General features: G+C 42.5%; 3 protein-coding genes across 5 annotated transcripts; 1 reads left to right on the top strand and 2 right to left on the bottom strand.

The window, feature by feature from the left end:
- Nucleotides 1–45,955: 45,955 nt before the first annotated feature.
- LOC147442490 (peptidyl-prolyl cis-trans isomerase FKBP53-like) lies at nucleotides 45,956–48,873 on the bottom strand. The gene is made up of 10 exons (XM_086528652.1): nucleotides 48,735–48,873; nucleotides 48,525–48,601; nucleotides 48,137–48,417; nucleotides 47,785–47,882; nucleotides 47,210–47,573; nucleotides 46,778–47,120; nucleotides 46,580–46,667; nucleotides 46,447–46,488; nucleotides 46,306–46,354; nucleotides 45,956–46,224 (listed from the first exon to the last, which is right to left on the bottom strand). The coding sequence occupies exons 1-10, from the start codon at nucleotides 48,745–48,747 to the stop codon at nucleotides 46,146–46,148; spliced, it is 1,434 nt and encodes a 477-aa protein (XP_086384778.1). The 5' UTR covers nucleotides 48,748–48,873; the 3' UTR covers nucleotides 45,956–46,145.
- An 82,369-nt stretch (nucleotides 48,874–131,242) lies between these two features.
- LOC147442489 (6-phosphofructo-2-kinase/fructose-2,6-bisphosphatase-like) lies at nucleotides 131,243–255,349 on the bottom strand. 3 transcript variants are annotated; one of them, XM_086528651.1, is made up of 24 exons: nucleotides 255,089–255,349; nucleotides 202,175–202,238; nucleotides 201,720–202,035; nucleotides 201,404–201,596; nucleotides 200,388–200,564; nucleotides 200,198–200,314; nucleotides 199,985–200,083; nucleotides 199,872–199,901; nucleotides 199,362–199,415; nucleotides 153,654–153,707; nucleotides 153,508–153,585; nucleotides 153,344–153,435; nucleotides 153,144–153,201; nucleotides 151,611–151,685; nucleotides 151,467–151,514; nucleotides 142,382–142,479; nucleotides 142,089–142,164; nucleotides 141,884–141,946; nucleotides 134,375–134,466; nucleotides 134,226–134,294; nucleotides 134,078–134,141; nucleotides 133,928–133,993; nucleotides 131,938–132,055; nucleotides 131,243–131,858 (listed from the first exon to the last, which is right to left on the bottom strand). In XM_086528651.1, exons 1-23 carry the CDS (start codon nucleotides 255,206–255,208, stop codon nucleotides 131,981–131,983), a joined length of 2,178 nt encoding a protein of 725 aa, XP_086384777.1. In that variant the 5' UTR covers nucleotides 255,209–255,349; the 3' UTR covers nucleotides 131,243–131,858; nucleotides 131,938–131,980. The 3 variants fall into 3 exon arrangements, with proteins under 3 accessions (XP_086384777.1, XP_086384775.1, XP_086384776.1); XM_086528649.1 differs by having other exon boundaries at nucleotides 201,404–201,613; nucleotides 201,725–202,035; nucleotides 255,089–255,348; XM_086528650.1 differs by having other exon boundaries at nucleotides 201,404–201,613; nucleotides 201,725–202,023; nucleotides 255,089–255,348.
- Nucleotides 255,350–256,982: 1,633 nt separating this feature from the next.
- On the top strand, nucleotides 256,983–257,489 carry LOC147442488 (uncharacterized; the record flags this gene model as incomplete). Its single annotated transcript, XM_086529377.1, has 1 exon — nucleotides 256,983–257,489. A coding segment is annotated over one exon (507 nt), but the record flags the coding sequence as incomplete, so codon positions are not given.
- Between the last annotated feature and the right edge of the window lie 30,869 nt (nucleotides 257,490–288,358).

The raw sequence follows: 288,358 nt of genomic DNA, 5'->3' as shown, positions 1-288,358 counted from the left end.
GAAGAGAATACAACCTGAAACATATTGCTATTCAGCAATCCAAGAATCTTCAATTGATTGCAGGAAGGTTGTATCAATTGGGAAATGATCATGTTTTACGACTATGCATCAATCCTGAGGAATATAATATATATCTGCGCGAAGCACATGTTCAGGAATGTGCATTTCATTGTTCAAGAAGGAACACATATAGGAATTTGTTACAATTGGGAGTCTATTGGCCAGGAATGAAAGAAAGCGTACATGAATATGTCACTGTATGTATTGTATGTTCATCAAAACCGCCAGCCGAGTATTCGACATTATATCAGATAATGATCGCTCCAGAATGGAGTCAGTATATTGTTGAATATCTCACAAATAGAACTTTCCCAGAAGGAACGTCAAAAGCTCGTCAGAAATCTGTAGAGACAGAAGCTAGAGATTACGCTTTAATAGGAGATCAACTCTATAAGAGAGGTAAAGACAACCAGCTTAGGATTTGCGCATCAGAGTCTGAGTATGTGATAATCCTGGAGCAAGCTCATGGAGGAGTAGGTGGAGGCCATTTCTCAGGTGATAAGACAGCAAAACTTGTCTTAGCCGCAGGAATATGGTGGCCAACATTACATATGGACGCTGAGGAATACGTTAAACGGTGTGATGACTGTCAGCGGACCAAAGTACCACTTAAAAGAGATGATATGCCGCTTAGACCAATGATGGGGGCAAGAGCTTTTGCAAAATGGGGGATTGATTATGTCGGACCCATTTCACCTCCTGCATATAAGACTCATGCACAATACATCATTGTGGCTACAGACTATCTAACAAAGTGGGTCGAAGCAAAGGCAACTCAAAAAGCAGATGCCAGGACCACGGCACAATTTCTATATGAATACGTCTTTGTACGATATGGATTGCCAATAGAAATTGTGAGTGATCGAGGCACACATTTCATAAATGAAGTGATAGAGATCCTTCTAGATGAATTCATGGTAATCCATAGGAAATCAGCCCCGTATCATCCACAAGCAAACGGACAAGCTGAAGCAACAAACAAAACCATATGCACGGTCCTTACGAAGATTGTATCTAAGTCGAGAACTGACTGGGACCAAAGTTACATTCAACATTATGGGCATATAGGGTGGCGTATAAAACATCATAGGAACGACCCCATATAACATGGTTTTTGGGCTAAATGCTATCTTGCCAATAGAATTCTTGATTTCAACCTTAAGGGTGGCTAAGGATCTAGAGTGGACAGGGCACGAGCTCTCTGATAGAATAGATGACCTGGAAAAGCTAGATGAGCTTCGCCTAAAAGCAGTAGCTTCCATCTACGTTCAAAAAAGGCGACAAAAGGAATTTTTTGATAAGCATGTGCGGACTAAAGAGTTTAAAGTTGGGGACTATGTCCTAGTTTACACTCTGAAACAGCATGCTAAGAAGCTTAAAAAGCGAGGGATGGGTCCTCTGGTGATTAAAGATCTATCACCAAGTGGAGCCGTCAAGCTTGCTACATTAGACGGAGAAGAAATGCCCAATTGGATTAGTGGATGCAGAGTGAAAAAGTATCTGTTGCCGCTAACACAAGACACGCTTCTCAAAATACATCAAGAAAAGTTGCGTGTCCTGAAAAAGAAAAAGATTGAGGAGGAAGCGCAAGCCGAGGCGAAGGAAAGAATGGAGAAAAGAAGACTACTGCGTCAGAAACAGCGCAATGAAGGAGCAACACGAATAAACGCAGTCAGTATAACAGAAATGGATAATGACAAAGAAGAACCCATCATTGAATGCAAAGTAGGAACCAACCAAATCAAAGCCAGAGCACTATTGGATTCAGAAGCTCAAGCTAACCTACTTTCACTCAGTTTGTATAGACAATTGACAAATGACACTAAACTACAAACTGCCAAGCAAGAGTTAAAGAGTTATTCTGAGAATTCAATCAAAACTGTCGGATGCACAGTTTTACATATACAGATTAACCAATATGTGTATCCTCATATGTTTTACGTGGTTGAAGACCAAGCTACACAACATCCATTATTGCTAGGACAACCATGGCAGAAGCAATACAATGCAATGATTGACTGGAGTTCTAAATCAGTGCTTATCAAATACGAAGGTGAAAGTCAATCAGTTAAGTTCACCAAAGGAGCAGAGCCAACTCCAAAGGAAGAATCCACGGACAAGGGCAAACAACAAACAGAGAAAAAGAAGAAGCAATGGCAACCAAAAGTTTCTATACAACCGGATTACTCTTCGACGAGGAATTTTCAACATTGGGTAAGGAAGACAAGCAATATTATAACAGCTCAACCTTGGAAAACAACGGAGTCAAAGTTGGTATGGAGACCAAAAAAGGTTGTGCCAGAGAACAAAAAGGTGGAAAACAGAGTCTTCAATACCAGACAACAGAGTGATCCCCGACAATCAAGGACTGTGAAACAGATCTGGATTCCAAAGAAGTTCATGACGGCACAAAGCTACAGCAAGCAAATTTGGATCCCAAAGATTTGTAAAAAGGCACTCCCTTCAATACAATCAACGGAAACTCCTAGGTATTTCAAGCCAAGGAAATCAACACACAGAACAAAGCAGGTTTGGGTCGCAAAGAGTTTGTGGCAAGCACAAGCAAAGCGGAAGCAGATTTGGATTGTAAAAAAAGACAACAAGGTAACGAAGAATCCATCTACTGATTCTACTACCAAATTGCCAAAACCAACCCAAAACCCGACCACCAATCCATCAATCAAACAAAGAGCAGCTTTATTGGAAAGACTGTTGTATCATCGCTCTACAATTACATTGGAACTTATGACCAAAACAACTACAATGCTTCACCCACAGACACTTCATAGTCGTCCGGGAGGACTCAGACTAGGAGGGGGGGAGGTATACAGGAGCTACAAAGCAGCTACAAGCGGAAAAAACAAAAAAAACAAAAATTATATTACAAGGGCAGTGTCTTACATGATTTTGCAATTTTTTATGTTTGATTGCGGATATTGATAATATTTATGCCCTTATATACCTTGTTTTGCAACAAGAAGAGATCAAATGATGAATTTGGGTCTCTAGATGTGTAAATATCACTAAATAAGAGTGTTTTTGGAGCTAAAAAGAGGAAAAAAGTGGTAATCCAAGTCCAAAAATCACAAAGAAGTGTATATTCATATACACAGGGTTACCAGCTATTTATCGTGTATGTTTGGAATTTTTTGGCTTCAATTTGCTATTTTCCTTTATTTTTTATGATTTTCTTAATAAAAATAAAAGAAAAATAAAAAAGCAGGTGAAATGAGATCGGAAAAAAGAAAAGAATAGACGGTGATGATCCTAATGACAAGGGCAACCCATGGTAAAAATGGGGTACAATTCTGAAAAAGTTGCGGAAAACCCGAAATGACAGAATTTTGGCAAAGTGGACAGATTTCTCAGAAACAGGTCAAATGGAGTCCAAATTGAGAAATTTCAAATCCTAAAGTGCATTTCACGACGAGATAGGAGCACATGTCAAATTTGGTAACAAGTGATCCGGGAAGCCCGAAGTTAAGTATTTTTCACTTCACTATCAAGCTCATTTCCACTATTACCTTCTTGGAGAGAGCAAAGAGCACACAGGAGCATCCGACCTTCTACCACCTTCTACGACTGCTACAAGAGCTCAGAGGACACCAGACATGAGAGGTAGACTCGTTGCCATAATCTTTTGATGCTTATCGTTAACTTTTGTCACGAAAACTCACCAAAACCAAGAAACAAGAGCACACGGGGAATGGGGAAGAACGCTAGGTAGGGGCACAACCGCCTAACCAAACTTTGCAAGAACTTAGAGGTGGGTTACCCTAGTATAGGAGATGAGTTTCTAGCACTCAAAGCTCGAGAAAGAATGACTGGAAAAACCCTAGGTCAACAGAGCCTGCAAGAGGCAAACAGATCAAAGTTGTCGGAACGACACAAAACTTCTCAGGAAGCTTAACAACATCGAGGGCAATGCAACCTTGGAGTATCTCCAGGTTTGGACCACCAAAAGTAGGTCGGAACAACCGATTCGGCTGTGGACACACAAAGCGTCATTTTGGCATAACGGCTAAAATTGACGACCAAATGACATGAAACTTCACAAGCAGTTTCAACTATACATGGATGACTTATGTTTGCAAGCAAAACCCAAAAGAAAGCTGATTCACTTACCGATGGTGAAAAAGACACTTTCGGGCAACCAAATGGATAAAGATGGAAAACGGGGAGCCAAAGTCAAGTTCAACCAACTGGATGGCTTCACAACATATCCAATGAGCTGGAAATGCAACTCTCAAGAAGAAAAGTTGAAGAAATTCAACTCCAAGGCAAAAAGACGACTTCGGAGACTGAAATGCCTATAAGGGGGCTTTTTAGCTAAACTGATGACTTTTTAAGTTGAAAACTAGTTAGCAGGGCTTAGGGCACTAGCACAAAGCATTCTTTGCACAAAAAGACCAACATTTCAAGAAAAGACATCATACGCGTATGATGTCTCACAGCATGATTTTCACATCCATTTAAACATTTGAGTGCATAGCCTCATTCCACATGTTAATCACATCCTATAAACCAAGTATCATGAGAATTGGAGTTAGAAAACCCAAGGAAAACCAAAAAGACGCAAAGAAGGCCACAAAATTGATTTTTGGTCCTAATTTTGTCAAAATAACTCCAAACTCATTGAAACTTTGTAGGATTGTTGATTAACACATCTACAAGCTATCTGGAACCAAAAAGCACCATTTTGACACAAAAGACATCATACGCGTATGATGTCTATTTGCACTTACAGAGCCAAAAATGCTCATTTGTCATCATACATCCATTATATATATCTAATACATGCTACATATGAAGTTTGGAACCATTTGGTCAAGTGGGTCACCCCATTAGCCCAATTAAGAGAAAATCCTTCATACAAAGCCTATTTTTGTCCCAAATCCAACATATTCAAGTCCAAACCAAGAATTGAGTATAAACAGTCCTTCACTAGCACATGGAGAGTCCACAGAACCAATCCCATGAAAAAGTGATGAAAAAGACATCATACGCGTATGATGTCTCCAGAGCCATTTTTTTGCCCAAATTCTATCCAAACTTGATGAATCCACTGAATAAGCCTATCTAAAGCCAAAACCAAGCTTATAGAGAAAATTGGTCCAAAAATGCACTAAAAGACATCATACGCGTATGATGTCTCACTATGTGATTTTGGCATCTAAGGGCTTCAACCACCAAACAGAAGTGTTCTACATGCCATTTGAAGGTAATCCACCAAGTTTTACCCAATTTGGATCATAAAATCCATTTCCCTTTCAAAATTTTGCCAAGAGCATGAACTGGACTAAACTGGCCAAAACTTGACCAAATGGTATCCAAACTCAAATCCAAGCATATGATACTCATGTATACACTATCAGCTACAAGCACAACCAATATGAAGTCATTCTGACACAAAAGACATCATACGCGTATGATGTCTCAAGCATGTTTTTGAGCCCAGTTTGCATATTTTTTCACCTACATTGCATCCTTAGGCCCTGAATAGCTCATGTTTCAATTTTCAAGTCATTTGAATAGTTAAAAGCTTCATTTCGGCTTTCAGTACTAAAAAGACGCTAACTTCTGAAATTGGAGTTACAGGATCCATGGATTCCGCTAAGTCATCGGCAACTAAGAGAAAAAGACCAACCATCAAGGATGCTCTTGCAGAGGCAGAACCTTTTGATATTCCAATAGAAACCCTCAAGCCAACCAAGACTTGGGTGGAGGAAGCAGTACTAGAAAAAGAGGGAATAAAGATCTACCAGGGGACTTTCAGAGATCCTCAAGGGCAATCGGTCGATGTACCTATGATCCCACGAGAATTAGTGGACTATAGCAGATCAGAGAACATCAGTAGATACCTGGAAAAGGCTGACTTACACAGGTTCTTCACCTCGAGACCATCAGGTGTAGACACAAGAAGAGTGTATGAGTTGGCAACATCCATTCAGAAGGATGAGAAAGCCACGTTGACAGCCATGGATGGAGAAACAGTTGAAGTACAGATCACTCCACAGCTCATTGCAGATGCACTGAAGCTGCACAACAAAGGGAGTTCTGTCAGAGAAAGAAGAGAGGCCATAGAGGTCTATGGATCAAAGAAACAAAATACAACCTACGGAGATATGGCAGATCAACGAGCGGCAACCCTTTGCCGATTATACAACCAGTTTTTCCATGTGTGCAGCAAAAGACCGCAGAAGTATACTACACCACCCCATGCCATTGCCACAACCATCACATGGGCACTGAAGAGCAACGTGCCAAAAGAGGTGAATTATGCTCAATACATCCACGAGCAAGTAATCGCCATGCACAACCAGAAACCAAGGTACATAGGAGGAGGAGAAATCCTAATAAGAATAGCTTATGAAGCTATTGGAGCTAGGGATCAAGGGCCACAGATTCCCTCCCAGAATGAGTGGCTTAGAGAATCCGATGAGGAGGAAGCACAGCAAGAAGTATCCAAGAGGGCGTCCACAAGAGCACGCCGAAAACTAGAAATAGTTTCAGAACCTGAGGAGGCCGTGGACGAGCCGCTCAAGAAGAAAGTGAAGAAGAAGGCCGATCCCAAGCAAACCAAAAGTCAAAAAGCCGCAAGAATGGAAAGGCTGGTGGAGCAGTTTAGAGCGGAAAGAGCTCTAAAGGGGGACTTTGAAGAAATGTGGGTGCCGGACCCCAGTAAAGTCGGAACCAGCTCAGCCAGGCCACATGTTGATCAATATGATCAATATATTAGAGCTTATGAGGAGTCGGAGGCCATACTGGAGCAGCAACCTGTCGAGCCTTATACTGAAGAGGAAGTACAGCTTTTAAAAGCTGAGCTGAAAAAGGACGACAAGGAGAAGAAGGAAGTGGATGAGTCTACTGAACTTCGAGAGAAAGACGGGCAAGCAAACAAAGGGAAAGCCAAGATGACTGAGGACAATCAGCCCTCCTTTACTGATGTACCAAGCCCGAAGAAGACGAAAATTATTGTGGAGGAAACCACAATAGAAATAGAAACAGAATTTATGGAAAAGCCGGAGGCCGGGACCAAGGAAAAGGAGATAGATCCAGTTCAGCAAAAGAAAGATGATTATGAGGATCTAGTAGCGATCGGATACAGTGAAGAAGAGGCCCTGGAGGCAGTTTATGGGATATCCCTACGAAAGCAAGATGATCGGAAAGGGACGAAAGAAAAGACAAAGGGTACAATGGAGAGTGAAGAAAAAATGGACGCGAGCCGAAGCCATTGGAGGTGGTGGCAGAAAGAGCTGTCAAGTTGACAGATGAAGATGAAAAAGACATGCACATGGTGCATGAACTGCTCAGCAAGATTAAAGAAAGATCCAGAGCAAAGGAAGTAGCACTTGAGACAGCAAAACAAAAGGAAGCAGAGTTGCAGAAGAAGTTAGAGAATGCTATGACTGAATCTGAAAGTCATAAAGCATCACTCTACGACGTAGAAAACGAGAGAGACGGCTTGATACTCCAACTAGCCGAAGCTTCAAGAGAGGTAACAAGTTCACAGGAAGCAAAGGAGCGAATAGAAGATGAGCTGGAGGCAGCCAAGGATGAGCTCATTGAGCTAAGGGAAAGAGTCGAACTTCAAGAAAGGACAATCATGAGACTCAGGACCACCCCTAGAGCTACAGAGCAGGAACAGAACAAGAGGGAGCCCTCGTACCAGCTCTGGAAGATCAGGTCAGAAGTCTGCAAAGAGAGCTGAGGTTAGAGCAAGTGCAAAGATTGCACATGGCGGAGGGATCATTGGCTGCAGAGGAGAGGCTCACATCAGAAAACCAAACACTAAGGACAGAAAATGAGGCCCTCCGCAAACAGCTCCAAGACCTCCAAGAGCAACAAAGAAGAGAAACAGAGCCACCACAAGAAGAAGCAGGGGGAGCAACCATAGAGCTACCAGAAACTGGAGAGGCAACCACAATTGAAGATCCAGCCCCAGTTCAAGAAGTGGCCTTGACTTCAGGAATCTCTGAAGAAGAAGAACAAAGGCTCCAGGACCAAATAGAAAAGTCAACAGAGGAAAGTGCCAAGGCGGAAATGGAATGGGAAAGGAGACTCCTCATCTCCATTAGACTTCAAGGTTTAGACACAAAAGTGCTCCACGAAGAGTGGATGCAACCCAGCCTGCCTTTCCCTCTGATGAAATTTGAAGTGATAAAGACGAAGAAGAGAATAGAGGAGGAGCAGTATGTCGCTCTTTATGAAGGCGACATCACAAAGGATGAACAATCAAAGAAGATTGTAGATTCTCAACCTAGATGGAGAAAGGGGTGGCTGAACAAATACCCAGCCTACCTCATCTACTTGGTAGAGGCTCCAAAAGAGATTCGGGAGGATGCAACCTTCTGCCCGGTGCCAAGAGTCAGAAGCTGGAAAGAGCATGGCAGGATTGCAGAAAAGAAGCCAAATTGGCTTAATTACCCAAGGATGCCAGGACCAAAGGCAGGAGAGAGAATAGGTAAAGCCTACATGATGAAAACCCTAACGGGCACCATCAAACTCTTTACTGGCTCTCCTGACCTTTCGTGTCAGATGCTAAAGAAAATTTGCAGGACTCTCTTAGCATGCATTGAAGTGTTCGCGCCAGATAAAGCCACGACCTCGAGTCTACTATCGACGGCCGACACAGTGACGGATATGATGTATGATCTTTCATTGGAGCCATCACCAAAGGTGTTACATCTCTTATACCAAAGAATTATGTTTTTGCCTAGCTTCTACATGCAAACATTCGAAGAAGCTTTCTACACCGGCTTTTTCACTCACGAAAGCAAAATATTCGGCCCAACCTTGACCATCGGCAACCTACGCTACGAATCACATTTGCAGATGCTCAAGACGACAGGACTCTATTGATCAAGCCTCAAAGTCATGTCAGGGACGACATGAACGCGGAGGGGGGGAGTGTTGAGCCAGCAGAGGATCACACCCGCATTTTTGCTCACACCCATCATTTTGTAACCATTGATTGTAACAAATGTCTTTCCGACATTAATTTTGATTTGAGCCATTCACTAAGTAACGGGACTCAATTGAGTTTCCAGTCTGTAATCCCGACGTAATTTCACCTGCTGATGTAAATAATTAGAGATGTTCTCACCTCCAAGGCTGAGGTATATAAGCCAAAGTTTTGTAACCTAAGGGAGATTCAATTATTAATCAAAGTGAGTTTTTGAGCGCCGTGACTGTGTCTGAGAGAGAGAGAGAGAGAGAGAGTCTTATCTCCTTGCTACGCGAGCTACGGGGCCGCCATTGGAGAAGTGACACCAACATTGTGTTAGCAACGGTGAGAGCTACGCACAGATACCAAGAGTGCGCGCTATCGGCTTCTATGTGTGGTAAGTTCCTACGAGCTTCGGTGTGAGTTTTCTTCCAACTCGTGTGTCGGAATAGAGCGTGCAGCATATCTATAGAACCACAACGAGTAGAGCTACACATTAGTACCATCGGGGTCAAGTTTCGGTCACCTGTATTTTTCGGCCTGTCTTCATACGCGTTTGCCGCACGGAGTGGTTATAGGTTGATTTTGCAGTTCAAATCTTTAGGGTGTTGTTCTTACCTAGTGTATAGACTTCCCCTTGAGTTTGAGATCGATTCGATGATTCTAGATCCTGTTTCGTATAGCATTCGTTCGTAGTACGGATTTCAGTCACTTGCGTGTTTTAGAACTTAGATTTGATTTCCTTAGTAGTGATTGTCATTAGAAGGTCGAGTAGGTGATTTGACACCCACCTAGTTGTTTCCATGCGCCTGCGGGTCAAGCTCCATCCTCGTCTGACAAATTCTGTTGTTGGTTGAGTTCTCGCTATTTAGCTTCCGCTAGCGGCGTAACCGCCTTAACATTGAGCTTGCTAGTAGCTCAATAATGGTGAAGCCAAAGGCAGGCCCCAAGAGACTCCATTATTAAGACTATAGTTCCCAACGGTGTACCTCGAACTAAGTCCTTTCCAACCAAGATAATAGATCCCTGTCTCACTTACCCTATTGCAAGGAATAGGTCCAACCTTTCATGGACAACTTAAGGACCTCTCGTCTTAAGCAAGAAAAGAGAAACCAATAGCTGTGATACCAATATAATGGAGATGACCTATGAACATTGAGAATACAGGAATTAAGAGAACTATAGTGAGCATTTTTATGAGACTACTTTGAGAACATAGAGGGTGAACTTAATTAGTGGTAGCAACATAACCATTATACTTAATTAACTTGGCATGAACAATACTTTTGCAAGAGAGAGAATTAGAGAACTTGACAACAGTTGAGGACCGGATTTATGTGGAGCCGGTCCCCCCTCCAAAAGGCTTTTTTATTATAATTTCTCCCATAAAGAGAGACTTTGTACAATACAAACTTTGTGTTCCTTGAGACCTTGATGGTGCAATGAAGATAGAGATTTTCATGCACCACAATTATGCCCATAACTTATCTAAATGAAAGCATTAACTTGTCCCTGGTCTCAGTCCCAAGACCTCAAACACCTTGAAGGTGGAGAGAGCTATCAGGGAATGAGGGTAGGGAAGAGGAAGAAGAAACATTCATATGAGAAAGAAATAGTTCCTCAATTATCATCACTCTTCTTGCTTAGCATAGCATAGTAATGAAGATGGAGAGGATGGCAAGCTTAAGCATTGAAGCATGGCTCTTTGTTGGATTTGCATTCCATAGCCAAGAGTGTTGGTGTAGGCTCTCAACTTCTTAACAAGCTTGGAGAAGGAGATGGAGTTCTTTTGATTTTTTTGGTATCACTAGGCATGTCACCCCTATATCTCAAAAACTTTCTTCTTTTATAGCCCCCAAGAAGGTTGAAATTTGTCTCCTCAGTTGTGCTGCTGCATAGCTAGAGTAGCAAAGAAAGTATCCTGCTCTTGAGGCATTGAATCCTGCAGCATACCCAAATATTCTAAGTGTTGCAGCTCTCTCAAGTAGCATGATCTTGTTTGCATTGATTTGAAGGGGAGTGTACCCCATAAACCGTGACAATATCTTCGGGGAAAATATTGGCGACTCACGATCTTCAAAATACTGCATGTGAAAAGCACAGAAGGTGGCACTATCCAATGTAGGCATGTAGTGCATGAGAGAGGAGGCATCCCTTATTGAAGTGCCCTCTATTGCTTTCCCTCTCGAGCCTTTAGCTCTCCCAAGAAAATTGTCTTTGTCAAGGAGTTCAATCTACAAAACAAGAGATAATGAGTAATTAAAACAAACTTGAAAAAAATGGAAGATTTTAAGAAGGGAGATCAAGGTGAAACTAAGTCTACCTTTTGCAACTCATCCTCTGCAATGACTTTTTCTTGAAGGAGATTTCATGATCCAATCATCTCTCTTATGTCAACATCCTTTTCAACTATCTTTAGCTTAAAGTCTCTGCCAAAAGATTGGATGCCAAGCTCAACAAGTCTCTTCTCAAAAGCCTCATCTTTGAGAGTAGGTTTCTCCTTTTCCACTCTTTTCATGCATAGAGCAAGTGCATTAGGAGCAGGAAGAAATAATTTATTGGATGTCTGAAGATCAAGTGCCAAAAACTCCTCTTTTGACTCTTCCTCTGTGTCAATGAAATCTTTGGCCACCTCAGGAGCTTCAAAAATGGTTGCAATACAGTAGTCCTCCCTCATATTAAGAAGACATTGAATATGATGGAGAGGGATATACTCTTTTCCATTGATATAGAAGTAGGGAAGGTTTGGAACAGTAAGGGAGGCCTCAGACACCTCTACCTCCTCTATGGGCTCATCAATGACAATACTAGCTCTAAATTGAGCCACATCAAAATTTGAACTCTCCTGCTCCTCAGTTGTAGCATCAATTTCCTCCTCCTCTAGAATCTCACTTTTCTCAAGCTGCAAGACTGTGGAAACATTTGTAAAGAAAGGCAACGTCTTTTGGAACAAGGTTGCAAGGCTTTGAATGTAATTGACAAGAAATGGTAGGTGGACAAATAAATGAAGTCTTCTTAGAAAAACTTCCAGACCTCCTTGTTACTTTGCCTTTCTCATTGAGTTGGTAGTAAATTCAGTTAGATGGAAATAAGTCTTACCATCCAACACCAAACACTTACCCTCAACTGTCTCTTCAAACTCTTTAAATTCTTCTGACAAAAAGTCCTTCAATTTTGTCTAGCATAAGTGCAAGATCAAACAAAGGATTGAATATTTCATATGCCTTGGTGTACACTTCCATGTAGCCACCATCTATGACAGCAACCAAGAGCTTCTCACTTGGGCTCTCCTCTAAAATCTCTTCACGACCTTCACTCATGATTCGGTTCAAGGCAAGGAAGCAAGACCAAAACGGGGTGATAGAGGCATGAGCAAGATCCTGCTAAATACTCCTATCGCTTCGTGCAGGGGGGCTGACACTGTCCGATGTATAAAAAGCTCATGTCACGTGTTCATTTTCCACCTCCCCCAAACAACACGTTCACGTCATTTTGTACGTCCAGCATCCTCCGCCATCTCTTCTTTAATCTTATGTTGCATTTTCCTTATCCACCCAAACACGCACTTTTGCAATATTTCATCTAATCTGCCCGAGCAACGCGATAGCGGGTAGTTTCAGCCCTTGAAAATACCTACTATCGTGTTCTATGGGATTTGCTCTCTAATTTCCACATTGCTTTCAACTTCCCCAACTTCCCTCATGACGCGATAGTGAGCTCTTCCAGACTGTGGGGGGACCTCTTATCGCATTGTTCGGGATATTTTAAGAGTCTCTTGAATCTCCCACGGGCCTTGTTTTGGTGAATCTTGAGGCAAAGTGCTTGTCCTGCTTGAGGTGCTTGTCGTGCTTGAGGTGCTTGTCATGCTTGAGGTGCTTGACTGGCTCCATGCTTGAGGTGCTTGACTTGCTGCATGATTAAGGTGCTTGAGGTGCCTTGAGAAGCTTGCCTGAGATGCTTGTGGGAACACCCCCTACTTCAAGTGCTTTGTCATGCTTGATGACTAAGGGGCTTGCTCATCCAAATTCAAAAAGATCCCTACAAGGAGGGGGGCGAGCCTACAAGTGGGGGGGGATGAGAGAGAACACACACACACACACACACACACACACACACACACACACACACACACACACACACAAGGGAAGCCCCAGCTTGAAGAGGCAGCAAGGACACTTGTCAAGTTCCTCCTCATGTTGCCCTCATGGTGTGCCTGAAGCCTATTGGTTGGCCACCCAAGGGGTCCAATGATAATTTAGGATATTTAATTAATTGATTTTGCATTTATCAAGTCCTCTCTCTCAAAGGGGAAAGGGGGACACTTGTCCCAAGGCTACCCTTGTTGCTTGTAATGGCTCCTGCTTGTGATTGGCTAGGCCTGGAGGGGTCCAATGAGCTTCCATCATGAGCTACAAGGGGGGGTTGACCATGCAAGCTAGGGGGTTTCTTAGGGGGTATACTCACCCACACACACTCACAATCACTCTCATTGTGTGCTATGCAAAGTGCAAGAGCTCCCTCTCCAAGCAAGTAGAGGTTGAGAGCCTACACCAACACTCTTGGCTATGGAGTGCAAATCCAACCAAGAGCCATGCTTCAATGCTTAAGCTTGCCATCTCCTTCTTCTTCATTACTATGCTATTATGTATGCTAGCAACAAGAGTATGATAAGTGAGGAACTACTTCTTTCTCCTATGAAATGTTTCTTCTTCCTCTTCCCTACCCTCATTCCCTGCTAGCTCTCTCCACCTTCGAAGGTGTTTGAGGTCTTGGGACTGAGGCTTGGCATGGTTAAAGCTTTCTTCAAGTTTATGTTATGCTATGTTTGTGATACATGAAGCTTTCCATCTTCATTGCATCACCTAGGTCACAAGGAACACAAAGATTGTATTGTAACAAGTCTCTCTTTATGGGAGAAATCATAATACAAATGCCTATTGGAGGGGGGACCGGCTCCACATAAATCCGGTCCTCAACTGTTGTCATGTTCTCTAAATTCTCTCTCTTGCAAAAGTATTGTTCATACCAAGTTAACTAATTGCTGTGATAATGTTGCTATCTTCAATTATGTTCACCCGCTATGCTCACAAAGACATTACTCAAAAGTATTCTCATTAATCTCCGCTACTCTCAAGTTAAATAGGCCAATTCCATTACATTGGTATCAGAGCATTTGGTTTCTCTTTTCTTGCTTAAGAAGAGAGGTCCTTAAGTAGCCTATAAATGGTTGATGTTGTTAATTATAATAGGGTAAGTGGAACTGGGATCTATTATCGGTTTTGTTGAGCCCACTATGTGGGGGATGGTGCACACCTCGGGAGCTTTGGACTTAATAATGGAGTCTTTCTAGACTTGCCTACGGCTTTACCATTATTGAGCCATAAGAAGTCCGAAAGGAGCTAGCCCTCGGCAACTCTGCTATGTTAGACCTACTCCTCTACTCTCTATAATTAACCACTTTGAGCCGTGGGTGTAGATACTTAAGCGCCAATTTTCAAAGGCTAAGAGGAGTGGCAACTAAGGTTTTGAATTGCCAAAGCATACACTAAGAACATACCTAAAATTTTGTTAACATGGCTGACAATAATCAAGAGAGTAGAATGAACATTGATAGCTTTGATTTTTGACATGAAGGTGCTGATGATGATGCTCCCATGTTTGTGAATTATCTCGTCACTAGGTTGCAGCAAGCTATGGGCAACCCTGCTTTGCAAGCCGAAGTTACTCAACAAATTCTGGCTTATGGAATTTCCCTTCCTCTCCAAGAGGAGAGAGAGCTTAGGAGGCCTCTTGATGAGACCCCGAAAAGAAGACTCTCTCCCATTAGAGAGGAGGAATCCAAAGAGAAAGAAAGCAATGAAAGTCTAAGTTCCTCTGAAGATGTGGCTCCACGAAGACGGCGGTCTAAACGATCGCCTACTCCTCCCAAGAGGAAAAGATCAACCCATACTCCTTCTCCTCATCACTCTGAAAGGCGAGAGAGGAAACAAAGGAAGAAAGGGTCTAGGAAGAGGTCACCCTCTTCTCCTTCTTCTTCACCTTCCTCCTTTTCCGATGAAAGTTATGGCTATTCTCCTAGAGAATACAAGAGGGGAGGACATCGCAAATCATTTCCTGCATGGCGAAGGTCACAAAAGCTAAAAAAGTTCAAGGAGGGAGGAAAGAGTATCTCTTTTCTCACCTATGATGGCACCTTTGGTGCTACTGACAAAGTGTTGGCCTTCATCCAGCAATTTGATGCGGCCTTTGGGGACGAGGGCTTCACAGAGTCCTCCAAGCTACGCCATGTAGCTATGCACTTTCAAAAATCAGCTCTTCAATGGTGGGCTAGCCTTCGTGGCAATGGAGAAGCCCCAAAGACATGGAAAACTCTACGAGTTTCCATCATGCAACAATTCCTTCCAAACGATACTATGGATAAAGTTCTTACCGAATGGCGCGGCTTGAAGCTTCTCTCTCATGAGTCTATCCACAAGTATGTAGACAAGTTTTGGGATTTACATCTCAAAGCTATTGTCTTTCAAAAGATAGACTTTGCCGAGCAAAGACAGCAATTCTGTGCGGGATTACCTGAAGAGATGGCCGAATACATCAACTCTCAACGGCCTGGTACTATTACCGAAGTAATCCATCACACCATGGTTGCTTCACGCATCAATTTCCATCAAGGGGCTAGACGTAATGTCAAGCCCATGGAAAACAAAGATAAAAATAATGCAAAGGGGAAATCCAATGCTCAAAATAATTCCCAAGGCACTTCCAACAACAACAACAACAATCGGTCCAAGGAGAAGGGAGTTTACAAAGGTAAAACAAACTCTCTCCTGAAGAGCTTGAAGCTTTTCGCAAGGACCATAAGTGTTTCAAGTGTGGGGAGCAAGGACATGGCTATCGTTCTTGCCCCAAGAAGAATACTTGCACTGAGACTCCTAGAGCTTCCACCATCGAAGCTCCAAAAGAGGATGCTCATTGCAAAGGATCATCACTTTCCTATGCTTGGGGAAAGGTAAGAGAGCATGATGCCTTCATCTTGTTTGACCCTGGCTCTTCTCTAAACTTCATATCAATGGAGTTGGCCACCAAGTTGGGCATTCAAGCTTTTGAGATGGGAGATATAGTAACAGCTGATGCAGCTTTCAAGGGACAGCAAGCCTCCGTTACTCCCTTGATTGGGAAGTTGAGGCTTCATGTCCAAAGCTATGTCGATAAAGAAGACTTCTTCATCTCTCCTCTCCAACATGAGGATGTTATCCTAGGGGCGCCATGGTTTGATCGCATGGCAGCCAACATGAAGTTCCCTGAAAGGAAAATCTACTTCACCTACAGGGGAAAGAACATGTATATAGATGCTAGTGAGCGTGGTCGCACTATTCCACTTGTAAATCCTCTTTCTTTTGATAAATCAATGAAGAGCTCGGTTTCTGCGTACATGATTTATGTCAAAGAGTCTCTAAAAGCTAATAATGTTTCATCAAATGTAAATGATAGGAATCAAGAAGAGTTAGACTTGTCTACTTTTCTAAAAGGATTCCAAGATGTGTTCATCGATGATATCCCTATGGACCTACCTCCAAAACGAGGGGATGATGACCATCGTATTGAGCTCCTTCCAGGAAGCTCACCGCCTAGCAAACCTCCTTATCGATTCTCACAAGCTCAACAAGAGGAGATTATGAGGCAAGTACAAGAATTGGTAGACAAAGGGATGGTGAGGCCTAGTTCTTCTCCCTTTTGTTCTCCAGTCCTTTTAGTGCAAAAGAAACATGGTACATAATGTATGTGTGTGGACTATCAAGCACTAAACCATATCACTATCAAAAACAGATTTCCCGTGCCTCGGGTAGAAGATCTGTTTGATAAGCTACAAGGCTCTACCTACTTCAGTAGGATTGACCTTAAGAGTGGCTATCATCAAATAATGATAGTGGATGAAAATATCCTAAAGACCGCGTTTCGCACAACATTTGGTCTTTATGAATATCTAGTCATGCCTTTTGGCTTGACTAATGCACCATCTACTTTCAATCGTCTCATGGAGAAAAATTTTAGACCATATCGCAAATTCACTGGAGTGTTCTTTGATGATATCATCATCTACTCCAAGTCTTTGGAGGAACATAAGCAACATCTCCAAGTGATTTTTCAAGCCTTGAGGGAGAACAAACTTTTTCTCAACCAAAAGAAAAGTGAATTCTTCCTTCAAGAGATTCAATATCTAGGTCATATTATCTCTCACGATGGTATCCGTATGGATCCATCAAAGTTAGAGGTAATAAAATCATGGCCTAACCCAAGGAACCTACATGAGCTAAGAAGCTTTATTGTTATGTGTGCATACTATAGACGCTTCATAGCAAAATTCTCTCAAGTAGCAGGACCACTACACAACTTAACTAAGAAGGACGTTAAGTATGTATGGACTGCTAAGGAGCAAAATGCTTTTGAAAAGCTCAAAGAGAAGCTTACTTCCCAACCAGTCCTCGTGCTTCCAGATCTCTCAAAGCCATTTGAGGTCCAATGTGATGCTTGTGGTGATTGCCTTGGAGCAGTTTTGCTACAAGAAGGGCATGCCATAGCATATGAGAGCCGAAGGCTCAATACCGATGAACGAGTCTTGGGCATTTATGAGAAAGAGCTTTTAGCTGTTCTACATGCCCTAGACACATGGAAGCACTATCTATTGGGGACTCCATTTATCGTACGAACCGACCACCAAAGTCTCAAGTACTTCATGACGCAAACCAAGCTCTCCGACAAACAAATGAGGTGGGCAAATTTTCTTTCGCAATTTAATTTCCATATGGATCACATAGCTGGTAAGCACAATCAAGTGGCCGATGCACTTTCACGACGACCAAAGGTCAATGCGGTGTCTATAGCTACTCACCAAAGGTCAATGCGGTGTCTATAGCTACTCTATATCTTCAATTATGTTCACCCGCTATGCTCACAAAGACATTACTCAAAATTATTCTCATTAATCTCCGCTACTCTCAAGTTAAATAGGCCAATTCCATTACAAGAGTCCTACAAAGAAGAGCCATGCCAAGAGGAAGAGCCCCACCAAGAAGAAGAGCCCTGCAAAAAGAAAACCAGATACAAAGGGCCATCCATTCCACTCACCATTGAAATTCAAGGTTCAAAAGCGTCGTTCAACTAAGAACAGTAAGGGGGAGGCACCTAGCTCACCTTTCAAGCTACCATTCATGTTGCCAAAGAAGGTTTCCAAGTCACCCAAGCCAACCACTCCTCAGGAGCCCAAAGCACCAATCCCTGCCAAGGCCCCCATGCCAAGCCCTGAGGAGCCCAAGTCACCACCACCCCCTCCTGAACTAACTTCACCACCTCCTGAACACAAAATAAAAAGGGTCTCTGAGGATGCAGAATCCTCTTAAGCAAAAAGAAAAGTGGAGTTTCATGATTGATTACTCCACAAAAGTTACGTACACTTTTGTTCATTTTGTCCATATGAACATATACCCTTTGGTGGTTCATAATTTTGTACTTCAAATACTTAATACCAACTATTCAATTCTTAAATCTGTATCATGGTGTCATGTCAGTTTAAAACAACATAAATAATGATCACAATAAGGTAGAAAAGACAAATGTATTTGCAAAATGCAATGATTACAATATCGAACTTGTTTTTTCAAGTCCTTGCAAGTGGCTCAAATACAACTCTTTTTGGGGGAAGGCATGTGATGCAAGAGGTTGAATTCTCCATCCTTGTGCTCACCACAATTCCGTCCACTTTGAATCTATACTCAGAAGATGTTTCATCAAGAAACTTCAGAGATTCTCTAACGTCCTGTAGTCTCCAATTTGTTGTTACTATAAGGCTTCTATGCTCAGTGTGTGGATGGACTGTGACCTTTAGTTTGGATAATTTTCCTCAGAGTTGAGAGGAACCCAACTACCTAATTTGCTTCTCCATCTCCTATAGCCATAGTTCAACATAGTTGATATGAGATAGACATAGAATTTGGGCTTACTCTACAACTAATATTATTGCCAATATGGAAATTTCTTTGGTACTCCATCCATCTCCAATTACATTATCCAGTTTAGTCATAAAAAGTCTTCTATGAAGCCACATCATCTTTGTCCTCTACAAGTCCATTGTTTTGAAACATGCTACCAAAACATGTATAGGCAAGAACCATTGAACTTTAATCCTTCTTGATATCCTACCCGGAGACATAGCTTTAAGGATGTCTTCTTTGAGCTTGGATTTGAAGCTTGATAAAGTACATGCATCAGGAGCTTCCCAGTCAAGTGAACTTACAGTGGGAATGGGCAACTGATGTAGTTCTCCATATGCACCTTCTCATGATGGAAGCTTGTATTCTGCGAAATAGACAAACAAATTCATTGTTTTGTAAAAAGAAGGTGGCTTGTCAGCATACATAGCATTTGCAATCCCTTTATGCAATGCTTTGAACGTCCCACTTAGACTCTCCATAGGCTGCCATTCCACATGTGTTGAAGGAAATATATCTAGAATGGAATCAAAAAATGAGAAAAAAGAATGGGAGAATGAAAAATTCATTGTATCAAATAGAAGTTTTTTTTTTATTTACAGTAAGAATGCAGTGTGGGATTTCGTCCAAGTCTAACACCATATCCTTGGCCATGTACACATGTTGAACCTTAGCTAGCCAACCATTGTCGGTCACTTTGAAAGCAAGAACACGACCTTTCCAATGGTTTTTTACTTTACACGTTTAGTTCTCTTTACTCTATGTACACCTTTGCATGAAGGAATCATTGTTACCCAGTCATTCACATGAAAAGATATGGGTTTCCAAAGATCATTCTCTCTAACGTTATGAAAGTCACAAGAAGTTATGTTATGTGAAGGGCGACATGCAGAAGACGCCATGGAAACTCAGAGATTAGAGAAGAAGAAAGAAAATACAGAGACGAAAAGACTTAAACCTCTCACAAAATAGAAGGAAAGTGAAAAAGGTATACGTTTGAAAAAAGTAGGTGATTTGTCATTAATGGCCTTGTTTTTAGAGCCTTCTCACATAGATTTTGTATCTTTTGACAACGATTTTGTGACATATAAAATAGAATAAAAGATGAGACTTCATTACTTTGGGCCGCAAATTTAATGAGCTTACTCGCTGAAAGCACCTAAATGTAACAATTTCAGCCTTATGATCAAGACATTTAGCCGCTCTCCTTCAAAATAGGACCACCAAAACCGAAGATAGAGGAGACAAGAGTGCCATACTTTTGTATACATTTCAAATGACTATTGGCCTATTCCTTAATCCTTAGATTAACAAACAAGCCTTTTCTAGTCGTTTTTTGCCCTAATGGAACTATCCCAAGCCTCAGTCCCAAGGCCTCAAACACCTTCATAGGGTTGTGCTTGAGGTGGAAACCCGACCCAAGATTGAGGTGATTGTCATGCTTGTTGACTAAGGTGCTTGTCGTGCTTGCTGAATAAGGTGCTTGAGGTGCTTAATGACTAAGGTGCTTAAGGTGCTTCATGACTAAGGTGCTTGAGGGGCTTAAGGTGTTCCAAAATTCAACAAGGATCCCTACAAGTGGGGGAGCGATCCCTAGTTGTAGGAGCATGAGAGAGAACACACACACCCTCACGCAGGGCAAGCCTAGTCTAAAGAGGCAACAAGGACACATGTCAAGCTCCTCTCCATGTTGCCCTCATAAGGTGCCTAAAGCCTATTGGTTGACCTCTAAAGGGGTCCAATGAGAATTTAGTTAATTAAATTAATTGTTTAAGCATTTATCAAGTCCTCTCTCTCAAAGGGAAAAGGAGGACACTTGTCCTAATGCTAACATGGTTGCTTGATATGTACTATGCATGTGATTGGCTAGGCTTGTAGGGTCCAATCAAATTCCAGCATGAGCTACAAGGGGGGGTCGACCAAAGCAAGCTGGGGGTGTGCTCGGGGGGTGTGCTTGGGGGGTGTACTCTCTCTCACACACACTCACCTGCTCATTCTCATATCCTTTTGTTCTAGTGCTTTCCATGCAATGCAAACATGGATACTTGGTTTTGGCACCTCCACATACACCAAACATGCACTTCAATGCTTTTAGGTCAGCACTCAAGTGCCATTCTACAATAAAGTCACCCATGCCATCTACACGGAGTTGTTCACCTGCATTTTGTTCATGTATAACAGAAAGGATATCGGTCTGCAAAAAGAGTCATTTCAACGTGTCATGATTTTCTACTGGTATTTGAGCTGCTCCGATCCACCAAAGCTCCATTTCTGATTGAGTTTTGTGGTATGGGGAATCAAGCTTACCCTGGCTATAATCCAATGCTCTATTCATTAGGGATATGGATACTCTTTCCATTTTTGACATTTTTGAATTTGAGCTTCATCCAATTTCATAACAAATATAAGTTTTCCTTCACAATCTACTTCTCTCATGTTATAGTATCTCACCATAGTAGATTGAACTTTTTTTTTTATCATCCAAATGTTATTAAAAACATTATACTCAAAAGAATATTTTTTTTTCTGTTTTTCGTATGGCATCGCTCTTTCTATATAATAGTACTCTCCAAAATGTTCGGGTATTTCTTCGTTTAACAGAGTCCTTACTTTCCCAAAAGCTTTAATCTTGTAATACTTTAAAACCGAAAACCAGGTTTTAGAGATGGCCCTGTAACCCCTTCTATTCACCCCCACTGTGTCACAAGCTTCTTGCATTTGAGAAGGTTGGACCAATAAACCCACATCTTTCAGTAAATTTTGAAATACCAATTTCTTAAGAGTTCCATTTCCAGGAAGTTTCAAAATGTCACTTTTGTTCATTACCTCATTCAAAAATCTCACCCTTTCTTGAACATTGGATGTATCAAATCCTAAAAGGCTAGTCACATGTTCTCTAGTAATCTTTAATCTTTTTTTCTTTGTCTAGAACCTTCTGTTAAGTTTACTATATCTCTCATTCGTTTTACTCGTGCTCTTAATCCTATTGGAGTTTCTTTTAAAGTCTGAAGCTGATGATTTTCTTATTTTAGAGACGCTATTTGGTTTTCAAGTTCTAAAATTCTTGTTGCATTTGAAGACAAAGTAGTTTTGAGATATTTAATGTAAAGTGTATGATCAATGTGTAAATGAGATAGCCTAGAACTATATCCTAGTAAGCCATCAACCCCATCTCCAACAAATCTCATCAAATCATGAGGTGTGTAAAAAGATGGATACCTTCCACTGCTAGGATCTGGTGGATATAAGCTCCCATCTGTCCATATATCAATGTGTTTCTTTCCCTCATTGCAAAGTTATTGTGCTTCATTTGCAATTGTAACTGGTCTTTGATAGACACTCCACGTAGTAGCATATTCTTGGCTTAGATTAATGTTCAAGTGAAACTTGCGTTTATCACTAATGGAAGATGTATTACTCATTGTAAGTAATGAACACACAGAAAGTATAATGGAGATAACGTAGTAGCAGAACAAGGTGCATCAGAAAAGAAGAGATAAAGCTCGTGAAAGGTGAGAGAGAAAAAAGATAGATTGAGTGATTCAAAAGTGGAAACAACTATTTGTCGCCAAGTGAAGTAAATGAGAACAAATTTTGAGGTGAGCCGCAAAGGAATGTGAAGAAAAAAAAATATTTTTGAATATTTAGAGATATGTACCTAGATACTCTTTAGATTGCGTAGATATGCTTTAAATGACCAAGACGGCCAAATTTGGAGCCGTTTTGACCATAAACGGCTCTGCTAATTAGTAAGTTAACCAATTCCTTACACAACCCTTTTTGAGTCGTTTTTGGCCCTAATGATTCTTTCTACAAAGTTTATGTTATGCTCGTGATGCATGAAGCTTTCCATCTTCATTGTATCACCTAGGTCACCAAGGAGCACAAAGATTGTATTGTACCAATTCTCTCTTGATGGGAGAAACTATAATACAAATTCCTATTGGAGGAGGGACCATATCCGCATAAATTAGGTCCTCAACGATTGTCATGCTCTCTAAACTCCCTCTCTTGCAAAAGTATTGTTCATGCCAATTAACTAAGTACCATGTTTATGTTGCTACCATCAATTAAGTTCACCTGCTATGCTCACAAAGTATTCTCACAAAAGTGCTTTATCTAATTTCCTAATTCCGCTACACTCAAAGTTCATAGGTCATCTCCATTACATTGGAATCAGAGCATTTGATTTCTCTTTTCTTGCTTAAGAAGAGAGGTCCTTAAGTAGCCTATTAATGGTTGATTTTGTCAATTATATTAGGGTAAGTGGTACTTGCAACTATTATCGGTTTTGTTGAGCCCACTATGTGGGATATGGTGCACACCTAGAGAGATTTGTTCTTAATAATGGAGTCTTTTTAGACTTGCCTACAGCTTTACCATTATTGAACCATAAGAAGTTCGAAAGGAGCTATCCCTTGGCAGCTTTGCTATGTTAGAACCACTCCACTACTCTCTATAATTAACCAATTCAAGCCGTGGGTGTAGATACTTAAGTGCTTATTCTCAAAGGCTAACAGGAATATCAACTAAGGTTTTGAATTGCCAAAGCATACACTAAGTAAACACATAAGTTTAATTAACATGGCTGACAATAACCAAGGGAGTAGAATGAATATTGACAACTTTGATTTTCCACATGAAGGTGCTAATGATGATTCCTCCATGTTTGTTAATTATCTTGTTATTATGTTGCAACAAGCTATGTACAACCCTACTTTGCAAGCCAAAGGTACTCAACAACTCGTGCTTATGTGATTTTACTTCCTCTCCAAGAGGAGAGAGATCTCGGGATGCCTCTTGCTGAAACTCCCAAAAGAAGACTCTCTCCCATCAGAGAGGAGGAATCCAACGAACGAGAAAGAAGCAAGTCCCTAAGTTCCTCTAAAGATGTGGCTCCACAAAGATGGAAGTCTAGACGATTGCCAATTTCTCCTAAGAGGAAACGGTCAACCCACAGTCCTTCTCCTCGTCACTCTAAAAGGGAAGAGAGGAAACAAAGGAAGAAAAGGGTAAGAAAGAGATCACCCTCTTCTCCTTGTTCTTCACCTTCCGACAAAATCAATAGATTTTCTCCTAGAGAATACAAGAGGGGATGACATTGCAAAGCTTACCGTGCATGACGAAGGTCACAAAAGCTCAAGAAGTTCAAAGAGGGAGGAAAAAGTATCTCTTTTCTCACCTATGATGGCACCTTTGGTGCTAATGACAAAGTATTGGCCTTCATCCAACAATATAATGTGGCCTTTGGAGATGAGTTCTTCACGGAGTCCTCCAAGCTATGCCATGTAGCTATGCAGTCCCAAAAATATGCTCGTCAATGGTGGGCTAGCCTTCTTGGCAACGGCGAATCCCCAAAGACATGGAAAACTCTACAAGTTTCCATCATGAAGCAATTCCTTGCAAGTGATGCAAAGGACAAAGTGCTTACCGAATGGCGGAGTTTGAAGATTTTCCCCCATTAGTCTATCCACAAATATGTGGACAAGTTTTGGGATTTACATCTCAAGGCTACCGTCTTTCAAAAAAATAGACTTCGCCAAGCAAAAGCAACAATTTTGTGTGGGATTACCTGAAGAAATGGCCGAGTATCTCAACTCCCAATGGCTTGGTTCTATCTTGCATGTAGTCCCACTCTATGGTTTCTTTGTGCATCAATTTCCAACAAGGGGCTAAACGGAATGCCAAGCCCATGGAAAACAAAGATCCAAATGAAGCAAAGGGGAAGAACAATGCTCAAAATTCTTCCCAAGGCAACTCTATCAACAACAATAAAGCTAAGGAGAAAGGAGTCTAAAAAGGCAAGAATCAACGTTCACCTGAGGAGCTAGAGCGTTATTGCAAAGATAACCGGTGCTTCAAGTGCGGGGAGCAAGGACAGGCCTATCGTGCTTGCCCCCAAAGAAATGTGTGCAATGAGCCGCCTAAAGCCTCTATGGTTGAAGCTCCAAAAAAGGATGCTCATTGCCAAGGATCTCTCCTTTCCTATGCTTGGGAAAAGATGCAAGAGCATGATTCCTTTGTTTGGTTTGACCTTGGTTCATGACCTTGGTTCAACTCACAACTTCATATACACGGAGTTTACAACCAAGCTAGGCGTACAAGCCCACGAGATGGGAGATGCGTTGAAAGCCGAGGGAGCTATCAAGGGAAAAGACGTTTCAGTTAATCCCTTAATTGAAAAATTGAGGCTTCATGTCCAAAGGTATGTGTACAAAAAGGATTTCTTTGTCTCCCTTCTCAACCATGAGGATGTTATCGTTGGGGCAGCATGGTTCCAACATGAAGTTCCCTAAAAGGAGAATCTACTTCCCCTACAGGGAAAAGAGCATATACATAGATGCTAATGACTCGGGGAACACCATATCCCTGGTAAATACGCTTGCTTTTGATAAGTCCATGAAAAGATCTACTTCTACGTATATGATTTTTATTGGAGAATCTGTAAATGATTCTAATGTTTTCACAAGTAGCAATAAAGGGAATCAAAAGGAATTAGAGTTGTCTAATTTCTTAAATGGATTCCAAGATGTTTTCATTGATGACATCCCTAGTGAGCTACCTCCAAGACGAGGGATGATGACCATGCAATAGAGCTCCTACCAAGAAGCTCACCGCCTAATAAACCTCCTTATTCAGTTTCGCAAGCTCGACAAGAGGAGATCATGAGGGGAGTGCATAAATTGGTGAAAAAAGGGATGGTGAGGCCTAGCTCCTCTCCATTTTGTTCACTAGTACTTTTAGTGCAAAACAAAGATGGGACCTATCACATGTGTATCGACTATAGAGCACTAAATAGGATCACTATTAAAAAAATAGATTTTCATGCCGTGGGTAGAAGATCTATTTGTTGATAAGTTACAAGTTTTGGCCTGACAAATGCTCCAGATGCATTCAAACTCATGATGGACAAAAATCTTTAGGCCACTCAAATTCTCTTGAGGAGTACAAGCAACACCTCCAGGTAATCTTTCAAGTTGTGAGAGAGAATAAGCTTTTCATTAATCAAAAGAAAAGTGAATTTTTCCTACAAGAGATTCAATATTTAGGTCACATTATCTCTAAAGATGGCACCCGTATAGATGCAACAAAGTTAGAGGTAATAAAAGGATGGCCTAATCCAAGGAATCTATAGGAGCTACAAAGATTTATAGGTATGTGTGCATCCTATAAATGCTTCATAAAAAATTCTCGCTAATAGCAGGCCGATTACATGAATTAACAATAAATAATGTTCAGTATTCATGGGTTGCAAAAGTGCAAGAAGCTTTTGAGAAGCTTATCTCTCAACGTGTGCTCACACTACTAGATCTCTCAAAGCCATTTTGAGGTCCAATGTGATGCTTGTGGTGATTGTCTTGGAGCTATTTTGCTTCAAGAAGGGCATACCATAGCATATGAGAGTCAAAGAATCAACTATGATAAGCGAGTATTGGGCAAATGCGAAAAAGAGCTACTAGATGTTCCATATGTCCTAGACACATGGAAACACTATCTCTTGGGGACTCCATTCATCCTACAAATGGATCACAAAGCCTCAAAAGCTTCATGATGCAAACCAATCTCTACGACAAACAAATGAGGTGGGCAAATTTTCTTTCTCAATTTAAATTTCATGTTGCTCACATTGCTTGCAAGCACAATCAAGTGGCCGATGCACTTTCACAACGGCCAAGGGTAAATGTGGTGTCTATTGCAACTCACAATGATCTATCTTTTATGATAGATGAGTATGCTACTGAACGAGATTTTAATCACGTAATTACAGCCTTTTCATTAGGGAAGAAAAAAAGAACCATTCACCTTGGAGGATGGTTATCTTCCAAACGGCAATAGGCTATGTGTGACTCACCCATACAATAAGAAAGTCATGTATGAATCCCATGCTTCTCATTATGCGGGGCAAAGAAGGATTCCATAATCTACTCTTCGAGGAGTAGACATGTATTTATGTTGGCCTACCATGAAGAGTATATTTCAAAATGCGTGGTATGCCAAAAGTCTAAATTTGATTGAGGGAAGCAATTTGGATTGTTTCAGTCTCGACGGGCGTAAGAAGAAAACACACTCTATGCCTGTCAAAAAGACTATTAAGGCACATCAAATGGCAACCCTCTTCAGATCTCAAATTTTCAAGCATCATGACTTGCCAAGTTCCAACATCCCTAGTGTCGGACAAAGATCCTAGAATGACCAGTAATTTCTAGAAGGGTCTCTTTGAGAATCTAGGAAGTAGATTAAATTTCTCTTTCGGCATATCATCCACAAACGGATGGCCAAAGTGAAATAGCTAATCTAACGATTCTTGAATCTAATAAAAGCCTATGTCATGGAAGTAGATCAACGTTCTCAATGAGAGAAGTACCTACCTCTAATAGAGAATGCGTACAAAGACATTGTACAAACTTCTATGGGAAGTCACCTTTCGAGGTTAAAGAGGGAAGATCCAAAAGTCCCTTACTACTTAAATTACATGGGAAGATCTTCACTACTACTGATGAATATAGCCGAGACTCACAAGAATCTTTTCCAAAGATTAAAGAGGTTATATCCATCTCAAGTAAAGGCAAAAAGGGCTGCTGCTAATAAGCAAAAAAGAGACTTAACCTTTAAGAAAAATGATTAGGTCTTGCTAAAGTTTCTCAAGGCTCGTCTAAGGCATACTACGGGCAAGAATCCTACGAGCCACCAAGAGTATTATGCTAAACTAGCAAAAAGATACTATGGTCCTTTTTAAATGCTTAAGCCAATCAATGAGGTGGCTTATCAATTAACCAGTGGCTCATTGTTTTCCAGGAGAGCCTAGGTAAGCCTTACAAAGGAGTGCCAACAAAAGAAGCAATAGTTGTAGACCCTCCAAAAATCGAAGATCACGAAGAAGTACTTCAATCTAAGTTCATCCTATGACATGAAGACAAGGTATTAAGAAACGGTAAGATTATCTGACAATATCTTATTAAGTTAAATAATTCTCCTTTTAAAGATGCTAAATGGATGCAAGGAACCTAGCTTAAGGATAATATGAACCTTGTCAATGCTTACAATGATGCCTTAAAGTAAACATATGAAAATGTATTTTAAATGAACAATGTTTTTGTCCTTATAAGACTAGTTCTCTTGTTATTTTGCACAAATTTAAATAGTATGCATGCTTAGGAGCATGTTTGTGGTGACGACATCTCCCAAACACCAAGTAGAACTTGTCACTCTACTTTGGAAGTATAATATGGACTAAAGAGCAGACATGCTTGCGGCAGCTAAGTCTCCCAATCACTAAATGGATTAGTCATCCATTTTGGAATGATGTCTTAGGGTAAAAAGGGATCCTCTACCTGCTAAGAAACATGGACTAATGACTAGGCTTTATCTTCTCTACCTCATAGTCGAGGACGACTATGATTTCAAGAGAGAGGTAATGTCATAAAATCATATCTAGCTAGCCCAAATGATTTTCTCATATTAAACTGATAATTTAATGTGGGAGAATAAACGGGAACAGTAGTTAGAATAGAGACATGTGCTTCTAGACCTATCTGAGTAGGGGACCAAAAGGAGAGATGGTTACATCCCAATAGGGGTCCAAAAGGAGACAGTCTATCAAAGAGCAACGTGCAATAAGTGCTTCTAGACTTATCTCAATAGGGGACCAAGAGGAGAGATGGTTACATATCAATATGGGTCCAAAAGGAGGTAGTCTATCAAAGAGCAACGTGCATCTTATGGAGCTTCAAAGACCTTAGGGTTAGCTTCCTTAAAGACCTCGAAAGTTTAGTGTTAAAAGTCCTTTGACCTTAAGCGAGCTAGGGCTGAGCTTGAGGTGGGGACCCGACCTAAGCTTGAGGTGCTTGTCGTGCTTGATGAATAAGGTGCTTGAGGTGCTTGTCATGCTTGATGACTAAGGTGCTTGAGGTGCTTATCATGCTTGATGACTAAGGTGCTTGTCGTGCTTGATGACTAAGGTGCTTGAGGTGCTTGATGACTAAGGTGCTTGAGGTGCTTGTCATGCTTGATGACTAAGGTGCTTGAGGTGCTTATCATTCTTAATGAGGAAGGTGCTTGAGAAGCTTACCATGCATGGGGGTTAAGGTGTTTGAGTCAAAAAGAGGCCCTACAAAGGAGGGAGAAAGCCCCAAAGTTAGGGGAATCTTTGACTTAACCTCCCACTCACCCAAAGGGCACCCCCTTTCTCAAGGGGCACATGGACACATATCAAACTCTCCCTGTTCTTAGCCACATGGTGTGCTTGAATCCTATTGGCTGTGGGCTAAAGAGGGTCCAATGAGCTTCTAGTTCAATTCAAAAAATATTTAGATATTTTCAAGCTCTCTCTCTCTCTAAGGGGTAATGAGGACACTTGTCCAAAGACTATCCATGTACTTGAAATACATGGTGCATATGATTCGCTAGGGGGAGAGGGGTCCAATGAGCTTGAGGCATGAGCAAAAAGGAGGGCTCACCCAAAGCAAGCAAGGGGTATGCTTCGGGGGGTATACACCTCTCACACACTCATTTGTTTCATGGATTCTCACTTGGTGAATGTAAAGAAACTTCACCTCCTTCTCCAAGCTTGTTGAGAAGTTGAGTGCCTACACCAACACTCTTGGCTATGGAATGCAAATTCAACCAAGAGCCATGCTTCAACGCTTAATCTTGCCATCTTCTCCACCTTCATTACTATGTTATTATGTATGGTAGCAAGAAGAGTGATGATAAGTAAGGAACTCTTTCTTTCTCCTATGGATTGTTTCTTCTTCCTCTTTCCTACCCTCATTCCTCACTAGCTCTCTCCACCTTCAAAGGTGTTTGAGGCCTTGGGAACGAGGCTTGGGATAGTTAATGCTTTCTACAAAGTTTATTTTATGCTCGTGATGCATGAAGCTTTCCATCTTCATTGCATCACCTAGGCCACAAGGAACACAAAGATTGTATTGTACCAAGTCTCCTTTGATGGGAGAAACTATAATACAAATGCCTATTGGAGGGGGACCGGCTCCGCATAAATCCGATCGTCAATGGCTGTCATGTTCTCTAAACTCCCTCTCTTGCAAAAGTATTATTCATGCCAAGTTAACTAAGTACCATGTTTATGTTGCTACCATCAATTAAGTTCACCCGATATGCTCACAAAGTATTCTCACAAAAGTGCTTTATCATATTTCCTAATTTTGTTACTCTCAAAGTTCATAGGCCATTTCCATTAGAGCACACATTCTAGGTCCAAAGCCTAAAGCCTTCAAGATTGCCTCAATGTAGGACCATGTGATTCTATCATATGCTTGAGGAGGATATATTCTTGCTTGGTGAAAGAAGGGTATTCAATGCCAACCATAGCAGCCAAGATGTTGTCATATCTTAACCTTCATTTTTATGAATCCATGTTGGTGGGGGGTAATGATTCTATTCAAGGTTGGAGCCAGTCTTAGAGCAATCACCTTAGCAATGGTCTTGTATGCAACTGACATCATGGTAATGGGCCGCAAGTGTTTAAGCAGAGAGCAACATACCAACTTGGAAATAGGTTTGATCAGCCCTCTTTTCAGACTGGCATCCAAATGTCCTTCTAGCAAAGCCCTGTTAGCTAACTGTGCTACCGTGATTTTAATATCCTCCCAGAACTTGAAGAATTTGGCAATCAGTGTATCCCACCTAGGGGACTTTTCCTTACCCATCGCTTGCAAGGCACTCCAACATTCATCGATAGAAATTGGCCTCTCCAATACTTTTGCTTCCAATGGTAGTACATCACATTCGACCGTACCAAGTAGACGGGGGCTCTTGCCTCCTCGACCTCCAGAGTGCAAACTTCTGGCTGACCAATAATTTGACTGAAATGGTCTAGCATGAGCTTAGCCATAGCATTCTGGTCTCTTAGTGCGTTCTCCCTCTCGTCAGTGATTGCTATAATAGAGTCCCTTCTTCCTTTTACTTTAAAAGTTCTAAAAAAGTGAACCTGGTTAGTGGCTTTGGGCTTGAGCTCCAGCTCTTTGGTTAGCTGCCGGGTCTTATTGATCTCCTTGGCTTGCGAGTCGGTGAGATGCACTTTGGCCTCTCACCATCTTTTGTGCTCTTCCTCAAGATCTCTTCCTTCTTGCATTCTTCTAGCTAGTTTCTCTACTTCTTCCTTCAGCTTCCTCTTTGCATCCTCTCAAGCCATTTTTACTTTGGGTCCTACTCATTTTATCGTTGATTAGATGTTACGCACTAGAGCGGGCCAGCAGGCTTGAGAGTTGTTGACTCCCACATCCTGCCTCAGGGCCTTCTTGGTTAAATACCTGAAGAGGGGATCATTAAAGAGATGCTCTCCTGAGACTAAATTTTTCTTCTTCCCCTGCGGGGAACATTCATCATTCTTGGCCCTAGCTATGTGAAAATTAATGGGAAAGTGATCCGAAATGCTCTTGGAGGTATCAACATCTATCATCACAGACAAGGGAAGCTAGTCCGCCTAATGGGAGATGTAGCACATGTCTAGACAAGATGCCCTGTTGGCATATTGGAGGCTTGTGTAGGTCAATCCTGGAGAGCTACTCCATGGACCTGCGTTCCACAAATAGACTAGTGCCCATTTCTAGCAAAGTGATTGCCATTTGGATTATTCAGCACCAACCAGCAGACTAGCCGGTTCCGTCTTGTCCTTGCGAGCTTTGACCATGTTGAAGTCTCCCATAATACACCAATCACCTTCAATAGGCTTCTCCATGAGATCCACCCAGACTTTTTCTCTCCCCTTAGCATCACATGGAGCATATACGTTGATTATGGTGAAGGAATGGCCTTCCCACTTGATCCTTACCCCAAGGACCCTACCTGAGCCATGGTTAAGCACAACTTGTGGCTCCAAATCCCTGTTGAAAATGGAGAGCACCCTACTAAATCCTAGAGCACCATTGCCATAGAACCCTATCTTCTTCCCTAAATCTTGCTTCCTGCAAAAAATAGGCAATGTCAAGATAGTGCTCCTAGATTAACCAACAATTCATCTGCTTCTTTTTTTACCTCTTTCCAAAACATAGTGCTTTTTTTCATACTTTATGACTTTCACATTCCAGGACCGAATATATAAGTTTTCCATTAAGGGGAGAGTGGGACAAACTCTTCCATGTCTAAAGAACCATCTCTTGCCTCTCTTTGCACTATCCACCACAACCACATTTACCTCAGACGTAGACAGCTCCAAGGTAAGCAGGCCCCTTATATTCCCCTCGTGTAGCACCTTAAAGATGTTACCTAGATTAATGGGGGCCTCTTGATGATCTAGGGGGATCTCCTTGCGATGGAAGTAGCTCCGTGCCAATTTTTTTACTCGCTTGCACTTAATCACCGAGACTTGTTGCCAGCCTTTGTCAATCAGCTTGGGGGCCGTGGACAAGACAATTTTTGACGCGGCTTTGGGGGTGGTTTGGTCACTGGGAATGTCGCAAATTGAAAACTTGGTGGGGTTTAGTTATCGCTATCAAGTCCACCAACAGCCGAATGCTTATGGGGAGTGTCCTTTTGAGTGCCCATCTTGTTAGCCTCGGGCACTCCATTATCCTTTTTGCTCTCACTTTCTCCTTGCTTTGCAGCTTCGACGCCCTTGTTGGATACTGTAGATTCTTTGTGTGAGGAAGCCTGTCCATGTTCAGCTTTAACCTCTTCCCTAGAACCATTCAAATGGAAGTCTCTAGAGGTTGACAAAATCAACCGACACGGGGCACAAATCCTTGAATGCCTCCAGGATTCAAAATCCAGGTTCCAAGGTAAGACGCAAACTAGGGAGCGGTTGAGGTACAACGAGCTTTTGGCTAAGATCTTGTCAATCACCACCAGGTCATTAAACCTAACTGTCTAGAATCCTTTGGTCAAATATTGGATATAATCAATTGTCCCACCATACTTGAGAACTGTTGGGCTAGAAATTCATCTACTCAGCTCTACCTATGAATGTATCCTACCCATAAAACCAAATATCATAGACAAACTGGCCACTGCTGCCAATTGTTTCTTAATTAGTGTCGGCGGGACCGACATCGTGCACGGGTTACCCGCTTTAACCACCTACGGTAAACTTTCCTTTAGAGCTTGAAAAGCCATCTCCATTAGGAAAGATATGGACTCTCCTTGGGCCTTTTTGATTAGTGAAGGCTTAAGGGAGAACCTATGAGAGGGCTCTTGGGATATCACCTAGAAGGGGAGGAATGGTAGGGGTTCAGCCTAATTGTCTCCCTCTTCAATGCTTGGTTCTTAGAGAGTGGGGGGAGAGAGGCTGGGGGGAGGGGGGGAGGGGGGGAAAAGGGGGAAAAAGGTGTCATAAAAGAGGGAGGGACCCCCCCAAAAGAAAAAATGTGCAGGCTTAAAAACCCTAAAAAATGAAATTTTTTTAAAAGTGTCAAAATTGACTCATTTGCCTCCAAAACTGTCCCAAAACATATACTAACTTCAAAAAGTCAAATTGCAGTGTTTCTTACAATTTGCATGTCTTGGAGCTGAGTAGAAAACCCTACTAGTGGATGATTTGTCATGATAAAGGCTCACTCAAAACTCTCAAGATAGTCCTTAACAAGCCCAACTTGGCTTAGTTCAACTTATCCATTTTTGCCCCAGGTTTAGGTCTCTCAACAATCAGGTCTTTGTCACCCTTTGGTCTATGGAAACTAGTTTTTGGGTACCCTAAAGGTTTGTTATTAGGAAACATTAAAAAAAATAGGGTATCCTATTGCTAAACGTGACTATATTCTTGGCTATACCTGACTCAATTTGGATTTGTGTATTAAAATCTAGAGCAATTTTGGTGAATTTCACTTGAAACAACACTCAAAACAGTCTCAAGACCAGGATACAGAAACTTTCGCTTGTATCTTGGTCTCTAAAAGGTACTTTTAGCTCAAACTTAATATTTGAGATGTGCTCAAGTATGTCTATTATCTCATCAAATCAGATATCCCCACTATGAAGAGGTACATGGATGGCGATCTATGACAAGTCAAATCTTGACAGTAGCTAGACAAGGTCATGCACATGCTCTGTATCAATTTTCATCAAATCGAAGGTCTGTGGGACATGGATCGCGATCCATGTTCAACCATACTTGGAATTGATCTTTGGATAGCTTGTTGCACTCTATGTCCACAAGCTAAATCTTAAATCTTTTTCAGTTTAGAGTTGTTTTGACGGGTCAACTGGCCGACACTATGTTTGCATTGCAGTTTTCAATTTGTCACATATTTTGATGTCTTTTGACCCAAATTTGCTCAATTTTTAAAAAAAATTGAACTTGGGAATATGTTTCCTTGTGTATGCACTACAAATCTAGAAAATTTCAGGTCAAGTTGTCACCATGGGTACATGGATCCCGATCCATGTTTGGAAGCCAAATTGATTTTTCTTGTCACCAATCAAGATTAGCATGACTAATAGATGCTATGGTATCAATTTTTTTGGGATTTGGACCTTTACGTTGAAAATTAGGTCAATTTTGGTACTTGCTTAGAGTACTTGATAACTTTGGAATTTTATTTGGGGTTTTGATGTCCAAATTTAGTTTTGAAAAGACCACTAGGCTCCTTGTGACATGTTGTAGCTATGGTACAAGTTTGGTGTTAGTCTTTGACAAAGGAGCATGGATAGCGATCCATGTACCTTGGTGGAAGAATGTAATTAAACTTGACACACAGCTTGCCCTTGGTCACCTAATGCTAGCCATATTTTTTTTTTGTGGCTTGGACTTGATTAGGTCAGTCAAAAGTCAATCCTAGTCTATTTCCACTGTTATCCACTATGAAGTACTTTTTGACTTTTTGACCTACTTTTTGAACTTTTTTAGCAACCCTCCTTTTGGATGTTTTGTTCAAAATGTCTCTCCTACATGCTAGTATAATTTTTGTCCAAAAATTCACATTAGGTACATGGATCGCAATCCATTTCTAGTCACCTCTGGACTTGAAATTTGGTGAGCTAATAGACTATGATGTTTGGAGCCTGCTTCCTTTTTGAATTTGGATTAATTTGGACCAACCAAAGGTGAAATCTTGAGTCTGCTATGATAGTTTTGACAATGTTTTGTTTTTGGCTCTTTTGATCACCTTTCTCCACTTTTTTGGCAATGATTCTTTTGGGAAAAGCAGTTATCTACTGCTCAAATCTCAGTCAAAATATAGATGAAGTTTATGAATTGCAATCCATGTTTCATTGGATCTGGACACCTAATTTGGCTTGCTAATTACTTGCAATGTCAATAGTCTACTCTACCACTTATTCTTGGATTTGGAAAAAAATTTATCAGTCAAAAGTAAATTCTTATGTCTGCCTTGTGGTTTTTGACTAGTTTCTGTGTTTGGCTATTTTGATCAGCTTTTTGCTAATGTGCCTTTTTGGAAAGTTATTTCAAATGGTGCCAGCTATCTACAATACAAATCTCAGCTCCAGTTAATCAAAAGGTACATGGATTGCGATGCATGTTTGACCACATTTGAACATGAAATTTGGTCAACTGTATGTTTGCACTCTATGGATGTCATATTTTCTCTTATTTTTGCCTAAACTGTCATAGGGGGACATGAATCGTGATCCATGTTCCTGCACCAAATTGCATGGAACTTTCCACATTGGCTCTCTATGGCTTGGTTATCCCCTTTTTGCACTTACTTTTGGGTTTAGAGCAGCTTTTGAGTTCTGACCATCAACTTTCCACATTTCTAGAGTTTATGGTCGTTTTTCCCAAAATATGGTTTTCAATAGTTTTTACCCTGATCTTTCAGTCCAAATTTGATGATAGTAGTTTCTACTTGCCCTACTCCTAAGTACTGAAATGAACCTATGAAGAAAAAGAAACAAAACAATGCAAATATCTCATTCACAACTCTCGACAATAGATCTAGCAAGTCCTTGACTTCTAGACTCTACCAAGCACTAAACCTTGTGTCTAGCTACTTCACTGCTAAAGTGTAAATGGAATGAAAAGACAAATCTTTGGAAAATAACGCTCTAAATACGCACTAGGTCACTCACCATCTAAGGATCATTACCCAAAAACGACACCAATGTTAGTGGATTTCCATGATCGGACGTCTATAGCATAGCTATCTGGCACTAACATAATGTCAATACACCGGGAAGCGATTTAAATGGGGCAGAAGACTCTTTCAGGTTATTAGTCCTCAAGCAGTGAACCTAAAAAGTAAATGCATCAACTCAACAAGAAAATCAACACTCAATTATCAAAAAATATGTCTATTTCCTTTCTCACTGCTCTCAATCATCACACCATTTTGGCACTTGAATGGGCCGTAAAATACAATGAAACTTTAGGAGGAGGTCTACAAGGCCTAGGGTCGACCAAGTCTGGTCTCAATCCGGTAAGGTACCCAAATCACGGTACGTCATGATCAAGGTCTTAAAAAGTGAAATAAAACTATCCAAAAGGGTTGCCCTATTGTCTACAGACACTCTCTTATGGCCCAAATGTTAAAAGACAATAATTTAAGCACTCAAATCTGCAATTAAGGCTCACAGACGCATAGTTACGAACCTCAACAAAATTGAGAATGCTTTCACTTAATTGAAAGAGCATGGAAAGAGGAGCACGATGAAAGTTTCAAAATTGAAAACAGATTACTCAGTCATTAGAAAAATTGATTACAAGTTGGAGCAGTTTGGCTACTTGAGTGTACGTACAATAGAGCTCTTTCTTCCTCTAAAAGATAATCCCTCCTTTCACATTAAGGTTATTGAATTTTATACCTAGGGCTCTCTAAATGGCCAATGGTCAACTCACATGGGCATCTACACATATCATGATAGAATTACAACTTAGGGAATCGACTTGCTACTCTGCAATCAGGATTTACACACAGTGTAGATATACTAGTTTTTAAAAAAAATAGAGTACAAATGTGATGTGCAACTAAGTGTCTAGTCAAGGACACCCGTTCAGTGAGTCCACCATCAACCACCGTTGAGACATTTCGTGACATGTGAAGGAGATAATCCTACAAAAGTGGTGTGCCATTGAGAATAAGTGGACAAATCATACCATTGAGGAATGTTATGACAACAAGGGTCAACCTAGGAAAATTCCTTATCAGCCTAGCCTATAGTACCAACCAAATCCACCATTGAATCCTTAGTATTAGCATAATAGTCCAGCACCACCATCACCAAGATATGCTTCTCGACCAATGAATTCAACTAGGAGTTGAAATATTGAGAACAATGTTGGGGTACCGATTGCCACTGCCAAATGACAACCAGGAAGTTGTGAGGTATGTATACCAAGTCCAATACCCACAAAAGGATGCCATAATGCCCCTACACACATATTACAAAGAGAAAATCTAAGGGACCCACCATGCATACGATCCTAACCCACAAATGATCATGGAGTCATAAATATTGCTTCATCCTCCTAGTAATCCTCACTTGAAAATTGGGAGTGTATCACAAATTGAAGGGTTTACGTTGAGCCAAGGAACACTAATGTTCATAGCCAGTTAACGAGAAAAGTACTCGTGTGGATGAACTCTAAAGCTCATCTATGGATGTTGTTAGGAATGGGATCGTGCTAGCTAGGGTGGATGAAAGAGAAACATAGTGCAAGTGTGTGAGTGTGTGTGTGTGTGTGTGTGTGTGTGTGTGTGTGTGTGTGTGTGTGTGTGTGTGTGTGTAAGCAAGATTATCACTTAGGTTCCAAGATAGAATTAGCTTGGATTCATAAACACAACCTTGAGTATTGACTTAGCTTAGCACAGGCTCACCATAGACAAGCATGTAGTGCAAACTTGAAATGTGTTGTTTATTCATGAAGTGAGTTTTAAGTAGCTCTACATCTTGACTCCATTACATGTGGGATAATTCCTCCTCTTCTCTCCTTCACTCAGACTTTAGGACAAAGCTCACACTTTACAATCTTCCCCTTGAGGTTTGGACTAAGACAAACACTAAAGATGCAATATCCACACATGATGATGAGTAGGTATCCACACAGGATGATGATGATGATGATGATGATGATGATGATGATGATGAGTAGGTATCCACACAGGATGGTAAAATCCACACATGATGATAATATCTGCACATAAAAATAAGATTCCTCCCTTACAAGTAGAGAGGCTGCATCTTTAAAGTATGTCGTCATAGAAGACAAGGTTATCCTTGCCTTTGTCTTCTTCTTCATTCTCTACCATGTGAGATGATCCTTTGTTAGGTCTCTTTCCTTCGTAGCTTCTGTTGTTGCTTCTACTACTGCTTCTTTCTCCACTGCTACTGCCTCCATTTGAGTAGCTACAAGAATTAGGGTATCCCTTCTTACCGCATTTGTTGCAAGGTTTGTTTTTGTAGCAGTCTTTCGCTACGTGTTCCATTCTTCCACATCCATAACACTTTCTTCCAATTGATGATGTTGATGGTGAATATCTTCCCCTTGAGGATATCATGACAAAAGCCCATGTTGATGATGTTAATGAATCTTTTTGTTTCTTTCTTCTGCTTGGATTGAGTTGATGACATATTGCAAAGGTGGAGCCGGTTCTTTTTCTTCAAGAATTGTGACTAAGTGGTCATAAGAAGGTGGAAGTCCACTTAATAGTACGGCCACTTTGTTGTCTTCTGGTACTTTGACTTGGATGCAAGTGAGCTACGCGACAATGCTCTTAAGCCTATTTACTAGGCTAGCAATGTCCTCCCCTTCAATCGTAGCGATCTTGTAAAGTTGTCTTTTGAGACTAACTTTACTTCTTTTGTCCCTTGCTCCAAAATTTCTTTCTAGGACATGCCAGGCTTCATGTGCATGCTTACATTCATCTATGAAATGCACATAGTTGTCATGCAAGGAAGTGATGATGATTCCTAACGCTTGTTCGTCTTTGGAAAAATTCTATGCACTTGCTATGAGTGTAGATACCCTAGTATGTACTCCATTGGGTTTGGCTTGTTGTTCTAGGGATGTGTTGATTAAAAAACCATTAAAAATTTTTCATTAGGTAACCCCTTAACGTTTTTTTCCAGGTGTGAAATCCTTCCTTGTTGTAATTTTCGATTCCCTTCCCTCCCATTGGTCTTAGCTGAGGAGACTCTCCTAGCCAGTGTCTACCTCTTTACACAAGCACAAATATCCCTTGGAAATGATAGAAAATTTGTTTTCAGATTATTGTGCTTGGCTGCAAGGTTTTCAATTTTAATATGTTCTTTAAAAATTTTCCTTCAATGTGAAGTACCTCTTCGCTAGCGTGAAGTCACCCTTCACAAAAAAAGTTTTATCTTCTTTGATTGGCTTGGTGATGCTTTGGAGATTTTCTTTGACGCTTAGCCAAGCTGTTGATGTGGACTACAAAGCTGTGGATAGCTTGAAGATAAGTTTGAAGCTCCTTGTTGAAGTTCCCTTTTGAAGTTTATAATTGAAGCTCTTTGGGATTGGTTAAAAACTTGTGGGCTATTGCTACGCAATGTGGGATTGCCCCTTACAAGAGCTTGGATCATTGGTGCAGTGGGACGAGCCCCTTATCAAGGTGAAAAGTTGTGATGGCTCGTGGGATAGCACTTCTAAAGGTGTTGGAGCTTTGAGGATCTTAGGTCGCGGGATCACCCCTTGGTAGGGTTTGAGGCAATGCCAAAGGGGATCCGGCAACGGGGCAGGGCAGGGCACTTCCGGGAAGGCAGGGTCAGGACGGGCAATCGAGCAGCGCCTCAAGTAGGCGGGGGTAGAGCAAGCATGCCGGGGCAAGCGGGCAGCACTTCCGGGTAAGGCGAGCATGCGCGGGAAGCCTCCAGGCAGCGGGCAAGGCACCTTGCAGGCTCAAAAGGCCTTCCTTTGTGCGCGTGATTGGCCTCTTACGGACCCAACCAGCTAATTCGATGTAGTTTTCCGCTAGGTTTGAGTTCCACCCACCCCCCGCGATCAAAAGAGGATCTTAAACTCGTAAGCCACCACGTCCACACCAATTTATGGTATTTGTGCTAGGCCAAGGGGCCCAATGGGCTCCACGTGAGGAAAACTCCAAAAGAATATATTTTTGCTCATTTTTGTAGGGCTGCACCCACCGGAACACACACACACACACACACCTATTTTAAGTATAAAAATTGGGCATAGGGATGAGGAAGCTCTTGAGCTCAGATTGATGTGCTTGAGAGATCTGCGGGTAGCTTGTGAGTGTGGCTTTAAGTTTATGTATCCAATGGAAGAAGAAAAGAAATTTATTGAAATTAATTGAAGACGCATTAAGTGCAAAATTCGACCATAATTCAGTGCAAGGAGCTCTTAATCAAACTCGACCTAACTATGGAGGGTAGTGGCAAACAAGAAAGGACTTAAATTCTAAAAAAGTGAACGAAAAAATTAAGATGGTAATAAATGCAACCTTTAAACCAATCAATCCAAGGATATTACGATTGTGTGTATGTATCCCAATTAGACAACTAGGTCAAAACCTAATAATCTAATTTTTATGTATCTCCATGTCATAAATTGACAAATCAATTTACGCAAGTGTGCCTACACGTGTGTGTGTGTGTGTGTGTGTGTGTGTGTGTGTGTGTGTGTGTGTGTGTGTTTGTTTTGGAGTGTTAATTTGTATACCTTATTCACAATTTGAACATATATTCAAAAAGAGAATTGACAAAGATGAATAAAAGTGAGTACATACAATTTTTTTCTTAAACATATGTACATTTGAAATAGAATTTTGATGTTTTATTACATCTAAGAAGTAAAAATGAAATAGCAACAATAGAAGTTTCCCTGTAAAAATTGATCGAGCAGCATTTTAATTCAAAGATAAAAGAAATCAGATCCTTACGTGCAACCATCATGCAAACAAAAAAATCATTATCAATTTTGTTTAAACATGAAATACAGATATAGGACGGATCCACAGTTGTCATCCATGTCCCTCTAATCCAAGCAAACAAATATGTTCTATACATACAAAAGATTTTGTCTAAATCTATGTATGGAAACACTAACCATGAGTAATTCCTCTGGACTTGAAGGTGAGTGGATGCCAAGATTTTTAGCGGACATAACTATTCTTGGAAAAGGAGTTGGAATAGAGTTTCTAAGCACAATAAAAAACTAAATGAAGATTAAGAATAAGTTCTACATTCAAAGTCATGGAACTTTGAACATAGAATTTACTTACAACATATTGTTTAGTAGATTACAAACTTAAATTGACATTAGTTTGTATCGTTATGAAAAAGGAAGTTAAACACATGCATATTAGCATTGAAAAAAAGGACGATGCTTGATACTATGTTCAAGGGAAAGTTACCTCCTTTGCACCTTACAATCTCTTAAGATTCATTTTTACCCTTTAGCATTATATGGTTAATAATACGCGATGACATATAACTATATTTTTGTACTGCACTTGTAATTATTGGTAGTTTTATGCAGATAGAAATATCTCTAAAGTGCCAATTCAGTAATTGCAACGAGTGATGATACTTATTTTTTATGTAGAAAAGTATAAAATTACTAACAAAACAAGTTTAATGTGAAAATCTAATAGAAAAAATAAAATGAGTTCTTTTATCTTTGGATCCTAAGGAGGAAAAAAACCCTTAATGAAAAAACCTTCCACCTAAGAGGATGATGCATCGAAGTTTCTTTGCCATGAGAGTAGTCGTATTGAAAGTCTTATAGACAAACGGTACTGAGAACATGTGTATTGTTGATTGTCCGGCTTACTTTTGGACCTTTTGAGGATTCGACCTACTGTCAAAACACGGTAAAAAAATAATAAGGCCGTTTACGCAAGAAGCCCCGCTAGTAAAAGTAGCCTTTACCTTTTGAGGTAAGGAGAGCTAACCCTTTTACTCGAAATGGTAGTCAGGAGTCAAAAAAATAAAGATAGTGAGTATGTGTATGTATGTCTTAAGTGTTGGATGTACCCTGGAGATAAAGTGTGTGTATTTCACTCCAAGCTCAGAGTTCATGGCAGTAGGAACGAAACCAAGGCTATGTTTCTCCATGAAAGGTTTGTTCTAGGCAGGAAAAAAAACTTTGAAATTTACCCCCTTTTTAAAAAAAAAAACATTAAAAATTTTTATTAAAAAAATCAACTAGAAACTATCTATCATTTTTTTGAAAAAATAGACAAACTCCATATATCTAGAGCTTTGACCTTAGCTAGATAATAGCGCCAAGGTGGGTATTTTGTAGTCGTTAGTGGGGGGGAGTATTTTGATTGTAACATAGCAGGACATTGCAAGTGATTCAACTCCCTAACTTGGTGTCCTTAATCAATATAAGGCGATACGAGTTATTACTTTGTTCATGAACAATTTGTGTGTGTGGCACTCATGCGTGTGTGTGGGTGTGTGTGGGTGTGTGCGCACGCACACGCGCACGAGAGAGAGAGAGAGAGAGAGAGAGAGAGAGAGAGAGAGAGAGAGAGAGAGAGAGATTATGCACATCAAGTTAGCATCAACATACCAACTCAAACATACAAACAAATGGTGCACATAACCATACACAAGTGCACAAAACACATCAAAAGTTCATAGCACCTATATGCACAAATCAAGAAGCCAAATTGGTTTGAAGTGGCAGATCACCATCAATGGCTAAGCCCAAAAGTGTATCAAGTCAACCCCTAGTAAACTTTCAAAAACGGGCACACGTGTAATGTTAATATTGAATCTAGCTTTGCATACCCATAGATTAATATAAGACCATCAAGAGAGAACCAATATAATATTATGTAATGGCAACTTTGCTTTATAGAATTCAAGCAAGAAGCATGTCATATAAGCATCGTACACCTCTCACAAAAACCTCAAAGAACAGCTCTCCCTTTAAGAGCTCTTTAGCGTAGGAGCACTACCTAGAACTGTCCACACAACCATAGGGTCTCACCATTATATAATCTTGGCCTGCTGACCACACTTGGACAAACATAACCCAAGCCTACGAAGTGGTGAGCTACACACCCCTTGTGACCATTAAAGCTTCCTCAAATCCCGTGTAGACTCCATCCCCGAGATCTACATACAATGTGTCCTATCCACACATGTTATATGTGCTTGATGGTCCCAATGCTATAGATGACATGACATTGCCTCTTTTTGAAACAAATTTAAGCAATCATAAACATCCTAGGACCCCTAAGCAGAGAAAACCATAAGGTAAAATAACTCTCCTTCAACGAGCCAACCTTTGAACTCCTTTTACACTTGTCATATGAGTTCTCGTTTGAGAGCTTGTTATTACCTCATGACTCTATTAGTGTAAACACCTATATTCTTTATTAAGTTTACTATTGTGAACTTTTGTATCTTGAATGGAAAAATTCTACCTTTCGGATTCATTTTGATACAATTATTGTGGCAAGCCAAACCTCCAAGGATTGTAGAAAATTATACAATCTTTCAAAGCTCGTTATTACCTCATGAGTCTATAGTGTAACCTCTTAGGTTCGTTGTGCCACACAATATTTTGTTGTCCCCTCTTAGGTAATTGTCATCTACCTATGTTTAGAGACCCTTAAATCACTAGCCAAGGGAGACCTCCAAAGATTATACAACACTTGCTCAAGACGTTCGCTATTATTGAGTCGGCAATCTACCCATAAACTTGTTTCCAAGTCCATAATCTTTCTTTTTCCACAAATGTATCGACAATTCCTAATTCACAATTGACCATCGGTCTTGTAATTCTCACCTTATAGTTTGTCATAGGGTAGAGTGACCTTACTTTGAACTTGCATCGAGCTCTTAATTGGCTGCCATTCTTAAAGAATGAGCTTCTACAAAGTTATCCTTCTACTTTCTTTCTTCCTTAAGGACTTTGTGTCCCCATATAAAACTTTGTTGTTAGATGTAACTTCTTGAACTTGACTCTCTACCTATGTGTTGAAAGTAGAGCACCAAATACTTGTACAAAATGTCCTCAAATGAAACCATGTATCACATGCCATTAAACTTCATTGAAGGTCACTTTGTTGACAAAATCTTTTAAGGATAAGATATCATATTCATTGATACTAGTATCCAAATCATAAGCATGCTACACCCATCTCTGCAACACAAGTGTGAGCATGACACAACACAAAAGGCTATGTTGTATCACGCATATCAAGTTTTGGAGAGTAATGAGTCCCACCTTTTTTCTCTCAAATATAGAGGTGTGAAATAAGTGTGGTATTCTTAAGTCCCACAATCATGTCATTTACTATCATATGAGATTCCACTCAAGAAAAGGTTGTGCATCCTAATCTTCCAAGGGGGACAAATAGTGTGAGCTTTGAATGCCCCCTTTAGCCATACTTTTTTTTTTTTTTTGAAATACCATCTCCGCAGAGGAACGGAGCAAGGAATACCCTATACTTTTCCATGTATTCACAACTGTACATTTGTTGAACCTCGTACCAACCAAGGACCATAGCATGGGAACTTCTCCAATGGGGTAGCACCCACCAAACTCAATTTGGAAAGCCTCGAACCCTCTACCTTGAGGTTACATCATAGTCCATATGCCTCAAGCCCTCTACCTTGAGGTTACATCATAGTCCATGAGCCTCGAATCGTCTACCTTTGTATTATATCACAAAGGCTCAACCAACTAAGCTATACCTTTTTAACCATCTCAAATTTTGATGTGAGGAGCTGCCTCTTAAGAGGGGACGCTCAACTCCACCCAATTTTAATACTCAGCACTGTCCTTCCAAACACTCTGCCTCAATATAATTTGTCGGTCAGTGAAAACATGTCCTAGAAAATCCATTTCATGGAAGGACACTGTGCCTCAATATAATTTGTCAGTCAGTGAAAATATGTCCTGGAAAATCCATTTCATTATGATGCAAAAACTGAAACTACCTCACTGCCAAAAGCTGTCCATTACCCACAATGTTTGCACGTTCACTCCTCGAGTAATCTATAAACTTCATGTTAATCCGACAACACCTGATGATTACAAATAAAGATGACTAGTCATCTATGTGCTTAAAGCAACAGGTTGCACACTACCTACCTCAAGAGTACTCTATAAACTTCATGGCAGGAGTCAAGACACGAGTCGCACTAGCATATGTTCCTTCAATTGCAAACATAAGTGTGGTAAATTGGTTATCCCAATTCCCTCTTGATTTATAAGTATTCAGTTCAAGACTTATCAGACTGATCTTTTAAGACCTCTTGGAATTGTTTCTGCAATGTTAAAAACTCGTAGTATTCTTCTCACTGGTAGCTCCTGATTTTGGAGCATCTCTCTTGTTGCTGCACTAAACAGCAACCACACCACTCCCCTTCAAAAAAGGCAGCCTTCCTGGCTATGAGACATTGAAAGTATACCAGTTGTCACTCTATGTAGACACTTCAACAGTTCAGATTATAATTTTCTAAAGAACCACTTAACAAAGGCAAACTTCTTTTTCTTTAAAGTTGTTCAAGGTGATTATGTCACTTCTCCGAGCTCCACTGAGCCATCTCCCTAAGATCCCAATAGGTATGAGCTTGGCTGATCTCAACCCACCTGCACATTTGTAGGCCTTCGCCTATAAATATCCCTTGAACTGCCCACTCCCTAGGGGGGTGCCTCCCACAGGACCTACCCACCTGCATATTTGTAGGCCTTCTACCTAAAAATATCCTTTTAACTGCCCACTCCCTAAGGGGTTGCCCTTGTCTTGGCACTCCACCATTTCCAAGTGTGTGAAATGCTTGCCCTGGATTGAAACATGGAACAACATTACCAGCCTCAGGGCATGACACACTAGTGTTATTAGGTTAGTCACTAGTGCATATTTGCATACAACTTACAAAGATTTCACTAGTCCACCATTTCCAAGTGTGTGAAATGCTTGCCCTGGATTGAAACATGGAACAACAGTACCAGCCTCAGGGCACGACACACTAGAGTTATTAGGTTAGTCACTAGTGCATATTTGCATACAACTTACTAAGATTTCACTAGTTCGTATCTAGTATTATCAACATGCAACCTTGTAATTTTCAAATATTAAGGCTGTCGACAAGCTAGCCCATCTGGTGCTAAGAAACTTCCATTTGAGGATATTTTCTTTCACTGACATAGTACAAAAGCGATCGTTAAACTTTCGGATTACAAGATCTGTAGCTTGTAACAAATCACATGACAGCACAGTGGACAAAAAGAAAAGCTAAAGCCGCATATATATACAAAACTCTTCGTTGGATGTGATAAGGCCAAAAACTCCTCACTTGACTTCCACCAGCTCAACATCAAACTTAAGCCAAGAGTTTGGAGGAATGCCCGGAACTCCTTTAGACCCATACCTACAACAGAACAAAACACCCTTACGCCTGCAAGAAAAAAAAATTGTCACCATATAAGCCACTATTAACATAAATAATTACCCCATCTCAGGAGGAATAACCAGACGCCTTTTGTCCCCAACTCGCATTCCTACACCCATAACATTGATATTATCATTCAGACTCCACACGATGATTGATCCACGTGAGCCACAATTTACAAGAAAGTGCTATAAAACCTACCGTTGACGCCAATATCCCATCCTTTAATGACCTCGCCTACACCTGAACTCACCTCCAAAAACCAAAATCAGAAACTTTACCATGCTTAATAGTGAAAAAATTAATGTACCAGAAACGTCAACTACCAACTCACCTAGTCTGAAAAGAAAAGGCTTTTTACCAACATTAGAATCAAAAATTTTCTCATTTGATCGTAGGCGACCGGTATAGATCATGCCAATCTGTGGAATGCATTCATTCCAAGGATGTTAAAACGCTGGTTTCAAGCAGCCACTAAACAACAATCAGTTGTGCTCATTAATATTGCACCAAAAAAAAAAGTCTGACTCACCTTCTTTCCCGGTGTTGCCTGCTTCCCATCCGGCTTTCCCATTTTGATGTTACCAATCTCGAGCCCATTAGGGTGCTTTCTTACAGCACCTTTCTCGTTACTGTCCACAATATTGGGATCATCCTTTTTCAATTCAATCGTTTGCACATCAGCCTGCTTGATTGGTGTCAGTGTTGATCCATTTGCCTGAGCTGCGGGTGACACAGAAATATCCTCTGAAGCATCTTTCCCTTTTTTCTTTTTCTTTTTTTTCTTCTTAGACTTCTGGGAGTCTGTATCCATCTCGTGCTCTTCTGCTACCACAGCCTTATGTTGTGGAGTCTCCACTTGCACGTCTGCTGACCTGCACGATACTTTCAAGTCACGAATGCAGCTTTACAAGATAGGGTGGTTATGAAAATACCTTAACGAGCGCTTGAAAGAGTGACTCACTTTTTCTTAAAATGTGGCTCATTACTGGCCTCTTTTTGTTTTCTCTTACGACCACTGCCATCACAAATAGATTCACCTGCAGCAGCACTACCACCATCTACTTGCTTCTGAGGTTTCTTTTCGTTGGCCACTACATCAACAACAGCCACTTCTTGTTTTTTGTGACGTTTGACACGAAAGCCGTCCTCATCCTCACTGCTGTTGTCCTGCTTAGACTGAACTGCAGTTTGCTTTGAATTACTAGTTTTACCAGCTGGTGTCACATCAGCAGGCCCATTTTTTTCGGAGTGTTTGGCAACCTTCTTCACAGGAACAAGGCTTTTCCCAGGCACTTCGGTGTCATCGGGTAGTTCCTCGATAGTGACTAAGAACCACGAGAAGACCATTATATTTAAAATGGCCCACCGTACACACAACAAGTGAGACCCAAAATCCACTCCTAGCACCTACCAATTCAAGCTCACATCACCCGTTCATACCACAATAACTTCCTCGTTTCAAATGTGGAAGAAGAGCTTGCAGCTATTGTGTGTGTATTTCCTCATGAGCTGATATATTAAACTTGTTTCACATACCTCCAGTGTTGGGAACTCTGGTATCATCCTCCTTGCCAAACCAATCGTCATCGTCATCGTCTTCGTCGTCATAATCATCATCGTCAGAAACAATAAAACTATCCATACAGAAGAGAGTTAAAGGAAACAGGAAAATCTCATTGCAGTAATTCTCAAAACCTTCATATTGGCATAGGAAACAGAAAGTGAATGCACTGGTCATATGAGCCTATGATCCTCGTTGCTCCATTCATGCAGCATAAATGCACAAACAGCAAGTTGAGTCCAATCCATTCATCTTTGGACAGCTCTGCCATACCTTACTGAGGTCAAGGTCAAGCAATCACACCCTCACACATGACACTGAGGATACGAATCACTCTCTTCTTCTTCCTCTTCTTCCTCGTCTGAATACCCATCATCTTCTACGTCTTCACCAGATTCGTTGCCATCAAATACTCCATCAAAGTAGCCTACCAGGTGGACACTTGAGGAACCTTTAACAGAAAAGGTGACATCATCATCAAAGAAGAGATCAAGTGTGCAAGTTTCAGCAACTCCAGGGAGAAGAGAGCACACGTAGACGAAGGGTGATTCGGCCACACTACACCTCACGATGGTTCTGTCGTCAGACTTTCGATTGCCCAATGTGGCCTGCAGCATAGGAGCTAAGCAAAGTCATGTGTGCTATTAAAAAGCAGTACATATGCGCTAGATACCTGCAGGTCTCAAACAATGAGCAAGAGGGGGATGAAGAAAACCTGTGAAAGATGAAGCCTGGGAGCCTGAAAGTCACTAAACTTCAGCGTATATGATTTCCTTGGCTTCACTTCTACGCCTGCACACAAAACCATCAACCCATAGCTAGCTAGCTCTCTCTCGCTCTCTCTCTCTCTCTCTCTCTCTCTCTCACACACACACACACACACACACAACACCGAACCTCCCAGAGTGACGAAATTAAGGCGTACCCCAGAACGCCATGCCCAGCTTCAGTCGTGTGCTACAGCTGTCGTAACCCTAACGACGAACTTCATGGGCGCAAATCGCCTTTTAAACTTCTATGTGTCCATACCAGCATTTCACTGCTCATCACAAAGAAGGGTATCGGAACCAAATCCAAATGGTTTCACATGCCACATTTATTGACTATTAACGTCCCACACATAACTTTTGGCCAGTTCAAAAGTGTCAACAGACACACACACACACAAGCAACTGATATGATCAATCTATGAGACACATCGAATCACCTACGTGCATGGATAAATGATACATGAGAATAGCACATAATGTGTAAATGATCGAGGTATGGAGCCCTCAAAAACCTTAGTTGCTACTCTTCTTTACCACACTAAAAATTAGTTCTCAAGCAGCTACACCCGTGGTTTAGAGACTGTTGATTGCAAAGAATAGTGGAGAGGGTTTAACATTGCTCGGTTGATTATGGTTCTTGTTGAGCTTGCTAATAGCTCAATAATGGTTAAGCCAAAGCCAAAGGCAAGCCCCGAGAGACTCCAGTATTAAGACTATAGTTCCCACGAACTAAGTCCTTTTCAACCAAGATAATAGATCCCTGTCCCACTTACCCTATTGCAATGAACAAATCCAATCTTTCATGGACAACTTAAGGATCTCTCTTTTTAAGCAAGAAAAGAGAAACCAATAGCTCTGATACCAATGTAATGGAAATGGCCTAGGAACATTGAAAATAGCAGAATTAAGAGAATTGTAATGAGCATTTTTATGAGACTACTTTGAGAAAATAGAGGGTGAACTTGATTAGAGATAGCAACATAACCATTATACTTAATTAACTTGGCATAAACAATACTTTGTAAGAGAGAGAATTAGAGAACTTGACAACAGTTGAGGACCGGATTTATGTGGAGCCGGTCCCCCCTTCAAAAGGCTTTTGTATTATAATTTCACCCATAAAGCCTTAGTCAACAAGCACCTCAAGCTTGGGCCGGGGTCCCACTTCAAGCACAGCCCTAGCTTGCCTAAGGTCCTAGGTCTAAGGACTTTTAACACTAACCTTTGGAGGTCTTTAATGAAGATAACCCTAAGGTCTTTCAAGCTCCATTAGCTAGCATTGCTCTTTGACAGACCATCTCGCATTTGGACCCATTGACTTTGACCCCGTGTTGAGATAGATCCATAAGCACATGTCTATATTCTAACTCTTGTTCGCGTTTATTCTCCCACATTAAATGATCAATTTAATATGAGAAAATCATTTGGATTAGTTAGATATTAGATTTTATGACATTACCTCTCTCTTGAAATCATAGCCGTCCTCGACTATGAGGTAGAAGAGATAAAGCATTAGTCATTAGTCTATGTTTCTTAGCGGGTAGAGGATCCCTTTTTACCATACGACATCATTCCAAGATGGATGACTAATCCATTTGGGGCTTGGGAGAGTTAGCTGCCGCAAGCATGTCTGCTCTTTAGTCGATATCATAGTTCCAAAGAGAGTGACAATTTCTACTTAGTGTTTGAGAGACGTCGTCAACACAAACATGATTCTAAGCATGCATACTACTTAAATTTGTGCACAATAAAAAGAGAATTAGTCTTATAAGACAAAAATAATGATCATTTAAAAGAAACATTTACATTTGCTTACTCTAATGTAGCATTGTAAGCATTGACAAGGTTCATATTATCCTTAAGCTGTATTCCTTGCATCCATCTAGCATCTTCAAAAGAATAACTTTTGAACTTAGTAAGATATCATCGATAATCTTACCATGTCGGAGTACCTTGTCCTCATGTCGAAGGATAGCTTTGGGTTGTAGCACCTCTTCTTGGTTTTCGATTTCTGGGGGTCTTCAATAATTGGGTTTGTTGGTGGCTCTCCTTTGTAGGGCTTGAGTAGGCTCACATGAAAAGCATTGTGTATGAGCCAATGGTTGGGCAACTTGAGTTGATAAGCCATGTCATTGATTGGTTTCAAGATTTGAAAAGGACAATAGTATCTTTTTGCTAGTTTAGCATAATACTTTTGATGGCCTGTAAGATTTTTGCTCGTTGTTTGCCTCGATCGAGCCTTGGGAAACTTGAATAAGACCCAATCATTTTCCTTGAACATTAAGGCCCTTTTGTGCTTATCAACATCAGCCTTTTGCCTTTGTTGAGAGATGGATATAGCCTCCTTAATCTTTTAAAAAGATTCTTGTAGGTCATGCCTATACTCATCAGAGGTGGCGAAGATCTTCCCAGGTACTTTAAGTAGCAAGGGACTTTTAGGTCTTCCATCTATGATCTCAAAAGGTACCTTTTCCGTAGTAGTATGGATAATATTATTGTACGCATACTCTGGGGTAAGTACTTCTCCCATTGTCAGCGTTAATCTACTTTTGTAACATAAGTCTTTAGTAGATTGAGAATCGTAAGATTAGCTATCTCACTTTGGCCATCCGTTTGTGGGTGATAGGCCGAAGAGAAATTCAATCTTGTACCTAGATTTTCAAAGAGACCTTTCCAAAAATTATTGGTCATTCTATGATCTCTATCTGACACGATGAATGTTAGTAATCCATGGTGTTTGAAGATCTGAGATATGAAGAGGATTTCCATTTGGTGTGCCTTAATAGTCTTTGACAGGAATAAAGTGTGCTTGCTTGCTAAACATGTTGACTATTGTCTATATTCCCATATTCCCATGGATAGACTTGGGTAATCCAAAGATAAAATCCATGGATATACGCTCCCATGGCAAATTAGGGATTGGCAATGGCTGGAGTAATCCAGGTTGTTTCCCTCTATCATACTTTGTCTTTTGGCATATCACACATTTGGATACATACTCTTGTATGTCCACTTTATGGTAGGCCAATAGAAGTATGTTTCTACTCTTCGAAGAGTAGGTTGAATCCTTCGATGCCTCGCATAGTGAGGAGCATGGGATTCATACATGACTTTCTCACGAAGGGAGTGAATAACACATATCCTGTTGCTATGGAGAAGATAACCATCATGCAAGGTGAATGGTTCCTCTTTCTTCCCTAAGGCAAGGGCTGACATTTTGTCTTTAAAATCATGGTCAGTAGCGTACTCGTCTATCATAGAAGATAGATCATTGTGAGTTGCTATAGACACCGCATTAACCCTCGGTCATTGTGATAGTGCATCACCACTTGATTATGCTTACCAGCAATTTGAGCAATATGAAATTTAAACTGCGAAAGATAATTTTCCCACCTCATTTGCTTGTCGAAAAGCTTGGTTTGTGTCATGAAGTACTTGAGACTTTGGTGGTCCATTCGCAAAATAAATGGAGTCCCCAATAGATAGTGCTTCCATGTGTCTAGGACATGTAGAACAGCTAAAAGCTCTTTTTCGTATATGCCCAAGGCCCGTTCATCGGTATTGAGCCTTTGGCTCTCATATGCTATGGCATGCCCTTCCTGAAGCACTTGGAGTAGATGATGATATCATCAAAGAATGCTTCAATAAACTTGCGGTGGGATCTAAAAAAATTCTCCATCGAACGATTGAATGTGGTCGGCGCATTAGTCAAGCCAAAAGGCATGACTAGATGCTCATAAAGACTAAACGTTGTACGAAACGCGGTCTTTACTATATCTTCATTCACTACCCTTATTTGATGTTAGCTAGTTTTAAGGTCAATCCTATTATAGTAGGTCGAACCTTGTAGAATATCAAACATATCTTCTACCGCGGTACAGGAAATCTGTTTTTGATAGTGATACAGTTTAGTGCTCGATAGTCTACACACATGCGGTATGTGTCATCTTTCTTTTGCACTAAAAGGACTGGAGAACAAAAGGGAGAGGAGCTAGGCCTCACCATCCCCTTTTCTACCAGCTCGTGCATTTGCCTCTAATCTCCTCTTGTTGAGCTTGAGAAACTCTATAGGGAGGTTTATTAGGCGGTGAGCTCCCGGGTAGAAGCTCTATCATATGGTCATCATCCCCTCATTTTGGAGGTAACTCCATATGGATGTCATCAATAAATACGTCTTGGAATCTATTTAAAAAATTAGACAAGTCTATTTTTTTCTTGATTCCTACCACTTTGTTTTGTTAAAACACTAGCATAGTTTAGAGACTCTTTGACAAAAATCATGTACGAGGAAACTGAGCTTTTCATTGACTTTTCAAAATTAGGTGAATTTACAAGTGGTATAGTATGATCGGACTCATTAGCATCTATATACATGCTCTTTTCCCTATAGGTGAAGTAGATTCTCCTTTTAGGGAACTTCATGTTGGCAACCATGCAGTTGAGCCATGACATAGCTTTGGACATGAAGCCTCAACTTCCCAATCAAGGGAGTAATGGTGGCTTGTTGTCCCTTGAAAGCTCCATCGGTAGTTACAGTATCTCCCATCTCAAAAGCTTGAATGCCCAACTTAGTGGCCAACTCCGTTGATATGAAGTTGTGAGTAGAGCCAGGATCAAATAGGATGAAGGCATCATGCTCCCTCACCTTCCCCCAAGCGTATGAAAGGGATGATCCTTTGCAATGAGAATCCTCTTTTGGAGCTTTAATCATGGAAGCTCTAGGAGTTTCAATGCGAGCATTTCTTTTGGGACAAGAACGATAGCCATGTCCTTGCTCCCCACACTTAAAGCATTTGTGTTCTTTACAAAAATCCTCTAGCTCTTCAGGAGAGAGTTTGTTTTTACCTTTGTAAACTCCTTTCTCCTTGGTCTTGTTGTTGTTGTTGTTGGTAAAATTGCCTTTGGAAGAACTTTGAGCATTGTTCTTCCCCTTTGCATCATTTCGATCTTTGTTTTCCATGGGCTTGGCATTCCTTTTAGCACCTTGTTGGAAATTGATATGAGATGCGACCATAGTGTGGTGGATGACTTTGGTGATAGAACCAGGCCGTTGGGATCGAGTTGACATACTCGGACATTTCTTCAAGTCCCACACAAAATTGTTGCTTTTGCTTAACAAAGTCTATCCTTTGAAAGACAGTAGCCTTGAGATGTAAATCCCAAAATTTGTCAACATATTTATAAATAGACTCATTGGAGAGCATCTTTAAACTTTGCCATTCGGTGAGCACTTTATCCTTGGCGTCGCTTGCCAGGAATTGCTTCATAATGGAAACTCGTAGAGTTTTCCATGTCTTTGGGGCCTCGCCATTGCCACGAAGGCTAGCCCACCATTAACGAGTAGATTTTTGGAAGTGCATAGCTACATGGTGTAGCTTGGAGGACTCTATGAAGCCCTTGCCTCCAAAGGCCGCATCAAATTGCTGGATAAAGGCCAAGACTTTGTCGGTAGCTCCAAAGGTGCCATCATAGATGAGAAAAGAGATACTCTGCCCTCCTTCTTTGAGCTTCTTAAGTTTTTGGGACCTTTTCCAAGCAGGGTAGGATTTGCGACGTCCTCTCCTCTTGTATTCTCTAGGAGAATAACCGCTGCTTTCGTTGGAAGAGGAGGAAGGTGAAGAAGAAGGAGAAGAGGGTGACCTCTTTCTTGCCTTTTTCTTCCTTTGTTTCCTCTCTTCCCTTTCGGAGTGATGAGGAGAAGGACTATAGGATGATCTCTTCCTCTTGGGGGGAGTTGGGGATTGTCGAGACCGCCATCTTCGTGGAGCCACATCTTCAGAGGAATACGGAGATTCACTTCTTTCTCGTTCATTGGATTCCTCCTCCTCTCTTATTGGAGAGCGTCTTCTTTTGGAAGTCTCCACAAGAGGCTTCCTAAGCTCTCTCTCTTCTTGGAGAGGTAGGGAAATCCCATAAGCACGAAGTTGTTGGGTAACTTCGGCTTGCAAAGCAGGGTTGCCCATGCAACCTAGTAACAAGATAGTTAACAAACATTGGGACGTCATCAGTAGCACCTTCATGTGCAAAATCAAAGTTGTCAATATTCATTCTACTCTCTTGATTATTGTCAGCCATGCTAATTAGACTTATGTATAAAATACTTTGTGATTTGGTACCCTCAAAAACCTTAGTTGCTACTCTTCTTTACCTTTGAAAATTAGTTCTCAAGCAGCCATACCCGTGGTTTAGAGACTTTTGATTGCAAAGAATAGTGGAGAGGGTCTAACATTGCTCGGTTGATTATGGTTCCTGTTGAGCTTGCTAGTAGCTCAATAATGGTTAAGCCAAGGGCAAGCCCCGAGAGACTCCATTATTAAGACTACAGTTCCCACAAACTAAGTCCTTTTCAACCAAGATAATAGATCCCTATCACAGTCACCCTATTGCAATGAACATGTCCAACCTTTCAGCAAGAAAAGAGAAACCAATAGCTCTGATACCAACGTAATGGAAATGGCCTAGGAACATTGAAAATAGCGGAATTAAGAGAACTGTAGTGAGCATTTTATGAGACTAATTTGAAAAAATAGAGGGTGAACTTGATTAGAGATAGCAACATAACCATTATACTTAATTAACTTAGCATGAACGATACTTTGTAAGAGAGAGAATTAGAGAACTTGACAACCGTTGAGGACCGGATTTATGTGGAGCTGGTCCCCCCTCCAAAAGGCTTTTGTATTATAATTTCTCCCATAAAGAGAGACTTGGTACAATACAAGCTTTGTGTTCCTTGAGACCTTGATGGTGCAATGAAGATAGAGAGCTTCATGCACCACAATAATGCCCGTAACTAGCTAAATGAAAGCATTAACTTGTCCCCGGCCTCAGTCCCAAGACCTCAAACACCTTCAAAGGTGGAGAGAGCTAGTAGGAAATGAGGGTAGGGAAGAGGAAGAAGACATTCTTACAAGAAAGAAATAGTTCCTTACTTATCATCACTCTTCTTCCTTAACATAGCATAATAACATAGTAATGAAGATGGAGAAGATGGCAAGCTTTAGCATTGAAGCATGGCTCTTGGTTGGATTTTCATTCCATAGTCAAGAGTGTTGGTGTAGGCTCTCAACCTCTCAACAAGCTTGGAGAAGGAGATGGAGTTCTTGCACTTTCACCAAGTGAGAATGAGCACATGTGAGTGTGTGAGAGAGAGGATACCCCCAAGCGCACGCCCAACTTGCCTTGGTCGACCCCTCCTTGTAGCTCAAGAATGAAATTGATTGGACCCCTACAAGCCTAGCCAATCACATGCTTTAGTCATATCAAGCAACAATGCTAGCATTAGGAAAAGTGTCCTTCTTACCCCTTTGAGAGAGAGGGCTTGATAAACGCTTAAACAATTAATTTAATTAGCTAAAAGCTTATTGGACCACTTTAAAGGCCAACCAATAGGCTTTAGGCACCTTATGAGGGCAACATGGAGAGGAGCTTGACATGTGTCCTTGTTGCCTCTTTCAACTAGGCTTGCCTTGAATGAGTGTGTGTGTGTGTGTGTGTGTGTGTGTGTGTGTGTGTGTGTGTTCTCTCTCATGCTCCTACTTGTAGGGCTCGCCCCCTCATAAGTAGGGACCCTTGTTGACTTTTGGAACACCTTAAGCCCCTCAAGCACCTTAGTCATGGAGAACCTTAAGCACCTTAGTCATGAAGCACCTCAAGCACTTTAGTTAGCAAGGACGACAAACATCGAAGAACCTTAAGCACCTTAGTCATGAAGCACCTCAAGCACCTTAGTCAGCAAGCACGACAAGCATCTCGAGCTTGGGCCGGGTTCCCACCTAAGCACAACCCTAGCTTGCCTAAGGTCCTAGGTCTAAGGACTCGTAACACTAATCTTTGGAGGTCTTTAATGAAGCTAACCCTAAGGTCTTTCAAGAACCATTAGCTAGCATTTCTCTTTGACATACCATCTCACATTTGGACCCATTGACTTTGGTCCCGTGTTGAGATAGATCCATTAGCACATGTCTATATTCTAACTCTTGTTCACGTTTATTCTTCCACATTAAATGATCAATTTAACATGAGAAAATCATTTGGGTTACTTAGATATTAGATTTTATGACAACACATATTTGGTAGCTCCATCCAATACTACAATGGTGGCATAGGATATCATGCATGGGAGCATATGAAGTGAATAGTATTTGCAAGATAGCAACAAGGTCTAAGGTTGGGTTTAGACAAGGCAATGTTAGCCCTCGTTTCATTATCCTCCCTCCACCCGCTTGGTTCACAAGAGGCGATAGCTGCACTAAAAAAATCACTTTTTTGCTTCAACTAATGATGAATAGCTTGTTAGCTAGGCAAATGGTTATGATAGCCTGTCTGAGCTAGGCAAATAGCTTATTGCTAGCCGAAAATCTTTTTGTTCCAAGGGTGTCACCCATCTTCGTGGTGGGTCCTCTCTTTTCCTCCAATGCACACGTGCCTATGTCCCTTTGAGTGGCTTTATCGTTGTGAAGGAAAGGATCGTAGATGTGCGTTTGTGCAGCGAAGATAGAGAGAGAGAGAGAGAGAGAGAGAGAGAGAGAGAGAGAGAGAGAGAGAGAGAGAGAGAGAGAGAGAGAGAGAGAGAGAGCATGACACAGGGATGTGGGGTGGAGCTCCCAAATCTCACTGTATGAGCACAGTGTGAGAATGAGTGAGAGCTCCTTATTCTTTGTATGTGTAAAGAATAAGGAGATAAATGTGGGCAGTAAGACATGGCCGGCAGACACGGGCAAAGCACGGTGAGGTACATCGCCTTTACCTAACATTCTCCCACTAAAGGTTGTGTGCCAATAAGTGGCGATAAGACTAACCTACAAATGACTAGTTTCATTATGCCTCCACCCGATGGGTTCACAAGAGGTAATAGCTGCACTAAATAATCACCTTTTTGCTTCAACTAATGATGAATAGCTTGTTAGCTAGGCAAATGGTTATGACAGCCTCTCTGAGCTAGGCAAATAGCTTATTAGCTAGCCAAAAATCTTTTTGTTCCACGGGTGTCACCCATCTTCGTGGTGGGTCCTTTCTTTTCCTCCAATGCACACGTACCTATGTCCCTTTGAGTGGCTTTGCCGTTGTGAAGGAAAGGATCGTAGGCGTGCGTGTGTGCAGCGAAGATGGAGAGAGTGCGAGAGAGAGAGAGAGAGAGAGAGAGAGAGAGAGAGAGAGAGAGAGAGAGAGAGAGAGAGAGCACGACACAGGGATGTGGGGTGGAGCTCCCAAATCTCACTGTATGAGCACAGTGTGAGAACAAGTGAGAGCTCCTTATTCTTTGTATGTATAAAGAATAAGGAGATAGATGTGGGAGGTCAGACACTGGCCGATGGACATGGGCAAAGCACGGTGAGGTACATCGCCTTTACCTAACATTCTCCCACTAAAGGCTATGTGCCAATAAGTGGCGAGAAGACTGGCATCACCATGTCAGCATCGTCTGGCAAAGGCATATCTGCTGAGAATGACTGCAAAATCAAAAAATCAGCACCACTATAATCACACACAACTATCTGAAGGACACTGTCACCCTCAAATGTATCAGACGCATCATAGAACAATGCATCAATCTCTGGCTCAACTGATTTCACCTATGACTGACCAAGATGTGCATCCTTAGAGATACCACTGTTTGCGTGAACGTCACCACAAGAAAAATGCACAACCTGCTCTCTATGCAGCACATCCGAAAAGAGACACACCTCGTCTCTCGCTCCAAACATGGCTGCAAATACACAGAGACTACACCACCTCGTGTGTCCAAAATATGCAAAGGGTATACTAGACCACTCCTAGCACCTCTGGCTATCATTAGTAATCCCCTATGCATCTGAAATGACCGCTCTCCAAGCGGTACACAGTGTCCACTACTATGCAACTGAAGCACTGAAATGAGACTCTGGCTGAGTCTTGGTACATAACGTACATCTCGTAGCGTAAGTAACGCACCGCTAGGTAAAGACATGCATACATATCCAACACCCTCTAAGTCATATGCTGAACCATGAGCAAATTGCACACAACCAGGTCTCCCACTAGAAAAAGAGCAAAACAAATCATGATGTGGCATCACGTGAAAAACTACATGCTCGTCTAGTAGAAAACACGTAGACAATGTGCTATCCCAAGACACAATGTAGTCTGAAGGCAAGCTAGACTCAAAAGTGACATGCCCGTCACATGCATACTCTCTAGCATTTGTCCTCATAGTAGCACCATGCATCTACCTCTTCCCCTGCCTCATACGCCTGAAGCAATGACGCCTAATATGCTCAGCATGGCCGCAGTGCCAACATGTCATTCGCGATCGTGAGCGAGAACCGCCTCTAACCTGAAGCATCTCCACATCCATGCCAAAACTATGGCAAACAATGCTCAAGATCACAAGACTCTCCCACCGAGAGCAAACCATTGTCTCAAGTAAAGAAGGTGAGCAAATGGTCAAGCTCACTAGCCTTTGCAATAGGCATACATATCTGGCAAAATTTCGGCAGAGTCTCCTCCGTAAACTGGAGCAAAAAACTCAACAGTAAATTGCAATGGAGACAACAACAAATGCCCAAATGGACAATTTGGGAATGTATTCGTCTGGAATCAGTTCACAAAGTCATACACAGAGCTGAACTGCTCTAGCCGGAGTATCACTCAACAGCGCCACAAATGACATACATACGCAAGTGAAAAACTGCTGCCAAAATGAATGAACAATGTGCCAAAAAACCATAGCATACACAACTTGTGTAAAAGTGGGAGTCAAAACTCAACCACTGTCAAGAGTAACAAGAACTGTACTTGTAGAGTACCACAAGTTCGTGTATGGCTGAAAAATATGGCTGCAAATCAATGCCAAATTCAGTTATCAAATAGCTGAAGAAACAGGTCACAATTGTGCCGCAAATTAGCTTACAATTGAGCCATACATAGGCACCTGCAAAGAGGAAATGATGGCTGAAAATTTCAGCTCACAAATGACCCTTAAACCTACCTGTAAACCTGTCAATGTTTCGCTTACGATACACCACCCAAAAGAGAAAACACTACACGCAAATCTTGAGTGCTACAAGCAATCACAATTTTGATCGCACCAACGATGCGCATAAAACTGATGGGAAAATATCGCCAAAGTGTTGTCAGCAAAAGAGCTACAAAACCAGTAACCAAAATGATTGCATGCTCAAAACCATGAGCAACCAAAGCGCATCAAATCGCACTCCAAATGCATGCACCAATCTCCACACTTTACATACATCATTGCAAACACCTGCAAATCTAGTATACAAATACCTACTCTACACATGACTGCCAAAAAACATGCTTGAGGCATACATTGCCGAGCTCAAACTGCAACCACATGAGTCTCTCTGAGCATCAAACCAAATAAGGCATACATCGTATCCTCCCACCTATGAGCAAACTTGCAGCCAATTCCACTCTCACATCAGAGAGCAAACCATGTGTGGAATCCTCGACACATAAAATTATGTGTTAGAAATATCATGGAACAAAATAAAAATCATAACTCAAACAAATTAATTTGCTTATGCTTGTCGTCATCCACATACTTCATATTCTAGCATCCCATACCATAAAAATAAGTAGTATATGTCATATCCTGATGTATCAGGATATCATTGGTCACAATCATCGTTTATTAAACAATTTTCATTAATTCCAAGTCCAATTCCATAAACATTGTTGACAATAAATCATCATAAATCAAATCCAATCCAATTATATACCAAGGTTAACAAAATCACAATAGGGGCAATGGTGGACAGCCATTGCAGCACGTTTTTTTAAGCCGATGTTGCCTAAATCGGTGAATCAACACTAATCAAACGTGCTGCCTAAATCAGTGAATGTGCACTAATGTTGTTTAGACTAGTGAATCTCTTGTTTGTTGATGTGCTGCATAAATTGGCGAATCTGCACTAGGGAGCATTTATACAATGCCTAAATTAGAAGATCTATGTTGTGCATGTGATAGATGGACTAGGCAAAGCATAAAAGATAAAACATTTACTACTTGCTCGACACCAAATTGGTGTAGGTTAGAATATTGATGTGCATACAAAATGTTGTTGATAATTTCAAATCACCTAAGTTCATGTGAGTAGTTTTATAGCTTAATGATTAATCATCTTAGTAGTAATTCCACTCAATGCAAGTACACGTCACATTGTTAGAGAGGGTTCATTTCACAGCTCATAAGACGATGTAGGTAAGTAAAAGAGCCATACCTTCTAAAAATGTACAATGGTATTCTCCCTTTTATAATTGCAAAATTGCTTCGGTGTTCCCTTTAGGTATATTTGCAAAGTGAGTCACTAAAAAAAAAGTAAATACAATGAGTATTTATCAGATGAGTGTATTAAATTGGGGGATTGTCGTTTAAGTGTTAAAGTTATGGCATCTCAAGTGAACTGCCTAATGTGATTTTAATATTTATTTTGGCTTTTAGGTATCTATTTTACTTATTTGTCAAAGTCTGGGTAGGGCAATTTACTGAGGTGGGTGTAGATGAAAGCCATTGCCCATTGTATCATGTATCAGTTATTCATTGCCAAGGTTGGTTGGTTCAAGAGACTCTCTCTCTCTCTCTCTCTCTCTCTCTCTCTCTCTCTCTCTCTCTCTCTCTCTCTCTCTCTCTCTCTCTCTCTCTCTCCTTGGTCTCTACGCTTCCGCATCGTCGACTTTGACATGGTATCAGAGCCTTGGTGGAGCAAGAGGACTCATGGAGAAGACTCGTGAAGAGGATCGTCCTCCCCCACCTTGCCAACAAAGCCATCCCCCTCATCTCTCTGCATTTTAAGACGCAGGGAAAAGGCTCCCTTTCAAAGCATCATGGAGTTTCTATGCCGGTGCACTTGCGTTTTGAGATGCTCGACACCCTCCCTGGCAACCCCTTCAGGCCTTGTGTTCTAAAATGCCTCTGACTTTGGTACTTGGTGTGACGGGCGATAACAATGGACACAATATTCTGACACACACTCTACAACTTCCCTTTGACGACGACATCGATGACCCTCTGCCCCTCCCAAACAACCTGCCAACGTTTTAGAATACTATCTCCGGTGAGAACTAGATGCCAACAACAACCCCTCCTGTAAGACAAAAGAGGATCGAAGCATGCCACTTTCCACCCAAACGTGCCCTATATAGGCCTTGCCTTGCTAAATATAGGGACCCCCTATACTACATGTCCGTCCTGGCCCTTGGCCTGGCATTACTCCCCCCTTGGAGAAGTGTTTTCTTCCTCGAAAACAAAAGTGGTTGTATCTTCATAAGAGCACTAATATTCTCCGAAACACGGGTTAGTAGGAGGTTCAAGGAAATCAAGAAGAGCATCTTGATTTTCCACATTGTTGTCCCGTGTGAATCCATCCCATATCCAACATAGTGTGTAGACTCCATTTAGAACTCACATGAGCACGCGAAACGAGTTATCACAACAAAGATATACCCAAAGAGTACCTCTTTTCACTTTCCATGAAAGTAATTGGCTGGCATAACTCATCAACAAAACTTAAGTCCTTGAGTTGTTATCTTATCGCATCAGTAAACAACCCCACCATAACTAGTGTTCAAGGTTGAGAGCCTAACTCACACATGAAGAGACTAAACCTAGTCGCAAACATGTTTTCTAATTGGATTTCTTGGTGCTAATGTACGCACTTTGCATATCCTTTAGCACAAGATTACACTTGTAATCTGTCTATTTCCTTTGTAATATGACAATATTGAGGTGTGTTTCCCCACCGTTTACAGTCAGTCTTCCCAAATGACTGGTAAACAGGGATCACGATGCCTTACAACACGCTGAGGAATCAACATTGTTTTAATAACCATCTTGGTTAACTTGAAAGATCCACAAGCACCCAAACCAAGCCATGACCTCTATTGGTGATTGTTAGATCTATGTCATGAATGTGCCAAATCAACCTTTGTTAAACACTAGCACCCATAATACCTAGTGTGCATGCATTTAGCAAAAACAGATCCGAAACTGCATATTCATGATCATACTTGCCAATATTTATGGTGAATCTGATTCTCATAGCACACATGAAAGAGGAGTGTAAATAGTCCTAAAAAGAAAGTAAATACTTTCTACTGCAATCATTTGCGAGCCTTGTTGAAACGTTTGAACCATTAAAAAAAGTGAAACATAAGTCACTTCTAGGTACAAACAATGAAACACTTTCATCCATAGTACATAGCCTTGATATATGCATAAACAACCATTCATTAATGTTCTTTAGTAGCACTTGTAACCTTAATAAGTCATTCTAAGTATCTGACAATTTTTGACCACTGAAATTGTTCATGTTACAGTGTGTTGAAAATGGTCTAGCAAACGGATTTGATTAGCACCTCGGGACTTTGTTGTGACACATAATTGAAATAGCGGGTGCCAGTGTCAATCCCAGAGACTCATATTCTCCACATGTGGAATATGTTTGTCATAAGGATGTCCATAAGAAGAACGTCCTTCATGTACAAGATGTACTTGTGTGTAGAGGTAACTACAAACACTCTGCAACGTCAGTGAGAGGGACCCTCATTAACCTTGTTCCACACTAGCTAAACCAAAATCCTTGAGTTCCTAGACCATGTTATATCTCATGTGACAACATGTGCGAAAGAAAACCTTACATATAGGTCCATGATTGCATAATGTAAAAATGTATTTGGGACACTACGACCCAAAATTATTTGCTCTTAAATGACATTGTCATTCTCTAAAGAGCAAAACGGATGAAAGTATGCAAGCTTATTCATTCGACTTGAAAAATTATTTGCTCTTCAGAGACATGACATTGTCATGTCTCTAAAGAGAAAAATGGATGAAAGTATGCAAGCTTATTCATCCGATTTGAAAAAGCTAAGGGAAACATATTAAAAAATGGAATCAAACCAAATCATAAGGAGTCTTACCAAACACCGAGCAAAAAGAGCAAGCCAAAAGCGAGCAAGTTCCTAAAATATTTTTGGAGGAACGTTATACAATGACCCCTCCCCCCACATAGCTACACACAAAATCTCTCTCTCTCTCTCTCTCTCTCTCTCTCTCTCTCTCTTTGCTCATGGTAGAGCATTAAATACCAAACACACACACACACACACACACACTATCTCTATCTCTCTCTTGTAGCACATATATTCATACTTTGTTTCTTCTTTTTTGGAATTTATAAACCATACCATGCAGATTTTCTCTCCCTCTTTAACTCTCTATGTTGCATAGTTTGTAGAATACACAAACTCTCTCTCTCTCTCTCTCTCTCTCTCACACACACACACACACACACACACACACACACATCAAACACACACTCTCTCCCTATGGAGTGTTTTATAATTTGGTCTTCGTCTCTTTGTGCTTCTCTCTCTCTCTCTCTCTCTCTCTCTATACTTGGTATCAACAGGATTTGATCTACCACATCCTACCTTTGGCTTGGTCTAACACTAGCTTAGATTGGACTGGATATCATATCTACTACATTGTAACTCTCTGGTTTACTTTGACCCTTTTAAAGCATTGATATAATGTTTCATTACTCTATTGTTCTTCATCTGATGGGAAATATGCCATGCTTTCATAAAAAGGAGAATATTACCACTGACCTTAATATGTGTACTCTCTACCATACCCCACCACGTGGGTGTATTGATGCGTTGCCATTTCAATTTGTCTAAATTTTGGGCGGATTCTAAACCATTGTCATAAGAGAAACGGGAGAATAAACCGATTTTAGACTTATTTTGCAATGCTTTGTTTGCTGAGGGCTACTGAAGGGGTCTGACGAAAAGATATTGGGTGAATGCATCGCCCCCCCCCCCCCCCCCCCCCCCCCCCCCACGTGCTGTTTTGCGAGCCTTGTTGAAACGTTTGAACCATTAAAAAAAGTGAAACATAAGTCACTTCTAGGTACAAACAATGAAACACTTTCATCCATAGTACATAGCCTTGATATATGCATAAACAACCATTCATTAATGTTCTTTAGTAGCACTTGTAACCTTAATAAGTCATTCTAAGTATCTGACAATTTTTGACCACTGAAATTGTTCATGTTACAGTGTGTTGAAAATGGTCTAGCAAACGGATTTGATTAGCACCTCGGGACTTTGTTGTGACACATAATTGAAATAGCGGGTGCCAGTGTCAATCCCAGAGACTCATATTCTCCACATGTGGAATATGTTTGTCATAAGGATGTCCATAAGAAGAACGTCCTTCATGTACAAGATGTACTTGTGTGTAGAGGTAACTACAAACACTCTGCAACGTCAGTGAGAGGGACCCTCATTAACCTTGTTCCACACTAGCTAAACCAAAATCCTTGAGTTCCTAGACCATGTTATATCTCATGTGACAACATGTGCGAAAGAAAACCTTACATATAGGTCCATGATTGCATAATGTAAAAATGTATTTGGGACACTACGACCCAAAATTATTTGCTCTTAAATGACATTGTCATTCTCTAAAGAGCAAAACGGATGAAAGTATGCAAGCTTATTCATTCGACTTGAAAAATTATTTGCTCTTCAGAGACATGACATTGTCATGTCTCTAAAGAGAAAAATGGATGAAAGTATGCAAGCTTATTCATCCGATTTGAAAAAGCTAAGGGAAACATATTAAAAAATGGAATCAAACCAAATCATAAGGAGTCTTACCAAACACCGAGCAAAAAGAGCAAGCCAAAAGCGAGCAAGTTCCTAAAATATTTTTGGAGGAACGTTATACAATGACCCCTCCCCCCACATAGCTACACACAAAATCTCTCTCTCTCTCTCTCTCTCTCTCTCTCTTTGCTCATGGTAGAGCATTAAATACCAAACACACACACACACACACACACTATCTCTATCTCTCTCTTGTAGCACATATATTCATACTTTGTTTCTTCTTTTTTGGAATTTATAAACCATACCATGCAGATTTTCTCTCCCTCTTTAACTCTCTATGTTGCATAGTTTGTAGAATACACAAACTCTCTCTCTCTCTCTCTCTCTCTCACACACACACACACACACACACACACACACACACACATCAAACACACACTCTCTCCCTATGGAGTGTTTTATAATTTGGTCTTCGTCTCTTTGTGCTTCTCTCTCTCTCTCTCTCTCTCTCTCTATACTTGGTATCAACAGGATTTGATCTACCACATCCTACCTTTGGCTTGGTCTAACACTAGCTTAGATTGGACTGGATATCATATCTACTACATTGTAACTCTCTGGTTTACTTTGACCCTTTTAAAGCATTGATATAATGTTTCATTACTCTATTGTTCTTCATCTGATGGGAAATATGCCATGCTTTCATAAAAAGGAGAATATTACCACTGACCTTAATATGTGTACTCTCTACCATACCCCACCACGTGGGTGTATTGATGCGTTGCCATTTCAATTTGTCTAAATTTTGGGCGGATTCTAAACCATTGTCATAAGAGAAACGGGAGAATAAACCGATTTTAGACTTATTTTGCAATGCTTTGTTTGCTGAGGGCTACTGAAGGGGTCTGACGAAAAGATATTGGGGTGAATGCATCGCCCCCCCCCCCCCCCCCCCCCCCCCCCCCCCCACGTGCTGTTTTGCGAGCCTTGTTGAAACGTTTGAACCATTAAAAAAAGTGAAACATAAGTCACTTCTAGGTACAAACAATGAAACACTTTCATCCATAGTACATAGCCTTGATATATGCATAAACAACCATTCATTAATGTTCTTTAGTAGCACTTGTAACCTTAATAAGTCATTCTAAGTATCTGACAATTTTTGACCACTGAAATTGTTCATGTTACAGTGTGTTGAAAATGGTCTAGCAAACGGATTTGATTAGCACCTCGGGACTTTGTTGTGACACATAATTGAAATAGCGGGTGCCAGTGTCAATCCCAGAGACTCATATTCTCCACATGTGGAATATGTTTGTCATAAGGATGTCCATAAGAAGAACGTCCTTCATGTACAAGATGTACTTGTGTGTAGAGGTAACTACAAACACTCTGCAACGTCAGTGAGAGGGACCCTCATTAACCTTGTTCCACACTAGCTAAACCAAAATCCTTGAGTTCCTAGACCATGTTATATCTCATGTGACAACATGTGCGAAAGAAAACCTTACATATAGGTCCATGATTGCATAATGTAAAAATGTATTTGGGACACTACGACCCAAAATTATTTGCTCTTAAATGACATTGTCATTCTCTAAAGAGCAAAACGGATGAAAGTATGCAAGCTTATTCATTCGACTTGAAAAATTATTTGCTCTTCAGAGACATGACATTGTCATGTCTCTAAAGAGAAAAATGGATGAAAGTATGCAAGCTTATTCATCCGATTTGAAAAAGCTAAGGGAAACATATTAAAAAATGGAATCAAACCAAATCATAAGGAGTCTTACCAAACACCGAGCAAAAAGAGCAAGCCAAAAGCGAGCAAGTTCCTAAAATATTTTTGGAGGAACGTTATACAATGACCCCTCCCCCCACATAGCTACACACAAAATCTCTCTCTCTCTCTCTCTCTCTCTCTCTCTCTCTCTCTCTCTCTCTCTCTCTCTCTCTCTCTCTTTGCTCATGGTAGAGCATTAAATACCAAACACACACACACACACACACACTATCTCTATCTCTCTCTTGTAGCACATATATTCATACTTTGTTTCTTCTTTTTTGGAATTTATAAACCATACCATGCAGATTTTCTCTCCCTCTTTAACTCTCTATGTTGCATAGTTTGTAGAATACACAAACTCTCTCTCTCTCTCTCTCTCTCACACACACACACACACACACACACACACACACACACACATCAAACACACACTCTCTCCCTATGGAGTGTTTTATAATTTGGTCTTCGTCTCTTTGTGCTTCTCTCTCTCTCTCTCTCTCTCTCTATACTTGGTATCAACAGGATTTGATCTACCACATCCTACCTTTGGCTTGGTCTAACACTAGCTTAGATTGGACTGGATATCATATCTACTACATTGTAACTCTCTGGTTTACTTTGACCCTTTTAAAGCATTGATATAATGTTTCATTACTCTATTGTTCTTCATCTGATGGGAAATATGCCATGCTTTCATAAAAAGGAGAATATTACCACTGACCTTAATATGTGTACTCTCTACCATACCCCACCACGTGGGTGTATTGATGCGTTGCCATTTCAATTTGTCTAAATTTTGGGCGGATTCTAAACCATTGTCATAAGAGAAACGGGAGAATAAACCGATTTTAGACTTATTTTGCAATGCTTTGTTTGCTGAGGGCTACTGAAGGGGTCTGACGAAAAGATATTGGGTGTGAATGCATCGCCCCCCCCCCCCCCCCCCCCCCCCCCCCCCCCCCCCCCCCCCCCCCCCCCCCCCGTGCTGTTTTTGGGGGTTCATGAGTCTGATAACGCCGCACTATACTGGGCCGATGCGGTGGGATATTCAATACCACCTAGCTGCCGTTACCTTTCCTTCCCTATGTGGGCTCCACAGCCAGCTATGAATGGGATACATGGAGTTGGCATTGTTATAAAAGGTGAGCTCTATGCTCACTTAGTTTTCATTCAGTAGGGATGTGTGTACTTTTTTTCCTTTTGTGCATGCTCTACATAGTTTTTTCTGTACGAGCTGCTACTTGGTTGTCTTCAAAGTGATGGCCCCCAACAAGAAAACTGTAGTGGAATCTACAGAGGTAATTATGCTTATTAAAGGAATGCTTCAACAAACTTTAAAACTATGGTCTTTTTCAATAAGCCGTGTTATGATTCTGCTCTAACAATGGATTTAAGTTATGATCTTTGAGAGGATTTTGTCTTCTTAAGAGCTATTTCAAATGTTATTTGTAGTCATTAGCAGTAACACATACTATGGGTTTGACATGAGGCCTTGATGCTGGCTTATCCCTTACTATGGTTCTTACGTTGGTTGCTGGTTTTACAGATAGAAAACTTTGCTAAACTCACAGAACAATCATGGATAAATCTTGGATACGGGTAATTGGTGTATCTGGGCTATACGGGCAGTTTTTCGGCCTTATATAAGTGTACTTTGGCTGTACTCTATGTATAAACTGTATTAAAGCATCGGTTGGCCTTTCAATGATAAATGCCAGATTGGGAATGCCTACTACTGACCCTAATCATGGCTTTGATTTGATCGGTTGATGGGCCGAAGTGTACTACAAACTAATAAGTAATTTGTAGTCAGTAGCAATAACTCATAATATGGTTTGACCTTGAAGCCCTGATGCTGGCTTATCCCTTACTGTTGATCTTCCCTTTTGCTGGGATTAACGACAGGAGACTATTCTAACTCACAAAATAATCATGGATAGATTTCGGGTGCTGGAAATTGGAATATCTGGTATATACGGGCTCTATTTCGGCCTTGTATAGGTTTACTTAGCTGTACTCTGTGTATTCTTTATTTAACACAGGTTGGCCTTCCAATGATAAATACCAAGTTGGGGATGCCGACTACTGACCCTAATCATGGTTGTTTTTCTCAGATCAGATGATGGGCCGAGATGTACTGAAAACTTATATGGGATTAGTAGTTCTACAACTAACGAGATGTTCTTTGTTGTTGATCATTCATGTTGCTGGTTTTATCGCAATAGACTATGTTAAACTCATAGATTGTTTTAAGCTTTATCTTGGTTACTGGAATTTGCATTATCTGGGGTATATGGACTGTATTTGGCCCTATAAACAGTATGGTTTTGGCCATTTATCTGATCTATTTGGATATTTTAGCCTTATATCTATATTCATGTCTCCTCTACGTGGTCTATATGGGCTCTTTTTAGGCCTGTGATATGGTATAACTCTATTAAACGAGGTTGGCCTTCCATTGATATAGCCATGACAGAATGCCAACGACTAAATCCTATCATGTTTTTTTTGCAATTCAGGTGGTATTCCCTTACTGATTGATCATACCTTATGATGATTTTATCAACCATAGACTGTGTTAAAACTCACAAAATATTCGAAGCTTTTTCTTGGGTACTAGGAATTGAATTATCTGGTTTATACGGGCTATATTCGGCCTTAGATAGAGTATAGCGTAGCCTTGTATTTGGTCTATACGTTATTTTTTAGCCTTATGTATCTGTCTTTATTTGGTCTATACGGGCTCTTTTCGGCATGATATACGATATAACTGGAATATGGCCCGGTTGGCCTTCCAAAGTTATTGCCATGATAGGAATGCCAACTACTATCTCTAATCTTGATTTTTGCAGATCAAGTGATGGTTTAAACTGTATTGGGACTTCAATATTACAATAACTCACTAAAATACGCTTTCAAATGAATTTTTAGATGGCGGAATAGTTTATGGGATTGAGAACTTTTTTCAATCGATATTATATGTCAAATTGATCTAATTTGAGGCTTAACTTTGCATTAGAATAAAGGAATGTTGCTTTAAACTTCGCATTAGGGTGCGGAGGGTACAAATAACGAGTGGTCAGATTTGGACCTAACATTATGTGGGTTTGATTCTAGTTTATGGAACTCATGATCTTTGAGAAAAGCTGTTACACATCAATATAATATTAGCAGCATGATTTTCTTTTTGGTTAATACCTGGGTGACATGGATGACAACTAGGTCACCCCAGTTACCTGTTATGCTGTTTGAAAACCAATCGAAAGTTTGTTTTCTTACTGTGGATGCAGGTAAGGGTGTCCTCTCCTTGGCTATTGATTTAGGAGATGAAGTGCTGTACTTGTAACTATTGGACTATAACAGGACCATCCTACCCTTTAATGGCATGTTACTATGATGTATTTGCTTTGGATAAACTGTCGAAAGAAATACATGACTTTGTACTTTATCTGTAGGCCAAGGTCTTTGTAGAATATCTCATGTGTTATGTATATTGTTAATAATTAAAACTCTCTCTCCTTAAGCACATGGGTGCTTTTCGGCCCTCGGGTTGCCCTAGAGGACCAAGACCTAGTCTACAGGATTTTTATCCTTAGAAGATATGGCTTGCAACCATATTTTCTGGGATAGGGAGTATCCCACACAACCGTTATGACCTTCTGTCTTAGTTGTCGTTAAGATGGAATACTTACCAACTTCTCTTTTGGATCTTACTAATATTTTCCTGTTTCTGGCTTCAGATTATCTCTATCTCTGCTACCCTTGACCTTTCTACCTTGCCCTTCTCACCGGCATCCCTGCTCGTGATTAAACTGATCCGAGATGCTTTAGCCATTTTCCTCCTAAACCAACACTCAAAAGTAACAGAGGCCCATGATTCAATCATGAATCTATGAACTTTCAACGACTCGGTTTAGATCCTCGCCAACCTGGTGCTGATTCAAAGGAAGGGGTACTTCATCTGCAAAGATTGGCCTTCAATCTATCTGCTATTGAAATAAGTCATAAAACTGGTATGCTACAATTCTCAGCTAAGGGAGCCGACCTATCTAACTTTATCAGAAAATTAAGTGGCCTCACTTCATGTTTTGCTTCGACTAAATCATTCGATCCTGCTAAGGCTCCAATAGGCCTTTTTTGTAGGGATGACGCGGCTTTGGAAGCGGTAAAAAGCTTTCAACAGGGACTTAGCTCGTCGAGTGAAACTTCTTTACTTGATATGGTTCGAAGTAAAAGGAAGAGGGAAGAATCTCCCTATCAAGAAAATGTTTAACTCTTGATTTTTCTGGGAAGCTGGTTCTATGCAAAAAAGATTATCTGAAGAAGCTTTTAATTCACTGCCATTTTTCAAATCGATTTTTTGATCTTTATACACCAAAGTCTTTGATGCAAAATGCCTTAAACAATTGTTTGGCAATACTAACATGTTAGATGGATTGACTTTTCGTTGGACCTTTGACCCACTACTGAAGAATTTTGTATACTCTACAGAATTTTTGACTTCTGACAAACAACCATCGTGTACATGTCCTCTTTTTAGAGACTACTGTTCGGATTTTGGTGAGTTTGGACAACACGTTTGTACTACAGATAGCATTACAACCACCCAACCAACGACATCAAAAACCATGATCATGGCATACTTGGTATTGTGCAAGAGACCTTAAACAAACAAGGCGGAGAATTACGAGCACTTGCAATGGAGAATGGCACACTAAGAGTACTTGTAGTTGAGAATGAGAATCTCAAGAGAACACTTGAGATGCAAACAACACGTTTGATGCAACTTGAAGAGGAAGTCAAGGAATGTAAACGCTCTCATGTGGACTTGAATGCTTTGAAAGAGCGCACGAGCAAAGTAGAGCATGAGCATGTATAGAAAGAGGAGAAATTTGACACCATGAGCCGGGATGTATGCGACATAAAAAATGTATGCACAAACAAGTCTTGGGCTGATTTATGTGGTAACAATGTGGCTCCTAATTCCTCTCTCATGCAAGCTATGGTTCAAACAAAGAATGTTGAGAATGTGGATGTGGAGGAGTTGAAAGAACGGGAGCGACGTTCCAAGAACATTGTTATTCGTGGAATTGCCAAAGAGAAGTTATAAACACCTCCTTCTCTTGCTATTGTTATCGAAGATTTCTTCAAAACCCACTTTGGCATGTCCGGAGTTATGGTCTATGGAGCACATATAGTGGGGAAGTAAGGAGCTCCTCGCTCGGGAGAATGGCCAATTGTATGCACCATGCCGGATGAGACCAAACGAAAGATTATCCTTGATAATAGTTGGATTTATTTGAGAGTTACCAAATATTTTGTATGTGAAGATCGCACTATTAAGCAACAAAATATGCGTCGCAAGGCATATGAGTAAAAGAATAAGACAAACAAGGAGATCTCTCACGAAGAAAATGTGTCCAAGGAGGAGGCAAGTCCCTCGAGCAAATAGGGATGCGTGACCTATGAGAAGGAGTTACAATTGAAAATATGCTTTTGGAATTGTAATGGATACTCATGGAATGCGGGGGTTGGCATTGATGAACTAACAAGCAAAGCCGATGTTGTACTTCTTGTTGAAACTTGGGAGGAGCATGATACACAAAGGATTAACAACTTAGAGGATTACAATGTACATTCATTGATGTGGTCAAAGAATCTCAAGCAACGAAGAGGGCAAGGAGGGGTAGCATGTATGGTTAAGAAAGGATTGAAATATTTTGTATCAATTGTGAAAGATGACAAGTACAAACGTTATGTATGGCTGAAAATTATGACACCAAAAAGAGCACCCATTTTCTCATAATGATTCCCCCTTTTATGCTTGCATGGATAGAGATCATCCATTTTTTTATTTAGAAGAGGACATTGCTTATTTCAAAGGTGAATGCGATGTTATTGTATTTGGGGATATGAATGCTCGCACAAAAACATTGCAACATGATACTCAACAATTCGATATGCCATTCATTTCAAGGGAGTTGGAGGAAGTTCATTTGTATGATCGTACTTCAATGGAAGAGAAAGAGCCGGATCACTATGGAAAGTTACTTTTACACATGTGTAATATCACGGGTATGCTCATTGCCAATGGTGTATCTTTGGGGAATGGAACCAATGGATTTACATGTAGGAAACATAATGGGGACAGTGTGATTGACTATATGCTACTCTCCGAAGCCATCATGTATTGCATAAAGAGTTTTATGTTTGGCCAATGGACCTCTGAATCCGACCATCGGACCTTATGTATTGACCTTTCATGTGGAGAAGCAACTAAGCATGATAATCTTAGCCAAAGGAAAGAGAAATTATCACTATGTATGGATTTCAAACGGGCACCAATGTACATTGAAATGGTTGAGCAAAAGTTATGGATGACAAAGCTTCAATATGACGCACCATTGAAAACTAAATGGGAAGCTTTCAAGAAAGTTATTTGTTCTTGTGCCGAAGAATGCTTTGCCATAAAGCATCTCCATGGTATCAACAAAGAAAGATCACACAAAAGGTTGTTTGATAAAAAATGTCAAGATGCTTGAAAGTCCTTGATAAAGCTTGATGCAACTATAGACAAAGGCAACTATAAAAGTCATTTGCATACATACAAGACATTGATTCAAAAGAAAAGAAGAAGATGGGAAGTAAAGCAACAACTTTTTCAAGTTCAAGAAAAGACACATGCATGTGGAAGATTTTGAAGAAACTTGAGGTGCAAGCGGGTTGAGAATTTTGGTAACTTGAGTATTGTGGATATGTACACACATTGTACGCAATTATATGAGCAAGAAAATGCTGAAAAAATGCCATTTTATGGTTCACTCCCATGTATGCCCTCTTTTTTTACTATTGAGGATGTATGTGGTGGGCTTGAAAAGTTGGCCACTCGCAAAGCGGGAGATCTTCAAGGTATCAAGCCAGAGATGATCAAATGAATGGGAGATTTTACCCATGAGTGGATGTGTGATATATTCAATCTTGCACTTTAACATGGTATATCTTATGATTGAAGTACTCATTGGGTTAAGCCTTTGCATAAAGGAGGGGATGTAAAGAATGTAAACAACTACCGAACTATAATGATTGGGTCTCTTATGGAAAAGTTCTTTGGGTGCATAATGGAGATGAGATTGAGTGATTGGGCTAAAGAGAATGACAAGCGTGCAAGAGGACAAGCGGGTTTTGGTCGATGCCATAGCACCATTGATCATCTTGTCACTCTTCGTGTTCTCATGGAGGAAAGTCGGTTGAAAGGCAAGCGATTGTATTAATTGTGGAATTTAAGAAAGCGTTTCATATGATTCCACATAACAATTTGTGGAGAAGGATGGAAGAATCCCAATTGCCAAGTGAGTTTATGCTTGCGGTTTCTCGAGTCTATGAGAAGGTGATTTGTCAATTGCGCATGGGAAGAGAAATTAAAAAAAATAAATACAAGCACTATTGGGGTTAAACAAGGATGTCCATTGTCACCAACTCTCTTTGGTCTATGCATCGACCAATTGGAACAAATGGTACTTGACTTTATGCAAGAAGAAGGCATTAAAAAGGTCACTATTTGCAATGCGGTAATCATGCTTTTGTTGTATGCGGATGATCTAGTGCTTCTAGTACACACTTTAGAAGATGCACAAAAGCTTATGGTTGTCCTTGAGAACTTGCGCTTGCATAGTGGGCTGATTGTGAGGGAATCCAAAACAAAGGTTATGCTTGTGAAAACCAAGCATAAGGAGAAGCCATGCATTGTGTACAACAATGAGACACTTGAAGTTCTTGAGAGATTTAAGTACCTTTGCCTTGAGGTTCCGTCCAATCACAAGTGGCATGAATGTGCTATGCATCATTTGGAAGCATGAAGAGAGCATATTATGCATTTGAGAACAGGTGTAGTGCAGGAAACATCAAGTGTTGGGTTCTCAAGAAGTATCTTTTTGATGCATTGGTGACACCGGTTCTTATTTATGGAGTTGAAGTGTGGGGCGGGAGCATCTCAAAGTCTACTTGGAAAGAGTTTGAGAATGTCCAAAAGCGTTTTCTTACAAACTTTCTCCAAGTTAAGACACAAACTCCATATACGCTCCTACTTCTTGAGTCGGGATCTCTTCCATTTGAGGTTATGGGCATGGAAAGGGTTGTGGAGTACATGATAAAGATGCGTCAAAACCCCTCACATCGACTTCCTACAATTTCATGGGAAGCAAGCAAAAAAGTTCAAAAGACGCATAAAAGCAAGATCTTGAGCACGGGATGGATGCAAGACATAAAGAACTGGTTTGGGAGATGGGATGCATTATACTTGCTACATTATGCTTCAATTGACTCCCAAGTGAATGAGGCTTTTGTACAACACCAATGTATTACGGCTTGGGAGAAATCTAGTGGGTCACGCTTCATACATTACACCACCCATATTGCCCCTAACTACAAAACCATGTTCTTCGCTGAAAGAGGAAACCTTACTCACACTTACATGCTTGAGCCTATCCCCTTGTCGGCAATACGCACTATCGCATCCATTCGGCTTAGCTCCCATTTCCTTCGATGCGAGACAGGGCATTGGGGCAATGGAGAAGAGTCAAATCGACTGTGGATTATGCTCATTGCAAGTTCGAGAGTCTAAGTACAACACATTACTAGAGTGCTCAACTTTTGGTCACATCCGAACTTGCTTCTCTCACATTTTCAGCCATGACTTAGACCTACACACTTTCCTCTCCCAGCCACAATGTGGGCTCTCCATTGCAACTCTCATCACCACAATTTTGGAGCATCGAGAGTCACTCATCAACCATACACATACTACATCACATGTAACTTTGGTTCCATAGGTCATATTTGACCTCCGAGGACGATAATAAAATCTCTCTCTCTCTCTCTCTCTCTCTCTCTCTCTCTCTCTCTCTCTCTCTCTCTCCACTAATATGACACAAAATATTTATGAGGAGATGGAGTCTCTCTCTCTCTCTCTCTCACACACACACACACACACACACACACACTCACTCACTCACTCACTCACACACACACACACACACACACACACACACACACACACACACACACACACACACACACACACACACTGGTATACTAGTTATAAGTTGTATTTTTTAAGAAAAAATTCTCAAAATAACCCCCCCCCTCCCCCCCTTCCACCTCCCTTTTTGATCTTTTGCCTGGACCAAACTAGGTCAACTTAAGAGGTTGCATCAAAAAATTGTACCACTAAGTTTACTACTACCGGGGGGCTTAGCCCTTGAATGAATTATGATGCTTTGTACTTCTGGAGAGTCGAGCATGTTCAATGGAGCATGCTCTCATGGCGCAGGCCTTCCCCCCCCTGACTATTGATCTCCATTGATGGCCATAGGCGTGCAGCTCTATGCTATCACACACTCATGAGGCAGTGCAGCCTGACTCCCTCGCTACCTGAGCACAACATACAGACAAAACCGGCTTCCTCCTACTATAAAAACAGGTGAGGGCGCATCTCTGCCCCTCACTTAGCCATTGTAGTTGTGTTGAGTTATTTTGATATCACCTATTGTCTGCTTTACTACCAAGGAGAATGGAGCTCACCACGCAGGTGACTCAGGTTTTCTTCTTACCCCTGCTGGGTTAGTTGGTTTATTGCACTATTTATACATGTCTGACATGATTAAACACTAAAAAGGCTTTAATTTAGGAAAGGTGTTCCTTCCCTATGCTTGTTTCAAGCACGCATACTGTGCAATTAAACCAACCGCTATGTCGTTCTTGTAAAATGTTTACGAGCCGTTGCAGGTTCTTACAGTTACAGGCTTGACTGGTTATTTTGCTAGGCCTAGACATTATGGTTGGCGTTGGATCTCTTGTGCATAAAAAATGAAGGTCTGTGGTTGTTTGTTGAAGGGAAAGCTTGCATAAAAGATGGGGGTAGCCACAGTATAGTGTAAATGGCTGTGAAATTAACCACTGCAGGACTTCACCTTTACATAAAAAAAATTTATGTTCATGTGTGGCAGTATGTGTATGTGTGTATATGGTTGTGAGTATGATAGTTGGCTTGATGGCCGTTCTTAACATATGCTACATCTGGATATGTATACTGATAGACGGGAACTGGTTCTTTGTCCCGACTGTGTAAATGGAGGCAACATTTGGTGATGGCTGATGGGTCACTTGGCTCTGACTCTAGCGTTGCAGGACCTGAAAAAACCAGCATAATGACTGGTTTTGTCGCTGTTTTAAACTGGTTTTTTTCTCTCATTAGGAAATAGAGTTATTTATTTGACTGGCAGGTTTCGAAAACTGTTGGTTTTTTCTGTGATAAACTGGTTGTCACACTTGGGCTTATCACCATTGGGATCTCATATCGAAAAAGGGACGGGGTGTTTTTAAAAGTACCCATGAATGGTGAAGCTTTAAGGCAACATACTCAAAACAGCAGGCCGGACACTACAGTCCGTGATAGCTTGGCATTTTTTGAAGGTAAGTATACAGCAGTTAATTTTTGTTCGGCTTTGGAAAAAAGCTATGGTTGGTAGGGCTAGACACTACTGTTCTTAAAAGCCGCTAATGACTTATGGATATGAAGGTAACGGCTTGGGTATAGCTTCCAAGCTATTGCTCTTAAAAATGAGGTTCCACTTAAAAAAAAAAGGGGGTCTTGCTACTCTGTTGACTGGTTAAACTGGTGTCTTATTGGTTATAAAAAACGAGGTAGTCATCACCCTCATCGGATACCTTCGGTTGAGAAAAAGTAGTCGGATTTCACATCTCTTTGTCTAAAGAAGTACCTTCGATACCATGGGTTTACTGATTGCTTTTTTGTCTTAAGCATAGCTACTGAGCTATGGCTCTTGAAATAGTTTGACTTTTGATGGACTTCACCATTTAGAAGATAGAATGTAAAGTAATAAGAAAGACTGCTAACATACTAGTTCTAATGAATAAACTAGCTTGTCTAAAGTAATTAAAATAATTAAAATTAGCTTGTCTAAAGTAATTAAAACCTATAAGATGGACATGGATAACAACTGATATGATCCATTGATACCTGTAAAACACATCCAACGCTAACAGAATTGTTGTTTTGTTTGGATGGATGCAGGTAAGGACTCTATCTTATCTTGGATGGCTTTCTTTTCTTTGACAAGCAACCTTTTTGTAATGAAATACTCATTGAGGAACGGGGAAGTTCTTTTACTACTAGTCTCACTGAAAGAGGATCTCTTTCCTACAATCATTGTACCTAAATAATTCTAATACTGAGTTCTCTTTGTACATATCAGTTCATTACTCCTTGGCCAGCTATCTTTTGAATGTAAAAATTCAACTATGTTTTATTAGTTAAGATTTAAGCAGCCACACACACACACACACACACACACACAAGGAAAGCTTCTTCTCTCATTTGAAAAAAGGGAGAGGAATAAGGTCTAGATTTACCTAAATAAAAACAAAACTCTCTCAAACTCCATGCGCTTGCGCGTGGAGGTTGAGAGAGTTTTGTTTTGATTTTCTCCTTTAGAAAAGACAAGTGAAAGGCGTCACTTTGCAAAAGATTAAAAATAAATTCAAGATTTTAAATACTTGGAGCTCTATAGCTTCATACTTTTAAGTCCAACGTTTGAACTTCAAAGGAATATTCAAGATCCAACCTTTTTAATCAGCTTCATACTTTGAAGTCCAACATTTGAACTTCAAACGAATATTCAAGATCTAACCTTTTTAATCATCTACCCAACACTTTACAAAAGTTTAAGCTTCATAGAAATTGGAAGCCTCACATTTTTGAAGCTTCCTCAAGTGCAATTAAGAAAAAAATTGATGACAACATGAAGTGGATGGTGTCCATATTGTAGGGTCCTTTTTTGTGCTCTTCGCACCTATATACCGTGTTTATCAGAACATGGCTATAGTTCTCATAATTTCCTAATTAATCAAGAGGCATTTAATTGAGAGAGAGAGAGAGAGAGAGAGAGAGAGAGAGAGGCAAAAAGTATGCGATAGAAAAACACACATACATACTAATTTTAAGAGTAATTAGATTGTGGTCTCCAATTCTGTTGCCTCTTGCTCGGTTTAGGTCTTGCTTGGAAAGTCTCGCCCGAAGTTTGAAACTCCTCATCAGATGCATACTTGGATATTGAAGTAGTCACGTGCACTTACAAGTAGTCACGTGCACTTTGCAAACCTGAAAGAAACAACTAGAAAAACAAGCAGTAGAAACTCGTAACCGTGGGTGTTACCTTTGCAATCCACACCCCTTTGGCTAGCTTTGTGTTCAAAAATATTTGGAATCAGCTAGAAATTTGAATTTGTCCACTACTCCTTGGCAGATTGCGGACTTCTTTCCTTGAAAGTAACATTGTGCTGAGCTCAAATCATGACTCTCAACACCTTTGTAGACATGTATTAATGGGGTCATACCCTTGAAAATGCCACTCCTAGAGGCCTAATTACTGTTGCAACTAAGCAGCAACTCTTCTTCAGTTGGAATCCTATCCACAACTCAGTCATGGATAGGAAGCCCATCTACCAGTCTCAAATCTTGGTACACAGAGTAGTTCATGGTATTGCAGAAGCGTATACAATGATGGAGTGGACGTACTGCCATCTGATTTGCATGCCATGTATGTATCTTAGAAAAATAGATTGATAAACCCTTGGCTTCAATGACAGTCTCAACATTGTGAGCTATTGTTATAAGTGCCTTACACGATCACACTAACATGGATACATCACAGTGCGTCATTGCCAAACTCAAATTGTGAGCTTATATCCACGTAATGCCAAATATGTGTGCCATTATCCTTGATCTAAAGTCAAGTGATAGTTCCTCGGCACATAAGAGAAGCCTTGCTTCGCATGAAGTCTGGCAAAGCACTTTGCGTTGCACAATAGAGAAATCTTTTTCAAGTAAAATATTAAATTATAGAAAAAACAAGTAAAAGTTGAAATGTACTAACCTTGTTGCATCTCTGAGAGCGATTGTCTTCTCTTGAAGCTGGCTCATAGCTGTATCTACTGAGAAATTTGAAATTTTGAGCAATCGGATGTACCCTACATGCCATCGTGGTTGGGGTCATACCGATATCCAAGAGAAAAACAGATAGACATGGCACCGAGTTTCTCAAAATTTGTATGCTAATAATAGCATATTGCAAACTTTGGAAACTTCTATGCAAGATGCCCGAAAGTGAAGGCTTGCTTTGCATAAGTTTATAAAAAATATGAGACAAAACGCAACTTGAGTGCTTAGAATGCAGCTGGTGGCACACATGTGTCAAAGCCAAAAGGGAGAGTCGACCTTCTCGGGCTTTCGTAAAGAAAATCGGCCTTGCTGAATCTTGAAATAGATAGCTCAGGAAGCTTAGCTATCAAACTTCATCTTACTATCAATCTCTACTTGACCAAAGCAACGTTTGCTTGTCAAGTTGGCATTGTAGAAAATCTTGCAAAAGTAAATACGCTCAAAATTGAAACTTAAAGGTAACATATTTACCAATTTTTGTAACCACTATCCTTGGCATCGGAAGTCGGAACATCTGGTGGCATGATTGTGCTTTCAATGTACTTCACGTACCTATTTTCATGCACAATGGCAAGCTACAATGGCTTTGAAGTGATTATGCATCCAATGCATGGAGCCATGCTATTGGAAACCATGATTTCCCCCTCCTCTAGGTAGCACAAGGAGGAGATATGAAAAATATAATAGCCAACATAATACACAAGTTAGTTTCTTGAGTATTGGTATATGGAGCCTTGCTCCCATAATGTATCTTATGGCAGTGTTATATTAAATAGAATTAAAAGAAAATTAACCTCATCAATTATCGACCTTGTTGAATAATATACTGACAATAATTGTAAAATGAAAGCATACTTGAATTGTCCAATACTGCTTACATTCACCTTGGAAAACCCGTCGGATCTATCGTACCAACCATGGTTGAGTAGGACCACATCAAGTTTGGAAAACTTGCCTAAGAGCCATGTCCTAGCAAATCCAAAACTCCCAATAGAAAGAAAGCTGAATGTCGGTTTCAATAAATGGTTGGTTTTAGCATAATAGGCTTTAGCTTTGTAGCCCAATCGCATGCCAGTGGCTATAGAATATTTTTGCATGAGCATGCTTGTACGGAGCCTTGCTCTCTTACAGTACAAGCCACATGCCATCCATGACTAGCCTTTATTGCCGACCTGCATCAACGGTGATTGTAATCATCTGATCAAACAAAATATAAGAAGTTACCTTTGTTTCATTCCCTTGGAGCACGTTAAGACCAATAATAGGCCGTTCTTATAACAAAATTCAACTTTCAAAGATCCCTCCATAGAATCCAAAATTGCTACATAATTTCCGCCCATGCCTTGCATGCGTTCAAAAATAATCTTTGAGCAATTAGTTGCATCTAAAACTGAGCTAAAAAATCAACTTGAAGTCTTTGTCGACTTCAACCTGCCCAGCTAACATGCTTTGTCGACTATGCATGCCAAGCGATGATGACCCTTTTTGTAGAGATACATCCTGATGTTTACGTTTTCATGAAATTTGGTGCATGTTGGCACTCTGAAATGTCAAAATTTTGTAACGCTGAAGGCCTTGTCGCTACTATCATGGGCACAACAGGACAATGATGCACCGCTGTACTATCCTGCATTTCCAGGAACCTGAACCCATGGCTTCTTGTTTGGAGCTTTGCACATGGTAGTGGTGACACCCCCCCCCCCCCCCCCCCCCCCCCCCAAAACTTGTTTTCCTCTTGCACAAGTTGCCTTGCTGCCATCGTTTTTTCGGGCTTATATAAGTGTACTTTGGCTGTACTCTATGTATAAACTGTATTAAAGCATCAGTTGGCCTTTCAATGATAAATGCCAGATTGGGAATGCCTACTACTGACCCTAATCATGGTTTTGACTTGATCGGCTCATGGGCCGAAGTGTACTACAAACTAATAAGTAATTTGTAGTCAGTAGCAATAACTCATAATATGGTTTGACTTTGAAGCCCTGATGCTGGCTTATCCCTTATTGTTGATCTTCCCTTTTACTGGGATTAACGACATGAGACTATGCTAACTCACAAAATAATCATGGATAGATTTTGTGTGCTGGAAATTGGGATATCTGGTATATACGGGCTCTATTTCGGCCTTGTATAGGTTTACTTAGCTGTACTCTATGTATTCTTTATTTAGCATAGGTTGGCCTTCCAATGATAAATACCAAGTTGGGGATGCCGACTATTGACCCTAATCATGGTTGTTTTCTTCAGATCAGATGATGGGCCGAGATGTACTGAAAACTTATATGGGATTACTAGTTCTACAACTAAAGAGATGTTCTTTGCTGTTGATAATTCATGTTGCTAGTTTTACCGCAATAGACTATGTTAAACTCATAGATTGTTTTAAGCTTTATCTTGGTTATTGGAATTTGCATTATCTGGGGTATATGGACTGTATTTGGCCCTATAAACGGTATGGTTTTGGCCTTTTATATGATCTATTTGGATATTTTAGCCTTATATCTATATTCATGTCTCCTCTATGTGGTCTATACGGGCTCTTTTTAGGCTTGTGATATGGTATAACTCTATTAAACGAGGTTGGCCTTCCATTGATATAGCCATGACAGAATGCCAACGACTAAATCCTATCATGTTTTTTTTGCAATTCAGGTGGTATTCCCTTACTGATTGATCATACCTTATGATGATTTTATCAACCATAAATTGTGTTAAAACTCACAAAATATTTGAAGCTTTTTCTTGGGTACTAGGAATTGAATTATCTGGTTTATACGGGCTATATTGGGCCTTAGATACAGTATAGCGTAGCCTTGTATTTGGTCTATACGTTATTTTTTAGCCATATGTATCTCTCTTTATCTGGTCTATAAGGGCTCTTTTCGGCATGATATACGATATAACTGGAATATGGCCCGGTTGGCCTTCCAAAGTTATTGCCATGATAGGAATGCCAACTACTATCTCTAATCTTGATTTTTGCAGATCAAGTGATGGTTTAAAGTGTACTGGGACTTCGATATTACAATAACTCACTAAAATATGCTTTCAAATGAATTTTTAGATGGCGGAATAGTTTATGGGATTGAGAGATTTTTTCAATCGATATTATATGTCAAATTGATCTAATTTGAGGCTTAACTTCGCATTAGAATAAAGGAATGTTGCTTTAAACTTCGCATTAGGGTGCGGAGGGTACAAATAACGAGTGGTCACATTTGGACCTAACATTATGTGGGTTTGATTCTAGTTTATGGAACTCATGATCTTTGAGAAAAGCTGTTACACATCACTATAATTTTAGCAGCATGATTTTCTTTTTGGTTAATACCTGGGTAACAAGGATGACAACTAGATCACCCCAGTTACCTGTTATGCTGTTTGAAAACCAATCGAAAGTTTGTTTTCTTATTGTGGATGCAGGTAAGGGTGTCCTCTCCTTGGCTATTGATTTAGAAGATGAAGTGCTGTACTTGTAACTATTGGACTATAACAGGACCATCCTACCCTTTAATGGCATGTTACTATGATGTATTTGCTTTGGATAAACTGTCGAAAGAAATACATGACTTTGTACTTTATCTGTAGGCCAAGGTCTTTGTAGAATATCTCATGTGTTATGTATATTGTTAATAATTAAAACTCTCTCTCCTTAAGCACATGGGTGCTTTTCGGCCCTTGGGTTACCCTAGAGCACCAAGACCTAGTCTACAGGATTTTTATCCTTAGAAGATATGGCTTGCAACCATATTTTCTAGGATAGGGAGTATCCCACACAACCGTTATGACCTTCTGTCTTGTTGTCATTAAGATGGAATACTTACCAACTTCTCTTTTGGATCTTACTAATATTTTCCTGTTTCTGGCTTCAGATTATCCCTATCTCAGCTACCCTTGACCTTTCTACCTTGCCCTTCTCACCGGCATCCCTGCTCGTGATTAAACTGATACGAGATGCTTTAGCCATTTTCCTCCTGAACCAACACTCAAAAGTAACAGAGGCCCATGATTCGATCATGAATCTGTTAACTTTCAACGACTGGGTTTTGATCCTCGCCAACCTGGTTGCTGATTCAAAGGAAGGGGTACTTCATCTGCAGAGATTGGCTTCCAATCTATCTGCTATTGAAATAAGTCATAAAACTGTTCTGCTACAATTCTTAGCTAAGGGAGCTGACTCTATCTAACTATCTCAGAAAATTATGTGGCCTCACTTGATGTTTTGCTTCCACTAAATCATTCGATGCTGCTAAGGCTCCTAAAGGCCTTGTTTGTAGGGATGACGCGGATTTGGAAGCGGTAAAAAGCTTTCAACAGGGACTTAGATCGTCAAGTGAAACTTCTTTACTTGATATGGTTCCAAAAGTCTCTAAATGTTTTCCTTTTCTCCGTCCTAGGCAGATTGCAATGAAGGAATTGAGCTTGACCATCAGCTTTGGGAACTTTAGAACAAAGCTTTTGTTGCACCCATCTCTATAGAGACTTGGGTCTTCTTAGCAGCACTACTGGCCTCTACTAGTGAAGACTGTCGATTGGAGAACCTCAAAGGAGTTCAGTTCTTGGACAATGGTGATGTAATAAAAGCACCTTTCAGTATGCACTTCTTGGATTCTAGGAAATGCCCGCTCTTATCAGGCATCTATGTCAGAACCAAGGGGATGATGACCTTTTCTAAACAAAACAGTGAATTCTACTCTGAGTCTATTTGGAACATCTACCGTCCTTACATCAAGTGTGCTTGTAAAGCTTTGGATGCAAAAGCAGACTGTGAAAGCAACATCCTCTAGTTTGATCATGCCATCTGGTTTCTTCTCAACCATCTGGAGGACCTCTTCCCTTCACACACAGAGGAGCATTTTTTTACCTATGATCTGTTCATGGCTTGGTGACCAAGCTAAGGAAGCTGTGCAAGCCCAGATTGCATATCTACACTTAAGGAATTTCATGTATGAGGCTCTGAAAAAGCTAAAGTTAGATGCACCTAGTCATTTAATGTCAAATCTTAGTGCTTCTAAAGGGATCAAACATATTCTATCCCTTCTCAAACCATCACTAGATGCAGATGAGTCCCCCACTCTTAAAAGGCCTTTGTTGAGTAGTTCTGCTTCTCACTCTATCACCTCATTTCTATCCTCCTCTTCTACACCTGGGTCTTCTGAAGGACGTAATAAAGCTAGAAGCTATGTCAAAGGAAGAGGGAAGAATCTCCCTATCAAGAAAATGTTTAACTCTTGATTTTTCAGGGAAGCTAGTTCTATGCAAAAAAGATTATCTGAAGAAGCGTTTAATTCACTGCCATTTTTCAAACCGGTTTTTTGATCTTTATACACCAAAGTCTTTGATGCAAAATGCCTTTCAACAATTGTTTGGCAATACTAACATGTTAGATGAATTGAATTTTGGTTGGATCTTTGACCCACCACAGAAGAATTTTGTATACTCTACAGAATTTTTGACTTCTGACAAAGAACCATCGTGTACATGTCCTCTTTTTAGAGACTATTGTTCGGATTTTGGTGAGTTTGGACAACACGTTTGTACTACAGATAGCATTACAACCACCCAACCAACGACATTAGAAACCATGATCATAGCATACTTGGTATTGTGCAAGAGACCTTAAACAAACAAGGCGGAGACTTACAAGCACTTGCAATGGAGAATTGCACACCATGAGCCGGGATGTATGCGACATAAAAAATGTATGCACAAACAAGTCTTGGGTTGATGTATGTGGTAACAATGTGGCTCCTAATTCCTCACTCATGCAAGCTATGGTTCAAACAAAGAATGTTGAGAATGTTGAGAATGTGGATGTGGAGGAGTTGAAAGAACGGGAGCGACGTTCCAAGAACATTGTTATTCGTGGAATTGCCAAAGAGAAGTTATAAACACCTCCTTCTCTTGCTATTGTTATCGAAGATTTCTTCAAAACCCACTTTGGCATGTCCGGAGTTATGGTCTATGGAGCACATAGAGTGGGGAAGTAAGGAGCTCCTCGCTCGGGAGAACGGCCAATTGTATGCACCATGCCGGATGAGACCAAACAAAAGATTATCCTTGATAATAGTTGGATTTATTTGAGAGTTACAAAATATTTTGTATGTGAAGATCACACTATTAAGCAACAAAATATGCGTCGCAAGGCATATGAGTAAAAGAATAAGACAAACAAGGAGATCTCTCACGAAGAAAATGTGTCCAAGGAGGAGGCAAGTCCCTCGAGCAAATAGGGATGCGTGACCTATGAGAAGGAGTTACAATTGAAAATATGCTTTTGGAATTGTAATGGATACTCATGGAATGCGGGGGTTGGCATTGATGAACTAACAAGCAAAGCCGATGTTGTACTTCTTGTTGAAACTTGGGAGGAGCATGATACACAAAGGATTAACAACTTAGAGGATTACAATGTACATTCATTGATGTGGTCAAAGAATCTCAAGCAACGAAGAGGGCAAGGAGGGGTAGCATGTATGGTTAAGAAAGGATTGAAATATTTTGTATCAATTGTGAAAGATGACAAGTACAAACGTTATGTATGGCTGAAAATTATGACACCAAAAAGAGCACCCATTTTCTCATAATGATTCCCCCTTTTATGCTTGCATGGATAGAGATCATCCATTTTTTTATTTAGAAGAGGACATTGCTTATTTCAAAGGTGAATGCGATGTTATTGTATTTGGGGATATGAATGCTCGCACAAAAACATTGCAACATGATACTCAACAATTCGATATGCCATTCATTTCAAGGGAGTTGGAGGAAGTTCATTTGTATGATCGTACTTCAATGGAAGAGAAAGAGCCGGATCACTATGGAAAGTTACTTTTACACATGTGTAATATCACGGGTATGCTCATTGCCAATGGTGTATCTTTGGGGAATGGAACCAATGGATTTACATGTAGGAAACATAATGGGGACAGTGTGATTGACTATATGCTACTCTCCGAAGCCATCATGTATTGCATAAAGAGTTTTATGTTTGGCCAATGGACCTCTGAATCCGACCATCGGACCTTATGTATTGACCTTTCATGTGGAGAAGCAACTAAGCATGATAATCTTAGCCAAAGGAAAGAGAAATTATCACTATGTATGGATTTCAAACGGGCACCAATGTACATTGAAATGGTTGAGCAAAAGTTATGGATGACAAAGCTTCAATATGACGCACCATTGAAAACTAAATGGGAAGCTTTCAAGAAAGTTATTTGTTCTTGTGCCGAAGAATGCTTTGCCATAAAGCATCTCCATGGTATCAACAAAGAAAGATCACACAAAAGGTTGTTTGATAAAAAATGTCAAGATGCTTGAAAGTCCTTGATAAAGCTTGATGCAACTATAGACAAAGGCAACTATAAAAGTCATTTGCATACATACAAGACATTGATTCAAAAGAAGAGAAGAAGATGGGAAGTAAAGCAACAACTTTTTCAAGTTCAAGAAAAGACACATGCATGTGGAAGATTTTGAAGAAACTTGAGGTGCAAGCGGGTTGAGAATTTTGGTAACTTGAGTATTGTGGATATGTACACACATTGTACGCAATTATATGAGCAAGAAAATGCTGAAAAAATGCCATTTTATGGTTCACTCCCATGTATGCCCTCTTTTTTTACTATTGAGGATGTATGTGGTGGGCTTGAAAAGTTGGCCACTCGCAAAGCGGGAGATCTTCAAGGTATCAAGCCAGAGATGATCAAATGAATGGGAGATTTTACCCATGAGTGGATGTGTGATATATTCAATCTTGCACTTTAACATGGTATATCTTATGATTGAAGTACTCATTGGGTTAAGCCTTTGCATAAAGGAGGGGATGTAAAGAATGTAAACAACTACCGAACTATAATGATTGGGTCTCTTATGGAAAAGTTCTTTGGGTGCATAATGGAGATGAGATTGAGTGATTGGGCTAAAGAGAATGACAAGCGTGCAAGAGGACAAGCGGGTTTTGGTCGATGCCATAGCACCATTGATCATCTTGTCACTCTTCGTGTTCTCATGGAGGAAAGTCGGTTGAAAGGCAAGCGATTGTATTAATTGTGGAATTTAAGAAAGCGTTTCATATGATTCCACATAACAATTTGTGGAGAAGGATGGAAGAATCCCAATTGCCAAGTGAGTTTATGCTTGCGGTTTCTCGAGTCTATGAGAAGGTGATTTGTCAATTGCACATGGGAAGAGAAATTAAAAAAAATAAATACAAGCACTATTGGGGTTAAACAAGGATGTCCATTGTCACCAACTCTCTTTGGTCTATGCATCGACCAATTGGAACAAATGGTACTTGACTTTATGCAAGAAGAAGGCATTAAAAAGGTCACTATTTGCAATGCGGTAATCATGCTTTTGTTGTATGCGGATGATCTAGTGCTTCTAGTACACACTTTAGAAGATGCACAAAAGCTTATGGTTGTCCTTGAGAACTTGCGCTTGCATAGTGGGCTGATTGTGAGGGAATCCAAAACAAAGGTTATGCTTGTGAAAACCAAGCATAAGGAGAAGCCATGCATTGTGTACAACAATGAGACACTTGAAGTTCTTGAGAGATTTAAGTACCTTTGCCTTGAGGTTCCGTCCAATCACAAGTGGCATGAATGTGCTATGCATCATTTGGAAGCATGAAGAGAGCATATTATGCATTTGAGAACAGGTGTAGTGCAGGAAACATCAAGTGTTGGGTTCTCAAGAAGTATCTTTTTGATGCATTGGTGACACCGGTTCTTATTTATGGAGTTGAAGTGTGGGGCGGGAGAATCTCAAAGTCTACTTGGAAAGAGTTTGAGAATGTCTAAAAGCGTTTTCTTACAAACTTTCTCCAAGTTAAGACACAAACTCCATATACGCTCCTACTTCTTGAGTCGGGATCTCTTCCATTTGAGGTTATGGGCATGGAAAGGGTTGTGGAGTACATGATAAAGATGCGTCAAAACCCCTCACATCGACTTCCTACAATTTCATGGGAAGCAAGCAAAAAAGTTCAAAAGACGCATAAAAGCAAGATCTTGAGCACGGGATGGATGCAAGACATAAAGAACTGGTTTGGGAGATGGGATGCATTATACTTGCTACATTATGCTTCAATTGACTCCCAAGTGAATGAAGCTTTTCTACAACACCAATGTATTACGGCTTGGGAGAAATCCAGTGGGTCACGCTTCATACATTACACCACCCATATTGCCCCTAACTACAAAACCATGTTCTTCGCTGAAAGAGGAAACCTTACTCACACTTACATGCTTGAGCCTATCCCCTTGTCGGCAATATGCACTACCGCAGCCATTCGGCTTAGCTCCCATTTCCTTCGATGCGAGACAGGGCATTGGGGCAATGGAGAAGAGTCAAATCGACTGTGCACATTATGCTCACTGCAAGTTCGAGAGTCTGAGTACCACACATTACTAGAGTGCTCAACTTTTGGTCACATCCGAACTTGCTTCTCTCACATTTTCAGCCATGACTTAGACCTACACACTTTCCTCTCCCAGCCACAATGTGGGCTCTCCATTGCAACTCTCATCACCACAATTTTGGAGCATCGAGAGTCACTCATCAACCATACACATACTACATCACATGTAACTTTGGTCCCATAGGTCATATTTGACCTCCGAGGACGATAATAAAATCTCTCTCTCTGTCTCTCTCTCCACACTAAATATTACACAAAAAATTTATGCGTACATGGAGTCTCTCTCTCTCTCTCTCTCTCTCTCTCTCTCACACACACACACACACACACACACACACACAAAAGGAAAGCTTCTTCTCTCATTTGAAAAAAGGGAGAGGAATAAGGTCTAGATTTAACTAAATAGAAACAAAAGTCTGTCAAGCTCCATGCGCTTGCGTGTGGAGGTTGAGAGAGTTTTGTTTTGATTTTCTCCTTTGGAAAAAGACAGGTGAAAGGCGTCATTTTGCAAAAGATTAAAAAGAAATTCAAGCTTTTAAATACTTGGAGCTCTACAGCTTCATACTTTGAAGTCCAACGTTTGAACTTCAAAGAATATTCAAGATCCAACCTTTTTAATCTGCTTCATACTTTGAAGTCCAACATTTGAACTTCAAAAGAATATTCAAGATCTAACCTTTTTAATCATCTACCCAACACTTTACAAAAGTTTAAGCTTCATAGAAATTGGAAGCCTCACATTTTTGAAGCTTCCTCAAGTGCAACTAAGAAAAAAATTGATGACAACATGAAGTGGATGGTGTCCATATTGTAGGGTCCTTTTTTGTGCTCTTCGCACCTATATACCGTGTTTATCAGAACATGGCTATAGTTCTCATAATTTCCTAATTAATCAAGAGGCATTTAATTGAGAGAGAGAGAGAGAGAGAGAGAGGCAAAAAGTATGCGATAGAAAAACACACATACATACTAATTTTAAGAGTAATTAGATTGTGGTCTTCAATTTGTTGCCTCTTGCTCGGTTTAGGTCTTGCTTGGAAAGTCTCGCTCGAAGTTTGAAACTCCTCATCAGATGCATACTTGGATATTGAAGTAGTCACATGCACTTACAAGTAGTCACGTGCACTTTATAAACCTGAAAGAAACAATTAGAAAAACAAGCAGTAGAAACTCGTAACCGAGGGTGTTGCCTTTGCAATCCAAACCCCTTTGGTTAGCTTTGTGTTCAAAAATATTTGGAATCAACTAGAGATTTGAATTTGTCCACTACTCCTTGGCAGATTGCGGACATCTTTCCTTGAAAGTAACACTGTGCTGAGCTCAAATCATGACTCTCAACACCTTTGTAGACATGTATTAACGGGGTCATACCCCTGAAAATGCCACTCCTAGAGGCCTAATTACTGTTGCAACTAAGCAACAACTCTTCTTCAGTTGGAATCCTATTCACAACTCTGTCGTGATAGAATCTTCTCCCTCCATGAGAGAGGAGAAAGATGGCAAATATCCTCAAAGAAAATAGTCATACTAGATTTTCTCAGGTGTTTACAGAAGAGACTACCTGCATGGAGGCTCTCTTAATGTATTCATGTCTTCCCATGAATCAATTGCTTGATAGCTAGGCCATGCCTACTTGCTACCCATAAAAATTTTCACACCTTGTGCATAGAGCCAATAATATAAAGTGCTCGCCGTTGTATACATATGCAATGACTAGAAGCGCATCTACCAGTCTCAAATCTTGGTACACAGAGTAGCTCATGGTATTGCGGAAGCGTATACAATGATGGAGTGGACCTATTGCCATCTAATTTGCATGCCATGTATGTATCTTAGAAAAATAGATTGATAAACCCTTGGCTTCAATGACAGTCTCAACGTTGTGAGCTATTGTTATAAGTGCCTTACACGATTACACTGGCATGGATACATCACAGTGCGTCATTGCCAAACTCAAATTGTGAGCTTATATCCACTTAATGCCAAATATGTGTGCCATTATCCTTGATCTAAAGTCAAGTGATAGTTCCTCGGCACATAAGAGAAGCCTTGCTTCGCATGAAGTCTGGGAAAGCACTTTGTGTTGCACAATAGAGAAATCTTTTTCAAGTAAAATATTAAATTACAGAAAAAACAAGTAAACGTTGAAATGTACTAACCTTGTTGCATCTCTGAGAGCGATTGTCTTCGCTTGAAGCTGGCTCGTAGCTGTATCTACTGAGAAATTTGAAATTTTGAGCAATCGGATGTACCCTACATGCCATCGTGGTTGGGGTCATACCGATATCCAAGAGAAAAACAGATAGACATGGCACCGAGTTTCTCAAATTTGTATGCTAATAATAGCATATTGCAAACTTTGGAAACTTCTATGCAAGATGCTCGAAAGTGAAGCCTTGCTTTGCATAAGTTTATAAAAAATATGAGACAAAACGCAACTTGAGTGCTCAGGGTGCACCTGGTGGCACACCTGTGTCAAAGCCAAAAGGGAGAGTCGATTGTCGTGCTTTCGTAAAGAAAATCGGCCTTGCTGAAACGTACATCTTATTGAGACTCCTTAGATTGCCCAATCTTGAAATAGATAGCTCAGGAAGCTTAGCTATCAGACTTCATCTTACTACCAATCTCTACTTGACCAAAGCAACGTTTGCTTGTCAAGTTGGCATTGTAAAAAATCTTACAAAAGTAAATACGCTCAAATTGAAACTTAAAGGTAACATATTTACCAATTTTTGTAACCACTATCCTTGGCATCGGAAGTCGGAACATCTAGTGGCATGATTGTGGTTTCAATCTACTTCACGTACCTATTTGCATGCACAATGGCAAGCTACAATGGCTTTGAAGTGATTATGCATCCAATGCATAGAGCCATGCTATTGGAAGCCATGCTTTCCCCCTCCTCTAGGTAGCACAAGGAGGAGATATGAAAAATATAATAGCCAACATAATACACAAGTCAGTTTCTTGAGTATTGGTATATGGAGCCTTGCTCCCATAATGTATCTTATGGCAGTGTTATATTAAACAGAATTAAAAGAAAATTAACCTCATCAATTATCGACCTTGTCGAATAATATACCGACAATAATTGTAAAATGAAAGCATACTTCAATTGGCCAATACTGCTTGCATTCACCTTGGAAAACCCGTCGAATCTTTCGTACCAACCATGGTGGAGCAGGACCACATCAAGTTTGGAAAACTTGCCTAAGAGCCATGTCCTAGCAAATCCAAAACTCCCACTAGAAAGAAAGCTGAATGTCGGTTTCGATAAATGGTTGGTTTTAGCATAATAGGCTTTAGCTTTGTAGCCCAATCGCATGCCATTGGCTATAGAAGCTTTTTGCATGAGCATACTTGTATGGAGCCTTGCTCTCTTACAATACAAGCCACATGCCATCCATGATTAGCCTTTATTGTCGACCTGCATCAACGGTGATTGTAATCATCTCATCAAACAAAATATAAGAAGTTAGCTGTGTTTCATTCCCTTGGAGCACGTTAAGACCAATAATAGGCCGTTCTTATATCAAAATTCAACTTTCAAAGATCCCTCCATAGAATCCAAAGTTGCTACATAATTTCCGCCCATGCCTTGCATGCGTTCAAAAATAATCTTTGAGCAATTAGTTGCATCTAAAATTGAGCTAAAAAATCAACTTGAAGTCTTTGTCGGCTTCAAGTTGCCCATCCAACATGCTTTGTCGACTATGCATGCCAAGCGGGTGATGACCCTTTTTGTAGAGATACATCCTGATGTTTACGTTTTCATGAAATTTGGTGCATGTTGGCACTCTGAAATGTCAAAATTTTGTAATGATGAAGGCCTTGTCGCTACTATCATGGGCACAACAAGAGAATGATGCACCGCCGTACTATCCCGCCTTTCCAAAAACCTGAAGCCATGGCTTCTTGTTTGGGGCTTTGCACATGCTAGTGGAGACCCCCCCCCCCCCCCCCCCCCAAACTTGATTTAAGGGCCTAGTGGCCTTAAGTGTGAGCGATGGCAGCAAGGCAACTTGTGCAAGAAGAAAACAAGAGAGAGCTCACGCTGTGCAAATCTCGGCACACCATTGGATGAAACGAGATCTCTTTATCTCCGCCATGCGCATTTGACAAGCCCAAACATGACCAAATATGTGCAGGTCGACGATGGCCTTCTTGTACATGCAAGGGTACTTTCCCGCTTGGCCTCCTCCTATCAAATCCATCATGGAAGAGATTGCTTCCGCATCCTTGTCCTCCTCGGCTCTATGTAGTCAAGGGGCCATGCTCATGACCTTCCCCCCTTCCTTGCAAGCGGGCTTGTCCACGACCCAAACTCACCGAGAGAGAGAGAGAGACACACACACACACACACACACACACACACACACACACACACACACACACACACACACACACACACATAGAGAGAGAGAGAGAGAGAGAGAGAGAGAGAGAGAGAGAGAGAGAGAGAGAGAGAGAGAGAGAGAGAGAGAGAGAGAGAGAGAGAGAGAGATGTCATCTCCATGCAAAAGCACCATGACTTCTCCTTCCCTCCTCCATTATTCTCCCCTCCCTTGAGCTCTGATACCAGTGTAAGACAAAAGTGGACTGGAGCATGCCACTTTCCACCCAACCGTGCCCTATATAGGCCTTGCCTTGCTAAATATAGGGACCCCCTATACTGCATGTCCGTCTTGGCCCTTGGCCTGCTGCCCGGTCTTATCCTTGGTGCATGACACCTCCCCTTGATGGCTTAGTGTTTTAAAACGCCACAAGCAAGGATCAACGGGCAGTAGGAAGCTTGTGTTGGCTTGATTGGCTTGGGAGGCAGGGAAAGTTGGAGCCCATGTTTTTTGGAGCCCCGTGAGCAGATCTTGTGGAGCGTCTTGGATTTTGCGGCCACCCCTTGGAGTGTGATAAGGAACCCCTAATATCCAGATCTTGCAACTTCCACAGGGGAAGAACAATGTGACGTAGAATTCTCGCAAGGCTAACAACAACAATAACAAAGGATAGGCAAAAGAAAATGGCTATAAAGGTAAAAGTAAACTTTCTCCTGAAAAGATTGAACATTATCGTAAAGATAACAAGTATTTCAAGTGTAGAGAGCAACGTCATGTTCTCATACATGTCCCAAGAGAAGTGAACTTAATGACCCTCCTAGAGCCACCGTTGTGGAACCTCTAAAAGAGGAAGTCCAATGCAAAGGAGCACCACTCTCTTATGCTTGAGGTAACATAAGAGAGCATGACGTTTTTGTTTGACCCTGGCTCTACCCACAACTTCATTTTTGTTGAGCTAGCTACCAAGCTAGGAATTCATGACTTTAAGATGGGAGATGTGGTACAAGCAAATGGAGCTTTCAAAGGGCAGGAGGTCTCAGTCACTCTGTTGATTGGGAAGCTAAGGCTCCATGTGCGAAGCTATGTTGATAAAGAAGATTTCTTCATCTCTCCACTCAAGCATAAAGATGTTATCCTAGGGGCGCCATGGTTTGATGGCATAACTGCCACTATGAAGTTTCCAGAGAGAAAAGTCCATTGAGGCAAGGCTGTTAATAGTGCGACAACACTATACCTCTTTTACAGACTCAAACTTTAGACAAAGTAATGAAAAGCTCTCTTTCTTGTTACATGTTTTTTGTCAAGGAGTCTAAAAAAGGTAGATGTGTTCGTAATAAAGTTAAGAATGAAACTAAAGAAAATTTAGAGCTTTCTAGTTTCCTAGATGAGTTTCAAGATGTGTTTGTGGATGACATTCCCAAGGAGCTACCTCCCAAAAGGGGACAAGATGATCATTCCGTAGAACTTCTACCAAGTAGCTCACCTCCTAATAAGCCTCCTTATCGAGTCTCATCGTCTTAGCAAGAAGAATTATGAGGCAAGTGAATGAGCTTGTGGAAAAAGGGATGGTCGGGCCTAGTACATCTCCATTTTGTTCACCTGTTTTATTAGTACAAAAGAAAGATGGTACTTATAGAATGTGTGTGGACTATTGGGTGCTTAATTGGATAACCATAAATAGTAGATTTCATATTCTTCCTAGGATAGAAGGTCTATTTGATAGGCTACAAGGGTCTTCCTATTTTGGTAGAATATATCTCAAAAGTGGCTATCATCAGATAAGGATAGTGCTTGAAGATATTCTTAAGATAGCCTTTCAAACAACTTTTGGCCTATATGAATTCTTGTTACTCCCTTTTGGACTTACCAATGCACCGGTGACCTTTAATCAAATGATGGAAAGGCTCTTTAGACCTCATCAAAGCTTCACAGACGTGTTCTTTGATGACATTATCTTCTGCTCAAAGACTATTGAGGAACATAAGTAGCATCTTCACGTAATATTTTAAGTTTTGAGAGACATAAGCTTTACATTAATCAAAAGAAAAGTGAGTTTTTCTTAAAAGAGATTCAATATTTAGGTCATATTGTCTCTCAAGTAGGGATCCAAATGGACCCTGCAAAGTTGGAGGCAATAAAAGAATGGCCTATACCATAGAATCTACACAAATTCAGAAGCTTTATAGGAATGTGTGCATACTACAGACGCTTCATAGAAACATTCTTGTTCATAGCAGGCCCATTGAATGATTTGACTAAAAATAATGCTAAATTTGTATGGATGCAAAAGAAAATGAAGCTTTTGAAAATTTAAGAGGAACCATACAATGTGCAAGATGGATACATATCTTCTCTATGGCAATAGACTATGCGTTACACATAATCTACATAAAAAGGTTGTGTATGAATCTCATGTTCCACCTTATGCAGGACATAGAGGGATTCAAGCTACTCTCAAGGGAGTAAAGATGTATTTTTATTGGCCAACAATGAAGACAGACATACCAGACTATGTTGCCAAATGCATTGTATATCAAAAGACAAAGTATGATAGAGGAAAGCAGCCTGGCTTGTTTCAGCCATGCCTATACCTGATCCCCATGGGAAAGTATATCAAGGACTTCATCTTTGGATTACCCAAGTCCATACATGGGAACACGGGAACATGGACAATAGTAGATCGGTTTAGCAAGCAAGCACATCTTATACCGATCAAAGAGACTATTAAAGCACACCATATGGCAACCCTCTTTATCTCATAGAGCTTTAAGTACCATGCCTTACCAACATCTATAGTATCCGATAGAGATCCAAGAATAACTAGCAATTTTTGGAAAGGTCTCTTTGAAAATCTGGGTACTTAGATGAATCTCTCCTCGGCTTATCACCCACAAACGGATGGTCAAAGTCAGATAGCAAATTCAACCATCAAAGATCTACTTAAAGAATATGTTATGGAAGTAGATCAAAGAGATCAATGGGAAAAGTATTCACCCTTAGTATAGTATGCATACAATAACACTATCCATACTTCTATGAAAAAGGCACCCTTTGAGGTAATTGAAGGAAGACCCAATCTCCCATTGATAGTCGAGACGCTTGGGAACATATTTGCTGCTGATGAGTATAGTAGAGATCTTAAGAATCTTTTTGAAAGATCAAAGAAGCTATATCCATCACACAGCAAAAGCAAAAGGCTGCTGCTGATAAGCATTGATGAGCCTTGACCTTCAAAGAAAATGATTGGGCATTGCTCAAGTTTCCAAAAGCACGCCTAAGTCACACTACAGGCAAGGGAACACAAGGACGCCCAACGGGTCACCATAAATATTATACTAAGTTAGCAAAAAGATATTATGGAACATTTCAAATTCTTAAGCCTATCAATGAAACAACATATAAGTTAAGGTTACCAAGTACCTGGCTCATTCATAATGCCTTTCATGTGAGCCTCTTGAAACCTTATAAGGGCGAGCCACTCAAAGAACCAGTAATTGAAGAACCATCAGAGTTTGAGGTTCAAGAAGAGATCTTGCAGCGAGAGAGCATCCTAGGACATGAAGACAAGGTTTTAAGAAGTGGTAAGACTATTTGACGATATCTTGTCAAATATAAAAATTAATTTTTTGAAGATGCAAGACATCTAGCTAAAGGATAATGTAAACCTTGTAAATACTTACAATCACTCTTGTCAAAGGTTAGAATCAGGTATGAGCAAAGTATATTTTATTAAGAATTTTGTCTTGTTTTGACTCTAAGATTTCTTTTAAATGTTCATAAGTTTTAAGTGTATGCATACCATGAATCAAGCTTGCGGCAACTTTGTCTCTCAAGCATGTAGTAGACCTTGCCAATTGTTGGCAGATCGTCGCGATTGAACAATGTGGTTGCGGCAACTTTGTCTCTCAAGCATGTAGTAGACCTTGCCAATTGTTGGCGGATCGTCGCGATTGAACAATGTAGCATAGCGAGAACTCAAACCAACGTAAATATGTCAATTTGAGGACGTAGCCGACCCAACTAGTGCATGGAAACGTTCAATGCAAAGTCCTAAACGACAATGCACTGAGGAGAGAGCTGTCACGAGCGTGTAAGATGAGGAAATAGCCAAAATGCCTAAGTCTCCTGTGCGGTCTAACTAACACTCAAATGGTCGTAATGATGTCAAACAAAGCCCAAATGGCATGAAACTTAAGATATGAGGCCTCTAGACTATAGGCAACATGATGCTACCATCTAGTCCCACTGTTCTTATGGTTGGGTGGGTGAGTGACTGCGATTGTCGCCACACCCAACCTCAACCAAAAATGATGAATGAGGGGTCATTTGTCTTCCCCTAAGGCCTACTTACCTCTATCCATGGTTAGTTTCATCAAAAACATCATTAACCAACCGTAATGAGCGATTAAACACACGAAGCAACCTAGAGCCAAGAATGCTCGCGCGCACGCACGCGCGTGCGCGCACACACACACACACACACACACACACACACGCACGCACACACGCACGCATGCACGCACGCACGCACACACCTACACACACACACACACACACTCAAACACAACATGATGACCATCAACAATCAAACACAACATGACGACCATCAACACTCCCCACAACATGACGACTTTAGTGCTTCCTGCCAGAGTGCACATCTAAAAAACTTGTAGCTGTTGCTCGACCTCAACACTCCCCCCTTTCAACTTTGTCCTCCCCTACAAGACCTTTATTTGTGAGGTAGTGACATGGTCTTCTTCTTTTCTGACGTGTGTTGGTTGAATTCCGGTGTCATCTGCTCCCATTGGTCTTCTTCCTTTCTAATGAAAGAGGCGTGAATATGGCATGTCATGCTCACAAATCATGTAAGCGACAAATTTGGCATGCAAGTACTTGCAGATTGGCATGAAGATTGTGATGTTCATCACAAAGTAGCCGGTGTAGAAGGCTTCTTCAAATGTCTTCCAAAAATGAAGTCCACTTGATCTGTGTGGATTTTGTGTTTTTGAATGTGTTGATGCAGGTAGATAGCATATAACAAATCTTTAGCATCATTTTGCATGCTATGTCTGGCCTGTCATGCACTAATCTGATTATCTGTTTGAGTGCCTAGCACATATATCCGATGAAGGGAGCAGTGTTGGGCTCTGAGAACACTAGATATTTGAGCCAACATGGATGAGCACGATGCAATCGTCTGAAGTTTGGCCAGGTGCTGTGTCTGATAATTGGATAGTATGTGGGGTCGACCTGCAGGTACACTGGCGTAAATGAGTTTACTGTAGCTGCATTTTTGTGCTCAACCATGAAGGCTGTCTTCCATTTTGGGCGTGTTACTATAAGATCCTCAATTGTCCACTCTGACAAGTCACATTCTTGATAACTTCCCTTTGCATTTGGCAGTGGTGAGGGAAGTAGCCTTTTCTTATCTTCCATGGTCATCCACTTGAGCAGGGCATAAGGTAGGTTGGGCTCATGAACCTCATCTTTGAGCTCTACTGGTGTAATAACCTTCAGTAGGTCATATTTGAGCAATTGTTCCTCATAGAGGAGGTTACTTGCCACAACTTTTTGCATTGTCTTCTAGTGGTCTGCCGACCTCTGCTTCCTCTGCAGAAAGTGTATGCAGGACTCCCATAGAGGAAGCTCTGTAGTAGCAGGCATTTTGGTCATGGATTCCCTGAGTTCCTCCACTTCTGAGAGCAGTGCTTGGATGGTCGTTTTTGCACGACACTCTTCTCTCTATGGCTTTTGATCTTCATGTACCTAGCTTAATTGGTCATCCATGTGCGTAGCAGCTCGAGCGTGATGTTTTGCTTATGTGTAAGAGCAGCTCCCTCTTTAGCACTTTTATGTGCCTATGCATATAGTTTCTCTTTTGGCTCTAGGGAAATTTGATTGCTTTGTGTGATGCCCTCGTGGATCTCCTTGGCCGTCTTTTCTTTCTCACAAATCTTGTGAAATCCATTTGCTTCAGCCTAAATGTGGGCGAGCTAGGCATCCCATCTTGTTAAGTCTTTGAGCAGGTTGTCGTTTGTGGTGGTGAACTTCACATTCTCCTTCTTGAGCCGTTCTAATCTTTCTGGGAGCTCACCACTGTTAAGCTTAACAACTCATTGTTTTGTTGCTCCTACTCAAGTAGAATAGCTTGCTTTATTGTATCTTTGTCCAACTCCTCAGCAAGTTGCCTGATGAGAGCCGCACGCTTGAGACTTGACATGGGTGTGCGTGTTGTTGCTGCGGCATTGCTGGCTCCATCGGTAGTCCTTGCTCTTCTTCTTTGCTAGGCTCTAGAGGTGCAATTGAGGAGCCTGCCTTTATGGTGAGTTGAATCGGCCTCGGCTCCTCAATCGTTGCAAATTTCTTCTCACGTTCTTGCTTGTGCATTTGACGAGGGATGATAGCTGTGAGTTCCAGTCGATGCACTGTCCACTTTGCTACTATCTTCAAAATCTCTATAATTTTCTTCTTCTCTTTGTATTCCACTTGTGCAAGATGTAAGTCATCCATCATTGGGTTTTCTTTCTCTTTTTGCAAGCCCTCATGCGACTTATCCCCCTAAATTACCTGTTTTTTGTTTTGTTTTGTTTGTTGTTTTGCTTCTGATCCTTCCATCATTGGGTTTTCTTGCCTTTTTTTTTTTTGCAAGCCCTCAAGTTGGATTTCTACTGTTGTTGCCCCGCTAAAAGCTCAATTTTTGCTTGGACCGCTTCTTGGGCCTCCTCAGCAGTGTAGTTGGCCTTGAGCTAATAATCTTTGACTATTTCTAATGGATCAAAAGGTGGCAGATTCTCAAGGGGAGGCTCCTCCTTTTGTTCTTGCTCCCGGGTCATATATTTACTTTGTGCTTCTAGTGGTGATAATCCCAACTCTTGGCCCGTAATCTCTACCGTCCTGTCTTGTGGATCCTCTCGTGGTGCTTGTTGCTCTTCCCTTTCCTCTTCCCATGCTGTAGGTATCTCTGTTGGTTGTTGGAGAAGCGGCTCATATACATCTTCTAGGTTTGTGGGGATCTGAGCAATTGTTTGATGATGATCAAGCTACCTTTTAGTGCGTCGTTCTTGTGATGGTCTTTGCTTCTTCTTTTTTGGCTGTAGCATCTACTGCCGCTTGGTGGTCTGGTCGGTTTGGCCTCTGATCTTCTTTCTTATCAAGGCCACCAAGCTATGTGCTTGCTCTTATTTCTCTTGCCTCTCAACTTCGCATCTAGCGTGGACAATCTCCCTTTGTTTTTGTTTGCGCTCTTCCTCAGCCTTTTCCTTGCTCCTCTCATTCTTTGGCCTTTCTTTCTCTGGGCGCAATCCTCTACTCAAGTTGAGTCCTTGGCCGTCTCTCTTGTTCTGGCATTTGGAGCTCAATGGCATCTTTATCAGTCTCTCTTGTTTTCTCGTTTGGCTTTGGATTTTTGATTGCTTCGACTTTTAGGAAGAAAATTAGAAAATTCAAAAAGGTATTTAAAAATTCGCAACAAACCCAAATAGGTAAATTATTCTTGATGAAGAAAATAAACTTTTGCTATAGGACAAAATAGTTAGGCCATTATTGGTCTATTTTTGGTGATCTATCCTGATTTTTGAGCATTTAGACCTTATAATTAGAGGCAAAAATATAAAAACTTAAATATACAAAGTATATACAAGAGTATGGGGTTACTTTTGGCCGTGACATGACTTGATCCCCCTTTAACTACTTACGAGAATTAATTAGCATTTGTTGGAAAAAATAAAATTGCAATAAAATGCAACAAGGTTTAAACCAATGTTGTACAATGCCCAATAGTTTGTATAAATCATTTTGCAATGGGTTCTACATTGAATGCCTCCCCCCTCTCAATAGTGAGTCCTCCTGGACAATTGCTGATGAAGTTATTGAGGTGGGATAATAAGCCCGTGGGCTTATGGCATTTGGTGCAAAGGTGGTGCTCCATGCTTGAACGACTGTGTGCCATGGAGTTTGAGTTGTAGTTGAAGTATGCGGTCCTTTAGGTAAGTTGTAGAATTCTATTCTGATCATGGATTCTTGATCCTTGGGTTGCCAAATCTATTTGTTTTTTGACATGACATAAATGCTCTTCTTATTGGTGAGGTTTTGGGACCCAAATCTTTACTTGGTGTTGCTGTGCTTGAAGCAGGAGCTTTGAAATCGAGATTTCATGGGTGGGTCTTGTGGACTTGGGCCATGCTTGGGCAGCCTGGTTGTTTGGTTCGTTTCTTAAGCTAGAAGGGTGTATGTTTGCGTTCCTAACTTTCTGCTTGTTTGCACCCTTCTTGAGTCAGTGGGTTTTTCCTTGTCTCAGTTGTGGATGGGCATGTCTTCCTAAGCCGCGAGACACCATTTGTTTGGGAATCCACATGAGTTGTTGACCCTTTTGTGCTTGAACCATGGTTTTGGGAACCCAGATCATTTGTTGCAATCTTTGTTGCTTGGGTTTGTGATCCCAAAGTGATGTGCGTGTTTGTGGCCCTGGTTTTTGAGGGGTGGATTTTGCCTTTCTGATCCATTGATAGGCTCTTTGTGGCCTTGTTTTTGAGGGTTCCTGTTGGGATTAAAGCCCAAGTGGCCTCTTATGCGGATATGGCCGGCCGCCCGCCTAACTCACTTACCTCTAACTCTTTGTATATACTAACATATTCTTTGTGAATACTAAGGATTTGGGAGATAACCCTTCTAACAGTTCTCTGCGTACTGTGTACTGTGTAAGCTCACTGTGTGTGTGTGTGAGAGAGTCGACCCACGCTCCGCTCCGCGACTTCAATTGGTATCAGAGCCTTGGTTCAGTGCGGATTTGCGCAATCGCGCGCGCGCGCACTTTTCCGGCAGATTCTGGATCCGGAGTTCGAAAATTCACACTCGGCGTTCCGGGAGCGTTTCCAGCAGGCGACCTGGGGTTTTACCCCCCTTTCGAAGCCGTTTATGCCCTCAGAATTTCGTTCTGAGCACTACAGCAGAAGATAGATTTCAGCCGCAAAGAAATCCGTCTTGTGTAGATTGGCAAGCAGGAGGTGGTCGACATCAATATCGACATCGACATACATCACTTATTCGTCTTCATAGCATCATCTATAGACCAGGTACACATATATATCATCAGATATATATATTGCAGTCTGCATTGCTACTTCTTGTGCTTGCCAGGTTCCAGGGGAGGTGTGGCCATACGACGGCTTGACACCACTGGCATGTATTGCAGATTGATGTACTGTGATTGTGGGTCTGCTAGTTGTGAGTCACGCTAGCAGACAGACCGCCGCAGCGGTCATAGGACAGTGATTGGTCTATTATAGGATGTATGCTAGTTCTGGGCAGTTTGCTGAGCCATCTGAGAGGGTCGTGTGTGAGGTTTTTTGAAGCCAAGCACTGGGGGCTGGGTTACCCAGTGTGAGGTGGATTAGGTTGCTGGAGTTCCCCTCTACACGCATCCTCTTCGGCGACTTTTATCCCTTAGGATGTATGACTTTGTGTAGACACTGGATTGCATCTTATGCGTCAGGCCGTTGAGGCATTGTTCAGGGCTCAGTCTTGAGACAGATACAGGTTCTGTCATCGCCCAGAGAGGAGACAGTGTATGCTTACAGGACAGCATATTACAGGGATTTTTTAGATTTGTCATTGGTCAGCCATTTATGATTGTTTCTTGAGCTATCTTTTGGTTCCCAGAGCTCAGTTTACAGGGGAGACTCTGTCAAAAATTTTCAAAATACTGACAGTTCCTGAGGAGAGGTGTTCAGCTTGTTGATTACAGCTTGTTTACTGTGTACAGAGGCCAGTTTACAGGGGAAACTCTGCCGGATTTTTCTCAGGAGTAAACAGTTTGGCAGATATGGCATCTTCTCACAGTGAGACTCTTTACAACATAAAGAAGCTGGATGGCACAAACTTTCCATTCTGGAAGAAGCAGATTTGGCAGGTTTTGGTGCAGAAAAAACAAGTGAAGCCACTGAAGCTCCAAGGGGAGAGACCAGAAGGTATGGCTGAAGATGAGTGGGAAGAGCTTGACGAGTTAGCTTGTTCCACAATCATGCTGACACTGGCAGAAAATGTTTACTTCAACGTAGCAGAAGAGACTACAGCGTATGGCGTATGGCAAAAGCTATGTGATATGTACGAGAAACAAAGTGCTGCTTCTCAGATTTACTGGCTCAAGAAATTGGTGGATTTGAAGATGAAGGAAGGGACAGCCATGTCAAATCATCTGAATGAATTTCACTCAATTTTCAGCCAGTTAACAGCACAAGAGATAGTCTTTCCAGATTCAGTGAAGGCTATGTTTCTCTTAATCACTTTGCCAGACAGTTGGGATACTTTTCGTACAGCGTTAAGTAATTCTGTCGCGCCAGAAGGTCTTACAAGTGCCAATGTAGAAGGCAGCTTGCTCACAGAGGAAGTGAACAGGAAGAACATTGACAAAGGCAAAGGCAATAGTGCTTTGGTCGTTCGAGGGAGACAACAGTTTAAAGAGAAGAAGGGTAAGAAGGCACAAAACCGAAGTAAGTCTCGTGATTCGAAGTCAAAGGATGACATAGAATGCTACCATTGTGGCAAGAAGGGTCACATGAAGCGAGACTGTACGAAGTGGAAACAAGAAAAAGGCAAAACAAAGAGTTCTGAGCAAGATGAAAAGAAGAGTTTAGTGAAGATTGAAGAGGTGAATGTCACAGGATCTGGTTCAGACAGTGATTCTGGTATAGCAGCTGGTGACATCTTCCTTACAAGCAATCTTGATTCTGTTTTCTTGACTGCAGAGGATGGACATGCTATGAGTGATTGGATTATCGACTCAGGGGCATCTTTACATGTTTCTCCGCACAAAGAGTGGTTTACATCATATGTGGCTACTAAAGACTATGTCAGACTTGGCAATGAGCAGGTTTGTGACATACTTGGAGTGGGAGATGTGCAGTTGAAGTTTCAGAATGGCTCTTCTTTATGGCTCAAGAATGTCAGACATGTTCCAGCAATCCGAAAGAGCTTGATTAGTACAGGGAAGTTGGATGATGCGGGTTATGTGACAGTTTTTGGGAACAGCGCTTGGAAGATCTCCAAAGGTTCGATGACTGTAGCACATGGCAGCAAGTCAGGAACTCTGTACACTTTACATGTTTCAGAGGTTAAAAACCATGTAATTAATGTGATTGAGCAGCCAAGTGTGTCACTGTGGCATCGTAGGTTGGGACATATGTCAAAAAGAGGAATGGAAATACTTTCTCATTATGGTTATTTGCCTGGATTTTCATTTCAAGATTTCGAGTTTTGTGAGCATTGTGTTTATGGTAAGCAAACACAGGAACCGCACAGATCAAAGAGGAATCGTAGGGACGAACGGTTAGCTCTTGTACACAGTGACCTATGCGGACCAATGCCTAGTTTGTCACTAGGGGGAGCAGCGTACTTTTGTACATTCATAGATGACTATTCTCGCAAAGTATGGGTTTACTTCTTGAAGCACAAGGATGAGGTGCTCAAGGTCTTTAAGACATTCTTGCAGCTGGTGGAGAATCAGAGTGGTCAGAAGCTGAAGTGCTTGAGAACTGACAATGGTGGAGAGTACGTTTCCAAAGCTTTTCAAGACTTTTGTGAAGCAAAAGGGATTAAGCGGGAACTTACTGCACCATATAATCCTTCACAGAATGGGGTTGCAGAACGTATGAATAGGACCATACAAGAGAAGGTCAGAAGCATGTTGTCAAATGCTGAGTTGCCTGATGGATTTTGGGCGGAAGCAGTGGCTACAGCAGTCCATTTGATCAACAGGTCTCCTAGTAGGGTTCTGGATAAGAGTGCAGTGGCCGAGATGCTATGGACAGGCAAGGCACCTTCGTATAAGCATCTCAGAGTCTTTGGTTGTGAAGCTTATAGCCATATTCCTAAGGAGTTCAGAAATAAGTTAGAACCAAAGAGCAAGAAGTGTATATTTCTTGGCTACGTAGAATCGGGCGAGATGGGTTACCGGCTTTGGGATCCTGAGTCCAGAAAGCTTATTCGTAGCAATGATGTGCATTTCAATGAAGCCAAGTTTCACGCTAAGCCAGAGAAGACAGAGGAGATCAGAAGAGTTGTCTTCAGGGAAGATGGACCTAGTGCTAGCACATCAAGACAGCATGGTCAGGCTCAGGAACAGCCTATAGTGGCTAGAGAGGCAGAATCAGTTGTGGTGAGACGTTCTGAGCGTGTCTCCAAACCACCTGATCGTTATGTGCCATCTCTAAATTATGTCATGCTCACAGATTGCGGAGAACCATCTTGTTACAAGGAAGCATTACAAGTGGTTGACTCGAAAAAATGGCAGTTGGCCATGCAGTCAGAGATGACAGCTCTGCATAAAAACCAGACATGGAAGTTGGTTAAATTACCACAGGGCAAAAAGGCTCTACCTTGTAAATGGGTTTACAGGTATAAGATCACCGCTCATGATAGTCAGCCAAAGTACAAAGCAAGGCTTGTTGCCAAGGGCTTTAAGCAAGAACAAGGCATTGACTTTGATGAAGTCTTCTCTCCAGTGGTCAAGATGACTACATTGAGATGCTTTCTTGCATTGGTTGCTATATTGGATTTGGTGTTGCACCAAATGGATGTCAAGACAGCGTTCTTGCATGGTGATTTAGATGTGGAAATTTACATGCAGCAGCCAGAAGGGTTTGTTGAGAAAGGCATGGAACATTTGGTATGCCAGTTGTTAAAGAGTCTTTATGGCTTAAAACAATCACCGAGGGCATGGTACCATAAGTTCCACCAGTTTATGCTTTCTCAAGGCTACAAACGTAGTGAGTTCGATCACTGTCTATATACAAAGAAGGCTAAGGATGGCAGTTGGTTGATCCTTATTTTGTATGTGGATGACATGTTGATTGCTGGCAAACACTTGGAAGAAATTTCAGCTTTGAAGTCAAAGATGGCAAAATCGTTTGACATGAAAGACATGGGTGAGGCAAGTCATATACTTGGTATGCGCATTGAGAGAGACAGATCAAAGAAGTTGATTTGGTTATCTCAAACAGAGTATATTGACAAGGTTTTGCAACGTTTCAATATGGAGAAGGGAAAGGCATTGAGTGTTCCATTGCCACCATATGTGAAACTTAGCAAACAAGATTGTCCTGTGTCTGAGGAAGAAAAGGCTGAAATGGATAAGATTCCATATGCGTCTGCAGTGGGTAGTTTGATGTATGCAATGATTGCTACACGTCCGGATATTGCATTTGCAGTGGGAGTGGTTAGCAGATATATGTCAAATCCCGGCAAGAAACATTGGGAGGCAGTGAAAGGTATCATGAGATACTTAAAACATACAAAGAGTATGCGCATATGCTATGGTAGTCAGGATTTGAGTGTCAGAGGATACACTGACTCAGATTATGCAGGAGACTTGGATAAGAGGAGATCTACATCAGGCTATGTCTTTACATTGGCTGGAGGTGCCATATCATGGCGATCTCGATTACAAGATTGTGTTACGCAGTCTACTACAGAAGCTGAGTATGTTGCAGCAAATGAGGCATGCAAAGAAGCTATTTGGCTTGGTAGATTGGTTGCAGACTTGGGAATCAATGCAGATATGCCAGAGTTATATTGTGATAGTCAAAGTGCTATACAATTGGCAAAGAATCCAGTGTTCCATTCGAAGACTAAGCATATTGATGTGAAGTATCACTTCATTAGGGAAGTACTTGAAGACAAGCAAATACAACTGCTGAAGATCCACACCAAGGACAATCCTGCTGATCTACTCACAAAGGGACTTCCAGGAGAGGGCTTTGTGCATTGTCGTGAGTTATTGGGCATTGGATAGATGGCAGCCATGTAAATCTTTGTACATTTATGTTCATAGATTTACAGTTACTTAAAGTGCCACATTGGACTTTAAGTGGGAGGTTGTTGGGATTAAAGCCCAAGTGGCCTCTTATGCGGATATGGCCGGCCGCCCGCCTAACTCACTTACCTCTAACTCTTTGTATATACTAACATATTCTTTGTGAATACTAAGGATTTGGGAGATAACCCTTCTAACAGTTCTCTGCGTACTGTGTACTGTGTAAGCTCACTGTGTGTGTGTGTGAGAGAGTCGACCCACGCTCCGCTCCGCGACTTCAGTTCCAACGTGGACTCTATCTTTGTAGGCTGTTTGATTGGTGGCTTGGGTTTCCATTGCATTGTCGTATTCAATAGGTGCTCCTTTGTTGCCTTGGATGTTTTCATTGGGTGAGAAAATGGAATGTCTTGAAGATCACTCAAATGGTGGAGTTGAACTGCTTGAGAACTGCTTCCTATGACCAAGCAACAGTTGGTGGTTCATCTGAGAAGATTTGACCACATAAAATTTGTGTGGGAAAACCATGGAGCCGATTTGCATAGGTATTATGGCCATGCCTTGTGCTCGAGTTTGACGGTCTATATACCCTTGGATTTTTTGATAGGTTGTGTGTAGCTCCGTGTCAGCAAGCTTGTTGTATAGGCTCAAGGAAATTACATTCCCATGGGCTCTTGAATCTACTAGTGAATTTGCCAACACTTGGTTGGTTTCTTCCCACTTTAACTTGAATAATCGGATCCACCCGATCTTCTTCTATCTGTGTCAGAGCCACTATGTGTATCCACATCGGTCCTCCTTTTAGCTTTTATTGTTGTAGAAGTTTGTGTCTTGCAATGTGTTTGTTGGATTTTTCTTGAGCTTCTTCTACCACTCTGGCCTTTTCTTTTGCGCGTTGTTTTTCCACATGGATCTTTTGTAGCATATCCTGGGTTAGTGGCATATGATACTTCTTAATCTTGCATCCACCCACTAAGCCAATTAAGCATCTTTTCTCCTTCTAATGTAGCAAGCTCCACTTGGTGATAGATCTTTAATCACAAATGGACCCATCCCTCACTTTTTAAATTTCTTAGCATGTTATCTCAGGGTATACAACAAGACCTAGTCCCCTATTTTGAAATGATTTGTTTTCACATGCTTATCGAAGAACTCTTTTTGTTGGACTTCTTTTTCTAGACTGGCCTTGATCATGTAGTACGATACCACATCATAGCCGTCTTGATCACAAAATTTTGTAGTGGGACCTTCTTTAATAGCACACACATCCAGGGTTGCCAGAATGTGTTCCCATTCTAAGGCTCTAGTGCTTCTTCTAGAAAGGGTTTTGGGATATAGTTTTTGTCTTCTAAATCCCTTTCTAGGATACATTCCTCTCATTTGAAGCTACCACAATCTGCAATTCCGCACATCCACAACTGTTTGGACTAACCTAACCATGTTGGAAGTTCAAATCCGGCTTATGTGGCTGAATCGAACTCTTCACTAGGAGTTCTTATCATAATCTTGTAACTATAGTCTTTTAATTTTATCTTGGTTGTGGTCTCCATATGCCTTAGGTAAATATGGTCATATGTCCAATCCTTGACCATTTTTAACTATCTCATGAATGGTCTTCCAAGTATGCTGTCATAGTTGTTCTTCTTGCCAAAATCAACAATGGCAAATGTATGCTCATATTCAATTGTGCAAGAGGTGACAACTACTTTCTCTAGAAGTCCTAGGGGTTTCTCCATATATCCATCTACGAGCTATAGTTTCATTCTTGTTGCTCTTAAAGCATTTTTTCCCCATTTTTTCCATGTTTCTTTCGTAGCATTGGCTACCCCAGCCCCACTATCAAGAATTGCCATTGTGGTGATACCTTGAAATGCCACAGGAAGAGTCCTCTTGCCATCTTCTCCTGCATAGTGTTCCCGGACTTTGTTTAATGGTATAGGCATGGTGTTTAGGTGAGGCTTTTCAACTTCCCGGATTCCCTCTTGAATTTGTGAGATGAAGGGTCCTTCACACCAAAAAATTTTAGACAGACCCCTACCATCTTCCACATGTTAGGTTGTATTCATAATAGCTCAGCTAACGTTATTGTACATGTCACTGGTGTCAACAAAATGCCTATTAGACCTTTAGAGTCAATGGATTTTTTGGAAGAGATTCTCTATGAATGGACTACGACAATGTCTGATTTGGCCTCGTGCTCTCCCACGATAGTGTTATTATTGAATGGGGTCGGCTATCTATAGATAGAACAGATCCTTGGTCTCCCCAATATGATTGAATTTTTAGATTTATTTGATATCTTGCCTCAAATTCCTCTATCAGTGGAAGAAACACTCCTCTCCCATCACCGGTCTGATTTACAAGTTTGCTCAGCTCATTAGCTTTGTTGGCCTCTCTAACTTGTTTTCACAGTTTTTCAAGACCATTTATTTCTCTACACTCCTTTGGTATGCCTGGGCGGAATCCATCGATAGACTAATCCGTGGTATTCGACACTATTCTTGGCCCTTGTGCTAGTTTTTTGGATCTAGTTTGTGCTTCTAATTAGAATCTAGCTCTATTCACTCCTGGTTTGGTAAAATTATTGGTGCTGGAGGGACAATTATCACATCTTCTGGTCTCCCAACTGGAGGTTCTAGTAAAGCTTGGCCCGTTTGAATCAATTTTTTTCCGCATATGGATATGTCAACCACCTCTATTCTTGAGTTTGATTGTTTTTGAGCCATGTATCATAGGATTTGAGGAGGGCTTCTAATGGCTTGTTAATTTTTCTACCAAAACCGATCCTCCTAAACTAGCACTCTTGGGTTTCTTGACTATGCTTGGCTCTAGTACTACCTCAGGGGTTTTCTCTTCTCTGTCTGTTTCTTGTTCAAGTTTCCTCAAATTTTCTTTTGTTTTGGTTTGGTTCTTTAGCTAAGGAAGTTTTTTCACGTTCCTTCCTAGCTTTCATCCTAGTCTTCTTAGCTTTCCACGTGTTTCGCCGACCCTTACGTTCAATACTAGTTGTATCTGTTTTTGGTTCTTCTATGATAGGTTTTTTTTTGCCGTTTTCTAAGATTGTGCTTTTGTGATTACTTGGATCGATATCACATTTTTGTTTTTTGATCCACTATTAGATGACATTGCCTCTTGTATATTCAACATTGCCTTTGCTCCTTTGTTAGGGTTCTTCTATGATAGGTTTTTTTGCCGTTTTCTAAGATTGTGCTCTTGTGATTACCTGGATCGGTATCACATTTTTATTTTTTGATCCACTACTAGATGGCATTGCCTCTTGTATATTCAACATTGCCTTTGCTCCTTTGTTAGGGTTCTTTGGGTATTCAAAAGTCAAATGGGTGATCCCACAATCATCATAATATGCATTCACTCTTATGATCTCCGTTCGTATGAGGACAATATTTCATCAAGTGGTGACCTCCACACTTATAACAAGGTCCTTTGGGTTGTTGCGTGCTCCTTGAGCCGCTCTCTATTGATAAGTAGGTCTTGATCTCGCTAATCCTCCATTAGCTATAAATAGCAATGTACATTCATCCAAACTATATCTACCTTCTCCAGAAGCGTGTGTAGCAATCGATGGTCCAACCAACCCAATCATGCTCCAATGTTCTAGTGTTTTTGGTTCTTCAGGTGGATAATATCCCGTATTGGTCATATATCCACTAGGCTCCTCGTAATATGTAGGGATTGGCACAAGTGCCTGCTCCTGTGGCTCTTCTACAGTTGGTGCATATTTGACTCCTAGGGGTCTTGATCCTAGTAGCGGAGGCTTTTGTCCTCAGATTGCTTGTGGTCTTTCAACTCCCACTGGTCTCGGAAGAACTCTTGTTGTGTACCTTGGCATTGGTGGGACTTGTACTGGTGCTACTTGGTCTTGGAGGCATATTGACGTTCTTTTACGTACCCCTTGTTGTAATAGCACACTTCCGTCATGTGATTTTTCTTTCTGCTCTATCGCACACCACTTAGGTTGCTTAACTTGCAGCTTAGCAAACGGATTAATCCTTTTGAGCACTTCTTCGATGACCTGTTCTTGATTTAACAGAGATTCGGACTTCTGTACTGACTTGGCAGATTTGGATCCACTATGCTGTGATGAGGAATCATCATCCAAATCCTTGTACTCTCCTTTCTTGTAGACAACACAATTATCTACCAAGTATAGAGATTCTTTCATTAACTCGTTCAATGTAGTGCTCTTTTTCATATGTAGATCTTTTTGGAGATTTGCATTCCTTAGTCCTTGGATAAGAATGAGTATTAATCTTGACTGTGTTGGCAGTTCTTCTATTGGACAAAACTTCACATATCTTTTCAGCCTTAAAGCTGCTTTTCGTACACATTCGTCTTCTTTTTGTTTGAATTTATGGATCTGTGAGATGATGTTATGAGCTATCCCTCTTTGAGATAATTCCTCGATAAACTCATCAAACACCTCCTCGATTGACTTGAAATCCCTAAGTTCCACAGAATCAAACCAGGTGGCAATGTCCTCTTTAAGAGTTAGTCCAAATCCTACAAATTGTGTTGGAAAATCTAGGACTTCCTTAGCTCTAATTATATGCATAGAGGTTGCCAGGTGATCCCTGGGATCTTTGCTCCTGGAATGCTTCTTGTTTACCCATTTTTGGACTGAGATGGTCGGATCCTACGTTGATCTACAAACCTAAGCATAGGGTCTCCCAGTCCTCCTCTATGAGCTCTTTTTGGTCTAAGGTAATGTAAGGGTTCCTCCCCTAGAGGTGCTCCTAATCCGTAATTCCAAGCTGGTCTCACAGGTGGCTGTTCCTCTCTTTGACCCCTTTCTCTTTGTTCTCGTTCTCGGTGTGGGGCTTTTGTTCCTGCCGTATTTTGCATTCTCGTTCTACTCTCATCTTGGTACTGCTAATGGAGGGATGATGGTGGTGCTCCTAGACCTAGTATGGCTTGATAAACTCCTCTATTTGCGTTTTGTTTTGATGCTGCATACTGTTGGATCCATGCTTGCAATGATGGTGGTGTAGCTTGCTAGTGTTGAGGGTTGGACATCAGCTGCCTATTTGTATGTGATGTGGTGTTGTACTCATCTGTGAAGGGGTTTGTAGAATTGCTAGGGGTTTGTATAGGCCTTTGCCTCTCTTTAGAAGCATACATCAACACTTCTGGAGTTATCAATCTTTCTACATCCCTAGGAAGGATTGACTCATATTCGCATCCATACTTGTCAACATACATTATGTGACCCCCTTTGTTTGAGTTCGAAGCGTACAAGTACAGAATCTTTTCTGTGCTTAGCTCCAATGCATAGGGTGTTAGACAGTTGAAATATGATTTGGCCCTACCACTCGTACACTCATAGATTCCTATATCTCCTTGGTTTGTTGGAACTTTCACTACCTCCTTATCAAGTATCCTGATGGCATTAGGGAGATCTACTCGAGGGGGCATGTCTGCCATCTCTGAAATCATCTTCCCTTTTGCGACATTATCTCCATATTTGTTATAGTTTTTTGGATCTCTGGCAATGAGGTAATGAATTCCCTCGTCATCTCATAACCTATCTCCGTGATCGCACACTTGAATTATTTCCGCTCCTATGGCCGGCTTTTCTTCAATACATACACTTTTATGTCATCTTGCATATCAATATATCAAGGCTTTATGGGTATTAGATCCTACTAAAAAGATGGTCATATACCTTGGTACCTGATACATGCTCCTGGAGGTGCTACCTCCTCCAACCATGATGGTCTAATGGTTTCCTGCACGCTTGTCAACCATAACGATCAAAAGAGGTGTCGGTCTCACTACCCTCTTCTCAGCTTGGTGCAAGGGGATCTAACCCTACTTGATTGATGCTCTCTTCCATGGACACCAGGCTAACTTGGTCACCTCCTGCTCTAGGATCTCTTTGCAAATAGCTTCCTGACCTTAAATACATGAATTCACAGAAAGATTTTGTTTGCAAACCCAACCTCTTACCCGGTAGGTCAATTGCCAGTATTTTATGTCATCACCTTGCTTTGAATTCTCTGGATACCTCTCGGACATTTGAGGGCACTTGTTGAAACTACACAAAAATTTGACAGAATGTACAAAAATTGCTAAAATTCGGTCAAAAACAGCACGGACAATCTCTAACTTTCACAGAATGCTTGACTATGATTCTGGTGTATGTTTTTCTCGAGTAAGGTGTCAAAAGACCCCTTTCAAGATGCTCTAAGGCTTGGGACTACTACACTCACTGTCTGGGTAGGTGCGGTAAAAGCAGTCACTGGCAGCGGATGCGGTCACTGACTCTGGGGCTTGATTGAAGTCTGAATAGTTTTTGATAATTTCTCACCTCAAGTACTCTCCAATGACATCCTCATCACTTAAAAAACCACTTCTAGCAAGGACACTTCAAATTTTTACTCTTTCCTAGTCCGAAACGAACAAAATGACCTAAATCTCAAATGACAACTTCAAAAGCAACGGATCCTTCCAGATCTACTCTACTAGTGCATGTGCAAGTGTACAAACGAGAATGCCTCAAATCGGCCCTCTAAATCTTAAGTTCTGCACACTTCACATTTTTGGTCACTTTATGTTATCCCCAAGAGATGCAATATGGTCACCAAGGTGACTTTTGCATTCTCATGCAACACCAAGATTGATTTTCTACTTAACTCTACTCCTAAAACAAAAATGAAAGCAAATGATGTACAAAATTGAAATGAAAACAAGTATGAAGGTGAACAAAAAATGACGCGATAGAAGGATGTCCGTAGCCATCAAACACCAACTTACCGCAATATACAAACTTAACCTTAACACTCAAGTGTGGACTCTATGCCAAAGCATGAAACCAATCAATTAGAGTTTCCTAACCTAAAGGCATGCCAAAGGGGAACACAGGGCTCCTCGGCCTACCTAATAAATCAACAAGCCTCACTGACTCTCCCTAAGTAAGATATAAAGAACCACAAAACTGTAACACTTGGTGCAATGGGTAAAGAACCTCAGTGCAACCTCCTCTGCTAGTGTAAGTCTAACATCCCCGGCAACGACGCCAATGTTGGCGGATCATCGTGATTGGATGATGTAGCATAGTGAGAACTCAAACCAACATAAATATGTCAATCCGAGGACGTAGCCGATCCGACTAGTATGTGGAAGCGTCGAATGCAAAGTCCTAAACGACAATGCACTGAGGAAAGAGGTGTCACGAGCGTGTAGATGAGGAAATAGCCAAAATGCCTAAGTCTCCCGTGCGGTCTAACTAACACTCAAAGGGTCGTAATGATGTCAAACGAAGCCCAAACAACATGAAACTTAAGATATGAGGCCTTTAGACTATAGGCAACATGTGCTACCATCTAGTCCCACTGTTCCTATGGTCGGGAGGGTGAGTGACCCGATCGTCGCCACACCCAACCTCAACCAAAAACGACGAATGAGGGATCGTTTGTCTTCCCCTAAGGCCCACTTACCTCTATCCATGGTTAGTTTCATAAAAAACATCATTAACAAACTGTAATGAGCAATTAAATACATGAAGCAACCTAGAGCCAAAAATGCTCATTGCGTTGCACACACACACATGTGCGCGCGTGCGCGTGCACACACACACACACACACACACACACACACACACACACACACAGACACACACACACACACACACACACACACACACACACACACACACACACACACACACACAACATGACGACCATCAACACTATGCCAAGAGTGTAGAGAAGCAACCCAGGAAGTTTCATTAGCAACCCTTACCAATACAATGCGTAGTGAGTGCGCAAGCATAGGCCATTCTCCACCACGAGCTCTCAAGTGAGTTATAATGATTGTATCCCAAAAATGATGCTTTTCCACATATATCTAGGGCTAGAGATGGGGTGAGGATAAAAACTATGAGATTTTATAAAAAGTATGAGCTGGTAGTGAATCCCATGATATTATTTACTCATTCATGTCCTTGGATTCACCGCAAAGTAGATTTTACAAAAAGATGGCTCGAGAATTTACATTGCCCGTCAGGCACCAAAAAGTGATATTAGACAGAAATATTATATAGGGTGAGGATGCAATGACTTTAGTGCTTCATGCTAGAGTGTACATCTGAAACTCATAGCTGTTTCTCGGTCTCAACACCAATCTACTACGAAAGATGATTAGGGCTAAGTAAAGACATGCTTGTGGCACCTAAGCCTTCCAAGCACAAAGTGGAGCTAGTCACCCACGTGGAAGAATGTTAACGGGTAAAAAGGGATCCTGTACCCAAAGCAACAAGACTAGCTATGACTTTATTTTTTCACCCCATGGTCAACTATGATTTGAAGAGAGGTAATGTCATGAATATTAATTTTTAACATTCTAAAAGTATATTCCAACTTAAATTGGCCACTTAAGTTTCAAGATAAATTATAGGAGTGTAAAAATAGAAAGTGAGTGTGCTAAGCTTTAGTCATTAAAATAACTCTGTAGACTCTAAGTATGAAGTCTGGGAAGCCTTAGGTTGAAATTCTAACTTGCCATGAAATGTTTAAATTTAACAGGTCTAAATTTAGCAAGTTCTGGGAGAAGCTTGGCGGAACCTCCAAAGCATTGTGCTAAGGTTTTGCATAGGAGGTGAAAGTTTTAAAGCCCAAAGTGTGAGTTTTATTTTTGTCAATGTTTATCCTAATTTAACAGGTCCTAAATTAGGAGGTAGACTGTAGCCCCCGTGTCAGCTTCATAAGCCTCCAAGGTTTGTGCAAAGGTCTTGCACCACTTGACTTAATTAAATAAAAGGGTAAGTTTATGGTTTTTATTTATTTAAAGTAAAAAGCTAAAGATTGAGTTTAGATGAACCCTTCCTCATTTAGTAAGTTGACTCTAGTCTTTGTTTACTAAGCTTGACTAAGCCACATGTCCAAGGTAGCACATGCTTGCTTTGTGTGAACTTAAACAAGTGTGTGCGAGTGTGTGTCGTGTCTCTACTTGCCAAAATGAGTCCCAAGAAGGGGGGGGCAAGCTCTAGCATGTAAGGCAAGAGGAAAAGTGTTGGAACATGCTTGAGTTTCACTAGGAGGTGTTCCCACTTCATTGGTCAAGTGTGAAGCATTCAAATTTAAGTTTAGTTGCACACTTGTATAGCTATAAAAGAGAGGGCTCATTGTATTTTTGAGGCTCTTGATCCTCTCTCACACTCTCTTAGGTGCTCAAGTTGGCAAAGCAAGCTCTCTCTCTCTCTCTCTCTCTCTCTCTCTCTCTCTCTAGAGACGGACTCTATGCTCAAGCTCTTGGCTATGGATGCAAATTCAAGCCAATGAAAGTTTCTTCTTCTCCATATTTATTAATCTATTACAAAGCTATGCTAAGAGATTGACCATGAGCAAACGTATACGAAGAATCTATTCTCTTGCTTGAAAAATACTTCTTTGCACCTTCATCTTCCTCTTTCCTTGCAATTCCTCTCTCCCCGCAAGGGTGTTTATGGTTTGGGAAGCAGGGTTATACTTATCGAATCTTGAAGACACCATATTCTTGATTCAAGCAAAGCTCCGCAAGAGCACAAACATGTATTGTAACAAAGCTCTCTTTTGAGAGGATTATAACACAAGTCCTTTTGGAGGGGGGACCGACTCCAAGCAAACCCGGTTCTCATCAAGTTGTCAATCTTAATCGGTTATTCTCTTTGATTTTTGTGCATGGTTAAAGTGTTTTTAATGTGTACTTGTGTAAAGAAATCAACCCGGCACAAACTATGTTCTTTTTGCTATCTCTCTCTCTCTCTCTCTCTCTCTCTCTCAAAACTCTCTCTTTTCATAGTTAATTTCCACTGAATCTAAAAGTAAGTATTAGATTCTTTGACAATCAACATCTTACATGTTGCATGACCATGAAGCTTGTGAGATCCTTGGGAAAAGTTAGTTGTGGCTTGAACCATGGTCCTACCATGTTGACTTGTAGCCTTGCTAAAACCATGAAATATGCTTACCGCTTACCACAACTTTTCCATCAACAAAGTTTTCTATCAAGTTGTGGCATGCTTCTTGCATGCCTTTACATCATTTTGCTTGCCTTCGGATTGCATGGCTAGTTCAAATGATTGGAGTTGTGATGTCTGCACCTGAGTTCGATTCCTGCATTATGCTCATTGAGCATGCCATGCTGCTTGCTTCTTGTTTGTGATTCGGGGGTCTCCTTGGTCAAGGGATCATCTCCTTGCATGGGGGCTGCCCCTTGGATGTGTGGGAACCGGTCCTCACTATGGGAGGGTGCCCAAAATAGGGCGCTCTCATGTAAACCAAAGATGAAAAAATACTCCATGGTCAGCAACGACAATAGCGCACAGCAATAGGAAGCAAGGGGGTTCGATGGGGACCTTTTCGAACCTTGCTACTATAGTAACATGAAATACTCCCCTCCTCTGAGTGATATTAATGCCAACCGTGGCTCCTCTCATGAAGGTCCAAATTGCACCCCTCCTCATAAGGGATCTTGCCTATGTAGAGCACCAAATTCTGTCCCTTCCTCATAAGAGAGCTTGCCCACGCCCCCAAGCTCGCCATGAGAGAGAGAGAGAGAGAGAGAGAGAGAGAGAGAGAGAGAGAGAGAGAGAGAGAGAGAGAGAGAGAGAGAGTGGTCATGCCCAAGCCTTCCACATGCTCTCCCTGACTGCCCTTCTTCCATGAGCTCTGATACTAGTGTACGAGACTGGGGACAAAGACGGGGGACAAACACATACACATCTCCACCCAACCATGCCATATATAGGCCCTTGGTTTGCTAAATATAGCCCCCCTATACACATGTGCATCCTAGCCCTTGGCTTGCCGAGTCCTACCTTAGTAGTAGCAAGAGCATCAAATTCTATAAGCATATAGTTTAAAAACCTATGAGGGAGCCTTGTAATACATGAAAGGCACACAAAAAATTGTTATCAGTCAAGGTTTAGCATGAATAATTAGGCTTTAATTCAAAATGTTGGATCAATTCAAAAGAGTCGTAAGTAAATGTAGGGGTGTTTATGTATGTGTGTGTGTGTGTGTGTGTGTGTTGACACATTCAGCAATCCATGATGATTGTGCAACAGTCATGTACCAATGAGAGGTGGAAATAGTGATTTAGACCCACAATTTTCTTCTTTTCAATAGATAACTACTTGTATATATTTATCCTCATTCTAATAGTCGATATAGTCATAGTAAGGGGAGTATTTAGAGGGTTGCAATCAGCAACGGTACGCTTCAATTAAAAAACGTGGTTATCACGAGCTCTTTTGACTAGCTATTATAACAGCTTGTTAATGAGAGTACTTGGTTTGTGCTTTTGTATTGATGGCTTTGATAGTTTGCTAAAGGTGGCACCATACCAAATGCATACTTCTTCCACACCTGCAAGCTATGCATATTGAGTCTTGCACCACAAAGATCCTGAGTGGGATGCCATTCCCAAAGACAATTCAAATTGTGTTATTATAGCCTTCTAAAGTGAACTACCAGGCTTTGGCTGCAAGCTTCTAAAGTCCATTAGTGTCGTCACTATGAGTGTGTGCATCATAGATTTATGCCTGCAACCATCATTTTGGCCATGGTCGCTCCTATATTTTATTTTTATCATGGTCACTTTGTGTTGCACATAATTTCTATGATGTTGATTATATTTACCATGATCATCAGCACCAACTCCTTTGCAATCGAGCTACCACTGTGATGAGCATTGACTATACTTCTATGGTGGACCTCGATCTGTAGATGAACAACGTATTTTGGCAAAGTGATGAGCGTAATCAAGCTAATCCTATCATGTGATTAGCTTTGAGTTTGGTCAGTACTTCCATATATTGTGTGCGAGAGTGCAACAGAGTTAGATACTGAATGGCTTGCCGTATGTGTCAACATTCTTCCACACACACACACACACACACACACACACACACACACACACACACACACACACACACACACACACACACACACACACACACACACACACACACACACACACACACACACACACAGAGCCTATAAATACTTATTTGTTACCACATGGGCACATGCACCAATTTTTTGAGGAACTCTTTTGGTCCATATGATACCCCTCTTAAAATGGCCCCCATTAAACAAAAATTGGAAAAGCCTAAAAGAGGCTTATGGAGTTATCATCTCATGCATGTCTAAAAACGTGTGGAAGGGCCATCATTTACTGGCACGAGGTGCAATTTTTCCAGCACTTGGCAGATATGCCTTGCGCTTATATGGTTTCTCTCATAGACGATAGCCCCCACAGAAAGACGTTTTTCTGGCTTGGCTGAGGAGTGGCTCCACTCCACCACTACCCTTTGCATGCATGATCATGGCTTTAAAAGAGGTGCCTTTTACGGACCTGGTGCAAGCAGAGACATACTACATACAAGTGCTTGTATGTGCTTGTGTATGACAACAATACCCTTGGCTTCACCGAGCAGTTATTGGGCCCCTTTTCCTACATTCAACACAATCCAATAGCTATGGAGAGCAATACTCAGGTGCCAGCCTCCTACTGTAAGGAATTTATCTTTGCATTGTATTTTTGGTTGACATCTATAACATGTGGGCTTCCTTTGTGACACCTGTCTTCCACTGACTACCGAATTTTTTCTTTTGTTGGCTGTCATGGTGACAGGTATAGAGGAACCCCTTAGCCTAAATGCTTCTGCAAGAATATTCTCTCTATGGTTTGAAAAGGGCATGCCTATGTATCATGATCAATTTCTAGCTTTTTCAGTAACCATGAAATGGTAGTCTTTCATCCATTTGCCACTCTTTTGCAGAGCTGTGGTCTTTTGTAACCTACACACACACACACACACACACACACACACACACACACACACACACACACACACACACACACACACACACACACACACACACACACACACACACACACACACACACAATACCTAGAAGTGCAAAAGTCCAATCTCCTTTGCATGACTTGCTTAAATTTAAAGATTATTGTTAACCATATAGTATGATTTTCTTCACATCACTTTGGAACCATGTACAGGTTTCACCATCAATGCTACTATTTTTTGAAGCTACATGTGAGCCAATTTAAGTTGCAGCAATCATACAACCACTATCATCACCACAATGGGATGGGGGAAGGGGCAACTTTCATGAGGCAAAGCCTTTGCGAAAAGATCTATAGGCTTATCCTTCATAGCCACATAAGCCAAGTAAACCTCTCCTACATAGAGTCTCTCCTTGACGTAATGATAATGCACCTCATGAGCTTCTGTTTGAGAGGCACCGCATACCTAGCTAGGTACGATTGGGGCTAGGGGACCACCGCCCCTCCCCCCCCCCCCCCCCCCCCCCCCCATCGGGCCGGTGGTCCCTTGCCCCCAATCGTACCTAGCTACGTATGCGGTACCTCCCTCACAAAAGCTCATGATGTTGAGGTAAGTTACAATGTGGGAATTATTGTGAGAATTTGTCCAAAACTTCTTGTGAGTGTTGTAGCTTTTCACACAAGAAAACACTGAACGAGCCGACATCATGCAATCAGACCGAGTCCTAATCTAGAGGGGGTATAAGCTATTATAACTTCAACTGGCAGGGATAATTTTGACAGTCACGATTGCCCTTCAAATTTGTAGCTTTTGTAGGATTTTTTGATTTTTTGACATTTTGGTGTACTTTTTAAAGGGTAGCTTACAGTTTCACCTTTAAACTAGCCTGCCCATTGTGAACAGCCTATGACTCATGTTCTGGTCAAGCGAACAATTGGATCCATGAAGGATGCCACGGTGGACACCTTAATGTATAGCCACTCTTGTTTTCAAGGACGAAAATGCTTCTCCAAGGGGGGAGTAATGTCAGGACAACGATCCTAAGGAGCAAGGCTTGACCTAGGGGGTCAAGGACCTGAGCCAAGGGCTCGGAATGGACCAGTGTGGACTGGGGATCCATATTATGGCTAGGTCTAGGAGCGGCCTATATATAGGGTGGTAGGGCGGTGGATCCGGCATCTCAATCTCCTAGGTCTCATATTGCCGGGAAAGTATCAGGTAATTTTTCACCAGCTTCTAGAAGCAGTAACATGTAGATGGTCTTGCCAATCATATTTAATAAAAACAAACTTTTCCTTTTTCATTATAACAAGTGATAAAATCACGAGGCCTGACAATGAAAAGGGCACATCAATCTAATCTAGACTTACTAAAAAAGTTCACTTAGAGCTTAAAGTTAATTTACTTCAAGCTTAAAGTTTCTTTCTCACAAAAAAATATTGTAAGTGTACGATCAAACCAAGGATTCATGAGATGACAAAGCAATACATCGGTTGATGTTGGGAAGAATCAAGGTTCATGAAGAATCGTCTTTATTTATTTAGACTTTACAAAGTTCCAATTAGGTATCATGTTGCAAGCATGTATAATTCAACGTGCTACCAAGCTTGGAAGGATTGTGTTGAGCATGCTCATATGTGATCCACAAACACTATGAGATTTCACATTAATTGTCCCCATGACTTGCTCGCAGAAGCCATACCTTATTCATATACCTCTGATTCACAAGTTGCCTCACCCAACTTACTTCGAATCTTCAAAGCATTCCTTGTCTATAGGTCACTTCCTTGTGAGGAGTTGTAGCAAGATCAACCCAAATGAGTAGATTTCCCCTTTAAAAGTGCACCTACAACTTTGGTAGTACTCTAGAGGCACATAGCCAAGTATCCCTACCAATGTGCTCACACTCAAGTGAGTGAAAAATGCAATTATTAGCCTCGCCATGCCAAAGCTAGCCACTTCAGCCTCAATATTTTTGTCAAGTACTGTCTCTGTGGATTATATGGAGCAACGATTATATGGAGCAGCCACTCCTCGTGTAGAAAGAACACTTGAGCTTCCCCAAACACAACTTACTTCTGGTGTACAATGTCGGCCTTTGTTTCATCCCCTCATCTCCATGCATCCTATCATCTAAACTTCCACCCTCCATGTACTAAAAAACTAACCGCCTTTCTTTGCCCACCTTGCAATAGCTTAACAAGAACACCAAGTTTCTATGCTAAGTCTTGCTCAAAGTATCCATATCTGCTATGAATTCTCTTTCTTAGTGATAGCTGAATTGCAACTTCTTCTTGATTCCAACTGTAGACCCATCTTTTGATCCAGCTTTGTACACCTTGCTAGTGTCCCCTATGCCAATTATGCTCTCATGGTGGAGATAGTTCTCCATATTATCTATAGGCTGTGCAAAAGCAAGCTTTCTAAGAGGCCTCTCAAAGGTAGCTTCATTTATGCAAAGGGACACCCTCTCCCCTCCTATGTTCAACTTTCCATAACATGATGCCAAATGAAGATTTTTGATGCACACATCAATATCTAGCTGTCCCTTCTTAGCCCCCAACATGAAGATTGCTCAGCACAATATCTAGTTGTCCCTTCTTCGCCCCTACGTTGTCGAGAAATTTGCGGTCTTGCCAGGAAAGCACCGGGATTATGGTTGTGAGAGTTTGTGAGAGAACTCAACAAAAACTATATGAAGGAGTTAAACCATAGATGCCATGAAGACTAGGGTTTGGAAAGAAGTGCAATCAAAGAAGACTCACTCTTTCTCTCTTGCACTCACACACACAAAGAAAGAACACAAAAGAGAATGTCAAAACAATACGAAAATGAAAACATCAAGGCTATGGTCATATCGTATCATGGGTAATATGAAAGGGTTAATAGATGAGTTAATGGCATTCAATCTTGAGTGACCAAATAGGCTACGAATTGTTCTTTGGAATTGTAGTTTTGTGCTTACCATAATATATATATTTTTTCTAGTGATTGGGATTAATTGTGTGTACAAATCCTCTTGGTTCATAGCAACATAACTACGCTTACGTCAAAAGAAAAGTTATAGTCTATGAGAGGTAGTATGATGGCATCCGGTGATAGAAGTATTTCATTAAGCCTTTCTGGGCCAAAGAGAAACACTATACGTTGTTGAAAGTGTATTTTTTGGCTAATCCATACGTTAATTCTAATAGATCGTACAGAGTGAAAGCGATAGAAATGATCATCATGTGGGTTATTCATCTAGGATAGTATGTGAGAAATGTAGATATGAGAGAAGTGAAGAGATGAGAAGTTTCCCTCCCAAGCTCTATTCTTGCCCGTAGGCAATAAGGATACCGTGGGGAGAGATGTACCTGTAGAAAAGAGAACCTAGAATTTGCAGAGAGGATGAATTACTAAGAATGAGAGAGATAGGTTTGGTTAAGAAGATGAGATTATATACATATATATATATATATATATATATATATATATATATATATATATATATATATATATATATATATATATATGTCGGATTAGAGATGAAAAAGAAAACAACAAGAAATCAAGAAAACATCAATGTAGAACACATCTTACTTGACAAACCCTTCGGCACCATTATTGATGGAGAGAGAAGAAGAGGGGCGCACTCCACTTTGATTGATACGCCAAGTACAACACCTTCTTTGATTAGAGTTGATCTTCCAAGGATAGCGTACAATAATGGATAGTCTTCCTCTAGGAGAAAATGTAGGCTTGGGCTTATGTTAATGGGGCTAAGTACAATTAAGCATTACTACTCACTCTCTCAAGAATTCCTCTCATCAATGGCTTGAATGCTTGAGTTTCTTTTTAAGGAAGAAGAGGTCCCCTTTTATAGGTGAAGGGAACCCCCAAGGGTTTACACAAGAACAGAGGAGCCAGTGTGAATAGGAATTGGAAAAGTTGGAAATGAGCTGTCCCTGCATGATGTGGGCAGACTGGGGTCCAGTATTTTGATCATATCTCCTCAACCGTGGCTCCAAATAAAAAAGTAAAAATATGGGCAGAAACTTCAGCTCATTAGCTACGATTTTCATTTTAAAATCATTTTCCAATTCGGATTGGAACCTTGTGTAAAAAATTTATCAAAATAGGGTCCATTTCTGGCAGCAAAAGTCTTCCCGTGGTCCCCTTAGGCTAGACTTTCATTTAATTCCAAAGGACACATCATGCCATATGAAAGCATGACATTGCTCCTTGACAAAGTTTTGTAATCATGCTTGCAATAATGCATTAAAATAAGTGTATCTTTGAAATCATGCCACCTAGTGTCCCACTAGGATTTGATTCCCTCCTAGTAGCTATTTAAAAAGAAATATAAGAAAAGTATAAAAAATACATAGAATATATATATATTGGAGTTTACCCTAGATATAGGATCTAGCTAGGGTGTGAGATGATAATGAAATAGTAGAAATAAAGAATCAATGCTTTTTGCCCCAAGTTAAAGAGGCGGAGCTATTGAGCTTTTCCCATAGTATTTTCTGATGGTAAAGTAAGGATAGGTTACCCTTGAGAAAAATAATAGGATGAGATAGAAGGCTTATTATTATACTTAAATATGCATATGTACATTATAGGAAAGATAATTATGTATCTAAAAAGTTACAAGATAGATCTTGTAGCATGCGTTCCGACTATGTACGTGTCACAGCACGACAACGTGATACCCCACACTATCAACATACACATGAATGCCAGGGGTATGAGAATTCATAAGAATGTTATAGGTCCATCATCGCACAGTAAAGTGATTATGATTCATAATCCAGCCATACCATGCTAATGCATGTCTCACATGTCTTGTTATCTTTTGACACATTGGCACACTGTGGCAGAGGTTCACTGAACAGACCTGGATTGTGCTCCCAAATCTACTTAAATAGAAATGCCAAGTTGCTCAGTTGATGAGATCGGGCCATAGAAGTAGTTGTTTGACACATCAATTTGAACCAAAAGGAACCTTGCGAGCATGCTTGCAATAGGCAAACAACCTGCAACTCTCGAATGGGAACAAAGATCTCCACATAAGGGCCACAAGATGTTACTTTCCCTCCACAAATACTGAAGAGCCGTGGTTGCATTCTTGCTCATGCCAAGTGAAGCTACCAAATAGCCCTATGTGAAGCGGGTGGGTGGGAGTTCCCATCACAAAGCCCAAGAACATTAGCGTTGCCCCTGCAAAATTGTTCGGCCTGACTCTGCGCTTTATGGCAGAGGAGCCTCTGTTTAATCTAAATAAGGCTCGATGTAGTCCATTCCATGCATTTTGACATTTTTTAAAATTCTTGAAATCCAGAAGAAACCTCAACTTCATGATATTTACTTCTATGCCCATAGATGTCAACACAATCTAGGCCAACACGATGGAGCTTGCTATCATAGACACATGGTCGCCCCCATTGCATGCATAGCCTAATCTACCATCGCTCGAAATGGAGAGAGAGAGAGAGAGAGAGAGAGAGAGAGAGAGAGAGAGAGAGAGAGAGAGACCCTCAAAGCCAAAGCTATCTTGACCCTCGACGGTGGAGTGAAAATGACAAAGCCCCTCAAAGCCATGCTGCCATAGCCATCGACCTTGGAAAGTTGGCGATGAGGCCTTATGCAAAATTGAAGAGAGTACCCTCCACAATGTACATCGGCTCAAGAGAAAAAGTGGGGAATGATATTTTCCATAGTTTGTCAGATACTCAATTCCAAGCTATCATTTCCACAACCATTGACCTCCCGCTCTGAGAAAATGAGTAACTTAGTAACCAATAGCAATTTTTTTAAAAAGTTTACAAAACATCAAAAATCACTTTTTATTTTTAGCCAGCAAAAAAGAGAAGCCATCTCTATGGCCTTTGCCCTTTGAGCTAGTTAAAAATCTGTATTTAAAAGAAATATTCTATCTTTTTCACTAACAAAAAGAGAACACATCACTATGGCCTTAACCCTTTGGGCAAGCCAAAAAAAGGAAGGCATCATTAAGGCCTTACCCTTTTGGAGAAGGCCAAAAATGCTCACAACACTAAGGTCAATTTGATGAAGGGGCTCCACAAACATGCCGCCAAAACAAGCATTGGCATTCTAAACCATACAAGGCGAGCAAAATTCTTTCTTTGCATTAGTAATTAAAAATAAATTGGAAAAATTACCAAAATATCCCAAAATTCCTCAAGTATGTAATTTGCAAAATTCCCAAAAGACCCCTCAAGTTTAAACTAAAATTCCCAATGTGCCCTTTAATTTCCCCTCGTGATAATAGAAAACATGGCAATAATGGTAACCTCGCACAAGTTTCTATACAAAGCATTCTATTCAACAGTAGATTCTCGATGGTATTATGGACTAAAGAGATAACATAGTTTGATATTAACACACAAATGCTAGCGTTTTTGGGTATGTGGATAATTATCTTTGGCTAACGACTTTCTAAATATGTGTGTAGGCTTTTGTATATTCTCTTTGGGGGCATTTTTGGAAATTTTCAAATTACAGGGGCATTTTGGGAATTTCCACAAATTTGAGGGTTCTTCTGGTAATTTTCTCAATAAGTTTTAAAATAAATAGAGAGGATTCAAATATAATATAATCAATTATCTAAAAACCACAATGATCTGCTTAAAATATTGATTAAAACTTCAACCTTTGATCTCTCTCTCTCTCTCTCTCTCTCTCTCTCTCTCTCTCTCTCTCTCTGTCCAATACTTACACACAAGCAAAACACTTGACGAGCAGCCTCATGAAGAAGAAGAAGAAGAGAATATAATGTCGAAGGAAACCATCCCAAGAGACCTCTATCCGACAAGGAGAGTTGAACTCAAGCCCTATTATTCAAGAGGGAAATGGCATAACCAATCTACCACACTTAGGTGATAGAAATGTTATACCATTTTCCTCTTCTTATTAGCGTGCGAGTGCACACCACACACACAGCCCCCCCCCCCCGCCCCCGAAAAGAAGAGAATTTTAAATAGTAGGAAACTATGTCAAGAGACCTTAAAGATCTATCTGACGAGGAGAGTTGAACTCGAGACTTGTTATTCAAGAGGGAAATGGCATAACCAATGTACCACGCTTGGGTGAGAAATGAGAGAGCATTGAATATTGTGAAACTTTTGACTTGACCTTAATTTCATACGAAACACACATAAAAGAACTCATCATCATTGTGCTCTTAGGTATAGAAAAAAAATCCTCTCCACCCGATCCTCCTTCGAGAAGGACAGAGAAAGAAAACGACCAACACGAGGCTCTTACATGAAAGGACTCATTTACAAACTAAAATACCAAATGCCTAACTCTCTTCTTCACTAAGGCTTGTTTTAGAAAGCCAATAAGAATATCTCCTCTTCAAATGATTAGCAATTTTTTTGGCAATAATCATCATACACACATGAGAGCTATTTGTTCTATCTTTGTAGAGCGATGGAGAGGCCATTGAGCCTCTATGTGTCTAGGTAAAGAAGCCAATGTTATAAGCAAATAACAATATCACAACAAGGCAACACTACCATGCTAATGCATGTCTCACATGTCTTGTTATCTTTTGACACATTGGCACACTGTGGCAGAGGTTCACTGAACAGACCTGGATTGTGCTCCAAAATCTACTTAAGTAGAAATGCCAAGCTGCCCAGTTGATGAGATCTGGCCATAGAAGTAGTTGTTTGACACATCAATTTGAACCAAAAAGAGCATGCCTGCAATAGGCAAACAACCTGCAACTCTCAAATGGGAACAAAGATCTCCACATAAGGGCCACAAAGATGTTACCTCCCCTCCACAAATACTGAAGAGCCCTGGTTGCATTCTTGCTCATGCCAAGCGAAGCTACCAAATAGCCCTACGTGAAGCGGGTGGGTGGAAGTTCCCATCACAAAGCCCAAGAGCATTAGCGTTGCCCCTGCAAAACTGTTCGGCTTGACTCTGCGCTTTATGGCAGAGGAGCCTCTGTTTAATCTAAATAAGACTCGATGTAGTCCATTCCATGCATTTCGACCTTTTTTAAAATTCTTGAAATCAAGAAGAAACCTCAACTTCATCATATTTACTTCTATGCCCATAGGTGTCAACACAATCTTGGCCAACATGATAGAGCTTGACATCATAGACACATGGTCGCCCCCATTGCATGCATAGCCTAATCTACCATCGCTCGAAATGGCTAGAGAGAGAGAGAGAGAGAGAGAGAGAGAGAGAGAGAGAGAGAGAGCCCCTCAAAGCCAAAGCTATCTCGACCCTTGACGGTGGAGTGAAAATGACAGAGCCCCTCAAAGCCATGCTACCATAGCCATCGACCTTGGAAAGTTGGCGGTGAAGCCCTATGCAAAATTAAACAGAGTACCCTCCACTTCCTACATTCAATGTACATCGGCTCGAGAGAAAAAGTGGGGAATGATATTTTCGATAGTTTGTCAAATACTCAATTCCAAGCTATCATTTCCACAACCATTGACCTCCTGCTCTGAGAAAATGAGTGACTTAGTAACCAATAGCAAATTTTTCAAAAAAGTTTACAAAACATCAAAAATCACTTTTTACTTTTCCAGCAAAAAAGAGAAGCCATCTTTATGGGCAAGTAAAAAATACGTATTTAAAAAAAATACTCCCTTTTTTCACTAACAAAAATGAGAACACATCACTATGACCTTAGCCCTTTGGGCAAGCCAAAAAAGGGGAGGCATCGTTAAGGCCTTACCCCTTTGGAGAAGGCCAAAAATGCTCACAACACTAAGGTCAATTTGATGAAGGGGCTCCACAAACATGCCGCCAAAACAAGCATTGACATTCTAAACCATATAAGACGAGCAAAATTCTTCCTTTGTATTAGTAATTGAAAATAAATTGGGAAACCTACCGTAATTTGCAAAATTCCCAAAATATGTAATTCGCAAAATTCCCAAAAGACCCCTCAAGTTCAAACTAAAATTCCCAATGTGCCCTTTAATTTTCCAACATTCCCAATTTACCCCTTGTGATAATAGAAAACATGGCAATAATGGTAACCTCGCACAAGTTTCTATACAAAGCACTCTATTCAACACTTATTCTTGATGGTATTATGGACTAAAGAGATAACATAGTTTGGTATTAACACACTAGCGTTTTTGGTACGTGGGTAATTATCTTTGGCTAATGACTTTCTAAATATGTGTGTAGGCTTTTGTATATTCTCTTTGGGGCTATTTTAGGAAATTTTCAAATTGCAGGGACATTTTGGGAATTTCCACAAATTTGAGGAGTATTCTCGTAATTTTTCAATAAATTTTTAAAGAAATAGAGAGGAATCCAGTATAATATAATCAATTATCTAGAAACCACAATGATCTGCTTAAATATTGATTAAAACTTCAACCTCTCTCTCTCTCTCTCTCTCTCTCTCTCTCTCTCTCCTCCACATATCTCATGGTTTGAGATGTGCTATTGGTCAAATTCATACATCCTCACACCAGTTGGAAATTGAATTTGGCAGATTTAGGGGAATCCCATCTGAGAACAGAATTTGCAAGTTATGCGGAATGGAGCCGGAGACAGAATTACACTACATATGCCATTGCACCGTATACTATGAGATACATGGGCGTTTCCATTGCCTATTTAAAGAAGGCTTAGGACCTCTAGATAGAGTCATGCAATACCAAGATCAAAGATGCTTAGACTTGTACCTACTGGAACTACATCGACACAGGGATAATCTAATGAGAAGACAAAGAGCACTACAACGTCAGAGGCAGATCACAGATTTCTTCGGATTGAGAGAAGCAGGAGTGGAGGGAGAAGCAAGAGGCCAGCAGCCAGCACAAAGGAGTACCCACATTCATACCAAAGGCACCCTCATTGACAGGGCGATTGAGCTTAGGAAATCGAGACAACCACGACCGAGATGCAGAAGCACACTTCACCGGAGGAGACTACAACAAAGGATTAGAAGCATTCTAGCCAAACACCCAGAATGCTCCTAAGAAGTTTATTTAATACTTTGTATTTAGTTTTTTACATTCACGTTTATTTTCACACTTTTCACACTTTTCACACTTAGTAGTTTAGTACTAAATTACCCAGACATTGTAACAGATTCACCACTTTTGTATCAGTTTGGTCTCATAGGTCATTTTGGCCTTTTGAAGACGTTAATATAACATTTCATTTCATTTCATTTCTCTCTCTCTCCAATACTTATACACACCAGCAAAACACTTGACGAGCAACCTCATGAAGAAGAAGAAGAAAAGAATTTTAACGTTGGAGGAAACTATCCCAAGAGACCTTAAAGAATGCGCTAAGGAGAGTTGAACTCAAGACTTGTTACTCAAGAGGGAAATGACATAACCAATCTACCACACAAAGGTGATAGAGAGGTTATACCATTTTCCTCTTCTTATTAGCGTGCGCACACACACACACACACACCCGAGAAGAAGAGAATTTCAAATTGTAGGAAACTATCCCAAGAGACCTTAAAGATCTATCCGATGAGGAGAGTCGTGAACTCAAGACTTGTTATTAAAGAGGGAAATGGCATAACTGATCTATCACACTTGGGTGAGAAATGAGAGAGCATTGAATATTGGTGAAAATTTTGACTTGACCTTAATTTCATATGAAACACACACAAAAGAACTCGTCATCATTTTGGTCTTAGGTATAGAAAAAAAATCCCCTCCGCCCAATCCTCCTTTGAGAAGGACAAAGAAAGAAAACGACCAACACAAGGCTCTAACATGAAAGGACTCATTTACAAACTAAAATACCAAAGCATACTTTTCAATGCTTCAAATCCAAAAGACAAATGTATGCCTAACTCTCTTCTTCACTAAGGCTTGTTTTAGAAAGCCAATACGAATATCTCCTCTTCAAATGATTAGCAACTATTTGGCAATAATCATCATACACACATGAGAGCTATTTGTTCTATCTTTGTAGACCGATGGAGAGGCCATTGAGCCTCTATGTGTCTAGGTCAAGAAGCAAATGTTATAAGCAAATAACAATACCACAACAAGGCAACACTTACAAAACAATTTCCTTCTCCTTGGTTGATCACTAAGGAAGAGGCTGTTCACACACACAATGTCATGGTGATTGTGAGGGATGCCTCCGCGTTGTGCCGGGGATACTGAGGACAATATATAGATTTCCATCTTTGTCAATGGTTTCATAAAAAATTTTACATGGTGGGTAGATATAAAATATATATTTTCATGACCATCAATGAAGCTTAAATTGTGTTCCTGATGAGGGTGAATTCTCATCACAAATAGAGGGATCACGTGGAGGTCGACTTACTCTATGCTACACTCTGTATGCCTTTCCCCTCTTATGGAGAGAGCATTTTTATACATATACCTGTAACCAATCCTTCATCACTATGTCTTTCGCCCGTTGGTTACCAAGACTAACTCAATCTATACACAAATGGAGCAGTAACAAGGCATGATACATCATTGCCAAGTGATTGAATCTGCCAAAAACCAATTTCCTTTTGTTAGCAACACCACTTTTGATTACAATGCCCAATAGAAAATGGAGAATTGTATTACCTTGAGAAGGCCGGGCATTGCAATATACACATACAACGAGTTACTAGAGCAGCTTGTACCGTTTCTCTTCCACACCAGCCACCCCCATCTGGACTTCAATCACGGTGTGCATAGGAATCTGCAAAGAAGTGCATTGCTTACTAACATGAGACTACTATTTCTGCCATCAATCGGTGTACGGCTTTGATATTCCTTTTCCTCAAGCTGCATATCCACATCAACTGATGCATGCAGTCCATGGCTTCAACTAGACTCTTTTTACAGTAACATCACAATATGCTTGGACGAAAACAACGATTTTAACAAGGGGCTATGAGGACGGTGTACCAAGATTGAAACATGGACTCATGAAGAGCCAGTTTCATCTTATATACCTACAAAAAGTGTAGTTTATAGCAGGAAAAACCAACTCCCTTCCAACCATCTCAAATTGAGATCCTCACACCAATTTCCAAAACAACCAGCAACTAAATAATTTCACACGTTCACATCTCTTGCCTCTGTGATCATGCGATTGAGGACTGTAGCTGAGCACAAAGCTTTGCTCCCGTAGGTGTATAGCCAACTATGCCATCACAAACCGCTGTGCACGCGAAGGTTACAACCTTATGACATATATTTCAATCAATAAGAAAAATCCAGTAGCTGAGGAAGAAGGGGTACTGTTGTGACAAGTAAAGGCTAACAATCTAATAGTAAAAAAGAACCGGGAGAAGAGAGGGGCATATCAAAGCTTTGAGGACACAGGCTCCAATGGATGGTTTATTATGTATGTAAATGTATGTGTACATATATATATACATACATATATTAATGAAGAACCTAAGAAGAAGGGTACATGTTCAAAAAAGGATATATGATATCTGATGTGACCCATGTGCACCGTTTTTAAGAGGGAAAGCATTAAAAAAAGCCTCTTATATTTTCAAAAGCTCAGAAAATATGAAACATTCAAAATGCAGTCAGCCCAAGACTTCTGAACCATTCCAAAACCTCCTGAACCATGGCGTATTGCAACCATGTTTACACCATGAACTACTTGTAAAGAGGTTTTAACAGCAGTTCGCACTTCAAATTTGTCTTGAAAGAAAATGCACTTGTGTGAATGATAGTCTTCCAAAACAATGCTTCAAACAACTTCAGATGTCATAACTCAAAAGTCTCGGTGAAGATGCTAGACGTGCCCAAATTCTGCTGTAATTTTGTCAGCTCTTTGCCATAGTTTACTTGACAATAGGGAATTCATGGCATGATAACATAGCCCAAACTACCATATCCACTCCTTCCATCTCCTCACACACGCGCGCACACAACTAATAGCAAACTGCTGATTTCTAAACTGGGGCCCATATTCAATTTTAGAGGTTTCCTATTCCAACATCCATATCTTTCTTGAATACAATGCAAGTCCATGAACCTCCCAGAAGAAATATTGACAGATGCAGATGGTGAGACATGAACCTTTCTTCAAGTTGAGCCCTCGATATGGTTGAGTTGTCTTGCAAGGTGAGTGCATGGATGGAAAAACTTAAGGAGTGTCTAATGCAAATGTCCAATGATGGGACATCTATATGCACACATAGAAAGGCACTGAAAAAAGTATGCTATGCAAGAGAAAGAATTGATGGGTACTTCTAAAAGGCGTAGCTATCAGAGCATTTAGATAAGCTTTAAAAACTGCCACCCCTTTAAGAAGGGTTTTTGTAGTAGCCTTTACTCACAATATCTGCAGTCTTAAAAGAACGTTGATTCAAACATCGACAGCAGCGTCTTATGTGGTAACGACAGCAATAACATAATCAAGTAAGAAATCTGGACAAAAAATACAGATCGATAGAGTAAAACCTGATCTTTTTAACTACTTGTGACTCTAAAATTCTAAATTTCCCATGCAGGCAAACCTTCTTTTGTCTTTTCTATGAACACCATGCCTTAGTATAGTTAAGAAACAACGCCTTAGCACACCAAGCATGAAACACTGATGAGATACCTCTATGTAAGGAATCTGCTCGAGTGGTTTGTCGGCAAAGTAACCATACAGTGACCGCAAGACAGCCTACAGAGAAATGTCAAGAGGATAATTTTTTTTGCAAAGTACCTGAATTCATGCAAAAAGAAGATTATCTTCATGTGATTGAACCTGATGAGCAACAATTATAACAGGGGAGTGTTGTCGTTCAAGCTCAATGATGACCGGTTCCAGCCTGCAAACAAAAAGCTAGTGACTTCATAAAGAAAAATATTAAGGCTTACTAATTTAAGAGGAGATGAGTAAAACACGAATGTACCTCTGAATGACATCTAGGTATGATTCCCCACGAGGATACCTGTACCGCAGTTTGTCTAAACTGCGTGCTCTGCATGAAACCCACAAATCTCTTGTTGGCCATCATGCCTTGACCTAATTTGCATAGAAAGAACTGACTTCGGAACTTACTTGTATTCTTCTGGCATCTTGGATTTAATTTCATCATAAGTCATACCATCGCAAATGCCTGCACTTATATCATCAAGCGCTCGCCATTGGACCTTATAAAAAAGAATAACAGCATGCACTCTTGATCAAACTGAGTCAACATTCAAACTGTGAGAATAACTGAAAATGCAATAGCTTCAACCATTCAACAAACCCATAGCACCTCAAACATTATTAATAAATACAACGCAAAATGGTATTTTGTATTCCTGAAACAAAAATAAAAAATGGGTTCTATGTGCCCCAATCTCACCGGAGTATAGCAGAGGATCGCTTTTCCTTGGAATAATGTCAAACATGTCGACAAGGTAAATCCTATGGGCTCCCCTTGGGAGATTCGGTCGTGAGATCAAATTACCGTCCAGAGGGCAAAAGACCATATAAAAAGTGACCGGCTTGCTTTACCGGGTAGGGTGAAACAGGCGACAGAGGTAGATACATACATTATCTATTTGATGAATCACAGACCTCGCCTTTCAAGTTGGAGCTAATTCTCATCATGAATGACGACGCGCCAAAAGAACACTGGTGAGAGAAATGGTGACGAGCTTGGTTGAACCTTTAACTCATGATCTCCTCCTGCTATGCTGCACTCACCGGCGAGTGAGCTCCCAGGCCAAACCTATAGAATGGTCTTCAGTTTGTTGAGGTGGCACTTCTCCAGGAAAACTCTCAGAAAAATATTATAAGTAAGTCTCTAAGTAATTTTAGCCTACTTTTTCCCAACTGAGATAAGTTAGAATTTTGTTCAATCTGTTATCTTTCTTTGACAAAATGAAGTAAGCATATACAACAGAAACAGATACCCCTTCTAAGTTTCACATTGGTTACAATATCCTTTCTCAGGTGCTTGATTCTAGCTGCCTAACCTAGGTAGTAATCATCACATAATTTTTGTGACGCCAAAACATCACATCCTTCTAAAGGCATAATGTGAATACCATTCTGTACCACATACCATTGGATATGAAAACGTAACTTGCCAATCAAAGGCCGAAGAAAATCAGCGTCTTTACCGAGCATATCTTTGTAGACTCATCCTCATGTCATACCCCGAGAAAATCAGACACTAAACCACCATACGCCTTTGCTCTGCAGTTTTAGAATCTAAAAGACTTGGTCTTCTTGTCATCTCTATAGGAAAATGAGCAGACTTGTGAACTATTTCAACAAATCTTATACACTTGCCTTGTTTGAACCATTCCTGTTTCTGCTCCGCCTTAAACAGACCATGTGCGGACTTCCTTTTCTAAAACTTCGTTTTGTCTTGCCTCTGCAACTTATCCTTGGGTTTAGGCTATCCTGTGGTATTTAGTCTTTGTGTTTCCAATGATACCATCGTTCCTTCAATGATAGTTGATTTTAGTTTGATACAATAAAGCTTCACTTCAAGGGGTAGTCCACATCAATATTTCTCAACCCATTCCTCGAAAACGACACCAAAACATCATTCCCAAAACTAGCACATTCCTCCAAAATGACATCAAAACATCATCCAAAAAACTTGTGATTGTAACCGTTCACTGTGATTCCTTCCTTGAGCCCTAATTAATTCCATGCAGATAGAGCATCTGCCTCATAAAATTCCCGAATCAACAGCTTCCCGAATTTGAGCCAAGTCTTGGGGGCATGTCCTTGTAAAAGCATTGGAGACCACCATTGTAACGGATTGCCTTTCAGAAAAGAGGGGGCTTTCTAAATGTTTGAAGCTTCCATTGAGTTGTTAAATGAAGGGAAAAGTCTTGAATGTTGGGTAAATGTTGCCAACGTGTAAGAGCACTCAAATTGGATAGACCGCCGGTCCCCATCACCTTAAGGTTTTGGGGTCTAGATGGTTAGCCCAATTTGCAAAATCTTTGAGTTAAGCACATGTGTGACGACAGTATTGGGATGAGTTTCCTGCGTGGTTTTCTACATGGTATCAAAGCCAGGCATTGTACCTTGCAATTTAAAGGCTAAGTGGTTAGCATTTGTGAGTTAAAAAGACTCGTTGGCTAGCAAAGTGGCCTCGAGAGTGGTGTCCTTTACTATAATCCCAGACAAGTTGGCACCAAGGGGGGATGTTGGGTAAATGTTGCCAACATGTAAGAGGACTCAAATTGGATAGAACGGAGATCCCAATCACCTTAAGTTTTTGGGGTCTAGATGGCTAGCCTAGTTTGCAAAATCTTTCAGTTAAGCGCGCTTCTGTGGCAACAATACTGGGATGGGAGACCTCCCGGGAAGTTTGTCCCCCTTGGTCTACTGCATGGTTTTCTACATTGAACTCATCCTGGATACCATAAAAGGTGACAAAACTTGATAGTTTTCCCTCCTTCCTTGTTATCCTTCTGGGCTTCCCTGGGTGTCAACAGATCATAGGTAGTCGGCCATAGAATTGTAATTCCTCGTCCTCCAGACATGGAAACCAAAGATGGTGCCATTCCTCCACCAGGAGATCATCACCTACATTCACTTATGGTCAGGAGACTGGAGTACACAGATGCATACACTTATCTTGGGGTTGTCTTCAAACTGGGCCAAAGTTTTCTTTGAAGAGAGCAGCAGAGACTAGATAGAATGGAGAGGCCCTTGGTATCTATGATCTCCGGCTGATTAGAGCAAAGGGCTCCGTGCCACATGAGATCATTAGAGCGGAGTAAGCGTGCCCCCCCCCCCCCCCAATGGAGATAGAGACGCTTACCAGATCAGTCTCCTTTATGCACAACTTATGGGATACTACCAGAGACAGATATGCCAAATTGGCCCTTGAAACAGACAATTAGCTTTACAGGGGTTCAACATGGACAACTTGCCTCCCTTCCAGTACTCCCTTGATGCACCATCGTTGTCTCTTACATGAGTGGAGATTACTAGACTCATTCGCCAGGACCTGACCTAGTTGGACATCAAGAGGACATGGATAGAGCTGACACAGGAGTTGGGCACAAAGATGGCTTTCTATAGAGAGCATTTTCTTCAACTCTCAGGGGATGGGTTTGTGATTCGTCCGAGTTATATGGATACACATCTATCTCATGGGTTATGGTGTGTCATGGACTTCAATATTCGTGTTGATTCAACAACGACACTTCAATGTGACAACCAGAGTTGCATAATGATTGCCAAGAATCCTTTCTTCCATGTATGACATACGCACAAAGCATGTTAAGTTCAATATCACTATGTTCGAGAGCTTATTGAGGATGAGATTGTGGAGCTAGAGTATTGTCCTACTAAAGATAATTGCGTAAACATCTTTACCAAAGCTCTTGAAAAAGATTAACTACTTCGATACCTTCATCGAGTCAGAGTTGACGTACAGCCAACATAAATCATCTTAGGGTGATCATTGAGGGGGGTTTTTTGAAATTAGGAACATGTGCATAACAGAAACACCCAAAAGTTATGAAATGAATAACCGAAGATTTCTTACCAAAATAAGCTTCTTGCGGCATTTTTCTTTGCAAAGTCTTTATATAGCTTCGATCGAGGATATAAACTGCTGTATTTATTGCTTTGGCCCAAAAGAAGTCTGGCATATCCTTGGCTTTGAGCATGTATCGTGCCATCTCTACCACAGTCCAATTGCAATGTTCCAGAACTCCATTCTGTTGTGGTGTGTAAGCAATAGTAAGGTGATGCTTGATGCCATGCTCGTTGTAGTAATTGTTAAATTCATTTGAAATGAATTCTCCTCCCCTATCTGTCCGAAGTTTCTTTTCTTCTTTCTTGTCTCATTTTCTGAAAGCTTATGCCACATTTTAAATTTTTCAAAAGCTTCAGACTTCTCACGAATGAAATACACTCACATCTTTCTACTAAAGTCGTTGACTAACAACAAAAAATAAAAAAATCCACCCAAAGCAAAAGTAAACATTTTACCACAGAGATCCGCATGTACCAACTCTAGAGGAGATTATTAATCTCTCGTCGAAATGCCTTCCTTTGTTGCTTGCCCATCATGCAAGCTTCACATACTCCATTCATATCTGAGATTTAAGGCATGCAAGCAACCATCCATCCGAGATCTCTGCATCTCTTTTAGCACAACAATACTTAGGTGATCAAATCTCTCATGCCATAACTGCTTTTCTTGTAGTTTAAGAACAAAAACCTTGTAAAGATTGTTGCGCCTTACTCCTTTTCCCACTATATTGCCTTGAGAATCTAAGATTTTTGCTTCAATCTTCTTAAAACGAACTTTAAGGCCAGGATCAATGATTGCAACAATCGAGAGCAAAATCTTCTTGATTTATGGCAAGTATAACAAGTCAAAAGATTTGCTTAGTTTCACCTGTAGCTGCTAAAAAAGAAATTGTTCCAGACTCTGTTGTTGGACATTTTACATTATTCCCAACAATTACACTAATGAGTTTTTGTAGAGGCTTCCAGGAACTATACTAATCTTTCTTACTAGTCTTGTATCGAGATGCTCCACTATCTAGAATCCAAGAACCATCAACAAATGGAGTTTGTGCTGATGGACTCTTCTATTACAGTCCATAGTTTAAGTTTTGCCTCAGCAATGTTGGCGGATTCACTTTTCTTCCAAGAAGCTTTCATAGTGCCGTTCTTCTCATCGGCTTTCTTCTTTTTGCAATCTTTAACAACACGACCTTTCTTCTCACAATAAAAACAACTACCTGTAAACTTCTTCTTCTTGGGCTTCATCTTAGAGACATTTTACGTAATCTCCTCGCCTTTTGTGCAAATGCAAGAGAGGTTAGACGAATTTGAGCGTCGAGTGTCATAACAAGATCATCATATTTGGCTCGAAGTATGTGAATGAAGCGCCGAGCTAAATCTTCCAAAGAAGTAGCCACACTAATAGCACGTAATCGATCTTGGAGATCCTTAATTTGCTTGATAAAGGCCTCCACCTTCTCTCCATCAACAAGTTTCTCAACAGCAAGTTGATTTTCTAGATTTTGAATTCTGGTGTGATAGTACGTCTCATATTGGTGAGGAAATATGCTCCAAGCTTCATGTTCTTTAGCGATATGCTGAACCAAAGTGAGAAGAAAATCACTTATACACATGACAATATTGCACAACGCATTTGCATTCCTTCCCTTCCAAGCACGTAGAAGAGTAGCATATGGAGGAATTACAAGACTTGGATTTTCCAGATCAGTTGTTGCAATAGGCTCTAGGTCAACACATTTTCCCCCAACACTGTATCTAGTAATTCATACGAATCCAAAATTGTAGAAATTTTGAATTTCCACAGAGTGTAGTTGGTGCCATCAAGCTTACCTTTTGTGAAGGCTAGTGGATGAATGCGTAGCAGAGTAGCACTAGAAGCAATATTTGAAGATGACAACAGAATAAGGAATTGATTTTGCAAGGTAATACAAGTACTTCTACAGTCTTAGCTACGAGCACCTAAAGCTCTAATACCATGTAAGAAATGTGGAACGAATAGAATCTTGTCGCAAGGAGAGTAGAGAGAGATACGATGCAATGTAGATTAGTGGCAAATCAAAATTTAGATTAGCACTATTACAAAGTGATGGCGTCATCCACCCATGTGCTCTCAAGATAGAGCGCAGCTGACGATATAAACAACTAGAGCTAGTAGGCAGGAATACAAGGGCTGATTATCCTTCAACATAGGATGCCATGGTTCATGGAGATGATCCCCTAATATAGTGCTGCGAATGGGTGGTAGATAGGTGTTTGTGTGTCGCATGTGTGGTATTGACCATGTCAACCCACGGCCCACGAGCACCTAAAGCTCTAATACCATGTAAGAAATGTGGAACAAATAGAATCTTGTCGCAAGGAGAGTAGAGAGAGATACGATGCAATGTAGATTAGTGGCAAATCAAAATTTAGATTAGCACTATTACAAAGTGATGGCGTCATCCACCCATGTGCTCTCAAGATAGAGCGCAGCTGACGATATAAACAACTAGAGCTAGTAGGCAGGAATACAAGGGCTGATTATCCTTCAACATAGGATGCCATGGTTCATGGAGATGATCCCCTAATATAGTGCTGCGAATGGGTGGTAGATAGGTGTTTGTGTGTTGCATGTGTGGTATTGACCATGTCAACCCACGGCCCACGACCACCGATCACTGGCCATAGTACTATGGCATGTACATATGGCTTAATATCGTAGGGAATATAAGGTGGGGCTCCCGAATTAGCTCTGTGCCACCCATGATCACACATAAAGACCTCATTAGTGTGCAAGTTAGAATCCACCAAATTTATGTGCACTATTGCCTTCTCCTCATATAGGGGCCTTACAAATTGTGCAACATACATAATGGCGTGCAAAACTGACAGCTAACACCTTCTAGTATGACTCTGATTCACTCTTCATCCAGTTCTCACATAGTGAGAGAAACACGCTACTCAAACAGGACCTACGGCAGCTCTACATTAGAGAAACATGGATCGCACCTAGGCAACCTCTTCCCTTGAAGATGCTGTATTACAATGAGCCCTTCTTGACCATGCTAGACAAGGGACTCATCCAGAGATCACCGTACATGGACACACATGCCACATAGCTCATGAGTGGCACTTTCCGGGTACCATCACACTGGCTAGAGATTGAGACAAGAAGAGCTACTCATACCCCCGAGCTGAGAGGTTCTGTCAGTTTTGCAAAGAGAGAGTGACTTAGGACGAGGAGCACTTTGTCTACAGATGTAGAGCATATGAGAGTATCAGAGTCTGATATGAGGCACTTTTCACAGGATAGCCCACTCTACGATAGGCCATAGAGTCTAGAAATAGTGCCAGATTGGCCGTTTTCTAGTGTAGGTACATAGACACAGAGAGACACTACTGGCACTAGAGGGTGGCACACAGTCACGCTTATAGATTTCTTCCAGAGGACCACAACTCTACACCACCCGTCACACAGACGCGATCATGCGCGCAACCCTCACACCATACCCACCCATGTACCAGATCTTACACCACCACTTTGTTGATATGGGATGGAGCTTGTTAGCTTGATGCACTTCATGATTGTACTTCCCTAAGCATTTACCTAAGATAGAGAACCCTCCCCCCCATACAATCTATCTTGTTGCCTAGCCTCCCATGAACCACACAACCACACTTTGTTTCTTTGTACTTCTATCCTATCCTGATAGATGGAGGACACAAACATGTTTATTTGATTTGTCTCATAGGCCGACTTTGGTCTCTTATAGATGTAAAAGTATCTTTCTTTATTTCTTTTTCTTGCACACAAAGGCACACGCATAAAGAAAAAAGTAAAATGAAAAACTGACAAACATGAAAATAACACACCTTTTAAACTCTAAAATAGTGTCATTAGCTCAATTATCAACATGGGAATTCCATTGGAATATATTGCATTGTGTTATGCATGTCTAGTAGCATATATATAGACAAACAATTTCTTTCTACATTTGTGCATTAGGTAGAATTGACAAATTGCGTGATATTGCTGGAATGAAAAAACAAGATACTTCTACAAGAAGTTTTCAAGACACCAACTTTGGGAAATTGAGTTAGATGTTGCACGGTAGCAATTGTCCTCTGTAATGTACTCATCCAAACCTGGTAACACTCAACCAAGAACAATGTTAACACATAGTGTGTGGGTAAATAGTTTGAGCAATGAGCAATGTTTTCAGGAATGTTTAGTCTTTGTGAAAGGAGTCACTTCAAGCACATTAGCCTCCTCAAAATTTTAACTTACAGAGGCGGTGTGTTCCGTCTTCAATCTCTCATTCACAAAATCAGCTAGTAGCTTTGAATATATTTCACCTGTCGCACTGCATGTAACCGACAGCTTAGCAAGAGAAAATGATTTTGAGAGGTCAGAGGTGAATTTTCCATTTCAATGCCATGAACTGAAAAATAAGTACATGTGGATTGGTTTGTAATATTGATTAATTTCTCCCACATTAGAGATTGGCACAAATGGCGACTTAGGTATCAGAAAACAAAAGAATGCTATAATGTGAGAAAGTGTTTTTGCTTTAAAATCACCTTAAGTTTTTGTCACCACCAACAAGATTCAGGACACTGCCTAGACTTTCCCCAGGTCTGGTCAGAAAGATTGGCCGAGGATTTGTATGGGTATTCACCTGGTTAAACAATGAACTGAGAACATCAGATCTAGCTACAAAAATCATCCTTGCACAAACCAATCAAAATGCATGTCCATGCCAAAAATACTGAATATCAGGGCAGATATGGGGAGCCTGCCCATAATGAGAATGACAAGGCTATTGGTATATGCATTTCTCCCTTACAATGGTCCATGTATAGAGCAAGAGAATCTGGTGCTCGTTATGATATGCAGACTGATTTGTTAATAAGGCTACCAAATTGGGGACTCTTTTGTTTATATCTCTAACAGGTTAATTGAGAGTTTTCAACATGTCTTGTGTTCACACTGCCTGGTTTGAATGCTTGTTTATTGAAGGACTTTCAAAGTTCCTTGAAGCCATTGACCATCAAATTGGCATGCTTACAAGCTGCGAATCTGTATATGCAAGTGGGATGACTTCAAAGCTGCTTCATGAAAGGGTAGTAGAATTATAACAACATAAAGAATTGGAAATACTCCCTTCAACACAATGGAAAATTAAGAATTGCCCGATTTTGAATTTCAATCGTACGTTTCAAGTGCAAAAACTAAGAGGTGGAGAGCGAGGGAGACAGTTTTGAGGAGAGCTGCAGAATCTGTGAACGATGGTGGAAAGGAAGAGAGAAACTGCAAGAAACACAACAGAAAAAAACCTGCAAACCACGTCCATCTATACGCCACTACAGGCATCTGTATGAGCGTCAATGTATACAATGATATACACATTTGAATTTGAAAATAATTCATTCTTTTGCACTTCCTTCTCCACTAGCTTGCCCATTGACTGATGTCAGCTTGGGTGTCTGTATACAAGCGTCCTTAAAGAGTGATGGTGGGCTCGTATGAGTTGGTTTGCCTGTGTGACACTGTTTATGGCCATACAGTCACATGTTTGGTGACAGCATAACAACCCACACTTTCATAAACAACTTGTTTTTTAATATTTTAAGGTTGCTTGAGTACATCATTGGGTTAGTAAATGGTTACATTCAAAAGAGTGGAACACTTTTGTCTTGAGGAATCCCTTCTGAATTGAATGGAAAGTAAGTATTCCTGCAAAGGTGGCAGACTACTCATGACTCCAGACATAAATGCCGATCTTTAGACATGTACAGCAAGAGGACTCGAGAGATGGGAAGAGTCAACCTCTAGTTGACAACTTCGCAGAGTTTCTCAGCAGCCTCATCTCACTAAGAAGTCCAAATAAGAACCAGGGCGTCCCATGGTAGTCTACAAAACAGATTCGCCACCCTCCCACACTTACCTTGGCCTAGAAGCAATGAATTCCAGCATAGTAGATAGATTTGGGAGGAAAGTCTCGTAGATTCGCCCTCCCACACTCTAGAGCCTGGCCTATAAGCAGTGGATTCCAGCATAGTAGACAGATTCAGGACGAAAGACCAGAACAGGCCTAGAAGTTGCTAAGTAGACTGCCACAAACTTCCATGCATGCTTGTGTTGAGTGAGTCATGACCTGATGAGGTCAATCAGATGCACTTAATCTGGCCATGTACTCCTGATGCGAGGTCAGAATCTACAAGGCCTCACGTTGGCATAAGCCAACTTTCATCTTTGTCTGTAGCCCCTCTCGCCACACAAGCATCCCAATCACCATGTGCCTTGTGATATCCATATGCTTTGTCCACTAGAATGGTGATGCTTTTTGTGATGTAACACTCATGATGGACCCCCTAATGTCACCCAATTCTATGCCTATATAAGAGGCTACTTTGTACACACATCAAGTTAATGCAAGCAATCTCTCTTTTGTCATTATAAATGTTTCTCTTGATTATCCCCCCATGATTCCAAAACTTTGTTGGCCACCACTCAGACCTCGAAGAGAAAGAAAAGAAAAAAACCAAGATATGATAACGTCCTTAAAAGGCCAAAATGGCTCACGAGACCAGAGCAAGGTACAATTGGTGATGATATCTCTCGTCATAAAGAGTTCCAAAGAAGGACGCATAGTCCCAGCTGAAACCCTAGCTAAAATAGAAAAGAGAAATCTGTTGAAAGACTCTGCATCTATAGCTACAACTGGCAAGTCATAAGAGTAGTCTCTTTGATCCAATATCTCCATGAAGGGTTGCCTCAAGTGGCCAGAGGCCACTAAGTTGCAGATCAGTACTCTTTCAATGGCAACCAATGATAGCTCAAATCATTGATGGTAAGGGAGCTGTAAGCGCAATCCTCCTGGTCGTGGACGTCTTGCTCTACAAATGGAAATGGCGCTGATCCAATGTTTCTCCTCTAGCTAGGCATCTATGCCACGGTGAGTCATTGGTGGACGAGGATGTATAACCTATTGGACTTGTAGTACTAGCACTGTCAAAAATCTGTAAACGCTTTCTGTGTCTACAGCACAAAGCTGATGCTCTCTAGTCCCTCAAGAGATTATCTTTGAGAAGCCTAAGCTCCAATAAAACGCGCCCAGCACATTTTTGATCCTCAAAGCACATGATTTGGCACAATGGTCCAAAGCCTTCACGAAAAAGGTGATGATACCTTCCTCGAGTCTCACGATAAACAATGTAACAACATTCATAATGCTCTTCTAACTCCACCTCCTCACAACACATCTTGTCACGTGCACATCTAACCCTATGTGTAGGTGGACAAGCTAACTCCTATTTCTCTACATTCTAGGGTTTATGACAGCCTAGGAAGTAATCTGGCACCTTTGTGAGCCTGTACGCAAGACGTGCATGTCCACGCACTTAGAGTCTCTGATTGCACATGAGCAAAACCAATGTTTGCTAGGTGTAGACACTGGGGAGTGTTCCCACAGTCTAGTATTAGTACCGGCCTAGGTAATTAACTGCATGCGAACCACCTCTTACTTAACTTATTATTAAGTGACATCTGTATTTCTTATTAAGCAAACCATGGTGTTCTTGAGGATCCTGCTCGACCCAGTTTATCTAGGTCACCTCTCCAGGCAATACAAGTATCTGCATCACAAGCACTCCTTGGTGTTTTCCCCAGGAGTGCCACAGCCATCGGTTTCCCTAGCATTAACAGTTTCAGCCCGCAGATCACAGATTTCAGCCAGAGTTTTTGCATCAGCATTCAGTCCATTACCATCGATTGCAGATTTCATCCATGCCTCATAAACATCACTGCAGATCCAAGTCATCACCACTAGCGCCTTCAGCCCTTAGCCTCTCAGATCCAAGCATCAATAGTAAGATCCCATCAGTATCTCAACATCTAGGACCATTGTATTAGCATTTGTGCAATCTAAAGCAAATACCTCTCTAGCGATGGAGAGAGGGACCCTTGGAGGGGCATCCGGTGTTAAGTCTTCTTTCTCTCTATCACTCATAGAACCTTCACTCACAGTATCATTCTCTCTTCTCTCCTAGTCTATTGCACATCTCTTCCACAAAGTAAAAGGAACCTTGAGTACGCACTGAGCAATTATCCTGAGTTATCACCATAAATTACTTCTGCTGCACATAACATTGGTATCAAAACTCTTTGGCAGTGTTCGCTATCATCACTCAAAAAAAAGAACCTGAAGAACCTCTCTCAGATTTATCTTTGTGTTCCTGTTCCGAACTTATCAGCCACTCCCACCCTTAGTCCATCGCGCATAGGGTATGCTCCAACCTTCATTTCATGGCCATTAAGCCATAAAAGAATCCACATAAATTTTTTCGCTTGATTGAGATTGCAAGTAACCCAAGTCCACTTAGGCGTGTCGATCTCTCTAATCTGTGTTTCTGAAGAGTGGTAGGTAATCCAAACAAGAAGGGCTTGTGTATCCTCCCCTCGTTCCTCTTTTCCACTCATTGAGAGTGGACCTTGCACATTGTGGAGGGCCAATTGGCATGAGGTGGGAAAAAAAAACCTTAGTGTGAGCGCAAGGCTGCCAAGGGGTGTACCTGTTGTCGTGACGCCGCGTGCTCATTAAGAGAAAATATAAACAATAACAAGATTTTAGGGGTTTTTTGACAAAAGATTGGCGAATTTTGATGCGGTGTCTTGAAGTGCTTTGGTTGCAGAAAAATATGCCAAATACAGTGAACTTCAGTGTTTGAGGAATTTATTGCCTAGGATGGTGGTTGGGGTCTACAAATAGTAGGACACAGTACTATGGTTGGATCAGTTCTAAGTTATTATGTCACTCTAAAATCCATTGCCACCTCTTCCTAATCCAGTAAAAGTGAATGATCAAAGCGAACTAACAGAGCAAAATGTTGTAGACACACTGAAACGTGCTGTTTTGTTTTATTCCACTATTCAAGCTGAAGATGGTCATTGGGCTGGTGATTATGGTGGCCCCACGTTTCTGATGCCTGGTTTGGTTATTGCACTATATGTAACTGGCTCTTTGAATGATGTTCTATCAGAGGCTCATAAAAAGGAAATGGTTCGATACCTTTATAATCATCAGAATAAGGATGGGGAGTTTGGGTCAAGGGGACAAGGTGTGTGTATGAATGGCCGCTTGGGAAAAACAAGGCTATTAATTAAAAAAACCTAAGCAGCGAATCAAAAGCGGGAGAAGAAAAGCGTGCAGCAGAGGGGGGTATAAATAACGCCGTCGAGCAAAGGAGGGGCATCAACTGCAAACATAACAGGAGCACGCAATCAGCTAGTAGAAGACGAAGAAACTCCGAGAGGTGCCGCCAAGGGTGTGCATAAAACAAAGAAGGCGGCAAAGGTGTGTGCACAGGAAGTGTTGGTTGAGAAGCTTGGCAATGTCGAGGTCAAAGCCACCAGGTGTGTGTGCACGAGCGACGTGAGCAGACAAGGCGAGTTCAATAAAAAACAGTAGAGCTATAGAGTCTGGAGGTGAGCGGCGTTTGCAAGCCAACGAGCACCGGCCTGGTAGGAGCCGATGAGAGCGCTGCAAGGTGGGGTGACCAGGGAGTAAAAAAGCAAGCGATCGTTGTGCTCGTTTTAGCAGAAGGCTTGAAGGGGACGAGCGTGGGTATATTTGAGCCAATATAGCTAGTTTATAGAGGAGATTGAGGAGCATATAAAAAAGGGCAACAACCAGGGGAGTTGACGAGCCCAAGCACGATTAGAAGAAGAGCGCATGCTTTTAGGAGATAGAGAGGTATCAAGAGGTCAAGGCTTTCGACGAAGCTGGTAAGGGGAATTGGAGAGTAGAAGAAGGAGAGCCAATAAGGGCGGTACAGAGCCGCAAAGAAAGGATCTCTCTCTCGCTATTTCTCTCTCTCTCATTTTCATTGTTCTCTCTCTCTCTCTCAGCAGGCGGTCACATCTCAGCAGGCGGACTCTCTAGGTAGCGCGCACACAGCAGCGCGCGTCACACAGCAGCTCTCTCTCTCGGGAAAACAGCGCGTCACACAGCAGCGTGCACGTATCCAGAAGCAATGTCCACAGCAGTGCGTGGCCATACACAGCAGAGCAGGGCTCCTTCCGCCTACGGGTAGTTAGGGCAATGCCTAGCGTTGTGCAGTAGGGACCTGTTCGCAGTAGAGAGAGAGAGGAGACTGCTGCCCTGCGCGTCGTCCACAGCTAGAGGAGCTACCTGTTGCCCTGCGCGTCGTCCACAGCCAAAGAGAGAGAGAACCTCGATTGCAACCCTCTTCGCACACAAGCCCTCTCCCTCTACGCGTAGAAGGACTTCCTACGCGTAGCAAGTCCTCGGCACCCCTCCTTCATCTACGCGTAGAAAGACAAAGATCTCCTACGTTAAAGTTTAAAGGTTTTTAAGCTTTGAAATAAACTTTTAAAGTTTAAAGGTTTTTAAGCTTTAAAATAAACCTTTAAGTTTGCCTTACTCTCAATCCTTCACCCTAGTACCCTACCCCACATTTGTGGCTCGGGTTCGATGGATCCGCCTACCCAAGGGGAAGGGCCGGGTGTAGATAGCTACACCACCCCAAAAAAAACGACGGCTACTTTCAAACGGAGAAACAGAGATATTGTACTATCACCAGGATCCTTGCGAGTTGGGAAAACCTTGAGGATACATGATGAGCTACTGATGGAGAAGGTCCAGGTGATGCTCAAATCAGAGCTAAACTATATGAGGGATGACATCAGGAGTTAGGGGTCCCCAAAGAGATTATCTGGGGGATCATGGCCTTATACGGGTCAGTAACTAGATATGTACGTACTCTAGAAGGGGATTCCGACATTGTTCATTCCACCGTTGGAGTAAAGCAGGGATGCCCACTGTCCCCTACTTTATTTGGTATGTATATAGATGCGATATCAGATTACATTGATAGAGAGGGTGACAGAGGTGCTCAACTTGCAGGGTCATGGATCCCTTTGTTGTTATATGCAGATGATATTGTATTGATAGCAGAATCACCAGATGGAATGCAGAGGCAGTTAGATGCATTACATAAATTCGCGGAGGACAGCAGACTGTTGGTAAATTTGGGTAAAACCAAAGTTATGGTGTTTAACACCACACCGCAGTGGGTTAGGAGATCGGCACCTACATTTGCATATGGCCAGGACACAATAGAGTACACAGATGCATACACATACCTTGGTGTGGTATTTACAGGACCGAAGTTTACTCTTAAGAAAGCAGCGGATGCTAGATTGTCCAGAGCCTCTGCGGCCTTGGGAGGGTTGGAGAGGATGTGTTCACAAGTGCAGTTTCAGAAACCACGAACAAAACTTTGGCTCTTTGATACTATGGTGGCTTCGGCTATGCTTTATGGGGTCCAGATTTGGGGACCATCTGTGGATCAAGATAATTGGAAGTCAATGGAGAGACCTTTGGTATCTATGATTTCCCGAATGATTAGAGCCAAGGCCTCCGTACCACACGCGATTACCCGAGCGGAACTAGCTGCCCCTCCGATAGAAATTGAAGCTCTTACCAGATCAGTGTCCTTTATACAAATAATTGCCAATATACTAGATTGGCCCTCGAATCCTCTCGAAAATTAGCAATGAAAGGAGATACATCATGCTGGTATGCGCAACTGTCCTCGTGGTTTCAAAGACACGGGTTCAGGATGGAAAGATTACCCCCCTTCCAATACTCTCTTGAGGCTCCATCACTCGCAATCACACGAACGGAGATTAATAAAATCATCCGCTAGGATCTTATACAGTTAGACACTAAGAGGACATGGGTAGACCCTACACAAGAATTGGGCACGAAGATGGCCGACTACAAAGAAAACTTCCTACAGCTATCTGAAGATGGTTTTGTGATTTGCCCGAGCTACATGGATACCCACCTGTCTCATGGTTTGAGATGTGCTATTGGTCAGATTCGTACATCCTCACACCAGCTGGAAATTGAATTTGGCAGATTTAGGGGAATCCCACCTGAGAGCAGAATTTGCAAGTTATGCGGAATGGAGCCGGAGACAGAATTACACTACATATGCCATTGCGCCGTATACTATGAGATACGTGGGCGTTTCCATTGCCTATTCAAAGAAGGCTTTGGACCTCTAGATAGAGTCATGCAATACCAAGATCAAAGGTGCTTAGGCCTGTACCTACTGGAACTACATCGGCACAGGGATAATCTAATGAGAAGACAAAGAGCACTACAGCCTCAGAGGCAGATCATAGATTTCTTCGGATCGAGAGAAGCAGGAATGGAAGGAGAAGCAAGAGGCCAGCAGCGAGCACAAAGGAGTACCCACATTCATACCAAAGGCACCCTCATTGACAGGGCGATTGAGCTTAGGAAATCGAGACGACCACGACCGAGATGCAGAAGCACACTTCACCGGAGGAGACTACAACAAAGGATTAGAAGCATTCTAGCCAGACACCCAGAATGCTCCTAAGAAGTCTATCTAATACTTTGTATTTAGTTTTTCGCATTTATTTTCACACTTTCACACTTTTCAGACATTGTAACAGATTCACCACTTTTGTATCAGTTTGGTCTCATAGGTCACTCTGGCCTTTTTGAAGACGTTAATATAACATTTCATTTCTCTCTCATCGGGACTTGATTAGCAAAGCTCAAATGAAGTTTTTTTTTCCTCTTATATAAAAAAGTTCTTAAGGGCTTGGTCATGTAAACAAAATTTGGCGGCTGTTAAAAGCAGAAGGCTAAGTTGGTGCTTATGAAAGTGGTCAGGAATAGCGAGGGAAGGGCATTGGGGCCATACAGTTTTGGCATTCGCACTTCTGCTCATAGTCTCGACGGGTTCAAGAGCACTTGGTGCCTATTGCGATCAAGTTTTTTTTTGTATTCAGATTTTAGTTCATTTAAGTAATTCAATTCAAGGTGTACAAGGTGTTCTTTTGTGCTATATTCTCTTGTGTTGTGCATCTTTCTCCACCGTTTCCCACAACGAGCAGTCCGCCGGCTCACTAACCGCACAAAATTACCCCGACACCATAGGAAGGAGTTGAGCTTGGGTAAGAGAAAAGCATTCTTAAACGCAATGCAATACCAAGTACCCCAAGAACGCAGGTACCCCAAGTACCCAAGTATCCCAAGTACCCCAATACTCAGTGCATGGTCATCACCCGAAGCGGGATGGAGACTCTGCATGAAGGTGATGAGTCTGAAGTCCCTCAGTGGTTGTGAGGGTCTGATCCATGTCAGTTCCATGTCGAACTTCACAATATCCATTCGAATGACCCAGTTCCTATCTGTGCAACTAAGGTCAAGAAAAGGGCAGTCAAGTCTACATCCACTTACATCCACTTGCACATTCAGGCATACCAACATTGGGAGTCCCCTTTATCAGCAAGTTGCTGATGTGAGTGCTAATTGCGGATATCAAGGATAGCTTCCATATCCGGTGAAGAAAAGTAACTGCTAGAAATAGAGCCCCAGATGTCCAGTGACCACTGGAGTGGTCCCATCTCCGCCCTCACGATCTCATGCGGTATAGATGACTTACATCAAACCATGCCCACAATCAGAAAAAATTATAAGATAAAAGGGACAACATACAGCACTGCAAGTTTGCAAACATTAGCTTCAAAAAAACAAGCAATTGAGGATTCACTTATAATGTGAGAATTTTATATTATTCAGAAGATTAGGGGCATTACTAAAAAAAATAGAATTCGCCCGGGAAGGTAACCGCCAATGTTGTTGATCTGAACAGAAGAAAACATTCAAATATTCAATTGTGCAAGGGTTGTTCTGAACAAATAATGAAGTAAATAATAATAAGACAATCTTATGTGACACACCTGCACCTGTCCACCCTCGCCACCCACAGTATCCATCATTTTGATGTAGGAACCCTCTGCTACTGGTTCATATGCCTACAAACACAAAATCTTCATATACTGTCCTGGCTAGACAAAAAATGTTGTAGCCGAAAAATATTCAAACCTTCAGCATCTAGTCTATTCAAAATCCCAGTTCTCTTCAATATACTTTGAGAAAATGCAGCATAAGCACATAAGTTGAGCCAAGAAAAATAAATTGCTCAAACCAGTCACACTAAGCAAATAACCTGCTTCATGATGAGGGAAGAAACTTACACATAGATTCCATGTGTTGTTCCAATTATCATTGGGTGATGCATTTAGTGTGGAAGAGCACAGATTTTAGGACTAGTGCATGACGAAGTATTTAGGCATATATATTGACAATCACCAACGCCCTTTTCATAGGAAAGCCCATACTTAGACTGCCATTGGAGTCGAGAGTCCAATGTCAGCTGGGTCGCTTCTTACTAAAGATTCAGAGACATAGGGAGACTCTCCTCCACTCACCCACACCCACCAGGGAAGGGCAACAGTCACAGCTCACAGACTTCTTTCAGAGAGCTGCCCCAGCTGCACCCACCGATATTAAGAGAGGGTCACGTTACAGCAGGCAAAGATTGTGAGCCCGTAGATGCCCCAGAGCATGAGGATACCAGACCCAAAGAGTCCATCACAGGGCCATCTGGGAGATACGACTACGACATGAGCACACCAAACAGAGGGAGATAGAGCAGGCCTTCTCAGACCCTGCTACTATGCTGCGAGGACACTTCACTCCCTACCCACCTATGCATGCCATACTACAACCCCAGTTTGGTACCAGACGAAGCTAGGTAGTCCTTTGCATATCATGGTTGTATCCCCCTATGCATATAGTTCGACACCCATTAGAGTTAGAGCTCCATCCCCCTCATCCCTCATACACATGTACACACATCCCTATATCAGTCTATTTTATTTTGTAGCAGTTTTTTATTCAGCACTTTTGTCCCTTTTGCTGGACACCCGGAGGACAGAGAAATGTACACCACTCTGTCTGATAGGCCGACTTCAGCCTGTAGAAGACGTTAATAATGTTTTTTTACTTCTTTCTCTCTTTGAGGACTGGAAAGCAACTTTGTACGTAAATCTACCTTTGGGAACTGGATATCGTAGATACACCACCTTGGTGGCGCCTAGCTCCCATTGACATCATCCAATGATTATATGTATACTTTGTCTTTTATGTAGATTCTTGCATTTCGGATTCAATACACTGAGATGAGTTTCTTGTAAAAGAAACAGGTCTCAAACAATGTTGCCATATATCTTACAAAAGGAAAACGGCCAAATCACACTGCACCAAAAATAAATTTTCTATGGTTTCCAGTAATAAACTGAGCTGCTTAGTCAGCTTCTTGGCCATTCCTAGATAAGTTCATCTTGCCAAAACTCAACAGAAAATTTCTCGAGGAGGACGTGACTATCATAAGCATGCTCTTAAAATACCTAGGAGTTTGAAAATATTACCTTCTCATAGTTGGCAAGGCGGGACTTGAAGTCGTTCAAAGATTCTTCAAAATCTGGCCTTTTGACACAAAGAAATGGAATTACAGCACTATTTGCGCAGGGCTTTTAATTTGCAAGCTTTTAACAAATAGCAATAGGCTTCATATGGACGATTACAACCAGCTCCATTGCTTGAGCCTGCAGTAGGTAAGATTCCTTACATATCTACATAATCTGGACTTTGCTGGATTTTAAGGCGTATATTTCGTTCAATCACTGATCGATCATTACAGAGTATCTCAAGAAAAATTACCTGCACGCATAAGTATCCTTTTATCAATAGAAAGCCCGAAGGCACGAAGCTTTTGAAAGTTGTTAGAGGTACCTTGCACTTCCCCTCAGCCCTCTTTAAAAGCATGCTCCGTCTTTGCTTAGTGCTATTTGTAGCATCAAAGATGCCTATCTGTTACAACAAACAAGAGAATGATATCTCATTCTAAGACAGACTTTGCAGTGTGCTAAGAATCTTACTTGTCCACCTTCTTGCATCCACATCAGCATGTCATCCATTGCCAGAGCTGCTATCTGATCCAAATTCCTTTACATAAGATATTGACCTAAATGCCTATGGTATGCTTTAAAAACTGTAATAGTAATATATACTCTAGCAGACTAAAAGGATGAGCTGTATGCCAGAAATCAAATTCGCTTGGTCTCATTTCATTTCAGAAACTAAATAAGAAACAAAATACCAATCCCTATATAATGGTTTTGGCACATCTCGTCTGTCTTTAGTTTCATGGGCAGATGCATTAAAGATTCTAAAGACAATCAGCTCTCACCTCCATGGCCATCTGCTTCCATATCTTTGAATACTAGTAATTCAAACAGGCAGATTTTATTACTAGTGATTCAACAGGAAGGTTCTGGAATCCCTATAGTGATCTGTGTCATGTAGGCTCTGCTTACATATGGTTCCCTTGTAACAGACCCTATGCAAAATATTCAAGAGAAAATCTGTCAGCTTTCTGCTGGCCTGCCTTGAGTAAGGTTAGAGTGCTAGGACTTCCAAAACAAGTATGTTTCCTTGCAAAAGTAGTCAGTATCTCTATTTGATTCATCATATAAAGTAAGACTTTTTAAATTTTACTTGCATTTTATAAATCACATGCTTTTTTCTGAATGAAAGATTCAATAGCTTTTGCAGTAGAATGCTCAAAACTTTACTTGCTTTGTATAAATAGCACGCGTTTTGGCAAACAAAGACGCTTTTGATTGATTTTGATCCACCTTTATGTGTTGTATAACTGCTCTCGTGACAAGAATTTTGACATGCAGAACTCTATGTGTGTTGCTTCCATGGAATTTGGCATATAATTTTCCAAAATATGTCAATCCAAGTAACATATCAAAGCAATGTGTGTGAAGAGTCTGACAAGTTTGCAACTTTGCCAAAAACTGTGTTGAATCCCTAAGACAAAAACTCAATGAGAAGAGACTCTTCAACGTAAGACATAGAATCAAGAATTAGACAACAAATGTGGCCATAATCCACACAACCTGCCAACACGTGGCCTTGCTTATCTAAAAAGAAAGTGAAAGACCATCACCTTTATCATGCATAGCTTGAACACTAGCTATGACACACTTTTCAGTGCCAAACATAGCTGCAGGTTTATATAGACTCAGTTCCCGAATGAAAGACACTTTCTGAAACCAACAAACCGAGTTTCAATCACAATCCCAAAGGTGATCAACTCAGCCACAATAGAGGCTAGCACTTGCAAAGTACTGAATGTACCAATACAACAAAGAGAACTGAATTGGCCAGTGCTTAGAGAGAGAAGACTAACACCAAATGCCTCTCCAAGGGTCCCCCCACTCTATTGCTAGAGTGCACAAATGCATGGTTCAGACTGCTGAGATGCTGATGGGGATTATGCACTTGGATGCTTGGTACTGATGGTACTGAGAGGCTAAAGGCTGAAATCTGAAAACACAAGGGAAATCTGGCACAGATCTGCAATCACAGGGCCGATGATGAGGCTGGAAACGCTGATGGCTATTGAGGGCACAAACGCTGACTGATCTATGTGTGTAGAGGAAAAGGCTGATGCTGTTGAGGGCCGAAAATGCAAGGCTGATCTGCTAATGGAAAACGCTAGAGGGTGTTGGATGCTGATGGTGTTGGTTGCCCATGCTGGTACTGGGTTCTAATGATGCAAGGGTGAGCCAAGGCTCACCTATATGGGTTCAAGAAGAGGAGTCGAAAAGTACAAGAAATGCCACGATTCACTTACTAGGTCAATTATTAATAAATCACTTATTATTAATAAGAGGTTCTTCACATGCTCTAAACACCTAGGCTCAGTTCTAATGACTAAAGTCCCTAAATGCTAACACTTCCTCGTGCCTACACCTAGCAGACATTAGAAGGTGCTCATGTGCAATCAAAGGGTTGCATACTAACCAAATGCATGAGCATGTAGGTCCTGTGAACAAGCTCATAAAGGTGACAAAACACTTCCTAGGCTGGCCTAAACCCTCGAAGTAGGAGTTATAGCTTGTCCACACGCACATAGGGTTAAATGTGCATGTGACATCCCCACCCTTTTTAAGGTTAGATACTGATACTGAGTTGCATGGCTTCCTTTTAATCCGCCAACAACTTTGGGTAATCTGAGAAGAAATCTTCATCGACCCACACTACCTTGTGGTTCTGTAATCCTTGAACTTCAAAAAGTATTGGCATGCTTACTTCTTGGAACCGTACCGAAAGCGATGCAGTAAAATCTGCTCTGGCTCCACGACTTCAGCTTCGTCTATGATCTTGGGTTCATCTTCTTCGAGAATCTCCTTTGGGGGATTTCCCTGAAAAACTTCAACCAAGAAACATGGAAAACCTTGTGCATTGACCACAAATTAGGTAACCGCAATTTCATAGACACATCATTTATCATTTCAATGATTGGAAATAGACCATACATTCTAAAAGACAACTTTGGACACTTCTTTCCTACTTGCTTAAGCCTTTGCTTCATGATTCTATACACCCAATCTCTTCCAAGTATTGGCTCTCAGTGTTGGCATTAGGCAACTGACTGACCAATCTAGTCAACAAAGACTAGAACGGATCGCCAATGATACCTAGTTCTACCAATGGCACTCGAATAAAAGTCATTCAAAATTGCTTCTATTTGTTCCCAATGAGATTGTTGATCATGCACATATGACTTCAAAACGTCAACCGGTAACTGATTGTAAACATCAAAGACCATTTGTGGATGAAACGCAGATGAAAAATTCAACTTAGCGCAAAAATTTTCAAAGAGACGTAAACTTAACATCTCTATCTGAAATCAACTTTGGCAAGCCACAAAGGGGATGCCAATGCTTAATGAACAAATGTGCTACATCTTGTGTTGTCACTGGGGTCTTACAAGGAATAAGCATGCAAAACTTACTGAAACGATCAACAATGGTTAAACACTTTGTATTTCTTGAATGTCCACTAAAATGTCCTGAAATAGGTCTTCGAGAATAAGCAGCAGCGTCAAAAGACCTTGCTGCTTATCCTGAGGGGCTTTAACTTTTTGACAAATAGAACAACGTGTGACGTGTCTAAAAACATCTTTTCCCATTTTAGGCCAATACAAGAATCTTTCTACTTTTTCTAAAGTGGTATTTATGCCTTTGTGTCTACCCGTGCGTAACCGGCTTGGACACTCCAAGCAAGAAAATCAATAGCAACACACAAACATAAACTTCATAATCATTGAACTTTAATGGAGAGAGAGAGAGAAATGAAATGAAATGAAATGTTATATTAACGTCTTCAAAAGGCAAGAGTGACCTATGAGACCAAACTGATACAAAAGTGGTGAATCTGTTACAATGTCTGAAAAGTGTAAAAGTGTGAAAATAAATGCGAAAAAACTAAATACAAAGTATTAGATAAACTTCTTAGGAGCATTCTGGGTGTTTGGCTAGAATGCTTCTAATCCTTTGTTGTAGTCTCCTCCGGTGAAGTGTGCTTCTGCATCTCGGTCGTGGTCGTCTCGATTTCCTAAGCTCAATCGCCCTGTCAATGAGGGTGCCTTTGGTCTGAATGTGGGTACTCCTTTGTGCTCGCTGCTGGCCTCTTGCTTCTCCTTCCATTCCTGCTTCTCTCGATCCGAACAAATCTGTGATCTGCCTCTGAGGCTGTAGTGCTCTTTGTCTTCTCATCAGATTATCCCTGTGCCGATGTAGTTCCAGTAGGTACAGGCCTAAGCACCTTTGATCCTGGTATTGCATGACTCTATCTAGAGGTCCAAATCCTTCTTTAAATAGGCAATGGAAACGCCCGCGTATCTCATAGTATACGGTGCAATGACATACGTAGTGTAATTCTGTCTCCGGCTCCATTCCGCATAACTTGCAAATTCTGATCTCATGTGGGATTCCCCTAAATCTGCCAAATTCAATTTCCAACTGGTGTGAGGATGTACGAATCTGACCAATAGCACATCTCAAACCATGAGACAGGTGGGTATCCATGTAGCTCGGGCGAATCACAAAACCATCTTCAGATATCTGTAGCAAGTTTTCTTTGTAGTCGGCCATCTTCGTGCCCAATTCTTGTGTAGGGTCTACCCATGTCCTCTTAGTGTCCAACTGTATAAGATCCTGGCGGATGATTTTATTAATCTCCGTTCGTGTGATTGCCAGTGATGGAGCCTCAAGAGAGTATTGGAAGGGGGGTAATCTTTCCATACTGAACCCGTGTCTCTGAAACCACGAGGACAGTTGCGCATACCAGCATGATGTATCTCCCTTCATTGCTAATTGTCGAGAGGATTCGAGGGACAATCTAGTATATCGGCAATTATTTATATCCCATAAACCGTGTATAAAGGACACTGATCTGGTAAGAGCTTCAATTTCTATCGGAGGGGCAGCTAGTTCCGCTCGGGTAATCGCTTGTGGTACGGAGGCCTTGGCTCTAATCATTCGGGAAATCGTAGATACCAAAGGTCTCTCCATTGACTTCCAATTATCCTGATCCACAGATGGTCACCAAATCTGGACCCCATAAAGCATAGCCGAAGCCACCACAACATCAAAGAGCCAAAGTTTTGTTCGTGGTTCCTGAAACTGCACTTGTGAACACATCCTCTCCAACCCTCCCAAGGCCGCAGAGGCTCTGGACAATCTAGCATCCGCTGCTTTCTTAAGAGTAAACTTCGGTCCTGTAAATCCACACCAAGGTATGTGTATGCATCTGTGTACTCTATTGTATCCTGGCCATATGCAAATGTAGGTGCCGATCTCCTAACCCACTGCGGTGTGGTGTTAAACACCATAACTTTGGTTTTACCCAAATTTACCGACAGTCCGCTGTCTTCCGCGAATTTATGTAATGCATCTAGCTGCCTCTGCATTCCATCTGGTGATTCTGCTATCAATACAATATCATTTGCATACAACAACAAAGGGATCCATGACCCTGCAAGTTGAGCACCTCTGTCACCCTCTCTATCAATGTAATCTGATACCTCATCTATATACATACCAAATAAAGTAGGGGACAGTGGGCATCCCTGCTTTACTCCAACGGTGGAATGAACAATGTCGGAATCCCCTTCTGGAGTACGTACATAACCCGTTACTGACCCGTATAAGGCCATGATCCCCCAGATAATCTCTTTGGGGACCCCTAACTCTTGCATTTTGCGCATCAATCTGGCCCTTGGTACTGTATCAAAAGCTTTCAAAAAATCCACAAAGCAACAATACATCCTTCTCCCGCTTGCTCTTCCTTCCTCAATAATGGCTCTGAGCGTAAGAATATGATCTAAAGTGGAATAACCCCTCCTGAATCCAGCTTTTCCTGTTGCCCTTATGCCTTCATTCTCTGCCCATCTACTCAATTTTTGTTCCAGAATGGATGCGTACAGTCGGGTCAATGTGTGACCCACCATAATGGTACGGTAGTTCCCGGGTATCATAGGATCCCCCGACTTGAAAATAGGTACGATAGTAGATAATTTCCAAGATTCAGGGAATCCTTCACACATGACCCGATTAAACAGACGAGCAAGGACTTCTGAAAGTAGATCCCTTGCATGGATCAGATGTCCTGCTACTAAGCCCTCATGATCATATGCTCTTCTTGTCTTCATCTTATCAATGGCTTTTTCCACCATTTCCGTCGTAAAGAAAGTACTAGTAGCAGGGCATGGCTCGAGCGGATCTGGTAATGGAGGCTGTCCAGATACCGTATATAATGATGTTACATTGACCCCAAATAGAGAGAGAGAGAGAGAGAGAGAGAGAGAGAGAGAGAGAGAGAGAGAGAGAGAGAGAGAGAGAGAGAGAGACGACTGCCATTGGCCCCAAAGATTGGCGCCTCTTTTGGTATTTCTTTTATATTAATGCTTGGTCAAAGTACAACTCCCGCGGATGCTCGCTCTCAGACTCTCCGTCTAGATGCTCCGAGAAGTGAGCCCCCTTGGGTCACTTATAAACATTACAAGGGATGCCAAAAGCAGAGCCCCAAAAGCTTCAAACTCAAAAGCAACAGGCTGAAAATCTGCCAGTAAAAGCAATTAGCGTGATTTGCAGAAATCTGTACAGTCTGCCATGTCAGCATGCCAACGCAAAAATCACGGAGATCCGTATTGTCTGCCAGCGCAAATTCCGGAATTCCGTATTGCTGCCACATGGCACTCTGCCATGTCATCCTGTTTGTACAGTTCTGTCCACCTCAACAGGGGCTGCTGTCCGCAGGGTCATGCCATGTCATCAGTTTGTGACATACTCCTCTCTTGAAAGAATTGTAATCACCCACGATTACGCCTACAAAATAGATAGAGGCCATAAACCAATTCAGTAGACACTGACTCTAAGTACTGATGCACTAGACAAGACACATCTAGCACTTGTACAAAGACAACAGTCACATCACACGACATCACATGACAAATCAATCACAGAGAAATTCATTCCAAATCTCAAACCATGACTGCCACCAACATATTTAGTAACCGCATCTAAATCCATCGCGGACCTCACTGATGCCAGATTAACTAATCCTTATTGTGATCATGTCTATAGAGATTTATGAGACCGAAATGCTGCAGTCATTTCGTCTTTCAGTTCCTGCACTCAAACAAGTCAGATGAGAGAGTACAAATCATTTATGTTCAATTTCGAGAATTCCGTTCATAAAGTCATTCAACAGAATACTGTCAGCCCAGCAGCATCCCTAAAACCCAAAGGGGACGTTAGTGACCTTATTCAATCGAGGTAATTGTTAACAAAGGAGCGGAGTGACTCCCCTCTTGTACAATCCCTCTGCACCAGATTCAACCTTACTGAGTTCGGGGATCTATAGGAGTAGATGATGCTAAACCGAATGCTTCAAGGTAAAGTTCCAAAATCTGAGAAGTATATGCTAGGTCCTCCTCCTCCATCCACTTTGCATCTAATGCCGGATAGTTCTTGAATTTAACCAAGAACCGCCGAATCACTTTACCTTTCATCTTTCTTTCCTTGTGTGCCAAAATCTGTTTGGAACGAGTATCTCCTCGCTCTCTTCCACTTCGGGTTGCTCATCAAGCTCCCCATCAACTGACACCTCACCTTTAAAAGGTTTCAAGAGACTCACATGGAATACATTGTGAATCTTCCAAGTATCGGGCAGCTTGAGTCGAAAGGAGACATCATTTATCTTTCCTTTAATCTGGAAAGGGCCATAATACCTCATGCTAAGCTTTGGAAAAAAGCCGCTCCTTTCCCTTTCGTTTCCACTTCTCAAAACGTAAGAGCACCCAATCGTCTTCCTTTAATTTCAAGTCTCGTCAATGTCGATCCGTTGCCTTCTTATGTCATTCTTGAGATTTCTCTAAAGCCTCGCGGACCTTGGCAAAAGCAGTGTCCAAGTCCCTCGTGTACTGGTCGACTGCAAAAATCTTATCCTGGGTCTGGGGAATATTCTGTTCTACTAGCTGATTCCCTTTTTCTTTTCTTTCCTTTCTTTACTTGCGGGTAGCGTCTTTCGCTTTCCCTGTCCATTGGTACGTCAGAGTCAATCATCGAAACCCTAAGACGCACTATCATCTGATTCCTCTTTCTCTAGAATCCTTTGATGAGCTTGCATCTAGTTCCCTTAGTTCGTCGCGACTCTCTGATTCTCCAGAATCCTATGATGAGCTGTCATCTAGTTCCTGTAACAAACTGCTAACGTGTCGAAGCCTAAAGAATGGAGCCAACTTACAGATGCCGGCCGAGGGGCCTAAACCCTAAGAAGAACAAGCAGCAGAAGAAGTGTCACAGAGTGAGGACGTGGTTGCCCGAGTGCAAAAACCCTAACCCTAATTTATGCAAGAAACCCTAATTCTGAAAATCCTAAAACCTGCAAACCCTAATTTCTGACATGATGACGTGGCAGGCTGTACGGATTTCCGTAAATTGCGCTGGCAGCTTTTGGCATTGCTTTTTGGACTAGAAGCTTTTGAAAACTTTTTATGCTTTCTAGACCAGAAGCTTTTGAGTTTGAAAGCTTTTCATATAAACTGCTTTTCAGGCCAAGGGCCTTTAAATATGAGGCTAGGGCTCATTCTCTGGCATGCTTCCTGGAGAAGGTGCAGAGTCTGGAGTACCGGCTTGTACTTTGATGATGCAATATAAAGAAATACCGAAAGGGGCGCCAAGGTTTGGGGCCAATACTCTCTAGGGTGGAATTCCGCCACTCCGTGTCGCGTGTCGTCTCTCTCTCTCTCTCTCTCTCTCTCTCTCTCTCTCAGAGTTCTGTTGTTATTGAAGTGCTAAAAGTCTGCTCAGTTTGTTCTTTTCTATTGGCACGTGGTGCCCGCCTTGTGACAGTGGTATCAGAGCATCAGGCGTGTGCTTTTCTGAAAGCATACCGGTCCCACAAAAGAGCAGACAGAGCTTTATTCGAGGATATCTTCGCCCTCCAACCCGGACTTATTAGGCACTCCCACCCTTACTTCATCGCGCATCGGGCGCACTCCCGTCTTCACCGCAGTGTCTTACAGGGCATAAGCCAATTAAGAACCCAATACTTGGAATTCATGGATTCAACAGAATATTTGCAGTTCCTGCTCAACGAACTCCACGACATTCTTTTGCGGCATCCTCAGCAGAATCTTCCAATGCTGCAAAGTTTTCAACAATTTTTGAACTACATGTTACCCCCTTTGATGCCCCACGTGGTACCTCCTCCTCCGGCACCAGAAAGTACGAGAGCTTCTAACCGACAACCTTCTCAGCCGTCTGGTCCAATCGGGGGAGTCTTCAGGAATATGGTGCAACCATCTGACCCTGATCCAGTGCAACCGCCTTTGCCACCGCCATTGTCCCCACCTCCACCACCACCGCCACCAGGGTACAATGGTTGGAGCCCATATGGATACCCTTATTATCCATACTCGGCATATGCGCATAAGCAACCCAAAGATTTCAAGGATGGTGGCACGACAGTCAAATTTTTCACTTTTTATGGGGTGAAAGATCGCAAGAAAGCATTGCAGTTTCTACAGCAATTCGACAACATCTATGCTTTAGGGAACTATACAGAAGAATCCAAGATTTCTCGAGCAGCGGGATTTCTTAAAGATAATGCTATGCAATGGTGGAGTTCAATCGCGACACAACCGCATGCTCCAAGGACCTGGCAAGCTTTCAAGACAGTTTTTGCATGTAGTTACATGACTTCTATGTTTGAAGTGCGGATTTTGGCAGAATGGGGCAACTTGAAAATGCTTGCCACTGAAACCATGGACGAATATAACCAAAGGTTTCTCGATGTGTACCTTCCGGTGTCCTTCTTTAGATCTGTTCCCTTGGAGGCCCAATGCGAGCGATACACCATTGGACTACCATCACCATTGCAGGAATATTGTCTATCCAAGCAAGTCTCTACCATGCAAGAACTTATGGACCTTGCCGCGGTCGGCTACAAACTGATGAAGGGAAAGCTAGAGTTTACCACAGAAGAATCTCCAGCCACTAACCACAACTCTCGGCAACAACAAACAAATTCTCGAGAGTTTCGTGAAAATCAATCGCAAAGGCTTCGTTTGACGCCTCAACAACGAGACACCTTACTACAAGAAGGCCGATGCTTTGGATGCTTTCAAACAGGGCATAATCATTCTAATTGTCCCAAACGCACTGATAGATCAGAGGGGCCGACGCTCGCACCATTGGTCGACCAAACCCCGGCGCCACCTCCTGCTAAGAGAGCTAGACCCGCTATTGGACTAGTTCCTGATATTTATGGCATACGCCTTGAGAGTACAAACGAATTGTGTCGAGCATATGGCAAAGTCAATGGTTTCAAAGCCCTTATTTTCTTTGACCCCGGAGCTACAGAGAACTTTATCCATCCAGAATTCTTAAAGCAGATGCACTTTGATTATGATGCAGAGGGTGGAGAAATTGAAGCTGAGCTAGCCACAGGGCAAACTCAGAAAGTAGTACCGCTCATTGGTGCTCTTCCAGTGACTATTCAAGATTATCATGGAAAAGCTGATTTCCACATCATGAAGTTGGGCAATTGTGACGTTCTATTAGGCATTTCTTGGCATGACAAGAATGATGCGACTCTCCAAGTCCGGAACCGAACCATCACCGTGATGCAGAAGGGCAAGCAAGTCATCCTCAAAGTTCGGTTGTCCGAACAAAAGCCTGAATGAACTCTCTAGTTGTTTTATAGTTAGATACTTTTGAACTTTGTTTAAGAAAGTATTGTTTGAAACTTTGTTTGAAATGGATGGTATCTGTTTTGAACCTGTTTTGGTGCCGATTTGAATTGTTTGACTCTGGTTTGATACTGGTTTGATACTGGTTTCAATGATTGGTGATTTTACTCCCGGGTGGAGAAGTGGTAAATACTGTTTTGCTATTGTTTAAACCTCCGAACGACGCAGGCCGATGCCTGGGGAGCGTTTGGTTGTATGCTTGTAAAATAATTGTTGTTGTGACTCCCGGCCCGGACCTGGATGGTTATGCGGGAGGAGTATTAAGAAGTCTGAGCAGTGGTTACTCTCAGCACCTCCAAACGACGCGGGCTGCGGTCTGGGGGGGCGTTTGGTTGTAAAAGGCCTCTATATCTCTCGGCCCGGACCTTTTTAGGTTATGCGGGAGGAGTGATGAGGGAGTCGTTGAATATCTCCCGGCCCGGACCTTGTTAGGTTATGCGGGAGGAGTGTTCATCGGCGGCTTTATGTTTCTATGTCTTGTAACATGCATATGTGAGCATTTGTGTTGCATTGTGATGTGCCAACCACTGAATATTCCTAATTGGATGAGATTGCCTAGGTATGTAATTTTAGTGCATCAAGACACCCGAGGAAGATCAGTACGGTCTGGGTGTGATGGCTAATTTTACTACGCCGGAATATCAAGAGTTCCGATTCTGGACGAAAGGAGAAGCTAACTCCTTGATCAAAACAACCGATAGGAGCAGCTAACTCCTTGATCAAAAGAGCAGAAAGGAGAAGCTAACTCCTTAATAAAAAGAGCAAACTGATTGTCCCTCGGAATGTCCCTCGGAAATTTTTGAGCTAACTTGAGTTGTTTTGCAGATATGCTGTAATCGCAGACAATTACTCTCTTCAAGAAGGGGAGATGTAACAAACTGCTGACGTGTCGAAGCCTAAGGAATGGAGCCAACTTACAGATGCTGGCCGAGGGGCCTAAACCCTAAGAAGAACAAGCAGTAGAAGAAGTGTCACAGAGTGAGGACGTGGTTGCCCGAGTGCAAAAAACCCTAACCCTAATTTCTGTCAAAAACCCTAATTCTGAAAACCCTAATTTCTACCAAAAACCCTAACCCTAAGGCAACAGACAAATTCCGAAAATTGCGTTGACATGATGACGTGGCAGGTTGTACGAATTTTCACGTTTTGCGCTGGCTGATGACGTGGTAGGCTGTACAGATTTCCGTAAATTGCGCTGGCAACTTTTGGCATTGCTTTTTGGACCAGAAGCTTTTGAAAACTTTTTATGCTTTTTGGACCAGAAGCTTTTGAGTTTGAAAGCTTTTCATATAAACTGCTTTTCAGGCCAAGGGCCTTTAAATATGAGGCTAGGGCTCATTCTCTGGCATGCTTCCTGGAGAAGGTGCAGAGTCTGGAGTACCGGCTTGTACTTTGATGATGCAATATAAAGAAATACCGAAAGGGGCGCCAAGGTTTGGGGCCAATACTCTCTAGGGTGGAATTCCGCCACTCCGTGTCGCGTGTCGTCTCTCTCTCTCTCTTTCTCTCTCTCAGAGTTCTGTTGTTATTGAAGTGCTAAAAGTCTGCTCAGTTTGTTCTTTTCTATTGGCACGTGGTGCCCGCCTTGTGACAGTTCCCTTGATGCATTCTCTTCACCGGCAGACTCTTGCCTTTTTGAGGTGGATACTATCCTGCCCAACGCATCAGTCAATGAGCCAGCATGCATTCCAAATCGTTGCTTAGTCATGTCCCATAAGTCTCTGAACTTCTGGTTTAAAGCCTAGTCTTGAATCTCTTTAGCAAACCATAGCTGTCACGAGGACGTCGCAACTGCTAACCTTAGTTGTTGGTTTCTTTCCAATAATTTTTGAGACCCTCTTTTTGAAGTTGCAAATGGTTGGACATTGTATGGCCAATGTGAACGGTAGTTTCACCCGCAGAGAGGAAGTTGGTCAGCACTGGAACTCGTAAAGTAAAAGGATGTCTAGGCTCAGTTCAAGATCATGTAGGTCCCCGCGTCGCACTTGGCAAGTTGGTGGATACTAGGAAGTGAACTCAATAAAGGGATAAAGTCAAGGTGGGATCACCAACAGAAAGTATCCGACGGTTGGGCCACATTGCACTTTTGGATGCGGTCCCAATGAGGATAGATGGTCAGAAAACCAGTGAGAGCCCAACGGAAGCATCTCCTAAAATTTTAGGAACTGCTATTTTGGGCCACGAAATCTATTCGCATCGTTAGCTTTAGAATGACAAGGGGAACATTTTATTACTCTGCTGCAAAGTTAACTAATACACCAATACAAAGATTTTTAAGCAAGAAGCCCAACGCGGGGAAATTGCATGTATCAGTGCCAAGTGGCACTTTTTTGCCAATTAACCAAGTTTGGGAGAACAGAACTCGTAACTGACTCTTTGGAGCAGTTTTGGAGGCTGATAACTTTGATTTTCAGCCATTTCTCTCCATTTTTGAGCTTCCCATTACTTCATCTAGGACCAAGGAGCTCATTTTCAACATTGGAAGGCATCATATGCATGTTTACATGGATGTTTTATTGCGTTTTCAATAATACGCAGGTTTTGGCAGCCATGGAAATCTTCCCCTTTTGCATCTATTTGTTCACAGATGCATTACAGGTCAAGCGCAGAAGAGGGGACGCTCGATTTATGCTTGGGGGAGGCTTCATTGAGAGCCTGTCTCACAGGTTAAGAGATATGGAGTGCATGCTTTCCTCTCTATGTACAGTATGGTGCTAGGAGAGATGACCTGCACACTACACACTGCTCTCTCTCCCCTACGTGCAGTCATGTGATGCCCCACAAGAGGGCTCTTCATTTGACTGATGTAGAGCTGTGTGGTTTCATGCTTTTTTGCTGAGGTAAGAGCCTCCTTGTGTAGGAACAGGGGTGGCTAACTGCTACTCCAAAACAGGCATTGGTGAGAGTCATTACCTCACCGTACAGGTGGTTTTCAACGCTCTGTATGCGCTGTAAATTGATTGGTTTATAGCCATACGGATGCCAGAACCATTGGGAATAGTGCCCCACTGGCAAAGGACAGTTAGGGGACTGTTTGGGGCTGAAAACAGGGCAAAAACATGTAAATACACCGTGCTGAATTTACTGTTTTTGGGCACGAATTACAGGGTTTATGCCAGTGGAAGTGAGTTCCAGCTACGGAATTGATTTCGCGCAAGTTTTGGGACTGTTATGCTACCAAAATTTAGCCAAATCAGGTGGTATCTAGCTGGATACAAGCAAAGAATTCACAGGACTCTGCTTTGTAAATTTACCCTCTCTAAATATAAAGAAATACCGAAAGGGACGCCAATTTTGGGGCCTACAGGTTGTCGGCGTCTGCTCGGAGCGTTCTAGCTCCTGAGCGGTGTGCGTGCTTAAGTGTTAATTCCCGTCGCAGGTTTCCTTTGCACGTTCTCTGTGTGTGTGTCTAAAGTAAAGAATTTTGGGTGAAAGCAAACGCCTATCACCCCACGGGCCGGTTTCAAGGGTCCGTTGCCGGGACATCAATCACTTTTTCCTCAAGAAGTGAGCTTCAATTGTTTTGGGTAAAGACACGGAGTACAGGAATGCGACAAAGGGAAGGGCATTATGGAAGAGGGTTCCTCTTCACAGGACAGACAGGAAATTCCGCATGTTCGCCCTGCCAAAAAGTGATCAAATTAGGGCGGATTTTCTATTGCGTTTTTAGGGTTTGCAAGTATGAACCAAGATGAGATAGGGAGAGGTCTCACGGTGGTAGATTGGCCACTAGATCTCCCGCGGGAGTGATGTGGGTCTACCAGGTGGCACGTTGCTCGCCGATTCTCTGAGGCGATTGTTTGTATTCTTTGACGCATTGATAAATCATCTTGAAATTTGAGCTCACTTGGTTGTGGGTAGTATACTCGCTACAATGTTGTGAAATTATGCTCGTTTGCAGAGGCAAGAGCCTCTTGCACAGGTAAAAAGTTAAGGGACAGGTTGCAAGATGCTATGTGGTGAAGTTCAAGAACTATCCACCTATGGATGGAAAGTGGATGCAAGAGCATGAACTGTTAGAGTCACCAAATGTATTGCAGCTGTACCTTGAGGTCTTTGGGTTAGAGTCTACTAATGCCCCAACCCAACGTGTGCAAAGGAGGGATCATGATAGAGCTAGCACATCATATGTACATATGAATTTAGTATAATAGATGGAAATGACAAAAGTATGAAGGTCTCATTATGTCATTTGTATCTATGTGTTACGACCTTTCTTGCGTATACATGAGATGATAAAAGAGTGCTAACAACACAAGAGCATTTGTGGCATGTATTTATGGTATGCAATCGAGGACGTTTGCGATTTCAAGAGTGCGGTATGTCACGAGGACGTGGCAACTGCTTATCTTAGTTGTTGCTTTCTTTCCAATGATTTTTGTTTAATTTTTGAGACCCTCTTTTTGAAGTTGCATATGATCGGACATTGTATGGCCAATGTGAACGGTAGTTTTACCCACAGACGGGAAGTTGGTCACCAGTGGAACTCGTAAAGTAAAAGGATGTCTAGGCTCAGTTCAAGATCATGTAGGTCCCCGCGTCGCACTTGGCAAGTTGGTGGATACTAGGAAGTGAAATCACCAGTAGAAAGTATCCGACAGTTGGGCCACATTGCACTTTTGGATGCGGTCCCAATGAGGATAGATGGTCAGAAGACCAGTGAGAACCCAACGAAAGCATCTCCTAACATTTAGGGAACTGCTATTTTGGGCCACAAAATCTATTCGCATCATTAGCTTCAGAATGACAAGGGAAACATTTTATTACTCTGTTGCAAAGTCAATTGATGCACCGGTTGAGATAGTTTTAAGCAGGAAGCCCAATGCGGGGAAATTGCATATATCAGTGCCACTTGGCACTTTTTGGCCAATTTACCAAGTTTGGGAGAACAAAACTCGTAACTGACTTTTTTGAAGCACTTTTGGAGGCCGATAACTGTGATTTTCAGACATTTCTCTCCATTTTTGAGCTTCACATGACTTTATCTAGGGCCAAGGAGCTCATTTTTCAGCATTAGAAGGCATCAAATGCGTGTTTACAGGGCTGTTTTACTGCGTTTTCAACGATACGCAGCTTTTGGAAGCCATGGAAATCTTCCCCTTTTGCATCTATTTGTTCACAGATGCATTACAGGTCAAGCGCAGAAGAGGGGACGCTCGATTTATGCTAGGGGGGAGGCTTCATTGAGAGCTTGTCACAAGTTAAGAGCTATGGAGTGCCTGCTTTCCTCTCTATGTACAATGTGGTGCTAGGAGTGATGACCTGCACACTACACACTGCTCTCTCTCTCTCCCCTACGTGCAGTTATGTGATGCCCCACAAGAGGGCTCTTCATTTGACTGATGTACAGCTGTGTGGTTTCATGCTTTTGTGCTAAGGCAAGAGCCTCCTTGAGCAGGAACAGGGGTAGCTAACCGCTACTCCAAAGCAGACACCGGTGAGGGTCACAACCTCACCGTACAGGTGCGTTTTCAGTGCTGTTATGCGATGTAAATTGACTGTTTTTCAGCCATACGGACGCCAGAACCATTCGGAATAGTGCCCCACTGGCAGAGGACAGTTAGGGGACTGTTTGGGACTGAAAACAGGGCAAAAACATGTAAATACAGCGTGCTGAATTTACTGTTTTTGGGCACAAATTAGAGGGTTTATGCCAGTGGAAGTGAGTTCCAACAGGGAAATTGATTTAGCGCAAGTTTAGGGGCTGTGGGAGGCAAAGAATCTGTGAGACAAGAAACCCTTCAACACGCAAGGTCATCAGCATGAGGTCGTGCTGCATTATGAGTGCCGCGACAGCATGATAAAAAACCTAGTAAAATCAGTTAAAAGTCCGAAGCCGCCCAGGTAAGAGGCCAAAGAATGGCCTTTAATTAAAACCGGATAAGGGATAAATTAGGGGTTTGCACCCACAAGGTAACCCAAACATGATGCTGGGAGGTTTTTGGATAAGAATATATATTTAAATTTATGGTGAATAGCTCCAATTCAACCAATGTGATCCACATAAAAAAGCTAGCAGTAAAGCACAAGGCCAGACCTCTCCCTATCTCATCTTGGTTCATACTTGCAAACCCAAAAAACGCAGCAGAAAACCAACCCTAATTTGACCACTTTTTGGCAGGGCGAACATGCGGAATTTCCTGTCTGTCCTGTGAAGAGGAACCCTCTTCCATAATGTCCTTCCCTTTGTCGTCCATAGTATAATCCCGCATTCCTGTACTCCGTGTCTTTACTTAAAACAACCGAGGCTCACTTCCTGAGGAAAAAGTGATTGATGTCCCGGCAAGGGAACCTTGAAACCGGGCCGTGGGGCAGTAGGCGTTGGCTTTCACCCGAAATTCTTTACTTTAGACACACACAGAGAGAACGTACAAGGGAACCTGCGACGGGAATTAACACTTAAGCACACACACGGCTTGGAAGCTATAACGCTCCGAGCATACGCCGACAACTTGTAGGCCCGAAAATTGGCAGCCCTTTCGGTATTTCTTTATACTTAGAGGGTAAATTTACAAAGTAGAGTCCTGGGAATTCTTTACCTGCATCTAGCTAGATACCAGCTAATTTGGCCAAATTTTGGCAGCATACGATTGCTTGGATTCTTTGACGCATTGGTAAATCATCTTGAAATTTGAGCTTACTTGGTCATGGGTAGTACGCTACAATGTTGTGAAATTATGCTCGTTTGCAAAGACAAGAGCCTCTTGCACAGGTAAAAAGTTAAGGGACAAGTTGCAAGATGCTATGTGGTGAAGTTCAAGAACTATCCACCTATGGATGGAAATTGGATGCAAGAGAATGAACTGTCAGAGTCACCAATTGTATTGCAGCTTTACCTTGAGGTCTTTTGGTTAGAGCCTACTTACGCCCCAGCCCAACGTGTGCAAAGGAGGGATAATGATAGAGCTAGCACATCATATATACATATGAATTCAGTGTAATAGATGGAAATTACAAAAGTATGAAGGTCTCATTAAGTCATTTGTATCTATGTGTTACGACCTTTCTTGTGGATACATGCGATGATAAAAGAGTGCTAACAACACAAGATCATCAGTGACATGTATTTGTGGTATGCAATCGAGGACGTTTGCGATTTCAAGAGTGCGGTATGTCACGAAGACATGGCAACTGCTAACCTTAGTTGTTGGTTTCTTTCCAATAATTTTTGTTTAATTTTTGAGACCCTCTTTTTGAAGTTGCAAATGGTTGGACATTGCATGGCCGATGTGAACGGTAGTTTCACCTGCAGAGAGGAAGTTGGTCAGCACTGGAACTCGTAAAGGATGTATAGGCTCAGTTCAAGATCATGTAGGTCCCCGCGTCGCACTTGGCAAGTTGGTGGATACTAGGAAGTGAACTCAATAAAGGCATAAAGTCAAGGTGGAATCACCAATAGAAAGTATCCGACGGTTGGGCCACATTGCACTTTTGGATGCGGTCCCAATGAGGATAGATGGTCAGAAGACCAGTGAGAGCCCAACGGAAGCATCTCCTAAAATTTTAGGAACTGCTATTTTGGGCCACGAAATCTATTCGCATCGTTAGCTTTAGAATGACAAGGGGAACATTTTATTACTCTGCTGCAAAGTTAACTAATACACCAATACAAAGATTTTTAAGCAAGAAGCCCAACGCGGGGAAATTGCATGTATCAGTGCCAAGTGGCACTTTTTTGCCAATTAACCAAGTTTGGGAGAACAGAACTCGTAACTGACTCTTTGGAGCAGTTTTGGAGGCTTATAACTTTGATTTTCAGCCATTTCTCTCCATTTTTGAGCTTCCCATGACTCTATCTAGGACCAAGGAGCTCATTTTCAGCATTGGAGGCATCAGATGCGTGTTCACAGGGCTGTTTAACAGCGTTTTCAATAATACGAGGTTTTGGCAGCCATGGAAATCTTCCCCTTTTGCATCTATTTGTTCACAGATGCATTACAGGTCAAGCGCACAAGAGGGGATGCTCGATTTATGCTTGGGGGAGGCTTCATTGAGAGTCTGTCAACACAGGTTAAGAGCTATGGAGTGCACGCTTTCCTCTCTATGTACATTGTGGTGCTAGGAGTGATGACCTGCACACCACACACTACTCTCTCTCCCCCCTACGTGCAGTTATGTGATGCCCCACAAGAGGGCTCTTCATTTGACTGACGTACAGCTGTGTGGTTTCATGCTTTTGTGCTGAGGCAAGAGCCTCCTTGAGCAGGAACAGGGGTAGCTAACCGCTACTCCAAAGCATACACCGGTGAGGGTCATAACCTCACCGTACAAGTGCGTTTTTAGCGCTGTGTATGCGATGTAAATTGACTGTTTTTCAGCCATACGGACACCAGAACCATTGGGAATAGTGCCCAACTGGCAGAGGACAGTTAGGGGAATGTTTGGGGCTGAAAACAGGGCAAAAACCAGTAAATACAGCATGCTGAATTTATTGTTTTTGGGCAGGAATTAGAGGGTTTATGCCAATGGAAGTGAGTTCCAGCAGGGGAATTGATTTTGCGCAAGTTTTGGGGCTGTTATGCTGCCGCAATTTGGCCAAATCAGGTGGTATCTAGCTGGATGACGGAGAGAATTCCCAGGACTCTACTTTGTAAATTTACCCTCTCTAAGTATAAAGAAATACCGAAAGGGACGCCAATTTTGGGGCCTACAGGTTGTCGGAGTCTACTTGGAGCGTTCTAGCTTCCGAGCTAGTAGTGTGCTTAAGTGTTAATTCCTGTCGCAGGTTTCCTTTGCACGTTCTCTCTGTGTATGTCTAAAGTAAAGAATTTCGGGTGAAAGCAAACGCATACCACCCCCACGGGCCGGGACATCAATCACTTTTTCCTCAAGAAGTGAGCCTCGGTTGTTTTGGGTAAAGACACAGAGTACAGGAACGCGGGATTATACTATGGCCGACAAAGGGAAGGGCATTATGGAAGAAGGTTCCTCTTCACAAGACAGACAAGAAATTCCGCATGTTCGCCCTACCAAAAAGTGGTCAAATTAGGGCTGACTTTCTGCTGCGTTTTTAGGGTTTGCAAGTATGAACCAAGATGAGATAGGGAGAGGTCTCACGGTGGTAGATTAGCCACTAGATCTTTTGCGGGAGTGATGTGGGTCTGCCAGGTGGCACGCTGCTCGCCGATTCTCTGAGACGATTGCTTGGATTCTTTTCGCATTGGTAAATCATCTTGAAATTTGAGCTTACTTGGTCGTGGGTAGTATACTCGCTACAATGTTGTGAAATTATGCTCGTTTGCAGAGGCAAGAGCCTCTTGCACAGGTAAAAAGTTAAGGGACAGGTTGCAAGATGCTATGTGGTGAAGTTCAAGAACTATCCACCTATTGATGGAAAGTGGATGCAAGAGCATGAATTGTTAGAGTCACCAAATGTATTGCAGCTTTACCTTGAGGTCTTTGGGTTAGAGCCTACTTATGCCCCAACCCAACGTGTGCAAAGGAGGGATAATGACAGAGCTAGCATATCATATGTACATATGAATTCATGTAACAGATGGAAATGACAAAAGTATGAAGGTCTCATTATGTCATTTGTATCTATGTGTTACGACCTTTCTTGGGGATACATGCGATGATAAAAGAGTGTTAACAACAGAAGATCATCAGTGGCATGTATTAACGGTATGCAATCGAGGACGTTTGCGATTTCAAGAGTGCGGTATGTCACGAGGACGTGGCAACTGCTAATGTTAGTTGTTGGTCTCTTTTCAATGATTTTTGTTTGATTTTTGAGACCTTCTTTTTGAAGTTGCAAATGGTCGGACATTGTATGGCCAATGTGAACAGTAGTTTCACCCGCAGACGGGAAGTTGGTCAGCACTAGAACTTGTAAAGTAAAAGGATGCCTAGGCTTAGTTCAAGATCATGTAGGTCCCCGCGTCGCACTTGGCAAGTTGGTGGATACTAGGAAGTGAACTCAATAAAGACATAAAGTCAAGGTGGGATCACGAACAGAAAGTATCCGACAGTTGGGTCACATTGCACTTTTGGATGCGGTCCCAATGAGGATAGATGGTCAGAAGACCAGAGAGAGCCCAACAGAAGCATGTCCTAAAATTTAGGAAACTGCTATTTTGGGCCACGAAATCTATTCGCGTCGTTAGCTTCAGAATGACAAGGGGAACATTTTATTACTCTGCTGCAAAGTCAATTGATACACCAGTTGAGAGATTTTTAAGCAAGAAGCCCATGCGGGAAAATTGCATGTATCAGACTTGGCACTTTTTGGCCAATTTACCAAGTGTGGGAGAAGAGAACTCGTAATTGACTTTTTGGAATAGTTTTGGACGCTGATAACTTTGATTTCTCTCCATTTTTTAGCTTCCCATGACTTTACTTAGGACCAAGGAGCTTATTTTCAGCATTGGAAGGCATCAGATGCGTGTTTATAGGGCTGTTTTGCTGCGTTTTCAACGATACGCAAGTTTTGACAGCCATGGAAATCTTCCCCTTTTGCATCTATTTGTTTACAGATTCATTACAAGTCAAGCGCAGAAGAGGGGACTCTCGATTTATGGTGGGAGGAGGCTTCATTGAGAGCCTGTCACAGGTTAAGAGCTATGGAGTGCATGCTTTCCTCTCTATGTATAGTGTGGTGCTAGGAGTGATGACCTGCACACTACACACTGCTCTCTCTCTCCCCTACGTGCATGCCCCACAAGAGGGCTCTTCATTTGACTGATGTACAGCTGTGTGGTTTCATGCTTTTGTGCTGAGGCAAGAGCCTCCTTGCGCAGGAACAGGGGTAGCTAATTGCTACTCCTCTAACAGACTTGGACACTCCAAGTCAAGAATCAACCGCGACAGCACCAAAAAACCACTTCAAAACAAGTCACAGATCACAATAGATGTACACTGGCCCGACGGAGTTCCGTGCCTAGAGATATTGGCCCCAAAGACTGGCGCCCCTTTCGGTATTTCTTTTTATATTAATCTAATCAAAGTACAAGAGAGTGGCTAGGGTTTCACTCTCAGACTCTGCGTCCAGATGCTCTGAGAACTGAAGCCCTCACCACTAATTTAAAGGTTACAAGGGATGCCCAAAAGCAGAGCCCCTAAAGCTTCAAGTCAAAAGCAACTGCTCTCTGTCTCTCTCTCATAGAGAGTCAAAACATGAAAGCAAAAGCGTTCTCTCTCTTTGGAAACTCCAAGTCAAGAATCAACCGCGACAGCACCAAATAAGCACTTCAAAACAAGTCACAGATCACAATAGATGAACTCTGGCCCGGCGGAGTTCCGTGCTCTAGAGATATTGGCCCCAAAGATTGGCGCCCCTTTCGGTATTTCTTTTTATATTAATCAGATCAAAGTACAAGAGAGTGGCTACGGTTTCACTCTCAGACTCTGCGTCCATATGCTCTGAGAAGTGAAGCCCTCACCACTAATTTAAAGGTTACAAGGGATGCCCAAAAGCAGATCCCCAAAAGCTTCAAGTCAAAAGCAACTGCTTTCTCTCTCTCACAGAGTCAAACATGAAAGCAAAAGCATTCTCTCTCTCTTTCTCATTGCGTAGAGAAAAAGCAAGATTCGCGTCGCTCATCATTAGAAAAAAAAAAAAGCCTCCACGATTTCCGTAAATTAGGGGTTCTGGCAGAAATTAGGGTTTCTGTTGTCCGCCACGTCATCACTTTGTGACATACCCCCCTCTTGAAAGCATTGTAATCGACCGCGATTACGCCTGCAAAACCGACAAAAGCCATAAACCGTCTTAGCAGACACTGATTGTTAGTACCTACGTACTAGGAACACACATCTAGCACATGTACAAAATCGACAGTCACATCACACGACATCACATGACATTCAACATTCATTCGGATCTTAGACCATGATTTATCGGCAATGTAGCTAGCAATCACATCTAGGTCCAATCGGGACCTCATCGATGTCCGATTGACTAACCCTTATTGCAACCATGTCTATTCGAGATCAAGTAGACCAAAATGCTGCAGTCATTTCGTTTATCAGTTCCTGCACTCAAGAGAAGTGAAGAAACAAATCGGTATCATTATGAGGAATTCCATTTCATAAAGTCATCCAGCAGAATACTGTCAGCTCTTAGTATCCCTGAAGCTCAAAGAGACATCAGTGACTTTAGTATCAAAATCAAGGCATCTGTTGACAAAGAAGCGGAGTAACTCCCCTCTTGTGCATCCCACTGCACCAGATCTTCGGCCAAGCTGAATTTCTGGGTTCCGTTTGGAGTAGACTATGCTAAACCAAAACATTGAGGTAAAGTTTCACAATCCGAGGAGTATCTGCTAGGTCCTCCTCCTCCATCCACTTCGCATCAAATGCAAGAAAGGTCTTGAACTTAACCAAGAACCGCCTTCGGACTTTACCTTTCTTCGTATCATTATGTGCCAAAATCTGTTTAGGAACAAGGATCTCCTCGTTTTCTTCCACTGCAGGTTGCTCATCAGGCTCCCCATCATCAGGCACATCACCCTTAATAGGTTTCAAGAGACTCACATGCAATGCATTGTGAATCCTCCAAGTATCTGGCAGTTTCAATCGGAAGGAGACATCATTTATCTTTTCAGTTATCTGGAAAGGTCCGTAGTATCGCATACTAGGCTTTGGAAAAAACCTCTCCTTTCCCTTTTTCTTTCTTAGGCGTGCTTTCTCAAAAGTAAGAGTACCCAATCATCCTCCTTCAGTTTCAAGTCGCGACGATGGTGATCTGCTGCCTTTTTCTGTCGTTCTTGAGACTCCTGCAAAGTCTCGCGAACCTTGGCAAAAGCCGTATCCAAATCTCGCGACTATTCATCCGCTTCAAATATCTAATCTTTCGTGCTCAAGAAGGATGGAACCTTCGTAGCACTTTCAACAATCTCAAATGGCGTCTTCCCCGTCGAAGAGTGTATCTTGTTATTGTAGGCAAATTCCACCAAAGGTAAGTTCTTTTCCCATTGAGTCTTCTGATCCGAGATACAAGACTTCAATAAATCTAAAACCACTGAATTGGCAATCTCAAATTGCCCGTCAGTCTGCAAGTTGAACGATGACGAGAACTGCAACTGCGTGCCAATGTTCTCCCAAATTGCCTTCAAAACAAACTCATAAATCTGGGGTCTCTGTCGGAGACAATGGTCTCAGACATGCCATGTAATCGGAAAATCATCGTGATCATTCTGTGTTCTTGGGAGATCAAAAATGAAATCCATTGCAATACTTTCCCAGGGGTGGGTGGGTATGGGTAAAGGCTGTAACAATCCCTGTGCCTTATGCCTGTCAAACTTGACCTTCTGGCATACCAAGCAACTGCGTACAAACTCTTCCACATCCTTTTTGAGTCTCGGCCAAAAGAAGTATCTCTCTACCCCCTTCATGGTGGTAGCAATGCCACGGTGACCCGTAAAAGGTGGACAGTGGCATTCAGTCATAACCTTTGCCCTCAACAGTTGTGTAACACACAACATAGTCTTTTTTCATCAAGTAGCCTTCCCGAAGGGAGTATCCAGCTACTGTCTCCCCATCCCGTATCCATGTGAAAATAACTGCAAAATCTGTATCTGTGGCATACTGATCGACCATATCCTCGAAGCTCCTATGATGTATCGCGGAAATAGCCAGATCCAACGGCTTCCGCGACAAAGCATCTGCCACCACATTCTTCTGTCCCTACTCATGGACAATCTGGAAGTGAAACTGTGACAAGATGTTCGCCCACCGCATCTGCTTTTCCGAAAGCTGCTTCTGTGAGAAGAAGTAGCGCAAACTCTGATGGTCTGTAAAGACAGAAAAATCCGCTCCGAGTAGGTAGTGCCGCCACTGAGTAAGAGCATGGATAACCGCCAAATCTCTCTCATATATCTGTGCTGTCATCTCCGGCCTAGAGAACAAACGGCTCTCGTAAGCTATGACATGGCCTTCTTGCATCAAGACCGCACCCAGACTACAACCACAAGCATCAGAATATACTTCAAATGACTTCTGCAAGTCCGGCAAAGTCAAAATAGGTCCCGTAGTCAATTTCTCTTTTAATGTCTGAAAGGCAATCACCTCTGTGGGTCCCCACGAGAAAGGTACTCCTTTCTGTGTCAAGATATGCAAAGGGGAAGCAACCTCTGCAAACTTTCGTATGAACCACCTGTAGTACGAACACAGTCCCAAGAAGCTTCTAACTTCATGGACATTCCTCAAATCGGGCCAATCACGGATAGTCTCTATCTTGGCCGGGTCCATTTGCACTCCTGCTGCTGAAACAATGTGTCCCAAAAAGTGTATCTCTGGTAGGAAAAATTCACTTTTCTTTGCATTAATCACTAACTTGTGATCTCATAATGCCTGAAAGACCTGAAGCAGATGATTTCTATGTTCTGCCTTCATTCTTGGAGAAAACAATGATGTCGTCAGAGAAAGTGCCAACAAATAGCCTGTACTCTCGAAAAACCCTGTCCATCATCCGGTTAAATGTCGCAGGAGCATTAGTTAAGCCAAAAGGCATCACCAAAAACTCAAATAACCCAAAAGTCGTCCGAAAAGCTGTCTTGTAGACATCTCCTGGCGCTATCCTGATCTGATGATATCCACTCTTCAAGTCAATCTTGCTAAAGCACGAGGATCCCTGTAACCTGTCGAGTATATCATCGATCCTAGGAATCGGAAATCTGTTCTTGATGGTGATTTCGTTGAGAGTGCTATAATCGATGCACATTCTCCAAGATCCGTCTTTCTTCAAAACCAACAACACTGGAGAGCAATACGGTGAAGTACTAGGCTAGACAAGACCCTTTTCCAAGAGGTCTTTCACTGGGTTCATAATCTTTTCATTCTGTACTCGGCTCACACGGTAAGGTGGCCGGTTCGGTGGCGTGCTTCCAGGGATCAGATCAATGGTTTGATCTTCAGGCCCTCTGAAAAGCAATCGGCATGAGTGTCGAGAAAAATCTTGGCGTTCTTTTGATCAGGTCAAAACATATTCAACCTTTATCCATCGTTCAATTCTCTCCCAAAAGAATGAGTAAAGAAAATTGAAGTTCATCAAGTACAATCTCTGAGCCCTTCATTTGTCAAAGTCGCTTTCTCGGCCCGGTAGTCAACCACGGCGTAGTCCTTGTGGTACCAAGGGATCCTGAGTAGAACGTCACTCGCGTGCCCTGAACACCCCTGTCATTGCAAACGAAGTTTGCCAATGCTCGGTGTAATGGCAACATCCCATCCGGGTGCCCGTCGAACTACCTCCGCCTGTGGCGTCAGTCTGTCGGGCGTAATTTCCAAATCGAGCCGCCAATTCCAAGTGAAAAGAAGTTGGCCTTGGCTCCTTCAAAAGAGCTTCCTGATCCTTCACTTTTCCCCAGAAGCGGCAAAGTTTGCACTTCCATTCATTAGATTCGGTGCAGGTTCCACGCCATGTGGTACCAGTTCTGTTTTTCTATTTGCCTTTTCTGCCACGTTCCTCAGCTGCTCTCGAACTCTCAGGCCTGTCGTCGTCTTTATCATTCTGTCCTTTCTGTGCCTTTTTAGGGCACTTCGCGGAGATATGTCCATGTTCCACGCATCCAAAGCACTTCCCCTCTCTAATGAAGCGAGCTTTCTCCTGAGGAATAAGCTTGGGTCATGCATCCTTCTTCTCTGGGTTTCTCTTTTTCTTTCTACTTTCATTCCCAGAAGTCTGTTCGGCTCGTTGTGTCATGGACTCATCTGTGGGGTAGGTCAGACTGCCAGAGTGAATGGCAAAGCCCCGCTTTGCATGACTCATCAACTCCTGAATAGAAGCTGACTTCTGTTCCAAGCAGTGATCTCGGATCTCTGTAGGTAGACCCAAGGTAAACCGCACAATCTGTTCTCTGAACGAGATCTTCTTGAATGAAGAGGCGGGTAGAAAAGAGCTCCAGAATCTTTCACAATAAGCATTGATTGTATCTTTCTTGGTCATCCGAAGATGGTTCCAAGCAGCTCGTACATCTCGTTCATATTCTTGCGTCAACCAAGAAGAAATAAAAAGCTTTTTAGATTTCAGCCATTTAACTGGCGCACTCTTGTTTAAAAGAAGTGTGGACCACCAAGTACGAGCATTCCCCTTAAGGAAAGAGGTAGCTCTCCGAATCTTGGAGTGCTCTGAATAGCGTCCTCCCGCGAAAGCGATGTCAAACTGCTGTATAAAGGACAAAGCCTTCGAAGCATCGGAGTATCCCGAAAAAGTATCAAACTTAACTGGTTGGCCACCTTCCTTAAACTCTCAGACTTTCTTGCTTTTATCTTCGAGAAAGTCATACTGGTTGGCTTTGTAAAAATTCTTCTTGTTCGCATAAAAATTTCCGTTGTCAGAGTCTGAACTGTCCGTAGATGAGTCCTCTATAAAAGTGTCACTCACTAGGCGAGACTTAGACTTCCTTGCCTTTTTCTTTCCCTTTCCGAAGCGTTGTTTCTTGCTTCGCTTTTTGCTTTTCCTATCTTCTTCGCTCGAGTCTGAAGAGCTAGAAGAACTGTCAGAAGAAGAAGAAGAACTGGGTAAGCCTTCAAACTTGACACGCTTCTTCTGTTTCTTTGCCTTGTTGAATGTCGACCGACTACCCAAATATCCCGGGAAGTCAGTGCCTTTCTTCTTCTTTTTGCCATGCTTTTTGTCCTTCTTTTGCACGTCGAAAAGCTGAGCAATCCGTGCATCAACCACATTCTCAAGTTCCTTCTCCGTATATTTCTTGGAGGTAGAAGGTTTCTTGAGAGCGGGTTTCGGGAGTGGTGTTGTGGTTCTCTGCCACTCTGTCTGTACCTCTTCCAAAGAGGTCTGGTTCATATATTTTGCCATCTTCGGGTCCTTGGCAAAATTGAGCATCATCTTTGTTGCATCACCAATCAATTGACGACGCTCCATCTCTTGCTGCTCCGCCTGAGTAGGCCTAGGTGGGCCATACTCCGTGCCGGAATCTTCGTTGTGATTCTTGCCCGCATCTCCAGATGCAGAGGGAGTCGACTGATCATTGCCTGAAGCCATAGGTGCCGCGGAAAAAAAATTGGGGATCGGATTTCCGGTAGAAGAGAAATCGGTTGTGCTTTGATACCACTGTAACAGACTTGGACACTCCAAGTCAAGAATCAACCGCGACAGCACCAAATAACCACTTCAAAACAAGTCACAGATCACAATAGATGTACACTGGCCCGGCGGAGTTCCGTGCCTAGAGATATTGGCCCCAAAGACTAGCGCCCCTTTCGGTATTTCTTTTTATATTAATCAGATCAAAGTACAAGAGAGTGGCTAGGGTTTCACTCTTAGACTCTGCGTCCAGATGCTCTGAGAAGTGAAGCCCTCACCACTAATTTAAAGGTTACAAGGGATGCCCAAAAGCAAAGCCCCAAAAGCTTCAAGTCAAAAGCAACTGCTCTCTCTCTCTCTCACAGAGAGTCAAAACATGAAAGCAAAAGCATTCTCTCTCTCTTTCTCATTGCGTAGAGAAAAAGCAAGATTCGCGTCGCTCATTAAAAAAAAAAAAAGCCTCTGTGATTTCCAAAAATTAGGGTTTATGGCAGAAATTAGGGTTTGCAAGAATTTTAGGGTTTCTGGCAGAAATTAGGGTTTCTACTGTCCGCCACGTCATCACTTTGTGACAACTCCAAAACAGGCACCGGTGAGGGCCATAACCTCACTGTACGGGTGCGTTTTCAGCGCTATGTATGCGCTGTAAATTGAGTGTTTTTCAGCCATACGGACGCCAAAACCATTGGGAATAGTGCCCCACTGGCAAAGGAGAGTTAGGGGAATGTTTGGGGCTGAAAACAGGGCAAAAACTAGTAAATACAACGTGCTGAATTTGCTGTTTTTGGGCAAGAATTAGAGGGTTTATGCCAGTGGAAGTGAGTTCCAGTAGGGGAATTGATTTCGCGCAAGTTTTGGAGCTGTTATGCTGCCGAAATTTGGTCAAATCAGGTGGTATCTAGCTGGATACAGGTAAAGAATTCCCAGGACTCTACTTTGTAAATTTACCCTCTCTAAGTATAAAGAAATACCGAAAGGGGCGCCAATTTTGGGGCCTACAAGTTGTTGGCGTCTGCTCGGAGTGTCCTAGCTTCCGAGCCGTGTGTGTGCTTAAGTGTTAATTCCCGTCGCAGGTTTCCTTTGCACGTTCTCTCTATGTGTGTCTAAAGTAAAGAATTTCAGGTGAAAGCCAAAGCCTACCGCCCCACGGGCCGGTTTCAATAGCAAAACCGCTCAAACTAGTCTTTTAAAGTAATCTTCTGAAACTAAGACACTGCAAACAAGTATCCCAAAACCTCTGGCAGTAGTCATCCTATAAATCTTTCTCACTCATTTTCAAGTGATGCCAAGTCGTGATGACATCTCTAGCATATTCATCTAATATCCAAGTTGACGTGAAAAAAAAATGAATTTTAACCACGTCACATGTGTTTCTTTGCGTAACAACAGAGTAGATCACCATGCCTGTACCGTTCCTTTCAAGTAAGATGCCGCCTTTCGCTCCCTGGAATATTCTGAGAACCGCTCTCCAGAGAAGGTGACGTCAAACTGTTGTACAAACTCGAAGGCTAGATGGGTGGTGATGCCTTTTGGCCTTACCAATGCTCCAATGACCTTTAACTGAATAATGGACATGATTTTCAGAGAGTACAGGTCTTTTGTTGGCACTTTCTTTGATGACATTATTGTCTTCTCCAAGGATGAGACTGAACACAGAGAACATCTGCTACAAGTCTGGGAGAATCTATAATACAAATGCCTTTTGGAGGGGGGACCGGCTCCAAGTAAATCCGGTCCTCAACTATTGTCATGTTCTCTAATACTCTCTCTCTTGCAAAAGTATTGTTCATGCCAAGTTAATTAAGTACTACGTCTATGTTGCTACCATCAATTAAGTTCACCCTCTATGTTCTCAAAGTAATCTCACAAAAATGCTCACTCTAATTCTCTTAATTCCGCTATTCTCAAAGTTCATAGGCCATTTCCATTACATCAGTGGACCAACATTTTTCTTGAGGAGAGCAGCAGGGATTAGATTGACGAGAGCTTATGTAGCCTTAGGAGGTTTGGAGAAGATGTGTTTGTAGTTCAGTTTCAGGAACCTTGGAGAAAGCTGTGGCTTTTTGACACTCTAGTGGCTTTAGCATGCTCTATGGGGTTCAGATTTGGGGGCCCTTAGTGCACCACCAGGGAAGATCTGGAACCATTGATGGATGGAGATGTATGGAAAGGCCTCTAGTCTCTATGATCTCTCGGATGATTTGGGTTGAGCTAGCTGCCCCTCCTCTCGTAGTTGAGGCCCTTACTAAATCAATTTCCTTCATGCATAATTTATGGGACCTCCTCAAAGACAGATATGCTCTGCTAGCACTTGAGTCATCCCGATAGCTAGCACTACAAGGGGACACAACATGTTGGCATGGGTAAATGACATCATGGTTTCAGTCACATGGCTTCAGCATGGATGGACTGCCTACTCCTTGGATGCACCCTCCCTTTCTCTCACACGGACAGAGACCACTAGACTTAAACATCAGAGGATTTGATTCAACTAGATACCAGAAGCACATGGATACAACTAGTACAAGAGTTGGGCACGAAGATAGCTTTCTATAGAGAGCATCTCCTCCAACTAACAGAGGATGGATATGTGATCAGACCGGCCTATATGTACACTCATTTATCCTATGGGATACCATGTGCTATTGGTCAGATGTGCACATCATCGCATCAGCTAGAGATTGAGATTGGCAGATTTAGGAGAGTACCAGCAGAAGCCAGGACATGCTAGTTATGTCATATAGATCCAGAGACAAAGTTACATCACATTTGTCATTGTCCGGTATACTATGAGATACAAGGGCGCTTTCACTGTCTATTCAGAGAGGGCTTTGGACCGTTGGCTAGAGTCATGCGATATCAAGATCAGAGATGCCTCCGGTTGTTTTTGCTAGAGCTGCGCAGACACAGGGAAAGTCTCTTGAGGACACCAGGTAATGGGAGACAGTCACAGAGGGAGATCACTAACTTCTTTAGAGCAGGGACTCATCAGCTGGATGAGCATGCTTCACATCAGACTTCAGAGCCCACTTCACCAAAGGTATATTAGTGGATAGAGCCATTGAGCTCGGGAGAGCTAGACGCCCACGTCTATGGGGACGACCACAACATCCACGGAGGCTCCACCAAAGAATCACGACTATTCTAGCACGACATGGGAGACGCCCAATACGACTATTTACAGAGGCGGACATTGATGAAGCTCCTCAGCGACCGATGCAATACCTTCTCGGACAACGCCCGATGCCGGGCATCCTCGGGCATGGATGATGATAATGATGATGATTTTTAAACTAACGATTTTAGTCTTTTAGTTTTAGTCTTTCACTTCATTTTATTTTTGTACCCTAACATTGGATTAGATCCACAAGGATTGTATCAGTTTGGTCTCATAGGTCATTTTGGCCTTTTGAAGACGTTCAATATAGCATTTCATTTCATTTCATTTCTCTCTCATTCTCAGATGTCCTGTCTCTCTCTACCTCAATGATCTCTCTTCTCCATAGGTGTGCCTTGTTCATGTGTTTGGCATTGCAGGTGTTCTAGATCGGAGTTGAGGCACCCACTGGATCACGAGCCAGTCCTTGTCTTCGTTGCATCTTTCGCTGCCACCTTTGACATGGTATTAGAGCCCTATGGTGAACGAACACCTGGATGCTCGGATATGGCTGAGATCGTGCGGTTTTGGACATGATTGAGAGAGAAGAAGCTCGCTGTTTTTTTCCCTTGATTTTCTCCAAGTTTGGGGAAAATTTGGGTATGAGGAGGCCTTGGATCCTCGTCTACGACTTTCCCTTCTTTACCCTTGATTACCCGACCTCTGTATACTACCGAGGGGAACCTAATGGCGACTTCAAGATGTGTAGCAGTGCTGGATTGCTTTGGTTTTCCCAAATGGAGTCATGTTACCGTGCCTTTCCGCAAGGGGAGCAAGCATGTGGTTGTTGGATCCAGAGGGGGATCTATTCATTTCCAGCTTCTTCTTCAAAGAGAAGTGTTTGGACAACAGTAGGGTCTTCTTCCTCACTTTTGGAGGAGTTTTCTATGGCTGTGTTTTCTTCGAGGAGATGGATTGGCAGATTGCTTTGCCTTTTGCAAATGCATGTCTTTTTTGGAATTGTCGACGGAGCTACCTATCCAATGGGTAGCTGGTTGATGATTTAGTTGCCCTTTTGTACGAGATTGTGGATTGTGGATGACACAGGGGGATCTCCTCCCTTCTTGTAGCAGAGAATGTTCTTTGATTTCCCATTGTCCATCTAAGGATGGAAGTTCCAGTTCCGGCTTCAGGTGACTCTTGTTTATCCAACACTTCAGGTGCATGTTCCAGTGCATGTGTTGGAGTTGACTTTGAAAGGCAGAGGGGATACTTTTATCTCCAGAACCACTTCTTGTTTGATCATCCGACTTCCCTAGATGAGGTTTAGAGGTGGAGCATGTGGTGCCAGACCCTTCGCAAACAATGACAACAGTTCAAGGAGGTTTTGTTGGAGTGTGGACCCTTCCTTTCTCCATGTTCTCTCCTTCCCCAGTGGTACTGTGGCCCTACAGATTTGGTCACTTCTTTGCCCTTTTGTGAGCTTGTCAGTACCAATTGTGGGATAGTTTACAACTGCTTGTGAGCTTGTTAGTACTAGATGTGGGACAGTTGACGACTTCTTGTGAGCTTGTTAGCACTAGTTTTGGGACAGGTTTACAGGTAGAGTCGACAGTTGGTGGAGACATCTAGTTCCTACCCCGCAGTCACCATCATTTGGATGCTTCTTCCATACATCCCTTGGAGAGCTCCTACCTTGGGGGCAACCCTTCTTCGTGTGCAGATTTGGCCACGGCTGGCTAGTATAGTAGGTTCTTCCCTTACAGTCTTTTGCCCAGCTTTCTGGCATGTTACAAATCAGCCCCAACGTCCTTTACGGGCTTGTTCCCTGAGCCGGTTCCTTTACTCTTCCTTTGAGTATTGGAGTCATGTTGTGTATTGGATATTGATTTCACAGTTCAGTTCTGGGCGTATTTCTTTAGCACGAGTACGAAGGACAATTTTTTATGAATATTTTAAGGAAGAAAGTTACAACAGTATATGTGCTCTTCCACGCCTGTATGCAGTTCAGCATATTGTATTGGATTGCACCTACAAGTTTGATCTTGGCAAATGCAGAGATGTGGCGGACATTTGGTTTGGTCTTAAGGAGTTTTGCTTGAATAGCTAGGTTCTTTTTGGACACCGACAGCTTCTTTGGCAAGCATGATCCTCAAGAGATGACCTTTCAGGCCTTCCTATTCTTAGCAATCCGAGTTTACCGATGGTGTGATTTTCTTTGAGTCTCAAGTTCCATGAGATTCAGGTCTTGCTATTTAGTTACAAAGGAAGCAGTTTTACTCCGGGTTGTCTCAAATTTGTTTCTGGTGGTACTCATTCTCTTTTTTCCTAGGATTGAGCAGGAGGGGGACTTCCTCTCTTGGGGGAGTTCTCAGCTTTGGCTCTTGAGCTTTCAGTGCCAGTGTTTGCTCTATTCAGATGTTGGTTGAAACAATTGTTACCTCATACCGTATTTTTGAGGACACTTCTCTTTCAAAGGGGGCTTCCAGGTTATTATCTTCGGTTGACTTCTGGTGCTTCATTCAGCAAAGTACCATGCACGGTGTCTTTCAATCCTTGGTTTACTTGCCCATTTCTTGCGGCTTTGGATGGTGTGCTTGAGCCCAAGGTGCAGTTAGTATCTTGGCGGATGTTCTTCCTTAGCCATTTCAGTGATTGCCTCGCCTTTCGGATTTGTGGTGTGACGGTTGCTCTTCCTAGTGCACCCGAGCAGTAGTTCCTATGCCTCGTCTTCGAGATTGATCCCTGAGACTGTACCATACAAGACACACCTACTTCCCTTATCCTTAGACTGGCATGTTATCTTCTACAGGCGGATAGTAGTCCTTACGGACTAGGAACCAATTACAATTAGCCATGGCATTCTTCAAAGAGGTGAGACAGTCTTCTTGGTTCTCCCAGCTTTGGTTCTAGGTTCCATAGGTATATTATTTTCCTTCCGAATTCACCTACCGTTAGTGATCCAGTTACACAGGAAGAAACTGTTGGAAAGTTATGATAGTTATCCATGGTTCAGGTGTTCTCCCTTTAGAGAGGGATGTGGAGCCAGCTTGGGAGTCAGTTTCCGCGGACTATTGCCATACAACTCTTGTGGCTCCATGTGTAGTAGACAGGATTGAGAGTCTATTTGGTGGCTTTCTACAACACCTTGTTCTTCCCTTGTAGAGCTTGGGTGCAGGGTCTCTTGATCTTGCCGTACTAGCTCCAGTCTCAGTATTGATGTGTGTTTCTTTCTGTTGGATGTTTATTCCCGATTCACCTTGAGAGTGGAGTGATATTCTCTTGGGTGGTGTTCCAGACAGTTGAAGACCAGTTACAGTTACACTCTCAGTTCCGATGAAGTTCCTTCAGATACAGTTTGTAGTTCATCATTCTATATGATGGTTGGTGCACTTCTTTGGTTCTTCGTCATCGGACATATAGTTCCTTAGTAGCCTCAGTTGTCCCTTTCCTTGGACTTCCTGTAGCAGCTTGGAGTTTCTGGCATGTGGAATATGACCGGAGGTGCCGGTTTCTGACTCTTTCCTCGAGGGTGGACACTTTAGAGTTGGCAAATGTGCCTTTCACCCTCAGTTTTGATGCATACTCTTGGAGCGGTTAATAGCAATACCTTCTGCAGATGCTGGTTGTGCGACTTGTGAGTCGCTTGGCTTGAGGGGATTTTTGATAGAGCTGAATTTACTTTCAGCAGACAGCATAGTACTTCCCGAACGTCTTTCAGGGGTAGCGGATACTTTCCCAATGTGGAGTTTGTAGAAGATATCCTCGTCCACGAAACCCTCTCTTTCTAGTTACAAATTGCTCACTCTAGCTTCCTGGTCCGACTTCCTTTCCAGGAGCTAAGAGGGGGTGTTAGAGTTTAGGCATCTCTCCAAATTCGTTCAATCGGTCCTAGTTTTCGCAAGGGACAGGTGCTAGGGAGTGAGGGCTGGTTTCACATGTCGGGTTATGTATAGCCATGTCTAGCCTTGGGTTTTGGCTCAGTTCCACAGCGATTAGGCTCTTGCAAGCTGGGGGTATTTTTCCCAGCCTTGCCGTTATTTTTCCCTACAGCCCACGGAGCCTCTAATGCCATTTCTCCTATTCTCTCCCCATTACCCAGGTCGTGGGGGCTGGTGGACAGCTGGCCGACCTGGTCATATGGAGGTATATAGGTGAGGGCAGGGCACTATGGGAGGACAACAGTGCACAGGCCTTGTGGTGCAGGGCGCCCCCTTTGGGGAGCCCTAGGAGGTTGATGGAGTGCAGGGAGGGGGCAGCATGCCTAGCGTTTTTCATCCTCATGTGAGAGGCCGCACCATCAGGTAGGTGATGGGAAACAAGGGCATTCCCCTAGAGTTTTCCCCCTCACAGCATCCATACGGAAACGATGTGATCACCATCATGTAGGTGATGGGAAGCAAGGGCATTCCCTGAGCGTTTTTCCCCTCAGAGCATCCATACGGAGACGATGTGGTCACCATGATGCAGAGCACCACAGCAGAGGTGCAGGCACCAGAGAAGAGGTTCCATGCTCTCTACATGAGACATGTTTCCCTCTTCTCTCTAGATCAGTTCTCTTGCTAGGAAGAGATCCCGCCAGAGCCTCGGTTCCATGGGAGGCTAGGGCAGCCCATGTCGAGACCATGTCAGTGGCCTCGTTGCAGGAGCACTTGGCAGTGTCAGTAGCAGCGCAGTTATGTTTACCTCAGGTCTATCCATTGGGCATGTCAATCATAGTTACCCGGAACGCGGAACGGGAATGGCAACGGGATCCCCGCGGAACGGGGGAACGGCTAGGGGTCCGGAACGGGAACGTCGCGGAACGGGAGGTATAAAAAACACCCAAATAGTGCAATTTTTAGCTCCTTGTGTTAAAATACAAGGAGTATTAGAGTGCTTTGACTCTAATACTCACAAAAAATTCGTTTTGAAGACCATTCAACCTTGCTATGACTAGATGATGTGAGAGAGAGAGAGAGAGAGAGAGGGAAAGGAAGAGAGCTTGAAGGCTTGAAGCCTTGAGCCTTGAGAGAGTGAGTCTTGAGAGGGAGAGATCTTGAGAGTGAGAGGGAGAGAGCTTGAGCCTTGAGGATTAGCTTGTGAAGAGAAAGGGGGAGGGGGGTGCATTTTATAAGTCCTTGAGGCCTTGCACACTTTCAAAAGAAGCCCAAACATTTACTTCAATTTTTTCAATTTTTGCCAAATTTGTTTGTAGCCGTTGGCCGTTCCAGGGGCATTCCGGAACGGTCCAGGGGCGTTTCGGAACGTTCCGGAACGTTCCGGAACGGCCGTTACGGTTTGCATTGGCCACCCGGAACGTCAGACATTCCGGGACGTTCCGGAACGTTCGGGAAGGGAACTGCCCCCCGGAACGCTAGAACGGGGGCTAGGGGGCGTTCCCCGGTAACTATGATGTCAATTCTATGTTGGATCACCCTTGGTCACTTGTTGGAGCAGATTGTTATCAGCATGGAGAGCCAGTTTGATGAGCAGCCACATTTACAGTAGCAGGAGGACCGGTAGAGATGGTCGCCTCCTACATCTACCTGGGAGTCACATTCACCAATAGACAAGGGCCCTTCTCCATGGCACAAGCCGCCACTGACAGACTCACCAGAGGATATGTAGCACTGGCCATGCTAGAGCGGAGATGCAATCAGGCACACGTTCAAGAGCCCTGCACGAAGGGGTGGCTATTCGACAAATTAGTCACTCCAGCCCTGATGTATGCAGCAGCAATGTAGGCACCCGGGGTGACAGATAGCCGATGGGCACGGATTGAGAGACCACAGATCTATATGATTTCTCGCCTATTTCGAGGCAAGCACACACTGCCGCCTGACATCATCAGGGCAGAGCATGCCAACCCCCCATGGTAGTGGAGGCACTCTTCCAAATGGTTTGCTTCATCTAGAGAGAGTGAGAGCTCCCGACCGACAGACTCACACGACGAGCATTTGAGTCAGCTATACAAATATCGGAGGTTGGATATGACGGAGCATGGTACACACAGATTAGAGCACGGTTCAGAGCACACGGCCTTGACCTCGAGAGTTTTCTACCTTTCGAATACGACCCCGACTCCCCCCAGCTTGATCTCCTACGTAGTGAGAGAAACATAGTGATCCGATAGGATCTCTGGCAGCTCTATATCAAACAGATTTGGATCACATCTCCCCTCCGGCAGAAGATGCCACACTACAGAGACCATTTTCTTACCATACTGGCAGACGGGTTCATAAAGCAACCATGCTAAATGGACACCTACATGCCACATAGCTCACGGGTGGCAATCGGTCAGCTCAGAGTATCATCACACAGACTAGAGATCGAGGTGGGGCGATCTTATGACATTACCATGGAGCAGAGTGTGTAGAGTATGCAGAGAGGAAGTGGAGAGCGAGGAGCATTTTGTTTGCAAATGGAGAGCTTATGCGGATATCAGAGGCCGATACGAGCCCCTATTCAGAGGGCAGCCTACCTCCGAGATATCATGCACTCTCGAGATCAGAGACAGTTGGGGCGCTACTTGCTAGAGATACAGAGGCACAGGGACACACTTTGCAGCCACCTACAGAGACCCTAGGCGGGGGGAGACAGTCACAGCTTATAGATTTCTTTTAGAGAGCTACACCCCTTCCACTCCCAAACCCACCGAGGGGAGTGACCCTTCAGCAGGTTGAGGCGATCGGGGCCCATGACGACACCAGAGACTAGGCCCCACGACTCCACTGCAGACAGATCGAGGAGATCCGGACTCGAGCACATCGAGCTACTGAGGAGAGATGAGCCCAGATGATGGCTCACCCAGAGGCGGTCATCAGGACAGCCCTTGCTCTCGACCCTCCCATGTACTACATTTTACATCCCCCCATTTGCACAAGATGGAGATAGCTAGATTGATGCATTTGCATGGTTGTACTACCCTCAGCATATAGACATGCAACTAGAGCTCCACCCATCCCCATAGATCTCATCCCCCACCAGAAGTCCTTCTCTCTTTCTCTTTTATTTTGTACCAGTCTAAACTATTTCGTCTTTTCCAATAGACAGAGGACATACACACATGTATACTTGATTTGTCTCATAGGCCGACTTCGGCCTCACATAGACGTTAAAAAGCTTTCTTTCTTTCTCTCTCTCATTCTCAGATGTCCTATCCCTCTCTACCTGTTGCTAAATTGGCTTTACCTGACACGAAAATAATTGTAAATAAATTACTGGATTTATAAGTGAGAGGGTTTTCTCGCTTGGAACACCAAGAAAAATAATTCTAAATGAATTATTGGAATTTTAAGTGAGAGGGTTTTTCTCACTGGAGACATCCGAGTACAGAGTATTCCTAGTGCGTCATTCAAAATAATGGCTGGAGCACTGAGAACGGGAATATTTGTAAGGCCACCAGGAACGGGTACTCTGATGCTCACATCAGATGGGTGACAGGGAGCATCGGGAAGAAGTATCCGACCATCCGCGAACGGACATCTCTGATGAGTCATAGGATGGGTGACATAGAGCATCGCGAAGGAGATTGTACCGTAAGTTCAGTAGTCAGTGACTAGGTGATGGGTATTCCTAATGTGTCACAAGGTGGGTGACGGGTGCATCGGAAAGGGGATATCCATAGTCGAGAGGAAATTCCGAATTGTGTTAGAATTGTGCACAAGGAAAAGCAAGCACTTGAATGAAGATGGGTTCAGAGGAAACTTTGAGGAAAAACAGATGCTTTTTGAGAAAGCGGGATTGCTTTTCGGGAAAGCAGATGCTTTCCCGCGAGGAAGTCTATGTCTGCATTGCAACTGTGCATGTGATTGCATCCAAGGACGCTTGGGAAGTGCTGTGAAAGCATCGTTTTAAACTTATAAGGTTTTATTGAGTTTTTGGGCAGATTCAGACCGTTTTTAAAGGTGACCGGCCGCCCACTTAATAAGTGGGTAGCCTATGGTTAAATAAAGCAGTAAAAACCAGCCAGCGATTTTTCTCTCTCTTTTTCTGGTAGAACAGCGAAAGAAAAAAAAAAAAACGGCCGCGATGCAGCCAATGCTCTGCTATCTTTGCCATGGCCACGGAGCTATAAAAGCATCACACTCCCTCTCTCAAAGGGAAGATCAGTTCTTGCAAGAAGAAGATGCTGTTGCAGATTTCATCCGCAAAGAAGACGTTGCCGGTGATGCCCCATGGCTGCCCCAAGTGTACTAAATGTCGCCAGGACCCAGTGCGCGAGTTCCCCCGCGAACAAGTGCCTACGGAGCGTGTTTCCATCGCAACAAGCTGCTGTTTTTAGCTGTTTTCAACCCATAAACGTCGTACACGAGGCTGATTTACGAGAAGGAACCCGAGAACACACCTCTTTTGCGTGTAGGATTGGAAGAGAGGATTTTCTCTGTAGAGACCTCTTCTGGGGAATTGCTTTTCGAGAACTGAGTTGCGTTTCGAGAGTCGAGACTCTGAAGGTAACGATTTTCATGTTATGATCTCTAAGTATTTGTTTGCAAGTGTACTTCCTCTTAGTGAGGGAGTAGGAGCAGAGGAAGGCATGAGCCACTGCAGGAGAAAGTGCTCTGAGGAACTAGAGCCAGATCGGCCGAAGGGTTTCGTACCCGAGTTTGGGAAGTAGATCCACGGATCAGAGAGTGGTAGACTCTCGAGATGTGATCCAGAAGTTGAAATTCCCAAGGGAAAGACTTCGTGTCCAGGAAAGCAGAGTTATTCTGTAGGAAGAGGACTCTGGAAACAGAGTCGGAAAAGAGTTGCAGGGATGCCATACCCTGAGTCTGGAGGTGAGATCTAGAGGCGAGAACCTTGATTCTCGAGGATTTGGAATAAGGAACGGAAGTTCCTTGGAATAGGTTTTTTCCCTAGGAATAGGAAGCTGAGGCTTCCCGGAACCATCAAGTCTTATTCTAGAACGAACAAGGTAATACGTTCGGTTCAAGTGCTTGTATAGACTTCTCCTCAGTAATAAAGATACTATTATGGGGGGGGGGGGGGGGACCAGCCCATCTTCTCGTCCCCCAGTACTGTGTCGATCTTCTCTCTCTCTCTCTCTCTCTCTTTATATATATATATATCCTCTGGCTTCAGTAATAAGTATAAATTCTTTTTATCCGAGTATATTTTATATTGCTATGCGTTCCCGTTTGTGATAGTGGTATCAGAGCATGGTCTCCTCTCTTTCTCTGTAAAGGAGGACCATTCTGGAAAGATACGGGAAGAAGCCATGACAAGCCAAGAGAGAAGTAAGCAGGTGGAACCCTAAGCCCTGCAGGAAAAGCTCGCAGAGTTGGAAATTTTTTTTCTCTCTGCAGAAGTCGACACAAGACTTGGGATTCTCTAAGAAGGCGACAAGAGCATGATGCTCAAGAACCTAGAGAATCCAAGTAGCGGAATGCTCAAGATCCTTCAGAATCCTGAAAATATCCATGAACATCAATCCAGAACCATAGCCATGAAATCCTGTCATTCCGGGAAGGATATGATGAAGGTCTTTAGACCTCAGAATACTCCGGTCAAGTTTGATACTTTTGACGAAAGGGAAGATGTCCCGAAAGCTACCGCTTTCATTCGCCAGTTTGAAGTTGCCTTTGCAAACGGAAATTTCTGAGAAGCGTCGAAGATGAGGCATGTGACCAAACACCTCAAGGGGATTGCAAGTACTTGGTGGTATACCAAAGCTCTACAAGGAACTTCCAACAAGACTTGGATTCAATTCAAGGCTGAATTTTCGGACAAATTTTTTTTTTCCCTCTACGCTTTGAGGAAGGCATCCAAGAAGAATGGGATCGGTGGGTCGTCTACCAGTTGAATTTTTTTCTGCTGAACAGAATAAGATGAACTAACTTCCTTTTCAGGAACTGGACGGGAGTTTGTTATACTCTCTTGAGCGTCTTTTTGCGCGCAAGGATATTCCGACACGAGAATCTCTATTTGAGTTGTGTTCGGTAGAAGGAATTTGAGTTTCTCTACGGAGAAGAGGTTTTCTGATGGTCGTTGATCATTTGAGTACGCTATGTGCTTTTACCATTACAGTAGCAACCTTTGGTTGCGGTATATGTTTCTCCATGAGCAGGTCAAGTAGCATTTACACGTTGTTGGAATAAATTCGAACTATTATGTTCGTAAGAGTATAATTCGCCAACCATTTTAAAATGGTAAGAATTACCTTAACCACATATGGGAGAGCATCCTTGAGATCCAAAGCGGATTCGCCCTTAAGTGGGCCGAGTTTGAACTTATGTTCACAGAATGCTCTGGCTAGAATTTTATCTGCCTAAGATTTTGCGGGCAATCCTAGATGCTTCCTAAGTGAAAAATTCTTAATGATTGGTGAAGGATATCCTCGAGGTACTAGAGGAAGGACGAGAACCGGTAAGGTAAGTATTGAATTATTGAATTTTTAAGTAATCTAATTTTTAAGTTCTCTTTTAATAAAGGACTAGCTCAACTCACATTGAGCAAGATTTGGAATCTTTCCGGTTTCTCCCCGGCAGTTCAGTTGGATATCTACAATTGAGGAGAACTGTTTATAAGTGAGAGGGATGTTGCTAAATTGGCTTTATTTGACAGGAAAATAATTCTAAATGAATTATTGGATTTATAAGTGAGAGGGTTTTCTCGCTTGGAACACCAAGAAAAATAATTCTAAATGAATTATTGAAATTTTAAGTGAGAGTATTTTTCTCATTGGAGACATCCGAGTACAGAGTATTCCTAGTGCGTCGTTCAAAGTAATGAGGGGAGCATTGAGAACAAGAATATCTGTAAGGCCACCAAGAATGGGTACTTCTGATGCTCACATCGGATGGGTGATAGGGAGCATCGGGAAGAAGTATCCGACCATCCGGGAACGGACATCTATGATGTGTCATAGGATGGGTGACATAAGAGCATCGCGAAGGAGATTGTACCGTAAGTTCGGTAGGAAGTGACTATGTGATGGGTATTCCTGATGCGTCACAAGGTGGGTGTCGAGTGCATCGAAAAGGGGATATCCATAGTCGAGAGGAAATTCCGAACTGTGTTAGAATTGTGCACAAGGAAAAGCAAGCACTTGAATGAAGATGGGTTCAGAGGAAACTTTGAGGAAAAACAAATGCTTTTTGAGAAAGTGGGATTGCTTTTCGGGAAAGCAGATGCTTTCCCGCGAGGGAGTCTATGTCTGCATTGCAACTGTGCATGTGATTGCATCCAAGGACGCCTGGGAAGTGCTGTGAAAGCATCGTTTTTAACTTATAAGGTTTTATTGAGTTTTTGGGTAGATTCAGACCGTTTTTAAAGTGACCGGCCGCCCACTTAATAAGTGGGTAGCCTATGGTTAAATAAAGCAGTAAAAACCAGCCAGCGATTTTTTCTCTCTCTTTTTTAGGCAGAACAATGGAAAAAAAAAAACGGCCGCCATCTCTACGCGAGCAGCCAATGCTCTGCTACCTTTGCCGTGGCCAGGGAGCTATAAAAGCATCACACTCCCTCTCTCAGAGGGAAGATTAGTTCTTGCAAGAAGAAGATGCTGCTGCAGATTTCATCCGCAAAGAAGACGTTGCCAGTGATGCCCCATGGCTGCCCCAAGTGTACCAAATGTCGCCAGGACCCAGTGCGCGAGTTCCCCCGCGAAGAAGTGCCTACGGAGCGTGTTTCCATCGCGACAAGCTGCTGTTTTTTTCTGTTTTCAGCCCAAAGACGTCGTAGACGGGGCTGATTTACGAGAAGGAACCTGAGAACACACCTGTTTTGTGTGTAGGATTCGAAGAGAGGATTTTCTCTCTAGAGATCTCTTCTGGGGAATTGCTTTTTGAGATCTGAGTTGCGTTTTGAGCGTCGTGACTTTGAAGGTAACGATTTTCATGTTATGATCTCTAAGTATTTGTTTGCAGGTGTACTTCCTCTCCCGACTAGCCCATCTTTTGGTCCCATATACTGTGTCGATCTTCTCTCTCTCTCTCTCTCTCTCTCTCTATATATATATATATATATATATATATATATATATATATATATATCCTCTGGCTTCAGTAATAAGTGATAAATTCTATTTATCCGAGTATATTTTATATTGCTATGCGCTCCTGTTTGTGACACTACCTCAGTGATCTCTCTTCTCCACAGGTGTGCCTTGTTCATGTGTTTGGCATTGCAGGTGTTCTAGATCGGAGTCGAGGTACCCACCGGATCACGCGCCAGTTCTTGTCTTCATTGCATCTTCTGCTGCCACCTATGAAAGCAAGTGGGTTCTGATGATGCAAGAGTGAGCCAAGGCGCACCAATAAAGGTTCAAAAAGTGGAGTCGAGCAATGCAAGAAAAGCCTACGATTCCCTTACTGGGTCACTTATTAATAAATCACTTGATATTAATAAGAGGTGCTTCACATGCTCTAACTATCTAGGATCAGTTCTAATGACTAAAGTCCCTAAATGCGAACATTTCATAGTGCCTACATGAAACCGGCCCGTGGGGCGGTAGGCTTTGACTTTCACCCGAAATTCTTTACTTTAGACACACACAAAGAGAACGTGCAAAGGAAATCTGCGACGGGAATTAACACTTAAGCACACACACGGCTCAGAAGCTAGAATGCTCCGAGCAGACGCCGACAACTTGTAGGCCGCAAAATTGGCGCCCCTTTCGGTATTTCTTTATACTTTGAGAGGGTAAATTACAAAGTAGAGTCGTGGGAATCCTTTACCAGTATCCCGCTAGATACCACCTATTTTGGCCAAATTTTGGCAACATAACAGCCCCAAAACTTGTGCGAAACCAATTCCCCTGCTATAACTCACTTCCACTGGCATAAACCCTTAGATTCCTGCCCAAAAACAGTAAATTCAGCACACTGTATTTATTGGTTTTTGCCCTGTTTTCAGCCCCGAACAGTCCCCTAACTGTCCTATGCCAGTGGGGCACTATTCCCAATGGTTCTGGCGTTCGTATGGCTGAAAAACAGTTAATTTACAGCGCATACACAGCGCTGAAAATGCACTTGTACAGTGAGGTTATCACCCTCACCTGTGCCTGCTTTGGAGTAGCAGTCAACTACCCCTGTTCCTGCTCAAGGAGGCTCTTGCCTCATCACAAAAGCATGAAACCACACAACTGTACATCAGTCAAATGAAGAGCCCTTTTGTAGGGCATCACATAACTGCACGTAGAGGAGAGAGAGAGCAGTGTGTAGTGTGCATGGCATCACTCCTAGCACCACACTGTACATGAGAGGGAAAAAAAGCACTCCATAGCTCTTAACCTGTGACAAAATGCAAAGTGAGGCCTCTCCCAGCTTAAAAATCAGCGCCACTTTTCCTGTATGAGGCAAGTGCACTAAATTGTGCCACTTGGCGCGATTACAAGCTTTTGCCTCTTCGGGGTTGCCGCCTAAAAATCTCCTGACTGGTTGCCAAGTTGACTTCGCGACAGAGTTGTAAAATGTTCCCCTGGTTATTCCGAAGGTAATGACGCGAACACATTTCGCGGCCCAAAATAGCACTTCCCTAATTTTTAGGAGATGCTTTCGTTGGGCTCCCACTGGTCATCTGACCATCTATCCTCATTGGGACCGCATCCAAAAGTGCAATGTGGCCCAATTGTCGGATACTTTCGGTTGGTGATCCCACCTTGACTTTATTCCTTTATTGAGTTCACTTCCTAGTATCCACCAACTTGCTAAGTGCGACGGGGGGACCTACATGATCTTGCACCAAGCCTAAACATCCTCTTACTATACAAATTCCAGTGCCGATCAACTTCCCGTCTGTGGGTGAAACTACCGTTCACATTGGCCATACAATGTCCGACCATTTGCAACTTCAAAAAGAGGGTCTCAAAAATAAAACAAAAATCATTGGAAAGAAACCAACGACATAGTTAACAATTGCCACGTCCTCGTGACACTACACCTAGCAGACACCAAAAGGTGCTCATGTGATATCAACGGGTATGCATACTAACTAAGTGCCTGGGCATGCAGGTCCTACGGACATGCTCACAAAGGTGCCAAAACACTTCTTAGGCTGTCCTGTGTCCTAAACCCTAGCAGTAGGAGTTACAGCTTGTCCACACGCACATAGGGTTAGATGTGCATGTGATAGAAACACACTTATGTGCTGGCAAAAGTGATCCCAAGATACTTAAGAGTCTAGCACCTCCACCTAGCCACCAGCTTGAGTGAAGATAGCCTGCCTTAAACTGATTTGGAAACTTGGAATATTATTACCTTGGTTTTCCAAGGTTCACAATGAGGCCTCATTGTGTGTATAGAATTGTCTAGAGTGTAGAGGTGCTGTTATAGACCTACCTGAGCCTCAAAAACCAAGATGATGCCGCCAGCATAAAGCAGAACGAGGACAGAATCTTGCAAAATGAGCCTCACATGAGGATCTTGTACATGAGAGATCCTATTCCATCTCCACCAACTCCAGGAACTTTACTCCACCACCTCGTCCATGTAGAGCCCAAAAAGTACAAGTGAGAGTGGGCACCCTTGCTTCACACCTATGTGCTAGAAATGACATTTGATAAGCCACCTGGGCAGCAACGTCGCTTGATCATATAAGGCGTGGTTACCCCACATCATCTCATAGGAAAGCATGTAGAAAACCCCACGGAAAGTACTGTATCAAAGGCTTTCCAGAACTGACAGCAGCAGAGAAGAAAGTAACACCTCACAAGTAGAATGTAGTGAAGCAGAGAAATTAGAGTACAAAGGGCAAATGCCCAACGTTATAAACTCTACTTCAACAGAATTTGCAGAAAACCACTAGGTTTTTACCAGCTATTTTTCTCCACAAAAGTTTGTAAACATTTCCAAATCCTTACAGCATAAGATTTCTTAAATTAAGCAGAGCATGTATGTTCACTGTCCTCTTGATTATAGATCGGGGAAATCCTCTTAAACATCCATTATTATGATGATGACAATCCCCAACTTAAAAAGATTTTGATAATTTATGTGCAACTTTGTGAAGCAAAAACAACTCTGCCACCTGCATTTTGACATCAAGTATCCACAAGCTAGATAACACGCAGAGTTATTGATCTTCATCATATATGTGCAGGGTAAAATCATAGTTGACTCTTCAACCTGGCCACATGCAATTAAGTAAAGGTTGGATGGGCGAAGGGTAGAGTCCTCTCGCTGCTCATCTTTACACTTTTCAAATCACATCATTGATGTTTTGTGCTCTTTGAGCACAATGTCTATGAGCATATTACAGATCTTCTAGTTCCAAAATTTCTCTCAAGATCTTTTGTGCTTGCATCCAGAAACTGACAATTCTCAAATACACCGTCACCCCTATTTGAACTGAAAGAAAATTAAAATCAGGAAAACCAAATGCTTTCGTTTAGTCAATATGTTTATTTGGGGCAGTCATTAGACTAGGGATGATAATTAAGTATCTTCTAAATGCCTAAAACATACCTCATTACGTGCATCCAAACCGCCTTGGTTATCTGATCGGAAAAAATCAGCGTTCTGTCACATTAAACAAAAACCAGATGCATGTTAGAATAATGACACAGTTTTGTCCTGTCCTGTCCACAGTAACTAGGGCTACAACAAAAGCACTCAAGGACAATGAGTTATCCCTGAGCTATTACAAAGATTAGATTGTACACATCCCCAAACTCTCAGAGATATGACTTCTAGAAATGAGCTTCTCAAAGATCAATTGGATCTTTGTAGTCATTGACCTATAGCAACCCATGTACCATACTTATTTCCAAAGCTAAACCCTCACGCTTATCAAACCAGTTGCAGCTTGGTCAAGTTGGTTATTTGTAGTAAAGTTTTAGTTTGTGCTTCATGCTTGACTAATATGCCTTCCCTACATGTATGCTGGCAGTGCAGATGATGCATGTGAGCATTACCCAAAGAAGGCACAAAATAAACAAAAATTTTCACAGTCAATGCCATAAGGAGGTCAGATACCTGGTTACATCCATGTTTCAGACGACGATACTGCAATCATAATTACAAAAAGGTTGATTAGAGAGTGATGTGAGAATTATGGGCATGTGACATCTGTGGTGCAAGAAACTTACTTGACCAACATTAAAGTGTTTGGTCTTGTGTCCCAACCATCGTAAATATCTTGTAAGCTTGGTTGCTGTGAATGTTTTACCCCTTGCTGGCAGCCCAACCTGCGCATACAGAGATTGTATAGGGCATTGAAAGATTACCAGCAGAGGATAAACATCTAGAGTAACACTTGAATAAGTTAGCAGGCCAAAAAGTAAAAAATTGTCAGGCATTACCATTATGATAGCCAAGCGTCGTCTTTCTTTAGGGACAAGAAGTTGGTCGGCCAACAAACATGTATGCCAACTTATTTTTGGTGAAGATTCATCTGTTGATGAAAGTCCTAGCACATTCTGCAGACAAAATGCTGGAGGGTGAACACAATGAGCCCTCCAAAAACCAGTTAAAAAGACAGCCCTGAGAGACCTTGTCTTGTGTAGAACCATCAGCATGAGCACAATCAATGTTTGCATTATTGTCCATAAGCCTATCCTCAGATGTAAACATTGATGGGTTTTCAAAAAAGACAGGTTTTGCGCAGTCACCCATTGCAGGCTGGACTCCTTGTAGTTTTTCAGGCTCTGATCCTAGCACCACCAAATCCTGCAAACAATACTACTGCATTATTTGTTTATATGTCTCATAAAAAAGAACAAGATTGAGCTTTGTCATTCAAAATATTAGCTTTGTCACTTTTGCCAAAAACCAGAAAGGAAACTCATATGGATGATGTACTTTAGAAAGGGAATGCAAAGCATGCGGAGTGTGTATCCTAGCATGAAGTGACAACTCAACACAACTAACACCTTAAGAGCAGATAATACATACACAACAAAAATTCCCGTTGCCAGTCAAGAGTGAGAAATAGAAGAATCCTTAAGACAAGGTAATTACTAACTTGTCATTCCATTTTCCACATAAAAATCAAGAAAGAAACATGTGTGGAATCCCAGTGATTCAATATATATTCCTTAACAAGGTCAGAAAAGTCTGAACTAAAAGGTTGGCTAAAACTCTCTCACAAAACACAATATCAAGACACACAAAGAAAGAAGAAGCAAGGGTAAATTTATATTCATCATATCTGTTAACGAGCATTGAGCAACAAAAGAAATCTAAATATTTAAGCATCCTCAGAGGCTGTCAAGTAATAGAAATACAACCCTGTTTCCTGGGCAAAAAACAAAAAGAAACACAAAAGATGAAATTTTAATCCTAATACGAGGCTTACACAAAAATGAAATTCTACACAATGTACAGACCTGGAAAGAAAAAATATTTTAAGCAGATGATGTCTCTCAGATGATGCCCAGATTGACACTTCAATCCAAGCAATATTTTAAGCAGATGATGTCTCTCAGATGATGCCCAGATTGACACTTCAATCCAAGAAATTGAAAGAAAGAAATCTGTATAGACAAAAAAAACAGCTAGTTCAATACCTGGACTGAAACAGACCTAGTACTTGCGATGGATTTATAGGGCATATTATTTATAGGCTTTGGCTCTGGAGGCTGCCTAGCTGAGATCAGCAAAAGTTGATCTTGGCTCTCAGTAGTCTTCACATCCTCTGCATTACATTCTGCTGCGACTTCATCGTCCACCAGGTTATGGTTTTGAATCTGTCGCTTCAAACTTGTTGAAAAGGAATCCTGTAAGAAAACACTGTTTTCTACTACTGCTACTACTACTGCAGTAAAATTTAACTCGTGATCTCTTTATCAAATGCCTTTTAAGATTAGAATGCACATAACGTACCATACCTCCGGAGATAGTGCAGCATAGACTCCATTGTTCCTTGCATTCTCTTGGTTTGTGCTAACCTTCAGGCCACCTTTGTGAGCTTTCCACATTGCAGCAACCGAAGAGGGGGGGATACTCTCTACATGCACATAGACAGGTAATTCTACCTCTTCAATCTGTTTGAGATTTCTAAACTTTGCACATGCCCTGGTATTCTCTGCTTTATTTGCAGGCAAGAGTCGACGTTTCTGATGCTCTTCTATTTTCCAGATTGTAAGCCCATCAAGATCCCTCACCAAAAAATTGAATTCCAGTTCCTCTGTATCCATTGCTATACTCCAGTTAAAAAACAGGAACAAAAAACCCTCCCTAAGATCTTTGTCAATATGGAAATGCCATACAGTAATAGTTTCAAAATATTTTTCCTCTACTTCAGCACACAGTGAAAGGAATATTCTTGTAAATCTTACCATATTGTGGAGGCACAGCCAATTCAAGCTCCCACGTAAGCTCTTCTGTCTGTGTCATTTCAATCTGCAAAGTAATGACCTACCAGTCAACCCTTGACAGATAACTGTTTGTGGGAGAATATTCTTACCGAAATTCAAGATTTATATTCTTTACCTGATGCAAAAACAAGAATGCTTCCTGAAATTCAAGGTTGATGGAAGTGGTGTATAATATGAAACTCATAGTAGTTTTACTGGCTTTAAGATTGAAATTGTGTCACTGTAGATGGATAACATGCAAGCACAATCCAATTCTTTGCATCATAGTTACCTGGAACAGGAACGGGGACGGGAGGGTCTGGGACGGAACGGGGAAGGGGAAGGGGGCCGGAACGGAAACAGGGCCAGAACAGTTGACTAAAGTAAGGCTTAAAATACCATAAGCAGTGAGGTGAGGCATCATTTCCATACTTCCATCCTGAATTCTGCTTGCACCACAGCAAGAATCTTACTGGAGAGATGCTGCTCTTGTTCTCTTTGTTGGATGGTAAGAACCTATCTAGAGAAACAAATCTTTTGGGTCTGACGCTTCACACCGTCTCAAGAAATTTCAGTTTTCTAACTGGATGGTCAGAACTCTTGGATATGAGGGTCTCCATCCCAGGTCTACATCCCAGTCCAGGGAGTCTCAGTTCGCTATTCTGATCCGAAGCCTCGGTAATCAATCTCGGATCTGATGGTCACACCTTGTCTAAAAAATTTCTCAGTTCTTGCCACTTGGTCTGTTCTCAGTTCGATTAGAGAGTTGGAGCCACCTATGATGTGTTGAAAGAGCATGAACCGTAAAAATAGTAGCCATACGTGCAGTCAGTGAGACAGCCTCGTCATGGTTGACACTAGGAGACTGAGGAAAGCCTTTGGCAACCAAACGAGCTTTGTGCTTGTCCAACGAAATGTCTAACTTTGTGCTCACATGACATCAATGACCTAATGATTTATTCTTGGAACCAACTCCCATGTACCATTTTTCTCGATTCAATCAATCTCAGTTTGCCACTTCCACTATGAAAGGGCCTCCTAAACAAAAAGGGCTTCTCTGTCCCTCATGACCATAAACATCAATGCATTTTCCACCTGTAACAAGGGCCAAGGCTCCATCTTTGACCGGATTGAGACATCCGCGTAGTACCTCGAGTACGCTAATCTAGAGGAAAGTGTGTAAAATTGAATGAGGGCACTCTTACGTACCCCGCAGACAGATTAGTGACGTCTCGGACCGGACACGATACGAACAACAGTAACAAAAGGAAGGGTAAACAACAAAAGAAGAGACCCTTAGGCCCTCGAATGTCAGCAGAGCAACGTGCCGAATACTTTAAGGAGGGTAAATGTTACGGTTGTGGTCAGCAACCTGAAGTGGAAGAGACCGAGGGGATTCTCGTTCTAGAACAGATACTGGCTCACAAGGAAAGGAAAGTGAAAGGTAAAGTGATACGCTGGTGTTTACTTAAGTTTAAGAACTATCCGACATTGGATGCAAAATGGATGGAGGACGAGGACCTAGAAGATACTCCTCAGATGTTGGAACTTTTCCTTGAGGCTTCTGGTCTAACTTCGACTATTCCAAGAGTTACCGATGATCAACCGGTTGAATCTAGTGCGGTGCGGACTGCACAAGAGGGGAGTTACAGTGCTCCTTTGTCACAGATTACCCAGATGGATTAAAGTCACTGATTTCTTTCAAATTTTAGGGGTACTGATAGGCTGATAGTATTCTGTTGTATGACTTTAAGAAATGAAGTACTTCGTAATGGGAATTCCTATATTGATTTTAATATATGTGCTCTTTCATGTGAGTGATGTTTGAGTGCATGATTGAAAGACGAAATGGCTGTAGCATTTCGGTCTTGATTCACCTGAGGGATGATGTGGATATGATAATAACAAGATTTAGTCGATCTCGACATCCGCTAAAGATCCGAGAGAACTGGATCTGATTGCCAAATACCTTACAATGACCATGACTCTCATCAAACATCTCGACAGGGATAGTGATGTGAATGTCATGTGAATGTTCAGTGACTGTCGTCTTCGTGCAAGTACTGGATATGTTGTCAAGTGTGTATGTACTTAGAGTCGGTGTCTAATTGAAATGGTTGTTGGCTTATGTTGGTTTTACAGGCGTAGTCGAGGGCAACTACATTTATTTCAAGAGGGGGGTACGTCACAAAGTGATGACATGGCATGACCTAAGGAACAGACTCTAGACAAGAAGAGGTCAGAGCCTCGCTAAAAGATACAGAAGGAGTTGTGAAAACTTGTAGAACCAATCCGAGAGGCCAAAAATGAAAGGTCCAATTTTTATAAGTCGTTCCAACTTATAGAGTTGAAACCGGCCCGTGGGGGGGTAGGCTTTGGCTTTCACCCGAAATTCTTTAGCTTTTACCCGAAATTCTTTACTTTAGACACACATAGAGTGAACGTGCAAAGGAAACCTGCGATGGGAATTAACACTTAAGCGCACACACGGCTCGGAAGCTAGAATGCCCCGAGTAGACATTGACAACCTGTAGGCCCCAAAATTGGCCCCCCTTTCGGCATTTCTTTATACTTTGAGAGGGTAAATTACAAAGTAGAGTCCTGGGAATCCTTTAACTGTATCCTGCTAGATACTACCAGTTTTGGCCAAATTTCAGCAGCATAACAGCCCCAAAACTTGCACGAAACGAATTCCCCTGCTATAACTCACCTCCACTGACATATACCCTCTGATTCCTGCCCAAAAACAGTAAATTCAGCACGCTGTATTTACTGGTTTTTGCCATGTTTTCAGCCCCAAACAGTCCCCTAGCTGTCCTCTACCAATGGGGCACGATTCCCAATGGTTCTGGAGTCTGTATGGCTGAAAAAAAGTCAATTTACAGCGCATACACAGCGCTGAAAACGCCGCTGAGGTTATGACCCTCACCGGTGCCTGCTTCGGAGTAGCAGTTAGCTACCCCTGTTCCTGCTCAAGGAGGCTCTTGTCTCAGCACAAAAGCATGAATCCACACAGCTGTACATCAGTCAAATGAAGAGCCCTCTTGTGGGGCATCACATAACTGCACCTAGGGGAGGGAGAGAGCAGTGTGTAGTGTGCAGGGCATCACTCCTAGCACCACACTGTACATGAGAGGGAAAGAAAGCACTCCGTAGCTCTTAACCTGTGACAATTGCATAATGAAGCCTCCCCTCTCTTAAAATTCAGCGCCACTTCTTCTGTAAGAGACAAGTGCATGAAAATCGGCCATTTGGAGAGATTACAAGCTTTTGCCTGTTTCAGGGTTGCCGCCTAAAAATCTCCCGACTGGTTGCCCAATTGACTTCGCGGCAGAGTTGTTAAATGTTTCCTTGGTCATACTGAAGGTAATGACGCGAACCATAGTTACGAGGAACGGGAAACCGGAACGGGGAACGCGGAACGACAACTGCCACAAAATGCCATTCCCTGATACAAGTACTCACGTTTGATACACAGAACGGGAATTTGGAACAAGAACTTAGAATGGGAATGGGGAACGGAGACCTGAAAACGGCCATTCCCTGTTACTATGACGCGAACACATTTCATGGCCCAAAATAGCAGTTCCCTAATTTTTAGGAGATACTTCCATTGGGCTCCCACTGGTCATATGACCATCTATCCTCATTGGGACTGCATCCAAAAGTGCAATGTGGCCCGACTATCGGATACTTTCTGTTGGTAGTCCCACCTTGACTTTATGCCTTTATTGAGTTCACTTCCTAGTATCCGCCAACTTGCTAAGTGCAACGATGGGACCTACATGATCTTGCTCTGAGTCTAGACATCCTCTTACTATACGAATTCCAGTGCCGACCACTTCCCGTCTGCGGGTGAAACTACCCTTCACATTGGCCATATAATGTCCGACCATTTGCAACTTCAAAAAGAGGGTCTCAAAAATAAAACAAAAATCATTGGAAAGAAACCAACAACTAAGGTTAGCAATTGCCACGTCCTCGTGACATAGTTAACAACTGCCACGTCCTCGTGACATACCCCCCCCCCCTTGAAATCGCAAACATCCTCGATTGCATACCATAAATACACGCCACTGATGATTTTGTGTTGTTAGCACTCTTTTATCATCGCATGTATCCGCAAGAAAGGTCGTAATACATAGATACAAATGACTTAATGAGACCTTCATACTTTCGTCATTTCCATCCATTACATTGAATTCATATGTACATTTGATGTACTAGCTCTATCATTACCCCTCTTTTGCACACATTGGGTTGGGCCATAAGTAGGTTGTAACCCAAAGGCTTCAAGGTAAAGCTGCAATACATTTGGTGACTCTGACAGTTCATGCTCTTCCATCCACTTTGCATCCATAGGCGGATAGTTCTTGAACTTCACGAAATAGTGTCTTGTAGGCCCATAGTAACGCATACTAAGCTTAGGAAACAGCCGTTCCTTGCCCTTCATCTTCTTTAACCTTGCCTTTCCGAACCTTAACAGAACCCAATCACCAGGTGATAACAACAATTCACGACGGTGACGATCAGCAGCCTTTTTCTGCTTTGCTTGAGGCAACTTTAATTTTCTTATACATTTCATCTATGTTCTCAACATATCGATCTGCCTCAAAGATCTTGTCCTTTGTATGCAAAATGGGAGGAACATTTTTGCCGCCTTCAACAATCTCAAAAGGTGCTTTGCCAGTAGACGAATGCACCGTATTATTGTATGCATATTCAAGCATGGGCAAATACTGTTCCCACTTGCCCTTATTATCTGACACATAGCATTTCAGCAGATCTAAGACAATAGAATTAGCCTCTTCTGACTGTCCATCAGTTTGTGGATGAAACGAAGACGAGAACTTGAGCGTAGTGCCCATGTTCTCAAACAATCCTCTCCAGAACAAACTGGTCATACAAGGATCACGATCACTGATAATCGATAGTGGCATACCATGGTACTTAAAACACATTGTACATAAACAAGCGTGCCATCTGGTCAGATTTTATCTTCTTCTTGTCAAGGATAAAATGGGCTTGCTTGCTAAACCTGCAGATAATGATCCATATACCATCATTCCCTGTTGGCGTTCTTGAAGATCAATGATAAAGTCCATAGCAATGCTTTCCCATGGCTTATCCGGAATCGGCAGTGGTTGTAACAATCCTGGTGCCTTTCGCCTGTCAAACTTGACCTTTTGGCAAATTATGCATGCTCTCACAAAGGCATCCACATCTCTCCTCAAGGTAGGCCAATAAAAGAATGTCTCTACTGCTTTAACTGTCGCATCAATACCACAATGCCCTGCATACAGTGGGACATGACTCTCTTCCATGACCTTATGTCGCAATGGCCTAGTGACACAAAGTCTGCCATGCATCATCATAAAACCATCTCTGAGGAGGTAGTGCTCATGATGTTGCCCCTCTTGCAACTGTTCAAAGATCCTTGCAAAATCTTCATCAATAGCATATTGTTCCTTCATGTCATCTAACTCATGATGATAAGGAATTGACAAAGCTGAAATTTGTGGCTTTCTTGATAACGCATAAGCCACAACATTCTTCTTGCCTTCCACATGCATAATCTGGAAGTGGAACATGGAAAGAATGTTTGCCCATCGCATATGCTTTTCGGATAACTTTGACCGTGTCAAGAAGTATCGCAAGGTTTGATGATCTGTTTGGACAACAAAATCAGCACCTAAGAGGTAGTGCTTCCAGCTAGAAAGTGCATGAATGATGGCCAAGAGCTCTTTCTCATAGACTTGCATAGTCCTCTCTGGCCCTTGCAAAATTCGGCTTTCATAAGCTACTACCCATCCATCTTGCATTAGCACTGCTCCGATGCTACTACCACACGCGTCACACTGGACCACAAATGACTTCCTGAGATCTCGTAAAACAATTATTGGATTTGAAGTCAACTTTTCCTTTGAGAGACTATAAGCTGAAATCTCTTTTTGGGTCCATCTGAAAGTGACCTCTTTCTTTTGCAATGCGTGAAGAGGTGATGCTACCTCTGCAAAATTCCCGATAAACCTTCTATAGTAGGAACATAATCCCAAGAAGCTTCTGACATCGTGCACAGTCTTCAAGTCTGGCCATGTCTTAATAGCTTCGACCTTGCGGGATCCATTCTGACACCATCCTTTGAGACTATGTGGCCAAAGAATTGGATCTTTTCCAAGAAGAATTCACTGTTCTTAAGATTGACAAGTAACCTGTGAGACTGCACAGCTCTTCGAACACAATGGTCAAGTGACGCCTATGCTCCTCTTCATTCTTCGAATAGACTATCATGTCATCGAAGAACGTCCCAACAAACTGTTGATGTGAGCGAAAAATCCGATCCATCATTCTGTTGAACGTGGCAGCAGCATTTGTTAGCCCAAACGGCATCACTAGAAACTCATAAAGACCAAATGTCGTTCTAAACGCAATCTTGTACACATCCTCTGGCCTTATACGAATCTGATGGTACACACTCTTAAGGTCTATCTTGCTGAAAATTGCAGCACCCTCTAAACGATCGACAATATCATCAATTCTAGGAATAGGAAACCTATTCTTGATGGTATTCTTATTCAACACACGGTAATCAATGCGCATGCGCCATGAGCCATCCTTCTTCTGCACTAGGAGCACTGGGGAGCAAAAGGGTGAAGAACTAGGCTGAATCAGCCCCTTCTCTAATAACTCCTCAAACTGGCCCATAATATTTATGCTGCGCCGCGCTAACCCTGTAGGAGGTCTATTTGGTGGGCTACACCCTGGCACCAAATCTATCCGATGGTCCTCAGGTCTCTCTGGCGGCAATTGCGACAGTAATGAATCAGAAAAACAGTCACTAAACTTTTGCAAAAATACTGGCCTTTCTTTATCTAACACAGATAAATTTGACTGAACATTATCTGAGACATCACGTGCAAAAATCAAGTACACAGAAAGATGATTCTTTATTACAGAAGTGATAGCAGAAGCAGATACAATAGGGATAGACTCCCCTTTGAGCTTAACATCCAAAACATGAGTTTTGTCCCTATGCTGAAGGGTGATCGTCTTGCCGAAGACATCCAGCATGCCATGTACTTTGAATATCCAGGGAGTCCAAAGTAGCGCATCGCACCCTTCCAATGGCATGATATAGAACTCTTCTGTGTCCACATATGACTGAATATGCAGACGCAGCTTTCCAATAATGTAACACACTCTAAGTGGCCAAGACATGCCAACCCTGCCTCTACCGTGTACCCCATCTCTTCAGCTCTGATGCCCAGCTTCATAGCTAACTGGATCAAAGAAGATGAGTGTCGTCTGATCCCTAACTTTACCCCATGCCCTGCATAACTCACTGGCATCTGTGGTGGGCCTGTCACCCACCATGTCTGGCACCAAACCTGCCGTGGATTTAGGCTTCTTTCCTTTCTAGTCTTCTTTATCATCTGAGTCAGCTGGTCTTTTCCTTTGTGGACAATTGGTAGCGAAGTGACCAGGCTGCTCGCATATAATGCATTTGTTTTCAGCCATTAGGACCTTTTCCTCGAGCGACTTGCGCACAAAAGGCTTCCTTTTTTGTTTCTTTGCCTGCGCTCCAGAAGTCCCGGCTGAATCCTTATCTTTGGTGGCCTTTTCTGACCCCTATGACGCTTCAAGAGCCATTTTCACAAAGGGCTTCTTCGCTGAATTTTTCTTTTGCTGCCCTCCTTTCTCGTTGCTCGGAAACCCACTGTCCTCTCCTTTCAACAAGGCAAGACCAATGTTAGCAACTTCCATAAGCTGAATAAGGGTAGCCACTCTATTCTTGGTACAGTAATCACGAAGCCCTTTAGGCAGCCCACAACAGTACTTCTCTATCTGCTCTGTCAACGGCACAAATCTGTAGGAGGTTACTTAAGAGTAACGCTTTACAAAACCTCCGATTGTACTCCAGCAAGCTCTTGCATGTAGCCGAAGTAAGCTGGTGCCAATTTGTCATGACGTCGGCTTCAAATTCATTTGACAGCCAAGCAGATGCAAACATTTGCTTCAAGTAAACCCAAGTGGCGGGTGCCTGTCCTTACATTAACAATGTCGTCCACCATGTAAGCGCATTGTCCTTTAAGAAAGTGACATCTTTTCTTACTTTAGAGGCCTCTGTAAAATTCCCTCCTGCAAAAGCTGTATCAAACTGCTGGAGGAAAGTGAGAGCCTTTGCTTTATCCTCGAAGCCACTGAAAGTGCCGAACTTTACAGCTGCACCACCTTTGTAAGCTTTCGGCTTCTCCAGTGCCCCCAAGTTGTCATAAGGAATGGTCTGCAACATGCACTGTAGTAGGCATGATCGACACATCTTGGCCATTCACATTTTGCGTCAGAGGTGTGATATCTGGCTGCTGTCCAGAAAAACCAGCCATGCCAAAATGACCCTGTGGCACCCCAAACTGGCCCTGGTTTCACTGAAAACCTTGTTGCATGCCGATACTACCATACATGGGGTTTGGCATCATGCCTTGCATACCGCCAAACACTGTTCCTGGCATGTACGGCTGACTTCCAGGCACATAACCAGCCATACTTTGGAACACTGATCCACCCCGAAATACCAAGGATGTACCGTGGGTGGTGGAAAAACTGTGTGCATAGCCTGGTATCCAGTTCCCTGTCCATTCAAAACAGCATGCGGGCTCTGAAAGGTGGCGGGCTGAACTGGCATAACCTGTGGAATAGGCGTTCTAGCCACCTATTCGAGCACGGGAGGAACCTGTTTTGGAGCCCCCGACTCCGCAACATGCGAGTGTTCCCTATCCTGCTGAGTCGCATTAAGTACTTGGGCTTGAGCCTCAACAAGCTCCGTACGCAGTGTAGGTTGCCTATTTTGCTGTTGCACTGGTGGCGCTTACAAGAACTCCATAAACCTTGGATTCTGCACTAGTTGCGAAAAGACATTCACCGCGGCAACTAACCGAATCTTGAACGCATCATCCTCAAGTTGCCCAGTCATAAAGCCCTGTACTACTGGAGGGACATTCACACCAACAGGAGGTATAGACTGACGTGGCCGTGAGCTCTCGCCAATCTCGAAGACCATAGGAACTTCCTGTCTGTCCTTCGAAGAGGAACCCTCTTCCATGATGCCCTTCCCTTTGTCGGCCATAGTGTAATCCCGCGTTCCTGTACTCTGTGTCTTTACCCAAAACAACCGAGGCTCACTTCTTGAGGAAAAAGTGATTGATATCCCGGCAATGGAACCTTGAAACCGGCCCGTGGGGGGGTAGGCTTTGGCTTTCACCCGAAATTCTTTACTTTAGACACACATAGAGAGAACGTGCAAAGGAAACTTGCGACGGGAATTAACACTTAAGCACACACGGGGCTCGGAAGCTAGAATGCCCCGAGCAGATGCCGACAACCCGTAAGCCCCAAAATTGGCGCCCCTTTCGGTATTTCTTTATACTTTGAGAGGGTAAATTACAAAGTAGAGTCCTGGGAATCTTTTACCTGTATCCCGCTAGATACTACCTGTTTTGGCCAAATTTCGGCAACATAACAGCCCCAAAACTTGCGCGAAACCAATTTCCCTGCTAGAACTCACTTCCACTGACGTATACCCTCTGATTCCTGCCCAAAAACAGTAAATTCAGCACGCTGGTTTTTACCCTGTTTTCAGCCCCAAATAGTCCCCTAGCTGTCCTCTGCCAGTGGGGCACGATTCCCAATGGTTCTGGCGTCCGTATGGTTGAAAAACGGTCAATTTACAGCGCATACACAATGCTGAAAACGCACTTGTATGGTGAGGTTATGACCCTCACCGGTGCCTGCTTTGGAGTAGCAATTAGCTACCCAGGTTCCTGCTCAAGGAGGCTCTTGCCTCAGCACAAAAGCATGAACCCACACAGCTGTACATCAGTCAAATGAAGAGCCCTCTTGTGGGGCATCACATAACTGCACGTAGGGGGGAGAGAGAGCAGTGTGTAGTGTGTAGGGCATCATTCCTAGGACCACACTGTACATGAGAGGGAAAGAAAGTACTCCATAGCTGTTAACCTCTGACAGTTGCATAATGAAGCCTCCCCTCTCTTAAATTCAGCGCCACTTCTTCTGTAAGAGGCAAGTGCATGAAAATCTGCCACTTGGCGCGATTACAAGCTTTTGCCGGTTTCGGGGTTGCCGCCTAAAAATCTCCCGACTGGTTGCCTAGTTGACTTCACGGCAGAGTTGTTAAATGTTCCCTTCGTCATACCGAAGGCAATGACGCGAACACATTTCATGGCCCAAAGTAGCAGTTCCCTAATTTTTAGGAGATGCTTCCGTTGGGCTCCCACTGGTCATATGACCATCTATCCTCATTGGGACTGCATCCAAAAGTGCAATGTGGCCCAACTATCGGATACTTTCTGTTGGTAGTCCCACCTTGACTTTATGCCTTTATTGAGTTCACTTCCTAGTATCCACCAACTTGCTAAGTGCGACGGGGGGACCTACATGATCTTGCTCTGAGCCTAGACATCCTCTTACTATACAAATTCCAATGCCGACCACTTCTCGTCTGCAGGTGAAACTACCGTTTACATTGGCCATACAATGTCTGACCATTTGCAACTTCAATAAAACAAAAATCATTGGAAAGAAACCAACAACTAAGGTTAGCAATTGCCACGTCCTTGTGACATAGTTAGCAACTGGCACGTCCTCGTGACAAGGGTCCTGTCCGATGGTGCCCACGGGACAACACAAGACCATTAAATTAAAGCAAGGACCCCAATCTGCGTGGAACTGCTGATGTGGCAATGTTGTAAGGACATCCCGCCAATCATGTTGGCTGCTGATGTGGCACCTGTACGGATTTCTGCAATTTGTATTGACAGATTTTGGCGGTAGGGATTGGGACCAGATGATTTTAGACGTGAAGCTTTTCATGTACACTGCTTTTGGAAGGCCCAGGGCCTATAAATAAATTGTCAGGGCCTCAGTCTCAGGCAGATTAGCTTGGGAGTACTGCTGAGACGAGGACCCTCGGACATCGTACTTTGTGAAGCATTAATAATAAAGAAATACAGAAAGGGGCGTCAATCTTTGGGCCAATCTCTTTGGGCATGGAACTTTGCCGTGCCCTGTCATCTCTCTTTCAGTTTTGTTTAGTTCTTTCAGTTCTCCACGTGTGTTGTGGTAGATTCCCGATTTGGAGTGTCCAAGTCTGCTACATAGCCTCACGCCCCAAGGACTTGGCAAGCTTTCAAGAATATTTTTGCCCGAAGTTACATGACATTCTTGTTTAAAGTGCAGCTTGTGGCAGAATGGGGTAACTTGAAAATGCTAGCCATAGAAACTATGGAAGACTAAAACTAGAAGTTTTTAGCCATTTATCTCCGGGTGTCTTTCTTCAAGCTAATACCCTTGGAGAACCAGTGTGAGCCCTACACCATAGGACTGCCATCACCACTTCAGGAATATTGTTTGTCCAAGCAAGTCTCGACAATCCAAGAACTCATGGACCATGCTGCAGTTGGCTATAAACTCATGAAGGGAAGACTAGAATTTACAACTAACAAATACTCACAATCCTCCACAACAACGCATAAATTCTTGGGATTCTCACGACACCTCGACTCAACCTGCATGACCTTGCTTGAACACGCATCAACAAGAAACTTTGTAACAAGAACGTAGATGTCACGAGTGTTAGATTTACACCACTCTGCTGATTCACAGGGCTAGGGCATGCATGTACAGCTACTGTGCCTCCGGGCTGGCCACCCTTTGCATATGCATATAGACTGCATTGTCCGGCCGCCCACTTCTGGGCCAGCCGCCGTACCTTGTCCAGCCGCCCACTTACGTTGGGCGCTCTATATTTCCTCTCTCTCTCTCTCTCTCTCTCTCTCTCTCTCTCTCTCTCTCTCTCTCTCTCTCTCTCTCTCTCTCTCTCTTTTCCGCAGGCGCACTCTCACATGGTATCAGACGCCAGTTCACATGGTATCAGTTGCATTGAGGGTGCGCCTTCTACATCAGGTTCTCCTCCCAAGAAGCAGATCAGATCAGCCAGCGTTTTTACACCAAGAGGGGGGCGACAACAGTACGAGGCCATCCGTCGCGAAGACCTCAACCCTCACCTTGCGTTTTTGCTGGAGAATTGCAGATTTTCCCTCCCCACACCTAGCGCTAGCAACAGGAGGGATTTTCATCGCCGGAATTGCCCCCTACCATCAATGATTTTGGCCAGCAGACCCTAGTGCTTTTGGTTGGCTTGCGTTTTTGGCAATCAGCATCAGCGTTTTCAGCCAAGAGGGGGCAGCACCCACAGATCTTTGCCCCACCAGCTCGGCATCCGGTGCTTTGTCGACGAGAATCCTCTTCAGATCTACTGTTTTCAGCCATATACACTTGCTGTTTTCTCTGTTTTCAGCCCACCTGGGGTTGTGACATTGATTTCCCGCCCTCCCTACACCCTCTGCACCGCTCCGGACCCTGCTGGGAGAGTACGAGCACGCTGAAAATCGCTGGACAGCAGCGTTTTCATCACCTCCCACTTGCGTTTTTAGGTGGACAGCAGCAATATGGCTTGTGTTTTTTACAGAGGATGAAGTTACCTCCTGCCAGGACACCATCCGATGGTGGTCCGTGCGGTCTCACAGTGACTGCTGCAGTACACGGTATCTTCGACATCGGCTTGATCATCTATGGGCGTATGATCCTTGGGAGACCCATTCATTCCAACCATCATTCAGGGGTTGCGCACTCCAGAGGGGATGGTGGCTTGTGGTGGTTTTGGACACACCTATGCACTCATCAGAGGAGTTCACACGAGATATGGCCATGCTCATGGCATATGGGATTCCGGCATTCCCAGAGAAGACACCAACATCTTGGGTGGACAGACACTTACAACTTGACCTCGACACGTCAGATCACTTGCTTACACAAGAGCATCTACATGGACTTAGGGAGAGGATCTTGGATCTCTTCTTGGAGAGGTTCATTGCTTGGATCTGTAGACTGGAATGGGACTTCAATGCTTTGGACTCTCTCGGAGAGTTTACTCGCCAGATGCGGGAGATTAGGCATCATTACGCGACTACATCCGAAGTCACCCAGAGCTTGGCTTGGATGGTAGTGAAGTTGCTCTTCTACACTCTTGATCATTTAGATTCTACCTTCAGAGTTGCTTACATTCACCCTCGGTAACTTTACAGCAGACTTATCCCCTGACCCGGGCAGTAGGCCACTCCCAGCTCATTCACATTGAGAGCCACGCTGAGATGTTGTTTGGTGGTGGTGTTGGCGTCGATTCTGTTTTGGTTGACACCGGAGGATTCGAGGCAGGAGATACAGGCAAGACGGCGCAAACAAATTGGTATGGCCTTTCCTCTTCTCTTCTCAGAGATTATTCACAGCGCAAACTGCTCAGTTTGGCTTCCCTATTTATATAGGATGATTACGGTGCAGATAGCTTGGTCTAACCACACCTCTTCTTAGAGGCCCGTCACAACGTAGACTGTTGAGTCTGGCTTCCCCCTCATCTTGGATTACCCTACCTACAGACAGGACACCATCTAGTGGTGGTCTGTGTGGTCTCTCGATGACTACTGCAGCTTACGGTAGCTTCACAGTGCCGATTGTTTAGTCTGGCTTTCCTTGTTTCGGAGGACGTTTACGGCGCAGATTGCTACATCTGGCCTTCTTGGAGTTTTTTACAGCTCAATCACCTGGCCACATTGGGTTGCAGGTTCATGCATTGACAGGCTTCCGGTCATTCTCATGACGATTCCTGGGCTTCCCCATTTTCTCCAGATGGTTTGACTACAGGCACCACAGATCCTATTTGGGCTGGACACTTACAGGTCTATTGGCACTTCTCTCACGACAAGGAGTTGTTTTCACACTCAATTCGGGACCTTCATGCAGTATCTTCACCCTGTATCGGCGGAGTACAGCACTTTGCTACACTGCTCGGGACAACATCTTTCCACGGAGATTTCTTGGCGGTTGGGACACCCCACACTACTGCTACACTCATGGAGTATCCTTCAGTGGACATTGCAGCAGACATCTTCATCATTTGCCTCACATCTTCGGCTTCATGCCGTTTGTTCAGCATCCGGTGCTGAGAGGGGGTGTTACATTTACACCACTCTGCTGCTTCACATGGCTAGGGCATGCAAGTACGGCTAGTGTGCCTCCGGGTTGGCCACCCTTTGCATATGCATATAGACTGCATTGTCCGGCCGTCCACTTCTGGGACGACGCCTTACCTTGTCCGGCTGCCCACTTATGCTGGGCGCTCTATATTTCCTTTCCCCATCTCTCACGTTTGTGTCTACTCTCTCTCTCTCTCTCTCTCTCTCTCTCTCTCTCTCTCTCTCTCTCTGTGTCTTCCGCACGTGCACACTCACAACGAGGCTGTGTCCACCACTAACCTTAGTTGTTGGTTTCTTTCCCTTGATTTTTATATGATTTTTGGAAACCTCTTTTTGAAGTCACAAATGGCCGAACATTGTATGACAAGTGTCAGACGGCCAATAGCCAAGAGTTTCACCCGTAGCAGTGAAGGCCAGGTCACCATGAGTTGGTCGGCGGGCCAATCCGCACTGAAATCTGAGTAGTAAAAGGGTGGCTAAGCTCAATTCAAAGTCATTTAGGCCCCACGCGACACTTTATAAGTTGGTGGGTACTAGGAAATTAGGGCAAACTGAGCACTTGGCGGCTCTAGAGCGATTTGCAAGTACACCTCAGCTGGGGGGCACCCAAAATTGAGAGAGGAGGCTACCTTCTTCTTCATAAAGTGCCTACAGCATGTGTGTGTGTGTGTGTGTGTGGGTGTGTGTGTGAGTAGTGGGCGCAGGTTTACAGCTTTAATGGAAAGCTTGCCTTCTCCTCTGTTCTATGTAGCACAATGATTATGTAGCACGATGCTTCCGCTCTCATGCACCTCTCTCCCCTTTTGAATACAGAATCGTGATGCCCAGATCAAGGGCTACTCATTTGTAATGTACAATTTTCTGGGTTCATGCGCGATTGCCGAGGCAAGAGCCTCTTGCACGGGTACCGGATTAGCTAGTTGCTAATCCCCTGTAGGTGCAAGTTGATTCGGAGCGATTTCTAGCAAGAAATCTTGTCCAAATCAAAGGGCAAGTAGCCCTACAGGTGCGGACACCCTAGGGCTTGCTATAGATGCGACCGACATGCAAAACGGAGCCCAAAACAGAAAATTACAACTTGTTGTGTTTTTTTGGTAGGTTTAGGGTTTTGACCCTTTTTTATCCTAACAATCCCAGGTGCTTCGGGGAAGCTAGAGAACTCCAAAACAGGTGATCTGGTGCATTTTAGAGGCGAAAAACAGAGATTTCAGCATGCTGTATTTTCACGCCAGGTTTGTCAGAGTGCTCGAATGCAAGCGGGAAGTCACGAAGGGTATGGGAATTTTGTATGTGAAGCTTCCTACTGCAATTATGCTACCGAAATTGGGCTAGAGTAGGACATATCAGCCTAATAAAAGTGGGACAGCTTGTAGGAATTTATAGGTTTTCTCCAAAGTTTAATTGAATAAAGAAATACCGAAAGGGGCTCCAACCTTTGGGGCCAATGCGGTGTCACTGTCTGCTTGGGAGCACTCTGTCACAAAGTGATGACGTGGCGGACAGCAGAAACCCTAAAATTCCTACAAACCCTAATTTCCGGAAATCGCGGAGGCTGAAATTATAAAAAAAATAAAAATGGAAAATGATGAGCGACGCAAATTTCGCTTTTTCTCTACTTAAATGAGAAAGAGACAGAGAATGCTTTTGCTTTCATGTTTTGACTCTCTGTGAGAGAGAGAGAGCAATTGCTTTTGATTTGAAGCTTTTGGGGCTCTGCTTTTGGGCATCCCTTGTAACCTTTAAATTAGTGGTGAGGGCCTCACTTCTCAGGGCATCTGGACGCAGAGTCTGAGAGTGAAACCCTAACCGCTCTTTTGTACTTTGATGATTGATATAAAAAGAAATACCGAAAGGGGCGCCAGTCTTTGGGGCCAATATCTCTAGGCACGGAACTCCGCCGGGCCAGTGCAAATCTATTGTGATCTGTGAATTGTTTTGAAGTGGTTATTTGGTGCTGTCGCGGTTGATTCTTGACTTGGAGTGTCCAAGTGTGTTATAGTGGTATCAAAGCACGGCCGATTTCTCTTCTACGGGAAATCCGATCCCCGAATTTTTTTTCCGTGGCACCTATGGCTTCAGGCAATGATCAGTCGACTCCCTCTGCATCTGGAGATGCGGGCTAGGATCACAACGAAGATTCCGACAGAGAGTATGGCCCGCCTTGGCCTACTTAGGCGGAGCGGCGAGAGATAGAGCGTCGCCAGTTGATCGGCGATGCAACAAAGATGATGCTCAATTTTGCCAAGGACCCGAAGATGGAAAAATATATGAACCAGACCTCTTTGGAAGAGGTACAGACGGAGTGGCAGAGAACCACAACACCACTCCCGAAACCCACTCTCAAGAAACCTTCTGCCTCCAAGAAATATACGGAGAAGGAACTGGAGAACGTGGTTGATGCACAGATTGCTCAGCTTTTTGACACGCAAAAGAAAGCCAAAAAGCACGGCAAAAAGCAGAAGAAAGGCACTGACTTCCCGGGATATTTGGGTCGTCGGTCGACATTTGACAAGGCAAAGAAATTGAAGAAGCGCGTCAAGTTTGAAGACCTACCCAGTTCTTCTTCTTCTTCTTCTGACATTTCTTCTAGCTCCTCGGATTCGAGCGAAGAAGACAGAAAAGGTAAAAAGCGAAGCAAGAAGCAACGCTTTGGAAAGGGCAAGAGAAAGGCAAAGAAGGCTAAATCTCGCCCAGAGACTGACAGTTCTACTGAGGACTCGTCTACAGACAGCTCAGATTCCGATGACGGAAAGTTTTATGCGAACAAGAAGAATTTTTACAAAGCCAACCAGTATGACTTTCTCGAAGATAAAAGCAAGAAAGTCCGAGAGTTTAAGGAAGGTGGCCACTCGATCAAGTTTGATACTTTTCAGGATACTCATATGCTTCGAAGGCTTTGTCTTTTATACAGCAGTTTGACATCGCTTTCGCGGGAGGACGCTATTTAGAGCACTCCAAGATTCGGAGAGCTGCCTCTTACTTTAAGGGGAATGCTCGTACTCGGTGGTCCACGCTTCTATTAAGCAAGACTGTGCCAGTTACATGGCTGAAATTCAAGAGGCTTTTTATTTCTTCTTGGTTGACTCAAGAGTTTGAGCGAGATATACGAGCTGCTTGGAACCATCTCCGGATGACCAAGAGCGATACAGTGAATTCTTATTGTGAAAGATTCTAGAGCTCTTTTCTACCCGCCTCTTCATTCAAGAAGATCTCGTTCAGAGAACAGATTGAGCGGTTTACCTTGGGTCTACCTACAGAGATCCGAAATCACTGCTTGGAACAGAAGTCAGCTTCTGTTCAGGAGTTGATGAGTCATGCGAAGCGGGGCTTTGCCATTCACTCCGGTAGTCTAACCTACCCCACAGATGAGGCCATGACACAACGAGCCGAACAGACTTCTGGGAATGAAAGTAGAAAGAAAAAGAGCAACCCAGAGAAAAAAAAGGATGCACGACCCAAGCTTACTCCTGAGGAGAGAGCTCGCTTCATCAAAGAGGGGAAGTGCTTTGGATGCAGGGAACATGGACATATTTCCGCAAAGTGCCCTGATAAGGCACAGAAAGAACAGAATGATAAAGACGACAGGTCTGAGAGTTCGAGAGTAGCTGAGGAATGTGGCAGAAAAGACAGATAGAAAAGCAGAACTGGTACCACATGGCGTGGGACCTGCACCGAATCTAATGAATGAAAGTACAAACTTTGCCGCTTTTGGGGCAAAGTGAAGGATCAAGAAGCTCTTTTGATTGAGCCAAGGCCAACTTCTTTTCACTTGGAATTGGCGGCTCGATTAAGAACTACGCCCGATAGACTGACGCCACAGGCGGAGGTAGTTCGACTGGCAGCCGGATGGGATGTTGCCATTACACCGAGCATTGGCAAACTTCGTTTGCAATGACAGGGGTATTCAGGGCACGCGAGTGACGTTCTACTCGGGATCCCTTGGTACCACAAGAACTACGCCGTGGTTGACTACCGGGCCGAGAAAGCGACTTTGATAAATGAAGGGCTTAGAGATTGTACTTGATGAACTTCAGTTTTCTTACTCATTCTTTTGGGAGAACTGAACGATGGATAAAAGTTGAATATGTTTTGACATGAAGAAAAGAACGCCAAGATTTTTTTCTCCACGCTCATGCCGATTGCTTTGGAGAGGGCCTAAAGATCATACCATTGATCTGATATCTGGAAGCACGCCACCGAATCGGCCACCTTATCGTGTGAGCCGAGTACAGAATGAAAAGATTATGAACTCAGTGAAAGACCTCTTGGAAAAGAGTCTTGTCCAGCCTAGTACTTCACCGTATTGCTCTCCAGTGTTGTTGGTTTTGAAGAAAGACGGATCTTGGAGAATGTGCATCGATTATAGCACTCTCAACGAAATCACCATCAAGAACAGATTTCCGATTCCTAGGATCGATGATATACTCGACAGGTTACAGGGATCCTCGTGCTTTAGCAAGATTGACTTGAAGAGTGGATATCATCAGAACAGGATAGCGCCAGGAGATGTCTACAAGACAGCTTTTCGGACGACTTTTGGGTTATTTGAGTTTTTGGTGATGCCTTTTGGCTTAACCAATGCTCCTGCGACATTTAACCGGATGATGGATAGGATTTTTCGAGAGTACAGGCTATTTGTTGGCACTTTCTTTGACGACATCATTGTTTTCTCCAAGAATGAGGCAGAACACAGAGATCATATGCTTCAAGTCTTTCAGGCATTACGAGATCACACATTAGTGATTAATGCTAAGAAAAGTGAATTTTTCCTACCAGAGATACATTATTTGGGACACATTGTGTCAACAGCAGGAGTGCAAATGAACCCGGCCAAGATAGAGACTATCCGTGATTGGCCCGATTTGAGGAATGTCCATGAAGTTAGAAGCTTCTTGGGAATGTGTTCGTACTACAGGCGGTTCATACGAAAGTTTGCAGAGGTTGCTTCCCCTTTGCATACCTTGACACAGAAAGGAGTACCTTTTTCGTGGGGACCCGCAGAGGTGACTGCCTTTCAGACATTGAAAGAGAAATTCACTACAAGACCAGATTTGACTTTGCCGGACTTGCAGAAGTCATTTGAAGTATTTTGTGATGCTTGTGGTCGTAGTCTGGGTACGGTCTTGATGCAAGAAGGCCATGTCATAGCTTACGAGAGCCGTTTGTTCTCTAGACGGGAGATGACAACACAGATCTATGGGAAAGAGCTTTTGGCGGTTATCCACGCTCTTACTCAGTGGCGGCATTACCTACTCGGAGCGGATTTTACTGTCTTTACAGACCATCAGAGTTTGCACTACTTCTTGTCACAGAAGCATCTTTCGGAAAAGCAGATGCTGTGGGTGAACATCTTGTCACAGTTCCACTTCCAGATTGTCCATGTGCAGGGACAGAAGAATGTGGTGGCAGATGCTTTGTCTCGAAAACCGTTGGTTCTGGCTATTTCCGCGATACATCATAGGAGCTTCGAGGATATGGTCGATCAGTGTGCCACAGATACAGATTTTGCAAATATTTTCACACGGATACGGGATGGGGAGACAGTAGTTGGATACTCCCTTCGGGAAGGCTACTTGATGAAAAAGACTATGTTGTGCGTTACACAACCGTTGAGGAAAAAGGTTATGACTGATTGCCACTGTCCACCTTTTACGGGTCACCGCGGCATTGCTACCACCATGAAAGGGGTAGAGAGAGATTTCTTTTGGCGGAGACTGAAGAAGGATGTGGAAGAGTTTGTGCGCAGTTGCTTGGTATGCCAGAAGGTCAAGTTTGACAGGCATAAGGCACAGGGATTGTTACAGCCTTTACCCATACCCACCCGCCCCTGGGAAAATATTGAAATGGATTTCATTTTTTTTTATCTCCCGAGAATACAGAATGATCACGATGATTTTCCGATTACATGGCACGCCTGAGACGATTGTCTCCGACAGAGACCCCAGATTTATGAGTTTGTTTTGGAAGGCAATTTGGGAGAACATTGGCACGCGGTTGCAGTTCTCGTCATCGTTCCACTTGCAGACTGACGGGCAATCTGAGATTGCTAATTCAATGATTTTAGATTTATTGAAGTCTTGTATCTCGCATCAGAAGACTCAATGGGAAAAGAACTTACCTTTGGTGGAATTTGCCTACAATAACACGATACACTCTTCGACGGGGAAGACGCCATGTGAGATTGTTGAAACTGCTGCGAAGGTTCCATCCTTCCTGAGCACGAAAGATTAGAAATTTGAAGCGGATGAATATTCGCGAGATTTGGATACGGCTTTTGCCAAGGTTCATGAGACTTTGCAAGAGTCTCAAGAACGACAGAAAAAGGCAGCGGATCGCCATCGTCGCGACTGGAAACTGAAGGAGGATGATTGGGTGCTCTTACTTTTGAGAAGGCACGCCTAAGAAAGAAAAAGGGAAAGGAGAGGCTTTTTCCAAAGCTTAGTATGTGATACTACGGACCTTTCCAGATTACTGACAAGATAAATGATGTCTCCTTCCGATTGAAACTGCCAGATACTTGGAGGATTCACAATGCATTGCATGTGAGTCTCTTGAAACCTGTTAAGGGTGATGTGCCTGATGATGGGGAGCCTGATGAGCAACCCAAAGTGGAAGAAAACGAGGAGATCCTTGTTCCTGAACAGATTTGGGCACATAATGATACGAAGAAAGGTAAAGTCCGAAGGCGGTTCTTGGTTAAGTTCAAGAACTTTCCTGCATTTGATACGAAGTGGATGGAGGAGGAGGACCTAGCAGATACTCCTCGGATTGTGAAACTTTACCTCGATGTTTTGGTTTAGCATAGTCTACTCCAAACGGAACCCAGAATTCAGCTTGGCCAGAGATCTGGTGCAGTGGGATGCACAAGAGGGGAGTCACTCCACTCCTTTGTCAACAGATGTCTCGATTTTGATACTAAAGTCACTGATGTCTCTTTGAGCTTCAGGGATACTGAGAGCTGACAGTATTCTGCTGGATGACTTTATGAAATGGAATTCCTGATTATGATACTGATTTGTTCTTGACTTCTTGTGAGTGCAGGAACTGATAGCCGAAATGACTGCAGCATTTTGGTCTGATTGATCTCGAATAGACATGGTTGCAATAGGGGTTAGTCAATCGGACATCGTTGAGGTCCCGATTGGACCTAGATGTGATTGCTAGCTACATTGCCGATAAATCATGGTCTAAGATCCGAATGAATGTTGAATGTCATGTGATGTCCTGTGATGTCTGGTGATGTCCTGTGATGTCGTGTGACGTGACTGTCGATTTTGTACATGTGCTAGATGTGTGTTCCTAGTACGTAGGTACTAACAGTCAGTGTCTGCTAAGACGGTTTATGGCTTTTGTCGGTTTTGCAGGCGTAATCGCGGTCGATTACAATGCTTTCAATAGGGGGGTATGTCACAAAGTGATGACGTGGCGGACAGCAGAAACCCTAATTTCAACCAGAAACCCTAAAATTCCTGCAAACCCTAATTTCTGCCAGAAACCCTAATTTCCAGAAATCGCGGAGGCTGAAATTAAAAAAAAAAAAAGGAAAATGATGAGCGACGCAAATTTCGCTTTTTCTCTACTTAAATGAGAAAGAGAGAGAGAATGCTTTTGCTTTCATGTTTTGACTCTCTGTGAGAGAGAGAGAGCAATTGCTTTTGATTTGAAGCTTTTGGGGCTCTACTTTTGGGCATCCCTTGTAACCTTTAAATTAGTGGTGAGGGCCTCACTTCTCAGGGCATCTGGACGCAGAGTCTGAGAGTGAAACCCTAACCGCTCTTTTGTACTTTGATGATTGATCAATATAAAAAGAAATACCGAAAGGGGCGCCAGTCTTTGGGGCCAATATCTCTAGGCACTGAACTCCGCCGGGCCAGTGCAAATCTATTGTGATCTATGAATTGTTTTGAAGTGGTTATTTGGTGCTGTCGCGGCTGATTCTTGACTTGGAGTGTCCAAGTCTGTTACACACTCTAGCTCCCAAGCCGTGGTTTGTTTGAAGTGTTGAATTTTAGTCTTAAGTTTAATTTGTGAAGTTCCTTTGTGACGTAAAGTTAAACAGTGTAAAGATCGGACGAAAGCTAAAATCTACCGTCCTTTAGTAAGTCTACGGGCCGGTTTCATGGTTCTGTTGCCGAGACAGAATCGCTTTTTCCTCAAGAGGTGGGCCTTGGTTGGTTTTTGGAGAAGACACAAAGCACAAGAACTTGGAATAACACTACGGCTAACATGACGAATGACACCGAGGAAGAGGGATCCTCTTCACAGGACAGACAAGCTGTACCTCTGTTCGAGGTTGGCGAGGGTTCACGGCCACCACTGTCTGTACTTTTTTGTTAATGTGAATGCTCCACAAGCTCAAGGGTTTATGACTGGGAAACTAGACGAGGATGCGTTCAAGACACCGTTGGGTGCTGTTGTAAATGAGTTTACTCAGTTGGTGCAGAATCCCAGGTTTATAAAATTTCTGCAAGCTCCACCAATGTCACAACAGACAAGGCAACTTTCTCATGCAGTAGAGCCCGTCGAGGCTCAAGCCCAGGTTCTTTATGCGTCCCAACAGGGCAGGGAGCACTCAAATGTTGAGAAGTCAATTGGGGCTCCAAGACAAACTTTTTTTGTCCACGAACAGGTTGTTAGGACGCTAATTCCACACGCTATACAGTTAGCCAACCACCTTCCATAGCCCAAATGTTGGCTTGAATAGATAGGGAGTTAATTTCCACGCTATGCACAGGTTTTTCCATCACCAACGATACATCCTGGGTATTTCAAGGGTGGATGTCACAAGGCGGGCACCACGTGCCAATAGAAAAGAATAAACTGAACAGACTTTTAGCACTTCAATAACAACTGAACTGAGAGAGAGAGAGAGAGAGAGAGAGAGAGAGAGAGAGAGAGAGAGAGAGAGAGAGAGAGAGAGAGAGTGGCGGAATTCCACCCCAGAGAGTATTGGCCCCAAACCTTGGCGCCCCTTTCGGTATTTCTTTATATTGCATCAACACAGTACAAGCTAGTACTCCAGACTCTGCACCTTCTCCAGGAAGCATGCCCAAGAATGAGCCCTTAGCACATATTTAAAGGCCCTTGGCCTACGAAAAGCAGTTTACATGAAAAGCCTTCAAACTCAAAAGCTTCTGGTTCAAAAGCAATGCCAAAAAGCTGCCAACGTAAATCACGGAATTCCGTACAACTGCCACGTCAGCACTGATTTGTGTTTCGTCTAGATCGGAACTCTTGATATTCCGGCGTAGTAAAATTAGCTGTCACACCTAGACCGCATTGATCTTCCACGGGCGTCTTGATGCACTAAAATTACATACCCAAGCAATCTCATCCAATTAGGAATATTCAGTGGTTGGCACATCACAATGCAACACAAATGCTCACATATGCATGTTACAAGACATAGAAACATAAAGTCGCCGATGAACACTCCTCCCACATAACCTAACAGGGTCCGGGCTGGGAGATATTTAACAACTCCCTCATCACTCCTCCCACATAACCTAAAAAGGTCCGGGCCGGGAGATATAGAGGCCTTTTACAACCAAACGCCCTCCAGACCGTAGCCTGCATCGTTTGGAGGTGCTGAGAGTAACCACTGCTCAGTCTTCTTAATATTCCTCCCGCATGACCATCCAGGTCCGGGCGGGGAGTCACAACAACACTTTTCAATCATTCAATACCCCCCCCCGCCAAATAACCACAAGGGTCCGGGCCATGAGTATGAACAAGCATTCTCAAACATCATTACTCACTACTCCACTCGGGAGTAAAATCACCAATCATTGAAACCAGTATTAAACCAGAGTCAAACAATTAAAATCGGCACCAAGACAAATTCAAAACAGATACCATCCATTTCAAACAAATTCAAACAAATTTTCAAACAATAATTTCTAGCTATAAAGAAAAACAAGTAGAGAGTTCATTCGAGGTTTTGTTCGGACAACCGAACTTTGAGGACGACTGGCTTGTCCTTCTGCATCACGCTGATGGTTCGGTTCCGAACCTGGAGAGTCACATCATTCTTGTCGTGCCAAGGCATGCCCAAGAGAACGTCGCAATTTCCCAACTTCATGATGTGGAAATCAGCTTTTCCATGATAATCTTGAATAGTCACTGGAAGAGCACCAATGAGCGGTACCACTTTTTGAGTTTGCCCTGTGGCTAGCTCAGCTTCAATTTCTCCACCCTCTGCATCATAATCAAAGTGCATCTGCTTTAAGAATTCTGGATGGATGAAGTTCTCTATAGCTCCGGGGTCAAATAAAATAAGGGCTTTGAAGCCATTGACTTTGCCATATGCTCGACACAGTTCATTTGTACTCTCAAGGCGTAATACGTATGCCACAAATATCAGGAACTAGTCCAATAGCGGGTCTAGCTTTCTTAGCAGGAGGTGGCGTTGGGGTTCTATCGACTGTTGGTGCGGACATCGGCTCCTCTGGTCTATCAGTGCATTTGGGACAGCTAGAATGATTATGCCCTGTTTGAAAGCATCCAAAGCATCGGCCTTCTTGTAGTAAGGTGTCGTTGTTGAGGCATCAAACGAGGCCTTTGTGGTTGATTTTCACGACTCTCAAGAATTTGTTCGTTGTTGCCGAGAGTTGTGGTTAGTGGCTGGAGATTCTTCTGTGGTAAACTCTAGCTTTCCCTTCATGAGTTTGAAGCCAAACGCGGCATGGTCCTTAAGTTCTTGCATGGTAGAGACTTGCTTGGATAGACAATATTCCTACAATGGTGATGGTAGTCCAATGGTGTATCGCTCGCATTGGGCCTCCAAGGGAACGATCTAAAGAAGGACACCGGAAGGTACACGTCGAGAAACCTTTGGTTATATTCGTCCATGGTTTCGGTGGCAAGCATTTTTAAGTTGCCCCACTTTGCCAGAATCCGTACTTCAAACATAGAAGTCATGTAGCTACGTGCAAAAACTGTCTTGAAAGCTTGCCAGGTGCTTGGAGCATGCGGTTGTGTCACGATTGAACTCCACCATTGCATAACATTATCTTTAAGAAATCCCGCTGCTCGAGAAATCTTGGATTCTTTTGTATATTTACCCAATGCATAGATGTTGTTGAATTGCTGTAGACACTGCAATGCTTTCTTTCCCCCGGAAAAAGTGAAAATTTTGACTGTCGTGCCGCCATCTTTGAAATCTTTGGGTTGGTTAGGCGCATATCCCGGGTATGGATAATAAGGGTATCCATATGGGCTCCAACCATTGTAGCCTAGTGGCGGTGGTGGTGGTGGAGGTGGGGGCAATGGAGGTGGCAAAGGCGGTTGCGCTAGATCAGGGTCACATGGCTGCACCATACTCCTGAAACTCCCCCGATCGGAAAAGACGGCTGAGAAGGTTGCCAGCTGGAAGCTATCGTACTTTCTGATGCCGGAGGCGGAGGTACCACTTGGGGCATCAGAGGGGGTAACATGTAGTTCAAAAAATGTTGAAAACTTTGCAGCATCGGAAGATTCTGCTGAGGATGCCGCGAAAGAACGTTGTGGAGTTCGTTGAGCAGAAACTGTAAATATTCTGCTGAATCCATGAATTCCATTTCTTGGGTTCTTTATGGCTTATGCCCTGTAAGACAGAGCGATGAAGACGGGAGCGCGCCCGATGCGCGACGAAGTAAGGGTGGGAGTGGCTAATAAGTCCGGGGTCAGGACCCGAAGATACTTCAAGTAAAATTCCAATAGCTCTGTCTGCTCTTTTGTAGGACCGGTATGCTTTCAGAAAGCACACGCCTGATGCTCTGATACCACTGTCACAAGAGGGGCACCACGTGCCAATAGAAAAGAACAGACTGAACAGACTTTTAGCACTTCAATAACAGCTGAACTGAGAGAGAGAGAGAGAGAGAGAGAGAGAGAGAGAGAGAGAGAGAGAGAGAGAGAGAGAGAGAGAGAGACACGCGACACAGAGTGGCGGAATTCCACCCCAGAGAGTATTGGCCCCAATCCGTGGCGCCCCTTTCGGTATTTCTTTATATTGCATCAACACAATACAAGCTGGTACTCTAGACGCTGCACCTTCTCCAAGAAGCATGCCCGAGAATGAGCCCTTAGCACATATTTAAAGGCCCTTGGCCTATGAAAAGCAGTTTACATGAAAAGCCTTCAAACTCAAAAGCTTCTGGTCCAAAAGCAATGCCAAAAAGTTGCCAGCGTAAATCACGGAATTTCATAAAACTGCCACCTCAGCACTGTCAGTACGTTTCCGGATTTATGTGTGTGTGTGTCCTGCTTTATTTTAATCCTTTGTCACTTGGGGCCCCATCGGACGGGGTCCCCATAAGTTGGTAGGCCTTCTTCTTCTATTACTTGTTCTCCTTAGGGTTTAGGTCCCTCGGCCAGCATCTGTAAGTTGGCTCCATTCTTCAAGGCTTTGAGACGTCAATAGTTTATGACAGTGGATATATGTTTCAAAGCATGGCTGGTTATGCGCATGGAAACCAGCAGTACATGCCAAGAAAAGTCTTTGGCGGTATACAAGGCATGATGCCAAACCCCATGTGTCACGAGACGGGTACCACGTGCCAATAGAAAAGAACAGAATGAAAAGACTTTTAGCACTTCAATAACAACTGAATTGAAAGAGAGAGAGCACACGCGACATGGAGGGGCTGAATTCCACTCCAGACAGTAATGGCCCCAAACCTTGGCGCCCCTTTCGGTATTTCTTTATATTACTTGAACTCGGGACAATGCCGGTACTCACACTCTGCACATTCACCCAGAAGAGTGCCAGAGACTGAGCCCTCTACACATATTTAGAGGCCCTTGGCTTTGAAAAGCAGTTACATGAAAAGCAGTCAAACTCAAAAGCATATGGCCTCAAAAGCTGGCGCTGAAAACTGCCCAGCGTAAATCACGGAAATCCGTACAAGCTGCTACATCAGCAGGTCGGCGCAAAAAAGTGGGGACGTCCGTACAGCTGTCATGTCATCAAGTCTCTGTGCCTATGTGTGTGAGTGTGTTTGTGTACGCTTGCTTTCTTTGAATGCCTTTATGTCACTTGGGTGCCATCGGACAAGTCGGTAAAACTTCTTCTACTGCTTCAACTTCTTCACTTAGGGTTTAGAACTTTGAGACGGGATCTGCAGGATGGCTCCATTCTTCAGTAGATTGACATATCAAAAATTTGTGACATCCCCCCTTCTTGAAAGAAAGTAATCGTCCGCGATTACAGCATATCTGCAAAACAACTCAAGTTAGCTCAAAAAATTCCGAGGGACAATCAATTTTCTCATTCCAAATCGGAGCTCTTGATTTCCTCCGTCATTGGCTTCCCAGAAGAATCTCATCCAATAAGGAGTCTCATTTTAGATTGGAACTCTTGATATCCTGGGTCGTTGGCTTCCCAAAAGTATCGCATCTAATAAGAAGACTCATTCCAGATCGGGAACCCTTGATATTCTGGGTCGTTGACTCCCCAGAAGTATTTCATCCAATAAGAAATATTCAGTGGTTGGCACATCACAATGCAACACAAATCCTCACATATGCATGTTACAAGACACAACGACCAACGCCACAGAGCACTCCCCCGAGACAGGCGGTCTGCGGTATGAAGCTACTCAACGACTACCTCGCCACTTCCCTCGAAAAAGATCCGGGCATGAGTTCAGAGGACTAGTACAACCAAACGCTCCCCAGACCGCAGACTACGTCGCTTGGAGGTTCAAGCATACAACCAAACACTCCCTAGACATCCCGCCAACGTCGTTCAAAGGTTTTCCAGTATACAACGAAACGCTCCCCAAACATCCTGTATGCCACCAAAACAGCATATCTCACTACTCCACCTGGGAGTAAATTACCAATTGATGAAACAAATAATTAAAACCTGAGTCAAAAAAATCAAATCGGCACCGAGACAAGTTTAAAACAGATACCATCCATTTTCAATTAATACTTCCTCAAATAGCGTTTCTCACTACTCCACCTGGGAGTAAATTACCAATTAATGAAACAAATATTTAAAACCAGAGTCAAAAAATTCAAATCGGCACCAAGACAAGTTTAAAACAGATACCATCCATTTCAATTAATACTTCCTCAAATAGAGTTCAAAAGTATCTAACTACAAAACAACTCGAAAATTAATTCAGGTTTTTTTTCGGACAACCGAACTTTAAGGACGATTGGCTTGTGCTTCTGCATCACGGTAATGGTTCGGTTCTGAATGTGGAGAATTGCATCATTCTTGTCGTACCACAGTATGGCCAAGAGAACCTTGCAATTGCCCAACTTCATAATGTGGAAATCAGCTTTTCCATCTTGGATAGTCATTGGAAGAGCACCAATGAGCAGTACCACTTTCTAAGTTTGCCCCGTGGCTAGCTTGGCTTCTACTTCTCCATCCTTTGCATCATAATCAAAGTGCATATGCTTCAAGAATTCTGGATAGATGAAGTTCTTTGTAGCTCCGGGGTCAAAGAAATTAAGGGCTTTCAAGCCGTTGACTTTGCCATATGCTCGACATAATTTATTTGTACTTTCAAGCCGTATGCCATAGATATCATGGGCTAGTCCAATAGCGGCTCTAGCTCTCTTAGCTAGAGGTGGCCCCGAGGATCGTTCTGTCGTGGGAGCAGAAGGTTGCTCTAAAGACGTCGAGACTCGCTCAGGACATGTAGTGAATGCATGTCCTATTTGAAAACATTCAAAGCATTGGGCTTCTTGTAAAAGGGTTTCTCGTTGACGCTGTGTCAGACGAGGACTTTGAGATTGGGTTTCACAAGACTCCCGAGAATTTGTTAGTTGTTGCCAAGAGGTTTGGTTGGTGACCGGACTTGGTTCTATGGAAAACTCCAACTTTCCCTTCATCAGTTTGTAGCCGACCGCGGCATGGTCCATAAGTTCTTGCATGGTTGAGACTTGCTTGGATAGACAATATTTCCTGCAACAGTGATGGTAGTCCAATGGTGTATCGCTCGCATTGGTCCTCCAAGGAAATGAACTTAAAGAAGGACACCCGAAGGTAGACGTCGAGAAACCTTTGGTTATAGTCATCCATGGTCTATATGGCAAGCATTTTCAAGTTGCCCCATTCTGCCAAGATCCGGACTTCAAAGAGAGAAGTCCTATAACTGCGTGCAAATATTGTTTTGAAAGCTTGCCAAGTCATAGGAGCATGCGGTTGCGTCGCAATGGAAATCCACCACTGCATGGCATTATCTTTAAGAAATCCCGCTACTCAAGAAATCTTGGATTCTTCTGTATAGTTCCCCAAAGCATAGATGTTGTCGAATTGCTGTAGGAACTGCAATGCTTTCTTCCGATCTTTCATCCCGGAAAAGGTGAAAGATTTGATTGTCGTGCCGCCATCCTTGACATCTTTTGGTTGGTTAGGTGCGTATCCCGGGTACGGATAATAAGGGTATCCATATGGGCTCCAACCATTGTAGCCTAGTGGTGGGGGAGGTGGGGGCAACGACGGTGGTAAAGGCGGTTGCACAGGGTCAGATGGCTCCACCATATTCCTGAAGACTCCCCCGATCGGAACAGATGGCTGGGAAGGTTGTCGGTTGGAAGCTCTCGTACTTTCTGTTGCCGGAGGAGGAGGTACCACCTAGGGAATAAGAGGGGGTAAGATGTAATTCAAAAACTGTTGAAAACTTTGTAGCATTGGAAGATTCTGCTAAGGATGCCGCGAAAGAATGTTGCAAAGCTCGTCGAGAAGAAACTACAAGTATTCTGCTCAATCCATGAACGCCATATCTTGGGTTCTTTATGGCTTATGCCCTATAAGACATAGCGGTGAAGACGAGAGCGTGCCCGATGCGCGATGAAGTAAGGGTGGGAGTGGCTAATAAGTCCAAGGTCGGGACACGAATAACTTCAAATAAAATTCCAGTAGACTTTGGAAGCGCCGGTTTGCTCTATCTGCACTTTGGTGGGGCCGGTATGCTTTCAGAAAAGCACACGCCTGAAGCTCTCATACCACTGTCACAAGACGAGCACCATGTGCTTACAGAAAAGAGTAGACTAAACAGACTTTTAGCACTTCTAAACTGAAAGAGAGAGAGCACACGTGACACGGAGTGGCGGAATTCCACCCAAGAGAGTACGGGGCCAAAACATTGGCGCCCCTTTCGGTATTTTTTTATATTACGTGAACTCGGTACAATGCCAATACTCACGCTCTACACCTTCACCCGGAAGAGTGCCAGAGACTGAGCCCTCTGTACATATATAAAGGCCCTTGGCCTTGAAAAGCAGTTACATAAAAAGCAGTCAAACTCAAAAGCATATGACCTCAATAGCTAGCACTGAAAACTGTCCAACGTAAATCACGAAAATCCGTACAGACTGCCACGTCAGCAGGTTAGCATGAAACGTGGAATTCCGTACAGGCTGCCATGTCAGCAGGTCAACGCAAAGTGCGGGCATCCGTATAGCTACCACGTCATTAGGTCTCTGCGTGTGTGTGTGTGTGTGTGTATGTATGGGCTTGCTTTCGTACGGGGTCCCATAAGTTGGTGGGAACTCTTCTTTAAAAATAGGCCACTCGGAAAGACTTTGTAAGTCGGTAAAACTTCTTCTACTGCTTCACCTTCTTCACTTAGGGTTTAGACCTTTGAGCCGAGATCTGCAGGATGGCTCTATTCTTTAGTGGATTGACACGTCAACAGTTTGTGACACCATGTATGGTGACATAGGCTTACAGCCAGGGTTTCAGTGTAATCAGGGCCAATTTGGGGTGCCACAGGTTGCGTTTGGTATGGCTGGTTTTTCCAACCAGCAGGCAAATATGGCACCATGGAACCAAACTGTCAACACCCAAGGGACACAGATGATCCTCACCACTGTACCCATGTTGCTGTTAGGTGCAGCGGAATGATTGTTTGCGCTTTGCTCAAGATGAGTGCTCCGAACTGTGCTCAAGGTTCCTTTTGTTCTTATGGAAGGTAGAGCCTTCCGTTCTTAATGAGAGAATGCTCTGATCACAAATAAAGTGAATGGACACTGTGCGTGCAAATGTATGAGACTGAGAGATAGAGAGAAGAGAGATACGACACCAGAGACCTTGTAAAACCCTCCTCTGAAGGCCCCACTCTCGTCGGCGAGAGTGGTCTACTTCTGATTGCACAAAGTGGTACTATGCGTATGCAATGGACTGATGCAACTTGGACTATGCCGATGACGACGACGGTGATGATGACGACGATTTGATGGTTGAAATCTGAGATCTTCTGACTGCTGAATTTCGGGACTGTTTTGGTGGCTGAAAATGACTGTTTTGGCTGCATTTTCGATGGCTGAAATTGGGGGTCCTTCTGCAACCAACTGGGGCTGATTCTACTGCTGTCCCATATGCTGAAAACGCTGTGGTTCTGATGCGGCAAGGGCTGAAAACCACTAACGCTGATCTGCTGTTCTGATGGTTGGAAACACTGCCTCTTCTGCTGCGTTTATGGCTGAAAATAGCAAACGCTGGCAGATCTTGATAGCTCTAGCAAAAACGCTGCGCTTCTGGTATGCTGGCGATGAAGACAAGGCTGAAACGCTAGGACTAGGGGGTGGAGATGATGGTGATAAAAAATGCTAGGCTAAGGGATTCTGTGGCGATCAAGGCACTGCTGAAAACGCCAGATCTTGGAGGGTCACTGCTAGAACCAAAAACGCTAGCTATTGGAGAAGGTAGCGCCAAGGTTTGGGGGGTCTTGCGGGTTCTGCTGAGAAGTTGCCTGTTGAGCGGGGAGCTCCTGCTGCCTCTTCTGCCATTTAGTGCTAACTTGGGGTTTGCTTATATATTAACTTAGCAAAATTGCCCTACCTACTTTTGTTGGAAAGTCACTTAAAAATAATAAGTGAAAATACCAAAAATAGGTAAAATAGGCTAAATGCACTGGAAAATTCCCCTGACTGAATCTGATGGATTCTGAAGGGAATACTGATGATCATGCTGTGTGCAACCAGAGGATATGCATCTACACTCGGTGACCGGGCATGCACGGTTTACGAATAGACTCACAAAAGTTCCAGATCACTTCTAAATCTAAACTGACTGGACTAATTGAACCCTGATCATGCTGTAGCTTGTCCACGGACACATAGGGTTGGATGTGTCACGTGACATGCCCTCCTTTTCAAAGTGAGGTACTGGTACCGAACTGTATGGCGTCGAGGGAGATCGCCAATAGCATCCGGAATCCTAGAAGGGACTCTTCGCCGGCCCACTCTGAGGTGTGGGTCGTGCGGTACTTGAACTTCATAAAGGTCTGCAACGCTTGCTTCTTTGGGCCGTGCCGAAAGCGACTCAAAGTCTTCTGTGGCTCCTTCAATGCTTCAACTTCGTCTAGAGTCATGCTTCCTCCTCCTTCAAGAATCTCCATGGCTGAAAATTCCTAAAACCACTTCCAACACAAAACCATGAACATACCAATTCCATGTAAAGTGAGTGGAAAAAATCTTGTTTTTGCTAAAGACTGTATGCAAGATAGATGAACATAGAGACGGAGTGACAAACCGTTCATCAAACACATGCAAACAATGAGATCGAATCTCTCTCTTATGATCTAGAGCAATCAACTGTGGCAATTCACAACGGAAATGCCTATGCTTGGTGCTCATACTTTCATGTGCTCGTTCGGAAACTGTCATGCCAAGGAAGAGACATGGAATGTGACTTCCTGACATACATACTTTTCAGCTTTTCACGTTGGTGCTCATACTTTCATGTGCTCGTTCGGAAACTGTCATGCCAAGGAAGAGACATGGAATGTGACTTCCTGACATACATACTTTTCAGCTTTTCACAAAAAATCCGCATACATTCGTGCTCATCCATGAGAGAAACGTGCTCAACATACAATATGTCATGCCTAGGAAAAGGGATCACATAATGATGCTGACTAAAATACAGGAAACGATCACGAATGAAACACTCGAACAATGCGTGAGTATCAATCATGCGAACACATAATACTTCCTATGAGGGTTCTTTGGACCTAGGTTCGAGAGCCAAGATCGCTTCTTCTTGAATGATCGAATCGTCCTGTGGGGGTTCTTTGGACCTCGACTCGAAAGCCAAGATCGGTTCTTCGTGATTGATCGAATCTACAACGAGGTTAGCTTCGCTAGAAAAAGCATTCACTAACTCATCATCCTTGTGAAAAATCACATCTTCTTCATGCAACTCATCATGCTTGTGAGAAATCACATCTTGATCATGCAAATCATCATGCTTGTCTTTGGCATCCAAATCATCATGCTTAGCAATATCATTCAAATCATCATGCTTATCTTTGTCATCCAAATCATCATGCTTCATACAATCATGCAAATCATTTTCATTCAATTCATCATGCTTCTCATAATCATGCAAATCCTGTGGGTCATGCTTTGGAGAAGAAGAGACTGAGAGAGTCTCCTTTCCCCAAATCTCTTGCATCTGTGCTTGAACTTGAGAATAGAGTCGCGAGAACTCTTTGTTTTGTCGGTCGCTCTGTTCTTGTATTGCTTTGACTTCCAAGTCGTACTTACGCTCTATGGCGGCCATTTCTTCTTTGTATTCACGATCTATGGCTGCCCTTTGTTCTTCGTAGGCCTTTCTTTCTGCTTCTCTTTCTGCTTTTCTTTCTTCGCGTTCTAACTTCCTTTCCATAAACAACTACTTCAACTCCCTCATAAGAGTTAGTGCAATCTTTGTCGTAGATGGGGAAGGGTCGGAAAAACCTCCGGGTGAGGAAAATTCTTCTTCGCCTCTCTCATGCTCATCACCTCCAAGCAAAGTATCCATTCCGCTTCGAGTGATGATCATTCTGCAATCGTGGGTTCTTGTGGGTTCTTAAGTTCACGAGGAACTTGGGTTCTTGAGGTTTTTGGGTTCTTAAGTTCACGAGGAACTTGGGTTCTTGGGGTTCTTGAGTTCTTGAGGTTCTTGAGGTTTTCTTTCGCTTGCAAACCGTGTTTGAGAAGGATCTTCTCTTCACCGAGTTCTACTCCTTTTTGCGGTCGCACCCCTTGGCAGCCTTGCGCTCACACCAAGGTTGCTTTTTCCCACCTCACGTCGATTGGCCGGCCGCTAAGTGCACAGTCCGCTCTCAATGAGTGAAAAGAGACACAAGGGGAGGCTGGACAAGCCCTTCTTTCTTGGGATTCCTGTCACTCTTCAACAAAACACGATTAGGAATCGACACGCCCGAACTTAGGTTCGTGCGACCTCAACAAGCAAAACAAAATTTCTTGTGGTTCTTTCCTTGAGTGATACAGAACACTCCCAAAGCTCTGATACCAATGTTAGGTGCAACAGAATGATTGTTTGCGCTTTGCTCAAGATGAGTGCTCCGAACTGTGCTCAAGGTTTCTTTTGTTCTTATGGAAGGTAGAGCCTTCCGTTCTTAATGAGAGAATTCTATGATCACAAACAAAGTGAATGGACACTGTGCATGCAAGTGTATGAGACTGAGAGATAGAGAGAAGAGAGATACGACACCAAAGACGTTGTAAAACCCTCCTCCGAAGGCCCCACTCTCGTCGGCAAGAGTGGTCTACTTTTGATTGCACAAAGTGGTACAATGCGTATGCGATGGACTGATGCAACTTGGACTATGCCGATGACGACGGCGGTGATGATGACAACGACTTGATGGCTGAAATCTGAGATCTTCTGACTGCTACATTTCGGGACTGTTTTGGTGGCTGAAAATGACTGTTTTGACTGCGTTTTCGATGGCTGAAAATGGGGGTCCTTCTGCAACCAACTGGGGCTGATTCTACTGCTGTCCCATATGCTGAAAACGCTGTGGTTCTGATGCGGCAAGGGCTGAAAACCACTAACGCTGATCTTCTGTTTTGATGGCTGGAAACGCTGCCTCTTCTGCTGCGTTTATGGCTGAAAATAGCAAACGCTGGCAGATCTTGATAGCTCTAGCAAAAACATTGGGCTCCTGGTATGCTGGCGATGAAGACAAGGCTGAAACGCCAGGACTAGGGGGTGGAGATGATGATGATAAAAAATGCTAGGCTGAGGGATTCTGTGGCGATCAAGGCACTGCTGAAAACGCCAGATCTTGGAGGGTCACTGCTGGAACCAAAAACGCTAGCTACTGGAGAAGGTAGCGCCAAGGTTTGGGGGGTCCTGTGGGTTTTGCTGAGAAGTTGCCTGTTAAGCGGGGAGCTCCTGCTGCCTCTTCTGCCATTTAGTGCTAACTTGGGTTTGCTTATAAATTGCCCTGCCTACTTTTGTTGGAAAGTCACTTAAAAATAATAAGTGAAAATACCAAAAATAGGTAAAATAGGCTAAATGCACTGGAAAATTCCCCTGACTAAATCTGATGGATTTTGAAGGAATACTGATCATCATGCTGTGTGCAACCAAAGGATATGCATCTACACTCAATGTGACTGGGCATGCACGGTCTACGAATAGACTCACAAAAGTGCAAGACCACTTCTAAATCTAGACTGACTGGACTGACTGAACCCTGATCATGCTGTAGCTTGTCCACGGACACAGGGTTGGATGTGTCACGTGCCAATTGCAGACACTTACCAATGACAATTTGGGAGTGTTGGAAAAGCCAAAACCATACAAAGAAGGTGGTGCGACTGAGAAGTTTGATACTTTCAGCGGATTTGAGGACAAGACAAAGGCTCTTACTTTCCTCCACAACAATTTGATACAGCTTATGCATGGGGAATTTTACAAAGCCTCCAAGGTCAGGAAAGTTGCCACTTTCTTGAAAGGAAATGCGTGTTCATGGTGGACGACATTGCTGATGCAAGGACAAGCACCCGCCACGAGGGTATACTTCAAGCAAATGTTTGCATCTACATGGCTGTCAAATGAATTTGAAGCCAATGTTATGACAGATTGGCACCAACTCAATACGGTTTCTTGCAAAAGCTTAGAGGAGTACAATCGGAAGTTCTCTAAAGTGCTGCTTTCGATAACCTCTGAAACCGGCCCGTGGGGCGGTAGGCGTTGGCTTTCACCCGAAATTGTTTACTTTAGACACACATACAGAGCACTTTGCAAAAAGAACCTACGACGGGAATTAACACTTGAATACACACATGGCTCGGAAGCTAGAATGCCCCGAGCAGACGTCGACAACCTGTAGGCCCCAGAATTGGCGCCCCTTCCGATATTTCTTTATTCTTTAACAGAGGGAATAAAACATGTGATCTCCTACGAGCTGCCCCGCATAATCCAAGCTGAGAAACACCAATCCTGGCCCGATTTCGGCAGCATAACTATACTAGGACGCTTCACAGTCAGTATCCCCACGCAAAAGATGACTTTCCCGACGCATACGGACACTTTGCAAAACCTGGCGAGAATCTGCAGCACGCTGAATTCTCTGTTTTTTGCCCCGAAAATGCGTCAGATCGCCTCTACAGCGGTCCCCTCACGTCCCTGAACCTCCTGGGGGTATTAGAGACAGTTTAGGGCCGAAACCCTAAACCTACAAAAATACACAGCAGGCTGTAATTCCCTGTTTTGGGCTCCGTTTCGCGTGCCGGTCGCATCTGTAGCAAGTCCTCGGGCTCCCGCACCTGTAGGGCTACTTGCCCTTTGAATCGGACGAGATTTCTCACGTGAAACCTCTCCGAATTCACCTGTACCTACTACGGAGGATTAGCCATAGCTAACCCAGTACCGGTGCAAGAGGCTCTTTCCTCGGCAATCGCGCATGAACCCACACAACTGTACATCAGTCAGATGAAAAGCCCTCTTGTGGGGCATCACATAACTACACGTAGGGGAGAGAGAGAGAGCAGTGTGTAGTGTGCAAGGCATCACTCATAGCACCACACTGTACATGAGAGTGAAAGAAAGCACTCCATAGCTCTTACCTGAAGCATCCCCCCAGCATAAATTGAGCGCCCCCTCTTCTGCGCTTGACCTATAATGCATCTGTGAACAATATTGCAAAAAGGGAAAGATTTCCATGGCTGCCAAAACCTGCGTATCCCTGAAAACGTAGCAAAACAGCCCTGTAAACACGCATATGATGCCTTTCAATCATAGTTACCCGGAACGCGGAACGGGAACGGCGACTGGATCCCCGCGGAACGGGGGAACGGCCAGGGGTTCGGAACGGGAATGGCGCGGAACGGGAGGTATAAAAAACACCCAAATAGTGCATTTTTTAGCTTCTTGTGTTTAAATACAAGGAGTATTAGAGTGCTTTGACTCTAATACTCACAAAAAACTCGTTTTGAAGACCATTCAATCTTGCTATGACTAGATGATGTGAGAGAGAGAGAGAGAGAGAGAGAGGGAGAGACTCGAGAGAGTGAGAGGGAGAGGGAGAGATTTGAGAGAGTGGGAGGGAGAGGAAGAGAGCTTGAAGGCTTAAAGCCTTGAGCCTTGAGAGAGTGAGTCTTGAGAGGGAGAGATCTTGAGAGTGTGAGAGGGAGAGAGCTTGAGCCTTGAGGATTAGCTTGTGGAGAGAAAGGGGGAGGGGGGTGCATTTTATGAGTCCTTGAGGCCTTGCACACTTCAAAAAGAAGCCCAAACATTTACTTCAATTTTTTCAATTTTTGCCAAATTTGTTTGTAGCCGTTGGCCGTTCCAGGGGCATTCCGGAACGTTTTGGGGGCGTTCGGAACGTTCCGGAACGGCCGTTCCGGTTTGCACTGGCCACCCGGAACGTCAAACGTTTCGGGACGTTTCGGAACGTTCGGGAAGGGAACTGCCCCCCCGGAACGCCGGAACGGGGGCTAGGGGGCGTTCCCCGGTAACTATGCTTTCAATGTTGAAAATGAGCTCCTTGGTCCTAGGTAAAGTCATGGGAAGCTCAAAAATGGAGAGAAATGGCTGAAAATCAGAGTTATCAGCCTCCAAAACTGCTCCAAAAAGTCAGTTACGAGTTCTGTTCTCCCAGACTTGGTAAATTGGCCAAAAAGTGCCACTTGGCACTCATGCATGCAATTTCCCCGCACTAGGCTTCCTGCTTAAAAATCTCTCAACTGGTGCATCAGTTGACTTTGCAGCAAAGTTGTAAAATGTTCCCCTTGTCATTCTGAAGCTAATGACGCGAACAGATTTCATGGCCCAAAATAGCAGTTCCCTAAATTTTAGGAGATGCTTCCATTGGGCTCCCAATGGTCATCTAGACCATCTATCCTCATTGGGACCGCATCCAAAAGTGCGATGTGGCCCAACTGTCGGATACTTTCTGTTGGTGATCCCACCTTGACTTTATGCCTTTATTGAGTTCGCTTCCTAGTATCCACCAACTTGCTAAGTGCGACGGGGGGACCTACATGATCTTGAACTGAGCCTAGATATCCTTTTACTTTACGAGTTCCAATGCCGACCAACTTTCCGTCTGCGGGTGAAACTGCCGTTCACATTGGCCATACAATGTCCGACCATTTGCAACTTCAAAAAGAGGGTCTCAAAAATTAAACAAAAATCATTGGAAAGAAACCAGCAACTAAGATTAGCAATTTCCACGTCCTCGTGACAATCCTATAGGTTCGTGCCATTGATAGAGCAGATTGAGAAATATTGTTGTGGGCTGCCTAAAGGGCTTACAAACTACTGTAGAAAGAATAGAGTGGCCACCCTTACTCAGCTTAGGGAAGTTGCCAACACTAGTCATGCCTTGTTGAAGGGAGAAGACGATGTGTTCCAGGGCAACATGAAAGGGGGCCAGCCAACAAATAATTTAGCAAAGAAGCCCTTTGTAAAGGCGACTCCTAAAGCCCGGGGTTCACAAAAGACAGAAAAAGCTAAGGACTCAGCCGAGACGTCTGGAGGACAGGCAAAGAAACAGAAAAGGAAGCCTTTTGTGCAAAAGTCGTTCAAAGAGAAGAAGGCTTTAATGGCTGAGAATAAATGCTTTATTTGTGAGCAGCTTGGTCATTTTGTTGAAGTTGTCCACAAAGAAAGAGGCCAACTGACTCAGAGGGCAAAGAAGGGAAGAAGCCCAAACCCACGACACGTTTAGTGCTAGGTATGGTGGGTGATAGGCTGATCTCGGATGCCAATGACTTATGCAGAGCGTGGGGTATTTAGTTAGGGATCAGACAACACTTATTTTCTTTGATCCAGGTGCTAAGGCAAACTTTATCTTGCCAGAGTTGTTGGGTATCGATGGGGTACACAACAGAAGCAAGTTTGGCATGTCATGGCCATTCAGAGTGCGTTACTCCCATCATTGGAAAGTTGTGTTTGCATATTTCAAACGTGTGTCGACACAAAGGAATTTTATATCATGCCACTGGAAGGGTGCACCTGTTGTTGGGAATCCCATGGATGTTCCGTGTACATGGAGTGTAGGATGTCTTCAACAAAAAGGTCACCCTGCAGCATAGGGGCAAAACTCACATCCTGGATGTAAAGCTTAAAGGGGAGTTTGTCCCTATAGTATCAGCTTCGGCTATCACTTTTGTAAATAAACAACAATTTTTTGCATACTTGATTTTTGCATGTGATGTTTCAGATAATTGTCAATTAAATTTATGTGTTAGATAAAGAAAGGTCAGCATTTTTGCGAGAGTTTAGTGACTATTTTTCTGATTCATTACGTCTCAGTTGCCGCCGGAGAGGCCTAAGGATCATGCGATGGATTTGGAGCCACGTTGTAGCCCACCAAATAGAGCTCCCTACAGAATTAGTGCAGCCCAGCAAAAAGAGATTATGAGCCAAGTAGAGGAGCTCTTAGAAAAAGGGTTGATTCAACCAAGTTCTTCACGCTTCTGCTCCCCATTGCTTCTAGTGCAGAAGAAGGATGGCTCTTGGCACATGTGTATTGATTACCGGGTGTTGAATAAGAATACCATCAAGAACAGGTTTCATATTCCCAAGTATTGATGATATTCTTGATTGTTTAAAGGGTGCGGCAATTTCCAGCATGATAAACCTTAAGAGAGAATACCATCAGATTCATATCAAGCCAGAGGATGTGCACAAGATTGCTTTAGAACGACATTTGGTCTATATGAGTTTCTAGTGATGCCATTTGGTCTTACAAATGCTCCTGCTATGTCCAATAGGATGATGGATCAGATCTTCCGCCACACATTCTTTGATGACATGATAGTCTATTCGAAGAATGAAGAGGAGCATAGGCGTCACTTACCATTGTGTTTGAAGAGCTAAGCAGTCACACGTTGCTCATCAACCCTAGGAAAAGTGAATTCTTCTTGGAAGATATCCACTTTTTAGGCCACATAGTGGGGATTTTTTCTGTGAAGCATCCTACTGCAGTTATGCTGCCAAAATTGGGCTAGTGTCACAAAGTGCTGACGTCTTAAATCCCTGAAGAAGGGAGCCAACTTACAGATGCCGGCTGAGGGGCATAAACCCTAAGAAGAACAAGTAACAGAAGAAGAACTCCTATCAACTTATGGGGACCCCGTTCGATGGGGCCCCAAGTGACATAAAGGATTCAAATAAAGCTGGACTCTCACACACACACACAAAAGACTTGCGCAAGCTAACGACGTGGCAGATTTTCGAAAATTGCGCTGACATGATGATGTGGCAGGCTGTACGGATTTCCGCGTTTTGCGTTGACTACTACACGGATTTCCCTTATTTATGCTGGCAGCTTTTTGGCATTGCTTTGGACTAGAAGCTTTTGAGTTTGCAGGCTTTTCATGTAAACTGCTTTTGGGGCCTAGGGCCTTTAAATATGTGCTAAGGGCTCATTCTCTGGCATGCTTCCTGGAGAAGGTGCAGAGTCTCGAGTACCAGCTTGTACCATGTTGATGCAATATAAAGAAATACCGAAAGGGGCGCCAAAGTTTGGGGCCAATACTCTCTGGGGTGGAATTCCGTCACTCCGTGTCGTGTGTCATCTCCCTCTCTCTCTCTCAGTTCAGTTGTTATTGAAGTGCTAAAAGTCTGTTCAGTCTGTTCTTTTCTATTGGCACGTGGTGCCCGTCTTGTGACAGTGGTATCAGAGCATCAGGCGTGTGCTTTTCTGAAAGCATACCGGTCCTACCAAAGAGCAGTTCTTTTCTATTGGCACGTGGTGCCCGTCTTGTGACACTAGAGTAGGACATTTTCAGCCCAATAAAAGTGGGACAACTCATAGGAATTTATAGGTTTTCTCCAAAATTTAATTGAATAACGAAATACCGAAAGGGGCGCCAACCTTTGGGGCCAACACGGTGTCACTGTTTGCTTGAGAGCACTCTAGCTGCCAGGCCGTGGTTTGTTTGAAGTGTTGAATTGCAGTCTTAAGTTTAATTCGTGAAGTTCCTTTGTGTCATAAAGTTAAACGCCATAAAGATTGGGTGAAAGCTAAAGTCTACCACCCTTTATTGAGTCTACGAGCCAGTTTCAGGAGATGCTTTGACTGTTTCCAAGCGGGGCACACTTCCTATGTCTTTCCCCACAAACGTGATAATCCTCTAGAGCAACCTCCTGCCAAGAAAACTAGAACCTCAGTAGGACTTGTTCCAAATATTTTGGGATTTTCTATATTTGATGCTTCCAAGGAATTATGTAGAGCCTATGGAAAGATTTGTAGCCATAAGACACTTACCTTCTTCGATCCAAGAACCACCGAAAACTTCATCCATCCAGAATTCTTCAAGCACATGGACTTTGTGTACGATTAGTTTGTTGGAGGCATTGAGGCCAAGCTAGCTACAAGAGATACCAATAAAGTTGTACCACTTATCAGTGCCCTTCCTGTCACCATTCAAGAGTACCACGGCAAGGCAGACTTCCACATCATGATGTTAGGGCATTGCGATGCTCTTTTGGGCATGCCTAGGCACGACAAGAACGATGCTACCAATCAAATCCAGAACAGAACCATCTTTTTGATCCACGATGGCAAGCTCGTCGTCCTTCGAGTTCGACTGACAGAAACCAACCCCGAATGATTTTAATTTTGCTTTCTATTTAGATATTTTGGAACACTGTTTTAGGATCTTGTTTGCGTTTAAATGCTAGTCTTAATGTTGTTTTGAAACACACACGCTACGGTGTGGAGAGCCCACGAGCTACTAGTTGTATTTGGGACCTCTAAACAATACCAACTACGGTCTGGGGAGCGTTTAGTTGTAACTGGAAACCTCTGAGCGATGCAGGATGCAGTTTGGGAAGCGTTTGGTTGTATATGGCCTCTGAACGATGCAGACTTCGGTTTGGGGAGCATTTGGTTGTACTTGGAATCCTCAGAACAACGTAAACTTAAGTCTGGAGAGTGTTTGGTTGTATCTGGATGTCTTTATGTTATATTTTTGCACATGTGAATGCTATGTGCATCAATAGTTCCAACTTGGATGAGATTGCCTGGGTACGTGATCTTAGTGCATCGAGACACCCCTTGTCAGGACCAGCGCGGTCTGCGTGTGATGGCTAACATTGCTACGCCGGAATATCAAGAGCTCCGATGCAGATAAGATGACTAGATGAAAATCTGATTGTGAAACTGTATGGTGCAATGCATGCTAGAGAATGTGGTCTTGTAATCATGGACATTGGCATGTATAAAGGCAGTGTCTGCTAAAGTATCAGATTGAGTTTTGCAGGTCTAATCGCGGACGATTACTCTTCTTTCAAGAGGGGGGATATGTCACAAGTTAATGGCGTGGCACCACCCTTAGGGCGGGGTTAGGGAACCTAGAAGAACCCGGTAAGTGGACTACCGGCCGAGATTCAAGAAAACCTAAAAACTGCTGACACGACAGCCAATACAAACAGGCCCATAAATTGCAAAAGGAGATGCTGACATGGCACTGTATGAACAGGCCCGTAAATCGCAGAGGGTGATGCTGACATGGCACTATACCGAACGCCCTGTGTTTTGCGGAAGCTGAGACAAGTGCTGGTTTTTAGCTTCTGATGCTTTTGGTGCAAAAGATTTTCATGTAAGATGCTTTTAGGCCAAGGGACTTTAAATACGTGCCTTGAGTCCTCACTTTGGCATTCCAAGTTTTGTGGAAGGAGAGACGAGTCCCCCAACAATTGTACCTTTGTGAAGCAATACAAAAGAAATATCGACAGGGGTGCTAGTTTTGGGGCTAGTGCTCTGGGAGTGGAACTTTGCCATTCCGTGTCCACCGCGTGGATCGTCTCTCTCTCTCTCTCTCTCTCTCTCTCTCTCTCTCTCTCTCTCTCTCTCTCTCTCCCCCCCCCCCCCCCCCCCCTCAGTTCCACATGACATCATACGAGCGGAGCTGGCTGCCCCACCTATGGAGATTGAGGCACTTACCAGATCATTATCATTTGTACACACCTTATGGGACACCACTAGGGACAGATATGCTAGGCTTGCTCTTGAGTCATCCAGACAGCAGGCATTACAGGGAGATACATCATGTTGGTATGCACAGATGAGCTCATGGTTTCAGAGGCATGGTTTCAGCATGGACAGGCTGCCCCCTTTCCAGTATTCTCTTGATGCACCATCTTTGGCTCTTACACGAATGGAGATTACTAGACTCATTCGGCAGGATCTTATCCAGCTTGATACCAGGAGGACATGGATAGAGCCATCATGGGAGTTGGGTACGAAGAGGGCTTTCTATAGGGAGCATCTTCTCCGACTCACGACAAACGGATTTGTCACACGGCCCAGATACATGGACACACATCTATCTCATGGGTTACGATGTGCCATAGGCCAGATACGCACATCTTCACACCAGCTTGGGATTGAGACAAGTAGATTCAAAGGCATACCAGCAGGCACGAGGATATGTCAGTTATGCCATGCAGAGCCAGAGACAGAGTTTCACTTCGTATGTCACTGCACAGTCTACTATGAGATTCGGGGACGCTTTCACTGTTTATTAAGAAATGGTTTTGGCTCGTCAGATAGAGTCACGAGATATCAGGATCAAAGATGTCTCGGATTATTTCTACGTGAGATACAGAGACATAGTCTCTCTCTTGAGAGGGCATAGACAGAGACAGTCCCAGAAACGCATCTCAGATTTCATCAGTCCGAGTACCACAGAGGCAGAGGGGCCACCACCACCACAGAGCTCGGTTCCCACCCATACACACACCAGTGGTACTCTCATTGACCGAGCTATATAGTTGGGGAGATTGAGACGACCACGACTGAGGAGGGGAGCCACGTAGCACCGACGGAGATTGCGGCAGAGGATCCAAAGGATTCTAGCACGACACCCAGAGTGTCAATCATGATAGGCTTCATGCTACTGCTAAATCGTATCATGGTGACACTTATCCCCGCTTTGTACCTTTGTGGCATTATACCATTTCTCAGCTTACCAGCCACCCATAGGAGTCGGTAGCACTCCTATCTCAGTTTATAGTTTGTAGTTTTCGTTGTTTGTACCCAGACTTGGTACTAGACTCACCATTGTAATCAGTTTAATCTCATAGGTCATTTTGGTCTTTTGTAGACGTTAATATATCATTTCATTTCATATCTCTCTCTCTCTCTCTCTCTCTCTCTCTCTCTCTCTCTCTCTCTCTCTCTCTCTCTCTTTTGTACCCAGACTTGGTACTAGACTCACCATTGTAATCAGTTTAATCTCATAGGTCATTTTGGTCTTTTGTAGACGTTAATATATCATTTCATTTCATCATCTCTCTCTCTCTCTCTCTCTCTCTCTCTCTCTCTCTCTCTCTCTCTCTCTCTCTCTCTCTCTCTCTCTCTCTCTCTCTCTCTCTCTCTCTCTCTCTCTCTCTCTCTCTTTTGTACCCAGACATGGTATTAGATTCACTATTTTGTAACTGATTGGTCTCATAGGTCATTTTGGCCTTTTGAAGACGTTAATATAACATTTCATTTCATTTCTATGTGTGTTGTGTGTGTGTGTGTCTATGAGGTGTGTGTGTGGAGAGAGAGAGGGCGCGCGTTACCGAATCTGCTCTTACGCTCTGTCCACGAGCCCAGCAGCCTCTGCAGATTCCTTTGCCCTGCGCGAGGGCTTGTTCTAACTCTGAGCGAGGGCCTGTTCTGCTCGCGGTACCTGCTGCAGCCCTAGTCACCCTCGTCAGCGAGCTGGACAGTGTGTGTGTGTGGGGTAGTGATTCTCCTGCTCCTCTCTGTTCCAGCGTCGGATTATCCTCCCCTGCCTCGACAGTCAGCTTCCAGCGCGAGTCTTGTACAGCTCGTCAACTCTGTAGTTTAGGTTTGGTGTGTGTGTGTGTGTGTGTGAAAGAGCCAGCCTGTGTGTGTAGGTGTGTCTATGTCGTGTGCATCTGTGTACGCTCGTGGAGGATTTGGGTCTGTGTACGCTCGTGGAGGATTTGGGTGTGTGGTGAATCCTTCGGTCACTCGTCTGTCGCGCGATTCTGTTCTGCACAACATCTACCCTGTGCAGGCCCTTCACAGCGCACCGGGGGTTGAAGTTTGATTTCGCCTGCACGCGGTCCTTCCGTCGTCTTGTGTGAGAGAGAGAGGTGTGTGTTTCTGTACAGCTAGCCGGTGTGTGTGTGTCTGTCTGTGTCTACAGCAATCATATATCAAAACCTCCCAAAAACAGAGTGTGTGTGTGTGAGAGAGAGAGAGCTTCACATGGATTCGATTGATCAGTGTATATATAAGCGTCGGAAAGCCATGGAAACTTCGGAGATGGATGCTTTGAGTCTTATCAAAGAATGTTTGCATGAGGACTTCGAAGATGCACGTCAAGCCTAGGAAGGATCCACTCTTGTCATGGAAGTGCGCATCCCTATACAAGAGCTTATGGATCCTGTTGCTCAATATGCACTTAACGCGGTGATTCTTTTTTTCCCAGGTAGAATGCCTACGGCTCAGGATGTAGGCCAATGGGTTGATTGCCTACTCAAACGGCAAGCAGTCCGAGGGGTTTACTTTGGCGCGTGAGGGTTCTACGAAGTCTTGCTGGCTGACATGGATGCTCGGGATGCTCTGCTGGAAATGTCTCCTCTTTTCTTCAATACGCAGATGACTCATGTGCTGCCCTGGGCTCTTACCAAGGACTATCAGAGTCTCATTCGTCACAAGTGTCCCGTCTGGGTTGAGGTGGTCGACTTTCCTCGCACTTGGCGTCATTTTCTTCCTTTGTTGGCTGCTCAACTGGGTAAAGTCATTTGCCCTCCTAAGGTGGACGCAAACACAAACCGTTTTTGTATTCTGTGGGACACGGATATCCCCACTCCAACAGGTATTTCGATCGATTCTAGGGATACAATGGTTGGAAAGCGCCCATTTAAGCTTAAATGGGGCAAGTTTGCAAATTCCTGCTTCCGATGTGGCAAATTTTCAATTATCCAGGTCCAGGTCTTGACCACCTTCTCAGGCATCTATAGCTAGGGAGGATGTGTCGATGGGCACTGGTACTTGAGTTTTCTCCACCCTTTTTTTTCCTGTTTCCTCGTCCACTGTATATACCATATAGGATGTATAGTTCTTTGAATTGCATCTCCTATAATGTGCGTGGGTTATGTAATCACGACAAGTGGCGGCTTACCTGGCACTATGTACATACATGTAAAGCAAACATTGTGGTTCTTCAAGAGCATAACCAGCATCAATTTGCAGGACAGACTTCTTACTTTGCGGGCTACTGGATAGCTTATGCAGGATTAGCTAGCCATTCTGGAGTGCTTATGCTTGTTCGACATGAACTCTTCCCGACCTTGGTTTTTAATGACCCGGCTGGGAGATGGATGGTCATCCAATGTATTGTTAATGGGGAAGTTTTCGAATTTGGAGGATTATATGCATACACAGCTTCTGCAGATAGGGCACGGTTGTGGAGTGCTATCTCTTCTTATTGTTGGCATTCCAATGCCTTCTCTGCGAGGATTTTAATAATGCACCAAACCTTGCGGATAATACTACTGGCCATTCTCACATGCTTCATATGGAACGACAATCATGGGATCAATTTATGTCGACCTGTAATGGGCTTGATTTGTGACCCATTTTGCATCCAACTGATCCAGGATTCACTTTTCAGCAGAATGCTAAATCTATGTATCGCGCTCGGCTGGATCGCTGGTATCTTTTTCACATGCAACAGTATGATGACTTTGTATGCGAGATGAGGATTGAATATGCTATGTGTCTCTCGGATCATTTTCCCGTATGCTTGAAACTTCGTTTTGGCTCTTTTGATGTCAATGATCGCCTACCCAAGAAGAGACTTTTGCATATCAATAATGCTTATCTCAAGCATGAGCCTTTTCGCACTATGATTGTGAATATCATCCCGCCTTTGCTCTCCCAGATGTATGCTGACATGGACATAGCTTGGTTCCGTTTTGTTATGCGTGTTCAATCAGTTATATAGGATTATGGCAGGGATTATTTGTCACAATTAAGGGAACAGGTTAACCAAGCAAAGGATGCTTGTAGCAGATTAATGCACTAGGCTAATCATACTTCTCTTACTGACGCTCAAATGACTGAGTTGTTTTTTGCCCGTGCTATATTAAGGAGGAATGCTGAGAGGAAATTGGCCAAATGGCAGACTCGAGCTCGTCAACAAGATTTTGCAGATAAAGGATGTGCTTCTAAATAATTCTTTCAGCATTTGCATCACTCGAGGCAGTCTCAAGCTATACGGAGAGTTAAATTACCGTCAGCGGAGTGGACCTCCACCTTCGGAGAGCTAGCACTAGACCTACACTGTCACGTGACATATCCCAACCCTATGTGTCCGTGGACAAGCTACACCATAGCAGGGTTCCCGTCAGTTCAGTCAGTTTAGATTAGAAGTGATCTCGCACTTTTGTGAGTCTATTCGTAGACCGTGCATGCCCAGTCACTTAGCATAGATGCATATCCTCCGGTGGCACACAGCATGATCATCGGAATTCCCATCAGAATCCATTACCATCAGTTAAGGGAATTTTCCAGTGCATTTAGCCTATTTTCCTATTTATTGGGATTTTCACTTATTATTTTTAAGCGACTTTCCAACAAAAGTAGGTAGGGAAATTTTGCTAAGTTAATATATAAGCAAACCAAAGTTCACACTTTCTGGCAGAAGAGGCAGCAGGAGCTTCTCGCTCAACAGGCAACTTCTCAACAGAAACCCCCCCCCCCCCCCCCCACAGTAGACCCTCCCCATCCCCATCCCTCCCTTGGCGTTTTCCCCACAGCATTCAGCCTCGCCGTCGATTGGCATTGCCTAGCGACTTCCCACAGGCCATTCATCCCAGCGTTTTCATTGCCAAGACACCCCACTTTCAGCCAGCGTTTTTTATGCAAATACGCCAGCAAGACCTAAGCCTTTCTCAGCAATTTCAGCCCCAACACTAACGCTAAGAGAGCTACAGTTTCAGCAGTGACAAAACGCAGGTTTTCAGCAGTTAGAACAGTAGCAGATCAGCCCCATTCAGTTGCAGAAGTACCCCCAAGTTTAGCCCAAGAAAACGCAGCCAAAACAGTCATTTTCAGCCACCGAAACAGTCCCCGAATTCAGCGATTAGAAGCCTACAGATTTCAGCCATCGAGTCGTCGTCGTCGTCATCGGCATAATCCCATTGCATCGGTCCATTGCATACGCATTGTACACCTTTGTGCAATCAAAGAATAGACCACTCTCGCCGACGAGAGTGGGGCCTTCGGAGGAGGGTTTTACAACCTCTCGGGTGTCGTATCACCTCTCTCTCCTTCTCTCAGTCTCATTCACTTGCACGCACAATATCCACTCACTTTGTTCGTGATCATAGCACTCTCCATAAGACGGAAAGCTCTCTCTTTCCCTAAGAACTAAAAGGAACATTGAGCAATAAAGATCACTAATCTTGAGAAAATACAACATTCATTCCGCTGCACCTAACATACACTCTCATTATGGCAAGATTTTTGAGGCCCCTTCTTCTCCCACAAGAGAAGCTCCCCAAGCACGTCACATGTTTCTATCGCATGTTACTTCCATTCTTTCGATGCGGCAGGCTCAAGACTTTGATGTTGTTTTCACTGAGTCGGAATTGTATGCCAGCTTGCTTGATTTGGGTCGATGGAGAGCTCCTGGTTGGGATGGTCTCTCTGTGGAGTTTTTCTTGTCTTTCTGGGATTATTTGAAGGTGCCTCTATTGTTCATGATGAATACAGCCTGGGAACAACAGGAATTGCCCTCCTCTTGGAAAGAAGGTTTGCTCAAGCTGATACCGAAGCATGCATTGTGTGAAGAATTCTCACATTGGCGGCCTATTACGCTTATGCCTGTGGTATATAAGTTAATGGCAAAAATGCTTGCTAACCGACTCAAGTGCTTTCTGCATGAAGGCTTGCATCAATCTCAATACGGCTTCATTCCGCGATGTCAAATTACTGATAATCTCGCGAATGTCATCATTGGTATGGAGTATGCAAAATATACTCGACATGATGTCTTAATCATGCAGGTCAACATTGAAAAGGCATTTGATACTGTTCTTCGGGATTACATTGCGGATACCATGAGACGTTTGGGCTTTGGGCCTAGGCTATCCCGTGTCGTGCTTTTCTTGTATGCATACAATATTTCCGCAGGCTTGCTAGATGGTTTTCTCACAGAATCTTGGACTTTGGGACAGTCGGTAAGGCAAGGCTGCCCTCTGAGTGCTTTACTTTATGCGATTGCTACTCATCCCTTGTTTATGAATTTGGATTCCTTGACCTCCACTGGTAGGCTACATGGCCTGACTTTACCTTCTGGTCGACAGTTTGCTGGTCAGGCTTATGCAGATGACTCTTTGTTCATGCCTCGTAATAACTATGATGATGTACAACAGATTATGCATACTCTTCACTTGTTTGGTTTGGCAGCAGGTCTCAAAGTTAACTTTTGCAAATCCAAGCTATTGCCTCTGAAAGAGTGTGACTGGCATAAGATATTGTGGCCTGGGGAGATTGTTCCTCCACATGTTTTGGTTAGCGATTTAGGTTATCCACTGGGTTGGAATGTATCGACTATGCAAAAACTGGATTGGGTGATCCAACGTCTGCATTCCAAGTTGAATTATTGGAAATTGTCCACGTGGCCACTTCATGTGCGTCTCAGGATTGTCCAATGCATCCTTGTGGCTTATGTGCAGTTTTACTTGCCTTTGTTATCCTGGCCTCGGTTGCGCTTGCAATCCCTTATGTCCAATATTTTAGAGCATTTTTGGCGGACCTCGTCTAGCAAGAGGGGCCTTCGGCTTCTATCTATGGACAAGTTGTGTTCTCCCAAGTGGCTAGGAGGGTTGAATATTTTGGACTTGAGACGTCATCTTCTGGCTCGGAAAGCTATGTTGTTGCCAGTTTTGGTGGAGCAGCAACAACCCTGGGCTCTCATGGTCACACATTTGTGTGCGCACATTGTCACTCCTTCTTTAGGTCGTTGGAAACCGATTTATTGGGATGTTGTTTTTGGGAAGCTTGAAGGACACGTTCCTGGATGTCCATTTACTTCTTCTCTAATTGTTGATTGGAAGGTTGTCACTTCGCATGTGGCTTGGGATGGTCGACAATCCTCTGGGGGTAACTCTCTTTGCCTGGAGAGTCTGCATTGGAGCAGGGTTTTTGCTTCGACTTTGGTTCAACGGTCTCCTCGCCAAGCGTATTTTCTTTCCCAAAAAGGAATCTGTCAAGTGCATCAGGTGGTTGATGACTCGGGTTATGTTCTTTCTTTTGTTGATGCCATCTCCCGCTTTCGGTTGGGCCTTCACTATTCTCCTCTCTGGCAGGAGATTCAAAGGATGCTTGCTGCTCATTCACCTATTCCTCCTCTGGATGTGGACTCTCGCTTCTCTGATTGGAATCTGGCTACTACTAGATTGGACTGCATCTCAACTGCCAGTGTCTATGCCATCCTTCAGTCTGATGTATGGATTGTGCATCGGGGTAATCAGTTGTGGTCGCTTTCCGAGTCATCCTTCTGGTGGCAACACACATTGTCTCGCATTTGGCAGAGTCATCTGACTTTGAAGGAACGCAGGGCACTTTTGTTGACCCCTTTCCCTATTTCAAATTATCTGTTGGTCAAGGCTGCATTTTGCCTATGACGCTGGAGACATCACTCTTGATGCCTACAGGATTTACTTTGACTGTTTCTAGCCTTCGGAGCCTCATAGTGCTCCGTCTTTTGTATCCCTTTCTTTTCGTGGGTTTTCCTCGCTTTTTGGTTTCCCACTTGTAAATTAATCAAAGCATATTTACAAAAAATAAAATAAAAATGTTTTTGTGTGTGTGTGTGTGTGTGTGTGTGTGTGTGTGTGTACATATACGCATATGTATATGTAGAGGGTCACAGAAAGTACTCTTAACAGTCATACATGCTTTGAGCCAGTAGAAGCATTACTTTCTCGGTGCATTATTTTAGTATACACAAATCATCAAGGTTTGAAGTACTTCTTGTCCTGGACCAAGAAGTCTGAGAAACAAATGAGACAGGCAAACATCCTATCTCGGTGTCATTTCTAGATAGTGAACTTCAGGGAAAAGAAAAATGTGGTTGTAGACACTTTGTCTTGCAAGCCACAAATATCTATTGTTACAACAATGCATCATTAGACTTCAATGAGATGCAAGAGGAATATACTACAGACCCAGATTTTGATGAGATCTTTGACAGGGTAGAATGTGGGAAGAAAGTTTCTGGATGTTCTCTCAAGGAAGGTTATTTAATGCAAAAAACATGTGTGCTACAAGTGGTTTGAGGCAACAAGTGCTACCTTCCTCCTTTTGTTAGGCATAGGGTAATAGATGCAACACTCAAGCGTTACTTCTATTGGCCTCAGCTCAAGAAGAACGCGGATGAGTTTTTGCAAACTCGTAGATTATGTTTTAAAGTGAAGTAAGGCAGGCACAAAGCAACAAAACTCCTACATCCTTTGCCGATTCCAAATCGACCATGGGAGAGTAAAGCTATGGATCTCATTTTTTATCTTCCCAGAACTCAGGGTACGATGGCACATGAACTATCGTGGGTAGACTCGGAAAGCAGGCTCACTTCGTACCAGCGAAGAAGACAGTGAATGCCAATCATTTGGAAAAAGTGCTTGTCTCACACATCTTTCAGTTACATGGGGTGCCTAAATAGAGACCTTAGATTTATGAGCTTGTTTTGGAGAGCAATGTGTGAGAATGTAAGTACTTTACTCAAATTCTCTTCGATTTTTCATGTATAAGCGGATGGGCAGTCAGGGACCTCTTAATTGGTGAAGTCCTAGGTAAGGAAATGGACCCTAAAACAGAGAGGCCCCACTGAACAAACAAACTAATGGACAAGTTTTTGGACCTTAGAGCATATAGTGAGTTGGATTTGTTGGTCAGTATACACGAAGTGTTGAATTATACTTGCTGGCTGTGATCTCCTTCTTTCGAGGGATGGTGCCTCCAACTTTTGACTGTTCCAACTCGGATAGCGCAATATGAGTTTGATAATAAAGGGAGAGCCGAGAGTCTAGATAGGTGCTACACAAGCAGTGTGTATTATCTCAACATATGGCTAGAACTAGACTAGGTCCGGTAGGGCCCCCAGAGTGGAGGACGATTGAGAAGAAATGGCTGGCACATCAGCTCCCATTGCTGATTTTCAGCATTGAGACACTCAGAAGGTAGCAGCTTGAGATAGATAGATCGACATTTTGATGGCCTGCGTTACATACAAAGCTGCTCATTTTTGGATTTGCAGTTGATTAAACTAATGCCCTCAAGAGCATGCCAATCATTCATGAAGGCGTGAATGTCCATTTGCACTCAAAATTGCTGTAGAGAACAAACCAAATGAGCCATTAGCTGCCTGGCCATCGCCCTACACAGTTTCAATTTTTGGTGGCAAAGTAATGAGTTCGTGTAGCAAGGGAGACAAAAACATAGATCGAAAAAGATCAAATTGGGGTCTTTCCAATCCTGAATGACAAAGCAGTTTGACAGGGATTGGTACGCAAAACCTCTAAAGCAAGCATGAGGGTCACACACACACAGGGTCTTACCGCTTTAGTGGGATCCCACGAACCAAGAAGAGGCGACGATCCATAAACAAAGGGAACGAGGTGAGCGGGCAACAGCTGCTGCTCGTCGTTGAGCTTGATTGAAACGACGTGGATATCCATCTCTCTCTCTCTCTCTCTCTCTCTCTCTCTCTCTGCGCGAGCAGGCGTCTGTGTTTCTATTGGGCTACAGTGTTGCTAGTGCCTTCTTCAGCCGCCACCTACTCTTTCGGGCGGCATCCTCGCCTGTATATTCTCAATTTCTCAAATAGCGAAAAGTGGACTTCATTATCCACACACAGTTTGTTAGTTCCTCTTTGCAAAATGCCTACGTGGCACCTTTTTGGTGCAGCACGTGGACTGCTTACTGCCCCCTCCACATGCTAAAGATTGTCAAACGTGTTGGAGGAAAGAGAGTTTTGCTAGCTTTTACATTTCACACTCCCTCCCCTCAGTTCAAAGTTGTTTTTGCAATTTTGGCTTTCTCGGGCACTGCCAAGACAATTGTGGCCCCAAATCTAGTGAATTTTTTTGGCAATTACATCTTTATCTAGGTTGTGCTAATCGTTTGCTTTGTTTTTACGTGTTTTCTATATACCCGGGAATGCCTTCATCCTTTGGACGCCTTGTTGTGTTCGAGTACATCTAGTTTTTCTATTCATTTGCTCTACAATGTTCTCTAGCAGTTCTATACAATAAGAGGCTTGTCGAGTGGCATGAACCGAGGCAATTGATCATGGGTGTACGTGTATAACATTGTGTGCCATGAAAGCTATAAAACATGTGAGAGCTATCTTTAATGCAAAGGATTGCAGGGCCTCCTTGTTTGCTACTCTCGTCGAATAAGAAAGAACAACAAAACCATCTTCTACTAACCAAGTAGGACCTGCCAATTTTTGAAAGCGATTGTTTTAAGCAGAATCTAGGCAGATCCTCTTATGCCTTGGAGGAGAAAAAAGTGACGTGAGGCCACATGGAGGAGAGAGAGAAGAGGGGAGGGGAGAGAGAGAGAGAGAGAGTCGTCTTGCCTTGCAGGAAAAAATCATCCCTCTTTGTCGCTCGGCCATTGGGTTGACACATGACAACTCTCTCTCTCTCTCTCTCTCTCTCTCTCTCTCTCTCTCTCTCTCTCTCTCTCTCTCTCTCTCTCTCTCTCTCTCTCTCTCTCAAACCCTGCGTGCTCGCTCCAACCCTAGCCCTAGCCCACTCAGGTCCTCCTGGGCGAGGGGCTACCCATGGGGGAGGGCGTTAAGCCTGTAGCTCCCGCCCCTACCCCATCGAGGAGAACACGCTCTACACCGTAGCCTGACTGAAACAGATTGCGCTCCCAGGTTCTGCGTGGCCGCTGCACACAGGCTCCCGCACCTACTTCAACCTTGACCTCACGACCTCAAGCCTCACCTATTTCGACCTTGACCTCGCAACCTCAAGGTTACCCGATTTGCAACGACCTTAACCTAGGAAGGGTTTTCCAAACAAGAAGCAAATCGACCTTATCGGTGGGTTTTCCGACCTAAGGTCTGTGTTTCAAGAAAGTGTATTTTTCTGTTTCAAGAAGATCAACCTTTATCTAAAGGCTACTCCGAGCTAAGTAGCGTACTCGTTGCGTTCATGGCTACCCGAGCTTCGTCCTGAGGTAAGCTCAGTTTCGCTGGAGTTGTAGCAACACCTCCGAAGGTAGACAACATCACCCGCCTTCAAACCGAAGTCGAAAGCCTCCGCAAGGAGAATGACGAGCTGAAACAAAGGCTTTCAACTTTCAAAGCCCAGCTTGCCGCAATAGAGAGTCACAAGGAGGAGGAGCTGAAACACATAGAAATCAAATTCACAAAGGCAAAAGAAGAAGTAGAGATGACCGTCACAAAGGAGGTCAAAACCCAAGTAAAAGAGGTAATCTCTCGAAGATTGCGTAGCATCCACGTTACGTGAACGGCAACGACAGGAGGACATCGCCCTCAATGTTCACATTGGTGGGCTCCCAAGCAATTGGAAAGGGGAGGGGGATCTCAAGTTTCATGAGTCATTTGCCCGCATCCAATCCGCAATCCCCATGAGACAATGTGATCCAGCAACAATCACTGCTCTTGCACATGAACCTCACACAAATCATGCAATCCACACTTTCAAAACCAAGGTGGACCAAATCAAATTTCTTGAGAAATCAAGGCTTCTCAAAGACACCAAAATGTGGATTGCAGAAGATCTTACACCCGCTCAACTCAAGCGAAAGAAGGTAGAACTACAAAAGTGCGAGAAGCGCACACAGCAGGGAAATGGGCAGTTTACCGAGGAGGTAAAGCCATTATTCATGAGTTTTGAACTCCCAAACCGGCTCCCTCCTCACCCCCTTCTGCATAGATTTTGTTCATCTTATCTTATCTTACCTTTTTTTGGACCCGACTGAGATGTATCCGAAAATCCCCCCACGTTTGTAATGTTTTGTCTTTGGTCCCATAGGTCATATCTTACCTTCGTGGACGATAATACAATCTCTCTCTCTCTCTCTCTCTCTCTCTCTCTCTCTCTCTCTCTCTCTCTCTCTCTCTCTCTCTCTTTGTGTGTGTGTGTGTGTGGACATGAGGATGTATATAGTCTTGGTCTCTGATCTGTCTCTCATCACAATGAAGAGTGTAACAAGTTTTTCTTGCAGGGCAGAATTAAAGGGTAGGCGGAGGTGTAGGGAAATGTTTTGCTTCACTGCGTATGCTATTGTTGCCATGTGCAGGGCGGAGATGCAAAAGCAATAGGAGGAGGGGCTCCCATGCCTTTGAGGGGAAGGGCATGTTGCATGGTGCATAGAGGTGCGCGGGAATGACGAGATGGTGAGAGACGAGATCGTGGGCAGACAAACAGAGAGACATGGCAGCGCACGAAGGCATGTGCAAGCACAAGGGGGCAAGAGAACGAGACATCCTAGGTCCAAATTGGGTTGCAGAGGCAAGGGAGTCGAAAAAGCCGACAATGGTGGGGGGGTGGGCCGCGCCTGCACACGAATGATGCGCGCAAGGAGTTGGGGGTGGGAATGACGTGGTGCAGGCGATGAATGCTTTTGCTTTGAATTGAAAATATTCCTTCGAAATCTTGGATACAAATTAATTGGTTTCTTAAAAGTAGACCCCTAGGTAGTAGGTAGCCAAAACGTTTTTTTAAAGTTCATTAGAGGGTATCTTATGAGATACTCTCTTTATATCGAAAGGAATTAGGAGAATTTCAAGTTTTCCCTTATTTTCTAGCATTGAATCGGGATGACGCCTGGACGAGCTAGATAGTAGCCTAGACACAAGGAAAGGTCGTGGGACAGGTGGAGGCGAGCTCGCTCTCTCTCTCTCTCTCTCTCTCTCTCTCTCTCTCTCTCTCTCTCTCTCTCTCTCTCTCTCTCTCTCTCTCTCTCTCTCTCTCTCTCTCTCTCTCTCTGTGTGTGTGTGTGTGTGTGTGTGTGTGTGTGTGTGTCTCGTTTGTCTACTGGCGACGACACAGGTCGAGGCCAAAATCAGGTCCGTACGCGCACAGAGACTTGCAGCAACAAGCAGGAGGCGGTAATGGCGAGGGAGGAGGGGCGTGCTACAATGTCGGGCGCGGGGGGATATAGTTTTCATTCGGAATTGAAAACCGCACGATATTAAGCCGAGACACATTTTTCCTTGGCTGAGAGAGACGCAGAGAGAGAGAGAGAGAGAGAGAGAGAGAGAGAGAGAGAGAGAGAGAGAGAGAGAGAGAGAGAGAGAGAATGAATCCTGCAATGCTTCACTTGCATGGGATCTCCATGGTCATGAAGCGCGGACGACCTCAGTGGGAGAGGCACGGAGTACTGGATGGTGAAGGCGCAGGGTGCACGCAGTGGAGCACAGGCTTGGGGGTTTTTGTGACGGCAACAGGAGCATGCCTCGGGGCCTTCACGGCAGAGGGAGCATGGCTGGGGGCATTGCGCAAAGAGGGAGCATGCCTCAAGGCCTTCACGGCAGAGGGAGCATGGATTAGGGCCGAGGTCGCCATGGCGGTGGATGAGGGGGCCTGCTCTGTGAAGTGCGAGCGGCGAGCATGTCGCCGCGCGTGAACCAAGGAGCACCCAAGATGTTAGCGCCAAAGCGAATCTGATTGATTAATTAATTAATGAAAGGGTCATTCGACCCACTAGAGACCAAGTAGGTAACCCCAAGTAATGATCAAATATTAAACACTTTATCCCATGGGCACGAGAATAAAATAGGCATGCATTACAAAGTCAAAGCCCCTTCGCAATGGTTATTTGGAACAGTGATTATTTGGGATTAAAGCATGATCACTTTACAAAAGCATGCAAAATCATGTGAATAGCTCACATGCTCTCTAATGAAAAGAAAGTCACATTAGATCTTGTATATGTTACTATGTTCGTATTTGAACTCAAGCCATCCCCACTCATTTAAGTTTCAAGCCTTCAAGGTAGCTATCTCTTATTCTCTTCCTAGCTTGAGCATTTGTATGCTTTTTGCTTTACCTTCATAGCATGTATTGTACCACCTTCAGAATGGTTGAACATATCACCACACATGCATGTAGTGATGATCTCTCTCTCTCTCTCTCTCTCTCTCTCTCTCTTGTGTGTACGCTAATAAAAAGAGGAAAACGGCATCCTTTCTATCATCCAAGTGTGGTAGATTGGTTATGCCATTTCCCTCTTGAATAAAAGGTCTTGAGTTCAACTCTGCTCTCGTCAGATAGATCTTTAAGGTCTCTTGGGATAGTTTCCTACGACGTTAGAACAATCTTCTTCTTCTTCTTCTCCTCTCTCTCTCTCTCTCTCTCTCTCTCTCTCTCTCTCTATAAACAAATACATTTTATAGTAAGTGCTCTATAAACAAACACACACACACACACACACACAAATCTAACAGGCACGTTTTTGTTACAAAGTAGCTTAACCCAAACCATTAGAAATCTCCTTATAGGGGAAGCACTAACACAAAACTAAACTTTTGTTCCTAAACTCACCTTCTAAGAGGAGGTTCAGATCCCATGCTTTTTTCTTTCATAGGAAGGTACACTCACTCAACTTTTTTTAGCTCAATGACCAATGAATATACTATTTGTTATAAATAATGGGGGAGGATAGTTATCCAGCCAATTGAATCCACTCATCCTTAGAATGTCAACCCAAGCCATCCAACCACTATCTACCCCCACAACTCACACTACTTTGTTATTTAATTACTACCACACTTGGTTGCTCAGCATATACCTTGTTTAATTTCGCCATCATAGGTTCATTAAAGCATACTTAATTCAATAGAATATTGGCACCAAAACATTTTTTTCCAAAACAAAATCTCAACTTTGAACTAAAATTATTACAATCCAGTACACAAGAGCACGAACTCTTGGTTTATGATGTCCATCTAAATTGCATTGCACCTTATACGGGGCACGTATAATACGCTTTAAACGGGCATATTATACAACTCCCTCAATTAAACGGATGTATAATACGGTGCCACACAACAAAATCACCGTATCGTTTAATCTCTCAGTAGTTCGATCAAAATATAATTCGATTGAAATATATTGTTCTATATTAATATGAACCGCGAACCTTTCTCCATTGTGGGCTTCTTTATTAAACAAATTGCCTTGAGTTCATCTTAAAGGTGAACTCTAAAATCCAAAACCATAAAATAAAAATAAAAATTGATTGAGCTTTTAGTTAGAAATAAAGCCTATTTTAGTAAAAATAGAACATAAAATTAAGTTTAAATTGTGATATGTAGATAAATTGGCTGATATGTTTTGTGTAGAGTAAACTAGTTAGAGGGAATTAAGTGAATGCTTACCATGAGTATAAAAATTCACACTTGGAAGTAATTAAATTAATTTAAATTAGTAGTTACTTCTTTGTGTAGAGTCATGCTCACATTTAAAAGTAACTTAAGTAAACTTAGTTAGTGATTGCCTGCCAAGTGTAGAGCAATGCTCACAGTGAAGGTGATTTTTGTAAGTAGAATAGTGATCTCTTGCCTTGTGTAGAGTTTGACATACATTTGGAAGTGATTCAGGTAGGGTAACTAAAAATTACCAATCACGAGTAGAGATTGACCCACACCTTAAGGCCATTTAGGTAGATTTAGGAGATTACATATTAGTGATTTAGGCAGGGTAACTAAAAATTACCAGTCACGAATAGAGATTGACTCACACCTTAAGGCCATTTAGGTAGATTTAAGAGATTGTCTATTATGTGTAGAGTTTACTCACACTTGAAGGCTATATAGATGTAAATTAGGCGATTCTTCATCATGTATAGAGTGAAAGCTCACACTGAAAATGAAATTTTAAGATGTAAATAATGATACATTATGAAATTCTTATGCTTATGTTTGTGACATTGTAAATATTTGTTGATTTTTAAATAAGAAAGAAATGGTGATTATTTGATTTTTAAATAGAGTAGCAATGATTTGTATAGATTGAAACTAATTTGAGGTATAATGTTTTGTTATGCTCACATACCTCTTTGCAATATGGTGAAAGGATATGAGTAGAGCTACGTAGATGAATTGATAGCAGGAAAGACCTCGTCGAAGTTGAGGTGTAAGTCTTGTGGCCACAAATTTAGCAAGAGTGCACACATGATAAAAGAACATGTGTTAAAATACTTGGGAACGTGCTAGCTTGCGAAAACCTCCCCAAAAGTATCCCTGAAAAATTTCTTGAATGGGAGCTCAAGGCAAGGAGAATACTTGCCGAAGGAAAAAAAAAAGGTTAGTTTGAAAGTACTTAGTTTATTGAGCCAGAGGGATGTGGAGATGACTTTTGAAATTGAAGTAAGCCAGTCTCTCATGTGTGCAGAAGGGGGTGAACAATGCTCCCTTGCTACTACTCCATAGCATTTGGTGGTTCAAACCCCACACCTACCACTTCCCATCTAAAAGGATGCGGTGTAGCATAAGTTGGTGGTCAACATGCGTATAGTACTTCTACTTTACATAAAGCATTTGACAAGCAATGGTTGCTTGAGCTAAATCTTAAGTGGACTCAAGCTTTTGTCTCTTGCGGGATCCCCTTTAATGTAATCCGCAATCCTATCTTTAAGGATGCTTTGATGAGAATAGTGAAGAAAGGATTTGTTGCACGTACCAAATATTTAGATAAAGTCAAAGCTTCATCAAAGAGTATTTTGAAGTGCACAGTGCTTGAGTATGTGCTACAATACGGATGTACAATTGCTCTTGACGGATGGACAAATTGTCCAAAAAAAAAAACCTTAATAAATGTGACGTTGATCTGTCGTAGGGTATCCATTTTCATTGAAGAAATTGATAATCCTTGAAAGAAAAAACGAGCAATTTTCTAGCAAGCATCTATGAGCGTGCAATTTGAAAAGTTGGTGGTCCCAAAAATGTTACGGCCATTGTCACATACAATACATCTAGCTACAAAGGTGTTACCATATACATGTGGTAGTGATGTGTGTGAACACATTAGGACCTCCGGGGCATTTTTTCCCTCTTTAGGAGGTTTTCCGCCCGTGCATTGTATATACGCCCATCACTCTAGGACTATCGATCTTTCCATTGCACACTAAGTAACATACTCTCTATTGTGTGCCTTGAGCTTCCTTCGTCTTCTCCAAGATGTGTGCGTTTCTCTGCAACCCTAATTCCAACAATTGGTGTCAGAGCAGGTTGCATCCTCCCAGGCTTAGTCGCCAGCAGCAGCTCCAGCACACGCCTGCTCACTTTCTCCGATTTCGGTGAGCTTTGGCTCATTTCGGCCTCCGTTTCCACTATAGGCAGTGTTGCACGTGCTATTTTGTCATTTTGTGCTGAGTTTCTGTCAGTGCCGTTTTTTGCATAACAGGTGCCTTACAGTCGTCTACGGTTTGTGCTATATAGCACGTGTTGTTCCCGCTACGTTTCTCCTCTTTTCGGGCAGTTTTCACATCACGTGCAGCATTTACTATGGCTGACAACAACACAGATGTGTTCAAGATGTTTGCTGTTGAGGATAGGTTGGATGGGGACAATTACCCTATGTGGTCTTACATGATGCAACATGTTCTTGTGTCAAAAGGCGTCTAGAATATTGTGCAGGGCATTGATGTACGTCCTGGTTCTGAGGATGCAGGCGATGTTGAGGATGTTGCAGGTTTTGCTGCAAGGATTGCTGCTATTAGAGTTGTTTTGCCTATGGTAGAACAATCTCGTTGGGATGTAAAGGATGTGTTGGCTCATGCATTGATTGGGTTTTCTGTGAAGCGCACCATTGTTCCTCACATCCGTTCAGCAAAATCTGCTAAACAGGCTTGGGATATTTTGGCTGGTCTTTATGCAAGCCGCAATGAGGCTAAAATTGCTTTGCTACGTAAAGAGCTGGAATCGAAGATTAAGCATGAGGAAGATGATATGGACACTTTCCTTGCTAGTGTCAAGGATATCAATGAGCAACTTATTTTTGCACGTGAAGTCATTTCAGACAGTTCCCTTGTGCAGACTGTTCTTGATGACTTACCAGATTCTTACCAGACTTTTGCTAGTACTTGGAGACTTATGACCCAAGGAAATCCTGAAGTTGTCAAGTGTGATGCATTATGCACATTGCAAGAGTCACTTTCCAAAAAAAACAGGACTAGGCAGTGTGCAGTTGAACAGGCTTTTACTGCTTCTCAAAGAAAGGGTGGTAACAACAATGCAACCACTTCTTATGGTTCTGTTGCGAGTGGCAAAACTTCTGTTCCTAATGCTTCTGCTGGCAGCACTTTGTCTGGCAATTCTGGTGATAAGGGCAAAAAGAAGATGCGTTGCCATTATTGTAAAGCTAATGATCACTTGATCAAGCAGTGTCCTAAGTTGAAGGCCAAAGAGGCTAAGAATAAAGAGGGTTGGTTCCACTGCAAATGCTGGTTCCACTACAAATGCAACCATTGTTGAGTCTTCTGTGAAAGGAGACTGTGACGCTAATGTTGATGCAAAATGGGCTTTAAGTGCAGAGTGCACTTACAATCCTGTTGTCCATGATGCATGCATGTCAGTTGCTGCAGATTCACATGTGTGGTATTTCGACAGTGGTGCTACAAAGCACATTACCTCACAGCATGAATTGTTCACCTCTCTCGAGTTTGTCCCTCATGGGAATTCTGTCACTTTTGCCAACAATGCCTCTTATCCAGTTCAGGGAGCTGGAAAGATTGTGCTTACTGCTACTAATGGCAGTTCTTTCACACTTGTTGATGCACTTTATGTACCTGGGATCAAGAAGAATCTTTTGTCTGTATCTGCACTTGCTAGACTTGGACTTGTAGTCAAATTTGTGGATGACAGATGTACAATTCATGATCTCAGTTTTGGTGATGAAATCGTTGCATCTGGGCTTTTGTGCCGTGGGATGTATAATCTCACTTTGTATAACAAGTGTGGAAAAAATTTTGCAAATGCAGTTGTAGATTCAAGGGCTATTTTAGATGTAAAGCTTTGGCATGCACATTTTGGTCATCTGAATTTTGCCAGTTTGCTGCGTTTGTAGAAATCTGATATGGTTGCTTCTTTGCTGCCTCTTGAAGCACCTGTCAAACATGTTTGTGAAGGCTGTATCTTAGGTAAGATGCAGCATTCTAAGTTTCCAAAGGATGGTTCAGTTCGAGCCACATGCAGGTTGCAGCTTGTGCATAGTGATGTTTGTGGGCCCATGCAAACTCCGTCCTTGGGCAATTACCTATACTTCATGACTTTCATTGATGATTACTCCAGGCATGCCTGGGTATTTCCGCTTAAAGCGAAGTCCGAAGTTTTTATGTGCTTCAAACAATTTCTGGCTATGGCTGAAAATGTCTCGAAATGTACTATGGGCACCCTCCTTTCCGATCGAGGGGGGGAGTATATGTCTCATGAATTCAATGCATTTCTGGCTAGTCGTGGGATAAAACACCAATGTACAGTGCCTTATACACTTCAGCAAAATGGTGTTGCTGAGAGGAAAAACAGGTCACTTACAGAAATGGCACGATGTATGGTCAAAAGTCAAGCTTTTCCACATTCTTTTTGGCTTGAGGCCATCATGTGTTCCACTTATGTACTAAACAGGTGTCCTACAAAAGCTTTGCAGTCTATTACTCCATATGAAGCATGGCATGATAGAAAGCTTTCTATTGAGAACATGTTGTTTTTGGCTGTTTGGCATATGCTTTGGTGCCACAAACACAACGCAGAAAATTGGATGATAAGGCTGTCAAATGCGTTTTTGTTGGTTATAGTGCTGAAAGCAAAGGTTACATGTTGTATCATCCGCAAACAAAGCGTATTCTGGTTTCACGGGATGTAGTCTTTGTGGAAGATTCTGTTCAGCCCTTGCTGTCATGTACTAGAGAGAGTAATGTAAGCTCACAAGATATTTATGACACTTTGTTGCCTCTTTTCAGTGGTGGAAGTTCACATGTAAATTCCAATGAGGCAAATGTACAGCCTATAGGGGTTTCTAAAAATGTTACAGATCAACCTATTACTGATGCAGATGTACATGATGTACTTGATGAGGAAAGGGCTGAAAATGAGCAGGCTAGAGGTATGCCAAAATGGCTGGTGCATACATTGCGTGACAATAAATTGGATGCACCTTTGTCTAGTCGTACTCGTTTAGGCTCTTGCCATGCATCTTATGCATCAGATTGTTATACTTTGGCTGTGTCTAGCTTACATGATGTTGAGGAACCTCTGTCTTTTGATGAAGCTCAAGATTCAAAAAATTGGATGGCTGCCATGCAATCAGAATATGATGCACTTATAGAAAATGACACATGGATGTTATGTGATTTGCCTCCTGGCAAAAAGGCCATTGGTACGAAGTGGGTTTACAAGTTGAAACGCAAGCCGGATGGTGAGATAGATCGCCATAAGGCTCGACTTTGTTGCAAAGGGTTATGCACAACAAAAAGGTATAGATTATGAAGAGACTTTTGCTCCAACTTGTCGTATGACTACTGTGAGTTTTCTATGTGCATTGGCAGCTCATTTTAGTTGGGATGTACATCAATCAAACATTGTTACTGCTTTCTTGAATGGTGACATATTTGAGGAAGTTTATGTAAAGCAACCTCGCGGTTTTGTCAAGAAAGGACAAGAGGACAAAGTGTGCAAATGTAACAAGGATTTGTATGGGTTGAAGCAATCTCCTCGTGCCTGGTATGAGAAATCTGACACTCATTTGGTCAAACAAGGCTTTTGTAACAGTCCAACAGAAAGCACATTGTATGTAAAGCGTGAGGGTGATGTACTTCTCATTGTGGTTCTTTATGTAGATGATTTGCTGATCACTGGACCAAATGAGAGACATATTGCTGAATTTAAGGTTGATTTGAATGCTACTTTCAAGATGAAAGATTTGGGGTTGTTGCATCATTACTTGAGTATACACTTTAAGCAGTGTGATGGTGGTATTGCCTTGCGTCAAAAAAGTTACATGGAGACATTGCTATGTAAGTTTGGACTTGAGGATTGCAAACCTATTTCCACTCCCATGGAAACAGGTTTGAAGTTGAGTCTACATGATGCTGGTGATCCTGCTGATGTCACTCTTTACCAAACTGTTGTTGGTTGCCTCATTTATGTATGCAACACGAGGCCAGATATTCAATTTGCAGTCTCATAGGTTAGCAGATTTATGCATAGCCCAGGGTCTAAGCATGGGCAGGCTGTCAAGAGGATTTTCCGCTACCTTAGTGGCAATTTATATCTTGTATTGTTTTATCCCAAGGGGGGATCATTTTCGCCAAACTTGCATGCTTTTTCGGACTCAAATTGGGCTGGTTGTTTGGGCACGCGAGTGTCCACAAGTGGTTTTTGTTTCATGCTTGGCAGTTCATGTATATCATGGTTGAGCAAGAAGCAGCCTACTGTGGCCACTTCGAGTTGTGAGGCTGAGTACAGGGCAGTCTTCACAGCTACGGTTGAGTGTGTATGGCTCAGACGCCTTATGGCTGATTTGGGTGTTGGACAAGACACTGCCAACACTATCTACACTATCAGTCAGAGTGCATTGGCACTTGCGAGGAACCTAGTTTTTCATGCTCGCACAAAGCACATTGAGGTGCATTACCACTATGTCAGGGAGAGGCTCTCAGCAGGAGAAATCATCTTGGCTTATGTGCCAACACAGGAAAACCTTGAAGATCTTTTCACAAAGGCATTGTCTCGTGAGAAGCTTGAAGCTTTCCACAGAGCTTTGGGCTTACTCCCCTCTTTGTGGACTAATCATGTCCTCAGAGCATGGGACTTCCCTTTACTCATGTGCCAGCTCTTGTTCACAGCATCACTCCAGGGGGGATTTGTTACCATATACATGTGGTAGTGATGTGTGTGAACACATTAGGACCGTCGGGGCAATATTTTCCCTCTTTAGGAGGTTTTTCCCCCCGTGCATTGTATATATGCCCATCAATCTAGGGCTATCGATCTTTCCATTGCACACTAAATAACATACTCTCTATTGTGTGCCTTGAGCTTCCTTCATCTTCTCCAAGCTGTGTGCTTTTCTCTGCAACCCTAATTCCAACAAAAGGTGCAAGGCACGCAATCAAAATCAAGTATCCTGAGCTTACCTGGGTTCCATGTGCTACCCACACTTTGAATTTTCTTCTCAAAGACTTTGGAAAAGTGTCGTCAGTGAGACAGACTTTAATAGATGCTAATCATGTCATCAAGTTCATGAGAGCGCATGGCTTTACTTATGCTTTTTGTAGAACTAAATCACCTAGAAAGAATATGAAAATCTTTGGTGAGACACAATTTGCAACAACGTATTACGTTTTCAAAACATTGCAATAGGTTAAGCCGGCCCTTTGTGAGACAATTTCACACAGAAGATGGGATATTTGGATTGACAAGTATCCTCGCTATGAGCAGCCATAAGAGAGTTCAGCTTGTGAACTCTCCTATATTTTGGAGAAATGAGGAAAGAATTGTCAATGTTATAGAGCCCTCATGCATCTAGTACACTTGGTTGACAAAGATGCGTTCGTATTTGGATGGTTTTATTGCTACATGCATGAGGCTGTTCGCAAGCTGAAAGAGAGCATGTCCTTTGCAGTAAGAAAGAAAAACATCATGGTCTCTTTTGTTGAGAAACGTTGGGATCCAAAGTTTCAAAAGCACAATCAATCTACTAATAATGAGGTCATTAGTAATTTTAAGAAAGTGTGTGCTTGGTTATTGGGTGATGCAGATGGCGAGGTAGATTACTCGCAGAAGATAGCTTACACCAATAGAGAAGGAATATTTAGAGATCCATGGCACATAGATGCAATCAAGACAATGAGTGCACCTGCTTGGTGGAAGAAACTGGCGGGGAGAAAGTGGAGCTATAACACATGGCTCTCAAAGTCTTGACGGTGGCCACCTATAGTGGAAGTTGTGAGCAAAATTATTCATCTTTTGCCGTTGTACACACTAAGAAAAGACATTTATTAACTCCTAAATGGGCTACATGTCTAGTGTACGTCTTTTGCAATATTTGACTAATGTACAAGCCGGCAAGGATAGCTACATGAGCTATAGAGAAAAACTTTGGATGTTTTCACACCCACGAAGCAATTGCAGATGAAGCTCACTGTAATGATGATTATGAGTGGGTTCTCAAAGATGTGGATCCAAATTGTTCAGATGTGGAGGAAGTGGATGATGTGGTGCCTATGATTGACGCTCTAGATTATGTAAAAGAAACATTATTAATCAAATAAAGTATAAAATAAATCATGTGACCTTGTCCAAAACGATCGATTACAAACTTAGTCAGAGATAGAAGATGTGCACTAATGGCGTACAACTTTTATTTCTCGACGATGTCGTAACGAATGGTTTTGGATAAGATTAGTTACTTCACCGTATGCAAATAAGTGTATCACTCCTTAAGCCCTCTTTGCAGTGCAACATAGTGATTTGCACAGCCAAAGATAGAGCGTTTGTATTTAAGCCCTCCCTCCATTGTGACAAGGTTGTTTGCATAGTTAGAGACGGCGTTTTGTTGTCTGAACTCTGTAGTAAAGTCACTTGTTTAGAACAAACGACTACGTATTCAATGAGAAATAGAAAATTTGCACAATTGGCACATCTGTCATATTTGAGAGCGCACACACATGCTTAAAGGGCACAACTTGCTATGCAAGCATTTCAACAAATGTGTGTACATGAATATGATAGATGTGATGATAGTGAAACACTCTTATTTCTTATTGAGTTTGTAATGCTATGTACTGAACAAGTGATCAATTACTTCAATGTAGATAAGTGTATCATTTTTTACGCAATCTCTACAGTGTGACATGGTGGTCTACATAGTTAGAGATAGAGTGATTATTGAACCCTAAACCCTCTCTACAGTGTGACGTGATGGTCTGCACAACCAAGAACAAAGTATGTAGTTTTCTAACCCTCCTATAGTGGACTCAAAGGTCTACACAACCAGGAAAAGGCACCTAAGCTAAACCATCCCTGCACTGTGAAGGGTCAGAGTACTAATGTGCAGATTGCCCCAAAGTGTGAGACTACAACAATAGCGTCAGCAAAAAATGAAAAGCTATTGATCACCTCAAGTAGCTCTCCAAGGGTTTTGCAAGGGCTCTGACTAGTCAACAAGAGGAGGAATCTCATAGTTCGTTCGAACTATTAGCATCGGGTTTTTTTTGCAGTTTGATCAAAATATGTTTTGATCAAACTATACTTTAGACAAGTAAACACGTGTAATACGGGAATACAATGTTTAATTGTGTTTTATGCGTATGAAAATAATGACACGAGTGTATAAATGCAACTTAGATGTCCATACATCTGGTAAAATTGTGCAACCTAAACCCAAATGGATCTGCAAACTGCTTAGAACCTTCACTCAATGTCAAGTCTTATGTACTTGACGTTCACTCCACCCATTTGTTGTTGCAGCATTCACTTTGTTGAGCTCTCTACCGCCCTAACCAAGGGGGGCTATCAATAAAGAATTGTAATGAGTAAAGTTTTAAGTAAAGATTTGATTGGAAAAGTGATTTTCTTACATTATACACAAAAACTAAAAGACATTTCTTTCCTAAATTTCTAAGTACAAACATAAAGTCGTGGTTTCAAAGCTTTGTTTGTGTTTTTTCTTTCCTAGTTAGCTTAAGGTAGCCATCTACCTCTTGCTCTCCAGTATGAGCACCTTGCAAATCGTTTGAGACTTCCTTGGTTGCAACCTCCTTTGCTATTTGTTCACGCATAATGGACAAAGACTTTACTTGTACGTACTCTCTTTGGTGCCAGTATATACTCGTTCAAACACTAAAAACTCGATGCTACTTTCACTTTAGTGCCAAAATTAAACTCTTAATAGTACAAATTTAATAGGATAATGGTGGAAATACCTCCGAAACTCATAATTAACTCACAAGACAACTTAGAATGAATTGTGGTATTTTTTGAAAATCTTATTAGAGTTAAATCTAAATTATATTGATGTTTCTACTAAGAACATTATGCTTTTCAAACCTTTATTACCTAGAATAAATTAAATAGGCCATTATTCCATTATTTACCATCATGTACAAAAATCCTCATGCATCAATTCTTATGATAAGCTTACTATCTAATTACCTCTCTCTAGAACTAGAATTTAATTTGATTTCCAGTATTAGATATATTATCCACTTTCAATCTCACAATGGAGAATTTATTATACACATAAAATAATAATTAAACACTAGTTTTTCATTCCATAAGACTAATTTTTGTAAGACTTATGCTCATTTCTCTTTTTTTCTCTCTCTAGAGCTTAATTAAAGCTCTAATCATTGAAGGAATGAATTGGTTTTCACCATAATAATTTGTTGGTGCATAAAATATAGAGAATTATATAATCAAAGGAAAATTTGTGATTATGTTGGAATTTGTATGAAAATTGAGCTAAAATGCATCATAAAATATGCATAATGAACAAAATTAGCTTAATTAATTAAGATAATTATATTAATTGAATAATTAAGCATGTTTGTAAAAATATATAAGCTATAATAGTTTGGTTTGAGAGAGAAAAATCAGCTTTACATAAGTATGTAAGCAATTAGTAATAATGAAAGTGCAAAGTAAAATAATGCTTAATTAAACTTGAATGTATATTACCTTGCTAATTTCCTTGAGTTATTGATGTCAAAGGAATTTGTGGATTCCCTCTTGTTACAGGTTATACGGACACTGACTTCTCTTACAACACTTGGGAGTAGTGTGTAAGAAAATGAGAGAGAGAACTGTGTAATTATAGCATTTCTCGGCCAAGCTAGCCCCCTAGCTTAGGTACAACCCTTGCTTAAGCTAACCCCCATCTTTTGAATTTAAGAAAACTTTCAAAATTCATCAAGTAAGGGCCCCCTAAAATTAGAAACCTTGCTTGGCTTGCCTTTGGTTAGGCCACATAGCTCCTTCCAGACTTAGTGCTTCTAGTATAGTGAGTAAGCTTCCACTCAATGTAGAGAGAGTTCCGCGGGCATGTATATAGCCACCCACGTTCATTTACCCTTCAATTTAATTAACTTAGTCTAAAATGAAAAGAATTGTGTTAATTAGTGTACGTTAGAGCGCACAATGTCACACTTAGAAGGTGGAAAATGTCAAAAATATAGAATTAGACCACTAAATTTGTAAAGATTCTTTGAAATTGTCATTTAAAATTATGGAAGATATAACCAAATTTTTTGACAAGGGTTTGATTTTCATATAATAAGGTGGAACCATATTACTCTAAGTTTGATTTTTGCCTTTTGAGTTGCTAAAAAAAGGCCTTAGAGAACAACGGATTTAGAGGTGCATTTATAGGTGCTTGATCCCATTATGTGAAGTATTATCTCAATAAAACTTTTCTTAATATTTTAATTTATGATCCATTTCTTTGAAGTGTCTCATAAAGGTCCACGCCGTTAAACTTTTTCATTATTTCCTATGCTTATTAGATTTTTATTTTTATTTTTTTCTTTTTTTGGGGGGGGGGGGGGGGGTTTGTCACAATTGTGAGTGATTGTATTATAAAGTCACCAATAGATATACAAATCCTATGCTTATTAGATCTTCTTTCTCTTTCGAAAGCATTAAAACATCTTTTGTTTTAGTTTGTGAATGGGTCCCTTTACTTCCTTTTCATTTTATTTTGTTCTAAAATGTGGCCTTCACCTTGTTATATAACTGGTCCTTCATAACATATAAGGCATTTGTGATTATGTGTGTATAATGCACAATACAATTTTATATTAAAACATAACATGATTGTAGGCAAATAATTCATTTAAACGTACTCCACATAACTCTCATTCCCCTTAACTTCAGCAATCCTTTGTGACTCCTCACCTTGTTAGCGTTGAAAATTAGAGAATAGTGAAAGCGAAAATGCTTTTCACCCTTCTTACTCACACAGTCTCTCCACTCAAAGTAAACAAAGGTCACACATCACACCAAAAACTAGGTGAGTAGAGTTTCTACTCACCACCTTCTTATAATGTAGCAAAGTAAGCTTTCAATTGTCTATGTCATCCTCTCAATCAAGCACACAAGACAAGGGAATGTACTGGGGAGTTCATCGATAAGCAATTTATCTATATACCACAGAATTAGGTGAGTAGAGAGTTCTACTCACCACCTTTTTGCATTGCGTAAGTGCTTAGTAAAGTGTTGCATCAGGGGTGCAACTTTGGACCATTGGATAGAGCTTGCTAATAAGTGCCACATGGCAAGCTAATGATGGCAAACGCCTTTTTCACTACTTCTTGTAGGCCCTTGAGAGAGGGTGTTGACATTTTTTTACCTCCTTATTTAAAGAGGGACATTGGGTCTTTGGTCACACACAATCTTTCACATCCTCTTTCACCTTTTTCTCAATGAGTTCAAGAACTTCAAGCTCTGTTTATTGAGTTACTAAGTGAAAATGCTCACTTTATATTATGTTTTACGCCATGTGTCTAGACTCTAAATAGGCTTTATCTATTGCAATTATTGGAAGATTTCTATTTGACATTGTTGTTATCATTCACCAAAGTTATTTGTTCATGCTCCATAAGGCACCCTCAATAAATAATGGTCATGATTCACATTAGGAAGTGAATGGGCTATAGGAGGGACTCTTTATTTGGCAGTTTAAGGACTTAAACCTTAAGCCAAGTTTGACCAAGTCTAAAAGAGGGCAAAAAGGTCTATGCTGAGAAAAGGCCATTTCTATATTTTATATTTGAAATAGTCTATATTAACACAAAAGAGAGGTGGGTAACTGAATTTTGAAATGTCTTTTTCCCCACCCCTCTCCTCTCTGTCTAACATATAAAACACTCTCTCTCACTTAGATCTCATTAAAGGAAGCCCCCTACCATAAAAGCAGATTTTTCACATTCTCTCACTACATTCTCTCTCTAAAATGTGAACAAACTCTCTCTCCTCCCCCCCTTTTATCTCTTGTCACTTTCCCCTCCCAATCTTTGAGGGGACATTCTATGCTGCCTACTTTTGAAAGAAAGTGTAGATCCTCCAAGGTTTTAGATCTGCTCTCTCTCCCACTCTCTCTTTCTTTATTGTCTCTCTCTCTCTCTCTCTCTCTCTCTCCAACAAAAAATGTAGCCGTTTTTTTTACCTAATAGACATCAGTTCACTCTTTTAATCATAACTTCTTCATCCGAACCGATTTGGGTGATCTATAGCCTCAATCGAAGAGCACAAAGGTCTCTACACATTGATGTAAAGACAAAAAATTTCAGAGTTATGGAAGACGTTTTTGTAACAGCATTTCCGAAGTGAACAGGTTTGGAAAAATTGACTCTCATCTCTTATTTTACATACAATGTCTTTTGGCACTCGCAAGGGTTCTTCTTCTTCAACAAGGTCCACAACCATTGTGGAAAATGATCCAAAATCTCCTAAGTGTGGAGATAGCAACACAACCACCCAACCAATGACATTGAAAACCATGATCATGGCATACTTGGTATCATTGCAAGAGACCGTAAACAAACAAGGTGAAGACTTACGAGCACTTGCAATGGAGAATGACACACTAAGGGTACTTGTGGTTGAGAATGAGAATCTCAAGAGGACACTTTAGATGCAAACAACATGTATGATGCAACTTGAAGAGGAAGTCAAGGAATGTAAACTCTCTCTTGTGGACTTGAATGCTTTGAAGGAGCGGATGAGCAAAGTAGAGCATGACCATCCGGGATGACCATGTATTGAAAGAGGAGAAATTTGACACCATGAGCCGGGATGTATGCGACATAAAAAATGTATACACAAACAAGTTTTGGGCTGATGTATGTGGTAGCAATGTGGTTTCCAATTCCTCACTCATGCAAGATGTGGTTCAAACAAAGAATGTTGAGTATGAGGATGTGGAGGAGTTGAAGGAACGGGAGCGACGTTCTAAGAACATAGTTATTCGTGGAATTCCCAAAGAGAAGCTAGAGACACCTCCTTCTCTTGGCATTGTTATCGAAGATTTTTTCAAAACCCACTTTGGCATGTCCGGAGTTATGGTCTATGGAGCACATAGAGTGGGGAAGCAAGGAGCTCCTCGCTCGGGAGAACGGCCAATTGTATGCACCATGCCGAATGAGACCAAGCGAAAGATTATCCTTGATGATAGTTGGATCTATTTGAGGGATACAAAATGTTTTGTATATTAAGATCGCATTATTAAGCAACAAAATATGCGTCGCAAAGCATATGAGGAAAAGAATAAGAAAAACAAGGAGATCTCTCATGAAAAAAATGTGCCCAAGGAGGAGGCAAGTCCCTGAGCAAATAGGGATGCGTGACCTATGAGACCGAGTTACAATTGAAAATATGTTTTTGGAATTGTAATGGATACCCATGGAATGCGAGGGTTGTCATTGATGAACTAACAAGCAAAGCCGATGTTGTACTTCTTGTTGAAACTTGGGAGCATGATACACAAAGGATTAACGGCTTGGAGAATTACAATGTACATTCATTGATGTGGTCAAAGAATCTTAAGCAAAAAAGAGGACAAGGAGGGGTAGCATGTATGGTTAAGAAAGGATTGGAAGATTTTGTATCGATTGTGAAAGATGATAAGTACAAACGTTATGTATGGCTGAAACTTATGACACCAAAAAGAATACCCATTTTTGTAGCCTGTTGCTACATTCCTCATCATGATTCCCCCTTTTATGCTTGCATGGATAGAGATCAACCATTTTTTGATTTAGAAAAGGACATTGCTTATTTCAAAGGTGAAGGTGATGTTATTGTATTCAGGGATATGAATGCTCGGACAAAAACATTGCAACATGATACTCAACAATTTGATATGCCATACATTTCAAGGGAGTTGGAGGAAGTTCACTTGTATGATCGTTCTTCAATGGATGAGAAAGAGTTGGATCACTATGGAAAGTTACTTTTACACATGTGTAATAGCACGGGTATGCTCATTGCCAATGGTGTATCTTTGTCGATTGGAACCAATGGATTTACATGTAGGAGACATAATGGGAACAACGTACGTAATTGACTATATGCTACTCTCTGAAGCCATCATGTATCACATAAAGAGTTTTATGTTTGACTAATGGACCCGGAATCTGACCATCGCACCTTATGTATTGACCTTTCATGTGGAGAAGAAACTAAGCATGATAATTTTAGCCAAAGAGGAAAGAGAAATTATCACTATCTATGGATTTTAAGCGGGCATCAATGTACATTGAAATGGTTGAGCAAAAATTATGGATGAAGAAGCTTCATTATGATGCACCATTGGAAACTAAATGGGAAGCTTTCAAGAAAGTTGTTTGTTCTTGTGCCGAAGAATGCTTTGCTATAAAGCATCTTCATGGTATCAACAAAGATAGATCACGCAAAAGGTGGTTTGATAAAGAATGTCAAGATGCTCAAAAGTCCTTGATAAAGCTTGATGCAACTATGGAGAAAGATAACTATCAATATCATTTGCATACATACAAGGCATTGATTCAAAAGAAGAGAAGAAGATGGGAAGTAAAGCAACAATTTTTTCAAGTCCAAGAAAAGGCACATGCATGTGGAAGATTTTGGAGAAACTTGAGGGGAAAGTGGGTTGAGAGTTTTGGTAACTTGAGTCTTGTGGATATGTACACACATTGTAGGCAATTATATGAGCAATCAAATGTTGAAAAAATACCATTTTATGGTTCACTCCCATGTATGCCCTCTTTTTTTACTGTTGAGGATGTATGCGATGGGCTTGAAAAGTTGGCCACTCGCAAAGCGGGAGATCTTCAAGGTATCAAGCCGGAGATGATCAAATGGACGGGAGATTTTACCCATGACTGGATGTGTGATATTCTCAACCTTGGACTTCAACATGGTATGCCTTATGATTGGAGTACTAATTGGGTTAAGCCTTTGCATAAAGGAGGGGATGTAAAGAATGTAAACAACTACCAGACTATAATGATTGGGTGTCTTATGGAAAAGTTGTTTGGGTGCATAATGGAGATGAAATTGAGTGATTGGGCTGAAGATAATGACAAGCGTGCACAGGGACAAGCGGCTTTTTGTCGATGCCATAGCACCATTGATCATCTTGTCACTCTTTGTGTTCTCATGGAGAAAAGTCGATTGAAAGGCAAGCGATTGTATTGTTGTTTTGTGGACTTTAAGAAAGCCTTTGATATGATTCCACATAACAATTTGTGGAGAAGGATGGAAGAACTCCAAGTGCCAAGTGAGTTTATGCTTGCGGTTTCTTGAATCTATGAGAAGGTGATTTGTCAATTGCACATGGGAAGAGAAATTTCAAAAAAAATTGTAAGCACTATTGGGGTTAAACAAGGATGTCCGTTGTCACCAACTCTCTTTGGTCTATGCATCGATCAGTTGGAACAAATGGTACTTGACTTTATGCAAGAAGAAGGCATTGAAGAGGTCACTATTTGCAATGCGGTAATCATGCTTTCGTTGTATGCGGATGATGTAGTGCTTCTAGCACACACTTTAGAAGATGCACAAAAGCTTATGGTTGTCCTTGAGAACTTTTACTTGCATAGTGGGCTGATTGTGAATGAATCCAAAACAAAGGTTATGCTTGTGAAAACCAACCATAAGGAGAAGCCATGCATTATGTACAACAATGAGACAGTTGAAGGTGTTGAGAGCTTTAAGTACCTTGACCTTGAGGTTCTGTCCAATCACAAGTGGCATGAATGTGCTATGCATTGTTTGGAAGAGGGAAAGAGAGCATATTATGCATTTGAGAACATGTGTAATGTGGGAAACATCAAGTGTTGGGTTCTTAAGAAGTATCTTTTTGATGCATTGGTGACACGTTCTTCTTTATGGAGTTGAAGTGTGGGGCGGGAGCATCTCAAAGTCTACTTGGAAAGAGTTTGAGAATGTCCAAAAGCATTTTCTTACAAACTTTCTCCAAGTGAAGACACAAACACCATATATGCTCCTACTTCTTGAGTCGGGATGTCTTCCAATTGAGGTTATGGGCATTGAAAGGGTTGTGGAGTACATGATAAAGATGTGTCAAAACCCCTCACATCGACTTCCTACAATTCCATGGGAAGCAAGCAAAAAAGTTCAAAAGACGTATAAAAGCAAGATCTTGAGCACGGGATGGATGCAAGACATAAAGAAGTGGTTTGGGAGATGGGATGCATTACACTTGCTACATGATGCTTCAGTTGACTCCCAAGTGAATGAAGCTTTTCTACAACGCCAATGTATTACGGCTTGGGAGAAATCCGGTGGGTCATGCTTCATATATTACACCACCTCCCAACTACAAAACCATGTTCTTCGCTGAAAGAGGAAAGAGTACTCACACTTACATGCTTGAGCCTATCCCCTTGTAGGCGATATGCACTATCGCAGCCATTCACTTAGCTCCCATTTCCTTCGATGCGAGATAGGGCATTGGGGCAATGGAGAAGAGTCAAATCGACTGTGCACATTATGCTCACTGCAAGTTCGAGAGTCTGAGTACCACACTACTAGAGTGCTCAGCTTTTGGTCACATTCGAACTTGCTTCTCTCACATTTTCAGCCATAACTTAGATCTACATAGTTTCCTCTCCCAGCCAAAGTGTGGGCTCTCCATTCTGACTCTCATCACCACAATTTTGGAGCATTGAGAGTCACTCATCAGCCATACACATACTACATCACATGTAACTTTGTTCGCATAGTTCATATTTGACCTCCGAGGACGATAATAAAATCTATCTATCTCTCTCTCTCTCTCTCTCTCTCTCTCTCTCTCTCTCTCTCTCTCTCTCTCTCCCCCCCCCCCCCCCCATGCTTCTCCCACTCCAACTCTAGGTGAGAGCAATGGGAGACTCCGTTACCTCTGTGTGCATCAACATTTCTCTCTCTAAAACACTTATGATCAACTATTTGAATTCAAAGGAGATGGGAGATGGAAGAGACAGACTGTTTGGCTACTGCTGGGGATTGTATTCAGCTTTCATCAATGAAAATGAAGCAACAAAACATCTCTTTGTTGCCTATTTGTCATTGCAAGAGAAGTATGTGAAAGAAATTCAGCAAGTTAGAGAGGAAGCAACAACAAGACGAAGCACCTGAATGATGAGATGGTGAAGCTTAATAAAAAAGTAGAGCAGCAAAAAAAGGAGCATGAGCGCCGGCTAGACAATTACATTCATCAATAGCACACTGCACGTAATACGCGCTGATGAATTGAACATCTCACACATGTTCCCTTGGGCTACCACATTCGTAAGCGCCACGTGATGTCTATGCTATCTTGAAGTGGTGGAGCTTGAAAGAAACATAGCTGTCAAACTTGGTAAGGATAGGAATGCAAGCTTCTGATTTTCCTACATTTTTTGCAAGTTGATGTAACTTTATTTCAATATGCAGGAACTTGTCTTGGATGATTATGGGAATTGATTCTGATGCTCAAACGATAGGATGGACTCTATTGCAACATATCATCAAGCCAAAGGAGTTGGTGGAGCTATTGGAGGATCCATCCAATGCTGGCATTGCCAACGTTTTGCACCATAAGTATTTCAGTGAGCTAAAAAGCATAAGTATTTCAGTGAGATTTGTACAAAATTGTCACACTAGGTCACATGCAAAAGGTCTATTTAGGTTACTGCTAGCACCTTACAATGTCAACGCTAACACCTTACAGTTTCAGCATTGCAAAAAAATATGCCAATAATGATGTTGCAAGCTTGCTGGGTGGATTTCAATATGTGGAGGATGCCATGTCATTAGAAGACAACAAATCCTTCTGCCACAGTGAGTTCAACAGTGTGTATGTTGAGTTGTTAAGCTCAAAGAGTCAATGATCAGATTTTATGGGTTGACATAGGTAGAGTGTGATGGCAAAGTTGTATTTGTAATGAAGCTTGATGAGTACCAGATTGTCAAAGGTCAACGTCTTGAAAAGGTAAAGCGTTACGTTGATGAACATGGCCTTGGTGGACGTTGATGTTGACAACAAGAAGGGAAACGCATGTTTAGATGTTCAGTCACAGAATAATATTTGGTGGTTGGTAGCTTTTCATCTCCCACATGAGACACATAAGTCCCTGATATGGTATTTCAATCACACCCCAATCATTGACATCATTCAACAACAACAAGAAGGACAAAGATTGCAGGTTTCAGGTCTACATGGTGGTGCAATTGAGCTATCAAAGGATAAGAAGGCATCTAGAAATACACATGATCGCCCTAATAAAATATGTATGGGTAGCAGGCATTTGATTTCATACTATTCTGACTCCCAAAGTTTGAATGAGTTTCAGTTGTGAAAAAAGGTGTGTGACATTACCACCTATAGAGGTAATGAAGCAGCCCTAGGAATTAGGCGTGCTCATGTGTGGCAGTCCATTGATAATATTTTTTGTATGGTAGAAAAGGCAAAGCTAATCTATGATGATACATCCACCTTAAAGTTTGTAATCAATAGTTTCACAACGCAAATGGTGGATGCCTGGGGGAGACATACATAACACTTTACATGGTGGTTTGAACACTTGGTCTCTACAGTCAAAATGCATCTGTGTTTGAACTAAAGTTTGATTCTTTTTAGCAAATTATTTTTTCACAATTGCATTTTTTCTCGACACCTATGGTTCATTGGGCATATGGAGTAGCCAAGGAATGGAGCGCTCACACTATCAAGAAAAATATCTGAAAAATACACGGCATGGAGGTGGAAAGGAAAAGAGCAATTGTTACCATATACATGTGGCAGTGATGTGTGTGAACACACTAAGACCGTCGGGACATTTTTTCCTCTTTAGGAGGTTTTTCCTCCCGTGCATTGTATATACACCCATCACTCTAGGGCTAGCTATCTTTCCATTGCACACTAAGTAATACACTCTTTGTTGTGTGCCTTGAGCTTCCTTCGTCTTCTCCAAGATGTGTGTGTTTCCCTACAACCCTAATTCCAACAATTGGTATCAGAGCAGGTCGCACCCTCCCGGGCTTAGTCGCCAGCGTTGCCAGAACACCTCTGATCGTTTTCTCAAATTTCAACGAGCTTTGGCAAGCATCAGCAGGTCGACAAAAAATTTGGGATGGCTCGCACAGCTCGGTTTGCTCAAAATTTCATTTCAGACTCATTTTGACCTTCGTTTCCACTACAGCCAGGTCTGCACATGCAATTTTGTCATTTTGTACAGAATTTTTGTTAGCATCAATTATTGCATAATAAGTCCCATATAGTCTAATGCGGATTGTGCTATATACCACGTGCTGGTCTCACTCAGTTTCTCCTCATTTCAGGCAATTTTCACATCAGGTACAGGCAATTTCCATGGCTGACAACAACACAAATGTGTTCAAGATGTTTGCTGCTGAGGACAGATTGGATGGGGACAATTACCCTATGTGGGCTTACATGATGCAACATGTACTTGTATCAATGGGAGTTTGGAACATTGTGCAGGTCATTGATGTACGTCCCGGTATTGTGGATGCAGGTGATGTTGAGGATGCTCTAGGTTTGGTGCCAAGGTTGCTGCTGTCAAAGGTATTTGCCTACAGCTGAGCAGGCTTGTTGGGATGTAAGAGATGCACACGCTCATGCATTGATTGCATTGTCTATGAAGCGCATTATCACTCCTCACATCCTTTCAACAAAATTTGCAAAATAGGCTTGAGATATTCTAGTTGGTCTTTATGCAAGCCGTAATGAGGCTAAAATTGCTTTGCTGCGTAAAGAGCTGGAATCAAAGATTATGCATGAGGAAGTTGAAATGGACACTTTCCTTGCTGGTGTCAAGGATGTTAATGAACAACTAATTTCTGCAGAAAAAGTCATTTTTGACAGTTCACTTGTGCAAACTATTCTTGATACTTTGCCATATTCTTACGGGACTTTTGCTAGTACTTGGATACTTTTTATAAAAAAAAGGACTAGGCAGTGTGCAATTGAACATGCTTTTATTGCAGCTCAAAGAAAAGGTGGGAACAACTATGTAATCAGTTCTTATGGTTCTGCTGCAAGTGGCAAAACTTATGTTCCTAATGCTTCTGCTCTCGCAACACTTTGTCTTGCATTTCTGGTGATAAGGGAAAAAAGAAGATGCGTTGCCATTATTGTAAAGCTAATGATCACTTGATCAAGCAGTGTCCGAAATTGAAGGTAAAAGAGGCTAAGAAGAAAGAGGATGGATACACTACAGGGCCAATACAAGTGCAGCGATTGTAGAGTCTTCTATCAAAGGAGATTGTGATATTGATGTTGATGCAGAATGGGCATTTAGTGCAAAGTGCACTTATGATCCTATTGTCCATGATGCATGTATGTCAGTTGTTGTAGATTCACATGTGTGGTATTTTGATAGTGGTGCTACAAAGCACATTACCTCACATCGTGATTTGTTTACCTCTAGTGAGTTTGTCCCTCATGAGAATACGATGACTTATGTCAACAATGCCTCTTATCATGTTCAAGGAGTTGGAAAGATTGTGCTTACTGCTACAAATGGCAGTTCTTTCACACTTGTTGATGCATTGTATGTACCTGGGATCAAAAGGAACCTTTTGTATGTATCTACACTTGCTAGACTTTTTCTCGTAGTCAATTTTGCGGATGACAGATGCACAGTTCATGATCTCAGTTTTGGTGGTGAAATTGCTGCATCTGGCCTTTTGTGTTGTGGGTTGTATAAGCTCACTTTGTATGACAAGTGTGGACAAAATTTTGTGAATGCTGTTGTAGATTCAAGGGCTATTTCAGATGCAAAACTGTGGCATGCATGTTTTAGGCATCTGTATTTTGCCAGTTTGCTGCGTTTGCAAAAATTTGATATGGTTTCTTCTTTGCCGCCTCTTGAAGGACTTGTCAAACATGTTTGTGAAGGCTGTATTTTGGGTAAAATTCAGCGTGCTAAGTCTCGAAAGGATGGGTCAATTTGTGCTACATGCAGATATTGCAACTTGTGCATAGTGATGTTTGTGGGCCTATGCAAGCTCCGTCCTTGGGGAATTACTTGTATTTTGTGACTTTCATTGATGACTACTCCAGGCATGCATGGGTATATCCGTTGTAAGCGAAGTCCGAAGTGTTTATGTGCCTCAAGAAATTTCTCTATGGTTGAAAATGTCTCGAAATGTCCTATGGGCACCCTCAATTCCGATCGAGGGGGGGAGCATATGTCTCATGAATTTAATGCATTTCTGCTAGTTATGGGATAGATAGACTTAATTAATGGCTTAATACACGTAATACTAGTGATTAAAGAGGGTTTAAGAGAGAGAGAAGATTGCAAATAAGAACGCTAGTAATTGATACAACGAAAAGAAAAAGAGATTCAAGACTCAAGAGATGCTGACAACTAACAGCAAATACATCTTAAGATTTTTGATTGCTGTTTTACAATTCCATTTCATATGCTTGATTTGGTATGCCCTTCGAATTGCAACCCTAGGATCCAAAAACTCCCCCAAGTTGCACCGCCATCCTGTTGTTTTGTGCTCTCGATGCTTTTTCTGCCCTTCCCTTGTCTTCTACAACTACTCTCAAGCTCCAAAATCCCCTTCTATTGTCAGGTTTCCGAAAAACCCCTCCAATTAACCCTCAAAATTTTCCAAAAAAAAGAACCCTTCATCTGCATTAAAAAGTCCTCCTATAGGAGGTGAGCATTTCCAAAAAAACAAAAAAAAATGGCTTCCTCCTACCCATGCCATTCACATTGAGCTCCCTTTTAGTATTTCGTGCATTGAACCAATTATTGAATGAGCTCCCTTTTAATATTTTTGTGCATTGCACCCATTTGGCCTACTCATTTTAGGCATCCTTGCATGGGTGCCACATCGATAGCCTCTAATATCTCTCTCTCTCTCTCTCTCTCTCTCTCTCTCTCTCTCTCTCTCTCTCTCTCTCTCTCTCTCTCTCTCTCTCTCTCTCTCTCTCAGTTGCACATGACTCCTCCTCTTTTATCGACCTTGCCCACTTTGACTTGTCCGCCCAGCTTGGCCTTGAAGCTCCTCCATTGACCAGTACCACTGCAGATCTCAGCCCAGACTCACTCGACCACTACTGGCACTTTTATCGATCGAGCATTGGAGCTACGGAGATCCAGATGACCACGACTGAGGAGAGGAGCTACACAGCATAGATGGAGACTACATTAGAGGATTCGAGCTATACTCTCTTGACACTTAGAATGAAAATGAGGATGGATCCTCATCATTTCTCCACCCCCATTCTGTCATTGTTTCACATTCACATAGTTCCATCTTGTAGCAGTAGTATTTTGTTCTAGTTTCTTTTGTACCCAGACATGGTATCAGATTCACTATGTTGTAACAAATTGATCTCATAGGTCATTATGGCCTTTTGAAGACGTTAATATAACATTTCATTTCTCTCTCTCTCTCTCTCTCTCTCTCTCTCTCTCTCTCTCTCTCTCTCTCTCTCTCTCTCTCTCTCTCTCTCTCTCTCTCTCTCTCACATCTCCCCTCCCTCTACCACTAGCGATGTCGCTAGTGGGGGGCGAAGTCTCCCTTCAAAAGGATTTGTTCAAACGAGCACGCGGGACAAATTCCCAGTGGGACACCACGTCACCAGCATGAACATAGTCGCTTGTTGGCCTTGAACGTCACCGCGACACTATCGGTCAGCCAAAATTGCCACCACAGCTGGCTAGGTGCACCCATGCAGAAACCACGGCCGCCAACACATAGCGCCCGATTGCGTGAACCATAACCTAGGGGAGAGGAGCTCTCTATCTCCCACCGCGTCTACCCAATGAGGCTCATGGCCCGATTGTTGTACCACGAACCTCCAAGGCAGCTCCTCACATGTGGGGTTTCTCTACGTCACGTGGTGACTTCAAAGCAACTCATCATTTGAATTCCCTAAAACCACTCAATTGGCAAAAAATACACCTTTTTTTCCCACAACTTTTGAGACCTACCTTTTGATGCTCATGGGTCCGATACCTGAGCCACCAAGTCCAATCAAAACTCCATTCCTTTGGCTCATAGCTCCCCATTCTTGGCCTTTATTTAAGTCTCTTGAGGCCTCGAACAAGGCACCTGAAAATTGGAAAAAAATACTTGTATTCACTTGCTCGGTGTTGGCCCACATCTTTATCATACCGCATCTCATCGACCGAGCATCCGATTGATGTGCGGTCAGTTCTTGTTGACTTCATGTGATGTCTTCCACCTTTTAGAACCTTTTCAAGGCCCAAAAACTCCTTGATGACACATTTTCCAAAGTGGGCAACCCGGCTCAGACCCCTGCTGAAACTTCAAACCTTGATATAAATATCCATGAGTCAGATTGCTGAAAAAACCAACAGGCTCCATAATTCAAGCATTATGCCTCTGTCACTTTAAACTTCCTTTGACCATCTGTCCCCATCTGCCCTATCTGTCTCAAATCTGCAACCACTTCCAGCTTTAAAATGTAATAACTTTCTCATTGGGGCTCCATTTGATGAGTTATCTGGACCAGTCTGTAAATCACTTCAATATTGGCCTATGAGACCACTTTTTGACAATCATCATTGCATCTCGGTCTACAGGCAGCAACCTCATTTGATGGCTTGAAAACAGCATACATTCCAATTATCTTCTAATGTCATACCAGAATCTGGTCTAAATCATTAGTTTGGCAAAACCATGAAAATGTAAGCAGATCCTCGTATTTCACTCCGTGCCCGCAAATCGGCACGACATCCACCCCCTCTAAACCTGCACATCCTCTGGTATGTGCCAATCTTTATTTAAACTTCAAGCATTAATCTGTAAGCACATAACTACTACCCCACTGCGTGCATGCTTTGAAAAAATTTCCAACCTTCATTAGAATATACCCTCCTTTGGGGTCATAGGGAAAATATAAGAATTTTCCAATAGTAGAACATAAGTATGGATTGACCAATAAACCATAATGAACACCTCTTGGATCATATGGCATAGAAGTCAATAGCTCCAAAACCACGAACATATCCAGCTCCACTTCGATCAAATGGCATATCCATCAATTGGCTTGGACCGTGCATACAACCCTCTCCACGTGGATCAAAAGCTAGCAGAACTTCCCTTACATAATGGGGTAACATCAAATCCCATAAAGCATTAGGCATCATTAGATATTGCCATATCTCTTATGCAACCTCCTCTGCCAATTGTTGATCATCAATTATGGGTAGGAGCATTGGTAATGCAGCTTCATCCCCTCGAGAAGTAAAATTTTGGTCGTGCGCTCATTTGAGTCCGTGAGTGTCCTGGAAAAACTCTCTTCATGTGATTCTCGAGAATCATCAAGAAAAGATTCCCTTTTTGGAACATACCCAAAATCTAATAGAACCTCATCCAGCAATTGCATAAGGTCCTCTTCAGCTGCATATAAACTTGCCTATGCTCGAAATAAAATTGTTCAATACCCTTAGAATTGTTAGGAAATAAGACGTAGCTAAATAGATAATTGAGTAGATTACTTAATGGAGAGAGACAGATTTATATATACGAGATTATAGAGTAGAGAGAGAGAGAGAGAGAGTACACACGATATACGTGGCTCACCCAATGTGGGCTACGTCCACGGGAAAGCAGCCACTCAATGGCTTTAGTACTTCAAAACAAGAAGTAGTTTACAAAGGGATTATACCCTTAATGGAGCTCCCGCCTTGCTTCACTCTCACCACCTCACACTCACCTTGTTACATCAACTTCACACTATGAAATGTGTGTAGAAATGGCCTCCTTTTATAGGCCAAAAGGGCTGCCCTCTCTTATGAGAGACAGCCATGTGTAGCCGCCCTTGTGCGAATAAGTCCAAATCGGACCCTCCAATCCGCCCATGTGTGGCCGCCCTTGAGAAGACAAGTCCGCTTTTGAATTCGGCCACCGGCCACCGGCCATTGACTTCCGACCACCGGCCAACCGACCGGTTGTTTTCCGACCACTTTCCGGCCGCCGTCCAGCCATAATATTCTTGCGAAAAAGAATATTCCGACGAAAAAAAAAATCTCGGGGGCCTCCGCCCCCGAGGCCTTTAAAGTTGCCCCTGATTCTTGTCCGTGAAAATTTTGGTTTCCGGTGAGTGATTTTCCTTCACGCACGATGGCTTCTCCTCATAATGTGGGCCTTACAAATGTGCGCTTTTACCTTAGAAAATTACAAGGGTAAATCAAGGCTCCATACTTAACAGCTTCTTCGAGTGCCTGAAGCTCAGCTTGAATTGCTTCATGCCATAAATCTCCCTCACTAGATGAGAGGGCATCGACGATCGAGATTGGCAGAATATCTTCTACCGGAGTGGGTGGGGTTGTCGATTGAAGTTCTTCTTGGAGAACAACCGAGAAGCTTGTAGCAGCATAAATATCTGCTAATGACCGTGTGCGAACGCGTCTGCTAGAAGCTGCCTGGTCAAGATGTTGTGCTGATGGCGATGAGTCCGACGAGGTGCAGGTGGTAGGAGATGTCGCCAATGTTGGCGTAAGTGGTTCGACCTCGTCGATCTCGGATGGAATAGTCTGATTCGAGGGGGTGGCATGAGAATTCTCCACTGGCAAGGAAACCGACGTCGAGGTGGTTGGTGCGTGCCAAAAGACATGACTAGATATTCATAAAAAACCATTTCCAAAAACAATAGATGCTTCTCCTTGGTTGAGAATACAGTGAAGTCATCCATAAATATAACTAGAAATTTGTATTTAATATCTCCATCATGCAACGTTGGAATGTTGCTAGAGCATTGAAGAGACCAAATACATGAATGGACCCCATTCAATAATAAAAGTGGTTTTTCTCCTATCTTTAGGAGCAATCTTTAACTGGTTGTAACCACAGTAGCCATCCATAAAACTATACATATCATTGCCTGCAATCTCATCAAGAAGCATATCGGTCAAGGGTAATGGAAAGGGATCTTTGATAGTTTGAGCATTCAACTTTTGGTAGTCCACACAGACTCTGAGTTTCCCATTCTTCTTTGGTACGACCACTATAGGGAATAGCCAATCATTGTTGGTGACTTCTGTGATGAATCCAGCTTTCAAAAGGTTGTCAATTTCCTCTTTGTCCTTCTTATCATAGTTCGGATTCACTTTGTACCTCTGCAGACGTACTGGTCTGGCATCTGGCTTTAGAGGTATTCTGTGCTGGCAAACCTCTAGATCTACACCTTTCAAATCAGTATGTTCCCATGCAAATACATCTTTATATTTCTGGAACATAAGTCTAGCTTTTTCCTTCATCTCTGGGTTCAGATGCTTATTCACCTTGATTAATCGAGGACTTTCTTCAGAACCCAAATTCCATTCTTCAATCCCTCTTGATCATCTGGGAGAATCCAAGTCAGCGGGCCACCTCCTTTCCTTTTGGCCAGTGACTCCACAGCATAATCATTGAACGGGTCTGTTAGTTTTGGATTCTCATTCTGAACTCCAGTGACCTCTTCAGTGTGCACTGGTGTACTGGAGTTTGAATATCCCTCTTTGGAGTCAGACGGTTCCTCTGGCTGACCAGTCAATTGAACTGGTCTCTCTCTAGGATCAGTTCAGTGAACTGATCTAGAAATTGCTTTCTCTGTTTCTCAGCTTGAGCCTTGTCGAATAACACTGCATTCAAGTCGATTTCAACTAGTGAAAATTTTTGTATGGATGTGAGCATCCGTTCAATCTTCTTAACCTCATATTTTGGCAAAGTTCCTCAGGTCAAAGTGCTTTCTTCCAGCTTCTGGTGTTATTTGTCTATACTTGGATTCTCCTACTGGTTCCCTAATGTTAAGTATGGAGCTTGATTTACCCTTGTAATTTTCTGTGGTAAAAGCGCACATTTGTAAGGCCCCCATTATGAGGAG

Source organism: Adiantum capillus-veneris, chromosome 14 (assembly GCF_014529385.1).
Source record: "Adiantum capillus-veneris isolate H3 chromosome 14, ASM1452938v2, whole genome shotgun sequence".
Classification (NCBI taxonomy): Eukaryota; Viridiplantae; Streptophyta; class Polypodiopsida; order Polypodiales; family Pteridaceae; genus Adiantum; species Adiantum capillus-veneris.
Note: the sequence above shows the minus strand (reverse complement) of the source record. Positions and strands in the feature narration are given on the sequence as shown.

Excerpts from the sequence above, each read along its gene's own strand:
- LOC147442490 (XM_086528652.1), bottom strand. Across the intron at positions 46,668-46,777 it reads AGGCAACACCGGGAAAGAAG|ATTGGCATGATCTATACCGG; the intron begins GTGAGTCAGACT and ends TGCATTCCACAG. Across the intron at positions 46,225-46,305 it reads GTTATTCCTCCTGAGATGGG|GTATGGGTCTAAAGGAGTTC; the intron begins GTAATTATTTAT and ends GTTCTGTTGTAG.
- LOC147442489 (XM_086528649.1), bottom strand. The coding sequence starts at position 255,208 with ATGGATATCCACGTCGTTTCAATCAAGCTCAACGACGAGCAGCAGCTG. Across the intron at positions 151,515-151,610 it reads GCGAGGGTGGACAGGTGCAG|ATCAACAACATTGGCGGTTA; the intron begins GTGTGTCACATA and ends TCTTCTGTTCAG. Across the intron at positions 134,467-141,883 it reads ATCTAACTCAATTTCCCAAA|GTCCAATGGCGAGCGCTTGA; the intron begins GTTGGTGTCTTG and ends CTTTTTTATAAG.